The sequence below is a fragment of the Tachyglossus aculeatus genome, chromosome 14, assembly GCF_015852505.1.
Source record: "Tachyglossus aculeatus isolate mTacAcu1 chromosome 14, mTacAcu1.pri, whole genome shotgun sequence".
NCBI lineage: Eukaryota > Metazoa > Chordata > Mammalia > Monotremata > Tachyglossidae > Tachyglossus > Tachyglossus aculeatus.
The window spans coordinates 57,117,671-57,353,123 of record NC_052079.1 but is presented as its reverse complement, the minus strand read 5'-3'; the positions used below and the strand labels follow the sequence as shown (position 1 = coordinate 57,353,123).

The 235,453-nt window shown below is 48.1% G+C and overlaps 2 protein-coding genes across 4 annotated transcripts; one reads left to right on the top strand and one right to left on the bottom strand.

Annotated features, from left to right (window-relative positions):
• The first annotated feature begins 782 nt into the window (after nucleotides 1-782).
• Nucleotides 783-9,179, top strand: TRMU (tRNA mitochondrial 2-thiouridylase). Of its 3 annotated transcripts, XM_038756315.1 has the most exons (11): nucleotides 783-864; nucleotides 3,949-4,114; nucleotides 5,279-5,385; nucleotides 5,650-5,772; nucleotides 5,865-6,037; nucleotides 6,215-6,268; nucleotides 6,371-6,437; nucleotides 6,859-6,959; nucleotides 7,495-7,639; nucleotides 8,190-8,272; nucleotides 8,553-9,179. In XM_038756315.1, exons 1-11 carry the CDS (start codon nucleotides 792-794, stop codon nucleotides 8,688-8,690), a joined length of 1,230 nt encoding a protein of 409 aa, XP_038612243.1. In that variant the 5' UTR covers nucleotides 783-791; the 3' UTR covers nucleotides 8,691-9,179. The 3 variants fall into 3 exon arrangements, with proteins under 3 accessions (XP_038612243.1, XP_038612242.1, XP_038612241.1); XM_038756314.1 differs by having other exon boundaries at nucleotides 6,215-6,437; XM_038756313.1 differs by having other exon boundaries at nucleotides 5,865-6,268.
• Nucleotides 9,180-9,725: 546 nt separating this feature from the next.
• On the bottom strand, nucleotides 9,726-191,030 carry CELSR1 (cadherin EGF LAG seven-pass G-type receptor 1). The gene is made up of 35 exons (XM_038756093.1): nucleotides 188,039-191,030; nucleotides 126,348-126,986; nucleotides 102,190-102,412; nucleotides 98,100-98,215; nucleotides 92,257-92,345; nucleotides 74,244-74,401; nucleotides 73,436-73,599; nucleotides 72,478-72,603; nucleotides 71,639-71,805; nucleotides 67,253-67,438; nucleotides 65,160-65,273; nucleotides 64,301-64,475; nucleotides 63,451-63,592; nucleotides 61,082-61,202; nucleotides 59,176-59,359; nucleotides 58,776-58,877; nucleotides 55,273-55,367; nucleotides 54,215-54,424; nucleotides 51,403-51,586; nucleotides 49,122-49,265; nucleotides 47,602-47,803; nucleotides 46,324-46,491; nucleotides 42,198-42,324; nucleotides 35,852-36,052; nucleotides 34,387-34,561; nucleotides 30,902-31,014; nucleotides 28,524-28,603; nucleotides 27,549-27,675; nucleotides 26,769-26,894; nucleotides 21,860-21,954; nucleotides 20,750-20,862; nucleotides 18,753-18,920; nucleotides 15,816-16,067; nucleotides 12,548-12,782; nucleotides 9,726-10,879 (listed from the first exon to the last, which is right to left on the bottom strand). Exons 1-35 carry the CDS (start codon nucleotides 191,028-191,030, stop codon nucleotides 10,855-10,857), a joined length of 8,538 nt encoding a protein of 2,845 aa, XP_038612021.1. The 3' UTR covers nucleotides 9,726-10,854.
• Nucleotides 191,031-235,453: the final 44,423 nt, after the last annotated feature.

Sequence of the window (235,453 nt, the reverse complement as noted above, 5' to 3'; positions counted from 1 at the left end):
ATAATGGCATTTGTCAAGCGCTTACTATGTGCAAAGCACTGTTCCAAGCGCTGGGGGTGATACAAGGTGACCAGGTTGTCCCACGTGGGGCTCACAGTCTTCATCCCCATTCTAAAGATGAGGCCACTGGGGCACAGAGATGTAAATAATAATAATAATAATAATGGCATTTGTCAAGCGCTTACTATGTGCAAAGCACTGTTCCAAGCGCTGGGGGGGATACAAGGTGATCAGGTTGTCCCATGTGGGGCTCACAGTCTTCAGCCCCAGGAATAAGACACGTACTTTCCAAGCGCTTAGTGCAGTGCTCTGCGCACAGTGAGCGCTCAATAAATTTATCTTGTACATATCTATTCTATTTATTTTATTTTGTTAGTATGTTTGGTTCTGTTCTCTGTCTCCCCCTTCTAGACTGTGAGCCCACTGTTGGGTAGGGACTGTCTCTACATGTTGCCAGCTTGTGCTTCCCAAGCGCTTAGTATAGTGCTCTGCGCACAGTAAGCGCTCAATAAATACGATTGATTAATTGATTGCTTGATAAATACGACTGAATGAATCACCCAGCAGGCACTGGGTAGGGTTAGGATGCGGGCGTGGGTGAGGCCTAGACTTCCGGTGGGGGTGAGGCGGGGGGGGCGGGACTTCCGGTATGGGCGAGGCGGGGACTTCTGGTGTGGGCGGGGCGGGACTTCCGGTGGGGGTGCGTAGGGGGCGGGACTTCCGGTGTGGGTGAGGCGGGGGGCGGGACTTCCGGCGTGGGCGAGGCCTGCACTTCCGGCGGCGTCGGGCGGATGGTGCGGGTGGTTTGCGCCCTGTCGGGCGGCGTGGACAGCGCCGTGGCCGCGCTGCTGCTCCGTCGGAGAGGTCAGTCAGTGAGTCAATCAATCAATCAATCAATCAATCAATCGTATTTATTGAGCGCTCACTGTGTGCAGAGCACTGGACTGAGCGCTTGGGAAGTACAAGTTGGCAACACATAGAGACGGTCCCTACCCAACAGTGGGCTCACAGTCTAGGAGGGGGAGACAGACAACAAAACAAAACATGTGGACAGGTGTCAAGTCGTCAGAGCAAATAGAATTAAAGCTAAATGCACATCGTTAACAAAATAAATAGAATAGTAAATAGGTACAAGTAAAATAAATAGAGTAATAAGTCTGTATGAACGTATAGGCGGTTGCTGTGGGGAGGGGGAGGAGGAGAGGAAAAAGGGGGCTCAGAGATGGAGAGACATTCCCTGACCATAAGGAGCTTACAGTCTAGAAAGGGAGCCAGACAATAAAATAAATTACCCGATATATATATATATATATATATATATGTATATATGTATATACACATATATATAGATAGATAGATATACACATATATATGTGTATATATGTATATGTATATATATGTGTATATACATATATAATTGCCCGATATATATATATGCACATATATATAGATAGATATACACATATATGTGTGTATATCTATGTATATATGTGTATATATATACACACATATAGATAGGTAGATATACACATATATATGTGTATATATGTATATATATACACATATATATGTATATATATGTGTATATATATATATATATATATATGTGTGTGTCCTTTCACTTTTCTGTACCTCAGTTTCCTCTGTAAGATAGGGATTGAGAAGCAGCACGGCTCAGTGGAAAGAGCCCGGGAGTCAGAGATCATGGGTTCGAATCCCGGCTCCGCCACATCATCATCATCATCATCATCAATCGTATTTATTGAGCGCTTACTGTGTGCAGAGCACTGCACTGTACACTATATATGTGTATATCTATGTATATATGTGTATATATATACACACATATAGATAGGTAGATATACACATATATATGTGTATATATGTATATATATACACATATATATGTATATATGTGTGTATATATATATATATATATATATATGTGTGTGTCCTTTCACTTTTCTGTACCTCAGTTTCCTCTGTAAGATAGGGATTGAGAAGCAGCACGGCTCAGTGGAAAGAGCCCGGGAGTCAGAGATCATGGGTTCGAATCCCGGCTCCGCCACATCATCATCATCATCATCATCAATCGTATTTATTGAGCGCTTACTGTGTGCAGAGCACTGTACTAAGCGCTTGGGAAGTACAGACTGGCAACATCTAGAGACAGTCCCTACCCAACAGTGGGCTCACAGTCTAAAAGGGGGAGACAGAGAACAAAACCAAACATACTAACAAAATAAAATAAATAGGATAGATATGGACAAATAAATAAATAGAGTAATAAATATGTACAAACATGTATACATATGTACAGGTGCTGTGGGGAAGGGAAGGAGGTAAGATGGGGGGATGGAGAGGGGGACGAGGGGGAGAGGAAGGAAGGGGCTCAGTCTGGGAAGGCCTCCTGGAGGAGGTGAGCTCTCAGCAGGGCCTTGAAGGGAGGAAGAGAGCTAGCTTGGCGGATGGGCAGAGGGATTGGGGGCATTCCAGGCCCGGGGGAGGCCGGGGGTCGATGGCGGGACAGGCGAGAACGAGGTACGGTGAGGAGATCAGCGGTGGCAGAGGAGCGGAGGGTGAGGGCTGGGCTGGAGAAGGAGAGAAGGGAGGTGAGGTAGGAGGGGGCGAGGGGATGGACAGCCTTGAAGCCCAGGGTGAGGAGTTTTTGCTTGATTCATAGGTTGACAGGCAGCCACTGGAGATTTTTGAGGAGGGGAGTAATATGCCCAGAGCGTTTCTGGATAAAGATAATCCGGGCAGCAGCGTGAAGTATAGATTGAAGTGGGGAGAGACACGAGGATGGGAGCTCAGAGAGAAGGCTGATGCAGTAGTCCAGACGGGATAGGATGAGAGCTTGAATGAGCAGGGTAGCGGTATGGATGGAGAGGAAAGGGCGGATCTTGGCAATGTGGCGGAGCTGAGAACGGCAGGTTCTGGTGACGGATTGGATGTGAGGGGTGAATGAGAGAGCGGAGTCGAGGATGACACCAAGGTTGGGGGCTTGTGAGACGGGAAGGATGGTGGTGCCGTCAACAGAGATGGGAAATAAATACGATTGAATGAATGAATGCATGAATGAATGCATGACTTCCACATTAGTAGCCTCTTCTGCCACACGGGAGCCTGGGGTTCAGTTCCCCCGACAAGGAGGCCATCAATTTTCCCTCCAGGCAGAAACCTCCGTGTGGGCAGGGAGAGCGGCTACCAACTCCCTTGTAGCATACTCTCCCGAGCACTTAGCAAGTGCTCAGTAAATACCACTGATGGATTGTTTCATTCAACCCTGTTATATCGTACTCTCTCAAGCGCTTAGGACAAGTGCCGTGCACACAGTAAGCACTCAATCAGTAAAATTGACGGACTTATGTACATATCTGTAATTTATCTGTGTTGATGTCTGTCTCCCCGCCCAAGACGGTGAGCATGTTGTTGGCAGGGAATGTGTCTGTTTATTGATGTATTGTGCCTTCCCAAGCGCTTAGTACAGTGCTCTGTACTCAGTAAGCGCTCAATAAGTACGACTGAATGAATGAGTTGATCAATTCAGGCACGTGTCCCATTTGCGGGCACGGGGGGAGGGGGCCCCGTTTGGAGTGGCCCTCGTCCCCCTCTCCATCCCCTGCATCTTACCTCCTTCCCTTCCCCACAGCACCTGTATATATGTTTGTACATATTTATTACTCCATTTATTTTACTTGTACCTATCTATTCTATTTATTTTATTTTGTTAGTATGTTTGGTTTTGTTCTCTGTCTCCCCCTTCTAGACTGGGAGCCCACTGTTGGGTAGGGACTGTCTGTATATGTTGCCAGCTTGTACAGTGCTCTGCACACAGTAAGCGCTCAATAAATACGATTGATTGATTGATTGAGTGTCCGGCCAGCCTCGGACCGTAGAAACCCTTGGATGTAGACAGTCTCCCCCCGCCCTCCCAACCTGTCGTAGGTTACCAGGTGACGGGAGTGTTTATGAAGAACTGGGACTCTCTGGACGAACACGGAGTCTGCACCGCCGACAAGGACTGCGAAGACGCCTACAAGGTGTGCAAGGTGTTGGATATCCCCTTTCACCAAGTGTCCTATGTGAAGGAATACTGGAACCAGGTGTTCAGGTAACCGTGGCCGGGCTCACCTCCACTCCCTCCCGCTTAGACTGCGAGCCCCGCGTGGGACCCGCTGATCGGTCGTATTTATCGAGCGCTGAACAGAGCGCTCGGGAGAGTCCAGGGTAATTTAGGTGGTAGATAGGCTCCCCCCTGCCCACGACGAGCGTACAGTCTAGAGGGGGGCGATGGGCATTAAGATGATAGATAACTAATAGATATGGGTATCAGTGCTGTGGGCCTGCCCCGGGGGGGGAATAAAGGTTGCATATCCAAATGCAAGGGGGACATGGGGGAGTCGGGGAAGAGGACAGGGGTAATTCAGGGAAGGCCTCTTGGAGGAGATGGGCCTTCAGTAAGGCTTGGAAGGTAGGGAGAGCGAGTGATGATCTGCCAGATGTGAAGAGGGAAGGTGTTTTGGGGCAGAGGCTCATCTCCTTCTAACACCAAACGTGCACACTCTGCTCCTCTCACACCAACCTACACACTATACCTCGCCGTGGCCCACCCCACCACCCCCGGCCCCTCTGGCCTTTAATTCTCTCCCTCTTCGGATCTGACAGACCACCACTCTCCCCACCTTCAAATCCCTCCTCAAATCCCATTAACCAATCAGTCGTATTTATTGAGCACTTACCGTGTGCAGAGCGCTGTACTAAGCGCAAGAGGTCTTCCCTGAGTCAGCCCTTTCATTTTCCCATCTGCCCTCCCCTCTCCGTTGACTAGCCACTTGGCTCTGTATCCCTTAAGCACATCAATATTCCTGTTCTCTCCTATTTCCCCCATCCCTGTTTCCCCATCCGTCTCCCCCCGTAGACCATAAGCTTCTTAATAATAATAACATCTTCCCACTTTGTTGCATTGTACTCTCCCAAGCACTTTGTACAGTGCTGTGCTCATAATAAAACGCTCAGTAAATACCACTGATTGATTGCTTTGCACCCCGTAAGCGTGCAGTAATAACGATTGATTGAATGATTGATTTCCTTGTGCATAACAGAGCCACTGCCCTTTCAGACGAACAGCTGGTACAGCTGTTGTTCTTTTTTCCCCCTGCCCTCTCTCTCACCATTTCACGTTTTCCCCTGGGGTTTGCTCTCCGCCTAAAGGCAGGAGCCCCCGGCCGTGCGGCGTGGAGCGATAAGCCCGTCTTGTGTCCCTGTTGGGTTTCAGCGACTTCTTAAGCGAGTATGAGAAAGGAAGGACTCCCAACCCCGACATCTTGTGCAACAAGCACATCAAGTTCCATTCTTTTCTGCACTATGCCGTGGATAGCCTCGGTAAGCGGGGGCTGGGTCCCGGAGGGGGTTGGCGGGCGCTGGACGGGGCTGAATCAGGGAAGCGGGGCCTTGCTGCCTGATAAGGGATGACTACGTGGTGGGTAGCCTCGGTAAGCAGGGCCTGGGTGCCGGGCATTCAGCTTCCGAGGGAACCGGGCCGGACCCGGAGCCCAGGGGCCGGTGTGGGGAGGGGGCCGCTTTCCCTTTTCGGGGGCAGAGAGGTGTGAGGGCTGACCACCCCCCCCCCCCGCTCCAAACTAACAGGGGCCGACGCCATCGCCACTGGTCATTACGCCAGGACTTCTCAGGAGGACGACGAGGTCTTCCAGCAGAAATATCAGAAGAGACCCCAGGGGCTGTTCAGAGACCGGTTTGAGGTCCGGAATGGTAAGGGTCCCCCGCCCGCCGCGGACGGATCGCTTAACAAAAGAAGGGGCCGGGTCCAGACTTGGATCCTCTGTGTCCTTCGCTCCTCGCAGCCGTGAGACTTCTGCAAGGCGCCGACCGCGTCAAAGACCAGACTTTCTTCCTCAGCCAAGTGTCCCAGGACGCCTTGAGACGGACCATCTTCCCCCTGGGAGGCCTCACGAAAGGGTTCGTGAAGAAGCTGGCGGCCGAGAACGGGCTCCAGCACGTGCTTCAGAAGAAAGAGGTCCGCCAGCCCCGCTTCCCCCGTGTTCTTGCCGGAACTGAGCTGTGTCCATCAGCCTTGGGGGGGGGTCCCCGCTTGAGCCACCCCCCTCCACCAGTGGAGCGGGGAGATGGGGGAAAGACCCTTTTATCAGACTGCTCTTCCTCCCTGCCCCTCCTCCCGATTCCTTTTTTCCAGAGCATGGGAATCTGTTTCATCGGGAAAAGAAACTTTGAAAGTTTCATTCTGGAGGTGAGCCTCGGGGTCCCTGACCTGAAGCGGGTGGTGGGAGGACTCAGGGCGAGGGTGCATGTGGGTGACACACCACTCCTCCTCCCCTCCCAACCCCTGCAGTATCTGCAGCCACGTCCAGGGAAATTCATTTCCATCGAAGACGGCTCAGTCCTGGGCACACACAATGGTGAGGGGCCCTACCCGGGGTCGTCTGTGGGCTCCAGTTCTGGGCTGGGGCAGCACTCTGCCACCGTGGGAGCCCTGGCGCGAGGGGGAAGGGGCAGGTCTCGGGGCCAAGGCCGGAACTCAGAGGGATGGTCTGGGTGGTCATGCCAGGCCTGGGTGGGCAATAATACTCGGAGCCGGGATTTCCCAGTGCCAGCCTACGGGAAGCCCGGGTCCAGACTGGCGTGGTCATGTGGGCCGTGGCCAAGGAGAAATGGATGCCTCCTGAGAGAGGTGGGGAGAGTCAGGCCCCCGGGGCTTGGCTTCAGAGACCCGTCCACCCATCCAGGGCCAGTCAGGAGCTGGGAGGGAGGCGATGCCCTGGGGTGCTGGCGGGAGGCCGTGAGGGTGCCCCGCTGGACGGCAGCCCTGGCCTTTTGCAGGCTGGTTCCTGTTCACGCTGGGTCAGAGGGCGAAAATCGGCAGCCAGAACGTCGCGTGGTTTGTGGTGGAAAAGGACGCCCTGTCAGGAGACATTTTCGTGGTGAGCACCGACCCTCCCGCTTCTCCCCTGACTTGAGCCAAACCGTCCCGGTGTGAGAACTCCGGGGCCGTGGCGCCCGCCGCTTTCCCTGTGGAGCCGTTGGAGGCTGGGACAGTTTCTCGTCACCCGTTTTCCCTGGGCCGCGGCCGGTCCTCGACGGTTTCTGGGGAGGGCCCGGCGCCGGGTCGGAAAGGGCTTGAGCTCCCGGGAAAGGGGGTTTTCCGATGCATCTGCCTCACGGCCTTCGGAGCCGCCACCAGCCCCCAGAATCCCCGGGCTACGGGGTGGACGGTTGCCGCCGGCCGGAGCGGCGGAGTCTGGGTTCCCCGGGGACGCGCAGCCTGCGCTGGGGGCGGCAGCCGCTAAATGAGGGTGGGGGCCGAGGCTCTAATTTGTGGAGCGGAGGGCGTGTGTGTGCCATGATGCCGCCCTCCCCCCAGGCGGTGAGCTTGGCTGGCCTCCGACAGATTGGTCATTCTGCCCCGATGGAGGGTGGTCCAGCCGAGAGCCGACCGGGGCCACCTGCTCCCCGCAGGCCCCGGGCACGGACCACCCTGCCCTGTACCGGGACCTGCTGCGCACCAACCGCGTGCACTGGATGGCCGAGGAGCCCCCGGCCCCGCTCGTCAGGGACAAAATGATGGAGTGCACCTTCCGCGTCCGTCATCAGATGGCACTAGGTGAGCGGGGTGCCCCCACCCCCACCCCGGGCTGCGCTCCCTTCGGGGTGGGCACGGGAGCCGCCCCCTCGGGCCCCAGTCATCATCATCATCATCATCAGTCGTATTTATTGAGCGCTTACTATGTGCAGAGCACTGTACTAAGCGCTTGGGAAGTACAAATTGGCAACATATAGAGACAGTCCCTACCCAACAGTGGGCTCACAGTCCAGAGCCGTCGCCCTATCTGCCTCCCTGCCGGGGCCCGGGCGCCGGCCAGACCGGACGTGGAGAGACCTGATCCTGGCCCGGTTCTGCCCGCACCCGTCCTTCCTCTTTCCCTCCTTCCCCAGCCACCTCTGGCCACAGCCCCCTTCCCGCTCGCGATAGCCGGACACCGGAAGCCCGCGGGACCCGCGGAGCGTCCAGGGGCCCCCGCCTTTGCCTCCTCCACTGTGTAACAGTAGCCCACCCGGCCACCACCCCCTGGGGCGGGGTAGGGAGGGGCCTTTGTCCTCCCAGCGTCACCCCGTCCCCACCTCCTAACGGGCTGTCGCGCTTTCGCTCTCAGCCCCGTGCGTGCTGACCCTCAACCAGGATGGAACCGTCTGGGTGACGTCCGTCAAGCCGGTGCGGGGGCTGACGCCGGGCCAGGTGAGGGGGTCCGCCGCCGAGCCGGGGGGCACGTCGGGCCCGGGGGCTCTGGGCTGAAATGGTCCACACCTCACCTCCGCCTGGGACTCGGGGCCAGCCGAGAGATGGGCTCCCCTGGGGGAGACGGGGAGCCAGCATCCCCTCCGCCGGCCCCGAGACCCCGGGGGCTGTGGGTGGAGAGGGGAGAGCCGCTGCGGAAACGGGCTTCGGGTGTCTGCCGCTGAGCCTGAGGGCACGAGGCCCCGGCCCACCCGCCACCGGTCGTGGCCTCGTTTTCCAGTTTGCCGTGTTCTACAAGGGAGACGAGTGCTTGGGCAGCGGGAAGATCGTGCGCCTGGGTCCCTCCGCCTACACGCTGCAGCGGGGCCGGCGCGCGGCCCCCGCGGCCACCAGAGAGGCGGAGGACGCCGAAAGCTAAGCGGGGGGAGGGAGGGTGGGCTGCGCACCAGGGAATGGTCACATCTGGGCCGGGGCAGGGGTCACCATCGCTCGCTCTGGGGTTGAACCTCCATAAGTGCTCACCCGCAGGAAGGCAGGCTGAACGGGGCTGGGATTCCCCACCCCGGCCCGACGGCGTCAGTCGGGGCCTCCCGGAGTCCGGGGACCAGCCAGGCCTGGACAGAGGGAGAGGCGAGGGGAACCGACGGACGGAGGGGAGCCGGCCCCTTCTGTTTGCTGGAACGGTGGAGCCGCGGAAAGAGCGTTTCTGAAAGGCCCCCCCTTCCCAGCAAAGGAAGACGTGACCATCCTTGGCTCTGGATTCCGGGGCACGTGTTCTCACCGCCGCCTAAAAGAAAGGTCCCCGGAAAGCCCCCTCCGGGCCGGGCCCCGCCAGCAGCAGGACCGGCTCGGAATCTCCTCCAACCCTTCGGGAGCCGGGCTAGCTTCCCGACCCACGCAACCTCCACGGAGGCCGTCGGCCTGTGTGGCGAAAGAATCAGCTGGGAAGCGCGTGTCACTTCCCGCCGATGAACGCCCCTTTTCCGGAGCCCGACCCCGCCGTGACTGGAGAGAGGCAGGCCGTGTGGAAGTGGCAGGAAGGAAGGGTCACGGCGCGATTACAAAGTCAACCTGCTTCGTTTATTGCAGACGCCTCTCACCTGTGGTGCAATGCCAGTCTTCTGCACATGAATAAATAAAACATCTGTTTAAAAAAACTCCAGTGTCTACCGCTCATAAAATCTTTAAGGCATAAAAATAGGTTTCATTTTTCTGTCAACAGCAGAGGCCCGTTCCCGGCAACAAGGACCAACGCCGCGGGCCCACAACCCAGCGCCGACGCACGAAGAACTGGGAGAGACGCAATCTGTTCTCCCCCTCCCCGGGGCCTCGCGCGGGTTAAAGGTCCACGTGCGAGTCCCGTGGACTTGCGGGACTAGAATTCCTTGCTTCCATCTGTTAAAAACCGTGAAGTTTGCCCCCTCCCTTCGCACTCATCGAGGCTTCCATCGGTCGCTCTTGGACTTCCCGTGCGTTGTCCCGCTGGCCGGGCCGGACCCCGTCTCCGCTTCCAGCCGGCGGGAAACGCCAACGAAGCGTGGCTCCGGGCCGGAGGAGAACCCGGAAGACTGTGCTTGGGACCTCGGTGGGCAGGGCTCCATTTCCCACTTCTTTTTGTAAACACGGCAAGGCGACGGTGTCATTCCGTCACGATCGTTCTTTTTTTTTTGGTAGGATTTCCGGAGGAGCAGAGTCGCTTACGGACGTGCCGTCCACCGTGACGGCTGGGAAATTGCGATCGGCGTCCGGCGAAACGGTCCCGTCCCGCGGCTTCTCGGGCTCTGGGCGGCGGGCCCGGGGGCCTCCTCGACTTCCAAAGTCCCGGCATGTCGGAGCCCGGGGAGGGGCCGGGCAGTGCAGGGGCACACGGACCCGAGAGCGTCCGCCTCGTGGCTCTGCCCGCCGTGCTGGGGACAACTTCCCCGGCACCTAGCCGCTGGGCTGCGGGCCGATCCCGGTTGGAAGCGGCGGCTTCTGGAGAGATGACTGAGCGCGCTGGGACACCGCTTCCAGAAACGTGCCAGGCCCCAGGACAACTGTGCAATCTTTTTGTAGAAAAATAACGGGAGGATCTGGCCACCGGGCCCTGTTATCGGCTGGAGAAGATCAGCACAGGTGGAAAAATATACACGAGGGTTTTTCTTCCTTAGGGTCCCCATACAAAATATATAAAAGTACGTACAAATTTCTATAGAAACTACCTTCTTTTAAGACAAAACGTCCGTCCAGAGCCGGTCGGGCGGCGGGAGCGGGGATGCCCCTCGCCTCACGCGGAGGGCAGGAGTCCCCTGACGAGAGGACGGCTCCATCGACGCCCCCCGGCCGCCCACCCGCCCCCGTCTCTGTCCCCGTGTGACCTTGCCCTCCTCCGTCTTGTCACCGGTCACGCCGGCCGACGGGCACGCGGCGTCTCCGGCGTGGGGCCGCGGTCGGCCTAGGTGGGTCGGCCGCCCCGGGAGGGACGAGGCCGCGGCCCTCCCACTTCCCGGGGCCTCGCGGAGGCGAAGGCGGACGGGGTCCCGAGGCCCGGTGGCTGTGACGGGGCGCGGCCAGTGAGCGAAGCCTCACGGTTTCCTGATGATTCAAATGGAGGTTTCGTTACTGCCGCTGTGTGAGGGAAGAACAGCAATAATAATAATAAAAATAATGAGGGCATTCGGTAAGCGCTTACTATGTGCTGGGTGCTGCTCGAAGTGCTGGGGGAGATACGAGGTGATCAGGTTGCCCACGTGGGGCTCACCGTCTTAATCCCCATTTTACAGAGGAGGGAACTGAGGCACGGAGAAGTGACTTGCTCAAAGTCACACAGCTGACAAGTGGCGGAGCCGGGATTTGAACCCACGACCTCTGATTCCCAAGCCTGGGTTCTTTCCACTGAGCCACTCTGCTTAAGCCACCAAGGAAGCAGAGGGTGCGCCCACGGAGCGGTGACCCGGGCGAGCGGGCCGGGCCCTGTCCGGGGGAGTTGGAAACGGGCAGGACCACGAGACCACGAGCCCCTATGTGAGACTAGTATCATCAATCGTATTTATTGAGCGCTTACTATGTGCAGAGCACTGTACTAGTAGCCGCCCCACAGGGGCCCCGTCGGGAACGTGCGATTCCGACCCCTCTCCGGGTACTTGGGGGGGTCAAGCAGAAAGTCTCGAGATTCGAACCACAATCCCCCAAACCGGCCCCTCGGCTTGGGGGTAAACTGCGGCGCTGCCCACGTCAAGGCAGGCGTGGCCTCCGGTGCCCGGCCCGCTCAAGAGGAGCCGTCCGAGTGGCCAGAGCACAGGCTTGGGGAATCGGAAGGACCCGGGTTCTAATACCGGCTCCGCTGTGTGACCTTGGGCAAGTCGCTTTACTTCTCTGGGCCTCAATCACCTCATCTGTAAAACGGGGATGACAGTGTGCGCCCCGTGTGGGACAGGGACCCGATTACCTTGTATCTACCCCAGAGCTTATAACAGTGCTTGGCACACGGTAAGCGCGTAGCAAGTACCATAATTATCATTACTATTATTATTACCTCGGCGGGGTGAGGAGCAGTGAGGGGGGCCCTGGGGTGGGGGCGTCTCGTTAGTATGGTTTTGTTCTCTGTCTCCCCCTTTTAGACTGTGAGCCCACTGTTGGGCAGGGACTGTCTATATGTTGCCAATTTGTACTTCCCAAGCGCTTAGTCCAGTGCTCTGCACACAGTAAGCGCTCAATAAATACGATCGATGATGATGATGAGAAGCCAGTGAGGCCCCTGAGAGACTCCCTGACTTTCAGTGGGGTTTTGCGGGGCGGGGGTGGTGGGTCTTTGCACCGCAAGGAATCCAGGACACTTGTCCTCATTATGGGCAGGGACGGTAACTGCTAATTCTGTTGTACCTGACTCTATCAGGTGCTTAGTAGAGTGCGCTGCACGTAGTAAAGCGTTCAGTAAATACCACTGATTGATTGACGGGGGTGAGAGCAGTCCAATAGGTCTCCCGCTCCCGGGTATCCCGTGGCACGGACCGTGGCCCAGCCCAGTGTCCGGGGTTGGGGAAGAGGGGAGAGGGAGGCCAGGGAAGACAGGAAGGTGGCACGGCTAAACGAGGTTTTCCGGCGAAAAATGGGGCCGACTCAGGACCCCCCGGGGGAAATCGGGTTTCATCCCAACCGACGTGCCCACTGAGGCCTGGATCGGAGAACGAGGTCCCCCGTCTCCGGCCAGGCCCAGGCCCAGTGCCCGCACCCAGAGCCCACGGGCTCAAACGGGCGGGTTCTCCCGGGGCCGCGCGGGGCGAGGCGTCTACTCACTCGGAGTCGGAGTGGTCGGCGAGGGCGGTGCCCGTGCGCACGGCCATGGCCACGCCGTTCAGCTGGTCCCGGCCGCCGGCCTCTCTCCGCGGGCCCTTGGCGGCGGCGCCCCCCGGGTCGGCCGCCCGCGACGGGAGCGAGCCCGGGCCGTCGTCGGAGAGCCTGTCCCGCAGCCGGTTCGTCAGGCTCCTCTCGGCCAGGGGCGGCGGGTAGGTCACTCTGTTTTTCAGGATGCCTGGGGCCGGGAGAGAGCACGGCCGGGGACGGTCATCTCAGCGGCATGGGGACTCCTCTGGCCCCCACAAGACCATCTGGTAATGGGTTTGGACCCTCAACACCCTGCCTGTTCCCCAGTGAGCCGGCAAAGACCACTCAACACCCCTGACTGTCCCCTCTCCATTCATTCAGTCGCATTATTGAGCGCTTACTGTGTGCAGAGCACTGTACTAAGCGCTTGGGAAGTCCAAGTTGGCAACATAGAGAGACGGTCCCTGCTCCCAGTCTAGAAGTTCCCTCATCTGTAAAATGGGGATGAAGACTGTGAGCCCGCTGTGGGACAACCTGATCACCTTGTAACCTCCCCAGCGCTTCGAACAGTGCTTTGCACATAGTAAGCGCTTAATAAATGCCATTATTATTATTATTATTATTAGAAGGAGTCTAGTCTCCATCCCTGACTCTCTCCCAGTGGCCCAGCCCGGACCATCCAACACCCCCATCATCCCTGACTCTCCTCCAGTGGGGTCCATAACACCCCCCCGACTCCTCTCCGTTTCTTTTTTTCCCAATGATACTTGTTAAGCGCTTATCGTGTGCCAAGCGCTAGACTGAGCACCAAGCACCGTCTCCCCCGCCCCGACTCTCCTCCAGTGACCCGATACAGACTCTAGTCCTTGAACCCGTCATCATCATCATCAATCATATTTATTGAGCGCTTACTATGTGCAGAGCACATCCAACCCCATCTGGAACCCACTAGTCGGTGAACCCCCCGTGGGACAATCTGACCCCCGAGTAACCTCCCCAGCGCTTAGAACAGTGCCTTGCACATAGTAAGCGCTTAATAAATGCCATTATTATTATTATTATCAATAAAGTAATATAGTAAGAGATGTCTGTACACAGACCCTAGCCTTGCAGTGGACGGCCCTTCTGGAATCGAGACTTTTGCATGGGCCATTTTACTTCTATGCACACAGTAAGCGCTCAATAAATACGATTGATTGAAGTAGGCGCCTTGACGAATGTGTGATTCTGTCATAACCCTTAGCCCTACCGCAAACTCTAAAAGCAAACCTAAAGTTAAGCTGAGGGTCAGCCTGGGGTCACCGGAGGCTTCTCCGACGGACCGTTACTCTTTCCAGCGTTCAGCTGGGGTCTCCCCATCATCATCATCATCAATCGTATTTATTGAGCGCTTACTATGTGCAGAGCACTGTACTAAGCGCTTGGGAAGTACAAATTGGCAACATCAAGAGACAGTCCCTACCCAACAGCGGGCTCACAGTCTAAAAGGGGGAGACAGAGAACAAAACCAAACATACTAACAAAATAAAATAAATAGATATGTACAAGTAAAATAAATAAATAAATAAATAGAGTAATAAATATGTACACACCCCGGGTATCCCCCCCATCCCCCCGACTCAAGCAGTAGCATGGCCTAACGGATAGAGCCCGAGTTTGGGAGTCAGAAGGTCCTGGGTTCTATTCCCGGCTCCGCCCATTGTCAGCTGTGTGACTTTGGAAAAGTCACTTCACTTCTCTGGGCCTCAGCTGCCTCATCTGGAAAATGGGGATGGAGACTGTGAGCCCCAGGTGGGACAGGGCCGGTATCCATCCCAGCGCTATTAGAACAGTACCTGGCACATAACAATACTAATAATGATGGTATCTGTTAAGTGCTTACTATGTGCAAAGCACTGTTCTAAGCGCTGGGGAGGTTACAAGGTGATCAGGTTGTCCCGCGGGGGGCTCACAGCTTTAGTCCCCATTTTACAGACGAGGGAACTGAGGCCCAGAGAAGTGAAGGGACTTACCCAGTCACAAAGCTGACAGTTGGCGGAGCCAGGATTTGAACCCATGACCTCCGACTCCAAAGCCCATGCTCTTTCCACTGAGCCACGCTGCTGGCACATAGTAAGCGCTTAACGAATACCACAATTATCATTATCATTTGTTCCCCGCTGAAGGTGGAGAGGTGTTTCTTTTTGTTTGGTTTGAATCTGCCACCTTCCAACTCGGACAGCTGCCCACCAGTCCCCGGGTCCGTGGGGTTGGGGGAAATCCCCTTAGCGCTTAGTACAAGCGCTTAGTACAGTGCTCTGCACACAGTAAGCGCTCAATAAATACGATTGATGAGGATCCCCGCTACGGATCAGGAAACTCCCATCCTGCCCCAGCCCAGCCCGCGTCTTCCCGGAGTACAGCTGGGTGTTCCCCTCTGGCGTCTCTTCCAGCTGCCCTCTGCCATCCAATTTCATTCAATAGTATTTATTGAGCGCCTAAGGTGTGCAGAGCACTGTACTAAGCGCTTGGGAAGTACAAGTTGGCAACATATAGAGATGGACCCTACCCAATTTGCCCTGAGCGCTTACTGGCTGGGCCCTGGCAGAGGGGGAAGAGACCCTGGGCAGTGAAAGGGCAGAAGAGGACTTCAGGATCTCTGGGCTGTCAGGGCGATCAATCAATCAATCAATCAATCATATTTATTGAGCGCTTACTATGTGCAGAGCACTGTACTAAGCGCTTGGGAAGTACAAATTGGCAACACATAGAGACAGTCCCTACCCAACAGTGGGCCTCTCAGCCTGCCCTGCCCACCCGCCGACCCCAGCACCCCCGTTAGAGTGGAAGTTCCTTATGGGAAGCAGCGTGGCTCGGTGGGAAGGAGCCCGGGCATTGGAGTCAGAGGTCATGGGTTCAAATCCCACTTGTCAGCTGTGTGACTTTGGGCAAGTCACTTCACTTCTCTGGGCCTCAGTTCCCCCATCTGTAAAATGGGGATGAAGACTGCGAGCCCCCACGTGGGACAACCTCATGACCATGTATCCCCCCCAGCGCTTAGAACAGTGCTTTGTACATAGTAAGCGCTTAATACATGCCATCATTATTATTATTATTATTACGGGCAGGGAACAGGTCGGGCGATTCGGTCGGACTCCGCCGAGGACTCAGGCCGGTGCTCGGTCAATGCCGTCGCTGACCGTCCTCCTCCTCCTCCTCGCCTCCCACCCGGTCCCCGGCCCCCTTGTCCCCGGGCGCTCACCTTTCCTCTGTTCGGGCTGCTGGGGGTTGTTGGGCTGGGGGTCGGCTCGGGCGTCCGCGGTGGGGCCGGCGCCGTCGTCCTCCCCGAGGGGCGGCAGGTGAGGGCAGTGGTTCCCCTGGCCCTCCCGGTGGAGCTCCACGTCCACCTTGGTCTCCACCTTCAGCCTGGGCCTCGCCGCCGTCCCCTCGCCGTCGCTGCCGGTCGGGCTGTCTGGGGGCCAGCTGGACTTGACGTGGTCGGGCGGCGGGTCGGCTGCGGGGAGACCCCCGGGCCCAGTAAGCGGTGCCGCCCCGCTCCCCCAGACATGCTCTCCTTCTGAACTGCTGCCACGTTCATCCAAGCCTCGATTGCCGGATCGGCCTCCTCGCTGACCTCCCTGCCTCCCGTCTCTCCCCACTCCGGTCCAGGCTTCACTCTGCTGCCCGGATCATTTTTCTACGCAACGTTCAGGCGACGTCTCCCCACTCCTCAAGGAACTGTGGGGGTGGTCCATCCACTTCAACCTCCGACAAAAAACTCTTCACCATTGGGTTTGGTGAAGCCGTCCATCACCTTTGGCCCCTTCAACCTCTCCTCGCTGCTCTCCTGCTCCAACCCGGCCCGCACACTTCGCTCCTCCGAATCCGACCTTCTCACTGTCCCCCCTTCTTGTCTCGCTCACCGCTGACCTCTCACCCCCGAACGCCCTCCCTCCTCGTATCCAACCGACAATCGCTACTGAAGGCACGCCTCCTCCGAGAGGCCTTCCCTGATTAAGCCCTCCTTTTTCCTTCTCCCGCTCCCTTCTGCGTCGCCCTGACTTGCTCCCTTCATTCAAGCAGCGTGGCTCAGTGGAAAGAGCCCGGGCTTTGGAGTCAGGGGTGAAGGGTTCAAATCCCGGCTCTGCCAATTGTCAGCTGGGTGACTTTGGGCAAGTCACTTCACTTCTCTGGGCCTCAGTTACTTATCTGCGAAACGGGGATTAAGATTGTGAGCCCCCCGTGGGACAACCTTATCACCTTGCAACCTCCCCAGCGCTTAGAACAGTGCTCTGCACATAGTAAGCTCTTAATAAATGCCATCATCATTATTATTATTATTGTCCCCCATCCTGGCCCCAGACCACTTACTTCCAGATCGATAATTTATGTATTTCTATTAATGTCTGTCTCTCCCTCTAGGATGTAAGCTCATGTGGGCAGGGAGCACGTCTTTTCTATCGTTTTATACTGTCCTCTCGCAAGCGCTTAGTCCAGTGCTCTGCACATAGTAAGCGCTTAATAAATGCCATCATCATTATTATTACTATTATTATCCCCCATCCTGGCCCCACACCACTTATGTCCAGATCGATAATTTATGTACTTCTATTAATGTCTGTCTCTCCCCCTAGGCTGTAAGCTCACATGGGCAGGGAACACGTCTTTTCTATTGTCATACTGTCCTCTCGCAAGCGCTTAGTCCAGTGCTCTGCACATAGTAAGCGCTTAATAAATGCCATCATCATCATTATTATTATTATCCCCCATCCTGGCCCCACACCACTTACGTCCAGATCGATAATTTATGTATTTTATATTAATGTCTGTCTCTCCCTCTAGGCTGTAAGTTCATGTGGGCAGGGAGCACGTTTTTTCTATCGTCATACTGTCCTCTCGCAAGCGCTTAGTCCAGTGCTCTGCACATAGTAAGCGCTTAATAAATGCCATCATCATTATTATTATTATTATCCTCCGTCCTGGCCCCACACCACTTACGTCCAGATCGATAATTTATGTATTTCTATTAATGTCTGTCTCTCCCTCTAGGCTGTAAGCTCATGTGGGCAAGGAACACGTCTGTTCTATCGTCCTACTGTCCTCTCGCAAGCGCTCAGTCCAGTGCTCTGCACATAGTAAGCGCTTAATAAATGCCATCATCATTATTATTATTATTATCCTCCGTCCTGGCCCCACACCACTTATGGCCAGATTGATAATTTATGTATTTCTATTAATGCCTGACTCTCCCTCTAGGCTGTAAGCTCACGTGGGCAGGGAGCACGTCTTTTCTATCGCCATACTGTCCTCTTGCAAGCGCTTAGTCCAGTGTTCTGCACACAGTAAGCGCTTAATAAATGCCATTATCATCATTATTATTATTATCCCCCGTCCTGGCCCCACACCGCTTATGTCCAGATGGATAATTTATGTATTTCTATTAATGTCTGTCTCTCCCTCTAGGCTGTAAGCTCATGTGGGCAGGGAACACGTCTGTTCTATCGTCATATTGTCCTCTCGCAAGCGCTTAGTCCAGTGCTCTGCACATAGTAAGCACTTAATGCCATCAGTATTATTATTATTATTATTATTATCCCCCATCCTGGCCCCACACCACTTACGTCCAGATGGATAATTTATGTATTTCTATTAATGTCTGTCTCTCCCTCTACGCTGTAAGCTCACGTGGGCAGGGAGCACGTCTTTTCTATCGCCATACTGTCCTCTTGCAAGCGCTTAGTCCAGTGCTCTGCACATAGTAAGTGCTTAATAAATGCCATTATTATTATTATCCCACACCACTTACGTCCAGATTGATAATTTATGTATTTCTATTAGTGTCTGTCTCTCCCTCTAGGCTGTAAGCTCATGTGGGCAGGGAACACGTCTTTTCTGTCGTCGTACTGTCCTCTCGCAAGCGCTCAGTCCAGTGCTCTGCCCACAGTAGGTGGCTCAATGAAGATGACTGCCTCTGAGCACTAAGGGGTAGGGACTGTCTCTAGATGTTGCCAGCTTGTACTTCCCAAGCGCTTAGTACAGTGCTCTGCACACAGTAAGCGCTCAATAAATACGACTGATTGATTGATTGATCTCGGTCCGACACATCTGCGGGCGGAACCGGCTGCCCGGGAAGGGCCGGATCCCATGGGGTCCGTTCCCCGGTGTCGGGCTTCTGCCGGCGGGCCCTCCGGGAGCCCACCTTTGGGGGTGCTGTGGGCGGGACCCCGGTTGTTGCTTCGGGACGAGGCGGTACTCCAGTGCTTCTCGGCTTCCACGCCGTCTTCCTCGCTGTCCGAGGAGCGGGAGGAGGCGTAGGAGCTGCTGTGCTCGTCCAGGGACAGCTCGCTGTCCGAGTCGGAATCGTTCCCTGCGGGACGGGGCGGGGAAGGCGCTCGGTTGGGAGACCCCTCCCAAGCCAAACACCGGGCAGGGGAGACCCTCCACCCCGATTCCTTTTGTGCTACCGGTTAAGTGCCTGCTAGGTGCCAGGCACCGCACCAAGTGCTGGGGGAGGGACAAGCTAATCAGGTTGGACACAGTCCCTGGCTCACAGTCTTCATCCCCATTTTACAGATGAGGGAACTTCTCTGCTCACACCCTGCCGCTAACCTCCTCACCGTTAGGCCTCGTTCTCGCCTGTCCCGCCGTCGACCCCTGGCCCACGTCCTCCCCCTGGCCTGGAATGCCCTCCCTCCACACATCTCTCTTCCTCCTTCAAAGCCCTACTGAGAGCTCACCTCCTCCAGGAGGCCTTCCCAGACTGAGCCCCCTTTTTCCTCTCCTCCTGCCCCCTCCCCACAGCACCTGTATATATGTTTGTACAGATTTATACAGCTTTGTTCAGCGCTTAGAACAGTGCTCTGCACATAGTAAGCGCTTAACAAATGCCATTATTATTATTATTATTTATTACTCTATTTATTGTACATATTTACTATTCTATTTATTTGGTTAATGATGTGCACCTAGCTTTATGTCTATTTATTCTGATGACTTGACACCCGTCCACATGCTTTGCTTTGTTGTCTGTCTCCCCCTCCTAGACTGTGAGCCCGTTGTTGGGTAGGGACCGTCTCTATATGTTGCCAACTTGGACTTCCCAAGCGCTTAGTCCAGTGCTCTGCACACAGTAAGCGCTCAATAAATACGATTGAATTGGATTGAATTGAACTGAGGCCCAGAGAAGTGAAGTGACTTGCCCATTGATTCATTCAATCGTATTTATTGAGCGCTTACTGTGTGCAGAGCACTTGGGAAGTACGAGTTGGCAACATATAGAGACGGTCCCTACCCAACAGCGGGCTCACAGTCTAGAAGGGGGAGACAGACAACAAAACGAAACATATAAACCAAATCAAATAAATAGAATATGTACAAGTAAAATAAATAGAGTAATAAATCTGTACAAACATATATACACATAAACAGGTGCTGTGGGGAGGGGAAGGAGGTAAGGCAGGGGGGATGGGGAGGGGGAGGAGCGGGAGAGGAAGGAGGGGGCTCAGTCTGGGAAGGCCTCCTGGAGGAGGTGAGCTCTCAGTAGGGCTTTGAAGAAGCCCAAGGTCACCCGGCCGGGCATGAGAAGCAGTGTGGCTTAGTGGAAAGAGCACGGGCCCACGGGATTCAGAGTCAGAGGTCCTAAGTTCTAATCCCACCTCCGCCACTTGTCATTTGTGTGACTTTGGGCAAGTCACTTCACTTCCCTGTGCCTCAGTGACTTCATCTGTAAAATAGGGATTAAGACTGTGAGCCCCACGTGGGCCACCTGATTACCCCGTATCTACCCTAGAGCTTAAAACAGTGCTCGGCACATAGTAAGCGCTTAACAAATGCCATCATCATCATCATCATTATTATTTTTATTATCATTATTATGCAGAGCTGGTATTAGAACCCAGGCCCGGGCTCCAGCTGCTATGCTGCTTCACTAGGCCAGGCTGATTCCCCTCCAAATGAGCCTGGGCCGGATGGCCCGGTGCCGGGCGATGGAGGTGGGGTGAGTGTGTGTGTGTGTGTCTTTCTGTCTGGGTGAGGGGGCCCAGGTTCCCCCCCAACTCTGACCAAGTGAGTGGGGGAAGGAGGAAAGGAGCCGAGGGCCCAATCAGTGGGCTGGCGCGGGCACGGGCTTGGCCGTGGCCTTGTGCGTGGGCACGTTCTCCCCCGAGCGCCCACCCCGGCCCGGGGAGCGGGTCTTACCGGTGGCTTTCCGGGGGCTCCGGTGGAAAATGGACGAATCTCCTTCGGCGGCGTTGGCGGCGGGGCCGGGCCGGGCCTGGGCCGAGGTCACGCTCAGCTTCTGGGCCTCGTCCCTGCGGGGGGGAAGGAGGAGCCGGTCCGTCCCACAGCTCCTTCCCGGTTGGGCAGCGCAGCCCCCTCGGGCTGTTAACAGCTCCCGCCCCGACACCTCTCGCGCCGCCCAGGTGCCACGCGGACTACAGCGGGCAACGGGCGCTGGGCAGACACGGTGAAGACAACCCAGGGGCCCTGGGCAGGTGCACTGTTGGCACCAGAAGCTGGGCAGACAACCTGCAGACACGGGGCGGACCCTACACAGACACCACAGTGACGATGTGCAGATGCCACGTAGACGTCGGGCAGGCGCCATCCACACACTGCCCGGATGCTGGGCAGAGAGCACCCAGAGGCCGCGGCTCCGTGTCTGCCCGGCTCCGCTGGCGGGGAGGACTCCCGCATCCGAGCGTCAGTGGCCGGCGGCCCCGAGAACATCATCATCAATCATATTTATTGAGCGCTTACTGTGTGCAGAGCACTGTACTAAGCGCTTGGGAAGTACAAATTGGCAACATATAGAGACAGTCCCTACCCAACAGTGGGCTCACAGTCTAAAAGGCTGTGAGCTCATATTCTAAAAGAATATGAATTCAACTTAGTGCAGGGTCAGTAACCAATCAATCAGTCGTATTTATTGAGCGCTTACTGTGTTTACTAAGCGCTTGGGAAGTACAAGTTGGCATCAAAGGAGAACTGAATGTACCTGGGGCCCCTCTCATCTCCACTGCAGATGGAGTGACACCTCAAGTGCCCCCAACTCTCCAAGGTGGCACACTTACCCATCTTCCAAAGGACCCTGCTGTAATAATAATAATAATTACGGTATTTGTTAAGCGCCTACCATGTGCCAAGCACCGCTCCAGGCACTAGGGTAGATACAAGGTACTCAGGCTGTCCCACATGGAGCTCACAGACCTAATCCCCATTTTACAAATGAGGGAACTGAGGCCCAGAGAACATGGTTTGGGAGCCCCCCGGGGAGGCCCCGCGAGGCGGCGGGGGGCCTCGGCTGACCTGAGGGTGCTCTCCAGGGAGACGGTGGACTCCCCGAGGGTCGTGCGGTACACGTTCGCCTCCTCGATGTACGTGTTGTTGCAGTTCAGGGATCGCTGGGGAGACAGAGAGGGGATCCCCGCCCGGGTCACCGAGGCAGGAGACGCGCCTGGTCCGCCACAACCCGCACGACCGCAGGAATCCCCGGATCCCACCGCGTGGTCCACACTGGGGCGGACCTTCTCCCAAGACAGGGAGCACCTCAGCCATTCGGGAAGGCCCGGGACCGCGACCGCCCGTCCCGTGGCCCTCTTCCTCCATGGCCTCCCTCCTGCAGAAGGACTGGCCCCCTGGAGAAGGGCTGCCCTTCTGGAGAAGGATTGGCCCCCTGAACATCCATGAGGGTTTTCAATCAATCAATCAATCAATCAATCGTATTTATTGAGCGCTTACTTTGTGCAGAGCACTGTACTAGGCGATTGGGAAGTACAAGTTGGCAACATATAGAGACAGTCCCTACCCAACAGTGGGCTCACGGTCTAAAAGCCTCTCACTCAGGCCGGAGCCCCCCTCTGCCTGGGAAGAACTAGGAGGGGTTAGTACAGTGCTCTGCACATAGTAAGCGCTCAATAAATACGATTGATGATGGTCCTGTGGGCCCCGAGGCCCGGTGGGGACATTCCTCCGGAGTTAATTAATTACTTAATTAATGATGGCATTTGTTAAGCGCTTACTATGTGCAAAGCACTGTTCTAAGCGCTGGGGAGGTTACAAGGTGATCAGGTTGTCCCACGGGGGGCTCACAGTCTTCATCCCCATTTTCCAGATGAGGGAACTGAGGCCCGGAGAAGTGGAGTGACTTGCCCAAAGTCACACAGCTGACAATTGCGTGGCTCGGTGGAAAGAGCGCGGGCTTGGGAGTCAGAGGTTATGGGTTCGAATCCCGCCTCCCCCATATGTCTGCTGCGTGACCTTGGGCAAGTCACTTCACTTCTCTGTGCCTCAGTTCCCTCATCTGCAAAATGGGGATTAAGACTGTGAGCCCCACGTGGGACAACCTCCTCTCCTTATGTTCCCCCCAGCGCTCAGAACAGTGCTTTGCACATAGTAAGCGCTTAACAAATACCAACATTATTATTATTATTAATTGGTGGAGCCGGGATTCAAACCCGTGACCTCTGACTCCAAAGCCGGGGCTTTTTCCACTGAGCCACGCTGCGTTGAGCTGTGGAATTGAGAGCCCCTTCCTTCCTGTCACTAGAATGGGCGGGTTTTATCAGTTCTTTTACAGTATTTGTTAAGTGCTTATGTGCCAGGCACTGTTCTAAACGCTGGGGGTAGATCCAGTTGGACACAGTCCCTGTCCCACAGGGGGCTTGCAGGTTTAATTCCCATTTTACAGATGAGGTAACTGAGACCCAGAGAAGTGACTTGCCCAAGGTCACAAAGCAGACAAGCGGTGGATGCGGATGGACTGTGAGCCCACTGTTGGGTAGGGACCGTCTCCGTATGTTGCCAACTTGTACTTCCCAAGCGCTTAGTACAGTGCTCTGCACACAGTAAGCGCTCAATAAATACGATTGATTGATTGATTGATTGATGCGGAATTAGAACCCAGGTCCCTCTGATTCCCAGGCCCAGGTGCTAACTACTAGGCCAAGCTGCTTCTCTGGAGTCATTACATCGTTCACAGCCTCCAAACTCAACAACTCGGGCCCTGGCTAAAACATCATCATCAGTCATCATCAATCGTATTTATTGAGCGCTTACTGTGTGCAGAGCACTGTACTAAGCGCTTGGGAAGGACAAGTTGGCAACATATAGAGACAGTCCCTACCCAACAGTGGGTTCACAGTCTAAAACACCCGCTCAGAAAGGCGCTAAAACACTGCCTCTGTCGCGGACCCATCCGCATGCTGCGGGCGGGGACTTGGCACGGGGTTCGGGGAGTGCTCTGCACACAGTAAGCGCTCAATAAATACGATTGATTGATTGAGTGGGCGGTGGGGGCGGGACACCCTCACTACCCAGGCTGGGGTGGGGTGGGGGGGCAAGGGGAAGCTCCTTGAGGGCAGAGATCGTGTCTACTTTGCTATACTCCCCCAAGCGCTTAGTACAGTGCTCTGCACACAGTAAGTGCTCAATAAATATGATTGATTGATTGATTGATGCGGAATTAGAACCCAGGTCCCTCTGATTCCCAGGCCCGGGCTCTAACTATTAGGCCAAGCTGCTTCTCTGGAGTCATTACATCGTTCACAGCCTCCAAACTCAACAACTCGGGCCCCGGCTAAAACATCATCATCAATCCTCATCAATCGTATTTACTGAGCGCTTACTGTGTGCAGAGCACTGTACTAAGCGCTTGGGAAGGACAAGTTGGCAACATATAGAGACAGTCCCTACCCAATAGTGGGCTCACAGTCTAAAACACCCGCTCAGAAAGGCGCTAAAACACTGCCTCTGTCGCGGACCCATCCGCACGCTGCGGGCGGGGACTTGGCACGGGGTTCGGGGAGTGCTCTGCACACAGTAAGCGCTCAATAAATACGATTGATTGATTGATTGAGTGGGCGGTGGGGGCGGGACACCCACACTGCCCAGGCTGGGGGGGGGGTGGGGGTGGGGGGGCAAGGGGAAGCTCCTTGAGGGCAGAGATCGTGTCTACTTTGCTATCCTCCCCCAAGCGCTTAGTACAGTGCTCTGCACACAGTAAGTGCTCAATAAATATGATTGATTGATTGATTGATGCGGAATTAGAACCCAGGTCCCTCTGATTCCCAGGCCCGGGCTCTAACTACTAGGCCAAGCTGCTTCTCTGGAGTCATTACATCGTTCACAGCCTCCAAACTCAACAACTCGGGCCCCGGCTAAAACATCATCATCAATCCTCATCAATCGTATTTACTGAGCGCTTACTGTGTGCAGAGCACTGTACTAAGCGCTTGGGAAGGACAAGTTGGCAACATATAGAGACAGTCCCTACCCAATAGTGGGCTCACAGTCTAAAACACCCGCTCAGAAAGGCGCTAAAACACTGCCTCTGTCGCGGACCCATCCGCACGCTGCGGGCGGGGACTTGGCACGGGGTTCGGGGAGTGCTCTGCACACAGTAAGCGCTCAATAAATACGATTGATTGATTGATTGAGTGGGCGGTGGGGGCGGGACACCCTCACTACCCAGGCTGGGGTGGGATGGGGGGCAAGGGGAAGCTCCTTGAGGGCAGAGATCGTGTCTACTTTGCTATCCTCCCCCAGGCGCTCAGTACAGCACTCTGCACACCGCAGACTGTAAACTCCTTGAGAGCTGCGATTGTTTTTTTTTTTTTTCTTTTGGGATGGTATTTGTTAAGCACTTACTATGTGCAAAGCCCTGTTCTAAGCACTGGGGGGGATACAAGGTGATCAGGTTGTCCCACGTGGGGCTCACAGTCTTCATCCCCCTTTTGCAGATGAGGTAACTGAGGCCCAGACTGAGCCCCTTCCTTCCTCCCCCCTCGTCCCCCTCTCCGTCCCCCCCATCTTACCTCCTTCCCTTCCCCACAGCACCTGTATATATGGATAGATGTTTGTACATATTTATTACTCTATTTATTTATGTATTTATTTTACTTGTACATATCTATTCTATTGATTTTATTTTGTTAGTATGTTGGGTTTTGTTCTGTGTCTCCCCCTTTTAGACTGTGAGCCCACTGTTGGGTAGGGACTGTCTCTATATGTTGCCAATTTGTACTTCCCAAGCGCTTAGTACAGTGCTCTGCACACAGTAAGCGCTCAATAAATACGGTTGATGATGATGATGATGATGATGAAGTGACTTGCCCAAGGTCACACAGCTGACAAGTGGCGGAGCCGGGATTCGAACCCACGTCCTCTGACTCCCAAGGCCCGCGCTCTTTCCACCGAGCCACACTGATCGTTAGGGAAGCAGCGTGGCTCAGTGGAAAGAGCCCGGGCTCTGGAGGCAAGAGGTTGTGGGTTCAAATCCCGGCTCCGCCACTTGTCAGCTGGGTGACTTTGGGCAAGTCACTTCAATCAATCGTATTTCTTGAGCGCTTACTATGTGCAGAGCACTGTACTAAGCGCTTCACTTCTCTGGGCCTCAGTTCCCTCATCTGCAAAACGGGGATGAAGACTGTGAGCCCCACGTGGGACAACCTGGTTACCTTGTATCCACCCCAGCGCTTAGAACAGTGCTTTGCACATAGTAAGCACTTAACAAATACCAACATTATTATTATTGTTACTGGGCTCTGCAGACAGAAGGCCCCACGAGGGCAGGATTTGTGTCTACAATATTGGACTCTCATCATCATCATCAATCGTATTTATTGAGCGCCTACTATGTGCAGAGCACTGTACTAAGCGCTTGGGAAGGACAAATTGGCAACATCTAGAGACAGTCCCTACCCAACAGTGGGCTCACCGTCTAAAAGGGGGAGACGGAGAACAAAACCAAACATACTAACAAAATAAAATAAATAGAATAGATATGTACAAGTAAAATAAATAAATAGAGTAATAAATATGTACAAAAATATATATACATATATACAGGTGCTGTGGGGAAGGGAAGGAGGTAAGATGGGGGGATGGAGGGGGGACGAGGGGGAGAGGAAGGAAGGGGCTCAGTCTGGAGGAGGCCTCTCCTACAGTGCTCAGTACAATGTTCTGCACACGGTAGAGTGGGGGGCAGGGATTGTGCCTGCTACCTTTACTGGACTCTCCTAAGCACTTAGTACACTGCTCTGGGCCTTGTAGACCGTAAGGTCCCCGAGGGCAGGGATCTTGTCGACCGATTCCTTTGGGCTCTCCCAGTCCAGTCCAGTCCAGTGGTCTGTGAACTGAGTATACAGACCAGTCCAGTCCAGTGGTCCGTGAACTGAGTCAATAGGACGGATTGAGGGCCGGCGGTGTGGACACTCACGGTGAGCAGCGTGGCTCGGGTGGCGGTCGACTCGTCCGGACGGGGCTTCTTCCCGCTCAGCGCGCTCTTCAGGTGCCGGCGGACTTCTCCGTCGAACACGCAGTGGAAAAGGAAGACGAAGAGCCCCTGCCGCGCCGAGAGGCCAGAGGGGGAAGATGTCAGTCCCGGCGCAGCCCCCCCGCCCAGTCGGGGCAAGGGGGTCCGGCGGTGGGCTGCGCGGGACGTCTCGGCTGGACGGTTGTGGCTTCGGGCCCGAGATCTCTGGACCGTCGTGGGCGGGGAATGGGTCTGTTTATTCATCATCAATCGTATTTATCGAGCGCTTACTGTGTGCAGAGCACTGGACTAAGCGCTTGGGAAGTACAAATTGGCAACGTATAGAGACGGTCCCTACCCAACGGTGGGCTCGCAGTCTAAAAGGGGGAGACAGAGAACAAAACCAAACATACTAACAGAATAAAATAAATAGAATAGATATGTTTATTGCTGTACTGCACTCTCCCAAGTGCTCAGTACAGTGCTTGGCACCCAAGAAATACCACTGAATAAACGATCTGGAGAGAGCACTCCCGTGCGCACACATTCACGCGTGCGTGCACACACAGACACCACGCACCTGCCCCACCAACCCAAAGGTTGGACCGAGAGACCCCCCGGATGGAAAGATACGACCCCCAGCTCGGGCCGGGGAGGGGCCCGATTTGTACTTCCCAAGCGCTTAGTACAGTGCTCCGCACATAGTAAGCGCTCAACAAATACGATGGATGATGATGCTCCCACCTGTACGCAGGTGAAGGCGGCGAAGAGGTAGTGGAAAGCCAGGCCGTCGCCGTTGACCGCCATCAGCCCCAGCAGCCACGTGGCGCTGACCAGAAGCAGCAGGAGGAAGGCCGTCCTCAGGACGGAGCTGGGGAGGAAACGGAGGGGCTTGGCACCCGGGGGGGGAAGCCCCCCGCCGACCCGTTGGGAGCCCCTTCTAATAATAATAATTAATAATAATTGGCATTTGTTAAGCGCTTACTCTGTGCAAAGCACCGTTCTAAGCGCTGGGGAGGATACAGGCTGATCAGGTTGTCCCACGTGGGACTGTGAGCCCACTGTTGGGTAGGGACTGCCTCTATACGTTGGAGAAGCAGCGTGGCTCAGTGGAAAGAGCCTGGGCTTTGGAGTCAGAGGTCCTGGGTTCAAATCCCGGCTCCGCCAAATGTCTGCTGTGTGACCTTGGGCAAGTCACTCAGTTACCTCATCTGTAAAATGGGGATTGACTGGGAGCCCCACGTGGGACAACTTAATCACCTTGTGTCCTCCCCAGCGCTTAGAACAGTGCTTTGCACATAGTAAGCGCTTAACAAATGCCATTATCATTATTATTATTATATATGTTGCCAACTTGTACTTATGTTGCCAACTTGTACTTCCCAAGCGCTTAGTACAGTGCTCTGCAATAAATACAATTGATGATGATGATGATGTTGCCAACTTGTACTTCCCAAGCACTTAGTACAGTGCTCTGCAATAAATACAATTGATGATGATGATGATGTTGCCAACTTGTACTCCCCAAGCGCTTAGTACAGTGCTCTGCACACGGTAAGCGCTCAATAAATACGATTGATGATGATGTTGCCAACTTGTACTTCCCAAGCGCTTAGTACAGTGCTCTGCACGCAGTAAGCGCTCAATAAACACGACTGATTGACAAACGACCGAATACGTGAATCCCACGGGCATTTGGAGCCGGGGCCCCCGACTTACCCGATCCCCCCCCTCTCAAAGGTCCGCTGTCTCTTCCGGCAGGCCGCCTTCGCCGACAGGACGAAGATGCCAGTGTTGATCTGAAAGGCGGCGGAGGAACGCGAAAAGGCAAGGTGATTCCCGTCCCGCGCTCTGCACCCGGGACGCCCTCGGTAAACACCACCGACGAGTGATGGATTCCCTTGTCCCGAGCGTGTTGGAGCAGTCCAGGACACGGCTTCTCTGAATCAACCTCGCTCCTGCTCGGTCCCACACGTGTGGGAGGGCGGGCGATGCCTCGGGCCGGGGCGGGGGACTGTGGGACACTTGTTTGAGCGACTCCAGGCCCGGGGGACGGTGCCCGGGGCTGGCAAAGGACGAGGGAGGCGTGCGTCACTAACAAGGCCCGGGCCACGGGAGGGTGAATCTCCATGGAGATGGATCCATCTTGGCCTCTGCTCAGTCACTCAGTCAATCGTAAGCTCGTCTATTTATTATTTATTCTACTTGTACCTATCTATTCTACTTATTTTATTTTGTTAGTATGTTTGGTTTTGTTCTCTGTCTCCCCCTTCTAGCCCGCTGTTGGGTAGCGACCGTCTCTATATGTTGCCAACTTGTCCTTCCCAAGCGCTCAGTCCAGTGCTCTGCACACAGTAAGCGCTCAACAGATATGATTGATTGATTGATAGAAGCAGCGTGGCTCAGTGGAAAGAGCACGGGCTTTGGAGTAAGGGGTTATGGGTTCGAATCCCGACTCCACCACGTCTGCTGTGTGACCTCGGGCAAGTCGCTTCACTTCTCTGAGCCTCAGTTACCTCATCTGTAAAACGGGGATTAAGGCTGTGAGCCCCACGTGGGACAACTTGATCACCTTGTGTCCCCCCCGCCCAGCGCTTAGAACAGTGCTCTGCACATAGTAAGTGCTTAACAAATGCCATCATTATTATTATTATTATTGATTGATTGATCGTCATGGCATATTGCCTTGTCCTCTCCCAAGCGCTTAGTACAGTGCCCCTCACACTGTAAGCGCTCAGTAAATACCACTGATTGATGGATGAGGCGACGTGAAGAAATGGGGGCTGGGCGGCGGAGGAGGGAATCGAGCTGGGGGAGCCTTCCTGGCCGAAATTCATTCATTCAATCGTATTTATTGAGTGCTTACTGTGTGCAAAGCACTGAACTAAGCGCTTGGGAAGGACAAGTCGGCAACATATAGAGACGGTCCCTCCCCAACAATGGGCTCGCAGTCTAGAAAGGGGAGACAGGCAACAAAACAAAACAAGTGGACAGGTGACAAAACAAGAAGCAGCATGGCTCAGTGGAAAGAGCCCGGGCTTTGGAGTCAGAGGTCATGGGTTCAAACCCCGGCTCCGCCACTTGTCAGCTGTGTGACTTTGGGCAAGTCACTTCACTTCTCTGGGCCGCCTTGTACTTCCCAAGCGCTTAGTACAGTGCTCTGCACACAGTAAGCGCTCCATAAATACGATTGATTGATTGTGCCTCAGTTACCTCAGCTGTAAACTGGGGATTAAGACTGTGAGCCCCCCGTGGGACAACCTGATCACCTTGTAACCTTCCCAGCGCTTAGAACAGTGCTTTGCACATAGTAAGCGCTTAATAAATGCCATCATTATTATTATTATGTAAACAGGTTCAGAAATGACCGAACGATCTGCGGAGGCGGCCTCTCTGGCCTTCTAGACCGTGAGCCCACTGTTGGGTAGGGACTGTCTCTATGTGTTGCCAACTTGGACTTCCCAAGCGCTTAGTACAGTGCTCTGCACACAGTAAGCGCTCAATAAATATGATTGATTGATTGATTGATTGATTGTGAGCCCATTGTTGGGTAGGGACCGTCTCTATATGTTGCCAACTCGTACTTCCCAAGCGCTTAGTACAGTGCTCTGCACACAGTAAGCGCTCAATAAATACGATTGATTGATTGATTGATTGATTGACAGGGCTGGCTAGGCACCCCCGGGGGTCCATCTGTCTGTCTGTGGCAGTTCAGGCTCATCTTTCCCTCAGGCCCAAAGTGGGGAATAAGAGCCGTGGGAGTCTCCCATCGCCGAGGTGAGCTAAGAATTCCCCAAGTCAGTTGGTCAATCGTATTTATTGAGCACTTACTGTGCACGGAGCACTGTACCGAGCGCTCGGGGGAGGGCAAGAGAACAATAAACAGACACATTCCCTGGCCCCAGCGAGCTTACAGTCTGTCTAGAGCGGGAGACGGGCTCCGCGGAGGATTCCCGGCAGGCGATCAATCAATCAATCGTATTTATTGAGCGCTTACTGTGTGCAGAGCACTGGACTAGGCGCTTGGGAAGTACAAGTCGGCAACATCTACGAAGGCGATGAAAGCAAAGGGCCGGGCCTGTCTCCCGGTCGCTTACCATAACCACGATCCCGATGGGTCCGGCAAAACTCCAGATCAGGGTGTCGTGGACCGACAGCCAGCAGAAGTCGGGGTTCCCGTAGCCCTGGGGGTCCAAGCCCACCGCGAGCCCTGAGAGGCGAAGAAGACAGGCAGACCCTCAGTTACCCAGATCTGGCCGGTGCCCCGACCTCGGAGCCCCTTCCTTCCTCTCATCATCATCAATCGTATTTATTGAGCACTTACTGTGTGCAGAGCACTGTACTAAGCGCTTGGGAAGTACAAGTTGGCAACACACAGAGACAGTCCCTACCCAACAGTGGGCTCACAGTCTCCCCCTCGTCCCCCTCTCCATCCCCCCCATCTTACCTCCGTCCCTTCCCCACAGCACCTGTATATACGTTTGTACATATTTATTGCTCTATTTATTTATTTTACTTGTACATATCTATTTATTTTATTTTGTTAGTATGTTTGGTTTTGTTCTCTGTCTCCCCCTTTTAGACTGTGAGCCCACTGTTGGGTAGGGACTGTCTCTATATGTTGCCAACTTGTACTTCCCAAGCGCTTAGGACAGTGCTCTGCACACAGTAAGCGCTCAATAAATACGATTGATGATAATGCTAGGCACTATACTAAGTGCTGGGGTGGATACAGGCAAATTGGGTTGGACTCTAGGCCCTGCCTAGTTTAGTTCCGTGTTGCCGATACAGATTCCGGGTTACGTGTCGCGGCTTCCCTGATGTAGAGTGAGACGTAGCCTGGGTTTTCTTCATCATCATCAATCGTATTTATTGAGCGCTTACTATGTGCAGAGCACTGTACTAAGCACTTGGGAAATACAAATTGGCAACACATAGAGACAGTCCCTACCCAACAGTGGGCTCACAGTCTAAAAGGGGGAGCCAGAGAACAAAACCAAGCATACCAACAAAACAAAATAAATAGAATAGATATGTACAAGTAAAATAAATAAATAAATAGAGTAATAAATCTGTACAAACATATATACATCTATGCAGGTGCTGTGGGGAAGGGAAGGAGGTAAGATGGGGGGGATGGAGAGGGGGACGAGGGGGAGTCAGTTCTTCAGACTGACTACCGGTCCTTGGCCCCTGGCCGATCGATCGATCGATCCTTTCTAATTACTCCTTTACATCCCTCCCGCCCCTCTTCTATCACACTGCCAAAAACAGGGAGGGGATGGACAGAGTCACTTTCCGTGTGTCTCTCCAGTTGAGAGGGTTAGGAGTCGAAGACTTAGAATTCACTACGGGCAAGGAACACGTCTGCTAACTCTGTTGTACTGTCCTCTCCCAAGAGCTCAGTATAGTCCCGTTGTTGGGTAGGGACCGTCTCTATACGTTGCCGACTTGGACTTCCCAAGCGCTTAGTAACAGTGCTCTGCACACAGAAAGCGCTCAATAAATACGATTGAATGAATGAATGAATAGTGCTCTGCACATAGCGCTTAATTGGACCCTTTTAGACTGTGAGCCCACTGTTGGGTAGGGACTGTCTCTATATGTTGCCAATTTGTACTTCCCAAGCGCTTAGTACAGTGCTCTGCACATAGTAAGCGTTCAAATATGATTGATGATGATGATGATGACAAGGATGGAGTCAGACTGGGATCGAGTCTGATCTTCACTCAGGAAGCGGCACGGCGTAGTGGATAAATCCTGGGAGTCGGAAGGTCACGGGTTCCAGTCCTGGCTCCGCCACTTGTCTGCCGTGTGACCTTGGGCATGTCACTTCACTTCTCTGTGCCTCAGTGACCTCCTCTGTAAAATGGGGATCGAGACCAGGAGCCCCCTGTGGGATATTTACTCTTCTATTTATTTTGTTAATGATGTGCGTCTAGCTTTAATTCTATTTGTTCCACGTTTTGTTTTGTTGTCTCTCTCCCCCTTCTAGACTGTGAGCCCGTTGTTAGGGAGAGACCTTCTCTATATGTTGCCAACATGGACTTCTCAAGCGCTTAGTACAGTGCTCTGCACACAGTAAGCGCTCAATAAATATTATTGAAAGAATGAATGAATGACAGGGGACTGTGTCCAACCGGATTTGCCTGTAGCCACCCCACAGCTTGGTACAGTGCCTGGCACATAGTAAGCGCTTAACAAATGCTACTACTATTATTATTATTAATTGAGGTGCAGGATCTGGGATTAGACGGCTGGTGGGAGCGAGGTTAGGCCAGAGATGGGGACCGGATTCCCATTTAGTCCATCCACGCTGGATGGGTGGACCTACCGGGAGCCCCTCTTCCCGCCACTGAGAGTCTGTGAAAAGGGGCGCTGGCCCTGCCTAGTCCCGCGTCCAAACGGGATAAAGATCGCTTTGTCAATCGATCCTTTCCAGTGACTCTGGGGAAAGAAAGAGACACTGCTTCGGTCAGGGGGTGGAGGAGCCGAAATAGTAGCCCTGTCAGGGGGTTAGCAGTTGGGGTCTACAGCTGCTGGGGCGGGGGGCGGCCCTGACAGTTCCTGGATCGACAGTGCTTTCCTGGCTCCCTTGTTTCGACATTTTCCAAGTCCTGACGTGGTGGCGAGTCACTCTTAGCCGGTGGCCATTCAAGGAAACTGCCCGGTGGATGGCGAATCCCGGTCGAAGGGCAACGGGGCCCGACGGCTTCGACCTCTAGACCCCATGTCCATGCCCGCGCTCCAGACTGCGGCCCATCGGAGGCACCCGGCTTGTGGCCGGGCCCCTGCCCCCTCGGCTGTCTGGTGGGGGGTGGCTGGGGGTTGGGGGAAAGAGGAAGGGGCCGCAAGACGGGCCTCGATCCCGCCTGCCTTCCCTGGTGGCACCCGAGGACGCGGGGCTGAGGAGAGGGAGAAAGCGGAAACGGAACGGGTAATAACAACAGTGATAACTGTGGCATTTCTAGACTGTGAGCCCACTGTTGGGTAGGGACTGCCTCTATATGTTACCAACTTGTACTTCCCAAGCGCTTAGTACAGTGCTCTGCACACAGTAAGCACTCCAATAAATACGATTGATTGATTTGTTAAGTGCTTACTATGTGCCAAGCACTGTTCTAAGCGCTGGGGTAGATACAAGGTCATCAAGTTGGACACAGTCCCTGTCCCACGTGAGGCCCACAGTCTTCATCCCCACTGTACGGATGAGGGAACCGAGAGAAGTGAAGCGACTTGGCCAAGGTCACACAGCAGACGCGCGGCAGAGGCGGGATTAGAACCCGCATCCCCTGACTCCCGGGGCCAGGCTCTTTGTGCTAGGCCGCGCTGTGAGCCGTGGGCCCTGTCCTGAGTGGGAGCGGGGAGAGGCCGTCCTCTTCTGACGGGCCCGGGGCTCCGTTCCCTCCCGCTCCTGCTCCATAAGTGCAGCTCAGCCTGCCTGCACGCCTCTTTTCCCTCCCCATGGTAAAGATTTCCGGTCCAATTCGCCCACCCTTCGGGAGCCATGCCGGAAACAGGAGGGATGGGGAAAAGCGGGGGGGAAACAATACTCCAACGGACCCCCAGGGTAAGACCTTACCTGTTATGACGGCGGGAATCCCCCACCCGATGACGTAGTAGAATCTCATGGGCCCAAAATTGATGTTCCTGACTTCGGTCAGCATACGGTAGATGTGAAGCCCTTCCACAAACATCCAGGCGAAGGTGGCCATGTAGAAGTAGTGCAGAAGGATGGCGGTCACCGTGCACCCAAACTGGAGAGGGGGAGGAGGGGTGTGAGGCAACTCCAGGGCCCACAGCAGCCTTTGGTGGAGGAGGAGGAGGAGGAGAGATGGGCCCTTTTTCCAACTTTCCCTCGGTGGAGGAGGAGGAGCAGAACGAGGAAGGAAGAGGAGGAAGGAGGACAAGGAGGAAGCAGAAGGAGGACAAAGTGGGGGAAGGAGGAGAGGGAAGAGAAGGAGGAGGGCAAGGAAGGGGAGGAAGAGGAGATCAAGCCAAACATGACACAGAGTACAGGACGGAGTCACAGAGCTGGGGTCTGTGCGGGTTAATCTCGGCCTGGACGCCTCAGTTACCCGGGTGGCATCGAGAAGTCTCGTGACAGGATGTCGGTGAGAACTGGAGGCAGGAATGCGGAGAGCGGGGGGCTGCTGCCCACCTGGCCGCAGGCCATTCCCTGCCCCGGGAGACCAAGGGCTGTGGAGCGGGAGAAGCGGGTGGTGTCGGGGGTGCCCAGCCCAGGAAGAAGGGGATCCGTCTGGAACCTCCGGGTGGTCCCAGGCCCCAACAAGGCCCGGTCTGTTGGACCAGGGAGTGGCCTGGCTCCATCGGGTTGGGAGTGAGGATGCGAGGGTTTGGCCGGCCCCTGCGTGCCCGGACTCCTGCCCGTGACGTCCCGCCCTTCCCCACCAAGAACAAAGACAAAAATGCTCCTGTACCATAAATCATCACCGATCGCCAGTAATCCGGGGGCTGGAATTCTCCCCCAGAAACGTGATTGCCAGTTTACAGAAACTCATAAAAGCTCGGCCCGATGCCAAGCGCCTCCCGATTATTTGCGCAGCAACATTCCTCCTTCTCCTTTTCATGTTCATCGGGGCATGACTCTGTTACGAAAGCGCTCGTTCCGGGTAGGCCGGTGAATAATCGCTCACGGCATGTGAGGGGGCGGGGGGACTCAGACTCTCACCGCTCCAACTTCCAGCTCCTTCTCTCCTTTCCCGCCCTTTTCCCTCCTTCCCTCCAAGCGCCCGGGCCTACTGAGGAAGCGGGCCCGGAAACTAACAGCGGCCAAGGACTGCGCGGGGAGACTGGGCGGGGGGTGCCCGGGGTGGGGTGGTGCCCGGACGGAATCGGACAGGCCGGGGCAGTGGCGCTCGGCCGTGTCGGTGCGGAGAAGCAGAGAAGTTGGCAATATGTTGCCAACTTGTACTTCCCAAGCGCTTAGTACAGTGCTGTGCACACAGTAAGCACTCAATAAATACGAATGATTGATTGATTGAACCACGACGGCCCGGCAGCCCGGCCCGCCCTCGGCCTCTCACCGGATTTTCCGTCTGGTTGATGCCGACCACAAAGACCAGCTCGGAGAAGAAGAGCGCGGCTACCAGGTTTTTGTGGATGCTGTGCAGGTTGGAGCGCAGCGTGCGGATCAGGGCGAGGAGAAGGAAGGTGGTCAGCAGAGCTAGCAAGGACGCCGAAATGGTGGTGTACGTCACGATCTTCAGGGGCAGGACTTCTCCGTGCTGCGGGGGGGACCAAAGGAGGGATTAATAACAGCCATGATGGAATTTGTTAAGTGCTTACTACGTGCCGGGCACTGTACTGAGCCCTGAGGTGGATTCATTCGTATTCATTCATTCATTCATTCATTCAATCGTATTTACTGAGCGCTTACTGTGTGCAGAGCACTGGACTAAGCCCTTGGGAAGTCCAAGTTGGCAACATATAGACACGGTCCCTACCCGACAGCGGGCTCACAGTCTAGAAGGGGGAGACGGACGGGAAAACAAAACAAATTAACAAAATAAAATAAATAGAATGAATATGTACAAGTAAAGTAAATAGAGTAATAAATACGTACAAACATATATACATATCTACAGGTGCTGTGGGGAGGGGGAGGAGGGGGAGAGGAATTCATTCAACCGTATTTATTGAGCGCTTACTGTGTGCAGAGCACTGTACTAAGCGCGTGGGAAAGTACAATTTGGCAACAGAGACAATCCTGACTTTGGGCAAGTCACTTCTCTGGGCCTCAGTTCCCTCATCTGTAAAATGGGGATTAAGACTGTGAGCCCCCGTGGGACAATCTGATCACCTTGTAACCTCCCCAGTGCTTAGAACAGTGCTTTTCAGATAGTAAGCGCTTAATAAAAATGCCCCCCCCGAAAAAATCCCTACCCAACAACGGGCTCACAGTCTAGAATGAGGAGACAGACAACAAAACATGTAGACAGGTATCAAAATAGTCAGAATAATAATAATAATAATAATAATAATTATGTTGGCATTTGTTAAGCGCTTACTATGTGCAAAGCACTGTTCTAAGCGCTGGGGGGGATACAAAGTGATCCAGTTGTCCCATGTGGGGTTCACAGTCTTAATCCCAATTTACAGATGAGGTAACTGAGGCTCAGAGAAGTTAAGTGACTTGCCCAAGGTCACACAGCAGACATGTGGCAGAGCAGGGATTCGAACCCATGACCTCTGGCTCCAAAGCCCGTGCTCTTTCCACTGAGCCACGCTGCTATTTGCACATCATTAACAAAATAAATAGAATAGTAAATAGGTACACGTAAAATAAATCAGTTTGGTCACAGTCCCTGTCCCACGTGGGGCTCACGGTCTCAATCCCCATTTTACAGATGAGGTAACTGAGGCACAGAGAAGTGACGTGACTTGCCCCAGATCACCCAGCAGACAAGTGGAGGAGCCAGGATTAGAACCAATGACCTGCTAACTCCCAGGCCTGTGCTCTAGCCATGAAACGGGGCTCTGCACACAGGGAGCGCTCAGTAAATACCCACTTTTTGGAGGGAAATGGGAATGGCGCTTTCTTGCGGCTCACTGGGAAGGCGGACGCTCCGTGCTGCGCTGGCCTAGAATCGGCAGGGACGACGGGGAAAGAGGCAAGAAACCAGGCGGCCATCTGCCGTGAACGCTTTGAGGCCACGTGGCCTAGTGGATACACCGAGGGCCTGGGAGTAAAGCGCTTAGTACAGTGCTCTGCACACAGTAAGCACTCAATCAATCAATCAATCAATCAATCGTATTTATTGAGCGCTTACTGTGTGCAGAGCACTGTACTAAGCGCTTGTGAAGTACAAGTTGGCACCATATATCGGTAAGATGCGGGCTCCATCCCCCACATCTTACCTCCTTCCCTTCCCCACAGCACCTGTATATATGTATATATGTTTGTACATATTTATTACTCTATTTATTTATTTTACTTGTACCTATCTATTCTATTTATTTTATTTTGTTAGTGTGCTTGGTTTTGTTCTCTGTCTCCCCCTTCTAGACTGTGAGCCCACTGTTGGGTAGGGACTGTCTCTATATCATCCATCGTATTTATTGAGCGCTTACCATGTGCCGAGCACTGTACTAAGCACTTGGGAAGTGCAAGTTGGCAACATATAGAGACAGTCCCTACCCAACAGTGGGTTCACAGTCTAAATGTTGCCAGCTTGTATCATCATCATCATCAATCGTATTTATTGAGCGCTTACTATGTGCAGAGCACAGTACTAAGCGCTTGGGAAGTACAAATTGGCAACGTATAGAGACAGTCCCTGCCCAACAGTGGGCTCACAGTCTAAAAGGGGGAGACAGAGAACAAAACCAAACATACTAACAAAATAAAATAAATAGAATAGATATGTTCTATTTCTATGTTCTTGTACTTCCCAAGCGCTCAGTACAGTGCTCTGCACACAGTAAGCGCTCAATAAATACGATTGATTGATTGATATAGAGACAGTCCCTACCCAACAGTGGGCTCACAGTCTAAAATACAATTGAATGAAGGAGTCAGAGGACCTGGGTTCTATTCCCGGCTTCACCACATCCTTGCTGTGTGACCTTGGACAAGTCACTTCACTTTTCTGTTCCTCGGTCACCTCATCTGTAAGATCGGGATTAAGACTGTGAGCCCCAGGGTGGGACGTGGACTGTGTCCAACCTGATTTGCTTGAGTCTATCCCACCTCTTAATGTGGTGCCTGGCATATAATAATAATAATAATGTTGGTATTTGTTAAGCGCTTACTATGTGCAAAGCACTGTTCTATGCGCTGGGGTAGGTACAAGGTAATCAGGTTGTCCCACGAGGGGCTCACAGTCTTCATCCCCATTTTACAGATGAGGGAACTGAGGCCCAGAGAAGTGAAGTGACTTGCCCGACGTCACACAGCTGACAAGTGGCAGAGCTGGGATTTGAACTCACAACCTCTGACTCCAAAGCCCGTGCAAATACCAGAGAATAAAAACAAAACAAAACAAAACAGGCAAAAATCTTGCTGTTGAAAGGCAACCAGGAGAAGCCACGCAACCTCGTGGAAAGAGCTTGGGCCTGGGAGTTGGAGGACTTGGGTCCTAATCCTGCTATGTGCTCTATGCTACTGGGTGACTCTGGGCAAGTTACTTTAATAATAATAATAATATTAATAATAATAATAATGGCATTTGTTAAGTGCCTACAATGTGCAAAGCACTGTTCTAAGCGCTGGGGAGGATACAAGGTGATCAGGTTGTCCCACTTGGGGCTCACAGTCTTAATCCCCATTTTACAGATGAGGTAACTGAGGCCCAGAGAAGTGAAGTGACTTGCCCAAAGTCACACAGCTGACAATTGGCATAGCTGGAATTTGAACCTGTGACCTCTGACTCCAAAGCCCGGGCTCTTCCCACTGGGCCACGCTGCTTCTCTAGCCAGGCTAGACTTTAGACTGTGAGCCCACTGTTGGGTAGGGACTGTCTCTCTATGTTGCCGACTTGTACTTCCCAAGCGCTTAGTACAGTGCTCTGCACACAGTAAGCGCTCAATAACTACGATTGATTGATTTCTCTGTGCCTCAGTGACCTCATCTATAAAATGGAGATTAAGACTGTGAGCCCCACGTGGGACACGGACTGTGTCCAACCTGATTAGGTTGCATCTGCCCCAGCACTTAGTAATACTGATAATAATGATGGCATTTACTAAGCGCTTACTATGTACAAAGCACTGTTCTAAGCGCTGGGGAGGTTACAAGGTGATCAGGTTGTCCCACGGGGGGGGGCTTACAGTTTTAATCCCCATTTTACAGATGAGGTCACCAAGTCACACTGCTGACAATTAGCAGAGTCAGGATTCGAACCCATGACCTTTGACTCCAAAGCCCATGCTTTTTCCACTGAGCCACGCTGCTTCTCATGTACCATTCTCGACACATAGAAAGCGCTTAATATCATTTAAAAAAACCCAAAAAACAGACTCGGGGCCTCAGGGGATGCTCACAGACTAAGTGAGCCCCATGGGCGATAGGAACTGTGTCCAATCTGAGTAACTGGTATCTATCTCAGGGCTTAGAGCAGTCCTTGGCACACAGTAAGCGCTTACCAAGTATTAAAACAAGTACCATAATTTTGGGGTTGGTAACATTAGGAAAGTATCTAAGATTTTGGGGAAAAAAAAAGAAAAAAACCCAACCTCCTCAAGCCCCATGCTGCTTAAATGGAAAATAAAGAGATTGATCATTAACCCAGATTCTGCCTGGGTCTTTGCTAAACATTCCCAAGAGCAGTGGAATGTACCCAATCTCCCTGACCAACCCCGTGCTAACAGGATCCAGGTGTCTACTGGGGCTTTTTTAAAAAATTTCATTTGTTAAGCACTTAGTATATAATTATAATGGCATTTATTAAGCGCTTACTATGTGCAAAGCACTGTTCTAAGTGCTGAATGAAGCGCTAGTATGTGTCGGACACTGTACTAAGTGATGAGGAAGATCCCAGCTAATCAGGTTTCTCCCGTAGGGTTCACGGTTTTAATCCCTATTTTATGGATGAGGTAACTGTGGCCCAGGGAAGTCAAGTGCCTTGCCCAAGGTCACCCAGAAAACGAGTGACGGAGCCGGGATTAGAACCCAGGTCCTTCTAACTCCCAGGCCTGAGCTCTAGCCACTTGGTCGCGCTGCTTCTAATGCCAGGAAAAAAGTGCCCTGACCCTTGCAGAGAAGCACTGTGGCTCAGTGGGAAGAGCCCGGGCTTTGGAGTCAGAGGTCATGGGTTCAAATCCCAGCTCTGCCACTTGTCAGCTGTGTGACTTTGGGCAAGTCACTTAACTTCTCTGGGCCTCAGTTACCTCATTTGTAAAGTGGGGATTAAGACTGTGAGCCCCCCGTGGGGCAACCTGATCACCTTGTAACCTCCCCAGCGCTTAGCACACTGCTTTACACATAGTAAGCGCTTAATAAATGCCATCCTCATTATTATTATTATTATTGCAGAGCAAGGGATTCTGGGGCTCCAAACCTTCCCCTCCGCAGGCCTGCTCAAGACCAGACGATGACTCTTCCCCTCCTTCAAAGACTTATCCAAGACCCACCTCCTCCAAGAGGCCTTCCTTGACGAAGCCCTCCTTTCCTCTTCTCCCATTCCCTTCTGCATCACCCTGACTTGCTCCCTTTCTTCATTCCCCCCTCCTAGCCCCACACCACTTATGTCCATCTCTGTCACTTCTTCATTTCGATGCATGCCTGTCTCCCCCTCTAGACTGTAAGCTCTTTGTGGGCAGGGAATGTTTCTGCTTATTGTTCTATTGTACTCTCCCAAGGGCTTAGTACAATGCTTGGCACACGATAAGCCCTCAATAAATCCGAGCACACGATAAGCCCTCAATAAATCCGATCAATTGAATGAATGACTCCACGCAGCACGTAGGTCTTCGGGAGGGCAGCAAGCGTTCCTAGCCTGCTGATTAGGGCTTCCAGGGGTTAAGGATCAGTCCCTCATTGTTCCAGGATTCCCGGCTGGCTCCGCTGCCGCCTTTGTCTCCTCTGACACTGGCTAGTGAAGAGGCCACCTGCCTCGCTGGCTTCCCACAGCGAGGGCCACTTACAAGGGCCTGGCTGTCCATTTCCTTTTCAGGCAGAAAGGGACTGTTGCAGCAAGGAGAAAGATGGCATGCTTTAGGGGATGACCTCTCCCAAGGGCTTTCAATCCCCTCGCCCCCTCCTACCTCTCCTCGCTGCTCTCCTACTCCAAGCCAGCCCACACACTTCGCTCCTGTAATCCCAACCTACTCACTGTCCCTCGATCTCATCTCTCTCACCGCTGACCTCTCATCCAGGTTCTGCCTCTGGCCTGGAACTCGCTCCCTCCTCATATCCGACAGATGATGACTCTCCCCTGCCTTTAAAGCCTTATAGAAGGCTCATCTCCTCCAAGAGGTCTTCCCTAAGTCCTCCTTTCTTCTTCTCCCATTCCCTTCTGCATCATCCTGACTTGCTCCCTTTATTCATTCCCCCTCCCAGCCACACATTTCTTCTGTCCATTTCTGCGATGTCTGTAATAAATGTCTCCCCCTCCAGACTGCTAGTTATGCAAGCTAGTTATGGGCAGGGAATGCGTCTGTTATGTTGTCCCCTCCCAAGTGCTCAATAAATACTTCTGATTAACTGAGGAATCCGGGGAACTGGCAACCCATCCTCTGCAGGCATCTGCAGGCCAGGGGGACTTGGCCAGAGTCGCCCTAGGCGATGGAAGATCAGCCCACAGGGGCTCGGTCTCTTCTGGGACACAGTCGGGGAGCTGACAGGAAGCAGATTTTCCTCAAGAACGAGTCTGCCCATCGAGGCTCTGGGTGAGCCGCGGCCGGCTCCCCATCCGTCATCCGCCGACCCACCTCTCGTTTGGAAATGTCCATCAACACGGCGAAGCTGGTCATGTGATTGCACTGGCACGCGATGTGGCTTTGGTTTCGGGACAAGAGCTCACATCCCCTGGAGGACCAGCCTCCCGTCCCTCTGCTTCTGGGAAGAAAAGAGTCGGGGGTGGGTAGGGGGGAGAGGTCAACAGAGTGTGAGACACAGACTCGATTCCTTAAGTACGTTCCCGTGATCCTCTCTCCCCCCGCCCTCGGCTTGACCTCTGCTGTTGACATTCAGCTCGCAGATGGCGAGGGCAAGTGGCAAACGGACGCGGCACTGTTTTATTCATCTTCCAGCTCGCTCCCCTGCACTCCTCCCGCCTCCCTCCACCGACAGAGCCTCCCTCCATCTAGGTCCCGAGGGGGACTGGCCCGCAGCAGGAAGGAGAAGATGACCGTCCGTGGGGTCCACCCCCCGTGACCCCAGCTGGACGGCCAGAATCCCATCTGCTGGGAGGGGCCGTTCCGAGGCCATGGGGAAGAGCCGAAGAATGGGACGTGTTAGCTCCCTCTGGACTGTAAGCTTGTTGTGGGCAGGGGATGTGTCTGTTCTATTGTTCTCTCCTAAGTGCTTAGTCCAGGGCTCTGCACACGGAAAACGCTCAAAAAATATGACTGCCTGACTGACTTTAAGGATGGCTCCCAGGCACATATCAACAACTGCTACCCTGCTCGTTCAAGCTCTCATCCTATCCCGTCTGGACTACTGTATCAGCCTTCTCTCTGATCTCCCATCCTCGTGTCTCTCCCCACTTCAATCCATACTTCATGCTGCTGCCTGGATTGTCTTTGTCCGGAAACGCTCTGGGCATGTTACTCCCCTCCTCAAAAATCTCCAGTGGCTACCAATCAATCTGAGCATCAGGCAGAAACTCCTCACCCTCGGCTTCAAGACTGCCCATCCCCTCGCCCCCTCCTCCCTCACCTCCCTTCTCTCCTTCTCCAGCCCAGCCCGCACCCTCCGCTCCTCTGCTGCTAATCTCCTCACCATTAGGCCTCGTTCTCGCCTGTCCCACCATCGACCCCCGGCCCACGTCCTCCCACGGGCCTGGAATGCCCCCAATCCCTCCGCACATCCACCAAGCTAGCCCTCTTCCTCCCTTCAAGGCCCCACTGAGAGCTCACCTCCTCCAGGAGGCCTTCCCAGACTGAGCCCTTTCCTTCCTCTCCCCCTCGTCCCCCTCTCCATCCCCCATCTTACCTCCTTCCCTTCCCCACAGCACCTGTATATATGTATATATGTTTGTACATATTTATTACTCTATTTATTTATTTTACTTGTACATATCTATTCTATTTATTTTATTTTGTTACTATGTTTGGTTTTGTTCTCTGTCTCCCCCTTTTAGACTGTGAACCCACTGTTGGGTAGGGACTGTCTCTATATGTTGCCAACTTGTACTTCCCAAGCGCTTAGTACAGTGCTCTGCACACAGTAAGTGCTCAATAAATACGATTGATTGATTGATTGATTGACAACATATCAAGATAGAGCCGATGAATTCCTCCAGTAACCGGACTCTGGTCTGTGCTACTAGGACTACATACTCTCCGCCCACCCCCAACCCCTACTAGGGGTCCCGCCACCCAGCCTGGATCCACTGGGAAGTGACTAAGCCCTCATTTCCTCTTCTCCCACTCCCTTTGGCATCGCCCTGACTTGCTCTCTTTATTCATCCCCCTTAGGCGCCCCAGCCCCACAGCATTTATGTCTCTATTTATTTATGTTTTATGTTTTTCATGTTTTATGTTTTTAAACAGCATTTATGTTTCTGTAATTTACTGATTCTATTAATGTCTGTCTCCCCCTCTAGACTGTAGGCTCTTTGTGGGCAGGGACCGTGTCTCTTCTACTGTTCTATTATCCTCTCCCAAGCCTTAGTACAGTAAGCGCTCAATAAATCCGACTGACTGGGAGAGTAACCTGGACCACTAACACGGTGAGTTACTTCAACTGGAAGCTCGATTAGCTGACAAAGACTTCTTACTTTCCTCGATTTTTATGGCTGTGGGAACAATAATATCCGCTCTCACACCACTTGTGGGGCTTTTGAACGATCCTGTTTTTGAGGTGGCGGCTTTCTTTCTGCACCACACGCTGCAATTTCATTTCAATAAATGACTCAGTAACGTTCTCTTTCTTTTCCTAGGGAATACTGGCTCACCCTCGAGGGTTTAAAAGTCCCCCTTTGAAAGTCGGAATTGCCCAAGTGAAAATAATACTGGCCTCTTGACTTCAAGTCAGGCCTTTCATCTGGGGATCTCAAAGCAGTTTACCAGTGAAACCTGTAAGCAAACTCTCTATTTCTGTTCTAGCTCTACAGACACAAAACCTGAAATACAGAGAGCAGTTAAAGAGATTTGTCTAAAGTTCCAAAGATGGTTAACAAAGAGGCACTCCTTAACGCTGGGAAAATCGTTTAACCCCTCTTGATCCTCAGTTTACTAATCTGTAAATTGGGGTGGGACGCTTAATTTGCGTTTGGGAAGCAGTTTAAGATCCCTGGATAAAAAGAAAGACATAAAAGCAGTAAGCTAATTATTGCAGCGGGGGCTAATTGCAACAACTCTGAAGAAATCGTAAAACCAACCGCCAAAGGAGAACTCAATGTCAGAACATCCTAGCTGCAAAACAGATTTCCCTTAAACTTTCCCTGCTTAGTGAAAGGCTCAGAGCAACTTGAAATTTGACGTTCTTGGTAGGAAATTTTCTGTTTGCCTCCAAGGCCTCCAAAAATAAAAAAAAAACTCTCAGAAGCAGAATAATTTTCTCTCTTTTTTTAAAAAAAATGGTACCTGTTGGGCAATTCTTATGTGTCAGGCACTGTACTAAGCACTGGGTGGATACAAGATAAAATCTTTTTTTTTTTAGGGTTACGCACTTACAATGCCTAACAAGTACCATAAAAATAAATATCTTTTCCCCTTTACTCTTCCATCCAGTAGATCCTTTGAAGAACCCAAGACTCCCAATAGGATGTGATTTCTTGGGAGAATTCCCCTCATGCACCAGCCCGATCAGAGGTGTGAGCCCGCAATCAATCAATCAATCGTATTTATTGAGCGCTTACTGTGTGCACAGCACTGTACTAAGCGTTTGGGAAGTACAAGTCGGCAACACATAGAGACGGTCCCTACCCAACAAAGGGCTCACAGTCTAGAAGGGGGAGACGGAGAACAAAACCAAACATACTAACAAAATAAAATAAATAGGATAGGTACAAGCAAAATAAATAAATAAATAAATAGGAGTAATAAATATCTACAAACTGTGAGCCCACTGTCTTTTAGACTGTGAGCCCACTGTTGGGTAGGGACTGTCTCTATATGTTGCCAATTTGTACTTCCCAAGCGCTTAGTACAGTGCCCTGCACACAGTAAGCGCTCAATAAATACGATTGATGGATTGATACTAACAAAATAAAATAAATAGAATAGATATGTACAAGTAAGATAAGTGCTCACTCCCTCTCTGAGGTGAGGCTGTCCATACCTCAGTTGGCAGTCTGAGGTATGGACAGTCTCTATATGTTGCTAATTTGTACTTCCCAAGCGCTTAGTACAGTGTTCTGCACACAGTAAGCGCTCAATAAATACGATTGATGGATTGATACTAACAAAATAAAATAAATAGAATAGATATGTACAAGCAAGATAAGTGCTCACTCCCTCTCTGAGGTGAGGCTGTCCATACCTCAGTCGGCATCTGAGGCATCCATCTGGTTCTAATCCTGGGCTCCATCACTTGCCTCTGTGTGACCTTGGGCGAGTCACTTCCCTTCTCCGTGCCCCGTTTCCTCACCTTCAAAATGGGGATTCAATCCCTGCCCTTCCGCCTACTTAAACTGTAAGACCCATGCGGTCCCCAATGGTCTCGTATCTACCCCAGTGCTTCGAACAGTCCTCGGCACAGAGCTAGCTCGTACACTGCTTTACTGTCCTCTCCCCAGCGCTTAGTCCGGGGCTCTGCCCTGGACAGTACTGAGCACAGTAAGCGCTCAATAAATACGACTGAATGACTGACTTAATGAATGTCATCAAAAAAAAAAAGAGAGAGAGGGGGACGGCTGGCGGCGGTCCCGATGGCGACATTCGAACTTACGTCATGGAGTGGTTCCAGAAGACGCAGAGGGGCTTGGTCCTCTCCTCGGTCTCCAGGAGGCTGTACTCCAGGGTGATGGGCCTCTCCAGCTGGCTCGCCAATGGGGGGTCCTCGTGGTGGACCATGGTGCTCACTATCGGGGTGTTAATGACAGGCCGAGTGGGCAGCCTGTGGAGAGGAAGCGGTGGGACGAATGGTAGTAAGCGTAATCATTGTGGGATCTGTTTAGCGCTTACTATGTGCCAAGCACTGTACTGTTCAGTCAGTCGCACTGATTGAGCGCTTACTGTGTGCAGAGCACTGTACTAAGTGCTTGGGAAAGTACAATTCAGCGGCAAATAGAGACAATCCCGACCCAACGAGGGGCTCACAGTTCTGTGCCAAGTGCTTACAACAGTGCTGGGCACATAGTAATCAATCAATCAATCGAGCGCTTACTGTGTGCAGAGCACTGTACTAAGCGCTTGGGAAGTACAAGTTGGCAACATATAGAGACAGTCCCTACCCAACAGTGGGCTCACAGTCTAAAAAAGCACTTTAACAGGTACCACTGATGTTATTATTTCTTAGCGATTGAGTGGATACAAGCAAATTGAGTTGGATGCAATCCCTGTCCCACATGGGGCTCACAGTCTCAATCCCCATTTTACAGATGAGGGAACTGCGTCCCAGAGAAGTCAAGTGACCTGCCCTAGGTCCCACAGCAAACAAGTGGCGGAGGCGGGATTAGAACCCAGGTCTTTCTGACGTCCAGGTCTGGGCTCTAGCCTCTAGGCCACAATTCGGTAGGAAAAAGGGGTGGAGGACTCGGGGAATGGAGTCGCCTGGGAGTTGCGGCCGGGCTACGTCTCCCCCATTCACCCCGAAGGTCCACCAGCCCCACAGGCGGAGCAGGGGGTCAAGGGTCAGGGCCGCTTTTCTGTGGGGTCTCTGCCCAAAGGGACGGCTGCAGGGGGCTCCAATCCCAGCGGTGGGTGCGACAATAATAACAACTAATAATAATTCTGGCATTTTTTAAGTGCTTTACTATGTGCCAGGCACTGTAGTGAGCGCTGGTCTGGGTACAAGCAAATTGGGTTGGGCATGGTCCCTGTCCTGCAAGGGGCTGCCAGTCTCGATCCCCATTTTACAGATGAGGGAACTGAGGCACAGAGAAGTGGCAGAGCCGGGGTTAGAACCCGGGACCTTCTGATTCCCAGGTCTTGGCTCTAGCCACTACGCCACGCGGCGATGAGGCGGAGGGGAGCGGGCGGCTGGGGGGGCAGAACGAAGCCTCACCGTAAACTCCGGCGGTCGGGGTCGTAGTGCTCCGGGAGCAGCTGTCCGAGGGACCGGAAGACCATCACCATGGCGACCGCATACCGGCTGGAGTCCTCGGGGTGTCTGCGCCGCCTCTGGGAGGGCGCGTCGTCCTCGCCCGCCACCCCGACTTCTGCTTCCGGGGTGTCCTGGAAGCCCGAGGGTTTGGCCGTGGGAGCCCCTGCAATGAAAAAATCAACGGGATGGACCCAGATGAATCTCATCCGTCATCTCATCCGCTGCAAGAAGCAGCGTGGCTCAGTGGAAAGGGCCCGGGCTTTGGAGTCAGAGGTCATGGGTTCGAATCCCGGCTCCGCCACATGTCTGCTGCGTGATCTTGGGCAAGTCACTTCACTTCTCTGAGCCTCAGTGACCTCATCTGTAAAATGGGGATGAAGACTGTGAGCCCCCCATGGAACAACCTGATCACCCTGTATCCTCCCCAGCGCTTAGAACAGTGCTTTGCACACAGTTAGCGCTTAACAAATGCCAATTATTATTATTATCTTTGCGGTCTGCCATCCAGACCGGCGTTTAAAAGAATACGCGTTCTAATCCCGTCTCTGCCGCTCATCTGCTGTAAGACCTTGGGCCAGTCACTTCACTTCTCTGGGCCCCAGGGACCCCATCTGTAAAATGGGGATGAAGAGTGTGGGACAGGGACAGTATCGACTCTGATCATCTTATATCTACCCCGGCGCTTTTTTTTTTTTTAATGGTGTTTGTTAAGCACTTACTATGTGCCAGGCACTGTTCAAAGTGCCGGGGTAGATACGAGGTAATCAGGATGGACACAGTCCATGTCCCACCTGAGGCTCACGGCCTCACCCCATTTTACAGATGAGATAACTGAGGCCCAGAGAAGTTAAGTGACTTGCCCAAGGTCACCCAGCGGACGAGTGGAAGAGCCAGGATTAGAACTCAGGTCCTTCTGACTCTCAGGCCCGGGCTCCATCCACTGTCACCCTTCATCATCATCATCATCATCAATGGTATTTATTGAGCACTTACCATGTGCATAGACTTTTAGACTGTGAGCCCCTTTTAGACTGTGAGCCCACTGTTGGGTAGGGACTGTCTCTATATGTTGCCAATGTGTACTTCCCAAGCGCTTAGTACAGTGCTCTGCACATAGTAAGCGCTCAATAAATACGATTGATGATGATGCAAAGCACTATAGTAAGCACTTGGGAGAATATAATACAGAGTTGGTAGGCATGTTCCCTGCCTATAAGGAGTTTATACCTTTCCGCTATCAATCAACCAGTGATATTTACTGAGCACTTACTGTGTGCACAGCACTGTACTAAGTGCCTGGGGAAATACAATACAACAGAGTTGGTAGACATGTTTCCTAACCACAATGAGCTTACAGTCTAGTGGGGGAGACAGACATTAATTAAAACAAATAATTTATGATACATAATCGCTTCATATGCTCTCCTCCACGGGAGCTAGGAACAGCCCCCAACTGGCCTCCTCTTCAGAAGCTGATTTACCTCGTCTCATGGAGGTCTGGAATAAATCAGCGGGGAACAGGACTGAAGACTCCAAGTCTTTGTGGTAATATTCGTGAATCTCATCAAACCGCGGAACTTTCGCTCCTGTGAAGTTGGCCTTGTCAAAGACATCCACGGCCAGAACTGAAAGAAAAATGTCAAATGAAGGGCCAACTCATCAAAATGTAGATTTTTTTCAAATCATGCACACTGAACATCCAACTACTAAGCAAACCCTTGTTATGGTCGGGTGCCAGATATTTTTCGAAAACTTTCCTCTCAGAATCTAGATATCTTGCTTTTTTTTTCTCCTTAAAATGGTATTTGCTAAAGCACTTACTATGTACGAGGCACTGTATTAAGCACTGGGGCAGATTCAAGGTTGGATCAGTCTCTGGCCCGCATGGGCCTTACAGTCTCAATCCCCATTTTACAAGGGAGGTAACTGATGTGAAGTGAAGGGGACTAGCCCAAGGTCACACTGCAGAAAAATGGTGGGGCTAGGATTAGAACCCAGGTCCTCTGGTTCTCAGAATAATGCTCTTTCCACTAGGCTACGCTGCTTCCCGTGAATTTGTCTACTATTTGGATTTTCTAAATCCCTTTGACACTCTTTATCCCATCTTATCCTCGCAAATCTCTGTGAGCTAGGGAGAAGCAGGAATTTTTCACTCCATTTTACAGAAGAGAAAACTGAGTCCCAGAGCAGGAAAGTGAAGAAAAGTGAGTCCCAGAGCAGGAAAGTGACTCGCCCTTAGTCTCACAGCAGGGCAGGGGCAGACCTGGGACTAGAACTCAGTTCTCTAGACTCTAGGCTCCTTGCGGGCAGGGAATGTGACTGCCAACTCTGTTGTACTGCACATTCCTAAGAGCTTAGTCCAGTGTTCTGTACATAGTAAGTGCTCAATAAATACTACTGATTGACTGATTCTCCTGACTCTTGGCCCCTTGCTCTCTCCGTTAGGCTGCTCTGCCTCTCTAGGTGTGAATGATTAAAGGATCTTCAGGAATTGGGCACTGGACACGAATAAAGAGTTTGGAACACAAACAGCCCAATCTTTTAGACTGTGAGCCCACCTTTTAGACTGTGAGCCCACTGTTGGGTAGGGACTGTCTCTATATGTTGCCAACTTGTACTTCCCAAGCGCTTAGTACAGTGCTCTGCACACAGTAAGCGCTCAATAAATACGATTGATTGATTGATTGATTAAATCACTTCTGATGGGGAGGAAATTATTCATTCATTCATTCATTCAATCGTATTTATTGAGCGCTTACTGTGTGCAGAGCACTGTACTAAGCGCTTGGGAAGTACAAGTTGTCAACATGTTGAGACGGTCCCTACCCAACAACGGGCTCACGGTCTAGAGGGGGGAGACAGACAACAAAACAAAACACGTGGACAGGCATCAAGTCATCAGAATAAATAGAAGTAAAGCTAGATACACATCGTTAACAAAATAAATAGAATAGTAAATATGTACAAGACATAAACACGTATAACAGTGGTTATAATCATTCATCAATCAATCAATCAATCAATCGTATTTATTGAGCGCTTACTATGTGCAGAGCACTTTACTAAGTGCTTGGGAAGTACAAATTGGCAACACATAGAGACAGTCCCTACCCAACAGTGGGCTCACAGTCTAAAAGGGGGAGACAGAGAACAGAACCAAACATACCAACAAAATAAAATAAATAGGATAGAAATGTACAAGCAAAATAAATAAATAAATAAATAAATAGAGTAATAAATATGTACAACCGTATATACATATATACAGGTGCTGTGGGGAAGGGAAGGAGGTAAGATGGGGGGGATGGAGAGGGGAAGTACAAATTGGCAACACATAGAGACTGTCCCTACCCAACAGTGGGCTCACAGTCTAGAAGGGGGAGACAGACAACAAAACAAAACATATACACAGAATAAAATAAATTGTTGTCTGTCTCCTCCTTCTAAATTACCCAAGTGGCTTAAAAATGAAGCGTCCAAAATCGTCGATGCTAGTTTACTCATCAATCCATCGATCGATGGTATTTACCAAGCGTTTCCTGTGTGCAGAGAACTGAACTAAGCGCTTGGGAGAGTACCACAGAGTTGATCGACAGGGTCCCTGCCCACAACGAGCTCACAGTCTAGAGGGGGAGACAGACGTTAAAATAAATTACGGCTACAAACACAAGTGCTGAGGGGCTGAGGTGGGGTGAAGGCACACACAGATCCGAGTGGAACGGCGACGCAAGACAGAGAGAGGGTAGGGAAATGAGGGCTCACTCATGTTTTCGGTGATGATGACGAAAGGTTTCATGTAGGTCTTCCTCATGTTCTGTACCATGTTGTGGAAATAATCCTCGTAATGTTTGAGCAAGTGGGAGCTGCCTCCCTCGGACCGCTGGATCTGTTCCCAGTGGTCCCTGTTCTTCGAATCCAGGAGGGCACTGCCTGCTTGGATGATATTCTGAGAGAAAAACGGGATCGGTTAGGAGAATACAAACAGTTCTGGCCGGGAAGCCAACGGTCAAGGAGCAGGCGGTCGTGGGATGGGAAGGGAAACGGAAGAACCGGCGGGAGGGAAGTCAGTTTCAAAGGCCTGAAGGAGCAGATTTTTTTTCCTTTTTAATTAATTAATTCATTCATTCAATTGCATTTATTGAGCACTTACTGTGTGCAGAGCACTGTACTAAGTGCTTGGGAAATACAAGTCGGCAACACATAGAGACGGTCCCTACCCAACAGCGGGCTCACAGTTTAGAAGGGATATCAGAGTTGGTGATAGTTTTAATGGTATTCGTTTAGCGCTTACTACGTGCTAGTCCTTTAATTCATTTGAATGTCAGTCTCCGCTCAAGACTGCAAGCCGGTTGTGGGCAGAGAACATGTCCACCAATTCTCCCAAGCGTTTAGCACAGTGCACATGGTAAGCACTCAATAAATACCACTGATTAATTGATTCTGCTTCTTTGGTACATTCCCCAAATGCTGAGGACAGAGCCCTTCTGGCTTGTTGTTGCGAATACTGACGGAGAGAGCTGGGATTAGTTTGGCCGTCTGATGGCCAAATGTGAGACAATAATAATAATGATAATAACAATAATGGCATTTATTAAGTGCTTACTATGTGCAAAGCACTGTTCAAAGTGCTGGGGAGGTTACCAGGAGATCAGGTTGTCCCACAAGGGGCTCACAGTCTTAATCCTCATTTTACAGATGAGGTAACTGAGGCACAGAGAAGTTAAGTGACTTGCCCGAAGTCACACAGCTGACAAGTGGCAGAGGCAGGATTAGAACCCACGACCTCTGACTCCCAAGCCCAGGCTCTTTCCACTGAGCCACGCGTGCTGATGGTGGCCCTGCGGATGTTTCATTTTTGCCTAGCTGTTACCCTTCTGGGTCCAACACCCGAAAAACAAAATCAAATGCACTGCTCTGTGTCACGCCCAGGTTCAAGTGGAAAACTTTTTTTAATCATCAATCGCATTTATTGAGCGCTTACTGTATGCAGAGCACTGTACTAAGCGCTTGGGAAGTACAAGTTGGCAACATAATGGCATTTTAATGGTATTTGTCAGATACTGTTCTAAGGACTGGGGTAGATACAAGCTGATCAGGTTGGACACAGTCCCTGACTCACATGGGGCTCACAGTCTTGATCCCCATTTTACAGATGAGGGAACTGAGACACAGAGAAGTAAAGTGACTTGCCCACAGTCACAGAGCAGACACACAGAGGAGGCAGAATTAGAATCCACGTCCTTCTGGCTCCCAGGGCCGAGCTCTACCCTCCAGACCATACTATTCCTCAAATTTCACAGGATTCCTGTGTTACCGAGAGGGGACTTTGAAGGAGATGTTCCCAGGCCCCGGCTGGTTCCTCATCCTGAGCCCGATCACTACCGCAGGGTACATTATTATCCAGAACCTTTTGCGGCATTTCGCTAGCGATCCGGGCCTAGCCAAGGGATTCCACAAGTCGACTTGTTTCTACAGCAGGAAATGGCAGCGGAAAGGAAAAAAAAAATGGAGTGGTTCAAACCACGAAAGGTCGACAAGCAGAGAGGGTCCTTTCACCAAATTAGAAAACTCTCTCGGGATTTGATAAACACCTAACTATTGACAAAAAAAAAAGCCCTCAAAACATTTCGACCCAGAACCGCTCTCGGGCGGTGTTAACTTTAGAAGTACTTGGATGCTACGCAAGAGAGAGGGAATGGAAGGAAAGAACGAATCTCAGTTTACAACAGCGATAATTCAGGGTTGTGAGAGGAAAAGTAAAGAGATATCCCCTGTGCCTCACTACTTTCCTTCCCGGCTCCTTTCTTCCAAGCCCTCCTGAGCCAGCGCTCCCGGGCCGGGCTTATTTGGTTGCTAACTCTCCAGCAAAGAGGTCAAAGAAGGGTTTCATCATGAGTTTCAGGATCGTTTCAGCCGGGACAGAGAGATGTGAGGAGAAGCAGTGTGGCCTGGTAGATTGAGCCCAGGCCCGGGGGTCAGAGGGGGCTGGATTCTAATCACGGCTCCACTGCATGCCTGCTGTGTGACTTTGGGCAAATCCTTCACTTCTCTGTGCTTCAGTTCCCTCATCTGTAAAATGGGGATTAATCAATCAATCAATCAATCATATTTATTGAGCGCTTACTATGTGCAGAGCACTGTACTAAGCGCTTGGGAAGTACAAATTGGCAACATATAGAGACAGTCCCTACCCAACATTGGGCTCACAGTCTAAAAGGCGGAGACAGAGAAAAAAAAAAACCAAAAACCAAACATACTAACAAAATAAAATAAATAGAATAGATATGTACAGGTAAAATAAATAAATAAATAAATAGATTAATAAATATGTACAAACATATATCCATATATACAGGTGCTGTGGGGAAGGGAAGGAGGTAAGATGGGGGGGATGGAGAGGGGGACGAGGGGGAGAGGAAGGAAGGGGCTCAGTCTGGGAAGGCCTTCTGGAGGAGGTGAGCTCTCAGGCTGTGAGCCCCACGTGGGACAGGGACTGTGCCCAACCTGATCAGTTGGTATCTACCCCAACGCATAGTATGGTAAGCGCTTAACGGATAGCAACACCCCCTCCTACCTCATTGAATTCCACATCTCTCGTTGCCGCCAGGTTGAAACCCTGCTGCTGGCTCTCGTAGTGCAGGAGGCGGATCATCACCTGGTAGGCGATCCTCACGTCGTTGCCGAACAGGGAGCGCGTGGCCTGGGTGGCGTTCTTGAGCACCTTGGCCATCTGGATGGACTTGTCTCCGTCCATTATGGTCTCATTGTGCTGGAGCTTCTCATTCTGCAAGTGGGGGGGGAAAGGCTCCCGCAATTTCCAAGACGCCCCCTCCACCCGCTCAACCTGGAGAGGCTCTTGGCGTCGATTCTGCTTTCGTTTGCTCCTTTCTAGACTGTCAGCTCGTCGTGGGCAGGGAATGTGTCTGTTTATCGTTCTAATGTCCCCTCCCAAGCACTTAGTACAGTGCTCTGCACGCAGTAAGCGCTCTATGAATATGATTGACTGAATTAGTAAGAACAAATATGTTGCCAATTTGTACTTCCCAAGTGCTTAGTACAGTGCTCTGCACATAGTAAGCGCTCAATAAATACGATTGATGATGATGATGAACAAAAATAAAACCAGGAGAATTCTGAATCAACTTCCAGCCCCGTCCCTGTGGCCTCTGTCAGCTGGTAAAGCCCTCTATGCTCAAAGGCCCTTGGCTTCTTTGGGAATATGCTCTTGTACATGCGCACAAACAAATACACACACATACCAGGAAGGAAGGAAAGGAAGGGAAGGAAGGCAAGGAGGGAGGGAAGGAGGAAGTAAGTATGGAAGGAAGGAATTTTGTTCTGACAATTTTGATACCTGTCTACATGTTTTGTTTTGTTGTCTATCTCTCCCTTCTAGACTGTGAGTCCGTGGTAGGGGGAAGGAAGGAAAGGAAAGGAAAGGAAGGGAAGGGAAGAGAAGGGAAGGGAAGGGAAGGGAAGGGAAGGGAAGGGAAGGGAAGGGAAGGGAAGGGAAGGGAAGGGAAGGGAAGGGAAGGGAAGGGAAGGGAAGGGAAGGGAAGGGAAGGGAAGGGAAAGGAGGAAGGAAAGGAAAGGAAAGGAAAGAAGGAAGGAAGGAAGGAAGGGAGCACCTACCATGATTTTCAGATCCATGAAGGTGTGGGTGGTGCAGTTGAAAAGGTCGGGAGGAAGCCAGCCTTTCTCACTGCTGCAATGGCGAACAGCATTGCCTGGGAGACGGGGTGGAAGAAAAGAATCAGTGAAGCTAAAGGAAACACTGCAGAAAGGGCAGTAGACTTCAAACTGGAAGTTCGTTGTGGGCAGGGGAGTACAACTCTGCTGTACTGTCCTCTCCCAAGTGCTTAGTACAGTGCTCTGCCCAGAGGAAGCGCTCAAGAAATATGATCCATTAAAGGACAAACACAGACATACTTGAGAGGCAGCATGGCCTAATGGACAGAGCACTGGCCTGGAAATCAGTGGGGCCTGGATTCTAATTCTGACTCCACCGCTTGTCTGCTGTGGGCCCTTGGGCAAGTCACTTCACTTTTCTGTGCCTCAGTTACCTCATCTGTAAAATGGGTATTAAAACCGTGAGCCCTACGGGGACAGTGTCCAACTGGATTAGCTTGTTTTTAATACAGTGCTCAATACATAGTAAGCACTTAACAGATACCATTTTAAAAGAAACTTGATAACTCACCTTCAGCAGTTTGTTTTAAGACAATTATTGTTTTACAGTGGACATGACTGAGTCTCCGAGGATGGTAATGATGTTAGTTAAACATCAATCCCAGCCTGCGTCTGGAATTCCGGTTGCCGATCTGGCCCGTACCATTAATAAAGCACGGGACATGACGGTAGAGAAGGACCGTAGTAATATTAATAGAAGAAATGGAATTTGTGAGGGCAATGCCTTAGACTAAAGAGAAGCACAAGGCATGCTCCCTGCCCACCAGGATCTGACACTGCAATGGGTGACTCATGAAAGGAAATACTCTCACACAGGGAAATCAGAAGAAATAATAAATAAATATGATATGAAGTAAATTCACTCATTCAATCGTATTTATTGAGCGCTTACTGTGTGCAGAGCACTGTACTAGGCGCTTGGGAAGTCCAAGTTGGCAACATATAGAGACGGTCCCTGTCCAAGGTCACCCAGCTGGCGAGAGTGACAGAACCTGGATGCTAATAATAATAATAATAACAATAATAATAATAATGTTGGCATTTGTTAAGCGCTTACTATGTGCAAAGCACTGTTCTAAGCGCTGGGGAGGATACAAAGTGATCAGGTTGTCCCATGTGGGGTTCACAGTCTTAATCCCCATTTTACAGATGAGGTAACTGAGGCTCAGAGAAGTTAAGTGACTTGCCCAAGGTCACAAAGCAGACATGTGGCGGAGTCGGCATTCGAACCCATGACTTCTGACTCCAAAGCCCGTGCTCTTTCCACTGAGCCACGCTGCTTCTCACACATGCACACATACCATTATTGTGGTATGTGTTAAGCGCTTACTATGTGCCAGGCACTGTACTAAGTGCTGGGGTGGATACAGGCCAATCGAGTTGGACACAGTCCCTGTCCCACATGGGGCTGTCTTAATCCCCATTATACAGATGAGGGAACTGAGGTCCAGAGAACTGAAGTGACCTGCTCAAGGTCACACAGCAGACAGGTGGCAGAGGCAGGATTAGAATCCAGGTCCTTCTGATTGCCAGGCCCAGGCTCTACCCACTAGACCACGCTGCTTCTCTATGTCTCCTTCAATCAATCAATCAATCATATTTATTGAGCGCTTACTGTGTGTAGAGCACTGTACTAAGCGCTTGGGAAGTATTTGTTTCTCACCACCTGCAGAACTTTCTCCTCCCCCTCCCTAGGATCAGCTCCTGCCCCCAGCTCCCACCCCCTGACGTCTTTCCGGAAAGAGCAGACAAGAGACATGGAGCCTCATGGAGCCTCCCTAAGCTCCAGGGATGGGGCTTCACCAAAAACACCCTTATAGTCTTTCACCAGGTTTATTGTTTTTTTAAAAAAATTTTTATGGCATTTGGTAAATGCTTACTATGTGCCAGGCACTGTACTAAACACCGGGGTGGATCCAAGGTAATCAGGTTGGACACAGTCCTTGTCCCACTTGGGGCTCACAGTCTTCATCCCCATTTTACAGATGAGGGAACTGACCAGTTGCAGAATGAACGGTCTTTCACCATCCTCGAGAAGCAGCATGGCTCAGTGGAAAGAGCCTGGGCTTTGGAGTCAGAGGTTATGGGTTCAAATCCTGGCTCCACCAACTGTCAGCTGTGTGACTTTGGGCAAGTCACTTCACTTCTCTGGGCCTCAGTTCCCTCATCTGTAAAATGGGGATGAAGACTGTGAGCCCCCAGTGGGACAACCTGATCACCTTGTAACCTCCCCAGCGCTTAGAACACTGTTTTGCACATAGTAAGTGCTTAATAAATGTCATTATTATTATTATTATCATTATTATTTCACCTGTTGCAAAATGAGTTCCCAAATAGCTGATGTTCCCGTTCGGGTGAGGAGACCTGGATCCAGTCTGAGAACAACTCATATTCATAAGCGGAGAAGCAGCGTGGCTCAGTGGAAAGAGCACAGGCTTTGGAGTCAGAGGTCATGGGTTCAAATCCTGGCTCTGCCAATTGTCAGCTGTGTGACTTTGGGCAAGTCACTTCACTTCTCTGGGCCTCAGTTCCCTCAACTGTAAAATGGGGATTAAGACTGTGAGCCCCCTGTGGGACAACCTGATCACCTTGTAACCTCTCCAGCACTTAGAACAGTGCTTTGCACATAGTAAGCACTTAATAAATGCCATCATTATTATTATTCTAAGCAGCGTGGCTTAGCGGAAAGAGCACAGCCCTGGGAGACAGAAGGATATGGGTTCAAATCCCAGCTCCGCCACATGTCTTCTGGGTGACCTTGGGCAAGTCACTTCACTTCTCTGGGCCTCAGTTCCCTCATCTGTAAAATGGGGATTAAGAATGGGAGCCCCATGTGGGACGGGGACCATGTTCAACCTTTCATTCAGTGGTATTTATTGAGCACTTACTATGTTTTTATGTATTTATTGAGCCCCACGTGGGACAACCTGATCACCCTGTATCCTCCCCAGGGCTTAGAACAGTGCTTTGCACATAGTAAGCGCTTAACAAATGCCAATTATTATTATTATTATTATTATTATTATTATTATTATTATTATTACTGTGTGCACAGCACTGTACGAAGCACTTGGCAGAGGACAATACAACAAAAAACAGAAACATTCCCCGCCCACAATGAGCTTACGGTCCAGAGGAGGGGAGAGAGGCACCAATACAGATCTGGACAGAAGTGCTGTGGGGCTGGAAGGGGGGAAAATAACAAAGGGAGCAAGGCAGGGTTATGCGGAAGGGAGTGGGAGGAGAAGGAAAGGGGGGGCTTAGTCTGGGAAGGCTGAATGACTTCTATCTGCCCCAGCGCTTAGAACAGTGCTTGGTACACAGTGAGCACTTAAAGAGGACCATAATTCTTCTTATTATTATTATACAGTGCTCTGTCCATTCCTGATTTTCCCAAATGCCCCCTCTGTGGAGCGAGAGCGCCGGTTCTCCCAGTAACCACTTACCCAGTGACCCCTTGGGACACGGCACGGCGGCTGGCTGTCCAAACTTGGTCTGGGGCCACCAGATGCCCGCCTCAAACGCTTTGGGGCAGCCGCTGTAAATCACTAGGCACAGAGAGAAGACAGGGTTAACCGGCACCGCGGCCTCGCTCGAGATCCCGACGGTGCCCGGTGCCGGGAAGTAGCGCCAGGGTCACCATGGACTCCCTCGCCCCGATATGGGCGAGCTCAGCAGGGCTCCCCAGAAAGCAGGGGGCCCTTTGCTGTCTCCATTTTCCACCCGGGCGCCTCAAAAGAGAGAGGCAGATGGTTCTCGGACCCCACCGCCCGCCCGGGACCCCTTCACCAGAGTTGTTTCTTCAGGGGGGTCGGAGCTGGGTGCGGGGGGGGGGTCCTGGCAGACCTTCGCAGCCGCGGGCGGTGACCTCGGCGAAGGGGTTGTCGCAGCGGTTGCACTGGCGCCCGATGACGCCCGCCTTGCAGGTGCACTGTCCGGTGTCCATGTGGCAGGAGCGCGCCTGGGAGCCCGACGGAAAGCAGTCGCACGGGAAACACGTGTCGTTGTCGGGGGGCCTGTAGTGGTTCGCCTGGAGATCCATCGGGCAGTCAGTCCAAGGGGAAAAGGCATCGAAATCTAACTGTCTGTCTGTCTGTCTTCCCCACTGGGTTGACTGCCACTGCTACCCACCCACAACTGCAAGGGATGTCTCTGGTTATTGTTCATAATAATAATGATGGCATTTATTAAGTGCTTATTATGTACAAAGCACTGTTCTAAGTGCTGGGGAGGTTACAAGGTGATCAGGTTGTCCCAAGGGGGGGTCACAGTCTTAATCCCCATTTTACAGATGAGGTAACTAAGGCACAGAGAAATTAAGTGACATGCCCAAAGTCACACAGCTGACAATTGGCACAGCTAGGATGTGAACCCATGACCTCTGACTCCAAAGCCCGGGCTCTTTTCCACGAGCCACACTGCTTCTCATTCATTCATTCATTCATTCAATCATATTTATTAAGCACTTCCTGTGTGCAGAGCACTGTACTAAGCACTTGGGAAGTACAAGTCGGCAATGTATAGAGGCAGTCCCTACACAACAACAGGCTCACAGTCTAGAAGGGGGAGACAGACTGATGTGGGCGGGGAACATGTCTGCTAATTCTGTGGTACTGTGCTCTCCCAAGTGCTCTGCACATAGTCAGAGCTCAGTAAATAGGACTGATTGACTGACATCCATCAGTGGCCCCCTGGGGATGGGGTGGCGAGGTGCTGAGATGCTTTCCTAAGGCAGCTTGGAGAGCTGAGTGCGCAGAAGGGAAAACGTCGATGTCCCCCGGCCCACGTCCTCCCCCTGGCCTGGAATCCCCTTCCTCTTCCCATCCGCCAAGCTAACTCTCTTCCTCCCTTCAAGGCCCCAGAAGGCCTTCCCACACTGAGCCCCCTCCTTCCTCTCCCCCTCCTCCCCCGTCCATCCCCCCGCCTTACCTCCTTCCCTTCCCCACAGCACCTGTATATACATATATATGTTTGTACATATTTATTACTCTATTTATTTTACTTGTACATATCTGTTCTATTTAGTTTATTTTGTTCATATGTTTTGTTTTGTTGTCTGTCTCCCCCTTCTAGACTGTGAGCCCACTGTTGGGTAGGGACCGTCTCTATATGTTGCCAACTTGTACTTCCCAAGCGCTTAGTACAGTGCTCTGCACACAGTAAGCACTCAATAAATACGATTGATTGATTGATTGATTGATTGATGTACATTTACCCAAGTGTCCAAAAGGCTAGAGCCCAGGCCTGGGCATTAGAAGGACCTGGGCTCTAGTCCCAGCTCTCCTCCACTCGTCTGCTGTGTGAACTTGGGCAAGTCACTTCACTTCTCTGGCCCTCAGTTCCCTCCTCTGTAAAATGGGGATTATGACTGTGAGCCCCTTGTTGGATGGGGGACTGGTCCAACACAGTCACCTTCTAGCTATCATTGTACTCTCCCAAGCACTTAGTATAGTGCTTTGCATGCAGAAAGCGCTCAATAATACGATTGAATGAATGGCCGAATGAATCTATCGCAGAGCTCAGGACACATTAACAGATACCACAATTATTACTACTAATAATACCAATGATAATGGCATTTGTTAAGCGCTTACTATGTATCAAGCACGGTTCTAAGCGCTGGGTTACATACAGTTATTATTATTATTATCTTTAAGATGGGTCCTCCCGACACTGCACCTGCAAAGAACGCTTTTCTGAGGGGGGGTGGGGAGAGCCCAGGGTCCGCCCACCATGCCACCCCCTGACTTACCTTACACCGGCACTCGCCGCTCGTCTTGTTGCAGTCGGGGTCGAAGCCTTTGGCGACCTCACAGTGGCACGGACCGCAGACGGGGTGTCCCCACCAGCCCTTGGGGCACGGTAAGTCAATCCTATCGGCAAAATACGACACGGCTCGTGGATGCATTCCCTGCCCTCCGTGAGCGTCCGGTTGGAACCCGGTCGCTGCTCCATGAGAGCCCAGGCAGAGTGTCCTGGCCCAGTTCAGGAGCCAGACGGCACGGGGAGAGGGAATATTTTCCAATCATTACTCACATTCGGGCGCATGCTTCCGTTTGAACGTTGCTAAAACAGCGTCCGTGTCGGGAAGGGTCTCGTATCTCTCCCAGGGCTTAGCCCGTGGGAAATGCACCAGCCGAACCCTCGCTACCTAATTAAGAATCAACCCACGGTGAAACTGCCCAGGAAACTCCCCGTCTCGAGCAGAACCAGTGTTGCTGGGTGCTGGGGTCAGAGACCCCGGGAGTTGGTCGATCTGAAGGGCTTCACGGCTCTGGGGTCTCCGGTAGACGGAGGTGACGGCGAGGGCGTCCTCTCAATCAATGAATCAATAGTATTTACTGAGCACTTACTGGGTGCGGAGCACTGTACTAAGAGCTTGGGAGAGTCCAGTACAATAGAGTTGGTTGACTTCTAGGGTCTGAGGGGACAGCGGAGACCGTTGGGGAGGTTACTTCAGGAAGACACTCTCCCTGGCTTCCCATCAGGCAGCTCCTTCTAGACTGTAAGCTCACTGTGGGCAGGGAAAGTGTCTAACCACTCTGTTATATGGCGTTTACTACAGCTCCCTGCACAATCAATCAATCAATCGTATTTATTGAGCGCTTACTGTGGGCAGAGCACTGTACTAAACGCTTGGGAAGTACAAGTTGGCAACACATAGAGATGGTCCCTACCCAACAGTGGGCTCACAGTCTAGAAGGGAGCACAGTAAGTGCTCCAAAAATACAACTGATTGATTGGCTGATAGTCACGGGACATGGACGGGCTGGAACTGGACCCTAAGCTCTAGGCTGTAAGTTTGTGGTGGGCAGGGAACGTGTCTGTTTACTGCTGCACTGTACTCTCCCAAGCGCTTAGAACAGTACTATGTGACCCAGTAAGCACTCAATAAATACCACTGACTGATCGACCAACTAGCTCAGACTGAACGCCAGCCGGGAGAGTCCATCTGAGAAGTCTGAGGTGGCCGGTGGACTTGGGGGCGGGTGGTTTTGAGGGGCCGTGTGAGCCCCGTGGTCCAGGCCCAGCCTGGCAGGGGCTTCGGGAAGACCACGATGCCGAGAAGCAGACTTGGGGACACCGCCAGGTGCCCCCAACTAACGGGCCCGTCAGGCAGCGAAGGACGACCTTCCGGGGAATGGGACATAGGATGGATTGCGAGCGGCACAGAGGCCTCGCTTGGCCACCTCTCCAGCAGTGATGACCGGTACCTCAGCTTCATCTTCCGACCCCCCACCCCACTTCCGATCTACCCCAACCCCGCCTCCTCATCCCGCCAAACTCTCTGAGATTTGAGCACCATTCTCCTTATGGATTTTTTTTCTTTTCTCCTGCTATCTATCTCGCCTGTCCCGCCATCGACCCCCGGCCCACGTCATCCCCCGGGCCTGGAATGCCCTCCCTCTGCCCATCCGCCAAGCTAGCTCTCTTCCTCCCTTCAAGGCCCTGCTGAGAGCTCACCTCCTCCAGGAGGCCTTCCCAGACTGAGCCCCTTCTTTCCTCTCCCCCTCGACCCCCTCTCCATCCCCCCGTCTTACCTCCTTCCCTTCCCCACAGCACCTGTATATATGTATATATGGTTGTACATATTTATTACTCTATTTATTTATTTATTTATTTATTTTACTTGTACATTTCTATCCTACTTATTTTATTTTGTTGGTATGTTTGGTTCTGTTCTCTGTCTCCCCCTTTTAGACTGTGAGCCCACTGTTGGGTAGGGACTGTCTCTATGTGATGCCAATTTGTACTTCCCAAGCGCTTAGTACAGTGCTCTGCACATAGTAAGCGCTCAATAAATACGATTGATTGATTGATTGATATCTAAGGTCCTATGTGACCCTCCCACTCATAATTCCCAGCTGTAACTCCCATAAGGCCGGGAACCTGGAATCTTTCTTTCCTTCTCAAATCCCATTTCCCCACGGGACAGGCAAGAGGGAAAGGGGCGGGTGGGGCCTTTGGACTCAATTCCCCACTTTCTTTCCACAAGTAATTGGTTTTTGTTTTTTAAACGGGGCCCGTCCTCCCTTGTGCGGGATGGGAAATTTTCTGGTACACACCGAGAAGCCGAAGTGGCAATTACTAGGCAACCCAATGGAGTGGGCGTTCTCTTACTTGGTTTCGCAGTACTGCCCAAAGTAACTCTGCCCGCATTCGCATGTGTATCCGTGGGATGAACTGGGCTTGTGGATGCAGGCGGAGACATGTTCGCATGGGTTCAGGTTACACACGTCAACGCAGTTGCTTCCAAAGTACCCTGGGGAGACAAGGTTATAAACTTACTTCGGCCACCTTAATTTACGATTCCCATGTCTGAGAAAGACCGTCTATTTTGAGCTTTGACTCATAACCTATTTGAACACTTTTCTCAGCTAGGGCCTCTGTTGGTTTTCAGCTGATTGCCTCCACGGACTGGCGAGTCCTTCGTGTTCTAACTCACGGGGGCTTCGAGCTTCCTCCATTGAGGAGGTGGGGGCCGAAGCCAAGGGATCGGGAGTGAGACTGCAGAGCTCACGGTGAAAAGAGGTGTACAGATAGGTGCAATATCACTATGGAAATTATCTTGTTATTCTCTCTCTCTCTTTTTCTTAATGGCATTTGTTAAGCATCTACTACATGCCGGGCACTGCATTCATTCATTAATTCAATCAATCGTATCTATTGAGCGTTTACTGTGTGCACAGCACTGGACTAAGCATTTGGGAAGTACAAGTTGGCAACATATAGAGACGGTCCCTTACCCAACAACAGGCTCACAGTCTAGAAGGGGGAGACAGACAACAAAACAAAACATGTGGACAGGTGTCAAGTCGTCAGAACAAATAGAATTAAAGCTAGGTGCACATCTAGCGTGTCTCCCAACTCTGCTGGGCCCTCCCAAGCGCTTAGTCCAGTACTCTGCACATAGTGAGCGCCAAAGAAGCACCACTGACTGAAAAGCCAGGCCCCGAGTCGTGGCGGTTACCGGGGTCACAGACGCAGGAGAAACTGTCCCAGTCGTCGCTGCAGTAGCTGTTGAGGGGACACGGGCTGGAGTCGCACGGGTTCTCCACTTCGCAGCCGTCCTGCACTCTGACTCTGGTGGCGTCGTCCACGTTCAGGGCGGCTGTGTTGGTGGAGGTCTCTCCCATTCTCACCCCCTGAGGAGAACACCACCGTCAGCTCGGTTTACCTCAGGAGGCAGAGAGCTTAGCCCGCCAAACTCTCCTCTCCGTAAACTTGTTGATGGCAGGGATCACGTCTACTACTACTCTATTATCCTCTCCCAAGCGCTCCGTACACCAGGCTTTCCCTGGCTAAGCTCCCTTTTCCTTTTCTTCAACTCCCTTCTGCGTCACCCTGACTCCCTCCCTTTATTTATCTCCCTTCCCAGCCCCACGGCCTTAGGTACAGATCTGTAATTTTATTTATTTATATTCATGTCTGTCTCCCCCTCTAGACTGTAAGCTCATTATGGGCAGGGAATGCATCTGTTACGTTGCTATACTTTACTCTCCCAAGTGCTTAGTACAGTGCTCTGCACTCAATAAGCACTCAATAAACACAACCGACTGAATGAATCAGGAGTTTTGTAGGGCTCTTGTCCAATATGATTGGATTTACTTTCTGGATGAATTTTTTTAAAAAAAGAAAAGAAAAAGCTTCTGGTTTCAAAAAGGACTGAGTTTTTTCTGCAGACAGGGTGGGGACATGGTTTATATTTTGATGACCGACGAGTCCGGAGCGATTCTAGTGTTTTCAGGAAACCACCGTCTGAGCAAACCCGGGACCAAAAGGGATCTGAAAGTTTTCTGAAGAATCAGGTCTGTCGTCTCGGTCCCTACCTGCATGCAGCCGTGGAAACCTTGCTGCACGGAGACTTTGTCTTCAGAGATCCCGCCGACGATGACGCTCTTCATTTTTAATCCAGGAAGCTGATTTCCAATCTGCACCGTACTCTGTCGAAAATGAACACAGGAGATAGCAGACACAGGTATTGCACCGAATTGGACATTTTGAGACGAAAGTAGCGACTAAGGCTAAAAAGAAACCGACACATGAGCATCTTATTAAAATGAAGAGAGGGAGGTTATAGAATTTGACCATGCTTCTATTTGTAGTCAGGAGACTCAAATGTCCAAATATTAAGCCGCTGCTGGCGGCTATCTAGTGCTCTGGAAGTCTATTTTCATCATCATCATCATCATCATCAATCGTATTTATTGAGCGCTTACTGTGTGCAGAGCACTGTACTAAGCGCTTGGGAAGTCCAAATTGGCAACATATAGAGACGGTCCCTACCCAACAGTGGGCTCACAGTCTAAAAGGGGGAGACAGAGAACAAAACCAAACATACTAACAAAATAAAATAAATAGAATAGATATGTACAAGTTAAATAAATAAATAGAGCAATAAATATGTACAAACATATTTTAATGGCCAAGGATCTACTGGATAGAGCCCTGGCCTGGGAATCATGGATTCTAATCCCAGCTCCACCACTTGTCTGCGGTGTGTGACCTTGGGCAAGTCACTTCACTTCTCTGGGCCTCAGTTACCTCACATGTAAAATGGGGACTGAGACTATGAGCCCCTTGCGGGACAGGGACTGTGTCCAACATGATTTGCTTGTATTCACCCCAGCGCTCAGTACAGTGCCTGGTACATAGTAAGTGCAGAACAAACGCCATCATTATAATAATAATAATAATAATGGCATTTATTAAGCACTTACTATGTGCAAAGCACTGTTCTAAGCGCTGGGGAGGTTACAAGGTGATCAGGTTGTCCCACGTGGGGCTCACAGTCTTAATCCCCATTTTACAGATGAGGGAACAGGCACAGAGAAGGTAAAAGTGACTTGCCCAAAGTCACACAGCTGACAATGGGCGGAGCCGGGATTTGAACCCATGACCTCTGACTCCAAAGCCCGTGCTCTTTCCACTGAGCCACGCTGCTTCTCTAATATGACAATGATGATAATAATAATGATAATAATGGCATTTGTTCAGCGCTTACTATGTGCCAAGCACCCTACAAGATAATCAGGTAGGTAGATACAAGTTAAATAGGTAGCTACTGTCCCACACGAGGCTCACAGTCTAAGTTGGAGGCCTGAATTCAGGGGACAAACATTTCTCCATTCATTCATTCGTTCAGTCGTATCCATTGAGCGCTCCTTGTGTGCAAAGCACTGTACAGAGCGCTTGGGAGTGTACAATATAACGACGACATATCCAGTTCTGAATCGCCTGGTCAGACAGACCGGTCGAGTCTTGGTGGGGCTGGCAAACATCCAGGCGGGGCTGCCACCTCTGCCGTCCCAAAGACAGCCTCGTTTCCAAATCAATCAATCAATCAATCGTATTTATTGAGCGCTTACTGTGTGCAGAGCACTGTACTTAGCGCTTGGGAAGTACAAGTTGGCCCCTCGTCCCCCTCTCCATCCCCCCCATCTTACCTCCTTCCCTTCCCCACAGCACCTGTATATATGTTTATACATATTTATTACTCTATTTATTTATTTATTTATTTATTTTATTTGTACATATCTATTCTATTTATTTTATTTTGTTAGTATGTTTGATTTTGTTCTCTGTCTCCCCCTTTTAGACTGTGAGCCCACTGTTGGGTAGGGACTGTCTCTATATGTTGCCAATCTGTACTTCCCAAGCGCTTAGTACAGTGCTCTGCACATAGTAAGCGCTCAATAAATACGATTGATGATGATGATATAGAGACAGTCCCTACCCAACAGTGGGCTCACAGTCTAAAAGGGCTCACCCTCGGCGGGCCAACGTGAAAACTCCCTCGCTGGGGTTGAGGAACTCGGACGGAGCGGGGTGACGTCCGGATGGGCGGAATTGGAACCCGGGGTCTGGGCCCACCCCTGAGCGGTTCTCAGGAAAGATCCTGGTCGCGGGTGCCGTGACTGACCTGGTGCATCCCATAATCCAAGGACATGACCGCCAGGTACTTGATGTCTTTGCCGTCCTTGGCACTCTTGAGCTCGATTAACAGATGATGCCATTCGCCGTCGTTCACACGCGCCTGAGTGAGCTGCAAGGTGGCCACCAACTTGAGGCCTTGGAACACTTCCAACTGCACGTGGCTGTTTACAATCTGGGGGAAAGAGAGGCTGCGGCTGTTTATTTCTCTACAGTCACATCTGCTCCCACCCCCTGTCCCAGCTGTGAATTCATTTTGGTATTTCTTAAGTGCTTACTACGTGCCGGGCACCGTTCTAAGCACTGAGGGAGATACGAGGTAATCAGGTTGGACACCGTCTTTGTCTCACATGGGGCTCTTGGTCTTAATCCCCATTTTACAAGTGAGGGAACTGAGGCCCAGAGAAGTGAACTGACTTGCCCAAGGTCACAGAGCATACAAGTGGCAGGGCCAGGATTAGAACCCGGGTCCTTCTAACTCCCGGCCTGTGCACTACCCACTTGGGAATGCTGCTTCTAAGCTGTTTGTTGTAAGCAGAAAACATGTCTACCACCTCTGTTGGAGTCTCTCAAGAGCTTAGTACAGCGCTCTGCATGCACTCGATAAATATCAACTGATTACATGATTTTTGCCTATTAAGGATCACTTTTAGATTAAGAATCTCCCTTTAGAGTGTAAACTCCTTGTGGGCAGGGATTATGTCCTCCAATTCTATTGTTTTGTCCTCGATACAGTCCTCCGCACAAATTAAGTGCTCAATAAATACTACTGATTGATTGATTGAATTAGGAGGAAGCAGAAGCGGCATGGCCTGGTGGAGACAGCATGGGTTTAGGAGTCAGAAGGACCTAAATTCTAATCCTAATTCCGTCACTTGTCTTCTGTGTGACCTCCTCTGTAAAATGAGGATTAAGACTGTGAGCCCCCTGTGGGACAGGGACTCTGTTCAACCCGACTGACTTCTATCCACCCCAGGACTTAGTAGGAGAAGCAGCGTGGCTCGGTGGAAAGAGCCCGGGCTTTGGAGTCAGAGGTCATGAGTTCAAATCCCGGCTCTGCCACTTGTCAGCTATGTGACTCTGGGCAAGTCACTTCACTTCTCTGGGCCTCAGTTACCTCATCTGTAAAATGGGGATTAAGACTGTGAGCCCCCTGTGGGACAAGCTGATCACCTTGTAGCCTCCCCAGTGCTTAGAACAGTGCTTTGCACATAGTAAGCGCTTTATAAATGCCATCATCATTATTACCAGCACTTAGAACAGTGCTTTGCACATAGTAAGTGCTTAATAAATGCCATTATTATTATTATTATTATTATTACAGTGCCTGGCACATAGTCAGCGCTTAACAAATACCACAGTTATTATTATTATCATTGTTTGCCTAAGGACACACCGGGTAAGTGTCAGAGGCAGATTAGAATCCAGGCTCTCTGACTCAAGGTTCTTTCCCACAGGAAGAGCAGCACTGCTTAGTAGAAACAGCCCAGACTGGGAGCCAGAAGAACCTGGGTTCGAATCCCGGCTCCACCACATTTCTGCCGTGTAACCTCAGGCAAGTCACTTCACTCCTCTGTGCCTCAGTTACCTCATCTGTAAAAGAACGGGAATTAAGAGTGTGAGCCCCACAGGGGACAGGGACTGTGTCCAACCTGATTAACTCGTATCTACCCCAGCACTTAGAACAGTTCTTGGCACACAGAATATGAATTATTATTAATATTATATTAATCAACAGGTAATTCATACAAATATGAATACAAATTCTGGTACTTGTTAAGTGCTTACTATGTGCGAAGCACTGTTTTAAGTGTTGGGGTATATACAAGATTGTTATTATTATTATGCTGGTACTTGTTAATCACTTACTCTCGTTTTTATTATTTTTAGGTCAGATCTATGGTCCTTAGGGCAGAGCACGGTTTACCTCCCTCTCCTCCCTCTTCTTTCCTCCCTGCCTCTAAACTCTCAATCACCAGAGTTGGGGAGGAAGAGGCTAGAGAGACTCTAATGGAGCCCTGAGCATTGAGGCCTGCAGTGGAAATGCTCCCCATGAGGGCCTAGGAGTGCTCGCTCAGAGGCCTGTGGGGTGTGACTGGGGGGGTGCATCCCTCATAGCCCCCTAACAGGGAGTCCCCCCCTTTCACTTCATGCCACTGCGGCGGACTCCACTCTCACAATAATAATAATAACTGTGGTATGTGTTTGGTGCTTACTATGAGCCAGGCACTGTACTAAGCACTGGGGTGGATACCAGCAAATCGGGTTGGACAGGGTCCCTGTCCCACGTGGGGCCCACAGTCTCAATCCCCATTTTCCAGATGAGGTCACTGAAGCCCATAGAAGTGAACTGATTTGCCCAAGGCCACAAAGCAGAGAAGCGGCGGAGCCGGGACCAGAACAACCGTGGCGCGTCGGAGGTGAACCCCCCCCGCAACTGCCACCGGCCATGGAGCCAGAGGTGGGTTACGTGAGGAACAACTTTCTCTGCATCACCCGAGTTGCAGACAGCCGGGATAATTTGTTCCCATCATGTCCCGACCACAAACAGAAAACCGGCCCCAGGCTCTGACGCTGTTGGCTAGGTTTTGGCCCAGACAGGCTTCCGCCGCTGAAGGACCATCGGCCTTGGAAATGACAAGTTTGGGCCGGAGGAGAAGAGTGACAGCGCCGGTTTCTTGTCTGCGCAGCTGGGACTTGAGCAGAACCCGGATGGATTGTCTGGGAACGGGCCTTCCATGCAGCCTCCGGGGCGGGAATGAAGGGAATCTCACCGCCATGGGCTACACTGAGGTTAGGGGTAGGGTGGAGGAGTTGATGGGGTGGGTGGTACAGGAGGAAATGATGGCTCAAGCTGCCATGAGAAGGAGCGGAGCTACAACGGGGAAGATCACACTTGGGCATGGAATACTGAGGGAGGAGCTTCTGGGGGTGGAGACCAGAAGTGGAAAGGGGACTTGAAAAACAGGATGGGGGCAAGGAGTGCCATTTTCCAAATATCCTTTGGTTTGAGATTTGGAAATACTCTAGGTGCTTACACTAGGCTTACAACTGTGCAGTCTGTGACACATGCCATACAATAATCCTGATAAAAATAATAATGGCATTGGTTAAGCACTTACTATGTGCCAAGCACTGTACTAAGCCCTGACGGGGATGTAAGCAAGTCAGGTTGGACACAGTCCCTGTCCCAAGTGAGGCTCTCAGTCTCAATTCCCATTTGACAGATGAGGTAACTGAAGCACAGAGAAGCAAAATGACTTGCCCAAGGTCACCCAGCAGACACGTGGTGGAGCTAGGATTGGAACCCGTGACCTTCTGACTTCCTCCCCTGTGCTCTATCCATTATGCCATGCTGCTTTTCTGCTGTAGTTCTTGCATCCATGTCTACATGCTGGCACGGGGAAATTCTGGCACACTCTGGGGTGGGGTAGGGGGTTGGAGGGGTGGGAGGAAGAGAGTTGGAAGTCAGGAACTGCAGATTCAGAGAATCTGAACTGAGGCCCAGAGAAGCTAACCTACTTGTCCAAGGTCACACAGCAGGTGCGTGGCGGAGTCGGGTTTAGGACTCGCAGGCCTGGGCTCTATCCACAGGGCCACGCTGCTTCTCAATTCACCATGAAATATGTGCGCTCAGGGTTTTCTTCGGATGAGCTCACTGAGGGCAGGGAACACATCTGCCATCATTTGTATGGTATTCTCTCAAGTGCTTAGAACAGAGCTCCGCAAATAGTAAGCGCTCAGTAAATACCAGCAATCGACTGAGTGACTGATGAAAATGGATGATTAAGGCAGAGATGATAATAATAATAATAATGGTATTTCTTAAGCGCTTACTATGTGCCAAGTACTGTACTAAGCACTGGGGTGGATAACAGTAAATAGGGTTGGACACATTCCTTGTCCCATGTGGGGCTCACAGTTTCAATCCCCATTTTCCAGATGAGGTAACTGAGGCATAGAGAAGTGACTTGCCCAAGGGCACACAGCAGACAAGTGGCGGACCGGAGATTAGAACCCAGGACCTTCTGACTCCTCTGCCCGGGTTCTATCCACTACGCCATACACCCTCTAGACAGTAAGCTCTCTGTGGGCAGGGAATGTGTCTGTTATACTATCCTCTCCCAAGCGCTTAGTCCAGTGCTCTGCACATAGTAAGCGCTCAATAAACAGGATCGATCGACTGACTGATGAAAATGGATGTTTAAGGCATGAGATGGTATGCTCATCCCTCCTGACCGTAAGGTCGCTGTGGGCGGGGGATGTGTGCTCTGCCCACACGATTGATTGATCGATCGATCGATCGATCGATCCGTTGCCGGGCACCAGCCGGGCCCTTTTCCACATTCGGTCTGGACAGACCCGGGGGTCCCACCTGAACGTTGATCTTGGAGGCCGTCCCGGCACTGGCTTCCACGAGCACGCCGTTCCCTCTCCGCGTCCTGAACATGAGCCCCAGGTACCACGGCACGGAGATGGTGATGTCCGGCTCTCCCCAGAAGAGGATGCCGTCGCCGCTGAAACGCTGGGGAGAGGGCATGGCTGCAGGCCCGGAGACAAAGAGGCCAGAGTTAAGGGGGGAGATGGAAGACTTCAGGGACCGTGCTGGATACAGGGCCGGAGGAACTAGCTGGCTGGACCTTTTCCGGCTGGCCCTGGGATGAAACGTTTCCACAGTGGCTCTGAGGAGGAGGAATCCTGGGCCTATCTGGCGGGAAAGCACCAAAACTCACCCTCTTAGAACTTTGCTCCTCTAATGCCCACCTTCTCACTGGACGTCCAGTCTATCACACTGCCGACCCCTCACCCACATCCTACCTCGGGCTTGGAACGCCATCCCTCCTCAGATCCCACAGACGATTACCCTCCCTCCCTTCAAAGCCTTCTTGAAGACCCACCTCCTCCAAGAGTCCTTCCCTGCTTAAGCCCCCATTTCCTCTTCTCCCACTCCCTTCTGCGTCGCCCTTACTCCCTTTATTCATCCCCCCACTCCCAGCTCCTCAGCACTTACGTCCATGTCTGTCACTTAATGATTTACTTATAGTCACGTCTGTCTCTGTAGGCTCGTTGTGTGCAGGGAATGTGTCTGCTTATTGTTCCGGTGCACTCTCCCAAGTGCTCAGTACAGTGCTTTGCACCCAGTAAGCGCTTAGTAAATCGAATCGAAGGAACGGATGAATGAATGAAGGGAGCTGAAGATGAGCGCCCCGTTACCTTGCTCACAGTTCTTGCCCCCGAAGCGCAGAGGGCAGTCGCAGAGGTAGGTGCTCCACTTATTCACGCACGTGCCGCCATTCTGGCACCAGACGCTGTCGCAGTAGTTGTTCTGCGCGGAACAGCCTGAGAGGGCACAGAGAGGGCACCTTTCCCTCCACCCCACCCACTGGGAACGCCCATCCACCCGCCCGGAGAGTGCCCAGTGGGGTGGGATGACGGGGGGCCCACGCCGGTTGGCTTCGTTTTTCATAATTCTTCAAAATAACTGGGGCAGACAGGCCCGGGGCCTGGGAGAAATCCATCAGTGAGCCCGCTGTTGGGTAGGGACTGTCTCTATATGTTGCCAACTTGTACTTCCCAGGCACTTAGTACAGTGCTCTGCACACAGTAAGCGCTCAATAAATACAATTGAATGAATGAATGAATCAGTGGTGTTTATTGAGCGCTTGCTGTGTGCGGAGCCCTGGAATAAGCGCTTGGGAGAGAACAATGTAACAGTTGGTGGACATGTTCCCTGCCCACAGTGAGCTTCCGGTCTGGAAGCATTGGAAATTCTAAGGAAATTCTAGAGAAATTGGGCCAGGCCCATCATATTGCCCTCCCAAGCACGGAGTACAGTGCTCTGCACATAGTAAGTGCTCAATAAATACAACTGATCGGTTGAATGGGGGCCAAAGAAGATCTTGAGAAGCAGCATGGGATAGTGGAAACCGAATGGGCCTGGGACTCAGAAGGACCTGGGTTCTGAACCCGGCTCTGCCACTTGTCTGCTGTGTGACTTTGGGCCAGTCACTCCCCTTCTCTGGGCTTCAGCTCCCTCATCTGTAAAATGGGGATTAAGACCGTGAGCCCCATGTGGGACAGGGACTGTGTCCAACCTGATTCGCTTGCCCAGTGTTCAGAAAAGTGCCTGACCCTCAGTTAAGAGCTTAATGAATACCGTCATTATTATTACCTGCAAGGGTGCCATTGTTGGCTATGAAACTCGCCATGTCGACGGGCCTGCTGTCGACGGAGAGGTTCCTCATGCAGCCGACGAACTGCCTGTTGTGCACGGGGAAATCTTCGGGCAGGTTGGGGACTCCACCGAGCAGAAGAGGCCCCGTCAGGTCCAGGGATCTACAAGGAAACAAGCCAAGGAGCTGGATCCACTGGGCTCCGGCTGTCGGAGTACACGTGATCTGGGGTCCACACGACCCGTTCATGGGACGCTGGGCCTTTGTGAAGCCAAGGGTTTTCAAGATTTATGGCCCAGTGGATAAAGCCCGGGCCTGGGAGTTGGAAGGACATGGGTTCTAATCCGAGCTCCATCGCTCAACTGCTGTGTGACCTTGAGCAAGTCACTCCCCTTCTCCGGGCCTCAGTTCCCTCACTCGTAAAATGGAGATTAAGACTGAGAGCCCCTCGTGGGACACGGACCGTTTCCAACCAGATTTCCTTGTATTTACCCTAGTGCTTAGAACAGTGCTCGGCACGTAGTAAGCCCTTAACAAATACCACTATTATTATTATTGTTACTATCATAACCACAGGCCTTTTTCTTCACAAATTTATCTTTTCAATTCTATTGAGTTCTACTTCCAAGAAAGAGTTCGGTCAAGCGACGCTATGGGGCTGGAATTCTGTTCTGGACTTTCTCCAAGACGGGATTCCAACACCATACGAGTCGTACAACAGGTGCTTTAACCCCGGGGGTGTGGAACACTTGAGTCTGGGAGGAATTTGGAAACTCTCACGCGATGGGGGTTCGGGTCGGCACTTACTTTTTGGAGCCGGTTTGGGTGCCCTGGGCAGCGCACGTGTAGTTGCCGATGAGCTCCCCGAAACGCACGGCCACCGCCGTGTCGCAGTCGTCCACCGTCACCACGGCCACCTTCTCCCCGGAGGGACCGTGGGGGATCCCCAGACGGCCGATGTTGGGCTTTCGGAGAGAAACAAAAACAAACACAAACGAGGCGCAGAGTCAGTCAGTCCATGGACCGTCAGTGAGGACTGGCTAGACCAGGGCGGCGCCAGTTGGCACGAGTTGGCACACGGGCGTGTCTGGGAGCACATCCTCTCTCTCTGACGCCTTCTTTTCTGCTTCCCTAACAGGGGGGAAAACTCCCTCTCCTAGGCAAACTGGATTTTCCATGGAAAAAGAAAACTGGCCTCAAATAACCGCTTCCGGGTCCGGCCTGTTCCACGCAGAAGAACTACTGCTGCCAGAATGGTGGCACATGCGTGAATAAGTGGAGCACCTACCTCTGCGACTGCCCTCTGTGCTTTGGGGGCAACAACTGTGAGCAAGGTAACGGGGTGCTCATTTTCAGCTCCCTTCATTCATTCATCCGTTCCTTCGATTAGATTTACTAGGCATTTACTGTGTGCAAAGCACGGTACTGAGCACTTGAGAGAGTGCAGCAGAACAATAAACAGACACATTCCCTGCACACAACGAGCTTACAGTCTTGCGGGGGAGACAGACGTGACTATAAATCAATCAGTAAGTGACAGACGTAAGTGCTGAGGAGCTGGGAGTGGGGGGATGAATAAAGGGAGTAAGTCAGGGCGACGCAGAAGGGAGTGGGAGAAGATGAAATGGGGGCTTAAGCAGGGAAGGACTCTTGGAAGAGGTGGGCCTTCAAAAAGGCTTTGAAGGGAGGGAGGGTAATCGTCTGTGGGATCGGAGGAGGGAGGGCATTCCAGGCCAGAGGCAGGACATGGGCGAGGGGTTGGCAGTGAGATAGACTGGAGGTCCAGTGAGAAGGTGGGCATTAGAGAAGCATAGTTCTGAACACTGATTCTAAACCCTGAGCACTTTGAGAAGTTACAAATTTTCCAATATGTTTGTATATATGTATATATGTTTGTACATATTTATTACTCTATTTTACCTATAAATATCTATTCTATTTATTTTATTTTGTTAGTGTGCTTGGTTTTGTTCTCTGTCTCCCCCTTTTAGACTGTGAGCCCACTGTTGGGTAGGGACTGTCTCTATATGTTGCCAACTTGGACTTCCCAAGCGCTTAGTACAGCGCTCTGCACACAGTAAGCGCTCAATAAATACGATTGATTGATTGATTGATTGTACGTATCTCTCCCCCTTCTAGACTGTGAGCCCACTGTTGGGTAGGGACCGTCTCTATATGTTGCCAACTTGTACTTCCCAAGTGCTTGGTACAGTGCTCTGCACACAGTAAGTGCTCAATAAATATGATTGATTGATTGATTGATTGTACGTACCTCTCCCCCTTCTAGACTGTGAGCCCACTGTTGGGTAAGGACTGTCTCTATATGTTGCCAACTTGTACTTCCCAAACGCTTAGTCCAGTGTTCTGCACACAGTCACCGCTCAATAAATATGATTGAATGAATGAATGAATTTATTACTTTATTTATTTTATTTGTACATATTTATTCTATTTATTTTATTTTGTTAATATGTTTCGTTTTGTTGTCTGACTCCCCCTTCTAGGCTGTGAGCCCACTGTTGGGGTAGGGACCGTCTCTACATGTTGCCAACTTGGACTTCCCAAGCGCTTAGTACAGTGCTCTGCACACAGTAAGTGCTCAATAAATATGACTGAATGAATGAATGAAAAGCAATGCCTCTGCTGAAGTAGAAGCCGGGGGAAGGGCGTTGGGGGGGGCGGGGCAGTGAGAAATGAATCGGTGCGAGGGCACAGTCGAATGCCCAGATAATAATAATAATAATAATAATAATAATGGCATTTGTTAAGCACTTACTATGTGCAAAGCACTGTTCTAAGCGCTGGGGGGGATACAAGGTGATCAGGTTGCCCCACATGGGGCTCACAGTTTTAATCCCCATTTTGCAGATGAGGTAACTGAGGCCCGGAGAAGTGAAGTGACTTGCCCAAAGTCACACAGCTGAAAATTGGTGGAGCCGGGAGGTAGCTGAGGCAAAGAGAAGTGACTTGTCCAAGGTTATACAGCAGACAAGTGGTGGAGTGAGGATCAGAACCCAGGCTCTCTGACTCTCAGGCCTGTGCTCTTTTCCATTAGGTCACGCTGCATTAAGTGCTTACTATATATCAAGCACTGTACTAAGCCCTGGGGCAGATACAAGATAATCCAGTCCCACATGGGGCTCGTAGTCTTGGTAGGAAGAAAAAAAGGTTTTGAAACCCCATTCTGCAGCTGAGGGAACTGAGGCCCAGAGAAGTGAAGTGACTTGCCCAAGGTCATACAGCAGTACGAGGCGGAGCCGGGATTGGGACTCAGGTCCTCTGTCTCCCAGGGCCGGGCTCTTTCCACTAGGCCTCACTGCTACTCAACCAGAGGCCACGTGTAATAATAATAATAATAATAATAATACTAATGGCATTTATTAAGTGCTTACTATGTGCAAAGCACTGGTCTAAGCACTGGGGAGGATACAAAATGATCAGGTTGTCCCACGGGGGGCTCACAGTCTTAATCTTCATTTTACAGATGAGGTAACTGAGGTCCAGAGAAGTTAAGTAATAATAATAATAATAATAATGGCATTTGTTAAGCGCTTACTATGTGCAAAGCACTGTTCTAAGCGCTGGGGAGGTTACAAGGTGATCAGGTTGTCCCACAGGGGGCTCATGGGGGGCTTAAGTGACTTGCCCAAAGTCACACAGCTGACAATTGGCGGAGCTGGGATTTGAACCCATGACCTCTGACTCCAAAGCCCGGGCTCTCTCCACTGAGCCACGCTCCTTCTCCTTACACACTGTACAATGGGGACAGAGGGACATTTTGGCTCTCTGGGCCTCAGCTTTCCCCCGGGCAATGGGGAGAAGGTTAGAGATCTCTGCTCTTATTATACGCTCCTACCTCAATCCCAGGTCTGCGGTCTGCTTGTGTGAGAGACTTTTTTGTGGGTAGAGAACGTGTCCACCAACTCTGTTCTACTGTACTCTCCCAAGTGGTTAGTACAGTGCTCTGTACGCAATAAGTGCTCAAGAAGCAGTGTGGCCTCTGAGAAGGAGGCCTGTATATATGTATATATGTATGTATTTATTACTCTATTTATTTATTATTTTATTTGTACATATTTATTCTATTTATTTTATTTTGTTGATATGTTTTGTTTTGTTTTCTGTCTCCCCCTTCTAGACTGTGAGCCCACTGTTGGGTAGGGATCATCTCTATATGTTGCAAACTTGTACTTCCCAAGCGCTTAGTACAGTGCTCTGCACACAGTAAGCGCTCAATAAATGATTGAATGAATGAAGGAGCGTGGCCTAGTGGATAGAGCCCGGGCCTCGAAGTCACAAGGACCTGGGTTCTAATCCCGGCTCGCCACGTGTCTGCTGTGTGACCTTGGGCAATTCACTTTACTTCTCCGTGGCTCAACTCCCTCATCCATAAAATGGGGATTAATAATAATAATAATAACAACAATAATAACGGTATTTTTTAAGCGCTTACTATGTGCCAAGCACTGTTCTAAGTGCTGGGGGAGATACAAGGGAATCAGGTTGTCCCACATGGGGCTCACAGTCTTCATCCCCATTTTAAAGATGAGGGAACTGAGGCACAGAGAAAATAAGGGACTTGTCCAAAGTCCCACAGCTGATAAGTGGCAGAGCTGAGATTAGAACCTCCTTCCCTTCCCCAAGCACCTGTATATATGTATATATGTTTGTACATATTTATTACTCTATTTATTTATTTATTTATTCTACTTGTACATATCTATTCTATTTATTTTATTTTGTTAGTATGTTTGGTTTTGTTCTCTGTCTCCCCCTTTTAGACTGTGAGCCCACTGTTGGGTAGGGACTGTCTCTATATGTTGCCAATTTGTACTTCCCAAGCGCTTAGTAGAGTGCTCTGCACATAGTAAGCGCTCAATAAATACGATTGATGATGATGATGATGATTAGAACCCATGATCTCTGACTCCCAAGCCCAGGCTGTTGCCATTAAGCCATGCGGCTTCTCTGATTAAAACTGTGATTCCCATGAGGGACACGGACTGTGTCCAACTTGATTAGTTTGTATCTACCCCAGCGCTTAGAACAGTGCCTGGAACGTAGTAAGCGCTCCACAAATACCATAAAAAAAATACGATTCATTACTAAGTGTCAGGAAGAATTGTGAGTCTTTCGGAAGAAAGGGTCCAGAAAATTTCAAATTGTCATTCCTCCATCTCTGCCTAGAAGACGGGTGACACTTTTCCTTCACTGGCTCACCAGCTCAGATAATCACAAGACCGGGAAGCTAATTCTCTTAAAGGCCTTGTCCTCCATTAAAAATAGCAAGATTGTGATCATTCCTTCCTATCAGATTTTATTCTCCCTTGACAGCTTATTTCGTTTGTTTTCTTTCTATGCTTTAAAACAATCATTCTGCAACGCCTAAACGTTCGGTGCGTTCCAAATGAAAGGACACAATTCTTCAAGCCACCGTCAGTCCCACATTATCTTCCCAACTTGTAATTTTCATTTTAGGGGCTGGCTATGAAGACACTTGCACCGAGGGCGTAAATAGCATTTAAGTTCGGGAAGCTTTAATGAAACTAATCGGCTGTTTACCAAATGAAGGTCCTTGTCAACTGCTTCACACAACCAGCGTACAAGCAGAAACGGTGGGTAGGAAAGAAAATTGAGGTTTCGCATCTGGCAGGGTAATTCGAGCGCTTTGGCTGTCAAGGGGAAACTTCACCTAAGAAGCTAGGGAGATATGCTGTTGGGCACGGATTCATTCTACAAAGACTCCGAGGCCTCATTTTCCCATCGCCGGCTTTATAGAAAAACAGGAAATAAAGGTGAGGGGTCAGCGAAACTTCTGTCCAGTGGACAGTGACCGTGTTTCCGGGCTTTCCTAGCAGCGTCGTTGAATGTGCTAATAACAATAATTGTGGTACTTGTTAAGCGCTTACAATGGCACTGTACTAAGCGCTGGGGTAGTCCCTTCTAGACTGTGAGCCTGTTGTCGGGTACGAACCATCTCTATATGTTGCCGACTTGTACTTCCCAAGTGCTTAGTACAGAGCTCTGGACACAGTAAGCGCTCAAAAAATATGATTGAATGAATGGGGCAGATCCAAGATAATTGGGTTGGAAACGTTTTCTGTCTCACGTGGCGTTCGTGGTCTTAATCCCCATTTTACAGATGAGGGAACTGAGGCACAGAGAAGTGAAGCGACTTGCCCAAGGTCACACAGTAGACAAGTGGCAGAGCCGGAATTAGAACGCAGGTCCTAACGTCCAGAGGCTTGGCACGTGAATGCCGACAAAGTCAAAGGTATGCGCTTAGTACAACGTGCTGCACCCAGTGGGACCAATAAAAACCATTCCCATCAATCAATCAATCAATCAATCAGTGGTATTTATTGAGGGCTTACTGTGAGCAGAACACTGTACTAGGTGCTTGGGAAAGCACGATACCGCAGAGTTGGGAGACGCCATCCCTATCCACAACGAGTGGCGTGGCCTATTGGATAAACCACGGGCCTGGGGGGGCAGAAAGACGTAGGTTCTAATCCCGACTCCGCCGCTTGTCTGCTGAGCCGTGACCTTGAGCAAGTCACCTCACTTTTCTGGTCCTCAGTGACCTCATCAGTAAAATGGGACTTTATGCCTCATGTGGGGACACAGACCGTGGCCTATTGGCAAGACTTGTACTTCCCAAGCGCTTAGTACAGTGCTCTGCACACAGTAAGCACACAGTTAGAGAAGCAGCGTGGCTCAGTGGAAAGAGCCCGGGCTTTGGAGTTAGAGGACAGGGGTTCGAATCCCAGCTCCGCCACATGTCTGCTGTGTGACCTTGGGCAAGTCATTTAACTTCTCTGAGCCTCAGTTGCCTCATCTGTAAAATGGGGATTCAGACTGTGAGCCCCACGTGGGATAACCTGATCCCTTTGTACCCCCCCAGCGCTTAGAACAGTGCTTTGCACATAGTAAGCGCTTAACAAATGCCAACATTATTATTAGTAGTAGTAGTAAGCACTCAATAAATACGACTGAATGAAGAACATGGGTTGAGGAATCAGAGGAGTCAGGTGGTAATCCCAGCTCTGCCACTTGATTGCTGTGTGACCTTGGGTAAGTCACTTCACTTCCCTGGGCCTCAGTCCCCTCATCTGTAAAATGGGGATTGAGACTGTGAGCCCCATGTGGGACAGGGACTGTGCCCAACCTCATTACCGTCTATCAACCCCAGTGCTTAGAACAGTGCGTGGCACATTTTAAGCGCTTAACAAATACCATAATTTCTATTATTATTATTGTTATTTTGTATCTACCCCAGTGCTCAGTAGAGTGCCTGGCACATAGTGCTTAACAAAAACCGTAATTTAAAGAAGGAGGTGACTTGCAACATTCTGTTCAACCGAGAGAAGAAAAACATCAAAGGGCTGAATTCTAGGAGACGGAGATAATTACCCAAATCACAGGCAGTGACTCCGGCATGAAAGCACACACACACATTTGGAACAGAGGGAGACACAACAAACTTAGCTACTCTTAGGTATGAGGAAACATTCTTCTCTAGGACTGATAAGAGTTTGCCGACTGTAAATATACCTACGGCTTAACTGGTAAAGGAAAAATGAAAGGATAAAAATGTCACCTATAAGAGTTTCAAGCCCACTCTATTTTGTCTGCTGCACTCTCTAAAAATCAGAGTTTCAAGCCCACTCTATTTTGTCTGCTGCACTCTCTAAAAATCATCATCCACGGTATTTACTGAGCACTTACGGTGTGCAGAGCACCACGCTACTAAGCATTTGGGAGAGTACAATACAACAGAGAAGCAGCGTGGTTCGGTGAAAAGAGGCCGGGCTTTGGAGTCAGAGTTCATGGGTTCGAATCCCGGCTCCGCCAACCGTCAGCTGCGTGACTTTGGGCAAGTCACTTAACTTCTCTGTGCCTCAGTTACCTCATCTGTAAAATGGGGATTAAGACTGTGAGCCCCATGTGGGACAACCCAATCACCCTGTAATTTCCCCAGTGCTTAGAACAGTGCTTTGCACGTAGTAAGTGCTTAATAAATGCCATTAAAAAAAAAACACAAAAAAAACCCAGAGTTGAACCGTTCAAGGAAGACGGACTTTAAAAGTGCATGCCCATCTTTTCAAAACCCTCACACCAATGGACACAAGTCCATTATTGACAACCAGTGATTTTGTTTAGCAGTAGCTAACGACCTTAAGCAGGCTTTTTGAGGGAATCAAGCCTTTCGGTGCTTTAATGAATATTTATTGAGCACTTATGCCTTGTGGTGCATTGTACTAAGTGCTTGGGAGAATACAACAGAGGATACAACAGATCCATGATCCCTGCCCACACGTGAGTTCCATGTCTATCAACTCTATTGTGCTGTGCCCAGCCAAGCGCTTAGTGCAGTGCTCTGCACACAGTAAGCGCTCAATAAATACAACTGAATGAACTTCACTTCTCAGGGCCTCCATTCCCTCACCTGTAAAATGGGGATGAAGACCGTGAGCCCCGTGCGGGACAGGGACTGTGTCCAACCTGACAACCTTGTAGCTACGCCAGCGCTTAGTACAGCGTGTGACTCATAATACTCGTTTAACAAAGACCATTAAAAAAAACGGAACAGAAAACTAAGCTCCAACAGAAAACCTGTCGCCTAAGATGGAAAAGAAAATGACGGTAGCTCAAGAGTCACGTGATTGTAGCTCCTGCCCACAGTGAGCTAGGGTCCCATTTCACTCCACATTGTTGTTGGCGACGGGGATGCGGATCCAGTTACTTGTGTTCCTGCTGAGAAGCTTCTGGGAACCACCCTAAGCTCTTCTCCTTAGCACACCCCTCAACACAGACAATACCTTCTTGGTTTTTGCAAGAAGGGTGAATACTTCACCCATACTTCATGCTGCTGCCCGGATTATCTTTGTCCAGAAACGCTCTGGGCATATCACTCCCCTCCTCAAAAATCTCCAGTGGCTACCAATCAATCTGCGCATCAGGCAGAAACTCCTCACCCTGGGCTTCAAGGCTGTCCATCACCTCGCCCCCTCCTACCTCACCTCCCTTCTCTCCTTCTACAGCCCAGCCCGCACCCTCCGCTCCTCCACCGCTGATCTCCTCACCGTACCTCGCTCTCGCCTGTCCTGCCATCGACCCCCGGCCCACATCATCCCCCGGGCCTGGAATGCCCCCAATCCCTCTGCCCATCCGCCAAGCTAGCTCTCTTCCTCCCTTCAAGGCCCTGCTGAGAGCTCATCTCCTCCAGGAGGCCTTCCCAGCCTGAGTCCCTTCCTTCCTCTCCCCCTCGTCCCCCTCTCCATCCCCCCCATCTTACCTCCTTCCCTTCCCCACAGCACCTGTATATATGTATATATGTTTGTACATATTTATTACTCTATTTATTTATTTATTTATTTTATTTGTGCAGATCTATTCTATTTATTTTATTTTGTTAGTATGTTTGGTTTTGTTCTCTGTCTCCCCCTTTTAGACTGTGAGCCCACTGCTGGGTAGGGACTGTCTCTATATGTTGCCAATTTGTACTTCCCAAGCGCTTAGTACAGTGCTCTGCACATAGTAAGCGCTCAATAAATACGATTGATGATGATGATGAATTAAGCCGGCAGAAACCCCAAGCCTCTCTTCTCCGTACCCCAACAAGGCTCCAGTTAGGACTGATCACACCCAACGTGGTCAAGTGGATAAGGGATATTGGGGTCGGTTGCACAAATCTCACTGGGATTCTTTTTTCCCTTCAAAAACATTGAGGACATATTGCCCCACTCCTCAAGATCCCCCAGTGGTTTCCTATCCACCCCTGCATCAAACGGAAACTCCTCAACTATGGCTTTAAAGCTCTCAATCACCTTGCCTCCTCCTACCTCACCTTGCTACTCTCCTCTAACCCAGCCGGCACACTTCACTTCTCTAGTGATAACCTTGTCACTGTCCCTCCATCTCATCTGTCTTGTCACTCACCTCTCGTCCACGTCCTGCCTCTGCCCTGGAACCCCCTCCCTCCCACAGACAATGATCTCCCTCCCTTCAAAGTCTTACTGAAGGTCCATCTCCTCCAAGAGGCCTTCCCTGACTAAGCCTTCCTTTCCTCTTCTCCCACTTCCGTGTCACCCTGACTTGCTCCCTTTATTCACATCCCCCCAGCCCCACGGCGCTTACGTCCATATCTGTCATTGATTTATTTTATATTAGTGTCTGTTTCCTCCTCTGGACTGTAAGCTCATTGTGGGCAGGGCATGTGTCGGTTCATTGTTCTACTGCACTCTCCCAAGCGCTTTGTACAGTGCTCTGCACATAGTAAGCGCTCAATAAAAAAACTGTCTGACTGGGAGATGGCGCCGCCAGGCACGGCCTTCGGCAAATTTGCTCTGAGGGGGCCTTTTTCCAGAATTAAAAAGGAAGGGTTCCAACTTCTTCAAATTCTTCACGTGTTTCTGGGCTGCGTCAGCCTCCTCGTTGGAAAGCCCTGGCAACTCTTTAGAGTTCTTGGTGGCTTTGAAGCAGAAAAAATCCTTCAGTACAAACTGGCACGCCTCAGGTACTTCACAGGAAATTGGGGCTTTCCTCCGTTTTCCTCCTGCGGCTGCCTTGGATGTGAACCGACCATCCGGGCTCTATTTTCTACCTTGGGAAGCAGCGTGGCTTGGGGAAACGGCCCGGGCCCGGGGGGTTGGAGGGCCTGGATTCTAATCCCGGCTCTGCCACTTGGCCACTGTGTGAACTTGGGCGAGTCACCTGGTTCGCTTAGTGGCATGACCCAGCGCTTAGAACAGTGCTTGGCACATAGTAAGTGCTCAACAAATACCATCATCACCAGGGCCTAATGGATAGAGCCAGGCCGGGAGTCAGAAGGTCACGGGTTCTAATCTCAGCTCTGCCGCTTGTCTGCTGTGAGACCTTGGACAAGTCACTTAGCTTCTATGGGCCTGTTACCTCACCTGAAAAATGGGGATTAAGACGGTGAGTCCCTTGGGTGGGACAGGGACCACGTTCAACCCAATTATCCTGTATCTACCCCAGAGCTTGAAACAGTGCCTGGTCCTTAGTAAGCGCTTAATGCATTATTATTATTATTCTCTGGACCTCAGTTTCCTCATCTGTAAAATGGGGAATTAAATCCTACTCCCGGCTAGTTGGATTGTGAGCCCCGTAGAGGACGGGGACTGCACGCAGCCTGATTACTTTTATCTACCCCCAACTTTTAGTACAGTGCTTGGCACGTAGTAAGTGCTTAAGAAATGTTGTAATTAAGTAATTATGAGATTGAGAAACAAGGGGCAGAGAAGGCAATGCAGCGAATGAAATGGCAAATTTAGCTAGACTTCGACTTTCATAGCGGTTGGCGGAATTAGCTTCATTCGGACAGAAGAACACAGCACCACACCAAGTTCCCAGGCTTTTACGAGTCGAGTTCTTAATGCATGGAACTTTAACAGAATAGTCGCTATGGGAGAGGTTATATTTCCATGATGGGTTTTCCTAACAACACAGGAAGAGAATGGAAAACATCCATAACTGTAAAAACCTAAATGGTAATTATTTTCTAAAGCTAAATATAGGAGGCTTAGCATTTACTGCTGTTTAAATCCCCCAAAATCTGTGGGCAGGATCAAGAACTTCCTTTATACAATGACTAATCAATCAATCAATGGTATTTACTGAGTGCTTGCTATGTGCTGAACACCATACTAGGCGATTGCGAGAGCACAGTACAAGAGAAGCAGAATGGCTTGGTGGATAATAATAATAATAATAATGGCATTTATTAAGCGCTTACTATGCGCAAAGCACTGTTCTAAGTGCTGGGGAGGTTACAAGGTGATCAGGTTGTCCCCCGGGGGCCTCACAGTCTTAATCCCCATTTTACAGATGAGGTCACTGAGGCACAGAGAAGTTAAGTGACTTGCCCAAAGTCACACAGCTGACAGTTGGTGGAGCCGGGATTTGAACCCATGACCTCTAACTCCACAGCCCCTGCTCTTTCCATTTAGCCATGCTGCTTCTCTATAAAACATGATAGAACAAGACCCTGGAAATCAAAAGGACCTGCGTTCTATCCTGGCTCTGCCACATGTCTGCTGAGTGACCTTGGGCAAGTCACTTAACTTTTCTGTGCCTCAGTTCCCTCACCTGTAAAATGGGGATTAAGACTGTGAGCCCCATGTGGGAGATGGACTGTGTCCAACGTGATTATCCTGTATTTCCTCCAGCACTTAGAGTAGTGCCTAAATGCTTCATTAACTCTAATCCCAGCTCCGCCACTTGTCTGCCGTATGATCTTGGGCATGTCACGTCACTTCTCTGTGCCTCATTTACCTCATCTGTAAAATAGGGATTAAATCTTCCTCTCTCTGACTTAGACTGTGAGCCCTATGTGGGACAGGGATGCATCAAGCAAAAACTCCTCAGCCTGAGCTTCAAGGCTGTCCATCCCCTCGCCCCCTCCTACCTCACCTCCCTTCTCTCCTTCTCCAGCCCAGCCCGCACCCTCCGCTCCTCTGCCGCCGCTAACCTCCTCACTGGGCCTCGTTCTCACCTGTCCCGCCGTCGACCCTCGGCCCACGTCCTCCCCCTGGCCTGGTATGCCCTCCCTCCGCACATCCGCCAAGCTCGCTCTCTTCCTCCCTTCAAAGCCCTACTGAGAGCTCACCTCCTCCAGGAGGCCTTCCCAGACTGAGCCCCCTTTTTCCTCTCCTTCTCCCCACCCCCCTTCTTCCTTCCCCGCCCCACAGCACTTGTATATATGTTTGCACAGATTTATTACTCTATTTTACTTGTACATATTTACTATTCTATTTATTTTGTTAATTATGTGCATCTAGCTTTACTTCTATTTATTCTGATGACACCTGTCCACAAGTTTTGTTTTGTTCTCTGTCTCCCCCTTCTAGACTGTGAGCCCATTGTTGGTTAGGGACCGCCTCTATATGTTGCCGACTTGTACTTCCCAAGCGCTTAGTACAGTGCTCTGCACACAGTAAGCGCTCAATAAATACGATTGAATGAGTGAATGAATGAATGAATGGTGTTGAACCTGATTATCTTGTATCTACCCCAGTACTCAGATCAGGGCCTGACAGATACGTTAAAAAAAAATACCAGAACACAAAACAAAAAAAAGCATTCTCTGCCCACAGCGAGCTATCAGGCTAGATGGAGAAAGACAGACATAAATAGAAATAGATAAATTGTGGACGTAAGTCCTGATTTAAGCAGAACGTCAAACACACCAGGGAGGGTTTCCTAAAAGCCGTTATAGTGGGGTGGGGATGTCTTTCTAATCTGGGGACTAGTTCCAATTCCATAACCGTTGGCCGTCTATCACCTGCTGAGAGAGGTCCGTGTAGAGGTCCGTGTTTTCCGAAGGAAATGAGATCACCTATCTTTCAGCTCCTCTGACGGGGGGGTCACGTGCACAAAAGACCCCAGTGACACTTGGTCGAGTTTCCCTCCGCCCTGGCACATAGTAATCACTTAACAAATACCACAGTTATTTTGATGATGATAAAATAAACCCAGGCACCATTTTTTAAAGAACCCCGAGTCTTGGGTAATTCAATAAGCTCTGGAACCCCAAAATGTGAAATTTAATACCTGACCCTCTTTGGGTCAGCTAAAGTGAGACACCCCGTTTCAGAAATGCTCTTCCTGAGCTATTGCCTAACTTCTATCAAGTTCAGACATAAAATATTTACCTTGGAGCAACCCAAACCCTAATTTATTCATCTGAGTCAGCGAACCATTCGCTCAGCCTTCTAATCTTTGGGCATTAAGTATGAGGTCGCCCCTTGTTGGGACGTCACAGAGGAAACGCGGGTACAAGGCAATGTCGGGCGAGGGCTTGAGGAGCCATATTAAATGGACGGGTTCCTGACTCCAACCACCCAAAGAAGGCGAGGTCTCAGAGAACTTTCTTCTTCCCAATGAAACATACCAGGCCCGAACCAAGATCATCTGAGTCTTGCCGCTCCCTCTAAAACCAGATGCTTCAGATGAAACTCCCCTCGATTTCACGTCCAAAAGACCACTGCTCTCACCGTCTCCAGAGTCCTACTGAAATAATCTCCCCTTCAAGAGGCCTTCCCTGATCCCTCCCTTACCTAGTTGCCCTCCCGTCTGCACCGCCCAGGCGTTTACCCTTAAAGCACTTTGATTTTCACCTCGCTCTCACAGCACGCTCGTATTCATTCATTCATTCAATCGTATTTATTGAGCGCTTACTGTGTGCAGAGCGCTTACTATGTGTCAAGCACTGTTTTAAGTGCTGGGGTAGATCCAAGCTAATCAGCCTGGACACAGTCCCTGTCCCACGTGGGGCTCATGGCCCTAATCTTTATTATACAGATGCGGGCACTTGAGCACAGAGAAGTGAAGTGACTTGCCCATGGTCACTCAGCAGACGAGTGGCAGAACCAGGATTCGAACCCTGGCCCTTCTCACTCCCAGGCCCAGGTTCTCTCCACTAAGCACAGTTCTAGCTGTAAGAGAAATGGCAATCGTGCCAGAAATAAAGACGCGCTGGGATTTTCTAGCCAGGGCACCTGATTGTTTCAGCGTTTTAAGGACTGCTCTGGAGATGTCAAGGCATCTCATCTTCCCTGGCGGCAATTCTGAATTCTTCACGGGCTGCCCGCCGTTCAATCCAAATATTGTCAAATGCAGGCGTTGTTAAGTTCACTTCCCAAGCCCTGACAGCCCTAAGATCTTTCTGCATGCCTGCCAGCACAACGAGAAAGGTTCCGTTTTCATTTGCGTAACGAATATCCTCCGCCATTAAACCTATTGGGCAGAATCCCAAAATCGTGCCAAAACGGCATTTTTCACCAGCCGGGGAACTGACGCCCTAAGAGCAGATGCTCGTAATCTAAGTTAAACATTTCCCTATTGTACGATTCGAAGAGGAACACATAATAGAGGAATAAAGGTATACGGGTGAATGGGTTTGTTTCCTTTATCAAATAACCGTAGGCCAAGGCCATCTGAGCTCTCTGGAGATCTTGAGAAAGAACTAATCCTGCCATTCAGGGAATCTTCTAGATTGTGATGAAAGGACATTGTCCTGTCAAAGGAAGTTGTTGGTTCTAATAATCCTCCATCATCTGTTTATCATCTTACATTAGCCTCTTCTTTCCTTTCTAACACAGTTGGTGGTATCTCTCTAGTAGTGGTTTAATCCGTTATACTACTAATTTCTGCTCAAATGTACAATGTTTTGTCAACTTACTGATACACTAGGATAGCATTGAGGCCTAGTGGAAAGCGCCTGAGCCTGGGACTCGGAGGTCCTGGGTTCTAATCCCGGCTCCGCCAGTTGCCTGCTTTGGGACCCTGGGCAAGTCACATCACTTCTCTGTGCCTCAGTTACCTCATCTGTCAAATGGAAATTAAGACTGTGAGCCCCATGTGGGAGAGGGACCGTGCCTAACCTGATTTGACTGTGTCGATTCCAGCACTTTAGAAGGTGCTTAACAAATACCTCCATGACTATTATTAAATACCACCACTTCAGCTTCCTCAACTGTAAAATGGGAATTCAAAACCTGCCCTACTAAGACTGTGAGCCCCATGTGGGCCAGGGACTATATCTGAACCTGATTATCTTGTATCTAGCCCAGTGCTTAGTACAGTGCCTGGCACACAATAAGCTCTTAAATATTATTATTATTACTATTGTTAGTTCCCCTGGACTGTAAGCTCCCTCTAGACTGTAAGCTCATTATGGGCAGGAAATGTGTAGGCCAATTCAATCCTATTTATTGAGCTCTTACTGTGGGCAGAGCACTGTACTAAGGCTAATTCTGTTGCAGTGTCCTCTCCCAAGCGCTTAGTACAGTACTCTGCACACAGTAGCGCACAGTCTTCTAGACTGTGATCCCGCTGTTGGGTAGGGACCGTCTCTATATGCTGCCAACTTGTACTTCCCAGGCGCTTAGTACAGTGCTCTGCACACAGTAAGCGCTCAATAAATATGATTGAATGAATAGTAAGTGCTCAATAAATACCACATTGATTGACTGATTGATTGATTATTATTAGGGGCAAGTGACCCATGGTTAATGTAGTGTTCATTCACTCATTCTATAGCATTTATTAAGCACTGTGTGTAGAGCACTGCACTAAGTTCTTGGGAAAGTGCAATACAACAATAAACAGTGATACTCCCTGCCCACAATGAGCTCACAGTCTAGAGCGGGGGAGAAAGACATCAATACAAATAAATAAAATGACATAAGTGCTGTGGGCCTGGGGGAGGGGGGAGAGCAAAGGGAGCAAGTCAGGATGACGCAGAAGGGAATGGGAGATGAGGAAAGGTGGGGCTTAGGCTGGGAAGGCTTCCTGGAGGAGACGTGCCCTCAACAAGGCTCTGAGAAGGTGGGGAGTCTGTAGGATTTGAGGAGGCAGGCCGTTCCAGGCCAGAGGCGGGACGAGGGTCGGGGTCGGCAGCAAGATGGAGGCACAGTAAGAAAGTGAGCACAAGAGGAGCCCAATGTGCAGGCTGGGTTAGAGAAGGAAAGAAGCGAGGTAAGATAGGAGGGGAGGGAAGGTGATGGAGAGGTTTAAAGCCAATGGTGCCACTGCAAAACTCCACCATTTGTTTTGTTTTCTGTACTCTACTCCTGCCCTCCATCTCCCCCTCCACATGCCTCCTCTTTGGTGGTGGGAGACTAGGTGAGGAGAAGAAAAGGGGAGGAAAAAAGTGGAGAAACAGGGGGACCCCCTTCCTGACACTGAGGTGTGTGTGCCGTTCCAGCTGTGGGATGCCTGTACCCTAAAGATCGGGTCTGCGTTGACTCAGCCTGGTGTTAAAGGCAACTTGGGCCCCTGGATTCTCAGTTTTCTTCCTTCCGCCCCACCCCGGGGGCTGTCAGATCTCACAGCCACCACGGGTTCAGCCGGACTTTTTTCCACAGTCCAGAGCTACATGTGCGTAGCGGCGGGGCGCCGAAAGCATGGGGACAGGTGTTCCTGGGACACAAGAGAAGGTGACTCAACCCCTACACCCAGCTCAATCAATCAATCAATCAATCGTATTTATTGAGCGCTTACTGTGTGCAGAGCACTGTACTAAGCGCTTGGGAAGTACAAGTTGGCCACATATAGAGACAGTCCCTACCCAACAGTGGGCTCACAGTCTAAAAGGGGGAGACAGAGAACAAAACCAAACATACTAACAAAATAAAATAAATAGAATAGATATGTACAGGTAAAATAAATAAATAAATAAATAGAGTAATAAATAGCTCAGACCCTAGGACTCGTACTATGCATTATACTCGTTACCGATCTCCTCTGAAAACGGACGGTTTGAATCTGTGACTAAACTCTTCTGAACCAATGAGTCATCGCCTCTTAGGAAACTAATCTTCTAGTCAGTGCTGAAGACTTGAGAGTCTTTGGGGAAAAAAAGCTTTTCCCGCCACTGAACTGTCATATCCTGCTATTAAAACTCTAGGAGAAGCAGCATGGCCCTGGTGGAAACAGCTAGGGACTGGAAGTCAGAAGGACCTGGATTCTAATCCCGGCTCTGCCACTTATCTGTTGGGCAATTTAGGAGAGTCACTTCACTTCTCTATACCTCAGTTACCTTCTCTGCGAAACGGGGATTAAGACTGTGAGTTCCATGTGGGACAGGGACCGTGTCCAACCTGAGTAGCTTGTGTCAACTTCAGCGCTTAGTACAGTGCCTAGCACATAGGAAGCGCTGAACAAATACCATGAAAATAATATGCCTCATAATAATAATAATGGCATTTATTAAGCACTTACTATATGCAAAGCACTGTTCTAAATGCTGGGGAGTTTACAAGGTGATCAAGTTGTCCCACGTGGGGCTCACAGTTTTGATCTCCATTTTACAGATGAGGTAACTGAGGCACAGAGAAGTTAAGCGACTTGGCCAAGGTCACACAGCTGACAAGTGGTGGAGCCAGGATTTGTGACTGATGATCTCTGACTCCAAAGCCCGTGCTCTTTCCACTGCGCCACGCTGTACGTAGATTCAGAACTGGTCCGGGGCTCTCAGCATCGTGTCCCTTCCTGGTTAAATGGCTCCAGGTGCTATCCATCTTTATTTGTTTCTGGGATTCACTTAGCCACTAATAGCTTTAATCCCGGGACACACTGAGCCTCTCGGGAAAGCATCTGGGCCACGCCCTAGTGGGATTTGAAGGAAGGCGTTGAGTAGACGGAACATCCCCGGGGCAAAACGTGGGCCCCGTGGGCTCCCAAATTCGACCCAAAGGCTGGGCGAAAGTGGAGAACATAATTCAGAGGCAAAATAGCCGCACCCTGCCCAATCCCATGTCCTAAATACCTGGGATTGGGACAACACAAAGTAGTGCAGATTTAAGAGTAAAAACATCAAGTCCAAGGAACGCATCATCTACTGTTCTCTACACTGCCTTACTCGGATCCTGGGCCCTGTGGGAACCTTCATAGAAGAAGCCTTAACCCAATGCCTCTGTCACGCCTTTAACTGGATTGGAAGAGTTGCAATAGTACATTAATTGATAGATTGATTGATTGATTTCAACAATCCTTGGCATTTATTGAGTGCCTACTGTGTGTAGAGCACTGTACTAACTGTTTGGGAAAATACAGTAAGATAGAGTAGGTAGACACGTTCCCTGCCCACAGGTCTATTAAACACAACTGCCCGCAAAGGGCTAGCTGGGAGTTGGACATTTACAGGTAGGAGAAGTACAAATGATTGATTGATTGATGAGATATATGTCAATCTGCATTTCTGAAACCCCATAAAACACATCTGCTTTTGGCCACCATGCCCTTCGCGTCCCAACCTCGTGCCCACCTCAAAGGCTGGCATTGCCCATCTTACCTTGTTATAGTACTGCACTTGAACTGAATGCCACTGACCGTCGCTGACCCCTCCGGAGACCGCCGGGGTGACCGTTGTCGTGGTCTCACCTGCAAGGTGGGAATTCAGATTCCCCAAGGAGAAACAATTACCATGCAGTCCGACTAACCCGGTTCCACAATCGGAAGAAGGAAATCTACCCTCTGCACCGATGACTCCAACCCTGAGGGAACCTACGGGCATTTTGTGGTGCTGTACTATGGAACAAGTTAATTTCTCCTTCTTGACAGCAGAGCAGCTAGAACGTGAGAATTTTTTTTTGGAAAAAAAATTAGTTTCTATTTAAGTGTGATTGAGTGGTGGTCCACCCTCTGTGAATTCCTTGATGGTGTTGAGGATAAAAGTTGATCTGGATCACTGGAACTGTGAGCTCATTATGGGCAGAGAATGTCTCTGCTAATTCTGCCATATTGTCCTCCCAACTAAACCATCCAGTTTCTATTATGGCACCTCGTCCTGGCCCACAGCCTGATATAGTGCAACCCATCATAGAACGTTCCCGCCAACAGCCGTGGCCGTCCCCTGAACCTCGGTCTTTCCTACTCGTAATAATAATTGTGGTATTTGTTAAGCCCTTACTGTGTGCCAGGCATTGTACTAAGCCCTGGGGTAGATTCAAGGTAATCGGGTTGGATAGAGTCCCTGTCCCACCTGGGGCTCCCAGTTTTATATGAGAAGCAGCATGGCGTAATGGATAAAACACGGGCCTGGGAGTGAGAAGGACTTGGATTCTAATCCTGGCTCCACCACTTGACTGCTGGGTGACCTTGGGAAAGTCACTTCACTTCTCTGGACCTCAGTTCCCTCATCTGTAAAATAGCGAATGAGACTGTGAGCCCCACAAGGGACAGGGACTGTGTCCAGCCGATTTGCTTGTATCCACCTGGAGCCTAGTACAGTGTCTGGCACATAAGCGCTTAACACATACCATCATTATTATTAATCCCTATTTTACAGATGAGGAGGAGACCCAGACAAGTGAAGCCACTTGCCCAAGATCCCATGGCAGACAAGCGGCAGAGCCGGGATTAGAACCCAGGTCCTCTGTCCTCTCAGGCCCGAGCTCTATCCCCTAGGCTACGCTGCGTCCCCAAGGTTGTCTCTGGCCCTAGCCCGACTCCTCTAAATACGGTGATGCAGCCGAATGGGGCCAACGCTCGCCCAAGGAACTGAGCTCCGTCCGTGAGTGGTAACTCCAGCACTCTAACCTGCCGCACTTTGCCAGGTCTCTAATTACGTGGTCAAACTTTGAAGGCGTGAGGAGAGAGATCTCACATCGCACATGCCCCCAGACAGGCCAGCAACTGACTCAAATCGCAACTTGGGCCCGTAGTGAGGAACAACTTTAAAACTCGCTCCTTCATCGCCTACCTCCTCGGGGTGGGGGTGGGGGGTTACTTTCCGATTCAGGTTTCAACAGGCAGAGGGAGGCTGACAGAGAGCCACGCTGAAGTGGCTGAGCATGGGATCGCACCATTTCAGTTCCTAATTTACCCTTCCCTCCACCTTGTAAAAATGACTCTACTGTGAGTATTCAAAAAGAGAAATGAAACGCCCCAGTTGAAAAGCTTCAAAGGGCTGAGGAACGGCACTTCCGACATTTCGACAGGCCTGGCCCGTTTCAGCTTCATGACACTGGGTCTGGCCTCTTTTGGCGCTGATTTAATAACAACAACAACAACAATGATCATCATCACCATTATTATTATAACTGTCAAGCGCTTAGTACAGTGCTCTGCACACAGTAAGCGCTCAATAAATACAATTGATGAATTATGGTGCTTGTTAAGTGCTTATTATGTGCCGGATGCAGTTCTAAGCGCTGGGGTAGATACAACGTAATCGGATTGGACATGGTCCCTGTCCCACATGGGGCTCACAGTCTTACTTCCCATTTTACAGATGAGGTAACTGAGGCACAGAGAAGTGAAGAGATTTGCCCAAGCCATACAGCAGATAAGTGGTGGAGCTGGGATTAGAACCCAGGTCCTTCTCACTCCCAGGGCCATCCACAGACACATTCCCTTAGGCTGGAGGCAGGGTCAGGCTGACCTCCCCCGGCCCCAAGCAGCTCATGTCCCTGGCCTCCCGGGCTTCCAGGAGAAATGTACCATTTTCTGAGGGAGCGGGGCGGCTCTTTTTGGCTCTAAACTGAGGCCTGGAGACGTGAAGTGACTTGCCCACGGTCACACAGCAGGCAAGAGGAAGATACTAATAAAACCTTGTGATGCTTAAGACACCGAGCAGAGTCGATACTGGGGAGACTCACGGTCCTTTCAATCCAGGATTTGGCATCTGATGGAGGTAAAAGGATCCCGGGAGAAACCGTTTAATAGTTGCTCACCCGGATGGCTTCCTGGCTTTTCAATTTAGGGATGGCCCACCCGACAACCCATCAATCGCATTTATTGAACGCTTACTGTGTGAAGAGCACTGTACTGAGTGCTTGGGAGAATACAATATACCAATATAACAGACACACTTCCTGTCTACAATGAGCTGACAGTCTAGAGGGGGAGACTGACATTAGCATAAATAAAAAAATTACAGTTATGGCCATGAGTACTGTGAGGCTGGGAGAGGGGAATGAGTAAAGGGAGCAAGTTAGGGCAACGCAGAAAGGAAGAAGGGAGTGGGAGAAAAAGAAAAGAGGGCTTAGTCAAGGAATAAAGGGAGAAAATCAGGATGACGCAGAGGGAGCGGGAAACAAGGAAATGAGGGCTTAGTCAGGGAAGGCTCCTAACTCTACCCTCCCCATCCTTAACTTTCCTTCTAGTAATTCATTACCCAAACCCCTCTTGAACCTGCCTGATAATGTTTCTCCTGCCCAGCTTTCCCATGGGAACACATTCCCTATTCTTACCTCCCGCTGTGTGATGGTACACTTCCATTTAATTGGCTTGACCCTCCTACTTTCAGGCTGAGTGGTTTGCCCCCTCAATCTCGGGTTGTGGGATCCGATGCACCCCAATTTCAGGTTCCCCCTGCTCATCCCAGGCCTGGTTTTCTAAACTTCCCCTTGGTTCTAATTAGAGCCTGGGTTCTAATCCCAGATCTGCCACTTATCTGCTTTAGGACCTCGGGCACATCACTTCACTTCTCTGTGCCTCAGTTCCCTCATCTGTTCATTCATTCATTCAATCATATTTATTGAGCGCTTACTGTGTGCACAGCACTGTACTAAATGCTTGGTAAGTACAAGTCGGCAACATATAGAGATGGTCCCGACCCAACAACGGGCTCACAGTCTAGAAGGGGGAGACAGACAACAAAACAAAACATGTAGACAGGTGTCAAAATCGTCAGAACAAATAGAATTAAAGCTATAAGCACACCATTAACAAAATGAATGGAATAGTAATGGGGATTAAGACTGTGAGCCCCATGTGGGACAGGGACTGTGTCCAACTTGATTAGCCTGTGTCTTTCCCAGTGCTTTGAACAGAGCTTAACACAGAGTTAAGTGCTTAACAAATACCATCATTTTTTAAAAATTTCTCATTAGTACTGTCTCTATTTGTGCACCTGCAATTCAGTTGTGCCTGAAACTGCCTAATTTCTAAGGGGCCTTTCATGCTTCTGTAATCTGGCCCACAATTAAACACAAGCACAGAAAGAAAGGCCACAGCCCGACACCTTGGCCATCACGGGATAGGTCCAGTCCTCACCCAACATCCAGAAATTGAGCTAGAGAGGACGAGGCCAAAACCTGAAACTCTAATTTCTCCCCAGGACCAGGAGGACTGGGGTGTCTCATGGATTTCCCCCCAAAATCTGCGAGCCCCATGAGGAGCAGGGACTGTGTCCAACCTGATTAGCTTGTATCCACCTTAGAACAGTGCCTGGCACATAGTAAGTGCTTAACAAATACCATAAAAAGAATAACCAGGGCAGCAAATTGCACAGCCCTGAGTCTATCTCCTAGCCAAGGATATGGGGTTATGGCAACTTGGTTAGGATGTAAACTAAAGTTCCAGGAAAGCCATGACTTTCAAACAGAACTCAGACAACCTGGGGCATTTCACCCAAGGAACACTGTTATTACAGTATTTGTTAAGCATTTACTATGTACCAAGCACTGTTCTAAGCGCTGGGGTAGATACAAGGTAATCAGATGGTCCCACGTGGGTAATCCTCATTTTGCAGATGAGGTAACTGAGGCATAGAGAAGTTAAGTGACTTGCCCAAGGTCACAGAGCAGACAAGTGGCGGAGCCGGGATTGGAATCCACGTCCTCTGACTCCCAAGCCTGTGCTCTTTCCACTAAGACACGCTACTTCTCTCACCATGATTCTCCTGGCCCTGCAAAGCAAACGTTAAGTACAATCAACGCAAGCACAACAACTTGCCATATCTCAATCAGTCAATCCATTGAAGGTATCCGTTGACTATCTGTTCAGGGTGAAGTGCTCGACTTTAGAGTTTGGGAGAATATGACAAAAGCAAGAAACAGGTTCTTTGCCCCTAAGGACTGGGAGATAGAGGATTGAATAAAAATAATTTGTACACAATGGGAGCAGGAGGAAGAACAAGGATAATTACGGTAATATTAATTATGGTATTTGATAAGCGCTTACTATGTGTCAAACACTGTTCTAATCACTGAGTACGTACAAGTTAATCAGGCTGGACACAGTCCCTGTTCCACATAGGGCTCACGGTCTATGCAGAAGGGAGAACAGGTACTGAATCCCCATTTCGCAGTTGAGGAAACTGAGTCACAGAAAAGTGAAGTGACTTGCCCAAGGTCACCCACTGTGGGCAAGTGGCAGATCTGGGATTAGAACCCAGATTCCCTGATTCCCAGGCCTGTGCTCTTTCCACTAGGCCAGGCTGGCATTTTACTATTTACAAAATAATAAAATAATAATAATAATAATAATGGTATTTGTTAAGCGCTTACTATGTGCAAAGCACTGTTCTAAGCACTGGGGAGGTGACAAGGTGATCAGGTTGTCCCACGTGGGGCTCACACTTTTAATCCCCATTTTACAGATGAGGTAACCGAGGTACGGAGAAGTTAAGTGACTTGCCCAGAGTCACACAGCTGACAGTTGGCGGAGCTGGGATTTGAACTCATGACCTCTGACTCCAAAGCCCGTGCTCTTTCCACTGAGCCACGCTGCTTCTCAACACAAAATGTCTACACTATGATGGACTTTTGATGGCTAAAACGGGAAATTAATTTTTACTAATTATTCCGAAGAAATAGCTAGGATTGGGCCCATTCTAAAAACACAAAAACTCTGGGGCGGGAAGGGGGAGGAGGAGGGAGTTGTGACACGTTGATATCTTCAGTGTTAGAAGTGAACTGTTCCTTGGATCTATGGCAAGAACGTATGATCAGACTGTATTCAACCAATTAAATCTCTCCCTTCCTCCTCTCTTTCATCCCTTCAATCGTTTTTTATTCATTCCTCTCCATACCTCTCTCCTCCTCCGCAGATCTTCAGCACAACTAGTTCAAAAGGAAAGTAGAGTCCTTTGTCCTGGGCCTATCACTCTTTCTGACACATTTTAACCGCACTGTCCATTTTCAAGTAACAATTCAAATTGTGTCTTCATCGGGCACGATCTGCGCTCTTGTTTAATAGCGCTGGGGTGCGCAGGCTCCTTTTAATATAAGATCCACACTCTTATTTAACTTCCCCTTGACGTCTGGGCTCTTTCTATACAAGATTCCTCATCCCGCGTGGACAGGCCGCGGTGACGGGGGGAAAGATTTAAAGCCGTTTTAGGGAACAAGGCTGGTCCAGGAAGCTCTGGAGAGATGAGTGGGAAAGGTAGCCAAAGAAATGCCTTACCTGCAGAGAACGTAAGCTGGATTTGCTCTTCGATGATCTCCAGAGCAATAAAGTCATGCTTCTCATTGAAACGTCCATTGTACAGAAGAAGAGCGTTTCTCTCCCGGGTAGCAAACCTGGAATACAAAGGCAGGCCCACATTTCATGTTTAATGAGCTCCCAACTGACGGGTTTACAATCGGTTCTCTCGGAGAAAAGAGGCCGCCTACCAATGACAACTCTCACTGGACAGGGCCGAAGAATGAGCTATTGTGCTTCGGGAAATGAATGGCGGTTTAAGCTTTCAGCCCAGCCATTGGCTATTCTTCCCACTGAACCTTGACAGGCCATAAAAACGGATTGGTGATGTGCTTTCTGGAAGTAGCAAATCATAAAATCTACAAGGGAATTTGGCCAAGGCACTGTAAACAATTTGCAGGGGGTTTCGCCCCTGGGGCTTAGGATTCCCAAATCATTACTTGGTCAACTAAGAAACCGGGCTCTAACTGCTGAACCAGAATTTGTGTTTGTTTGTTTTTTCCTCTTGAGTGAGAATCTCCCACGAAGGACATCTTTGGGACGTTCGGCATTTCAGGAGGAAGCGGAGCTAAAGCTAAACAAAAGCCAATAAAGATGGTTACATCCGTAAAAGCTGATACAATGTTTTTGGCGGGGGGGGGCAAGAGGGAATTTCAAATTCCCTCCTGCCAAACCCCTCCCCCAAAAAATTTCAGCAAAAATGAATTCTGACACATCTGACAACCTTCCAGACTCCCTTAACAGTGACCTCCTATCTCTAAGTTCTATTGCTCAGCAAAGAGTGAGAGAGTACCAGTGGTCTCCTCTGTTTTCTTTATTGCTGGTCCGATTCCAAATCCTAGAGGACTAATAGTAATAATAAAAAATAATAAGAATTGTGGCATTTGTTAAGTGCTTACTATGTGCCAGGGACTGAACTAAGCCCTAGGGTGGACACAAGCAAACGAGATTGGATATGGAGCCTGTCTCACATGGGGCTCACAGTCTTATGCCCCATTTTACAGATGAGGGAATTGAAGCCCAGAGAAGTGAAGTGACTTGTCGAAGGTCATCCAGTCGACAAATGGTGGTGCCAGAATTAGAACCCAGGTCCTTCTGCCTCCCGGGCCTGTGCTCTATCTACTGGGCCTCCTGCTTCTCTAAAACAGCTCTGGAGTTCATCAATCCTGTAGTCCCCATGGGTCTGAAGTAGTGGGGTGTATAGAAGAGGTGGGGTGTGTGCCCAATTCCCCGAGGAAGGTGGGGCAGGGTCAGACCCGGGTTACGGGGAAATGGGCCTCGGCCAGAGGCTGGCACGGTCAGCCAAGATATCCTGGTGGTGGCACATGGGCTAATTCTGGCCCCCAGGTATTGTGGCAAAATCATATTCATAGTGCGAGAAATGAAGCCTGCGTGACTTTACATGGAAACATAATCCATGAATGACACCGGGCATTGGGAAATCCACCTCCTATTGTGGGAAAAGTGCCTATTGGAATGTTAAATACACTAATTTCAAATAGCTTATGGGAGAACTAATTACTTTCTGTTAGGACAAAAGCATCATCAATACACAGACCCCCAGCGAGATACAAGGAACTCAGTTCAGCTAAATATGACGCTTCCTGGGTAGAAATTTCCTTCATCATACTGACATAATTGCAACCAATTTCCCCTAGGACTTGAAACCAAAAGCCAAAGCACAAGGGAACTATCTTGAAAGTCGTGGTAAGGGGGTTCTGGGTCACTAGTCAGTCCTAGTGGGTTTTGTGTGCGTGTGTTTGTGCGTGTGTATGTGTGTGGGGGGGTGAGAGGGAGAGAGAGAGAGAGAGAGAGAGAGAGAGAGAGAGAGAAAGAGAGAGATGGTAAAGCACCTCCCTTATCCATGATAAAAGAGCAACTGTGAGGGTATAAGCAACAGCTTGCTGGGTCCATGTGGCAAATCAGGTTGGACACAGTCTCTGTCCCACATGGGGCTCACAGTCTCAATCCCCATTTTACAGATGAGGTAACTGAGGCACAGAGAAATAAAGTGACTTGCCCAAAGTCACACAGCAGATGCAAGGCAAAGTCGGGATGAGAAACCATGGCCTACTGACTCCGAGGCCCATGCTCAAATCCACTATGCCATGCTGCTTCTCCTCATCCATCCTCAAGAAATAAGAGGGAAGAGAGGGACAGAACAGGGTGGAGAGGAGGAAGGGAAAGAAGAGATTCATGGCAGAGGAGTGGGAAGAAATCATCATTATGCTATTTATTGAGCACTTACTGTGTGCAGAACACCGCACTAAACGCTTGGGAGAGTAAAATGCAGCAGAGTTGGTAGACACATTCCCTGCCCACCAGGAGCTTCCAGAGCACTTAGAACAACACTCTACACACAGTAGGAGCTCAATCGGCACTAGTAACTGTCTGATTGAAGAGCAAAATAGAGGACAGCAGATAAGAAGGGAGGGAAAGGGGAAGGAAATTACTGGAATGGCAGCTGCCCCATTCCTTTCTCAATAAATGATATTTACCAGACAGTCAGTTTAGATGTGTGTTGGGTGTGGCATCCTCCAGTGGTCTATTTTATTTCAAGTTATGGAAACTCGTCGGCTCCTAAAAGGTTGCACGTGGTTCTTAGCTGCTAAAGATACAGGGACTCTGCCAGCAGGAATATGTTAGAAAAGCAGCGTGGCCTAGTGGAAAGAGCCCGGGCCCAGAAGTCAGAGGACCCAGGTTCTAATCTTGGCTCTGCCACTTATCTGCTGTGTGACCTTGGGTCAGTCACTTCATTCCTCTGGGCCTCAGTTGCCTCATCTGAAAAATAGGGGGTCGATACCTGTTCTCCCTCCTACTTGGACTGTGAGCCCCATGTGGGACCTGATGATTTTGTATATACCCCAGGGCTCAGTACAGTTCTTGGCACATAGTAAGCCATTAACAAATACCCCAATTATTATTATTCTTAGAATGACAAAGCCACGACTGATGTTACTCAGATGAGGTAGTCGCTTCCCATCACAAGAATAATGATGGTATTTGTTAAGCGCTCTTCTGACTCTGAATAGCAGAACTCTGTACTGGGGCCGCGTTGTGAGCCTCAAAAACCACATGTGACACAGAATGGCCGGAGACCTGAAAGGGGTCAGGCCGAAAGTCAAGGGATGAGACGAATTCTCCACAGTCTGGGACCCCGCTCTGTGATTCTGCCTCGTGTTGGTTAGAGCAGACGCGGGGAGCGGGTTACGGGGGTAGGAATGTTAACCTCCCATCTGCATCTGACTACTGCACACAAATGGGAAGCAGCGAGACCTCGTAGAAAGAGCCCAAGCCGGGGAGCCAGAGGGCCTGGATTCTAATCCTGGCTCCAGCACTTGTCTGCTGTGTGATCTTGGGAAATTTGCTTCTCTGGGCATCAGCTAACTCATCTGGAAAAGGGGGATTAAGACTGTGCACCCCATGTGGGACCTGGACTGGCTCCAACCTGATTATCTTGTACCTACCCTAATGCTCAATACAGTGCCTGACTTTTAGTAAGCACTTAACATATACCATTGGAAAAAAAAAAGACAGCACTGAAATATGCTCCGAACACACCTAAAGCAATCCCAACCTCCACACTACCTACTGGAAAGCCATCAGTAAACATGTTGGACATTTTTTAAACACTTTTATCTTTCTTTTTCCAAGCTAATCAGGTCAGACACTATCCACGTCCCTCATGGGACTCACAGTCTTAATCCCCATTTTACAGATGAGGGTGCTGAGGCAGATCTCCCCAAACTCATTTTTCCCAAATGCTTTCTCTCTTTCTCTTCTTTCCTGTCTTCTGTCAACAAGCCTGCTCGTTTCCAGGCCTATTCTTTCCTGGTTGTCTTCAAGAAGACCCTGACACACCCTGCCAACTCTCCCTGCAGCTCTCCCTGATACAAAGGAGTCGGGGGGATGAGAGAGGGGCTCATGGTGGGGGGAAAATGGGGTGTTGGGGATGGTTCAGACATATAGACATATCTGAAATCCTGTCAGTATCTGAATTTCTGTCAGCCCTCGGCCCAAAGGGTGACTCTGTCGGAACTCCGCCTGGTCGCAGCCCGGATGAAAAACTTACATGAGAGAGAGGGTGAAGTGAAAGCGTTGTCGTAAGCCCTTGAAGGTGACGAAGGACTGTGGGGGGAAGCTCCTGGTGGTCATCTCGCAGTAGGGTCTCTCGAACTCTCCGGGGGGGCACTCGCACTTGAAGCCTCCGATGAGCAAATTGACGCAGGTGCCTCCGTTCTTACACAGGCCGGGGGCACAGCGGCCGGACCGTGCGTTCACGTCACAGGAGTCGCCTGGGAGGAGGGATGAACAAACGGCACACGGGCTCGTCAAATCGAGGCACAGGGCGCTGAGGAGACCAAGAACTGCACGTGTGATGCCCTTTTTCATTACATCCTGGATCGAAAGGGCGTCCCCTGAGGAGAGGGTGCAAGGTCTGTGTACGGAGGCTAAAAACCAGACTGAAATGGCTTCTGATTCCAGCTCCACCACATACCTGCTGTGTGACAAGTCATTTAGCTTCTCTGGGCCTCAGTTCCCTTACCTGGAAAATGGGGATTAAGACTATGAGATGTGAGCCCGTTGTTGGGTAGGGACTGTCTCTATAGGTTGCCAACTTGTACTCCCCAAGCGCTTGGTACAGTGCTCTGCACACAGTAAGTGCTCAATAAATACGATTGAATGAATGAATGAATGTGGGACATGGACCGTGTCCATCCTGTTTAGCTTGCATTTACCCCAGTGTTTAGTACAGCGACTGGCACATAGTAAGCCCTTAACAGAGACCATAAAAAAAAAATTTAAAAAGAAACTCAAGGCCTGCTAGATCTACTTTCCCTCAGTGTTCTCGGCGGCCTAAAATTTCAGTGGCTTAAATATTTCCAGGAACGCTTATGATGATCTACCCAGACCTGTACTGACTTAATTATAATAGTAATAATAATTGGGGTGTGTGTTTGGGTGTGTGTATTTTATCTTTCCTTTTTTGTCCTTTGGAAAGGAATGAAACAGATTTCAACATTCTCGAGGACAAATGTCAACATCTGAGATTTGTCATTCTCCTCCCTCTCTGATCCTCGGTTTTCCCGCAGTTCCCACTGTATTTATCTATCCCTTCCCCCAGAAACTGTAAGCTCCTTGTGGGCTGGGAACCTATGTTTTGCTTCTATTGTCCTTTCATAATTCATTCAATTGTATTTACTGAGCACTTACTGTGCAGAGCACTGAACTAGACACTTGGGAGAGTAAAATATAATAATAAACAGATGCATTCCCTTCCCTTCCAACTTCTAGGTCCATGCTCTTTCCACTACACCATGCTGCTTCCTGAAGTGGTCCCTCTCCTGGAAAGAATCGGGATGCTCTATGAAGCCACGCATTCCCCGATAAGACTCATCTTGAATAAGGATCGGGGACCCTCACAATCCTGGGAAGCAGAATGGCATATGGGAAGCAGCGTGGGGTAGTGGCTAAAACCCGGGTTGGGAGTCAAAAGGTCATGGGTTCTAATCCCGGCTCTACCACATGTCTGCTGTGTGACCTTGGGGAAGTCACTTCACTTCTCTGTGCCTCAGTTACCTCATCTGTTAAAAAATGGGGATTAAGATTGTGAGCCCCACGTGGGACAGGGACTGTGTCCAACTTGATTAATCTGTATTACGCCAGGGCTTAGAACAGTGCTTGGCACATAGTAAGCACATAGAAAGAGCTTAACAAATACTGCACTTATTATCTTCCCTTGGGAGGGGCACAGACTAAGGAAGCACACCGGTGCCAACACTCATTTCTTCCATTCTGGAGTTTTTCCCCTTTCCTCATAGAAATCCATGCCCTGGGCCTGGGGGATGGACTTACTGAATCCCTTGTAAACCACTAAGGGAAACAAAAAGTGACTCCCAGTGGAAAGAGAACTTTGTGAATGTAGAAGGTTGAAAAAAAAAGGTCACTCTGACCTTAAAAGAAAGGAGCTCCACAGTTCTGATAATAATTATAATTCATTCATTCACTCAATTTTGTATTTATTGAGCGCTTACTGTGTGCAGAGCACTATACCAAGCGCTTGGGAAGTACAAGTTGGCAACATATAGTACAAGTTGGCAACATAATGATACTTGTTCAACGGTTTCTCTGTGCCAAGCACTGTACTAAGCATTGGTGGTAGAGAATAAGAAAAATAATTCTGGTATTTGTTAAGCACTTACTCTGTGCCAGGCACTGTACTAAGCAGTGCTGTAGATACAAGCATATTGGGTTGGACACAGTCTCTGTCCCACATGGGGCTCACAGTTTCCATCCCCATTTTACAGATGAGGAAACTGAGTCCCAGAGAAGTGAAGTGACTTGCCCAAGGTCACACAGCAGGCAAGTGGCAGAGCTGGGATTAGAAACCACAACCTTCTGATTCCCAGGCCTGTGCTCTATCCACTGGTTAGACACATGTCTATGTCCCTCATGGGGCTCACAGTTGAATGGATTCTGGTGAAAAGAAGGAAGTGAAGCCGGTCATCTAAGTGAAAAGCAGTCTTCACCTGAATCTGTTTTAACTGTCAATGTTCACTTGGTAAATTCCCCCAGGCGCCCTTTTCCCCCTCCCCTGAGAACCTAAACCATCCTGAGGGGGGGCAGCCCCCTCTCCCCCATCCCCTCTCCATATAAAACAATTCCCAGGCACCCACTGTGATTTTCTTCAGTGTCTCACAACCCTGAGTCAGGAAATTCTTTCTAATGTCTAGGGAAAATCCCCACTCTACAGTTTAAGCCTGGACAACTAATTCCCTTGTTCCCTGTTCTCATCAGAAACCAAAAATACCTGCTCACCACCACCTGCTCAATATCCCTTATATACTTGGGGGATGGTTATTAAGGTGTCTTTCTTGTCTTCGCTTCTACAGACTTGACTTGGTGGTAGCCCATTATTACTGGCGTTTATAACTTTTCCTTTGTCTCATCTCCTGTCTGTCATGGGCCGTATGCGCACTCATAAAATCCATGAACATAAAATCCATGAAGAATGGTCTTTTCAATCCCTATTGTACTTTCCCCTCTAGACTGTCAGCTCGTTGTGGGCAAGGAATGCGTCTGGCAACTCTGTTATATTGGACTCTCCCAAGTGCTTAGTACAGGAGACGGTCTACACGGGACGGGCTCAATAAATTCAATTGACTGATTGATTGACAGAGTAGTCTCCTAAGTGCTTAGTAAAGGGCTCGGCAGACAGGAAGTATTTGAACAAAACTCCTACTAGCAATAATAATACTCGTCATAATTGTCAAGTACCTTCTATGTGCCAACTACTGCACTAAGCCCTGAGGTAGATATGGTACACAGTAATTGTTGAATTTGTTATGCGCTTACATATGTCAAGCATGTTCTTAGCTTTGGGGTACATACAAGTCAATCAGACTTGTAGAAACCAAACAGAGACCCTGTCTCACATGGGGTTCTTAATCAGTCTATCGTATTCATTGAATGCTTACTGTGTGCACAGCACTGAACTAAGCACTTGGGAAGTACAACAGAACAGTATTACAGACATATTCCCTGCCCACAACGAACTTACAGCCTGGAGGGGCAGACAGACATGAATATAAATTTAAAAATTACAGTTATGGACATAAGCACTCTAGGGCTGGGATGGTGGATGAATAAAGGTCAGGGTGGCGCAGAAGGGAGTGGGAGAGGAGGAAAGGAGGGCTTAGTCAAGGAAGGCTTCTTGGAGGAGATGGGCCTTCAATAAGGTTTTGAAGCGGGGGGAGAGTCATTGTCTGGTGAATATGAAGAGGGAGGACATTCCAGACCAGAGGCAGGGCATGGGTGAGCGGTCTGGAGCGAGATAACAAGTTCTTAGTGTAAGGAGGAGGGTATTAAGTTGTGGACAAGGGAGCAACCCTACCAGCTCTGTTGTACTGTACTTTCCCAAGTGCTTAGTACTGTGCTCTGCACCTGCTCAATATCAATCAATCAATCAATGGTATTTATATATCTACCTTGCCGCCGACTTCCTGCCCACATCCTGAAATATAAACCCAAGAAAGACACGGTTGCATAAACCGTACATTACTCACACACGCATAAACTTTGCTTTAAGCAACTGCTGAAACCCTGAAGTACAGCGGCAAATTAATCACCGGCAACTGGGCTCTAGCCTAAATACTGGCTGAGTCCTCTCTGAACTTGAAGTGGGTCTAGTTGACTTTTAGACTGTTTGGGGGGGGGGTCAGCTTTTTTTCTTTCTACAGACTCATCCACCCGAGTGGGTGGCCGGATCGTTTTTACCACGACCCCTCCGCTTAACGATCGAGCGTGCCACTTGACGATCGAGCGTGTGAGTCTCAATACTTAGCTTACTGTGACGTTCCCGGGTTCTTTCTGCTTCCTTTTGACAGAGTAAGTTGAACGTTTTCAAGTGTTTGCATTAAGTGCTCCAGCTTAACGTGTCAGTACCTCGGTCCGGCATATTCACGTTCAACAAAAGCGGCCGATAGCGGCATGAGATTCCACGGCAGGCACTGAGCCGTGACAGACTAAACAAAAAGGGGGCCTGCAGAAACAACAGAAATGACGTTCCCACAATCCTTCACACAGGCTGAATTTCGGGGCCCCGGTTGTCTTGGTCACACCCGAGGGGTGGGGTGGGCCTGGGGATCAACTGGTTAAATAAACCTTTCCCCTTGATTAAATAAAACCACCCACCCACCTTTTCATTCAATTTTGGGCCATTTCTTGCAAGTGTTGGTCTCACACTCAATTGTTGGAAAAACACTTACTATTACAAAAACTCCTCTACTCTCCGGTGATTCAAAAAACAGGAGAAGACGATAAGCTCTCTCTGGACAGGGAACATGACTGCCAACTCTGTTGTATTGTACTCAGCTCAGTGGAAAGAGCACGAGCTTGGGAGTGAGAGGTCGTGGGTTCCAATCCCGGATCTGCCACTTGTCAGCTGTGTGACTTTGGGCAAGTCACTTAGGTTCTCTGGGCCTCAGTTACCTCATCTGTAAAATGGGGATTAAGACTGTGAGCCCCATTTGGGACAACCTAATTTACTTGTATCCCCCCGTGCTTAGAACAGTGCTTGGCACATAGTAAGCTCTTAACAAATGCCATCATTATTATTATTACTCCCCTCAGGGTTTACCTGGTTTCTAATCCCGGCTTTGCCACTTGTCTGCTGTGTGACTTTGGGCAAGTCACTTAAGTTCTCTGGGCCTCAGTTACCTCATCTGTAAAATGGGGTAAGCCTGTGAGCCCCATGTAGGAGACAGGGACTGTGTCTATTCTGAGTAGCTTGTATTACCCCTGCATTTAGTACAGGGCCTGACACACAGTAAGCGCTTAACAAATACCACAAAAAATGTGATCGTTTGACTGACTGGCTAATCCAAAAACTGCAGAGGACTACTGAGCTGCTTGCTCTCTCCTCACTGGAATGATATGAGGGTTATTAAGGTAAAGAAAGTTTTAGTTTTATTGAGGCTTTTGAGGATTCCCATGTGGTCTATACCCAGCAATCAATGGAATTTATTGAGTGCTTATGGTGTGCAGGGCAATGTACCTAGCTTTTGGGAGCATATAAAACAATAAAGTTGGCTTTGATTTCTCAGAAAAGTGCCAAATGAGTACAAACACAAAGGGCCGTTGTCATTATTTTAAAAAGAAGTATCTTTTTTTAAATCCACTAGGCCATAACTCAGGGTGTTGTCTTGAAAATTTCTAGCCATGAAAACCCAATTACTGCTACTACTACTGTAACAGTCACCTCTCCAAGAGGTCTTCCCCAATTAAGCCCTCTTCCCTTTTCCCCTTTTAAAGATGTACATATATTTAAATTATGTACATTACTTCTTTATGCATATTAATGTCTGTCTCCCCCTCTAGATTGTAAACCCGTTAGGGGCAAAGAATGTGTCTGCTAAATCTGTTGTACTGTACCCTCTCAACCACTTAGTACACTGCATAGTAAATGTTCAATAAGTACCATCGACTGATTTCCCGGCTTGCTCTCCCTTCTGCGTCCTCTAGGCCTCTGAGACCTCTGGGCATTTGATATCATCATCAATCGCATTTATTGAGCACTACTGTGTGCAGAGCACTGTACTAAGCGCTTGGGAAGTACAAGTTGGCAACATATAGAGACAGTCCCTACCCAGCAGTGGGCTCACCCCACAGCACTTCTGTACATTTGAAGTGGCATGGCCTAGTGGCTAGAGCCCATGCCTGGGAATCAGAAGGTCGTGGGTTCTCATCCTGGCTCTGCCACTTGTATGCTGTGTGACCCTGGGCAAGTCACTTCACTTCTCTGTGCCTCAATTCCCTCATCTGTAAAATGGGGATTAAGAGTGTGAGCGCTATGTGGCACAGGGACTGTGTCCAACCTGATTATCTTGCATCTACCCCAGTGCTTAGAACAGTGCACATAGTAAGCACTTTAACAAATACCATAATAATTATTATTATTACATACATTTAAATTATATATTATAAATTACTTATTTAATCACATTACCACCTGTCTCCCCTGCTACTCTGTAAGCTCGTTATGGGGAGGGAATCAGCATCTGGCCCGATGACTCTGCATCTACCCCAGCGCTTAATACAGTGCCTGGCACCTAATAAGCGATTCACAAATACCAGTACGACAAAAATGAAACAACCGCAGATGGAGATACATGGGAACTGCCAGTCTCGCATAAAAAATGGCCGGGGCAGGTTCAAATCCCCATGTGGGAAATTCTGACTCGGAGGGAAAGTTGTCAAATCAACCCTTCCTGAGGCTTGCCAGAAGCCCCTAGCCCCATCTGGTTAGACAACATTTACCAAAAAAGAGGGTGTAAAGAGAGGGAGCTTCAAACACAGGAGGCACTTTGAAGAGGTAAATTGAAGCAGAATGGAGAAACCAGATCTGTTACTGTGATAACCGGATAAAAGGCCCCGGGAAAGTTTTGTGTACAATTCATAAACTTTTGAGTCAATAGGTTATCAATCCAATAGCCAAAGTCGGTTAGAGTCTGGTCAAACTGGCCAAATATCTGGGTGAAGAACAGAACTGAGGCTGGGGGTGACGGGGAGGGGGTACCGGGCCTGGGGCGGACATCAACCGGGGCCCTTTCTCCTTGCAGAACCACTGGAAGGTATGTGTCCGATGGATGGCTTCAGTCGGCCAAGGGCGGGTCATTCAGTTGGAGTGAGGGGGAGACGGGAGGGTTGGGGAAAGGGGACCTGGAGGAGAGAAGCAGCCAAATGGTGTGGCCTAGTAGAGCACAGAACTGGGAGTCAGAATAATAATAATAATAATAATAATAATAATAATAATAATAATAATGGCATTTATTAAGCGCTTACTATGTGCAAAGCACTGTTCTAAGCCCTGGGGAGGGTACAAGGTGATCAGGTTGTCCCACCTGGGGCTCGCAGTCTTAATCCCCATTTTACAGATGAGGGAACTGAGGCCCAGAGAAGTTAAGTGACTTGCCCAAAGTCACACAGCTGACAAGTAGCGGAGCCAGGATTTGAACCCATGACCTCTGACTCCAAAGCCCAGGTTCTTTCCACTGAGCCACGCTGCTTCTGGGTTCTAGTCCTAGCTCGGTGGCTGCTGTGTGACCTTAGGCAAATCATTTAACTTAACTTTTCTGTGCCTCATCTATAAAATGGGGATTAAGAGCAGGATCGTGTCCAAAGGGATAAACTAGTATCTACCCCAGGACTTAGAATGGTGCCTGGCAAGTAGTAAGCTCTTAACAAGCACCACAATTATTATTAATTGGTAGAATACGGGCCTCGGAGTCAGACGGACTTGGATCAGAGCATAGTTGGCACATAGTAAGCGCTTACAAATAGTATTACTATTATTATTATTCTAATCCCAGATCCGCCGCGTGTCTTCGGCAACTGACCTTGGACAAGTCACTTCCCTTGTATCTTCAAATTACATACTATAAGTTACTTATATGTTCATATTAACATCTGTCTCCTCATTCCAAGGTGATCCGGGACTCCCGCCGTCTCAAGGTCAAAATGCTCTCGTGATTGCCTGAACTAGCAAAGCGGAACTCGGAACCCAAACCGTTCGATAGATATTCCAGCCCAGGAATGTGGAAGAAGGTGTCCCTTGGCCCCGAGCCGACCAAATAAGGTTTGAAGGAGCAGCGGGGAGGACACAGAGATTAGACAAGTGGAAACCGGATGCCCAAACGGCTCAGAAGGGCAGGTGATAAATACCTGCCACCTCCGACGTTCTGGGCAGCAGATCAATAATAATAATAACAATAATAATAATAATAATAATAATGCTGGTATTTGTTAAGCGCTTACTACGTGCCAAGCACTGTTCTAAGCGCTGGGGTAGATACAAGGTAATCAAATTGTCCCACATGGGGCTTATAGTCGTCACCCCATTTTACAGATGAGGGAACTGAGGCCCAGAGAAGTGAAGTGACCTGCCCAAGGTCACACAGCAGACATGTGGTGGAGCCGGGATTCGAACCCTGGACCTCTGACTCCAAAGCCCGTGCTCTTTCCACTGAGCCACGCTGATGGTATTAGTTAAACTCTTCCTATGTGCCAAGAACGGTACTAAGCTCTGGGCTCAATACAAGAAAATCGGGTTGGACACCGTCCCTGTCCCACATGGGGCTCACAGTCGCAATCCCCATTTTACAGACGGCCCAGAGAAGTGACTTCCCCAAGGTCACATGGCAGATAAGCGGAAGAGCCGGGATTAGAACCCATGACCTTCTCTCTCCCAAGCCCGGGCTCTATCGGCTATGTCACGCTGGATCAAGACTGGTATTCCTCCCGAAAGGGAAGTTCAATCCTCCACAAAGAATAAATTTTGCAGAGCTCAGCCTGTCTCCGATCTCTTGAATCCACACAGTAAGCTCAACAAATAATAATAAAAATAACCTGTATATATGTATATATGTTTGTACATATTTATTACTCTATTTTATTTGTACATATTTATTCTATTTATTTTATTTTGTTAATATGTTTTGTTTTGTTCTCTGTCTCCCCCTTCTAGACTGTGAGCCCGCTGTTGGGTAGGGACCGTCTCTCTATGTTGCCAACTTGTACTTCCCAAGCACTTAGTACAGTGCTCTGCACACAGTAAGCGCTCAATAAATACGATTGAATGAATGAATGAATACTAAAAATAATGATGGTATTTGTTAAGCGCGTACTATGTGCCAAGCACCGTTCTATGTGCTAGGCACTGTTCTAAGCGCTGTGCACTTTTCTACTCATATGGACACTTTCTGCTTCCACATGAAGGCAACCAAACAGCTAGCCGTCGTGAGGTCTGGAGGAGTTCCAGACGGTAATCCTCGGTTTCCCCATGAGTCAAAGTGGGGCCGGTAGCCTCCTCCGAACTTCTGGGAGGGCCCAGAGAAAATGTCAACTCACTAGATAGACAAAACCCAGAGCTCCAAGTGCCGACAGGCTTCCCTTGTTACGTATTTCCTGTTGGACAGTCAATCAATCAATCAATCAATCATATTTATTGAGCGCTTACTGTGTGCAGAGCACTGTACTAAGCGCTTGGGAAGTACAAGTCGGCAACACATAGAGACAGTCCCTACCCAACAGCGGGCTCCTCTCCCCAGCGCTCAGAACAGAGCTCTGCACACAGTGAGCGCTCAATAAATACCACTGATGGATGACTATGGATAGGCGCTGGGCTTTCCCCACAAAGATCTGCCGGCTTTTCCGGGATTGGGCAAGATTTTTACTTGTACATATTTACTATTCTATTTATTTTATTTTGTTAATATGTTTTGTTTTGTTGTCTGTCTCCCCCTTCTAGACTGTGAGCCCGCTGTTGGGTACGGACCGTCTCTATATGTTGCCAACTTGGACTTCCCAAGCGCTTAGTACAGTGCTCTGCACACAGTAAGCGCTCAATAAATACGATTGAATGAATGATTTTGCCTTTGCTCTCTCCATAATCAGTATGCAAACTTGCAATAAGGTTTGGCAACCAGACGGCTGTTTCCTGGCAAATCCCATTCCCAATGGGCAGAGATTTAGTCAAACGCCTGGCAATCAATCAGTCAATCAATGGTATTTACTGAGTGTTCACTATGTGCAGAACACTATACTAAGAGCTTGGGAGAGTACAATAGTACAGAAGAGTTGGTAGACATGTTCCCTGCCCACCGTGAGCTTACAGTCCACCACTTGCCTGTTGTGTGACCTTGGACGAGTCACTTCGCTTCTCTGGGCCTCAGTTCTCCCATTTGCAAAACATGGGAATTCAATACCTGAGCCCCCTCCTACTTAGAGGGACCTGATTATCTTGCATCTACCCCAGCACTTAGTACAGTGTTTGGCATATAGGAAGTGCTTAACCAATAGCCAGAATAACAATTATCATTATTCCTAGGGGGAGACAAACATTAAAATAAATTATGGATATGGACATAAGTGCTCTGGGGCTGAGGGAGGGGTGCTTTACATGCAGTAAGCGCTCTCAGTACATACGTTTGAATGAATAAATGAGGGGTGAATAAAGGGACCAAATCAGGGTGGGAGAAGAGGAAATGAGGGAATGAGGGTGAGATCAAACATTTTACCTCCTTCCCTTCCCCACAGCACCTGTATATATGTATATATGTTTGTACATATTTATTACTCTATTTATTTATTTATTTATTTTACTTGTACATATCTATTCTATTTATTTTATTTTGTTAGTATATTTGGTTTTGTACTCTGTCTCCCCCTTTTAGACTGTGAGCCCACTGTTGGGTAGGGACTGTCTCTATATGTTGCCAATTTGTACTTCCCAAGCGCTTAGTACAGTGCTCTGCACATAGTAAGTGCTCAATAAATACAATTGATTGATTGATTGATTGATTGATTTGACAACAACCAGCTCCTCCTAGCCAGGAACCTTCCCATGGTCAAGGCCAGCAGAGATGGAGGGCCACAACCAGCACTGCCCTTTGCATATTTGGTTTTATGTTCCCGTTGTCTTTAGCAGTTACGGTCAACTACTTTGGACTCCGCTAACCCCGGCTCCGCCACATGTCTGTTGTGTGACCTCGTTGTGGACAGGGAACGTGACTGTTTTTTGGATTCTCCCAAGCACTTAGTACAGTGCTCTGCACACAGTAAGCGCTCAGTAAACCCCACTGACTGACTGACTGACTGACCTTGGGTAAACTACTTAACTTCTCTGGGCCTCAGATACTGTAAAATGGGGATTAAGAGTGGGAACCCCATGTGAGAAAGGGACTGTGTCCAACCCAGTTAACTTGTATCTACCCCAGCACTTAGAACAGTGCTTGGCTCATAGAAAGCGCCTAACAAGTACCGTAATTATTCATTGTTATTATTATTGCAGTATTTCCCATTGGTGCCATCTCACTAGTGAAGACTTTAAAAAGCAGATTGCCTAGGGTGCCATTATGGAATTTTTTTCACAGGCCAAAACCACTTTTTTTTTTAAATGGTATTTGTTAAGTGTTTACTACTGTACTTAGCGCAGGGGTAGATCCAAGCTAATCCAGTTGGACACAGTCCCTATCCCACATAGGGCGCACAATCTTAATCCCCATTTTAAAGATGAGGTCACTGAGGCCCAGAGAAGCCAAGTAACTCCTCTTTCCGTTCAGACTTATTACCACGGCCGTCGATGCGGTCGAGACTTAGCCGGCTGCCCCCTTCCCATCGATCAATGGCATTTATTGAGCGCTTACTGTGGGCAGAGCATGTCTCTCCTCCTCCCGATCTGATAAATCTTATTACCTTGCCATCTCCTGTCTGAATTGAGTCGGAGGCCAGTGATGAAAGGCAGGCTCCATTCACCGTGAGGCCCGCCAGGGACAGCTTTGTCTGTTCAAACTCGAGTGTGGTGACAGGGCTTTGGCGTCCCAAGACCGTGAGGAATGTGTAATCTCGAATACCCCTGCACTTTGCCGCAGCAGAAGCTCAACACCCTCCCTTACGGTTGAAGCGGTGTGGCCTCGTGGCTAACCGAGGACGACAGAAGTGAGGTGATCTGCCCAAGGGCACACACAGCAGATGAGTGGCAGAGCCGGGATTAGAACTCAGGTCCTCCAACTCCCAGGCCTGGGCTCTATCCTCATCCGTGAATTGGGGATTTAGACTGTGAGCTCCATGTGGGACAGGGACTGTGTCCAAAGAGCCCGGGCTTGGGAGTTAGAGATCGTGGGTTCGATTCCCGGCTCTGCCACTTGTCAGCTGCGGGACTTTGGGCAAGTCACTTAACCTCTCTGTGCCTCAGTTTCCTCATCTGTAAAATGGCGACTAAGACTGTGAGCCCCGCATGGGACAACCTGAGTACCCTGTATTTACCGCAGCACTTAGAACAGTACTCGGCACATAATAAGTGCTTAACAAATACCATTATTTTATCTGTCTCCGCCCCCCAAGACGGTGAGTATGTTGTTATTATGAGTATGAGTATTATGAGTATGTTGTTATTTATTTTACTTGTACATATCTATTCTATTTATTTTATTTTGTTAGTATGTTTGGTTTTGTTCTCTGTCTCCCCGTTTTAGACTGTGAGCCCGCTGTTGGGTAGGGACTGTCTCTACATGTTGCCGAGTTGTACTTCCCAAGCGCTTAGTACAGTGCTCTGCACACAGTAAGCGCTCAATAAATACGATTGATTGATTGATTGATTTATGTATTTTTTATTACCTTGAATCTACCCCAGTGTTAAGTACAATGCCTGGCCCAGAGTAAGCATTCAACAAATACCACTAAAACAAACATAAATGTCCAAATCCATATTCTCGGCTATTTCTTCTAGCTGTAATGTATTGTCTGACTCCCCCTGGAGACTGTAAACTTCCAGAGCTTAGAACAGTGCTTGGCACATAGTAAGCGCTTAACAAATACCGTCTTTTTTATTATTATTATTATTGTGGGCAGGGACCACATCTTCCAACTCCATCGGACTGTACTTTCCCAAACATTTAGTACAGAGCTCTGCACACAGTAAGCGCTCAATAAATACCACCATGGCTTAGTGGATCGAGCACGGGGCTGGGAGTCAGAAGGACTTAATCTCAGATCCATCACTTTTGTCTGTTGTGTGACCTTGGGCAAGTCACTTCACTCCTCTGTGCCTCAATTCCCTCATCTGGAAAATGGGGATTAAGACTGTGAGCGCTATGTCGGACAGGGACAGTGTCCAACCCAATTACCTTGTATCTACCCTAGCACCCAGTACAGTGCCTGGTGCATAGTAAGCGCTTAACAAATACCATAATTATTATTATTGTTACCACTGATTAACTGAGGACAGGGAACGTGTCTTAGCAACTCTGCTATACTCTACTCTCCCAAGCACTTAGTAAGCGCTCAATAAATATCATTAATTGATTGATCGATTGAGAAAACAGAAAGACGTTCCACCATTACTGAGAAAGAGCTTTCTACTGCCAACTTTGGATTCCTCAGGGGTCTTAACATCCAAGCCCCCCTGGCGTCTCCTTCGCCACCTTTCTGTAAAAAAAAATGGCCCTGGGTGTCAGAAGGACCTGAGCTCTAATCCCAGCTCTGCCCTATGTCTGTTATATGACCCTGGATAAGTCACTTCATTTCTCTGGACCTCAGTTATCTCATCTGTTCAATGGGGTTTAAGAGTATGAGAGCCATGTGGGGCAGGGACTGTGTCCAACCTGATTAACTTGTCTCTTGTCTCCAGCGCTTAGAGCAGTGCCATCATCATCATCAACCGTATTTATTGAGCACTTACTGTGTGCCAGGCACATAGTAATGCCTAACAAGTACCGTAATTATCATTATTATTATTATTATTACTTCAGTGCTTAACCGGACCGCCACCAATTGGGAGGAGAGTTGAGGGTGAAACTCAAGACGTTCAAGTCTGGTCTTTAAGACTGTGAGCCCACTGTTGGGTAGGGACTGTCTCTATATGTTGCCAACTTGTACTTCCCAAGCGCTTAGTACAGTGCTCTGCACACAGTAAGTGCTCAATAAATATGATTGATGATGATGGTCTTTCTCCTTGTGGCTCGGAAAAAAGGCTGGGCCCTGCCGGAGAGGACGGTGGCGGGGTTCGGGTTACCTCTGGACTTTCCCACTATCCTTCTGCCTCTATTCCTTTGGCTAGATGTACCACCAGGAAACGGTTCCGCCAATAATACATGAAAGAAAAGAAGCCTGAATGTGGCAACCGTTTGAATGTGGAGAGAAGAGAAGCCAAAACACCGGAAAACTTGCAGAGGTTTTCAATGTTGGGGGGCAGAGAAAAACCCCTTCAAGAAACCCCGGGGGGTCTGATGAGTAGTACATTTTCTTAAGACACCACAGTGTTTCTGCCTTAGTTAAGATTTTAATTATAGCATAAGAGTGTTTTTTCCTTCTTTAAGCTATCATTAACCCTACATTTGAAGCAAGTATTACATTCAATTTGACCACAAATACACTTAACTTTCTAAATTGCAGTGAACGTTGGTGTTTCTTCTAAGAAAAACTTCTCTCACCCTCTGGACTGGAAGCTCCTTGTGGACAGGGAACAGGTCTCCCAGCTTGGTTGTACTGGACCCTCCCAAGCACTTAGTACAGTGCTCTGCACACGGTAAGTGCTCAAAACATACCATCAACAGACTGATTGAGAGTGAAGTGCAATGCATATAGGCTCTCTCAATGAGGAGGTGAGGGAGAAAGAAGACTTCATAGCCTCAATTCAATGCTTAGAGCAGCACTGGTATTTTAACGTGATTTTGGAACACTAGAATTATTTTTAAGGCAGGAGTCTGATACCTACTCCATGACAGAAATTAGTTGGGGTATTTATAGATCCAAACTCAATTTTACCACAAATACACAACTTTCTAAATTGCAGTGAACATTGGTGTTTCTTCTAAGAAAAACTTTTCTCACCCTCTGGACTGGAAGCTCCTTGTGGACAGGGAACAGGTCTCCCGGCTTGGTTGTACTAGACTCTCCCAAGCACTTAGTACAGTGCTCTGCACACGGTAAGTGCTCAAAAAATACCATCAACAGACTGATTGAGAGTGAAGTGCAATGCATATAGGCTTTCTCAATGAGGAGGTGAGGGAGAAAGAAGCCTTCATAGTCTCAATTCAATGCTTAGAGCAGCACTGGTATTTTAACATGATTTTGGAACACTAGAATTATTTTTAAGGCAGGAGTCTGATACCTTCTCCATGACAGAAATTAGTTGGGGTATTTATAGATCCAAACTCAGACATACACAACTGCTGGTTTAATTATTTTTTATGGCATTTGTTAAACCCTTGCTTGATGCCAGGCCCTGTTCTAAGCAGTGGGGTAGAAACAAGGTAATCACTCCCACGTGGGGCTCACAGTCTTCATCCCCATTGTCCAGATAAGGGAACTGAGGCACAGAGAAGTGCAGTGACTCACCCCAGGTCACACAGCGTACAAGTGGCGGAGCTGGGATTAAAGGGTCTTCTCAGGTGCTTACTGGGTGCACAGCACCGGGCAAAACGCTTGGGAGAGGACAATACAACAGAGTCGGTGGACACGTTCCCTGCCCGGAGTAGGCAAGTCACTTCACTTCTCTGTGCCTCAGTTCCCTCATCTGTAAAATGGGGGTTAAGACTAGGAGCCCCTGTGGGGCAGGTATTGTATCCCACTCGATTAGCTGGTATCTACCCCAGTGCTTAGTACAGTGCCTGGCATAAAGTAATTACTTAACAAATACCTTCAAAAATGATCATACAGTCTAGAGAGGATGTCAGACGTTAATAAATAAGAAATAAACAAATGACAGATAATGGACATAAGTGCTGTGGGGTTGGGGTCTGATGAAAGGAGCAAGTCAGGGCGACACAGATGGGAATGGAAGAAGAGGAAATGAGGGCTTAAGTCAGGGAAGGCCTTTTGGAGGAGATGGGCCTTCAACAATGCATTGAAGGTGGAGAGCGTGATCATCTGTGGGCAGGGCACATATCAACTCTGCTGCATGGTACTCTTCCATGTGCTTAGTACAGTGCTGTGCACATAGTAAGCGCTCAATAAATACCATTGACTGCTTGATGGATTGAAGTGGGCGCTGAAAACTAAAGGCAACTTGGTTTGTTGGAAAGAAAGGAGCCAATACCTGCTAAGCTTCCTAACCACCCAGTCCTACCAAATGAAATGAAATCATCCACTAATAACGTCAGTGCGTGCTACCCAAGGCATTTAAAACCAATTAATTCATCCCCGCCCTCCACCCCGCAGCACTTTCGTCCATATTCGTTCAGCTGTATTTATTGAGCGCCTACTGTGTGCAAAGCACTGTACTAAGCGTTTATGTCCATACCCAATTCAGCCCTCTTTTCCCCAATTCGCTCTCCCTTCCGCTTCATCCGTGCCTTTGGACTTTTGGACATTTGCTATTCATTCCAACCCCAAATCCACAGCACTTACATACATATCTTGAACTTACAAATGATTTATTTATTTATATAAATGTCTGCCTCCCCATCTAGACTGTAAGCTCCAGCGTGGCTCAGTGGAAAGAGCCCGGGCTTTGAAGTCAGAGGTCATGGGTTCAAATCCCAGCTCTGCCAATTGTCAGCTGTGTGACTTTGGGCAAGTCATTTCACTTCTCTGTGCCTCAGTTACCTCATCTGTAAAACGGGGATTAAGACTGTGAGCCCCACGTGGGACAACTTGATTGCTTTGTATCCCCCCAGCATTTAGAGTAGTGCTTTGCACATAGTAAGCACCTAAAAATACCATCATTATTATTATTATTATTATTATTATTATTATTATTATTATTATTGGGAGTCATAAAGGACAGGAAAAGACCAGCTGCATAACATACGTTTGTACATATTTATTACCCTATTTATTTATTTTACTTGTACCTATCTATTCTATTTATTCTATTTTGTTAGTATGTTTGGTTTTGTTTCCCCCCTTTTAGACCGCGAGCCCACTGTCGGGTAGGGACTGCCTCTATATGTTGACGATTTGTACTTCCCAAGCGCTCAGTACAGTGCTGTGCACACAGTAAGCGCTCAGTAAATACGATTGATGATGATGATGACAACGCTGTCATGATGACAACAGGCAGAAACTCCTCACCCTGGGCTTCAAGGCTGTCCATCACCTCGCCCCCTCCTACCTCACCTCCCTTCTCTCCTTCTCCTGCCCAGCCCGCACCCTCCGCTCCTCCACCACTAATCTCCTCACCGTCCCTCGCTCTCGCCTGTCCCGCCATCGACCCCCGGCCTGGAATGCCCTCCCTCTGCCCCTCCGCCAAGCTAGCTCTCTTCCTCCCTTCAAGGCCCTGCTGAGAGCTCACCTCCTCCAGGAGGCCTTCCCAGACTGAGCCCCTTCTTTCCTCTCCCCCTCGTCCCCCTCTCCATCCCCCCGTCTTACCTCCTTCCCTTCCCCACAGCACCTGTATATATGTATATACGGTTGTACATATTTATTACTCTATTTATTTATTTATTTATTTATTTTACTTGTACATTTCTATCCTACTTATTTTATTCTGTTGGTATGTTTGGTTCTGTTCTCTGTCTCCCCCTTTTAGACTGTGAGCCCACTGTTGGGTAGGGACTGTCTCTATGTGATGCCAATTTGTACTTCCCAAGCGCTTAGTACAGTGCTCTGCACATAGTAAGCGCTCAATAAATACGATTGATTGATTGATTGATTGAGTCAGAGGACATGGGTTCTAATCCCGGCTCTGCCACTTGTCAGCTGTGTGGCTTTGGGCAAGTCACTTAACTTCTCTGGGCCTCAGTTACCTCATCTGTAAAATGGGGATTAAGACTGTGAGCCCCACGTGGGACAACCTGATCGCCTTGTATCCCCCCCACCCCCGAGTGCTCAGAACAGTGTTTTGCACATAGTAAGTGATTATCAAATGCCACTATTATTATTATTATTATTATTATTAGGAGCCAGGGATATGTCTGCCAATACTGTGGTATGGTCCTCTCCCATGTGCTTAGTACAGTGCTCTGCACATAAGTGCTCAATTAATACAATTGATGATTTTAAAAAAAGGAGGAGAAGGAGGAGGAGGAGAGGCACAGACAGACATGACCGGGATCTGCTTCCATCCCATCAAGATTAGGCACTGAATACGAAATCAGTGTGGTTTCATTTTTATGGCTTTAATAACCCTCTAATTAAAAAGCTGACTCTGGGTGACTCTTTGATGTAATCTTTCCTACGTTTTAATTCTTTCCCTGGCAGAAAAACAACACGACCCATGCACATTTCTTCATCAAGGAGATTTGGGATTTCAGCTTAGGCTCTAGAACTACTAGAGCTTCAACAACTTCAATAACTCGTTTCTGCTGCTGAATTTTGACTTGTGCTTAGAGTCCAATACGTCAAATCCTTCTCAGAAAACCAAACTCTAAAGTCAACATAACCCTTTCAACAAAAGCTGGAGTCAAGAATTTTCACCCCATGGACGCAAGACTAAACGATACAAAATCAGCCCAATTTGGGGGGAAACCTAAGGAATTAGCCGCTTGGGGTTTTATTTCTGAAATGTCGGGCTGTGTAACTCCAAGAACACCTCGGGTGAGTGGGCTCAGGATTTTCCCTTGATCTGTGTTGTTTCATAATGAATCCTTGGAGCCCCTTCCTTTCCCACCTGCACTGCAGCAATGGTGATACAAAAATTGTCCAGAGTCACTCGGCTAAGTTTGGGAATGGTGTGCCTGACGGCATACCAGAAGCCAGCCAGAGAGACTCGGCTACGTTTGGGAATGGCGTGTCTGAGGCACAAATGGGAGGCCCGAGTGAGCTGGCTGAATTCAGGAATGGCGTGTCCGAGGAGGCCGGAGTGACTCAGCTAAGCATGGAAATGGCATGTCTGAGCAGCAAATGGGCGTCCAGAGAGACTTGCTTAATTGGGGAATGGCCTGTCTGAGGAGCACTCGAGAGGCCAGGTTGACTCGGCTAAGTTTGGGAATGGCTTGTCTGAGGAGCACCAGGAAAGCCAGAGACTGGAAAACCTTCCAGCTTTAGCACTGGGAAAGGTTCTTACAATCACCTGTAGAAACTTCCTTTGATTGCACTGAGGCCAGTGAAGACATCTCCAGTGCATTACTGGAACCTCCTGCTCTCCCAGGTTTTTTTTCTTAATTTATGGTATTTGTTAAGCACTTACTATCTGTCAGGCACCGTACTAAGCGCTGGGGTAGATCCAAGCTAATCAGGTTGGACAGAGTCCATGTCCCACACAGGGCTCAGCCTGGTGTAGCGATAGAGCCCGGGCCTGGGAGCTGGAAGGTCATGGGTTCTAATCCCAAATCTGTCATTTGTCTGCTGGGTGACCTAGGGCAAATCACTTTACTTCTCTGGACCTCTGGCCTCAGTTACTTCATCTGCAAAATGGGGACTGAGGCTGTAAGCCCCACTTGGGACAAGGATTGTATCCAACCCAATTTGCTTGTATCCACCCTAGGGTTTAATAATAATAATGATGATGTCATTTGTTGAGTGCTTACTATGTGCAAAGCACTGTTCTAAGCACTGGGGAGGATACAAGGTAATCAGGTTGTCCCACAGGGGGCTCACAGTCTTAATCCCCATTTTACAGATGAGGGAACTGAGGCCCAGGGAAGTGAAGTGACTTACCCAAGGTCACACAGCTGACAATTCATGGGGCCGGGATTTGAACCCATGACCTCTGACTCCCAAGCCCGTGCTCTTTCCATTGAGCCACGCTGCTTCTCTAGCAGTGCTTGGCACATAGTAAGCGCTAAACAAATACCACAATTATTATTAATTCCCATTTTAGAGATGAGGTAATTGAGGCAGAGGGAAGTGAAGTGACTTGCCCGAGGTCACCCAGTAGGCAAGTGGTAGAGGTTGGATTAGAACCCGGGTCCTTTTGACTCCCAAGCCCGTGCTCTATCCACTAGGCCACACTGCTAGCATTCAATTTCTAGCATCCAATTCATTCGACCTTTTTTTTTTCTGAAAATTTTTTTCCCTGAAATTAAATTACATCCTTCCTTCATCTGAGTCATATCAGGTCTCCTTCTCCTTCCACTCTTCAGAACCCAGGAAGTAAAGCCATTCCAAAGGCCAATTAGGAAGCATTCTCAATTCAAAACTACAGGATCTGCCCTTAAGCTCGGTTTACCCGTAGGAGCAAGTAACCAAAAACTACTGATGAGAGTCACTTTCATCGCATACAAATGACCAACAATTACCCCAGGATGAGGTACGGCTTCAAAGCCAAAAATAAGGGGTGATGGGAAAAAGCGATTTTGGGGGGCATAATTTACTCTCAGGGAAATAAATGGATCATTTTGAGAAGTGACTAGTAAGAGGGCTTTGAGTAGGTGCTGTTTGTTCTGGTCTATTCTATTTTTTTATGTGGCATTTGTTAAGTGTTCACTAGGCATCAAATACCGTTGGGGTAGGTCCAATTTAATAGATCAGACACAGGCTGTGTCCCTTATGGGGCTCACAGTCTAAGTAGGAGGGAGAACAAGTATTTAATCCCCATTTTACAGTTGAGGGAACTGAGACCCAGAGAAGTGAGGTGACTTGCCCAAGATCACAAAGCAAGCAACTGGTAGAGCTGGGATTAGAACCCAGTTCCCCTGACTCCCCAGGCCCATGTTCTTTCCAATTCTAGGTTTCCTTCTATGAGCAAGTGAATGAGCAATTGAATGAATTCTATGAGCAATTGAATGAATTAATTCATTCAATCGTATTTATTGAGCGCTTACTGAGGGCAGAGCACTGTACTAAGCGCTTGGAAAGTACAAGTTGGCAACATGTAGAGATGGTCCCTACCCAACAGCGGGCTCACAGTATTCAGTGTGATAACCTGCTAGGAGCAAAAAGAAGAAAAGTGTGTGTTGACAAACTCCCTTTGGGCAGGGATGGTACCTACCGAATCTATTGTAGTATACTCTCCCAAGTGCTTAGTACAATGCTGTGCACCCATTAAGCGCTTAATAAATACCACTGATTTGACTGATTATGTGTTGCATTCCCCCAAGGGGTAGGACACCTGACCATCCACTTCAGCTACCGGCCTGAGGAGACAAATTACTCATTCTTCAAAAAGAAAAACCAAATTCCAAAAACTTGTTTTTTCTCTATTGTATTGTACTCTCCCAAGCATCTAGTACAGTGCACAGAAAGTGCTCAATACATACTGACTGAATGATCATGTGGCTTCTACTCTCCCAAATGCTTAGTACAGTGCTCTACACTCAGTAAGCGCTAAATAAATACCGCTTATTTGACTGATTGTGTGGCCTGTTCCCCCAAGGAGTATTAAACTAGACCACTCACTTCAGCTACTGACCTGGGAAGCCAAACTACTCATTCTTTAAAATAAATTGAATTTTAAAAACTTGTTTTCTCTGCTTCATACACACATGCGGCCAACACAACAAATTCACTGACTCTGAGTCCAGTCTAGGTGAAAAAAAAACCTAGAAAATGAGCAAGGATTCTGGGATAATTGCACTTCCCTTGATCACTTACCCTTCATTGTATTCCCAGTTCCTGATTTCTCTCTCTCCCTCTCTCTCCCTCTCTCTCTCTCTCTCTCTCTCTCTCTCTCTCTCTCTCTCTCTCTTCCTGCTTTAGAAATGATTGCTAATACTTTAAATTCCATCTCTGCTGGGCAGAATATCAGGGTCTCTCGCCATTATTTCAACTTCCACCTAATGTGTTGATGGCTAAACAAGGATGCAGACCCACTTAATCCACAGATCTGTTGTAAAAGAACAGATTGATAACCGCCACGGCAGTTCCAAAGCCTGATTCTGCAATAAACCGTGATTTCATTCACTAAGCAGGAGGAAATGTGCAGAAATATAAATGCACTCTTCTCTGCCCAGTAGGACAAAACTCTGCTACCCCTTGTGCCCACCCAAGCATTTCCGTATGTACAGATTTACATACTCCAAGCACTTAGTTATTCACACATCTTTTTTTTCCATTCTCTCTTTCCTTTTATCTGAAGTTACCTTGGGTCTGTCTCCCTGGCAGGATTGTAAATTCTTTGAGGGTGAGAATCAGGTCTTCTAACTCTGTAAAACTCTCCCAAGCGCTTAGTATAGTGCACCAGAAAAATAAAGGTGTTTGGTAAAGCACCTTCCCCTTTCTTTGGGATGGGTCTAAAAACCTTGCAGTTGTCAATTCTAGCTCCAGAGTCACTAAAGATGATGGATTATGCAAAGCCAAAGGGTGGGACATTGAAGATGAGATAACTGAGGCCCGAATAATAATAATAATGGTATTTGTTAAGCGCTTACTATGTGCGAAGCACTGTTCTAAGCGCTGAGAGGATACAAGGTGATCAGGTTGTCCCACGTGGGGCTCACAGTCTTCATCCCCATTTTAAACAGATGAGGTAACCGAGGCCCAGAGAAGTGAAGTGATTTGCCCAAGGTCACACAGCAGGCAAGTGGTGTGAGCCCATTGTTGGGTAGGGACCGTCTCTATATGTTGCCGATTATTTGTACTTTCCAAGTACTTAGTACAGTGCTCTGCACACAGTAAGCGCTCAATAAATACGACTGAATGAATGAAATGTGGTGGAGCTGGGATTAGAACATGGCCTTTTCAAGACAGAAAGGGTTTGATGTCTCACAGCTTGGATTGGTTTATGATATTTGCTAAGCGCCTACCATGGGTCAAACACTGTTCTAAGCCCTAGAGTAAGTACAGGTTAATTAGGTCAGATACAGCCCCTATCCTGAATGGGGGCTCACAGTCTTAAATTGGAGGGAAAATGGAATTGAATTCCTATTTTACAGTTGAGGAAACTGAGGCCCAGAGAAGCTAAGTGACTTGGCTGTGTGACTTTGGGCAAGTCACTTAACTTCTCTGTGCCTCAGTTACCTCATCTGTAAAATGGGGATTAAAACTGTGAGCCCCCCGTGGGACAACCTGATCACCTTGTAACCTCCCCAGTGCTTAGAACAGTGCTTTGTACATAGAAAGCACTTAACAAACATTATTATTATTATTATTACTTGCCCAAGCTCACAGAGTAAGCACTTGGCGGAGAAGGGATTAGAACCCAGGTCCTCTGACTCTCAGGCCCGTGCTCTTTCCACTAGGCCATGCTGCTTCCGGACAGAACTTCTGGAAAATAAATACTCAAAAAATTAAACTATGAATCCAGATCTTGTGTTCATGACGATACCTAAGAGAAATCTGCGTAATGTCATTTATTTCCATTGTTTGGAGTTGTAGCCCAAGAGCTAGAATGCTAAAACGCGTGACTTCTCTAGTAAGAATTGGGTTTCTACAGTTTGGATAAGTAGTTATCTATCTATTTATTTATTTATTTATTTTACTTGTACATATCTATTCTATTTATTTTATTTTGTTAGTATGTTTGGTTTTGTTCTCTGTCTCCCCCTTTTAGACTGTGATCCCACTGTTGGGTAGGGACTGTCTCTATATGTTGCCACCTTGTACTTCCCAAGCGCTTAGTACAGTGCTCTGCACACAGTAAGCGCTCAATAAATACGATTGATTGATTGATTGATTGATAGTTAATTGTTTCAACTAATTCCACAGTAAGTGCTGAATAAATATGATTGACAGATGGATCAATTAACGGCCAGAATATTTTGGCCCTGCTTCTGTTGTTCTGTCACGGGCGCCCAGTCCAGGGCAGGGCACCCTGTGGGCCCTCAATAATACTATCTATCAATCAGTGGCATTTATTGAGCGCTTACTGTGTGCAGAGCACTGGAATAAGCACTTGAGAGAGCGCGATACAATAGAACCGGTAGCCAGGATCCCTGCCCTCCAGGAGTTGGCAGTCTTCAGGCGGGAAGCCCTTGTTAAAATAAATTCCAGACAGAGAACGGGGGAAATAACTTCCACCACTGCTATTTTTATCATCTTGGGGGGGAAAGGGTTCAAAAAAGGGCCTGACCCAGAAGCGCTTCGACTAAAACCGAGGCACCCCAATCGTGGCTTGAGCCCCCCGAAGCAGCCTGGCATAGTGGACAGAGACCGGGACTGACAGTCAGGAGGTCATGGGTTCTCATCCCGGCTCGGCCACTTGTCTGCTGCGTGACCTTGGGCGAGTCCCGTCACTTCTCTGGGCCTCCTTTACCTCATCTGTACAATGGGGACTGAGACTGTGAGCCCCACGTGGGAGCGGGACTGCGTCCAACCCGATTTGCTCGTATCCAGCCTGGCGCTTAGTCCCGCGCCCGGCCCGTTGTAAGTGCCTACCGAAAACCGTAATTATCACCAGTCTGATCTGCTCACCCGTGAAGTCCTCGTGGCACTCGCACGTGTAGCCCCCTTCTCGGCTGCGGCAGAACCCGTTGCGGCCGCAGGGGCTGGAGTAGCACAGGTTGATCTCGGTCTCGCAGTAGTCGCCGGTGAAGCCCGGCGGACACCGGCACCTCAGCCCGTTGATGGGGTGGATGGGGCGGAAGAGAACCGTGTCGGAACTAATGAAGGGGGCCGAGCTGTCGAACTTGAGGACCGAGACGCACTTCATGTAGTTCTCGCAGGGCTCCCGCAGGCAGATGTTGTCATCGAACGGGAGGACCCGCTGGGCCGAGATGGTGGTCAACAGCGTCCGGTTCAGGTAGATCTGCTCCTGGAGATCCTCGGATGGGAAGAAGCGGTCGCGGGGCCCGCCGGGCAGCAGGGCCGAGAAGGTCACGTTCAGGACGTTGGCGCTGACGTCCGTGTCATTCTGGATGTTGAAGACGAAGATCCCGTCCTTGGGGGTGGACAGCACCGTGGCCACCCCTTCCACGAAGAGGGAGAGGAGCGGCGAGAGGAACCTTTCCTGAGACATGTTCTCCAGGCGCACTGTGATGCTGTTGGTCAGCATCTCGTCCGTGATGATGGTCACGCGGAGGGTGCAGAGCGCGGTGACGCTGTGAAGGCCATCTACGAAGGAAAACAGACAAAGGACCGGTGAAGTCCAGCTAGCTAAAATATAATAATAACATTAATTGCATTTGTTCAGCACTTACTATGTGCCAGACACTATAATAATAATAATAATGATAATGACATTTCTTAAGTGCTTACTATGTGCTGAGCACTGTTCTAAGCGCTGTGGGGACTACAAGGTAATCAGGTTGTCTCATGTGGGGCTCACAGTCTTCATCCCCATTTTACAAATGAGGGAACTGAGACCCAGAGAAGTTAAGTGACTTGCCCAAAGTCATTCAGCTAACAAGTGGCGGAGCCGGGATTAGAACCCATGACCTCTGACTCCCAAGCCTGGGCTCTTTTCAATGAGCCATGCTGCTCTTCTCTACTTCTCTACTGAACTACGTGCTGGGGTGGATACAGGTAAATCAGGTTTTCATTCATTCAATCGTATTTATTGAGTGCTTACTGTGTGCAGAGCACTGTACTAAGCGCTTGGGAAGTACAAATTGGCAACATATAGAGACGGTCCCTACCCAACAGTGGGCTCACAGTCTAGGTTGGACACAGCCCCTGTCCCACTTAGGGCTCATAGTCTCAAAACCCCATTTTACAGATGAGGGAACCGAGGCACAGAGAAGTCAAATGACTTGCCCAAGGTCACAAAGCAGACATGTGGCAGAGTTGGGATTAGATCCCATCCATTCGGAGGAGCAGAGGGCGGCCTATTCGGGACACTGGACTCCATCTGGGACTGAGTAGGGAATCCAGTCGGGATCCTGTGGCCCTTCCCAGACCCACAGCAGAAAGAGATGGAAGCGAGACCCACCAGGTCACCTGGTCTATCCCTCTGCCTCCAGGGCTGCATTTACATGAAGCTGCAAGGCCTAATGGATACAGCCTGGGCCTGGGCGTCAAAAGGACCTGGGTTCTAAACCCAGCTCTGCCACTTGTCTGCTGGGTGACCTTGGAGAAGTCACTTCACTTCTCTAGGCCTCGGTTCCCTCATCAACAAAATGGGAATTACGACTGAGAGCCCGCCCCACGTACAACCTGGCCGGTGCCCAACTTGGACCTATTTCAGCCCTTAGCACAGTGCCCAGCACGTAGTCGCTCAGTGGAAAGAGCCCGGGCTTTGGAGTCGGAGGTCGTGGGTTCAAATCCTGCTCTGCCAACTGTCAGCTGTGTGACTTTGGGCAAGTCATTTAACTTCTCTGTGCCTCAGTTACCTCATCTGTAAAATGGGGATTAAAACTGTGAGCCCCCCGTGGGACAACCTGATCACCTTGTAACCTCCCCAGTGCTTAGAACAGTGCTTTGCACACAGTAAGTGCTTAACAAATATTAATTATTATTAACAAATACCATGGGAAAAAACAAATCAATTTCTCACTCAACAGCCCCTCAGATGGCCATGTTACTGGGGAAAGTCCTTTTATCAATGAATCGATCAATTGTAGATATGTAAATCATATAGGAATGGCTCCGTCACGTGGTTTTTGTGTTTAGGAAGACTAGAACTGCTAAATGCAACAGCTCAATTCTACGGCCCTAAACAACAGGTTCCCGCCGCTTTCTTTAGCTCCCCGTTAATTATCCCATGAGACAGTCTGATCCCGCGACCTTACGTCAACATAATTCTAGAGAGTGAACAGCCGTACCCATCAATTATTCATCCCTGTTCCTACTGCAATTAACGTTTCGATGGGCTGCTTGGTCCTGACTTTGGGGCATTCTGTAACCCGAACTTAGAACACTCACTCTTCCGGTTCAGTGGAGCCCGGACAATGGGATTTTCTTTTTCCCTTAAACCCCCCTAGCCCACCCTTCATCTGTCATAGACCTCAAGCCCTCGTGGACACAAACCCTAGCATCCCACGCCTTATCATAGGTGATAGTCTCTCCTAACGAACGACAGCATCGTGGCAAACCTCTGGAAAAAGATGAGAAGCAGTGTGGCCTAGTGAACAGAGCCTGGGAGTTGGAAGGAACTGGGTTCCAATCCCCACTCTGCCACTTGTCTGCTGTGTGACCCTGGGCAAGTCACTTCACTTCTCTGCGCCTCAGTTACGTCATCTGTCAAACGGGGATGAAGACTGTGATCTCCAGGTGGGACAGGGACTGTGTCCAACCTGATTACCCTGTACCCATCCCAGCACTTAGAAAAGTGCTTTACACCTCGTAAGTGCTTAGTACTATAATTATTATTAACAATTATTAATAATATGATTATTATTATTAACTTTATAAATCACTCTGTGGAGTCCCACACCCAACACTAAGCTAGCTTTGGGTCCAGAGCAAACAGACCCAGAGTATGCCACGAAAAGATCTGAAGCAGCGTGGCTCAGTGGAAAAAGCCCGGACTTTGGAGTCAGAGGTCATGGGTTCAAATTCCGGCTCTGCCAATTGTCAGCTGTGTGACTTTGGGCAAGTCACTTCACTTCTCTGTGCCTCAGTTCCCCCATCTGTAAAATGGGGATTGACTGTGAGCCCCCCGTGGGACAACCTGATCACCTTGTAACCTCCACAGCGCTTAGAACAGTGCTTTGCACATAGTAAGCGCTTAATATATGCCATTATTATTATTATTATTATCTGAAGGCATTCTTGGAAAGAAAAAAGAAATCGAAAGAAAAAGACTCTCTAAGCAAGGCAAATGCGTCAAGTACAAAATGAATGTCCGTTAAAATATTTTACCAACTAAGGGTGATTGAAAGGTTTTGTGACTGTGTGTTTGCAGTCTGACTAAAGTATGCTCAAAGGTCTCGGGGACCAAGATTAAGTAGATTTAAAAAACACTAAGGGAAAATTGCATATTCCAACAGAGGCCAAGTTCCAAACAAATCTCCGGGAAGAGCTCCATTTCATTGGCCAAACTCACAAGGAAAGAGAAGAGTTTGAAACCATTTCCCTAGGACCAATCAATCAATCAATCAAACATACATACTGAGCGCTTTCTGCACTGCACTAAGCGCTTGGGAGAGTACAGTTCAACAGGGTTGGTGGACACATTCCCTGCTCACCCAAGCCTTCGGATTCCAGGTGGCGGGGTGGCTATGTGATGCCCAGGGCAGACTCTAACACTCTGGTGCCAGCCGGCCGTGCAGACCCATTATCTAAGCCACCTCCGCCCAGAGCTAGGGTGGCCAATGGTCCAGTTTTAGAGTGGACAGCCCTGTTTTCAGCTGTTTAAACCAACGGCCACCTTTATGTCCACGATGGTCATTTAAAGCACCCAGCCCCCCGCGTTGACTCGGCTCAGACCCGACGGCCAATCTCCCACGGACCTGGAAAGGGACCGTGACCATCTGGGTAAGTCTGAAGGGGGTGAGCCACGGCCCCCGAGAGAAACGCATGAAGCAGTGAGCCCCAGATGTCCAGGCCTGAGAGCCGGAGGACCGGACTTCCAATTCTGGCTTTGACACCCGACTGTTGTGTGACCTTGGGCGGGTCACTCCACTTCTCTGTGCCTCAGTTCTTTTTGTGAAAATGGGGATTAAGACTGTGAGCCCCATGAAGGACCATGTCCAACCCAACAATCTGTATCTACTCTTGTACTTAAAACAGTGCCCGCTACAGAGTAAACAATTAGAAATACCATTAAAAAAAAGAAAGAAAGCTCTGGGTTTGGGCAAATTCAGCCCAAAACAGATGGATAGCCACAAAAGGGTGTCCATGGCATCATCATGCTACTCTCGGTGTCGATCCTGTCCCTGATGCTAATGAAACTCTCTATTCATTCGTTTGTATTTATTGAGCACTTACTGTGTGCAGAGCACTGTACTAAGCGCTAAGCTTTCCATGGCCCATTTAGAAGACGGCCATAGTTAGCTTCCTTGAGCAGCTCTAAAGGGGGGAAGAAAACTTACAGCCCAGGGGAGAACTGATGTGGAGTGGATGGTAGGGAGTATCATCATCATCGTAGTAGCTTTTGAGCACTTACTGTGTGAAAAGCACTGAACTAAGCACTTGGAAGAGTACAATACAACAAAGTCGGTAGATAGATTCCCTGCCCACAATGAGCTTACAGTCTAGAGGGATGTGTGTAGGGGAAGTGAAGGGACAGGGATGGAAACTGAGGCAAAATTCACACCAATGTCACTCAAAACTCCCCAGCAAAAAGAGCCAGTCACATCGAGTATCAGGGTAGGGACCATCTCTATATGTTGCCAACTTGTACTTCCCAAGCGCTTAGTACAGTGCTTTGCACACAGTAAGTGCTCAATAAATACGATTGAATGAATGAATGAGTATCAGCAGGGAAGACTTGTGCAAGTTGAGTAATAGGATAACATGACTCCGGTCAACTCAAATAGATGTGAGGGAATGTGACACCTGGCTCCTTAGGGTGGAAGTTATAGATAATAATCGATCAATCAATGGTATTTATTGAATGCTTACTATGTGCAGAGCACTGTACTAAACACTTGGGAGAGCACAATACAACAGAGTTTGTAGATGCATTCCCTGCTCACAACGAGCTTACAGTCTAGAGGGAAGTGTACGGGAAATGAAGGGACAGGGATGGAAATCGAGGCAAAGCTCATGCCAATGCTACCCAGAACTGATCTACCTCTAAAATAATAATAATAATAACTGCGGTATTTGTTAAGTGCTTACTGTGCCACGCACTGCACTAAGTGCTGGGGTAGATACAAGGTAATTGGGTCCCTGTCCCACGTAGGGCTCACAGTCTTAACTCTCATTTTCCAGATGAGGTAAATGAGGCACAGAGAAGTCACTTGCCCAAGGTCACAGAGCAGACAGATGACAGAGCCAGGAGTCCTTCTGACGCCAGGCCCAGGCTCCATCCACTAAGCCACGATGGTTCCCTATCTTACCCCCAGGCCAAAAGAACCGGTCATTCTCATCTGACCACAGTTAGAGTATCAGCAGGGAAGATCTGGACAAGTGAAGAAATATGACCAGGATAACATGACTCTGGTCACCTGGAGTAGCTGCGAGGGAATGTGACACCTGGCTCTTTGGTGAGGAAGTTATTAATATTAATAATGGAAAAGGGAAAAAAATGTTACAAAACAGGTTACCGGCCGTTTCGACAAAAGCAGCTGAGCAAATAAGTCTGACTCAAAGGCCAGTTTCACAGAAACTAGAGCCACGGCAACTCAGACAGCATCCAAGGAGAACCTCTTTTATGGTGCACAAGTTGGACTACTTCAATCAATCTTTACTGAGTGACTACTACGTGCACAGCACTGCACTAACTGCTTCAAAACCAAGTTCCCTCGGAAAAATCCTAGCTTCCCATCCATGGTGTAATTATCCTGGAGTCTGTTTTAAAAGAAAAGTTGCCAGGATCTTGCTAGAGACCTCGGAGGCCTGCAGGGAGGGGGAAGAGAAGAGAAGAAAATAATAATAATAAAAATAATTGGCATTTGTTAAGCGCTTACTATGTGTAAAGCACTGTTCTAAGCGCTGGGGAGGATACAGGGTGATCAGGTTGTCCCATGTGGGGCTCACAGTCTTAATCCCCATTTTACAGATGAGGTAACTGAGGCCCAGAGAAGTTAAGTGACTTGCCCAAGATCACACAGCAAACATGTGGTGGAGTCGGAATTCAAACCCATGACCTCTGACTCCAAAGCCTGTGCTATTTCCACTGAGCCACGCTGCTTAAAGTAACTCTTATTCAAAATCCCACTGTAGAATTGTTATCAAAATTGCAAGAGGAGGTGGGAGCCCAGGAATGGGTAAGGGACTGAACTAAAAAAGATTTGGAATAAAGACTGTACCTCTGGTTTGGGTTTTGATAAACTAGAGGAAAATCCTTTTGTCAATTAATGGGCAATAAAAACCAGAAAATGTGAAAATCAATGCTGTGTTTGAAATAGTGCAAAAGCCTAGGTGTCCACTGCTGAAGATGATGCTTCAGGACATAAATCAGATACTCTCACGAGTGCTTAGTACAGTGCTCTGCATACAGTAAGCTCTCAGGAAATGCCACTGATTGACTGACGGGCAGTCACTTCCAAAGTGGGCAAAGTGCGGATAATAAATGTGCCGATTCCCTATATCGAACAGCTATAATCGATCTAGATTGAGAGAGAGTGTGGCCTACTGGAAAGAGCACAGGCCCGGGAGTCAGGGGATCTGGGTTCTAATCCCAGCTCCATCACTTGTCTGCTGTGTCACCTCAGTCAAGTCACTTAACCTCTCTTTGCCTCCATTTCCTCCTCTGCAAAATGGGGGTTCAATACCTGTTCTCCCTCCCACTTAGGCTGGGAGCCCCATGTGAGACAGGGACTGTGCCTGAACCATGTATAATTGTACCTCTCCCTGCTCTTTGAACAATGCACATTGTAGATATTTAACAAATAGCACAGTGATTATTACTATTAAACAGCTATATCTCCATATTAATGAGAGAGCACTGTGGTTAAAGATTCATGATTATTGCTGTCTTGGATGTTATTTTGTAGATGTAGACGACTCTGATTTCTATCTTTTGCTCTGCCATACATTACTGAATAATTTTACATAAGACTCTCACTTCTCCCTAGAAGGCAGGAGTCCCATTCTTGATGAGCCCTGCCTTATTCATTAAATCGTATTTATTGAGCGCTTAGTGTATGCAGAGCACTGTACTAAGCACTTGGGAAGTATAATTCAGCAAAAAATAGAGTATCATGACAGGGCTTAGCCGACTCCTTGAGGATTCTCTGCCAAGAGATGGGCTTTGTGGGAAGAATTTGCTAATTCCGTCACAGTGCTCAAGCCAAAATGCATGGTAAAAACACACATTATCGGACAGTTGGGTGTACTTATCCATCTAGACTGTAAACTCCTTGTGGGTAGGGAACGTGTCTACCAACTCTGTTAAACTGGACTCTCCCAAGCGCTCAGTACAGTGTTCTGAACACTGTAAGTGCTCAATAAATACCACTGATTGTAAGCTTCTTGATAGCAAGGATGGTATCTACCAACTCTATTCATCAATGGTATTTGAGGGCTTAATGTGTGCAGAATACTGTACTAAGCGCCAAACTAAACTTTGTACTAAACTCTACTGAATTGCACTCTCCCAAATGCTTAGTATCAATCACTCAAATTGTACTTATTGAGCGACTGCTGTGTGAAGTTCACCTGTGCCTGGGAGTCAGAAGGAACTGGGTTGTAATCCCGGCTCAGTCACCTGTCTGCCGTATGATCTTGGGCAAGTCCCTACACTTCTCTAGGCCTTACTTACCTCATCTGGAAAATGGGGATGAAGATGGTGAGCCCCATGTGGGACAGCGACTGTCTCCAACACGATTAACTTGTATCTAGCCCAGCGCTCAGAACAACGCTTGGCACATAGTAAGCACTTAATAAGTACCATAATTATTATTAAAGGCATGCAGAAATGGGGACCCTACCCCCTCCTGGTCCCCTACCCCACAGGTGAGTTGTGGGCTGCCCCCTCAAAGCAACCTTTGAGAAGGTTAGGAGAAGCAGCGTGGCTCAGTGGAAAGAGCGCGGGTTTTGGAGTCAGAGGTCATGGGTTCAAATCCCGGCTGCCAATTGTCAGCTGTGTGACTTTGGGCAAGTCACTTCACTTCTCTGTGCCTCAGTTACCTCATCTGTAAAATGGGGATTAAGACTGTGAGCCCCCCGTGGGACAACCTGATCACCTTGTAACCTCCCCAGCGCTTAGAACAGTGCTTTGCACATAGTAAGCGCTTAATAAATGCCATTATTATTATTATTATTAACCTGGGACTACCTGAGGTGGCTCTTAACTTTTCAGGGAGGCAGAGCACTCCTTGGACCTGTTGGGATGACCTATGCAGATAGCACAGTGCTCTGCACAGAGTAGGTACACAGGAAAAACTCCTGACTGATTGACAGCCACGGAAAGCTCATCTAGACCTTTGAGACCCTAAGCACACTTAATCGATCAATCAATGCCATTTAAGAACAAGGAACTGTTTACACAGTAGCCAAAAATAAAGCCCAGGAAGGAATCTTTTATATGTGCATTTTTTTTAATGGTATTCCAGAAGGGCTTTCTATGTGCAGGCACTCTACTAAGCACTGGGGTAGATACAAGCTAATCAAGTTGGTCAAGGTCCGTGTTTCACATGGGGCTCATAGCCTTAATCTCCATTTCACAGATGAGGGAACTGAGGCACTGGGAATGAAGTGACTTGCCCAAGGTCACACCCAGCCAACAAGTGGTGGAGCTGGGATTAGAACTCAGGTCCTTCTGACTCCCAAGCCCGGGCTCTATCCATTAGGCCATGCTGCTTCTCCATTCTACAAAATGCCTTGAATGAAGGGAATCAATTAGTCAATCGGCGGTCTTGAGTGAGCGTTTTCTGTGAGCAGAGCACTGTACTAAGCACTTGGGAGAGTCCAATACAGCAAAGTTAGTTGGTGGACTTGTTCCCTGACCACAACGATCTTACAATGTAGAGGGGGTATTCCCACAGTCTATCAAAATTCTCAGCAGATTTCCTCAGGCCTCCTCGGAGACTAGGAAGCGCAGTGGAATTCCGGCCTTGAATTACACATTCACTTGGCTCTTCCTTCTTCTTCTCATTTGTTGGGGTGATAGAGGAGCAGTGTGGGTCAGTGGAAAGAGCCCGGGCTTTGGAGTCAGAGGTCATGGGTTCAAATCCCAGCTCTGCCAACTGTCAGCTGTGTGACTTTGGGCAAGTCACTTAACTTCTCTGTGCTTCAGTTACCTCATCTGTAAAATGGGGATTAAAACTGTGAGCCCTCCGTGGGACAATCTGATCACCTTGTAACCTCCCCAGCACTTAGAACTGTGCTTTGCACATAGTAAGCGTTTAATAAATGCCATTATTATTATTACTATTATTATTATTATTATTATTATTATAACAAAGGTGTCATTAGCCACTGTCAATGAGATTGGTGAGGATTCCGTTTAGTAATCTGCTTGGGGGTGTGGGGGGTTATTGTTGGAACCAGGCCAACAGACAAGTTTGCTGCTTCCTAATCAAGGGTATCAACACACCTACATCCTGTCTCTTTGGCCTTCAACCCATGTTAGAATGGCCCGCCTTCCTCCTCCTCACCTTCCTCCTCCTCCTCCCAGATGCATTAGGAATCCCTCAAGGGAAAACTGAAGAAAATCAAAACCCTGAAAAAAATCCATTTCTTATCAAAATGCACCTTCCCTTGAGAGGGCTGATGGGACAACATGATGTATCTACCCCAGTACTCAATATGCTTAACAAATACCATAAAAAAAAAAGAAAATACATTCTACATCATCCCATCCTTAACGATCCCTACGAAGGGGTCATTTTGAGAAGCAGTGTGACCACTTGGCTAGAGTTCAGAAGACCTGGGTTCTAATCCTGGCTCTGCCACTTGTCTGCTGTGTATGACCTTGCGCCAGTCACTTTACTTGTTTGTGCCTCAGTTACCTCATCTGTAAAAATGGGGATTAAGACTGTGAGCCCCATGTGGGACATTAACCAGATTAACTTGAATCTACTCTAGTGCTTAGAATAGTGCCTGGCATATAGTAAGTGCTTAACAAATACCATTAAAAAGCCCATATTTGGTAGTGGGAGATCCGAATATATAAATTAGTAGTCTGGAAATTCCAAATTAGTTTTCAGTAGAAATTCAAACCCAAACTCCTAGGCACAGTTCAACACTGCATTTGAAAACTGCAACTTTCACATAGTACGACGAGAACTATGCTAGTAATTCTTCTACATATTGCAAATCAAACTTCAGAAACAAATTTAAAGTCATTTTCTACTGGACATTTTTGTAACCCAATATAACTGGCTAGAGAAAATTTTGAACTACCCATTTGCAATAAATAATTAGCAAATTATGTTTAGTCTCATCTTCCAAATAAATCTCAAAACGCCCCTTTTAATTGTCTAAGTTCCTTTCGAGTTCCTTTCCTTTCCTTTTTAGAGAAGCAGCGTGGCTCAGTGGACAGAGCATGAGCTTTGAAGTCAGAGGTCATGGGTTCAAATCCTGGCTCCACCAATTGTCAGCTGTGTGACTTTGGGGAAGTCACTTCACTTCTCTGTGCCTCAGTTACCTCATCTGTAAAATGGGGATTAAGACTGTGAGCCCCCCGTGGGACAACCTGATCACCTTGTAACCTCCCCAGTGCTTAGAACAGTGCTTTGCACATAGTAAGCGCTTAATAAATGCTATTATTTTTATTATTTTTTTTATTAGGCAAAAACTCCTCACTCTCAGCTTCAAGGCTCTCCATCATCTCGCCCCCTCCTACCTCCCCTCCCTTCTTTCCTTCTACAGCCCAGCCTGCACCCTCTGCTCCTCTGCCACTAACCTCCTCACTGTGCCTCATTCTCGCCTGTTCCTCCGTCGACCCCCGGCCCACGTCATCCCCCTGGCCTAGAATGCCCTCCCTCCCCACATCCGCCAAGCTAGCTCTCTTCCTCCCTTCAAAGCCCTACTCAGAGCTCACCTCTTCCAGGAGGCCTTCCCAGACTGAGCCCCCTCCTTCTTCTCCCCCTCCTCCCCCTCCCCATACCCCACCTTACCTCCTTCCCCTTCCCACAGCACCTGTATATATGTACATATGTTTGTACATATTTATTACTCTATTTTACTTGTACATATTTATTCTATTTATTTTATTCTGTTAATATGTTTTGTTTTGTTGTCTGTCTCCCCCTTCTAGACTGTGAGCCCGCTGTTGGGTAGGAACTGTCTCTATATGTACATATGTATTACTCTATTTATTTATTTATTTATTTTACTTTTACATATCTATTCTATTTATTTTATTTTGTTAGTATGTTTGGTTTTGTTCTCTGTCTCCCCCTTTTAGACTGTGAGCCCACTGTTGGGTAGGAACTGTCTCTATGTGTTGCAAACTTGTACTTCCCAAGTGCTTAGTACAGTGCTCTGCACACAGCAAGCGCTCAATAAATACGATTGATGATGATGATGTTGCCAACCTGTACTTCCCAAGTGCTTAGTACAGTGCTCTGCACACAGTAAGCGCTCAATAAATACGATTGATGATGATGATGTTGCCAACTTGTACTTCCCAAGCGCTTAGTACAGTGCTCTGCACACAGTAAGCGCTCAATAAATACGATTGAATGAATGAATAATGGGTCACCCAGGTTCAATCTGGTAATGAACTCTAAAAAATATATAAAAGAAACAGTTAAACATTTTTAATTAAACTGACAGCAAATTCTGAACTAATGCTCTTAACTTCATGTGTGACTCAGCCCAGCACAGGGCTACATGGGGTTAAAGTTAAAGCCAGGACAATGGACTGCTAATTTTCCATTCCCATTCCTCCAGGTGGCAATTCTAAGGGGCTAACCACACAGTGAGGGTTTTTACTGAAGGGCACTTCGGAAAACTCAGGAAATTGTCTCCAAAATGTGAAGTTTCTAGATTCCCCGAGGTTTAATGTGACAAGAACATTGGGGTCTCCCCAAACCAAAGAAGTTTCAAAAAAAATTTGCTGACCTAAAAACCCAAGGACAGCTTCAGTCAACTCCTGAGCATGGTTGTGTCCCGACAATTCTTTCTGGGAGAAAAGAGAACTGTGATCTCCTTACATTCCAGAGAGTTGCCACTCTTTCCTCCTGTGTTTTAAGAATGTTGATCGATATTTCACAGTAGGAGAATTTCCCGAGGAACTCTGCGATTGGCCGCCGAGGCCGTGGATCATCCTGGCAACGGCGAGTTTCAACGTGTCGAATCATCACTTCGACATTGTGGGTCTATTGCACTTCACCCTGTGTACTGATAAGGTTTATCAACGTGCCTGGAATGGCATATGGGTAATCGGAATTATTTTTCCCTACTTGGGACTACAAGTAGCTTGTAAATTCCAGAGCTGCTGCTTGCCTGGTGGAGTTTGCTCCCTATCACCACACAGACTTTGTCACTAACACTTCTACTGCTCTCTCTCCCGCTGACGGCAGGATGCCAGGGCAGAAAGGCTTTTCTCGCTGGTGTTTGAAGAGGAGGCCACCGAACACTGTGGGAGGCCTGACCACTCTGCCTCCCCCCACCCCCTGAAACCACTTCTTTGCCAGCAATGCCCCCGTGCCTCGGATGCCAGGGTGGACGGCAGATAGTCACGGGCCTCATTCAGATGAATTTGGAAGCCCACAGCCGGAAAACCTGGCTTATTCATTCAATCATATTTATTGAGTGCTTACTGTCTGCAGAGCACCGTCCTAAGGGCTTGGGAGAGTACAACAGAACAATAAACAGACGCACTCCCTGTCCACAACGAGCTTACAGTTTAGAAGGGGAGACAGACAGGAATATAAATAAATAAATGACAGATATGGACAAAAGTGCTGTGGGGCTGGGAGGGGGGATGAATAAAGGGAGCAAGTCAGGGCGATGCAGAAGGGAGTAGGAGAAGAGGAAAGGAGGCCTCTTGGAGGAGATTTACTTTTAATAAGGCTTGAAAGGGTGGGGAGAGTCATTGTTTGTCAGATTTGGGGAGGGAGGGCATTCCAGGCCAGAGGCACCATGTGGGCTCCCGGTCTAGGGCAGATAAAACTCTGAGGTAAAACTCTCCTTCAGGAGGCCTTTCATCATCATCATCATCAATCGTATTTATTGAGCGCTTACTGTGTGCAGAGCACTGTACTAAGCGCTTGGGAAGTACAAGTTGGCAACATATAGAGACAGTCCCTACCCAACAGTGGGCTCACAGTCTAAAAGGGGGAGCCCCTCTTTTTCCTCTGCTCCTCCTCCCTTCCCCACTGCCCCATCTCCCTCCCTCTGCTCTACCCCTTTCCCTGGCCCACAGCACTTGCGTATATTGGTACATATTTATTATTCTATTTATTTTATTAATGATGTGCATATATCTATAATTCTATTTAGCTATTTTGATGCTATTGATGCCTGTCTACTTGCTTTGTTTTGTTGTCTGTCTCCCCCTTCTAGACTGTGAGCCTGTTGTTGGGTAAGGATTGTCTCTATCTGTTGCCAAATTGTACTTTCCAAGCGCTTAGTATAGTGCTCTGCACACAGTAAGCGCTCAATAAATACGATTGAATGAATGAAAGCTAACGCAAAGGGGAGAGTGTTCAACTTGTGAAAAGTTCAATAGGACAACTGCAGCTGTGGAGAAGAGGCACCAGCTGGGTGGAGTTCATTATGGAGAAAAATTCTATACAACTGCAGCTCACAACTGCCTTGTTCACATCAAAAAAAACGAAACAAAACACAAGAGGGATGTTTTTTCAACCAGGCTAAATGTCATTAGTAGAACAGAGGTCTAGAAGACCTTAGGAAGCACTGTAAAGGAGGCGTGACAAATCTTTGCTTTCACGGCTTCCCAGCATTGCAGGACGGGACCACCCGAGTTCTGGGCCAAACTGACGGATGATGAAAACCATTCTCGTCAACTAGGCTGATCCTCTTTTTCACTATCGCCAGGAGGGAGACTCCAAAAAACTTCTTCGGGGGCCTAAAGGGTCTGCCTGTCAACCAATGGAATGTACTGAGTGCTAACTGTGTGCAGAACACTGTACTACTTGGCAAAGTACAGTCCAACAGAGTTGGCTGGCACATTCCCTGCCCACAAGGAGCTTATAGTCATAGCTTACAATCTATGAGAAGCGGCATTGGCTAGTGGATACAGCCTGGGCCTGCGAGTCAGAGGGACCTGGGTTCTAATCCTGTCTCTGCCACCTGTCTGCTGTGGGACCTTGGATGAGTCACTTAACTTCTCTGGGCCTCATTCATTCATTCATTCAATGGTATTTATGGAGCGCTTACTCTGTGCAGAGCACTGTACGCTCTGAAAGTACAATTCAGCAACTTATAGAGACAATCCCTACCCTCCAACAGGCTCACAGTCTAGAAGAGGGAGACAGGCAATGAAACAAAGCCAGTAGACAGGCATCAATAGCATCAGAATAGATAAATAAAATTACAGATATATGCACAAGTTACCTCATCTTCACAATGAGGATTTAGACTGTGAGCCCCACGGGGATGTGGACTGTGTCCAATCTAGCTTGTATCTACTTCAGCGCTTAGTATAGTGCCTGGCACATAGTACGTGTTTTACAAATATTATAAAAAAATAGAGAGGGGGAGACAGACAAATGAATACAATCAACCAATCCACAGTATTTATTGAGCCTCCACAGAACTTCATCCTGAACTAAGAGCTGCACATGGTAAGCACTCAATGAATACCACTAACAGACTGCAGTGCTTGGGAGAGCACAATACATATAAGAGATGCAATCCCTGCCCACAAAGGGCTTACAGTCTAATAGAGGAGGCAAACCCATAACAATTTTCAGCTACGAAGGTGCTTAAACATCAGAATATGTCAACTAATGTGCACAAAAGTGCAAAAGGTGTGTGTGTGTGTGTGTGTGTGTGCATGTGTGAGAGAGAGAGAGAGAGAGAGAGAAAGAGGGAGAGAGAAAGAGAGAGAGAGAGAGTGCTGAGGTGGTACAAAGCTGCTGAGAAGCTATTTGGGAGAAGTTAACCTAGAGAGGAGAGAAATTCATCAGGGAAAGCTTCCTGGAGGAAGTGGGGTTTCAGAATGGAGGCAGAGGGGCCTAAATGAAACAGCAGGGGACAGAAAGTCAGGAGATCTGGGTTAATCCTCTCCTGGGGGTCTGTCTTCCCAGCTCCCAGACGGTGAAGACCTTGGAGACCACCCACCAAGTCGGATCGATGCACCGTACTTTCTCCTCAGGACTTAGCCCAGTCCTGGGTACTCTATAAGCCTTTCATCAATGTCGTTTCCCTGAATCCCTGTGTGCCACCAACCCAAATTGACAATCTAACAATTCCCTCTTTCTCGTTCCAGAACTAGGACTCATCTGGTCTGCTTCCTACAAACGGATGATTCAGGCCCAGGCTCCATAGGGCTCCATACTGTCCTTCTTATTATCATTATTTTTATGATATCATCAATAGTATTTCTTGAGCACTTACTGTGTGCAGTGAACTATACGAAGCACTTGGGAGAGTACAATACAGCAGAGTTGGCAGATATATTCCCTGCCCACAACAAGCCTATAGTCTAGAGGGGGAGGCAGAGTGTTTGTTAAGTGTGTCAAGCATTCTTCTAAGTGCTAGGGCAGATACAAGTTAATCAGGTTGGACACCATCCTTAACCCACATGGGGCTCATAACATAAGTAGGGGGTAGAACAGACAGTGAATCCCCACTTTATCTTGAAGAAACTGAGTTACGGAGAAATGAAGTGACTTGTCCAAGGTCATGAGGCACCCAAGTGGCAGAGCTGGAATTACAATCCAGGTCCTCTAACTCCTAGGCCTGGCCTCTTTCCACGATGCCTTGCTTCTGCTTTATAGGGACCAAGGCTTCCACCAGGAATATTTCAAGCAACAGCTACCATAGGAGCACGAAGACCATAAACTCCTCCTTTCTCTCTCTCTGCCCTCTCTCTCTTCTCCTGTAATCTTCCTCCGCATCCACTCTTCCTCTTCTTACTCTTCCTTTAACATGGCTGCTCCCAATCACACTGTAAGCACTCAATAAATCAATCAATTGTTCCACTGATTGATTGACTGATAGATTCAGGGGGCATTCTGAATTGAAAACTTGCAGGGGAGAAAATCCGACCAAAGATAACACTAAAGAAGCAGCATCTTCTGAAACTTTTGACAACTGAAGAAGTAGTATGGCCTAGAGGATAGAGCACAGGCCCAGGAGTCAGAAGGACCTAGGTTATAATCCCGGCTCCCCCACTAGTCTGCTGGGTGACCCTGGGAATGTTGCTTCACTTCTCTGTGCCTCAGTTCCCTCTTCTGTAAAATGGGGATGAAGACTGTAAGCCCCATGTGGGACAGGGACTGTGTCCAACCTGATTAGCTTGCATCTAGCCCAGAGCTTAGCACAGTGCCTGGCATATAGTAAGCACTCAACAAATATCATAAACAAAACAAAGAGAGGAGAAGACAGAATGGGTGAAACAGGCAACCTAGACCTATATATATCTGCTCTCAAAAAAAAATTTAAATAAAATCACTTCCTAACCATAAGTTTGTATTAAAGCGCTGAAGAAATTCAGCCAAATCTACAAACAGCAAGAGAGATTCGAGTGGCTCTCTCTGAGTGCTCTATTTTGTTTCAGGGACTCGTACATTTATAGAAACATTCATTAACAAGTCAAGTTTTATACTGGATATCATGGAAATGTTCACACCCCAACCAGAATGCCACCGCTTTAGTTTGTTGGCTTTATAGACTAATTAAAACATTTCTCCCAGTTATTTAATTTCTCCAAAGTGAGTAATTATTTTCCCTTTGCAACCAGCCTAAGGGACACAGTTAACCACTTTATTTTCACTCTGGATTGTTAACTAACAAATCAGCCATTATCCTCAATTCTTCTATTCATCCCAACCAAAAGTGCCCTCCAGTAATTATCCTGGGGCTTACTGCTTAATGACCGATGTGCATTCATTGTTCTTTCAGATGGAAAGGTGTTTTTAACCATTAACCAAATGACCAGTTTTCCCACCAAAGCTCTCTAAAATAACTCTGAAAGCAGGGTCCTAGAGAATTCACCTTCAACCATTTTCTCAGCTCCACAAGGAGCTGGGGATTCGACTTGCCATGGGGACTAAGCTACACAGTTATCTCAAGCTCTGTCCCTGCTAAATAGGTGTTAAGTCAGTTCTTTGTATTTATTGAGCGCTTACTGTGCAGAGCACTGTACTAAGCGCAAGAGTACAATATCACAATGAACAGACACATTCCCTGCCCATAATGAGAAAGTTTACAATCAAATCAGATGCATCAAAACTGGTTCACAGAACTAGTGTGTGCTGTAGAAAATGGATTTGCTACGTGAAAGTCAGGCAAGTCACTTCACTTCTCTGGGCCTCAGTTGCCTCATCTGTAAAATGAGGATGAAGACTGTGTGCCCCACGTGAGACAGGGACTGTGTCCAACCTGGTTAGCTTGCATCTATCCTAGTGCTTAAAACAGTGCTTGGCACATAGTAAGCGCTTAGCAAATACTATTATTATTATTATTATTAAAGCCTCCTACTTAGACTGGGAACCCCATGTAGGACAGGGATGTGTCCAACCTGATTACCTCGTCTCTCCCCTAGCACTCAGTAAGTACAGTGCTGAACACTTAGAAAGTGCTTAACAAATACCACAACAAACCTCCTAAATACCATGTTAAAATTGAGGAAGCATAGTGGCCTAATGGAAAGAGCGCAGACCTGAAAGTCAGAGGGCCTGGGTTCTAATCCCAGATCCACTAACTAAGCAAATTGTTTCACTTCCCTGGGCCTCAGTTACCTCAACAGTAAAATGGGAATTAAGACATTCATTCATTCATTCAATCGGATTTATTCAGCGCTTACTGCGAGCACAGCACTGTACTAAGCACTTGGGAGAGTACAAGAGAACAATAAACAGATACATTCCCTGCCCACAACAAGCTTACAGTCTAGAGGGGGAGACTGTGAGCCCCACGTGGGACATGGGCTGTGTCCAACCCGATTAGTTTATATTTTCCCCAGCACTTAGTACAGGGTCTGGCACATAGTACGTGTTTGTACCTGTATATATGTATATATGTTTGTACATATTTATTACTCTATTTATTTATTTATTTATTTTACTTGTACATATCTATCCTATTTATTTTATTTTGTTAGTATGTTTGGTTTTGTTCTCTGTCTCCCCCTTTTAGACTGGGAGCCCACTGTTGGGTAGGGACTGTCTCTATATGTTGCCAATTTGTACTTCCCAAGCGCTTAGTACAGTGCTCTGCACATAGTAAGCGCTCAATAAATACGATTGATGATGATGATGATGATGTTTAAAGAATGCCAATTTTTTTTAAAAAAAGAAGTCTTGAAATATCTATATCAGACTTTTCAATCACCCCTGCATTTGAACCAGAGAAGCTGAAATTCTCAGTGAAGTTGTCCGCCTCTGGTATTACTTGGGCCATAAAGCACTCCTATGAAGAAAGTGAAATGTTCCCATTCCTTAAGGAGTCAGTGCTGACCTGGTGTGACAACTTCCTCCAATTATCACGACTTTTGCGGCTATCTTCCCAGATCAGCGATCTGACTTAAGCTTTAAAGGAAGGTGGGTGGGAAATCCCACTAATGCAGCAGTTGCCCTTAATTAACCTGAATCACCCCAGCTTTGTTGCTGAGCTTTCCCTTTCCTTTAAGTCATCTGAGTGAAATCCTTTTCTTTTTGTGTTTTTTGAAAATGGTATTCGTTAAGTGTTTACTATTGCACCACACGTACTGCCCTAAACTCTGGGGCAGGTACGTTCAGATTGGATACAGTCCATGTCCCACATGGGGCTCACAGACTTAATCCCTATTTTACAGATGAGGGAACTGAGGGCCAGAGAAGTTCATTCATTCATTCGATCATATTTATTGAGTGCTTACTGTGTGCAAAGCACTGTACTACGTGCTAGGGACAGTACAGCGTGGCTCAGTGGAAAGAGCATGGACTTTGGAGTCAGTGGTCATGGGTTCAAATCCCAACTCTGCCAACTGTCAGCTGTGTAACTTTGGGCAAGTCACTTACCTTCTCTGTGCCTCAGTTACCTCACCTGTAAAATGGGGATGAAGACTGTGAGCCCACCGTGGGACAGCCTGATCACCCTGTAACCTCCCCAGCACTTAGAACAGTACTTTGCACATAGTAAGTGCTTAAAAGATACCATTATTATCATTATTATTATTACAATATAACAATAAACAGACACATTCCCTGCCCACAAGGAGATAACAGTCTAGAGGGGGAGACAGACATTAATAGAAATAAATAAATAACAGATGGGGACATAAGTGCTACGGGCAAGTTATGTGGCTTGCCCATGGTCACACAGCAGACAAGTGGCAGAAGATCAGGATTAGAACCCAAGTCCTCTGACTCTCAGGCCCGGGCTCTTTCCACAAGGCCGTGCTGCTCCTGACCTCTAACCTTTTCCTTTCTCAAATGAAAAACACTTTCAACACGGAGCTGAAGTTTGCTCTGTAACTTCCTTAGCCTCCACTTAAAAAAGGTCAGGGTCTACCAGGAGGTATCAGATATTCCAAAGCCCCCCCTCCGTGCTGGAGCATCTTCACCTGGCACCCCTCAACTCTGGGAATGCTCCAGTGCCTTTGCGTTCTCTGAAAGGCTGATGCCAACTCCTGAACTGTTGTTGGTTGTCTGGAATTGCGTGGTTGGTGAATTCTGTGGGGCAAATTCCCTCTCTGAAAGTAGTTGATCCTCCCTTCCCACTGCCTCCACTAAACTGGGGGTCACTGACAGCCAGGGACACTCGCTGCCTAATTCAATGTCCTTGTATTTCCCGCCCAGTGCTTGGCAGGAGCTGGTACTTACTGGGCATTTGCTTAATGCAGTGCACTATATTAAGCCTTGAAGAAGTTCAGCAGAAGCCGAAGATGCTCATTCCCTGACCACAAGGAGCTATCACTCTAACATGTTATACTGCCGATCTGTACTTCCCAAGCGCTTAGTACAGTGCTCTGCACACAGTAAGCACTGAATAAACACGATTGAATGAATGAATGAATTAATAACATGGGAGATGACAAATATAGATATAGATATAGATAGGCACATATAGTACACGAGAAGCAGCGTGACTCAGGGGAAAGAGCCCAGGCTTGGGAGCCAGAGATCATGGGTTCGAATCCTGACTCCGCCACTTGTCAGCTGTGTGACTCTGGGCAAGCCACTTAACTTCCCTGGGCCTCAGTTCCCTCTTCTGTGAAATGGGGATGAAGACTGTGAGCCCCATGAGGGACAACCTGATCATCTTGTATCCCCCCAGCGCTAGAACAGTGCTTTGCACATAGTAAGCACTTTAACAAATGCCATCATCATCATATAGATAGATTGAATATACAAATGTGCAGAAGTATCAGGTATGTTCATCGTAGATTCTTAATAAGGGTCATCAATCTTCCTCCTAGCAGGGACGGTGTTTCAAAGCCATCTACTTATCCTCGCTCCGTTCCTTTGGGAAGAAGAGATGCTGCTTGCGGGAAGGGAAAGGGGTGGGAACATAACACTCCACAGGGTCATGGAAGGGACGGGCTGAGGGTTGTTGGGCCAGTATAAATAGGAAATCATTTAGCCTGCCTCGAGTCATCTATTTATTTTATTTTGTTAGTATGTTTGGTTTTGTTCTCTGTCTTCCCCTTTTAGACTGTGAGCCCACTGTTGGGTAGGGACTGTTTCTATATGTTGCCAACTTGTACTTCCCAAGCGCTTAGTACAGTGCTCTGCACACAGTAAGCGCTCAATAAATGCGATTGATTGATTGATTGATTGATTGACGGTGGGATGTCCACAGCTTGTGGGGCAGGGAAAGGACTTGAACCTGTTGAGCCTACTCCTGGGGCTCCCCAAGAATCGGGGTGGGGGGCAGATCCTCCTAAACCAAGAGGCGTCCACTGGAAAGGGCTCGGCAGTCTGGCTGATTGGAGCCATTCTTTACTGTTAGGGAAACTCTGCTGGATCTGGGCCCAGATTTTCATACAATGCACGAACTGGCTCAAAATGACATCCATTCAACTAATTTCTACGGGATGAAATGTGAAGTGCTTTGAGATTTGCCCTAAGTAATGGCATTATTTGATTTTCAAAATGTCAGCGATTTTTCATGTTAACTGTCAACTTTGTTTGTCTTTCCTATGAAGGGTGAAAACCGAGGCGTTCCACAGTTTAACGCTTTCCAGTGGGTTGCTTTGAACTAGAGAGGCCATGTTGAAATATAGAGTTAATGCTATCAAATGATATTTATTGAGTGCATACTGTGTGCAGAGCACTTTACTTGACACTCGGGAGAGTACAAAGCAACAGAAGTAGCGGCCACATTCCTGTCCATAACGAGTTTACAGTTTAGAGGGGAAGTTAGACATTAACCTAAATAAATAATTTATAATATATAATGTGGATCTCAGTTTACCATGCTGCCTGGTTCTGTAAATGATAGGAACTCAGATTTGTGTGACACAAAAGCCAAAGAATGAGGATAGAACGAAGCAGCATGGCCTAGGACATAGAACATGGGCCTGAGAGTCTGAAGGACCTGGGTTCTAATCCTGGTTCCGCCACATGTCTGCTGTAGGACTTTGGGCAAGTCACTTCACTTCTCAGGGTCTCTGTTACCTCATCTGTAAAATGGGGATAGGAGTGTGCGTCCTGTGTAGGTCAGGGACTGTGTCTAACCTTATCCTGCATCTACTTCAGCACTTAGAACAGTGCCTGGCCCTTCGTAAGCCCTTAAAAAATATTATAATTATTATTATTGTTGGTTGCTTTTGTTCCAGAAAAAACGGAGCAGTCCCAACCAAACTAATAACGGAACACAAGCTTATCAGCTGGTTTCTCCAAAACACAAGTAAAAGTTACACCCTCGGAATGACTAAATTCCCTAACCCTAATACACTCCACCCAACTAGCCTTAGCAAATGATATTTGAACAGCTTTTGTTTATGCCTACTTTGGTTCATTTTTATCCAGAGCAGATACGACAACAGGATGGGGAGGGTGAGACAAATATGGAAAAAAAGCAAATAAAGCTCTCTGCTGGGAGTGGAGGTGGAGAGTGCAGAGGGGAAAGGGCCATGGAGGGAGATCATTAACAGGATAAAAATAACTGATCCACGGAGGAGGTTCACTGCCCAACTCGTCCAGGGCAAATGTTCCATCTACTACCTTTCCTTTCATAGCCTGTCTGCTTTGGAGTCTGTAACTGAGCATGTGTGAGACTCTATGTGGTGTTAATTAGCCAGTCTTTTTGGAGAGATGAAATGACACCCACAAAAAGGGCAGAGCACGACTGAAACCTATATAAATCTATTGGGTTAAATTTAGGCTTTGGTTGATGGGCGGACAAAAACTAAAATAATGCTTCTATTTCATTTGTACTGTTAATATATTTTTTTCTCTGAACTCTTTTTGGGAAGCCCATCAGCCTCTTTCCAATGCATGTTTTTTAATGGCATTTGTTAAGGGCTTACTATGTTGCCAGGCAGTGTTCTAAGCGCTGGAGCAGATACAAGCTAATCATGTCCCACATGGAGCTCAGGGTCTTAATCCCCATTTTACACTTGAAGTAATGATAATAATAACAATAATAATAATGGCATTTGTTAAGCGTTTACTATGTGTAAAGTACTGTTCTAAGCGCTGGGGAGGTTACAAGGTGATCAGGTTGTCCCAGGGGGGCTCACAATCTTAATCCCCATTTTACAGATGTGGGAACTGGGGCCCAGAGAAGTGAAGTGACTTGCCCAAAGTCACACAACTGACAATTGGCGGAGCTGGGATTTGAACCCATGACCTCTGACTCCAAAGCCCATGCTCTTTCCACTGAGCCACGCAGCTTCTGTAATAGAGGCACAGAGAAGTCAAGTGGCTTATCCATGGTCACACAGCAGACAAGGGGCGAAGCAAGGATTTGAATCCAAGTCCTCTGACTCCTAGGCCCAACTCTGCTCCTCTGTCATTAGGCAAGTATCAACAGCGTGACTCCCTCTATCAAACAATCAATTGTATTTATTGAGCGCTTACTGTGTGCAGAGCACTGTACTAAGCGCTTGGGAAGTACAAGCTGGCAACATATAGAGACAGTCCCTACCCAACTGTGGATTCACAGTCCATTCCTCTAGAATGGAAGCTCAATGTAGGCAGGGAACGTGTCTACCACCTCAGTTATACTGTACTCTCCCAAGCAGTTAGTACAGTGCTCTGCACTCATTAAGTGCCCAATAAATGATTGACTGTTTATGTGGGAAATCGTGGCTAAATGTGATTGCCGGAGTTGTGAATTTGCTTCACGTTCTCTTCACCATTAACTCTCTGCCCCTCTAGACTGTAAGCTCAACCCTCTAGACTGTAAATTTGTTGTGGGCAGGGAATGTGTACGTTTATTGTTGCAGTGTATTCTCCTAAATGCTTAGTACATGCTATGTACACAGTAAGTGATCAATAAAATACGACTGACTGACTTTCTCTCCCCGGGCCCCAATGACTGCGCAGAGCCAATGTTACTAGGCTGGTTTGGCAACTTCACGCCAACACCTGCCTGAACCCACCACTTCTCATTCTATCAATAGGAAAGCGTAAATAGATAGTTGACCGCAGAGTGGAAATTCTGTCTCTCCTTCAAGGACACAGGGTTCATTTCCCCCAAGCTGGATGGAATCCAAAGGTTTTGCAGATCTCTGATTAGGTCTGCATCCAAAGGTGCTCCCTCCACAAGACTATAACTTTCCATGTCTCCAAGAAGGATGATGCATGTTCCATCTTAATGCCATACTGACCCTCCTAGTGCCCTACCACTGACAGGGACATGGGGGATACTAAAAAGGAGAAGCAGCATGGCCTAAGGGTTAAGAGCACAGGCCTGGGAATCAGAGGACTTCCCTGAAGGAAGAAAAACTGAGGTTGAAAAAATTCCAATCTCCACAATGTAAAATCACGACAAAACTACCATGACTAAACATATTGCCATTACAGGGGGGATTGGTTTTCAAATTCTGATCACGGAATTGGTACACTGAATGGAGAAGGCGGATGTTTCAGCTTGGATTTCTGCTCCCTGAACAGCTATGGGCAATTTCCAACTTGAAGCTTAGAGTGGGCCTTGGGCTAAAACAAAATTTTAGATTTGCAGTTCGTTTTTTTTTTTATTTATCCTATTTTTAGTCAAAGAGAAAGAAATAAAAAGCATTTCAAATATTTTTCTCCCCTTCCCATGTACCTTCATTTTAAAAAAACACAGGCACACTCACACAAGGACTGGTAGGCTGTTACAACATGCTCAGACTAATTAACTTTTCATTGAAGGCCAGTCAATCTGCTGATAAAGGGACACTTTTCACTATGTAAACATTAACTTTCAACAAAGCACTGTACCCTCATAAACTTTGTAAGACCCCCAGGAGGCCTGTTTATGAAATACAAGAATCCACCTCACACTGACTAGGCACTGGCTTAATTAGGGGCAGAGAGGGTAACCACAGGTCACAGTAAATGGTTTTAGCCCCAAAGCCCCAACCGGGAAGAAAAGACACACAGGCACATATTTTTTTTTTTTCTGAGAAAAATGACCTTGCTGATCAGCCGGCAACACCAAGCAGACTTTGGCCTCATTTCTACTTAGGGTTTTTAAGGGGAATCCCAAGTTAGTTCATCTCTACCTTTACTTTCATAGGAATGAATGAAAAATCAGACAAGAGGAGTTTATTGCCCTTTCCTTCCCAGAATTCCTTACATTCTTTTCACCTTCTCTATCAGCCGGATTCAGATCTTAGACAATAAACCCCTTCTCCTATCTCCAAATCTTCAACTACTGAATTGAAGGAGTAAGGCTATGGATTTCTTTCACATAGAGCCGATTTCTAAATTCTCTGGGTTCAGGCAAGCGAGAGCTAATCAGCAGAGACTCCCAAAGCTCATCTATAGGGAGGAAATTTGTTTGCTCTAACTGGAGAAATCCAATGGGGCAGTAACGTCCTCGTTCTTTTCCTAGCATTCAGACACCCCAAGTCAACATTCAAGGAAACCACTTCTACAAAGCTCTTGAAGTCATATGATCGCTTAGGATCTAGTTACAAATGCTACCTCTTGTTCTTGGATGCAGAACTAAAATGCACCTCACTGGACTGAATTCAAGGAACCTTATTATTTCTAAAGAAAAGAAATTTGCATTTTCTGAAGCTAAGATTTCCCCTACCATTTTATACAGCAAGTCTTTCCTCCCCACCACCAATCTTCACGAAAGACTAAATCTTTACATGAATCACTAGCCAATTGAGGTTAATTAATGAGAAGAATTCCCTATAAACCTGTCACTTTTCACTCCGAAAGGTTTGTAACATCGGCAAATGAAATCCACGTATGCGCTAGAAAGTATTGTGTTTCTGAATCGAAGTAGTCATGACGGACCGGTTTGGGGGCGGCAGGGGGGCGGAATTATTCAGAAATGGACTCCAAGGCCGACGTTCCTCAAAGACCCAAGTGTCAACACGGCTTACCTATCCAGGCCTCTAAATTAAGCTAGGATGGATCTGGGATAGACTTATCCATAGGTAGGCCACCACCTTTTCCATTCCCCATCAGTAGAATGAATCAACAGTATTTACTGAGCATTTATTATATGCAGAGCACTGTTCTAAGTGTTTGGGAAAGTACAAGAGAGTTGGTAGACACATTCTCTGCCCACAGTGAGCTTACAGTATAGAAAACCCACTAGCTTGAATAAACCCGCCACGTGCCAAGTGGAGTCTTTTTTCTTTCCTCTTCTCCTTCTCCAGTCAATAATGATAATAATGGTACTTGTTAAGCGATAACTACGTGCCAAGCACTGTTCTAAACCCTGGGATGATAATAATAATGATGGCATTTGTTAAGTGTTTACAATGTGCGAAGCACTGTTCTAAGTGCTGGGGGGGGATACAAGGTGATCAGGTTGTCCCACGTCGGGCTCACTTGATCCCCATTTTACAGATGAAGTAACTGAGTCTCAGAGAAGTTAAGTGACTTGCCCAGAGGCTTAGAGAAGTTAAGTTACATCACACAGCTGACAAGTGGCGGAGCCAGGATTAGAACCCACGACCTCTGACTCCCAAGCCCGTGCTCTTTCCACTGAGCCATGCTGCTTCTCTATGTAACAGATATATATATAATATAACATATAATATATATATATATAATTATATAATATAATTAGAGAAGCAGCATGGCTCAGTGGAAAGAGCCCGGGCTTTGGAGTCAGAGGTCGTGGGTTCAAATCCCGGCTCCGCCAATTGTCAGCTGGGTGACTTTGGGCAAGTCACTTCACTTCTCTGGGCTTCAGTTCCCTCATCTGGAAAATGGGGATTAAGACTGTGAGCCCCCCCGTGGGACAATCTGATCACCTTGTAACCTCCCCAGGGCTTAGAACAGTGCTTTGCACATAGTAAGCGCTTTAATAAATGCTATCATTATTATTATTATATAAGTGATTTATCTATATTAATGTCTAGTTCCCCTTTTAGACTGTAAGCTCATTGTGGGCAGGGACCATGTCCACTAATTCTGTCGTATTGTACTCTCCCAAGGACTTAGTACAGTGCTCTGTGCATGGTAAGCACTCAATAAATACCATCGATTGATTGAAAGCACTTAAATACCATTAAAACAAAATCATATGAATGTTAAAAGCCTTCCATTATTGTAAAGATCAATTATTATAATGATTAAAAACAAAGAAGTTCAAAGTCCTGGGGAAATTCTTAGGCAGGGACTCGGGACTTTCTACGTTTGACTAAGAAATTCCCATCCTTCTAAGCTTTGTTTGGTTTTTGTTTGCTGGCTAAGAATGGGGTATTGTGTGAAGTTTGTTGCCAACACCCCCCCACCCCGCCCCCACCAAGTTCCCTTCTGGTATGTAACTTTCTTTTTCAGGGAATTCGGTGTGTGAATCACATCTGCAAGAGACAAGTCATTGAGAAAGTCAATATACTCACCGGGGATAGCTATGGACAATGCAAATCGCTTGCCTTCTTATCTTTTTTTGCTAGCCAGCACTGAAAAAGCTATAGTCCTAGTTTAAGAACATTATTGGAGGAGGGAGAGAAAAAAAAAAGGCTTCCATCACAGCTATGAAAGAATGTCAGGAAAGCAGGCTTTTACCTCTCTGCAAAATTGGATGCTCACTTTTCAACCAAACAAGGCTCCGTTTCAGCCGCCTTGTATCAGATATCCCATCCGTCCAGCTATTAAACCTTTGTCTCCTCCTCAACTTGTGAAAATACCTCCACACCCTTTAGGCTGGCCACAGATCACATCAGAAATGTGGCCAGGCACTTTGGTAACCAGGGTGATGGGCAAACCCTCTCAAAGACTCGGACCTTTTCTGCCCTGCTATTCTGCCACTGTTTATGAGTAACTAAGGGGACAATGATATGCGCTGGACGCTTGTTCCAATTACCCAATGCCAGACTAGGTAGGAAAAGGGAGGAAGAAAGGGCTGAGAATAAAACAAATCCATTTGCTTGCAAGCTGCAGGCTGGAAGAACAGAGGGTGGTTGGGGGAGGGAAAAGTTGGGGGAGTTTAAAAGGTCTCCGAGAGAAAATATTGTAGCTTTGGCCCTGATCTGAAATCCCCACTCTTTGCAAAAGTTTGATACTGAGAATTTAGCCATCTAATTCACACAAAGCTTGTTGAGGGCAGGGAATGTCACTGTTTATTGCTATATTGTACTTTCCCAAGCGCTTAGTACAGTTCTCTGCACACAGTAAGCACTAAATAAGATTGAATGAATGAACTTTCAATATTTCCACTTTTGAGTCAACGCTGGTGATTTTCTCAGAGACAACAAAGGGATAAACAGACTGCTGCATCATTCAGTTAATCACTTGGATTTAATGAGCACTTACTGTGTGCAGAGCACTGTACTGAGCACTTGGGAGAGTGCAATACAACAATAAACAGGCACATTCCCTGCCCACAACGAGCTTAAGGTTGGCATGTGAATGCTAAGTGATTTGACAAAAAGTGAAATTAAAATTTAGACCATTCATTCATTCAATCATATTTCCTGAGTACTTACTGTTTGCAGAGCACTGAATTAAGTGCTCGGGAGAGTACAGTATTCATTCATTCATTCAATCGTATTTATTGAGCGTTTACTGTGTGCAGAGCACTGTACTAAGTGCTTGGGAAATACAAGTCGGCAATATATAGGGACGATTACCTACCGAACAATGGGCTCACAGTCTAGAAGGGGGAGACAACAATAAACAAAAATATTCTCTGCCCACAGTGAGTTTACAGTCTAGGGACGAGCTTATGGTCTAGAAGAGAGAGCTCAGTTATAATTCAGGCGCAGCCCCAAAGACTGTGAAGTGTCAAAATACCTTCCAATTTGCCTGTTTAGACGACAATTGTATTTTCTTTATCCCTTTGATATCTGCGAGTATCAAATGATGAGAAATGCAGGAGCTATTTAACAGTGGACAGGACAGAACACATCTCTGGGGAACGTCGGAGAGTAAATCTCCAGAAAAAGGAATTTCGTAAAGTTGACAGATTCCACTCCAAATCGTTTGTGGACTTTCCCAACCCAGAGAAAACACAGGGAAAGACTGACTTGGTCCTGTCAAGGAAAGCCCCAAATTGGGTCTACAGTACTGTCTTACAGTCCCTCTAGACCATAAGCTCGAGGAGGGCAGGGCATGTGTCTGTTTACTGTTGTATTGACCTCTCCCAAGCGCTTAGTACAATGCTCTGCACACGGAATACTGAACAAATGTGACTGAATTGAAACAGGACAGAAGAAGCAGACTCATCCCCAGCCATTAGGGAAGACGCTCCCTGGGACAAGAAGGTGCCAGATTCACTCCAGTGCCTAAGTTCTTCCCTTGGGGAGGGAGGGGGACATTAACCCTTTGAAGTTATTAAGAGACCATTTGCATTGCTGAGGCGGGGCACTAACGATGCTCCAATGACCACTCTCACTAGCAGGATGACTGCTTGGTATACAGTAAGCGATTAACAAGTATTATTATTATTATTTTATTATTATAACAGGCAGCTGTAATAATAATAAGAAGAATAATGGTATTTGTTAAGGGCTAACTATGTGCCAGGCACTGTACTAAGCGCTGGGGTGAATACAAGCAAATTGGATCGGACACAGTCCCTGTCCCACGTGGGGCTCACAGTCTCAATCCCCATTTTACAGATGAGGGAACGGACACACAGAGAAGAGGAAGTGATTTACCCAATCTCCCAACCTCTGGGGGGGCAGAGAGGGGTGGTTCAGAGCCATTCATTCAATAGTATTTATTGAGCACTTACTGTGTGTAGAGCACTGTACTAAGCGCTTGGGAAAGTACAAGACAACATTAAACAGTGACATTCCCTGCCCAAGACAAACCACAAGGACTTGGGAGGTGGGGAAAGCAGGCAGGAGAGAGAAGACATTTGATATTCACCTCACCCCCAACTCCACAGTCAGTCAGTCGGTCAGTCGTATTTATGGAGCGCTTACTGTGTGCAGTAAGTGCTTAGTACTGTGTACTAAGTGCTTGGGAAAGGACAAAATAACAATAAACAGACACATTCCCTGCCCACAGGAAGCTTACAGTCTAGAGGGGGAGACAGACATAAATAGAAATAAATAAATTACAGATATGGAAATATGTGCTGTGGGAGCAAGTCAGGGTAAAGTGAATGGGATAAGAGGAAAGGAGGGCTTAGTCAGGGAAGGTCTCTTGGGGATGATGTGTCTTCAATTAGGCTTTGAAGAGGGGGAGAGTTATTATCTCAGCACTTACATACATATCTTTAAATTAGATATTTTATATTACTCATTTATTCATATTAATGCTTGTCTCCCCCTCGAGACTGTAAGCTCATTATGGGCAGGGAACATGTCTGCTAATTCTGTTGTTCTGTCCTCTCCCAAATGCTTAGTACAGTGCTCTGCTCATAGTAAGCCCCCAGTAAATGTCATTGCTTGATCTGTTGGATTGTACTCTCCCAAGAGCCTAGCACATTGCTCTGCACATAGTAAGCACTCAAAAATTACAACTGATTGATTAAGATGAAAGGAGAGTGGGCGTAGGCTGTGTTAAATGGTTGCTTTTGTACTTGGGAAATGACAAAAGCTGACAGTAACGCTGCGCTGTCACTTCATCAGTGACAAGGAAGAACCGGCCAACCTCCACCAGGAAGATGACCCAAGTAGCCATCCGATGTGGGCTATTTGCCAACCACCCTTGGCGAGAAGGCCATCGGTAGGTCCGCATGGGAGATTTTTTTTTTCCCCTAGCCTTGCCAAACCAGGAAAGTTGAAACTTAATTCCCATTCAGAGGCTTCCTGTTGAAAGTGATTAAAAGAAGCATTGATATCCAAACAGCACTCCAGAACCCTATTGTTTGAGGAGGGATAGAAATCAGCATTTGGACAATGACATCCAGCTCTTCAATTTAAAGGGTCCCTTACTTTTCAAAAGACACTACAAAGGTGCATCTAGCAGCCCACTTTTCCAGAGGAATGTCTGGGAGAAGATTTCGATCACCATGACAACCGCTTTCTAGTGCCAACAATTTTCCAGCCCAGACAACTCCTGTCTTGAGAGAGGGGCATGTTTCGAGATGTTGCCAAAACTGTGGTTGAAAGCGTTCTTGACAAGAAGATAATCTATGAGGTTACTGTTTTGGCAAACTTAGGCCTTTAAGAAGAACTGGGGAAATTTGCTTTCATCTTGCCAAAAGGATTGCTGCTCAAAGGGGGAAAAGACCAGATGAAAAGGAGAAGTCTGTGCTAAGTGCAATGCAAAATATGCTAATCTTCCCAGAATATCTGTCCAGGAATTTTCTGGACGCCTAACAATTTGTAAATCAACAGAAACTTCCCTAATACAAAGACATAAAGAAATGGTGGCTCTGAATATTCAGATTCTTCATGTCTATTCACTCCTCTGGTGCCAACCTACTCTCCATACCTCGATCTTGACTATCTCGTGACCGTCCACATCCTGCCTCTGGCCTGGAATGCCCTCCCTCTTAATATCCGACATCCGATCCCTCTCCCCACCTTCAAAGCCTTATCCAAGCCACATCTCCTCCAAGAGGCCTTCCTTGACTAAGCCTTCATTTCCTCTTCCCCCACTTCTTTCTGTGTCACCCTGATTTGCTCTCTTTAATCACCCCCACACCCCTGCTTAGCCCCAAAGCAATTACTTCTGTATCCATAATCTGTTCATTTATATTCACATCTATCTCCCTCTCTAGACTGTAAGCTTGTTGTGGGCAGGGAACCTGTCCACAACTCTCTTATACTGGACTCTCCCAACTGTTTAGTATAATAATAATAATGTTGGTATTTGTCAAGCGCTATGTGCAAAGCACTGTTCTAAGCGCTGAGCACTAGTATAGTGCTTTGCACACCATAAATGTTCACTATTGATGATTGATTTATTGATTGATGATCCCACGGGCCTTTCACAGACTCATCAGGACTTCTGCTGACCAAGCAAAGAATTCATGTTTTTCTAGGACACACAACGTTTTAATGCAAGGGACAGGTTCCCTTTATTCATTCATTCACTCAATCGTATTTATTGAGCACTTACTAGGTGCAGAGTACTGTACTAAGCGCTTGGGAAGTACAAGTCAGCAACGTATAGAAATGGTCTCTACCCAACAACGGGCTCACAGTCTAGAAGGGGGAGACAGACAACAAAACTAAACATGTAGACAGGTGTCAAAACCGTCGGAATAAATAGAATTATAGCTATATGAACATCATTAATAAAATAGAGTAGCAAATATGTACAAGCAAAATAAATAGAGTGGTAAATATGTACAAATATATACAAGTGCTGTGGGGAGGAGAAGGAGGTAGGGCAGAGCGGGGGAGATGGGGAGGGGAGGAGGAGAGAAAAACGGGGGCTCAGTTTGGGAAGGCCTCCTGGAGGAGGTGAGCTCACAGTAGGGCTTTGAAGAGAGGAAGAGAGCTAGCTTGGCGGATGTGTGGAGGGAGGGCATTCCAGGCCAGGGGAAGGATGTGGGCCGGGGGTCGACGGTGGGACAGGTGAGAACGAGGCACAGTGAGGAGGTTAGTGGCACAGGAGCAGAGGGTGCGGGCTGGGCTGGAGAAGGAGAGAAGGGAGGGGAGGTAGGAGGGGGCGAGGTGAAGCTGAGAGTGAGGAGTTTTTGTTTGAATCGTAGGTTGACAGGCAACCACTGGAGATTTTTGAGGATTTTTGTCCTTTATACTTTTGAACATTCCCAGTCTAATAATAATAACAATTGTGGTATTTGTTAAGCATGTATTATGTGCCAGGCACTGTACTAAGCGCTGGGGTAGATAAAAGATCATTGGGTCCCACATAGGGCTCACAGTCTAAGTAGGAGGGGGGATCAAGCACTGAATCTCCATTTTGCAGATGAGGGAACTGAGGCTCAGAGGAGTGAAATGACTTGCCCAAGGTCACAAAGCAGACAAGCGGTGGAGCCAGAATTAGAACACAAGTCCTTCTGACCCCCAGGCTCATGCTCTATCCACTAGGCACAAACATTTTCATTAGTGACACAGAACACAATCCTGTCACCAAATACCACTAACCAGGCAACACACACTCCAACAACACACAGGTATCCAAAGAAATACAAGACCAATCATTCAACCAATCAACTGTATTTATTGGGCATTTATTGTGTGCCAAGCACTGTACTAAGCCTGGCGAGAGTACAACACAGAAGGTAGACATGTTCCCTGCCCAGGACAAGGACAGAATCAAAAAGGCTGGTAGGATTTGGGGAGCCTCCCAAGTTGATTTGGGTAGCAATGGCAAATCAAGTTTTAATCCAAATTGTTGGTCACTACTTCCCACATGGCTGTGAAACGTGGACCTGTTTCGCCAGGATCGCCTATACTTAAGTCACCCTCGACAAAGTTCTGAACCACAGTCAGCTCAGCAGTAACGAGCCCACACCCTCATCAAAATAGCCATGAGCAGCAGCATCAATGGTACATACCAATTTGTTTATGGTATTTGTGCAGCGCTTACTACGTGCCAGGCACTGTTCTAAGCACTGGGGTACTTGGAAGGCAATCAGATTGGACACAGTCCCGGTCCCACATGGGGCTCACAGTCTTTATCCCCATTTTACAGATGAGGGAACTGAGGCTCAGAGGAGTGAAGTGACTTGTCCAAGGTCTCCCAGCAGAAAAGGGGCAGAGCCGGGATTAGAACGCAGGTCCTTTCTGCTTCCAGGGCCCGTGCTCTATCCGTTAGACCATACTGCTTCTCTAAAACAGCTCTCAAGTTCATGGGTCTGAGGAAGGAGGGCATGGCAAGGAGGCGGGCATGTGCCCAATTCCCAGAGGGAGGAGGCTCAGGGAATTAAAACCCAGGTCCTTTTGACTTCCAGGGCCATGATCTATCCATTAGGACGCTGCTTCTCTATTTACTGTCAATCGATCAGTGGTAAAATGTATTGAGCTCTTACTTGTATGAAGCACTGTACTAAGCGCTTGGAAGCGTACAACACCACGGCATCAGTAGACATGCTCCCTGCCCAAAGTGAACTTACAGTCTAGAGCTTTGCTGGGCAGGACGTGTGAAAACAATAGCAGATCGGAGGATGTCCAAGCAGCTACGGTCTAGACTGTTAAGCTCGCTGTGGGCATGAATCTAGACTGTGAGCCCACTGTTGGGTAGGGACCGTCTCTATATGTTGCCAACTTGTACTTCCCAAGCGCTTAGTACAGTGCTCTGCACACGGTAAGCGCTCAATAAATACGATTGAATGAATGAATGAATGTGTCTGTTGTGTTGTTCTGTTATACTCTCCCAAGCGCTTAGTACAGTGCTCTGCACACAGTAAGCACTCAATAAATACAACTGACTGACTGACTGATGGCTCATGTCCCATAAGGGGCTCACGGTCTTCTTTCCCATTTTTAAAAAAAGCTCCAGATTGCCCTTTTTCAAATCTCAGGGACTTCGCCAACCCTCATTCATTTGCAAAACAACGCAGAGTGAAGTTGCAAAATTCCGCCTGGTCCTTAAGCGTAGGAGGGTGACCTCCTCAGACCTGCTGATTTACACAGAGTCAACTTTTTCAGATGCCTTAGAACCATTTCTTGCCCCAAGCAATTTGGCTCTCCACACCCCCTCTGCAAACTAGATTTCCTCTGGTCAACTCTTCCCATTCCATCGGAGGCAAATAAAAAAAGGCACTAAAACCCCTTCCTTTTCACAGTCATCTGTTATCAGTCTTCCCTTCCTAGTTAGTGATCAGGGAGATGACCTTTTCTCTGACCTCTCCTTTGTCCTAATAAAACGGGGAAGGTGATTACCTTTTATGTCTCAGAGAAGGGGCATCTTCTTTCCAGTTGCAGATTTTGTTCTAATCTTATCCCTGTAACAGCATGTAATTTTTTAGGCCTTGATCTAGACTATACCGGGTTAAATGGTCTTTCCCTTGTTTAAGTGTTACCCTATACAAGCCGTTTATTCATTCCATCCACTGAGGCTGCAGTTTTTTAGTGTGTCTCCATCTAACTACATCTGATTAACTTATATCTGCCCCAGCGCTTAGAACAGTGCTCGGCTTCTAGTAAGTGCATAACAAATACTATTATTATTATTTTTATTATCTGCAACATCCAAAGGGCAAGTGTCCAAAAACCTGTAAATCTACATTGGGTGTCTGCTGACAATGGGAGAGCTGATTACATTCAATATAAACTCTAAGGAGCCTAGTCCAGAACCATTTCAGGGCAGAGACCACTTAATACATACTGAAGACTTGCGATTTGAAGAAAATTCTCCAAAATTACACTTTCCTTCAATAGCGTTGCAATCTTTCATGATCTGCAGACTACACATAAAACAAAAGACTTAAAAAAAATTAACCTTCAATGTAGAGACATTAAGACCACTTTGGAACTTGTTCTCATGGAGTTTCTTTCATCACTAAGGACTTTACACTGTCGAAGACTTCTCTAGCTGTATTATAACAGTCGATCAATATTCTTTGAGCACTCACTGTGTGCAGGGCACTGTACTGTGCACTTGGGAGAGTTCAAAATATCAGAATTGGGAGACACATTCTCTGCCCACAACGAGCTTACAGTCTAGGGGGGAGAAAATGCCACAAATTCACTCATTCATTCACTCATTCAATCATATTTATTGAGCTCTTACTGACTGTTGAGCACTGCACTAAGTGCTTGGGAGAGTATAAATGTAAAGTGTTCTGGCTCCCAGGAATGACGTGGAAGGTTTTCTAAAAGGCTTTCCAATGTGTGTCTTACACTTTAGGATCCAGTTTGAAGGATCAAGTGAAAGCTATCAGCTCTTGCAGAGAACAATGCTCCACAAAGGCACTTAGAAGGGTTTTCTTTGCTGTGACACCAAATCCCCCGGCTGGAACCCCGGAATAATGAGCTACTTTCAGCCTAAATGAGCTCGTAGTCTTTCATCTCCTACAAATCGTAACTGATGCTACAGGTCTCTTCCCATACCTCCAAGAGGCAGAGAAAAATCTCTGAGGGGGAAAGAAAACCAATCCAAAAAACCCACAAAACCACAAACACAAAATGATGTCTAAGACCACGGAATTCCATGTGGAGCTGTAGGAAGGGGGCCAACGTTCAGTTCCGGGAACATTTCCGAAGGAATTGCGGTCTTAAAAAAAAAAAAATATATATATATATATATATATAAACTGGATCTTCCCATTTCACTTGAGTCATCTGAACTGGCATTTGTGAAAAGCAAGTTGCTGCAGGACAAACGCTCTACCTCCTCATTGTTTTTCTCAACAGGAATGTTGCCTCAGTGATATTTCTCTGTCCTCCCTGTCTTTCTAGCTGCAAAGTGCTTTCTCGCTGCTTTGAAGCACCTGCAGTTGGTAGTCTTACTTTCAAAGTCCAGGCGAACCCCAAAGCTCTAAGCTTCTAAAACCAGTGTCCATAGCAAACTCTAAGATTTCCACTATTAACTGCGAAACTTGATCATGTCTGTACCACTGATAAACGGAAAGAAACACATAGGTCCCATTCTTCGAGCTTGTTTTAGGTGGGGAAAGTGCCCGTTAAACTACTCTCCTAAGCGCTTAGTACAGTGCTCTGCACACAGTAAGTGCTCAATAAACACAATTGATTGATTGATTGATTCCAAAAGAGCTTCCAGTCAGAGACAGAAGCTACCAGAGTGCCACAAGTGACATGAAACAGTGTGCCACATCACCTGGAATTTAACCTCGATGGCAGGGATCACGTCTAAAAATGGTACTGCACTGTACTCCCACAAGCTCTTAGCACAGTGCTTTGCACAGAGCAACTGCTCAGTAAACACCCTGATTAAGTGGAGAAAATAGCAAAAAGCTAGTCTACGGAAGAGCAGCGTGTCATAGTGGATGGAGCACGGGCCCGGGATCAGGAGGACCTGGGTTCCAATTCTGGCTCCACCACTTGTCTGCTGTCTGAGGTCGGGCAAGTTACTTCTCTGTGCCTCAGTTCCCTCATCTGTTAAATGGGGGTGAAGACTCTGAGCCCCATGTGGGACATGGACTGCGTTTACCCTGATCAATTTGCATCAACCTCAGTGCTTAGTAATAATAATAATAATAATGGCATTTGTTAAGCGCTTACTATGTGCAAGGCACTGTTCTAAGCACTGGGGAGGATACAAGGTGATCAGGTTGTCCCACGTGGAGCTCAGTCTTCATCCCCATTTTACAGATGAGGTAACTGAGGCACAGAGAATTGAAGTGACTTGCCCAAAGTCACACAGCTGACAAGTGGTGGAGCCAGGATTGGAATCCATGCCTCTGATTCCCAAGCCCGGGCTCTTTCCACTGAGCTACGCTGTTTCTCTAATACAGGGCCTGGCACATAATAAGCACTTAATGGGTACCATGAAAAGGCGGCGGGGATGGTAAGAAGTCCTTGCACAAAAGACTTGACCATTGCACAAACGAAGCAATCTTTGGGAGGGCTGGAAAAAGGTGGGGGAGTATGCCCACGACTGCTCATTCAAGTGGAAGTACAGTGCTCTGCCACAATAAGCACTTGATAGATATGATTGGTAGATCGCCTGATTGGGAGGGGTGCCCCCAAGCCCCAAACTTTCAGGGCACTGCAAGAAGAGGCCCAGTCTCTCCCTTTGCTCCTTTTGAAGGTGGAATTAAAGACAAGGAAAAAACAGAACAAATGGACAGAGGTTGGGAGCTTAAAAGATGGGCAGATGGGGGACGAAGTCAATCAGACATCCTACAGCCTAAGGTAAAAGTGCATTACCTGCTCTACCTCTCGTCAAAGTGTAAATTTATTATTTCCCCTGGCCTTTAATGTTTGAAAACCAGACACCCTTCTCTTCAGTTTTGCCTTTTCTCACCCACCAAATACTGGTCTTTCATCCCCATCCAGATTTGTGGTTCCATTTGTAAGGGTGCATTCTGAAAGACTGAACAGAGTAAATAAGGAGCTTTTCTGAGAGGCAGAGGAATGTAACAGTTCCCGGCTACTTTCCAGGACCTTTGTAAAGTCCGGCTTTATCAGTTCCCTGCTGTACTTATCAGTTACTGTACTATCAGAGTAACAGAGCAGGTTTTAAATAGTGCAAACAAGCAAGCTTAAGTAATACTGCCCATTAAAGCTGGTTACAGAAGGTTTCTTCAAGTTTTTTTTTAAGGGAGTCAGAAGGATCTAAATACTAATCCTGACTCTCCCTTCTCCTAAGCCTGTAACTTTGGCATTATTCTAGACTCCTCTCTCTCATTCAACACACATATTCAATCCATCACTAAATCCTGTGGGTTCGACCTTCACAACATCGCCAAAATCCACCCTTTCCTCTCCATCCAAACTGCTTCCATGTTAATACAGTCACTTATTCTATCCCGCCTTGATTACCATATCAGCCTCCTTGCTGGTCTCCCAGCCTCCTGCCTCTCCCCATTCCAGTCTATATGTCACTCTGCTGCCCGGATCATTTTTCTACAAAATCGTTCAGGCCATATTTCCCCAATCCTCAAGAAACTCTAGCGGTTACCTATTCTCCTCCGCATCCAACAGAAACTACTCACCATTGGTTTTAAAGCCCTCAATCATCTTGCCTCCTCTTATCTCACTTCTCTACTCTGTTACTCCAACCCAACCCGCACACTTCCTTCCTCTAACACCAACCTTCTCACAGTACTTCGATCTTACCTATCTCACCACTGACCTCTCGCCCACGTCCTGCCTCTGGCCTGGAACACCCTCCCTCCTCAAATCTGACAGACAATGACTCTCTCCCCTCTTCAAAGCCTTACTGAAGGCACATCTCCTCCAAGAGGCCTTCCCTGACTAAGTCCTCCTTTCCTCTTCTCCCACTCCCAGACAGACAGTAATACAAATAGATAAATTATGGATATGTACATAAGTGCTGTGGAGCTGAGAGGGGTGAATAAAGTGTGCGAATACAAATGTAACAACACTCACAATATCTACCTGAAGATTCTGGAGGTCATAGACCCATCAGGCCCCCACAAACCACACATACGATAAGGATATTCCTTAGCAAAGCATAGTTTGCTTTTGGGAACTGGTTCCCGGGGCCTAGTTTCCGATCTGGCCCCAGAGTGTTCAAACGAAGCCATCACTTCACGAGGGGCATCATTCCATTTCCAACCAAAGACAGAAGACATCATTTTTGGGGGGATGAGGGGGTGTCATTTCATTCTCAACCAAAGACAGAAACCCATCATTTTGTGTGTATGTGTGTGTGAGAGGGTCATTTCATTCCTGACCAAAAGATGAAAGCCATCTTTTTGGGGGGTGGGGACGGTGTCTTTCCATTTCCAAACAAAGACAGAAGCCATCATTTTTGGGTTGAGGGGAGGGAGGGCGTCATTCCATTCCCAGCCAAAGAGATGGTGCTTGGGCCCTCGGGCCCCGGGTTCTGGGTTCAGTTCCCGCAGCACTTTGGTGCCTCCCTGCAGCAAGGAGGGTGGGGCAGATGGCTGCAAGTGAACACAGTGTGATTGAGGATTATCCACTGATCCGATTATTATCTGCACTAATGCATCCCTCCATTAGCGGGCCTATAATCTCAAGGTACACCTGACTAAAAAGGTAGAACTTTTTTTTCCTATTGGCTCACCTTGGATAGAAACAAAACCCTCCAGCTGCAAAAGGTTAATCAAACACATGATAAATCCGCAAGCTATTTCCTTACAGAGACTTTTCCCCCGTTCTAAATACACTGATCTCTTCAAAAGCGAATATTATGGGCTGTGACAAGAAGGGTTTTAAGATGGTATGGCATTAAGTATTATTACTATATATTAAGTAATAAGCTATTAGATTTCAAAATGAAAATGGCTTTCGTGACTTATTCGCTGCATTGAAAAAATGTTGCTTTAGACCTCAAGTCACATCAATGGAGGAAAGTTAAAGGTTGTATTCAGGGTTCATATAAACTGACACTGACAATGTAAATGTATTGTGAGTGCTCTAAAAATGTTTCTGGTTTCTAGAAATGTTATCTAAAAGGGATTGTACTTCCCAAGAGCTTAGTACAGTGCTCTGCACACAGTAAGCGCACAATAAATACGATTGAATGAATATTAATTGGTTTAGCATTTTTTATGGTATTTGTTAAATGCTTACTATGTAAGAGCTTGGGTCAAAACAAGTTAATCAGGCTGGACACAATCTGTCCCACATGAGGCTCACAGTCAACCTCCATTTTCCAGATGAGGTAATTGAGGTACAGAGAAGTTAAGTGACTTGCCCAAGGACACACAGCAGACAAGTGATGGAGATGGGATTAGAACCCAGGTTCATTCATTCATTCAACTGTATTTATTGAGCGCTTACTGTGTGCAGAGCACTGTACTAAGCGCTTGGGAAGTACAAGTCGGCAACATATAGAGACGGTCCCTACCCAACAACGGGCTCACAGTCTAGAAGGGGGAGACAGACAACAAAACAAAACATGTAGACAGGTGTCAAAATCGTCAGAACAAAGAGAATTAAAGCTAGATGCACATCACTAACAAAATCATCATCAATCGTATTTATTGAGCGCTTACTGTGTGCAGAGCACTGTACTAAGCGCTTGGGAAGTACAAGTTGGCAACATATAGAGACAGTCCCTACCCAACAGTGGGCTCACAGTCTAAAAGGGGGAGAGAAACAAAATAAATAGAATAGTAAATATGTACAAGTAAAATAGAGTAATAAATCTTTACAAATATATATACAGGTGTGGGGAGAGGAAGGAGGTAGGGTGGGGGGGATGGGGAGGAGAGGAAAAAGGGGGTTCAGTATGGGAAGGCCTCCTGGAGGAGGTGAGCTCTCAGTAGGGCTTTGAAGGGAAGAAGAGAGCTAGCTTGGCAGATGTGGGGAGGGAGGGCATTCCAGGCCAGGGGTGGGCCGGGGGTCGACAGCGGGACAGGCGAGAACGAGGTACAGTAAGGAGGTGAGCGGCAGAGGAGCGGAGGGTGCGGGCTGGGCTGGAGAAGGAGAGATGGGAGGTGAGGTAGGAGGGGGCGAGGGGATGGAGAGTCTTGACCCAGGCTCTATCCACTAGGCATGCTGCTTCTAATTTGTTAATCAATCAACCAGTGGTATTAAATGAGCATTTACTCTGCGCAGAGCACTGTACTAAGAATTTGGGAGAGAATAGTACAAGCACACAGTAAGTACTCAATAAATACAATCAATATGATTGATTGATACAATGTTCCACCCTCAATTCCACAGCACTTATGTACATAACTTTAAATTATACGTTATAAATTATTTATTTATATTAATGTCTGTCACCCCCTCTAGGTTGTAACCTAAAAGTGGGCAGGGAACAGGTCTGCCAACTCTGTGCATTGTACTCTCCCAAGTGCTTAGGACAGTGCTCTGCACATACTAAATGCTCAATAAATGCTATTTATTGATCGATTGATTGACACAATACAACAGAGTTGGTAGACACACTCCCTGTCCAAAAAGAACTTGCAGTCTAGTGGGAGAGATCAACGTTAATCTAAATAAAACACGGGTATGTTAAATCCATGAAGGTCAATCAAACAGGGGGGTAGGAAGTGACTTTGATTATCCATCCAATCTAGCAGGCAGAGGAAAACATTTCATCATTTAAAAAAAAATCAAAACTGTTACAATCTAAGGGGTTTTTCTCATGTCTTCATGTTGCATGCATAACCAATTTACCAGTACAGTCAGTTGCAAGCAGACACCTCACAATACTTTCCTCAGTTCAGATATCAACAAGAACAATGTGAGGAAAAACTCACACCTTAAGAAACAGGCAAAAACATGCAGTCTGTTACTGGGAAGTTTGTCATTCCGACAACACTTCTGTGGTAATAAGGATTAACAGTAAATGAAAACAAGTTCAATTCTAATTATTTAACAGTTTCTTACTCTGATCCCCCAAATCCTCCTTTAACAGACCCTTAAACTTATTGTAATTATCCATCCATGGGTTTTTTTTCAAGTCTTCAGGTAATGGAAAAGAAAACAAAACAAAAACAGGGCCCGGGCTTTGGAATCAGAGGTCATGGGTTCAAATCCCAGCTCTGCCAATTGTCAGCTGTGTGACTTTGGGCAAGTCACTTAACTTCTCTGTGCCTCGGTTACCTCATCTGTAAAATCAGGATGAAGACTGTGAGCCCCCTTTGGGACAACCTGATCACCTTGTAACCTCCCCAGTGCTTAGAACAGTGCTTTGCACATAGTAAGCGCTTAATAAATGCCATCCAGAAAAAAACAACAACTTTCCACGAGAATTACAAATAAAATATCTTTCTCCTGCCCTTCTAGACAGTAAACTCATTATGGGCAGAGAAACTATCTATTAACTATGTTATACTGTTCTCTCCCAGACAGTGCAGTGCTCTGCACAGAGTAAGAGCTCAATAAATACGACTGATTAATTAATTCTGTCTGCGAACCCATTCTGTGGGCCTGGGAGGCCAATTTTCAATGCAAGAATTTTGAGGGAGAATTATTTCCTGGATCACCACAGTAGATAGGAATTTTATGCCATGAGGCAGTGGCTTGCTGGAGTTGGGACCATGAGGGGCGAGTGTGTGCAGGGTATCGAGGCCACAGATTCCTCCATTTTGACCTCATTAAGTGGACTCAGTCAATCATATTTATTGAGCGTTTAGGGTGTGCAGAGCACTCTATACTAAGCCCTGAGCGGAGTAAACTATAATAATAATTCAGACACATTCCCTGCTTGCAACGAGCCTACAGTCTCGGGGGTGGGGGGCTGCATGTTAAGGGGAGCAGTGTGGTCTAATGGAAAGAGCACAGGCCTGGGAGTTTTGAGGACCTGGGTTTTAATCCCTTCTAGACTGTAAACCCAGTGTGGGCAGGGACTGTCTCTCTTTATTGCTGAACTGTACTATCCAAGCGCTTAGTACAGTGCTCTGCACACAGTAAGTGCTCAATAATTTTGATTGAATGAATGAAGAATGAATCCAACTCTACCACTAGCCCTCTGTGTGACCTTGGGCAAAACTCTTACTTGCCTCAGTTTTCCCACCTGTACACACAGTGGTGATTCAATACCTGTTCAGCCTCCTACTTAGCTATAATTCTATTTATTCAGACATTTTTGACACCTGTCTATGTTTTGTTTTGTTGTCTATCTCCCCCTTCTAGACTGTGAGCCCGCTGTTGGGTAGGGACCGTGTCTATATGTTGCCGACTTGTACTTCCCAAGCGCTTAGTACGATGCTCTGCCACAGTAAGCGCTCAATAAATACGATTGAATGAATGAATGTGAGACCCATATAGGACTTGGTAATCTTGCATCTACCCCAGCGCTTAGAACAGTGCTTGATGCACTGTTGTGTGACCTTGGGCAAGTCACTTAACTTCTCTGTGCCTCAGTTACCTCATCTGTAAAATGGGGATTACGACTGTGAGTCCCCCGTGGGACAACCTGATCACCTTGTATCACCCCAGAGCTTAGAACAGTGCTTTGCACATAGTAAGCGCTTAACAAGTGCCATTATTATTATTATTATTATTATCATCATTATGCGTAGTATTCTATTTATTTTACTTGTACATATTTACTATTCTATTTATTTTGACCACTGTTGGGTAGGACTGTCTCTATATGTTGCCAACTTGTACTTCCCAAGCGCTTAGTACAGTGCTGTGCACACAGTAAGCGCTCAATAAATATGATTGATTGATTGATTGAAGCGAGAAGCAGCGTGGCCTAGTGGAAAGACCACAGGCCTGGGAGTCAGGAGGAGCTGGGTTCTAATCCCGGCTCAATCATTTGTCTGCTGTGGGACCTTGGGCAAGTTACGTCACTTCTCTGTGCCTCAGTTCCCTCATCTGTAAAATGGGGATTAAGACTGTGAGCCCTCTGTGGGACAGAGATTATGTCCAACCTGATTTGCTTGTATCCACACAGTGAGCGCTTAACAAATATCATGATTATTAATATCCACCTCAGTGCTTAGTACAGTGCCTGATGCATAGTAAGCGCTTAACAAATGCCACAGTTGTTGTTATTATTGTTATTAAGTACCATAAGGAAAAAAAGCGCTTATCAAGTACCACATTTGTCACGCTCTGCGCCTAGGAAGTTGGCCCCTGGCATCCCGACTCCTCTCCCCGCGCTCCGACTCACGGCAGCCGCCTGCCCTTCCTGCCAAGCCCTTTTTCGGGCTGGCAGGGACAAGTAGGCAAGTTTTGCCAGAGGGAGGGCACATTTGTCTTACCAATTGACTGCTTGCTGGGAAAAGCAGCTGTTGTTTGGTTTTAAGTGAGCCTACTCCAGTCCCTTAATCCAACCATGGTAACCCATTGTGTGACCCAAATGGCGCTGTTGATCTACTTGCAGTTCCAGCCCTACTCCTGGATCACCACTGATAAAGAAAGTGTTTATTTTGCGGAAATTTTAGAAAAAATCCACCTACTAATTGTTCTTTTCTGCTTGGGAAGAATTTTCTGCTTCTACCTCTGTGATAAGGATCTGCTTCAGATGAGCTTTAAACTAACAGGTAAAGCAGGTACTTTCAAATGTGTCTGTTAACTCTGTTATTATTATAATATTTGCTGAGCACTTACTATGTGTCAAGCACTGTTCTAAACTCTTGGGAAGTTTCTAGTCCCACATGGGGCTTACAGTCTAAGTAAGAGGGTGAACAGTTCCTCTACATAAGCTCACTGTACACTGACCTCTCCGAAGCGCTTAGCCCAGTGCTCTGCACAGGGCTGTCATATTGTACTGGTACAATATGTCTGGTAGAGTGCTCTGCCCAAAGTAAGTGTTCAATAAATACCACTGCTTGATTGATTTTATAATGCCAATGTCCAGGATTTTTGCTTAAACACGGAGATGCTCACTCACATGGACTCAAATTCATTTTCATGAAATGTGAAGGAATTTCCTTCACTGATCCTCCCCCTCCCCGCCAAAGCACTTACTTCATGTCTGTTTCTCCCCTGACCCCTGACCTAAAAATGCAATGTGCCGGATGGATAGGAAATCGCTTTGTACAATAACCTGAAATATTTTCCACTGCTCTCCCCTTTGATGGTTTTTGAGAACACTTTCAATTACACATTTTACTTTTCCATTCCCGGAAAAGAGGGTTGATCCAGAAAGGCAAATCACACGGTTGGGTCACTTAGTACTGAAATACCAAGTAGAAAAGGTGCCTGTTATCAGTCTGATTCCAAGGGATATCCAAAGTTTACTACTGCATATCCAGATGATGTGTTTTTCCCTCTCCTCGATTTCATCTGTAGGCTCAGAAATATCGAACCACCCAAAACTCCATACTTTGAAATTTAGTTGAGGATTAAAATGAGAAGGGCAAGCAAAACTAAGCAAATTGCCTGGGATAGCCAAAGTTTATTATTACATATCCAGATGCTGTGTCTTTCCCCCTCAATTTCATTTGCAGGCCCAGAAATATCCAACCGCCCAAAACTCCACTACTTTGAAAATTAGTTGAGGATTAAAATAATAATAATGATGATGCTGATGATGGTATTTATTAAGTGCTTACTATGTGTCGGGCACCATACTAAGCGCTGGGGTGGAGTCAAGCAAATCGAATTGGACACAGTCCCTGTCCCACGTGGAGCTCACAGTCTCAATCCCCATTTTACAGATGAGGCAACTGAGGCACAGAGAAGTGAAGTGACTGCCCAATGTTGTGGCGGAATTGGGATTAGAACCCATGACCTTCTGACTCCCAGGACCATGCTCTATCAGCAAATCTAATACCATCTTTTTCCCATGTGCTACTCAACCCATTTTTTTTTAAAAGGAGTTGAAAATTAGAGCCAAGTAAGAGCATTCCAACTGATGAACCTGCATGGCCATGTGCAAAACATTCTCTTTACACAGATACCGACTTGAGCAAACTGCCTTCTATTTTGTTTCGGAAAAGAACACTGTTAAACAGCGAAGATAGTAACGTGCCGGAGTATGAACTTTGGAGAATTGCCAAGAGCTATTTGACATCGTTCCTTTATTTCCCAGGCCAGCTCAAAGTCACTTATTCAAAAGAATTCTCCCCACTCACTAACATTCAAGTTTGTTTATCTCATACTAGATATGCATGTACATATATATGAACCATACGATGTGAATACACTAATAAATATGAAACATTAATACTTTATATAAAGAGAAGCAGTGTGGCCTATTGGAGAGAGCACAGGCCTGGGACTCAGAAGGCTCTGGGTTCTAATCCTGGTTCTGCCAACTGCTTGACGAGCGATCTTAGGCTAGTCACTTCACTTTTCCTTGCCTCAGTTTCCTTAACTGTAAAATGGGGATACCCATTCTTCCTACTACTTAGACTGTGAGCCCTGAACGGGAAAGGGACTGTGTCCAACTAATAATAATAATAATTATGGTGTTAATTAACTTGTACCTACCCCAGCACTTAAAAGAGTGTTTGACACATAATAAGTGCTTAACAAATACCATACAAAAATTTATAACATATTACTACATAGACTAAGTTCTTTATACAGTGCTCTGCACACAATAAGCCCTCAATAAGTACTGCTGCTTGAAAAAATACCATTGATTGCTACACAGAGGGGAAACTGCAGATATCTATGTTAACTTTCTATTCATTTGTTCCACCTCCCCCATTTAATTAGAAGTTCTTTAAGGGCAAGGCCTATGTTGAAAGTCAGATAGTTGGTCAATACTATTTACTGAGCGCTTACTGTTGCAGTGCACTGTACTAAGAGCTTGGGAGAGTATACTAGACCAAAAGAACAGACACATTCCCTGCCCACAATGAGCTCACAGTCTAGAGGGGGAGACAGCCCTCCTTACCACTTGAGTCCAGTGCTCTGCACACAGTAAGCGCTCAATACATATGATTGCATGAATAGAGTACCACAGACCTAACGGGCACTCGATAAATACTTACTACCATGAACAAATGGCTTATTGTTCCTTTGGGCAGGACTGAAAATGATACGCACTAGGGCTCAAATCCATCATCATTCCTATTCTGAGGGCTCAGAATTATCTTTTTTTTCTGTTCTGCTTCTTTCTACCATTTCTTGTAACTCAGACTTGTGGCATTTCCGGCATGTTTCTTTTCACCCAGGGGCATGACAACTCCGAGTTGTCTTTCCCAAGCCCCTTTGATCCATACTGTAGTGTGTGTTTCCCTCAGGAAGGGCACAGATAATCTACTTGCTTTCAATAACTGATGGGTCTCCAACAGAAAGTAAACTTAAAGTTTACGACCCTTTGCTTAAAAGGCCTTGGGGTGCAAATATCAGTCAATCAGTGGTATTTGTTGACTGCTTTCTATGTGCACAGAGCTGTACTAAGCACTTGGGAGAGAACATTCATTCATTCAATCGCATTTATTGAGCACTTACTGTGTGCATTCATTCATTCAATCGTATTTATTGAGCGCTTACTGTGTGCTGAGCACTGTACTAAGCGCTTGGGAAGTACAAGTTGGCAACATATAGAGACGGTCCCTACCCAACAGCGGGCTCACAGTATAGAAGGGGGAGACAGACAACAAAACAAAACATGTAGACAGGTGTCAAAATCGTCAGAACAAATAGAATTATAGCTATAATACAATACAAATGCTATAGGATATGTCATTAAAATGTTTCAACAACAATAACAACACATTGGTTTGGGAATATCTTGCCCCAACGCCTCACTGCGACATGCCAAAACCCACCTTTGAGGTTGATCGAAAGGAAAACAGTTGTTCAGTTCCACCTTGAGGAAGAATTTCTGCTACGGAGATTAAGAAGGGAGATATCACAGGGAGAGACTACCTCCCCCCCAACATACTGTGAGGACCTGGAATGGGGCTTTGGGGAACCCCGAGATGTATTAACAATGATAATAATAATACTAATCGTGGGCTCAGTTAACCACTTATGTGGCAAGCACTGTATTAAGCGCTGGAGTAGATACATGATAACCAGATCCCACGAGGGGTTCACAGTCTAACAAGGATGTGCCGATGAGAGAACTGAGGCACAGAAAAGTGAAATGGCTTGCCCAAGATCACACAGTGGACAAGTGGCGGAGCCGGAACTGGAACCCAGGACCTCTGACTCCCAGGCACGGTCTCTATCCACTAGGATACGCTGCTTCTTGTTAGAGAACTGCAGGAAACCCCTCCTCTCCAAAGAGTCAGTGATTCTAGAGTGACTCCTCCACTGATATGCGGTAAAGAGGGAGAATTTGGTCCCTGTATAGACATGCTCTTCCAAGGATCTATCCTCTATAACCAAGGCCCATCTCCTCCAAGAAGCCTTCCTTGATTAAGCCTTCCTCTCCTCTTCTCCCACTCCCTTCTGCGCCATTCTTACTTGTTCTCTCATTAATCCTCTCCCCAATCCCCACAGTACATAGGTGTATATCTGTATAGATCTGTAATTTATTTAGCTATCTATTTATTTATTTCTATTAATGTCTGTCTCCCCCTCTAGACTGTGAGCTCATTGTATGCAGGAATGTGTCTGTTGTTATACTGTACTCTCCCAAGCGCTTAGTACAATGCTATGCACACAATAAATACAATTCAATTAATGAATGAATTGAGGTGACATGAGCCCGTGCCCTCCTCCTGAATCAGGACACTGATGAAGGGAAACCCTGGAAAAATGAGGAGTTGGGGAAACAGCTCGGCAAATGGGAATACATTGTGTAGCTGTGGATTCAAAGGCAATTTTGAAATTATCCGAAGCAAAGTTCCTTTTTTTGGCTGCTCCCATAAATATTATACAATACTTATTTATTCATGTTAACCTGTCTCCCCCTCTAGACTGTAAACTCGTTATGGGCAGGGAACGTATCTGCTAATTCTGTTGTACTGTTTTCTCCAAGTGCTTGTTATGGGGTGGTTCACATATTAAGTGCCCAATAAATATCACCGATTGATTGATTAGTAAAGATCACTGTATTTCACAGATGGGAGTTCAACTAGTTTACAGAGGACACTGCTAAATATTAAAAAAAAATAGAAGCCCGAAAGGTAGAAAAGGAGTCTTGCTAAATGCCTTAATGTCTCCATAATAAACCTATTTTTCTAGGATTACTTTGTAAAAACCACGAAGGCATGCTAAACGCAGCTCTTACCCAAAAAAGAAAAAAATAATACAATGAATCTTCAATCATAAAGGTATGGTTTAGGATTATCAAAGATTAACCATTGCTGGAATTATACAACCCCTGTAATCCAATGATTGGCAGGGAGAGGTAACTTATTGAGACACCATACTGAAGGAATTTACAGCAGTTCTCCATGGAAAGAACACCGCCAAAGCCAGAGTCCTATGGCTCCACTTTTCCCTGCACAGACTTAGAACCAACGTTCTTCAAAGTAATCAACAACTTGACAACCAGAAGAAGTGACTCTCAACCAAAGTGTCAACTCTAAAACAGTAAACTAATTCTGGAACTTTAGATCATCTAACGCCAACCTACTCACGGTACTTCGATCCCACCTATCTCGCCCACATCCTGCCTCTGGCCTGAAACCCCCATCGGCTTCACCATGGATGGACGATCACTTTCCCCACCTTCGAAGGATCGTTAAAATCCCATCTCCTCCAAGAGTTCTTCCCTGACTAAACCCTCATTTCCCCACCTCCCTCTCCCTTCTACGTCACATGTGTACTTTGATCTGAACCCTTTAAGCACTTTGGACTTATGTCCAAAACCATAATTTGTATTAGTGTTTGCCTTCCCCTCTAGACCATAAGCTCCTCATGGAAGGGGGACGTGCCTATTCACTCTGTTTCAATCAATCAATCACATTTATTGAGCATTTACTGGGTGCAGAGCACTGTATGAAGCACGTATGGGAGAGTATAATATAACAGAGTTGGCTATGATCCCTGCCCACAACAAGCTGTACTGTATTCAGAACACAGCTCTGTTCACAGTAAGCATTAGGTAAATACTGTTGATTGACTGATTGATTGACAGCCTTTACTATCGACAGCAAATTTTCTCCTGAGAGATGACAATTATAATAATGATAATAATTATGGTACTTGTTAAGCACTTACTATGTGCCAAGCACTGTTTTAAGCAGTGGGGTAGATACACGTTAATCAGCTTGGACAAGGTCCCTGTTCCGCATGGGGCTCATAGTCTTAATCCCCATTTTACAGATGAGGTAACTGAGGCCCAGAGAAGTGAAGTGATGGACCTGAGGTCACAAAGCAGTCATGCAGCAGGGCAGGCAGGGTCCAGGCCTGTGCTCTATCCACTAAGCCACACTGTCTCCCTGTGCCCCCGATACTCCTCGCCCTAATCATGTGTTGACAAGAGTTCAGTGGTTGAAGATGCCTTTTTTATCAAAACTGGTTATTCCCAAATCAACATCGTTCCAGGGAACGATGTTTCTGTGGAATGAAATAAAAGCTTGTGGGTATGAAATGGAAGAAACAAGAATTATCTAGCTCAAGAAGACCTACACTACAAAATAGAGGACCAGCAAGAGAGGAAGCAGTATAGCCTACTGGAAAGAGTCCGGGTCTGGGGGTCAGAGGACCTGGGTTCGAATCCCAGCTCCGTCATTTGTCTGCTCTGTGACCTTAGGCAAGTCACTTCACTTCTCTGTGCCTCTGTTCCATCATGGGGAAAATGGAGATTAAGACTGTGAGCCCCACGTGGGACACGGACTGTGTTATATTGATGCTATTGATGCCTGGCTTTAGTTGACTTGTTTTGATGTCTGTCTCCCCCCGTCTAGACTGTAAACCTGTTGTGGGCAGGGATTGTCTCTCTTTATTGCTGAATCATACTTTCCAAATGCTTAGTACAATGCTCAGCACACAGTAAGCACTCAATAAATGAACTGAATGAATGAATGAACCTGATTAATTTGTACCTACCCCAGTGCTTAGTATTCATTCATTTCATTTGATCATATTTATTGAGAGCTTACTGTGTGCAGCGCACTGTATTAAGCGCTTGGAAAGTACAATTCGGCAACAGAGACAATAGTGCCTGGCATATGGTAAGTGCTTAACAAATACCATTTAAAAAAAAATCAACCGTATGACTTCAATAAAAAGAGGAGACTGGAAAATTGGGGGTTTTCTTAGTAATACATGAATGCATGACAGGGAACTAAATCATTAGTATGTTAAACTAAAACACTCAAAGAGTCGCTTTGTGTTCTGATTTCCAAAGTCAAGTTACTGCCAATGACAAAGACCCAGAAGAATTTTGTCCATTTCCTTAGCAGAAGTGTTTTTTTTTTAAATCCATTAGAATTAATGTGTGAAGAATGCATGTGTGTGAGGAGCATTAAATAAACCTGGAAACCTAGGGACAAATAGAGTAGGAAGAGCTGAGCATTACTTTTCAAGCAAAAGCCAAGTCTTAGGAATCCACCAATGAGATCTTCAAATTTATCCTTATACCTCTCCTCCACCCTCAACCTGGGGTGTTGGGGGGAACCACCCTAATTAATCACCTGGGGGCAATGGGTATTGAGCAGTGAGGCACTTAAACAAGTGATAAAACTCATCAGTATCAGAAAAAGCACAGGGAAAAAATTGGAACACTTTTTGGGACAACAGAACAATCCTACAGTAAGGGCTCAGTCAATACGATTGATTGATTCATTGCATCAATCAAATTTACTGAGCACTTGCCGTGGCCAGAACACTGCACTAAGCTCTTGGGAGAGCACACTATATCAGAGATGGGAGACACGTTCCCTGCCCACACTGAGCTTATAGTCTAGAGGGGGAGATGGACATTAATGCTGATAAATAAATTGCGAATATGGACGTGAGTGCTGTGGGGCTGAGGGAGGGGTGAATAAAGGGGGCAAATCCAAGGGCAAGGGGGATGCAGAAGTGAGTTGGAGAAGTGGAAATTAGGGCTTCATCAGGGAAGGCCTCTTGGAAGAGATGTGCCTTTAATACGGCTTTGAAGGCCAGAAGAGTGGGACAAGATTCTGACAAAGAACTGGAAGTCCTTTTGTCTGCTCAGAGGGCCAGACATTGTTATCTAATCACCACTGTACTGATGACTTTAGAAATTTTTTTTTTTCCTGAGGAAAGCTACTATCCCAACTGCCCCTGAATTGAAGGGTTCCAGCCAGTGTGAACAACACCAAGAACAAACAACTCAGTAGGAGAATGAAACAAAAAAAATCCTTTCGCCATTAGCCTGAGTCAGAACCATTAAAGTTTACCGTGCTTCTGGAAAGGGCTTATCTCAAATGCTAGCGCAGTAAAACAATCTTATTTAAATTTGTTGATGATAAAGGAACTTCATCCAATCCTATTTGGATTGGTAATCAAATAATTCAAGAACACAAAAAGAAATATTGCTAGATCAGAAAGGTGACTGGCTAGTGAAAGCTTGGTCAAAGGCAAAACATTCCATCGTTATCTGCATCGTCATAAAACTGTTACCTCTTGCTACACATTTTAACACCTGCTTAATCTGATTATAAAAACCGGCAGTGTTTAATTGCCAATTTACTCCTGCTGATTCAGTTTAGTCATAAGCAAACAAGTATAAACTGAACAAGAAATCTACCTGAGTCTTCTGTTAAAACTTGACTACATTTCCCTGGGGGAGGTAAGTGTGGACAGGGGCAGATCAACGCTAACTGACAGAAGTACTTGTTCATGAAGAAACTCACAAATTTTTTTTAAAAAATCTTTCTGTCCTAGCTTGGTCCCAGCATAGAACACTGGGGGAACCCAGCATGTAATAACAATAATAATAATAATAATAATAATAATGGCATTTATTAAGCGCTTACTATGTGCAAAGCACTGTTCTAAGCGCTGGGGAGGTTACAAGGTGATCAGGTTGTCCCAAGGGGGGCTCACAGTCTTAAACCCCATTTTACAGATAAGGTAACTGAGGCCCAGAGAAGTTAAGTGACTTGCCCAAAGTCACACAGCTGACAACTGGCAGAGCTGGGATTTGAACCCATGACCTCTGAACTTCAACGCCCGTGCTCTTTCCACTGATCCACACTGCATGTAAGCCACAAAACAACCAATCTGTCCATCAATGGTATATATCGAGCGCTAACTACGTGCAGAGCACTGTACTAAGCGCTTGGGAGAGTCATTCTACTTGCAGTCATTTGCCCTGCTGCATTCTTTAGAGAGTGGAATGATTTTCAGAGCTCTTGTGAGTTTTGGGGGGTTTTTTTGCCTGTTTTTTATGGTATTTGTTAAGTGCTTATATGTGCCAAGCCCCATTTTAAGCGCTGGGGTAGAAGTAAGGTAGCCAGATTGGACACAGTCCACGTCCCACATGGGGTTCACAATCTTAATGGCCTAGTTTTGCATGCTTCCTCATGGTCATTCCCCCTCTAACCAGAGAAAGCTGATTTCTTCCCAGACTCCGTCGGCGATTGATGTGATACATCCTCTCCTGATTCTACCTTTAGAGCTGATTCTTTCCTTCTGTTAGCTGCCAGTTCATATGAAATTTCCCGCCAGACTGTAAGCTCCTCTGCAGCAGGGAACGGGTCTACCGACCGTTATATTGGACTCTCCCAAGTGCTCTGCACAAAGTAAGCGTGCAATAAAACCCATTGATTGATTGACTGAAGTTGCCGGACATTTTCTTGAAAGGAGGAAATCTCAACAGATGCAGATAATTGCCTCTAACCTTTGCATCTACCTGAAATTGACTTGGTAACAATAATAATGATAATGATGATGATGACATCTGTAAAGCGCTTACTAGCAAGTACTGGGGTAGATACGAGCTAATCAGGTTGGACAGAGACCCTTGTCCCACATGGGGCTTACAGTCTTAATCCCCATTTTGCAGATGAGGGAATTGAGGCCCAAAGAAGCATAGTGACTTGCCTGAGGTCACACAGCAGATGAGGGGAGGAGCCGGGATTAGAACCCAGGCCCTCCTGACTCCCATCCTCTATCCTCTAGGCCATACTGCTCCTCCAGCAAGTCTACACCCTTGCCCCCCAGAGGCAAAGGGGGAAGAAGGATTCGCTTCTCCCCCGCTTCCCGAGGGATCCAGATTCCGATGGTGCGGCTGAGGCCCGGATTAGAAAGTAAACTCTTCTAAAGACTGTAAACTCGTTGCGGGCAGGGAATATGTCTGTTTATTGTTCGAGTGTCCTCTCCCAAGTGCTTGGTAGAGTGCTCTGCACACAGTAAGCGCTCAATAAATATGACTGAATGAATGAATGAATGAATTAGGACCCCTTGGAATGCAGCAGGAGCCGTGGTCTCCCCATCCCCACCCCATCCCTGGGAGGTGTCCAGGAGGTAGAGCGAGCAGCACGTACTGAGCATGCCCGGTCCTGTGAACCATAGCGACTGTTACTGCTTCAGGTGTACACTTTTGGTTTCTGAGGACATTCAGATCGGGTACTAAACAGTCGAAGTTATAACTGATAAGCAGAAGAAAAAAAAAAAACAGCTATTCCTGCTAAAACAGCATGCCAGGAGGCCCAGATTTGTTCTAACCCAAAGCGCTGTTCATTTTTTCCACCCTTTTCTGCACCTGGGGATAACATCTCCTCCTGCTGGGATCTGAACTGCTCGGAGGGATGGTTGCCTCTCTCTACCCGGGTTCATGGAACCATGCCATGGGACACACCTCATCCAGGCCGCCGGCCAAGACCACCCCCTCAGCCCCCGACAGCGGACACGGGCTGAGCCAGGATTAGAAAAATAATAATAATAATAATGATAATGACGGCATTTGGTAAGCGCTTACTCTGTGCCGAGCACTGTTCTAAGCACTGGGGTAGATAGAAGGTGATCGGATTGCCCCACTTGAGGCTCAGTCTTCATCTCCATTTTCCAGATGAGGTAACTAAAGCACAGGGAAGTGAAGTGGCTTGCCCAAGGTCACACACCAGACAAGTGGCAGAGCCGGGATTAGAACCCACATCCTCTGACTTCCCAAGCCCGGGCTCTGGCCACTAAGCCACACTGCTTCCCATGAACCCATGACACTTGTTTCATTCTCGACTCAAAGCGTGAAACGGGTTGGACAAGACCAGTAATCACTCCATCGATCAATAGATAGATGGTATTTATTGGGTGTTGACTGCGTGCATAGCACTGTATTAAGCATTTGGCAAAGAGCAATATAATACAATAGATGTGAGGCAGTTCCTCACCAGACATCTGGGAGCTGGGTGCCAAAATTTCCCCCTGGGGTTCCTAATCAATTGATCGATGGCATTTACTGAGCGCTTACTATGTGCAGAGCACGGGCTTGGGAGTCAGAGGTCGTGAGTTCTAATCCTGGCTCCGCCACTTGTCTGCTGCATGATTTTGGGCAAGTCACTTAACTTCTCTGTGCCTCAGTTACCTCATCCGTAAAATGGAGATTAAGACTCTGAGCCCCCCGTGGGACAACCTGATTAACTTGTATCAACCCCAGCACTTAGAACAGTGCTTTGCACATGGTAAGCGCTTAACAAATACCATGATTATTATTATTATTATTATGGCTCAGGAAGGTGGGGAGAGCAGGGATCTCATGGGACAGGGAACAGGTTAGAATTCACTTATTCTGTGCTCTCCCCAACATTTAGGACGGGGCTTGGCTCAGAGCAGATAACTCCAAAAAATTCCAATACTAACACAACTCCCAGGCAAAGGCCTCCAGCCCCTCTAGACCGTAAGCTCGTTTTGGGCAGGGAATGTGTCTCTCGACTCTGTTATGCTGTTCTATTGTCCATCCCCAAGTGCTCAGTACAGGGCTCGGCACCCAATAAGCACACAATAAATACGATTGATTGAATGAATGAAGCACTGGGGTGGATACAAGCAAATCGCGTTGGATAAAGCCCTTGCCTGAACAGCATCAAGGTGGCCATTGCCTGTGGGCACAAACCTACCCTAAGATGGCATCAAGAGACGTTGTGCATTGGTGCCTCAATTTCCCCAACCCCCTGACCATGACAGGGTGTGCGGTTGCTAGGAGCAAGTTTAACACTTTAGTAAACAGTACGGCAGTGACGACAGGCCTCGGGGAATTGGAGCCCGTTCAAGTAGCTGCCTCACTGGCTTCCAGGCTGCAGGTGAAGTTCCTCCAAACTGAGTGGATCCCCCCCATCCCCGTCCCCGAAGAGGGGCCGACCTCAAAGCCCACCCTATAGCAGGCATCCCGGACCCGTGTTCTCAGATGCAATGCGCTAGAATGATGGAGCATGGCCCTAGTGGGAATCAATCAATCAATCAATCGTATTTATTGAGCGCATAATAGGCCTCGGAGTCAGAAGGACTGATCCCGGGTCTGCCACTTGTCTGCTGTGGGACCCTGGGCAAGTCGCTTCACCTCTCGGGGCCATGGTTCCCTCATCTGGAAAATGGGGATTAAGACTATTTTGTTAGTATGTTTGGTTTTGTCTCCCCCTTTTAGACTGTGAGCCCACTGTTGGGTAGGGACTGTCTCTATATGTTGCCAATTTGTACTTCCCAAGCGCTTAGTACAGTGCTCTGCACACAGTAAGCGCTCAATAAATACGATTGATGATGATGATGATGATGACGACTGTGAGCCCCATGGGGGGGACAGGGACAGTGTCCAGCCCAATTTGAGTATATCCACCCCAGCACTTAGTACAAGTGTTTAGAGAAGCGTGGCTATTTGGAAAGAGCCCGGGCTTGGGAGTCAGAGGTCATGGGTTCTAATCCCGGCTCCGCCACTTATCAGCTGTGTGACTTTGGGCAAGTCACTTCACTTCTCTGTGCGTCAGTTACCTCATCTGGAAAATGGGGATTAAGACTGTGAGCCCCATGTGGGACAACCTGATGACCTTGTATCTCCCCCCAGTGCTTAGAACAGTGCTTGGCACATAGTAAGCACTTAACAAATTCCAAAATTATTATTATTACAATGTCTGGCACATAGTAAGCATTTAACAAATACAATTATTTGTATTGTATTTGTATTGTTTGCCCACAACAAGCTTACAGTCTATTGGGAAGAGGTTGGTCCTGGGAGTCAGAGGACCTAGGTTCTAAATCCTAGCTCTGCCCCTTGCCTTCTGGGCAACCTTGGGCAAGTCACTTGGCTTTTCTGGGCCTCGGTTTCCTCATTTGTAAAATAGGGGTTAAAAACCTGCCTCTGCCTCCTCCTTGGACTGTGAGTCCAAGGGGGACAGGGACTGTGTCCAACCTGATTAGCTTTTCTCTATCCCAGCGCTTAGTGCCGGCACAAAGTAACCAAAGCCCCAAGTGTTCTTCTTATTAAGTCCCGTCAAATGGGTCCAGCTGGGACCCGTGGATAGGCAAGTCCCCTGACCCTCTGCTCCCGGGTCCAAGCAGAGTTCCCCCCGCACCCCTTAAACTGGACCCACCCAGGGCTGAGGGAAGGGGAAACTCCAGGGACATGACAGGGAACATCAGAAAGTCAGAAAAGCGAAGCACACGGAATGAGGTCCTCTCCCTCTGGACTGTAAGCTTGTTGCGGGCAGGTAATGTGTCAACAAGTCCGTACTGTTGTTATAGCACACTCTCCGAAGCCCTTAATGCAGTGCTCTACACACAGTAAGGACAGTTATAACAATAATAATAACTGTATTTGTTACGAGCCCACTGTTGGGTAGGGACTGTCTCTATATGTTGCCGACTTGTACTTCCCAAGCGCTTAGTACAGTGCTCTGCACACAGTAAGCGCTCAATAAATACGATTGATTGATTAAGCGCTTGTTCTATTGCACTCTCCCAAGTGCTTACTGCAGTGCTCTGCACACGGAAAGCGCTCAATAAATACAACTGAATGAGTGACTGGAAGGTCCAGCCTACTTCATGTCCCGATTTTTGTTTTTTTTTTCTTTTTTAATAGTATATGCTAAGTGCTCATTACGTATGGGAAGCAGCGTGGCTCGGTGGAAAGAGCACAGGCTTTGGAGTCAGAGGTCATTGGTTCAAATCCCGGTTCCGCCACTTGTCAGCTGTGTGACTTTGGGCAAGTCCCTATGCCTCAAGTTACCTCATCTGTAAAATGGGGATTAAGAGTCTGAGCCCCACGTGGGATAACCTGATCACCTTGTAAACTCCCCAGGGCTTAGAACAGTGCTTTGCACATAGTAAGCGCTTAATAAATGCCATTATTATTATTATTATTATTATTATTATTAAGAGTCTGAGCCCCACGTGGGATAACCTGATCACCTTGTAAACTCCCCAGGGCTTAGAACAGTGCTTTGCACATAGTAGGTGCTTAATAAATGCCATCAATATTATTATTATTACCAGGCACTGTTCTAAGCCCCGGAGTAGAGACGAGCCAATCAGGTTGGATGCAGTCCATGTCCCACATGAGGCTCACACTCTTAATCCCCATTGGACAGATGAGGTAACCGAGGCCCAGAGAAGTGAAGGGACTTGCCCAAGATCCCACATCAGACAAGCGACGGGGCGAGGGTGAGAACCCAGGTCCTTCTGATTCCCAGGCCCGGGCTCTAGCCACTAAGCCACGCTGCCTCTCCGGATTTATTTCGACTCTCCCGGGAGGACAGGGGTTGGTTGGAGCCAGTGGATTTCATCCGGGCAGAGGACAGGTCTGTGCGCAGTCACTGTTCGATACGTTCTGGGCTTTCGACGCACAAGTTGGGGATAATCCATTCATTCAATCATATTTATTGAGCGCTTAATCTGGCCACTCCCCACTGAAGGCCGGCACCAGAACAGTTTCAGCGAAGGCACGGCACCCTCCAGTTACGTATTCGATTGTCTAGTTATTGCTTAGTTGTTCACAGGACCCTCTTTCTGTCCCAAGTTCTCTAAAAGAACAATAGGCCGATGCAGTTACAGATAAAGGAAAGAGGCTTACGAAGACAATGTGACCCAAAAGTCACACTGCTTAGAGAAGAATTTACCCAGCCTCTGGTCTGTAATCATCAGAGAGTGGTGGGGGGTAAAACCCAAGGCACCAGTAAGCAGAGTGGCTCATCATCATCATCATCATCAATCGTATTTATTGAGCGCTTACTGTGTGCAGAGCACTGGACTAAGCGCTTGGGAAGTACAAGTTGGCAACATATAGAGACAGTCCCTACCAAATAGTGGGCTCACAGTCTAAAAGGGGGAGACAGAGAACAAAAACAAACATACTAACAAAATAAAATAAATAGAATAGATATGTACAAGTAAAATAAATAAATAGGGTAATAAATATGTACAAACTCAGCGGAAAGAGCCTGGGCTTTGGAGTCAGAGGTCAGGGGTTCAAATCCCGGCTCTGCCAATTGTCAGCTGTGTGACTCTGGGCAAGTCCCTTATCTTCTCTGTGCTTCAGTTACCTCATCTAATAATGGCATTTATTAAGCGCTTACCATGTGCAAAGCCCTGTTCTAAGCGCTGGGGAGGATACAAGGTAATCAGGTTGTCCCACGGGGGGCTCACAGTCTTAACCCCCATTTTGCAGATGAGGTAACTGAGGCACAGAGAAGTGAAGTAATTTGCCCAAAGTCACACAGCTGACAACAGGCGGAGCCGGGATTTGAACCCATGACCTCTGACTCCAAAGCCTGGACTCTTTCCACTGAGCCACGCTGCTTTTCTATAAACGCCTCAACTGTAAAATGGGGATTAAGACTGTGAGGCCACTGTGGGACAACCTGATCACCTTGTAACCTCCCCAGCGCTTAGAACAGTGCTTTGCAAATAGTAAGCGCTTAATAAATTCCATCATCATTATTATTATTATTTAAAGTTTTATTCTTTAACAGTGAAAATGGATAGTCCCCACGTTGCTGGGGTTTTTTTTTTTAACCTATCCCAACAAAAATGGTAGGCTCCAATCCAAAGGCTACCTGGTTTTAAAATACCCAAGAGAGGAAAGATTAATTCTAGGGGAGAACTAAACAAGACTAGACAGGAAAAATCAGAGTACGTCTTAGAAAGTAGGATATTTCTGATTATAGATTTCAAATCTTGTAGCTTCAAATTCCCAGAGCCAGGTCGTTAACACTCACACTCAGAAACAGGGTGGATTGAACACTCCAAACACTGAGCAAAATAGAGCCCGAGTGCTAATAATGGTCCGGGCTGCACGGGGCGGGGGCTGGAGGGGAATTCCATCTCTCGTTCTCAAAACATCCCAGTGAAGCCGAGCAGATTTGGATGCTAGCATCCACTTCATCCATCGATCGATCGGAGGTATTTATTGAGCGCTAACTGTGTGCAGAGCACTGCACTGCACGCTCGGGAGAGTCCAACACGACAGAGATGGCAGACGCGCTTAAGCCAAGCGGGAGCACCGTGGCACAAAGGCCTAGTTTGTCTCTAAGTGACCAACCTGGGAAACACCATCCACCGCATACGGAAGGGAACGCGACGAACGCTCTAATCTGTACGTTTGCCGCTGGAAGGAAATTCTTTGAAAATGCCTCCGCTCAGACAAAACACTTCCCAAATCCATAACCGTGGGATTAACAGGATCTCTCGGTCACCCTGGCTCCTTCTAGCAAAGGTACAATAATAATAATAATGTTGGTATTTGTTAGGCGCTTACTACGTGCCAAGCACTGTTCTAAGCACTACGGTAGATACAAGGAAATCAGAGTCCCTGGAGGGAGATGCCCACCCGGCCTGAGACTGAGACGCAGAGACGCAGCATGGCCTGAGCCCGGGCCTGAGCGTCAGAAGGACCTGGGTTCTGATCCCGGCTCTGCCATCTGTCTGCCGTGTGACCTGAGCCAGGTCACTTCACTCCTCTGAGCCTCGGTTCACTCACTTGCAAAACGGAGACGGAGACCGTGAGCCCCACGTGGGCCAGGGCCGGGTCCAACCCGGTTAAGCCTGCGTCTACCCCAGCGCTCAGAGCGGCGCTTGGCACCCAGGAAACGCTAAAGGCCTACCGTAAAAAATGCCCCCAGAACTGAAACGGGAGGCCTAGGGCGGTGGGGGAACGAACGGTGCCATTTCCCCCATCCGACCCCCGACAGCGACGCGGCAGAAACACGGGGCTCGCTTCTTTCCCAGTCGACCGGGCCCCGGGCCCCGGCCGCGTCCGTCGCTGAAAAGGCCGGCGTGGCCGAGGGAGCCCCTCCGGGCGACGACTGAATCCCCCGCCCCGTCCCAGGATCCGAAGATGACCGCTTCCCCCCACCGGCCCCGGATGCGAAGGCGTCCGCCTTGAAACTCCCGGCGGGCGCCTATAATAACGAGGATGGCATCTGCTAAACCCGATCACGCAGAAACTCCTCACCCTGGGCTTCAAGGCTGTCCATCCCCTCGCCCCCTCCTACCTCACCTCCCTTCTCTCCTTCTACAGCCCAGTCCGCACCCTCCGCTCCTCCACCACTGATCTCCTCACCGTACCTCGCTCTCGCCTGTCCCGCCATCGACCCCCGGCCCACGTCCTCCCCCGGGCCTGGAATGCCCTCCCTCTGCCCATCCGCCAAGCTAGCTCTCTTCCTCCCTTCAAGGCCCTTCTGAGAGCTCACCTCCTCCAGGAGGCCTTCCCAGACTGAGCCCCTTCCTTCCTCTCCCCCTCGTCCCCCTCTCCATCCCCCCCATCTTACCTCCTTCCCTTCCCCACAGCACCTGTATATATGTATATATGTTTGTACATATTTTTTACTCTATTTATTTATTTATTTTATTTGTACATATCTATTCTATTTATTTTATTTTGTTAGTATGTTTGGTTTTGTTCTCTGTCTCCCCCTTTTAGACTGTGAGCCCACTGTTGGGTAGGGACTGTCTCTATATGTTGCCAACTTGTACTTCCCAAGCGCTTAGTACAGTGTTCTACACACAGTAAGCGCTCAATAAATACGATTGATGATGATGATGCTAAGCGCTTACTGTGTGCCAAGCACTGTTCTAAGCGCCGGGGAGGATACAAGGTGATCAGGTTGCCCCAGTCTTCATCCCCATTTTACAGATGAGGTCGCTGAGGCCCAGAGAAGTGAAGTGACTTGCCCAGAGTCCCACAGCCGGCAAGCGGCGGAGCCGGGATTAGAACCCACGGCCTCCGGCTCCCAAGCCCGGGCTCTTTCCACCGGACCACGCCGCACGGCGAGGAGGCCGAAAGGATCGGCGTCGGGCCCGCCCGGCCCGCCCTCGCCCTCCCCGCCCCCCGTACCTGAGACGGACACCTCCATGAGGGCCTCCAGGGGCCGGTTGTTGTCCAGGTCGCGGCTGAGGCGCAGGTCGCCCGTGGCGGGATCGAGGAGGAGCAGGCGCAGCTCGTTGCCGCGCAGGAAGTCGTAGCGGAGGCGGTCGGAGAGGTCGGGGTCGTGGGCCGGCACGCGGCCGATGACGCCCGAGGGGAAGCTGTTGGACTTGTTGGTGACGTAGTTGTTGAAGAGGATCTGGAAGTCGGGCAGGACGGGCGGGTTGTCGTTGCGGTCCAGGAGGCGGACGCGCACCGTGGCCCGGCTGACCAGCGGGGCGGAGGTGGCCTGGACCACCAACACGTACTCGCGGCGCCGCTCGAAGTCCAGCTCGGCCAGGGCCCGCAGGTCGCCGCTGAGCAGGTCCAGCTGGAAGACCTCGGGCACGTTGCCCTCGACGATCTGGTACATGATCTGGGCGTTGGGGCCCTCGTCCGGGTCGGCCGCCCGGACGCGGGCCACCACGGAGCCCACGGGGCTGTTCTCCTCGACGAAGAGCTCCAGCTCGTCGCGCTCGAAGACGGGCGGGTTGTCGTTGATGTCCAGCACGGTCACCCGGATGTCCACGGCGGCGCTGAGCGGGGCCGGGCTGCCGCGGTCCACGGCCAGGGCCCGCAGGCGGTACACGGCCACGTTCTCCCGGTCCAGGCGGCGCTGGGTGCGGACCACGCCCGAGGTGGGCTCGATGTAGAAGTCCCCGTCGCCGTCGCGGCCGCCCTGGAAGGTGTAGACCAGGCGGCCGTTGGGGCCCGAGTCGCGGTCGGCGGCGGCCACCTGCAGCACGCTGGTGGAGGGCGGGGCGTCCTCGAAGACGGCGCCCTGGTAGCGGTCCCGCAGGAAGCGGGGGGCGTTGTCGTTGGCGTCCAGGACGAGGATCTCCACCGAGGTGGCGTCCGACTTCTGCGGGATGCCGTTGTCCCGGGCCGTGACGGCCAGGGTGTAGGCCGCCCGGGCCTCGTAGTCCAGCTCGGTGAGGGTGACGATGGTGCCCGTGTCCGGGTCGATGCCGAACTCGGGCCCGGGGTCCTGCAGGGCGTAGGTGATGCGGGCGTTCTCCCCCGTGTCCTCGTCCGTGGCGCCCACCGTGGCCACGGAGGTGCCCACGGGCCGGTCCTCGCAGACGCTGACCGTGTAGTGGGAGCTCTGGAAGACGGGGCGGTGGGTGTTGGCGTCGGTCACGTTGATGAAGACCTGGGCCGTGTGGCTGCGGGTCCCGTCCGAGGCGGTCACCGCCAGCACGTACTGCCGCTCCTGCTTGTAGTCCAGGGGCAGGGCCAGGGTGACCAGGCCGCCGTCGCTGCGGCTGCTCAGGGCGAAGCGGTTGCGGGTGTTGCCGCCCGTCAGCCGGTAGGTGAGGACGCTGTGGGCGTCGCGGTCCTGGGCCCGCAGGGTCAGCACGCTGCTGCCCACCGCCGCGTCCTCGTTGAGCCGCAGCTCGTAGACGGGCTGGGTGAAGGCCGGGTCGTTGTCGTTCACGTCCAGCACGGTGACGGACACGCTGGCCGAGGCGCTCAGGGCCGGGGCGCCGTGGTCCACCGCCTCCACCCCGAAGCTGTACAGCTCCTGGGCCTCCCGGTCCAGCTCGGCGCGGACCGTGATCCAGCCCGTGTCCTCGTGGATCTGGAAGGGGAAGGGGGAGTCCGGGGTGGGGCCGGGGTCGCCGCCCCCCGCCGCCGCCGCCGCCGCCGCCGCCGGCCCCGTGTCCACCAGGCGGTAGCGGAGGCGGGCGTTCTCCCCCGAGTCGGCGTCCACCGCCTGGACGTGGAGGACCGAGTGGCCCGGGGGGGCGTTCTCCAGCACGGCCGCCTGGAAGGGGCTGCTGACGAAGATGGGCGCGTTGTCGTTGACGTCCAGCACGCGCACCGACACCAGGCCCGACGAGTTGATGAGGGGCGGGCGGCCGCCGTCCTGGGCCTTGACCCGCAGCGTGTACTCGCGGGCGGTCTCGAAGTCCAGCGGGTGGATGACGTCCAGGGCCCCGCTGAGGGCGTGCAGGTAGAAGCGGCCGCCCGGGTTGCCGCTGACGATGCTGTAGAGCAGGGCGGCGTTGCGGCCCTGGTCGCGGTCGGTGGCGCGCACCCGCAGCACGGCCGTGTTGACCGCCACGTCCTCGGGCACGCGGACCACGTAGCGCTCCTCGCTGAACTGCGGGTAGTTGTCGTTCTCGTCCTCCACCAGGATGCGCACGGCGGCCGTGGCGGAGCGCGGGCCCGGGTCCCGGCCCCGGTCGTCGGCCTCCACCAGCAGCCGGTGCTCGGCGGCCTCCTCGCGGTCCACGGGGGCCCGGGTGCGCACCACGCCCGAGCGCGGGTCGATCTCGAAGGCCCCGCCGGCCCCCTCCAGCAGCCGGTAGCGCAGGTCGGCGTTGGCCGGGGCGTCGCCGTCCGTGGCGCGGATGGTCAGCACCTCGTAGCCCAGCTCCAGGTTCTCCCGCACCGTCTCGCGGTACTCGGCCTGCTCGAACACGGGCCCGTGGTCGTTGGTGTCGCTCACCGTGACGGTCAGGTAGGTGGCCCCGGCCCGGGGCGGCTCCCCGTGGTCGACGGCCGTCACCTTCAGCACGTGGGTGTCCTGGGCCTCGCGGTCCAGCGGCCGCGCCGTCGTCACCACCCCCGTGGCCGGCGCCACGTGGAAGTAGGCCAGGGAGCGCGCGTCGAACAGAGCCTCCAGCTGGTAGCTCAGGCGCCCGGCCTCGCCCGCGTCCGGGTCGTGGGCGCGCAGCTCGATCACCGCTGTGCCCGCCGGCTCGTTCTCGGGCACGGACACCTGGTAGCTAGGCGACGGGAACTGCGGGCTCGTGGCCCCCAGAACCGCGCCCGCGCCCCGGCGGCGGCGGGCGCAAGCGGGGGGCCACGGCGCCCGCGCGGGAGGCGCCGTCGGGGGGGCCCGGGGGGCGGCGTTGACGGCGGCGGCGGCGGCGCCCAGTGCGGCCAGCAAGGCGAGGAGCAGCGGCCGCGCCATCGGCCCCGGCCCATCCGCCCGCCCGCGCCGGTCATCCGCCGCCGTCGGGGAGGGACCGTCGCCGAGGCGCCCCAGACGCCCGCCGTTGGGTAGGGACCGTCTCTAGATGCGGCCGACTTGTACGCCCCAAGCGCCTAGTACACAGTAAGCACTCGAGATACGACCGAATGGATGACTGAGTGAATGAACGAACCCGCGCGGACCCCCGACGGCGTGGACCCCCGAGGACCGCTGTGCCCGCTGCGATGCCACGGCGGAGCGTGCTCTGCACACAGTGAGCGTTCAATAGATACGATTGAATGAATGAGTGAATGAACGAGTGACTGAGTGAGTGAATGAATGAACCTGCGCGGACCGCCCGACGGCGAGGACCCCCGAGGACCAATGCGCCCGCTGCGATGCCACGGCACACAGTGCTCTGCACACAGTAAGCGCTCAATAAATACGATTGAATGAATGACCGAGGGAGTGAATGAATGAAACCGCGCGGACCCCCAACGGCGCGGACCCCCAAGGACCGATGTGCCTGCAGCGATGCCACGGCATACACTGCTCTGCACACAGTAAGCACTCAAGAGGTACGACTGAATGAATGAATGAATGAAAGATAGAATACTAAATATGTATAAGTAAAATAAATAGAGAAATAAACCTCAACAAACATATATTCTGTGAGCCTGTTGTTGGGGAGGGACAGTCTCTAGATGTTGCCGACTTGTACGCCCCAAGCGCCTAGTACAGTGCTCTGCACACGGTAAGCGCTCAATAGATACGATTGAGTGAATGACTAAGTGAGTGAATGAATGAGCCCACGTAGACCCCCGACGGCGCGGATCCCCGAGGACCGATGTGCCCGCTGCGATGCCACGGCCTACAGTGCTCTGCACACAGTAAGCGCTCAATGGATACGATTAAGTGAATGACTGAGTGAATGAATGAATGGACCCACGCGGACCCCCGACGGCGCGGACCCCCGAGGACCGATGTGCCTGCTGCGATGCCACGGCCTACAGTGCTCTGCACACAGTAAACGCTCAAGAGATATGAATGAATGAATGAAAGATAGAATAGTAAATATGTACAAGTAAAATAAATAGAGTAATAAACCCGTACAAACGTATATTCTGTGAGCCCGTTGTTGGGGAGGGACCGTCTCTAGATGTTGCCGACTTGTACGCCCCAAGCGCCTAGTACAGTGCTCTGCGCACAGTAAGCGCTCAATAGATACGATTGAATGAATGGCTGAGGGAGTGAATGAATGAAACTGCGCGGACCCTCAACGGTGCGGACCCCTGAGGACCGATGTGCCTGCTGCGATGCCACGGCCTACAGTGCTCTGCACACAGTAAGCGCTCAATAGATACGACTGAATGAATGACTGAGTGAGTGAGTGAATGAACCCACGCAGACCCCCGACGGCGCGGACCCCGAAGGACCGATGCGCCCGCTGTGATGCAACGGCGTACAGTGCTCTGCACACAGTAAGCGCTCAATAGATACGATTGAATGAATGACTGTGGGAGTGAGTAGATGAACCCACGTGGACCCCCGACGGCACGGACCCCCAAGGACCGATGCGCCTGCTGTGATGCCACGGCCTACAGTGCTCTGCACACGGTAAGCACTCAATAGATACGATTGAATGAATGACTGAGGGAGTGAGTAAATGAACCCACGCGGACCCCCGACGGCATGTACCCCCAAGGACCGATGCGCCCACTGTGATGCCACGGCCTACAGTGCTCAGCACACAGTAAGCACTCAATAGATACGATTGAATGAATGACTGAGGGAGTGAGTAAATGAACCCACGCGGACCCCCGACAGCGCGGACCCCCGAGGACCAATGTGCCTGCAGAGATGCCACGGTGTACACTACTCTGCACACAGTAAGCGCTCAATAGATACGATTGAATGAATGACTGAGGAAGTGAGTAGATGAACCCACGCGGACCCCCGATGGCGCGGACCCCCGAGGACCAATGTGCCTGCAGTGATGCCGGCGTACAATGCTCTGCACACAGTAAGCGCTCAATAGATACGCTTGAATGAATGACTGAGTGAGTGAACCCACGTGGACCCCCGACGGCACGGACCCCCGAGGCCCAGTGTGCCTGCAGAGATGCCACGGTGTACACTACTCTGCACACAGTAAGCGCTCAATAGATACGATTGATTGAATGAATGAACCCACGTGAACCCCCGACGGCGCGGACCCCCGAGGACCGATGCGCCCGCAGCGATGCCACGGCCTACAGTGCTCTGCACACAGTAAGCGCTCAATAGATAAGACTGACTGAATGAATGACTGAGTGAACCCACGTGGACCCCCGACGGCGCAGCCCCCCGAGGCCCAATGTGCCTGCTGCGATGCCCCGGCGTACAATGCTCTGCACACAGTAAGCGCTCAATAGATACGATTGAATGAATCACGGAATGAATGAACCCACGCGGCCCCCCGACGGCGCGGACCCCCGAGGACCGATGCGCCCGCAGCGATGCCACGGCCTACAGTGCTCTGCACACAGTAAGCGCTCAATAGATACGCTTGAATGAATGAATGACTGAGTGAGTGAGTGAACCCACGCGGACCCCCGACGGCGCGGACCCCCGAGGCCCAGTGTGCCTGCAGAGATGCCCCGGTGTACAATGCTCCGCACACAGTAAGCGCTCAATAGATACGATTGAATGAATCACGGAATGAATGAACCCACGCGGACCCCCGACGGCGCGGACCCCTGAAGCCTATGTGCCTGCAGCGATGCCACGGCGTACACTACACTGCACACAGGAAGCGCTCAATAGATACGATTGAATGACTGAGTGAGTGAATGAACCCACGCGGCCCCCCGACGGCGCGGACCCCCGAAGCCTATGTGCCTGCAGCGATGCCACGGCGTACACTACACTGCACACAGGAAGCGCTCAATAGATACGATTGAATGACTGAGTGAGTGAATGAACCCACGCGGCCCCCCGACGGCGCGGACCCCCGAAGCCGATGCTCCTGCAGCGATGCCACGGCGTACACTACACTGCACCCAGGAAGCGCTCAATAGATACGCTTGAATGAATGACTGAGTGAGTGAATGAATGAACCCGCGTGGCCCCACGGCGCACAGTGCTCCGCACACAGTGAGCGCTCACTAGATACGACTGAATGACTGAGGGAGGGAGGGATGTGCCCACTTTTAGCCTGTGAGCCCACTGTTGGGTAGGGACCGTCTCTATGTGTTGCCAATTTGTACTTCCCAAGCGCTTAGCACAGTGCTCTGCACAGGGTAAGCGCTCAATAAATACGATTGATTGATTGATTGATTGCCCGCCGCGATGTCCCGGAGCACTTCCCTCCGAACCAACTTTTCCTGCTGGGCCACCGGCTGCGGGATGGATCCGGGGCGTCTCCTCCCCGCGCGGACCCTGCGAGAAACGCTCCGCCCGGCCGGGGGGGGTTGTTGGTTGGGGGGCCGCCCTTTCTGCCTCCTCCTCCTTGTCCTCCGCCGCCTCCTCCAGGTGGGCCTCCCGGTCCGGGACGGCCGTTTGGACGCTCCCCGGGGTCCCGACTCGGCGCTGCCGCCGCCGCCGACCTGCGGCCCGCCCGACGGCCCCGCCCCAAACCGGGGCTCCACCTCCCCCGACCCGCCCCCTCCTCCATTCATTCAATCAGTCAGCCAGTCATTCAATCATCATCATCATCATCAATCGTATTTATTGAGCGCTTACTGCGTGCAGAGCACTGGACTAAGCGCTTGGGAAGTACAGTTGCCGAGCGCTCGGGACAGGACAAGTTGGCAACATCTAGAGACAGTCCCTCCCCAACAGCAGGCTCACAGGCTAGAAGTGTAGTCCATTCAATCATATCTAGTGCATTCATTCCTTCAATCGTATTTATTGAGCGCTTACTGCGTGCAGAGCACTGGACTAAGCACTTGGGAAGTACAGTTGCCGAGCGCTCGGGACAGGACAAGTTGGCAACATATGGAGACGGTCCCTCCCCAACAGCGGGCTCACAGGCTAGAAGTGTAGGCCATTCAATCATATCTATTGCATTCATTCATTCATTCAATCATATTTATTGAGCGCTTACTGCGTGCAGAGCACTGGACTAAGCGCTGGGGAAGTACAATTGCAGAGCGCTCGGGACAGGACAAGTTGGCAACATATGGAGACAGTCCCTCCCCAACAGCAGGCTCACAGGCTAGAAGTGTAGTCCATTCAATCATATCTAGTGCATTCATTCATTCCTTCAATCGTATTTATTGAGCGCTTCCTGCGTGCAGAGCACTGGACTAAGTGCTGGGGAAGTACAATTGCAGAGCGCTCGGGACAGGACAAGTTGGCAACATCTATAGACGGTCCCTCCCCAACAGCGGGCTCACAGGCTAGAAGTGTAGTCCATTCAATCATATCTATTGCATTCGTTCATTCAATCGTATTTATTGAGTGCTTACTGTGTGCAGAGCACTGGACTAAGCGCTGGGGAAGTACAATTGCAGAGCGCTTGGAACAGGACAAGTTGGCAACATCTAGAGACGGTCCCTCCCCAACAGCGGGCTCCAAGGCTAGAAGTCTAGTCCATTCATTCAGTCATTCAGTCATTCAATCATATCTATTGCATTCATTCATTCATTCCTTCAATCATATTTATTGAGCGCTCACTGCACGCAGAGCACTGGACTAAGCGCTTGGGAAGTACAATTGCCGAGCGCTCGGGACAGGACAAGTTGGCAACATATGGAGACGGTCCCTCCCCAACAGCAGGCTCACAGGCTAGAAGTGTAGTCCATTCAATCATATCTAGTGCATTCATTCATTCCTTCAATCGTATTTATTGAGCGTTTACTGTGTGCAGAGCACTGGACTAAGCGCTTGGGAAGTACAGTTGCAGAGCGCTCGGGACAGGACAAGTTGGCAACATAGAGAGACGGTCCCTGCCCAACAGCGGGCTCACAGGCTAGAAGTGTAGTCCATTCAATCATATCTAGTGCATTCATTCATTCCTTCAATCGTATTTATTGAGCGTTTACTGTGTGCAGAGCACTGGACTAAGTGCTTGGGAAGTACAGTTGCAGAGCGCTCGGGACAGGACAAGTTGGCAACATAGAGAGATGGTCCCTCCCCAACAGCGGGCTCACAGGCTAGAAGTGTAGTCCATTCAATCATATCTATTGCATTCATTCATTCAATCGTATTTATTGAGCGCTTACTGCGTGCAGAGCACTGGACTAAGCGCTTGGGAAGTACAGTTGCAGAGCGCTCGGGACAGGACAAGTAGGCAACATAGAGAGACGGTCCCTCCCCAACAGCGGGCTCACAGGCTAGAAGTGTAGTCCATTCAATCATATCTATTGCATTCATTCATTCAATCGTATTTATTGAGCACTTACTGCGCGCAGAGCACTGGACTAAGTACTTGGGAAGTACAGTTGCAGAGCGCTTGGGACAGGACAAGTTGGCAACATATAGAGACGGTCCCTACCCAACAGCGGGCTCACAGGCTAGAAGTGTAGTCCATTCAATCATATCTAGTGCATTCATTCATTCCTTCAATCGTATTTATTGAGCGTTTACTGTGCGCCGAGCACTGGACTAAGCGCTGGGGAAGTACAATTGCCGAGCACTCGGGACAGGACAAGTAGGCAACATATAGAGATGGTCCCTACCCAACAGCGGGCTCACAGGCTAGAAGTGTAGTCCATTCAATCATATCTAGTGCATTCATTCATTCAATCGTATTTATTGAGCACTTACTGCGTGCAGAGCACTGGACTAAGCACTTGGGAAGTACAGTTGCAGAGCGCTCAGGACAGGACAAGTTGGCAACATCTAGAGACGGTCCCTCTCCAACAGCGGGCTCACAGGCTAAAAGTGTAGTCCATTCAATCATATCTATTGCATTCATTCATTCAATCGTATTTATTGAGCGCTTACTGCGTGCAGAGCACTGGACTAAGCGCTGGGGAAGTACAATTGCAGAGCGCTCGGGACAGGACTAGTTGGCAACATAGAGAGACGGTCCCTGCCCAACAGCGGGCTCACAGGCTAGAAGTCTAGTCCATTCATTCATATCTATTGCATTCATTCATTCATTCCTTCAATCGTATTTATTGAGCGCTTACTGCGTGCAGAGCACTGGACTAAGCACTTGGGAAGTACAGTTGCAGAGCGCTCGGGACAGGACAAGTTGGCAACATCTAGAGACGGGCCCTCCCCAACAGCAGGCTCCCAGGCTAGAAGTGTAGTCCATTCAATCATATCTAGTGCATTCATTCATTCATTCCTTCAATCGTATTTATTGAGCGTTTACTGCGCGCAGAGCACTGGACTAAGCGCTGGGGAAGTACAATTGCAGAGCGCTTGGGACAGGACTAGTTGGCAACATCTAGAGACGGTCCCTCCCCAACAGCGGGCTCACAGGCTAGAAGTGTAGTCCATTCAATCATATCTATTGCATTCATTCATTCATTCCTTCAATCGTATTTATTGAGCGCTTACTGCGTGCACAGCACTGTACTAAGCGGTTGGGAAGTACAATTGCAGAGCGCTCGGGACAGGACTAGTTGGCAACATCTAGAGACGGTCCCTCCCCAACAGCGGGCTCACAGGCTAGAAGTGTAGGCCATTCATTCAGCCATTCAATCATATCTATTGCATTCATTCATTCATTCATTCAATCAATCAATCATTCGTATTTATTGAGCGCTTACTGTGTGCAGAGCACTGTACTAAGCGCTTGGGAAGTACAAATTGGCAACATATAGAGACAGTCCCTACCCAACAGTGGGCTCACAGTCTAAAAGGGGGAGACAAAACCAAACATACTAACAAAATAAAATAAATAGAATAGATATGTACAAGTAAAATGAATAAATAAATAAATAAATAAATAGAGTAATAAATATGTACAACCATATATACATATGTACAGGTGCTGTGGGGAAGGGAAGGAGGTAATATGGGGGGATGGAGAGGGGGATGAGGGGGAGAAGAAGGAAGGGGCTCAGTGTGAGAAGGCCTCCTGGAGAAGGTGAGCTCTCAGTAGGGCCTTGAAGGGAGGAAGAGAGCTAGCTTGGCAGATGGGCAGAATCGTATTTATTGAGCGCTTACTGTGTTCAGAGCACCGTACTAAGCGCTTGGGAAGTAAAAGTTGGGAACATATATAGACGGTCCCTCCCCAACAGCGGGCTCACAGGCTAGAAGTCTAGTCCAGTCATTCAGCCATTCAATCGTATATATTGCATTCATTCATTCATTCATTCATTCAATCGTATTTATTGAGCGCTTACTGCGTGCAGAGCACTGGACTAAGCGGTTGGGAAGTACAATTGCAGTGCGCTTGGGACAGGACAAGTTGGCAACATATAGAGACGGTCCCTCCCCAACAGCGGGCTCACAGGCTAGAAGTCTAGTCCATTCATTCAGTCATTCAATCTTATCTATTGCATTCATTCATTCATTCAATCATATTTATTGAGCGCTTACTGTACTAAGCGGTTGGGAAGTACAATTGCAGAGCACTCGGGACAGGACATGTTGGCGACATATAGAGACGGTCCCTCCCCAACAGCGGGCTCACAGGCTAGAAGTCTAGTCCATCATTCAGCCATTCAATCGTATCTATTGCATTCATTCATTCATTCAATCGTATCTATTGCATTCATTCATTCATTCAATCGTATTTATTGAGCGCTTACTGTACTAAGCGCTTGGGAAGTACAATTGCAGAGCGCTTGGGACAGGACAAGTTGGCAACATATAGAGACGGTCCCTCCCCAACAGCTGGCTCACAGGCTACAAGTCTAGTCCATTCATTCAGTTATTCAATCATATCTATTGCATTCATTCATTCAATCATATTTATTGAGCGCTTACTGTACTAAGCGCTTGGGAAGTACAATTGCAGAGCGTTCGGGACAGACAAGTCGGCGACATCTAGAGACGGTCCCTCCCCAACAGCGGGCTTCAAGGCTAAAAGTGTAGTCCATTCATTCAGTCATTCAATCATATCTATTGCATTCATTCATTCATTCCTTCAATTGTATTTATTGAGCGCTTATTGTGTGCAGAGCACTGCACTAAGCACTTGGGACAGGACAAGTCGGCAACATATAGAGACGGTCCCTCCCCAACAGCGGGCTCACAGGCTAGAAGTCTAGTCCATTCATTCAATCATTCAATCATATCTATTGCATTCATTCATTCATTCCTTCAATCGTATTTATTGAGCGCTTACTGTGTGCAGAGCACTGGACTAAGTGCTTGGGAAGTACAATTGCAGAGCGCTCGGGACAGGACAAGTCGGCGACATATAGAGACGGTCCCTCCCCAACAACAGGCTCACAGCATATATGTTTGTACAGATTTATTACTCTATTTATTTTACTTGTACATATTTACCATTCTATCTACTGTGTTAATGATGTGCATCTAGCTTTATTTCTATTTATTCTGATGACTTGACACCTGTCCACATTCATTCATTCATTCAATCGTATTTATTGAGCGCTTACTGTGTGCAGAGCACTGGACTAAGCGCTTGGGAAGTACAAGTTGGCAACCTATAGAGACGGTCCCTACCCAACAGCAGGCTCACAGTCTAGAAGGGGGAGACACACAATAAAACAAAACATAGTAACAAAATAAAATAAATAGAATAAATATGTACAACTAAAAGAAATAAATAATCATCATCATCATCAATCGTATTTATTGAGCGCTTACTGTGTGCAGAGCACTGTGCTAAGCGCTTGGGAAGTACAAGTTGGCAACATATAGAGACAGTCCCTACCCAACAGTGGGCTCACAGTCTAAAAGGGGGAATAATAATAATTATTATTATTATTATAAAAATTAAATATAATAATAATAATGGCATGTATTAAGCACCTACTAGGTGCAAAGCACTGTTCTAAGCGCTGGGGGGTTACAAGGTGATCAGGTTGTCCCACGTGGGGCTCACAGTCTTCATCCCCATTTTACAGATGAGGGAACTGAGGCATGGAGAAGTTAAGTGACTTGCCCAAAGTCACACAGCTGGCAATTGGTGGAGCCGGGATTTGAACCCATGACCTCTGACTCCAAAGCCCGTGCTCTTTCCACTGAACCACGCTGCTTCTTGTACCCACCCCAGCGCTTAGTACAGTGCCTGGCACATAGTTAAGCGCTTAATACCATTATTATTATCATTTATTATTATAGCTTGGCCTCATGGCCAGCCTGCCTCCCTCCTCCCTCCCTCACTGGCACTCACTCATTCATTCCATCGTATTTACTGAGCGCTTACAGGGTGCTGAGCACCGCACTAAGCGCTTGAGAGACGACAATACAACAACTAAGCAGTGACAGTCCCTGCCCACAGCCAGCTTCCCGTATAGAGGAAAACCCTATATTTCTCTTATTTGTTGCCTAACTGTACTTTCCGAGCGCTTAGGCCAGTGCTCTGCACACAGTAAGCGCTCAATAAATAAGATTGAATGAATGAAAGGAGTTACCAAAGCGCCTTACGTTGATGGGACGGGGGAGACGCAGAGATTGATGTTCCATGACGCCCACCCCCCTTTAGACTGTCATTTATTAATTAATTGTGGGGCTTGGTAAGCGCTTACTATGTGCCAAACGCTGTTCTAAGCACTGGGGGGGATGCAAGCTAACCAGGTTGGACAGAATCCCTGTCATCAATCATATTTATTGTATTTATTGAGCGCTTACTATGTGCAGATCACTGTACTAAGCGCTTAGCACTGTACTAAGCACTTAGCTGTACCCCCCCATGGGGCTCGCAGTCCTACTCCTCATTTCGCAGATGAGGGAAACTGAGGCCCAGGGGAAGTGAAGTGATTTGCCCAAGGTCACCCAGCAGACTGAGCTCGCTGTGGGCAGGGAATGTGGCTGTTTATTGTCACAGCGTACTTTCCCAAGCGCTTCGTACAGTGCTCTGCATACAGTAAGCGCTCAGTACAGTGCTCTGCACGAAATAAGTGCTCAGCAATAATATAATAATGATGGTATTTGTGAAGCGCTTACTATGTACCAAGCAGCGTGACTCAGTGGAAAGAGCGCGGGCTTGGGAGTCCGAGGTCATGGGTTCTAATCCAGGCTCCACCATTTAGCTGTGTGACTTTGGGCAAGATTCTTTACTTCTCTGTGCCTCAGTTTCCTCATCTATAAAATAGGGATTAAGACGGTTGAGCCCCATATGGGGAACCTGATCACCTTGTATCTCCCCCAGCGCTTAGAACAGTGCTTGGCACATAGTAAGCGCTTAACAAATACCAAAATTATTATTATTATTACAAGGTAGTCAGGTTGTCCCCCGTGGGGCTCACAATCTTAATCCCCATTTTCCAGAGGAGGGAACTGAGGCCCAGAGAAGTGAAGTGACTTGCCCAAGGTCACACAGCAGACGAGGGGAGGAGCCGGGATTAGCCCACGATAGGTAGGACGCGTTCCCAGGACCCCAAGGACCTCCGACCTACTGCGTCACCCTCTCCAACTCACTACAGTGCTCAGCCCACAGTAATAATAATAATAATAAAAATAATGTTGGTATTTGTTAAGCACTTATTATGTGCCAAGCACTGTTCTAAGCGCTGGGGGGGATACAAGGTAATCAAGGTTGTCCCGTGTGGGGGCTCAAAATCTTAATCCCCATTTTACAGATGAGGGAACTGAGGCCCAGAGAAGCTAAGTGAAGCAGCGAGAAACAGCGTGGCTTAATGGAAAGAGCCCGGGCTTTGGAGTCAGAGGTCATGGGTTCAAATCCCTGCTCTGTCAATTGCCAGCTGTGTGACTTTGGGCAAATCACTTAATAATAATAATAATTTTGGTATTTGTTAAGCGCTTACTGTGTGCAAAGCACTGTTCTAAGCGCTGGGGAGGGTACAAGGTGATCAGGTTGTCCCACGTGGGGCTCACAGTCTTAGTCCCCATTTTACAGATGAGGTAACTGAGGCTCGGAGAAGTGAAGTGACTTGCCCGAAGTCACACAGCAGACAAGTGGCAGAGCCGGGATTAGAACCCATGACCTCTGACTCCCAAGCCCAGGCTCTTTCCACTGAGCCACGCTGCTTCTCAACTTCTCTGGGCCTCAGTTCCCTCATCTGTAAAATGGGGATGAAGATTGTGAGCCCCCCATGGGACAATCTGATCACCTTGTATCTCCCCCAGCGCTTAGAACAGTGTTTTGCACATAGTAAGCACTTAATAAATGCCATTATTATTAAGTGACTTGCCCAAAGTCACACAGCTGAGAAGTGGCGGAGGCGGGATTAGAACCCATGACCTCTGACTCCCAAGCCCAGGCTCTTTCCACTGAGCCACGCTGCTTCCCTGTATGGCGCTCTATACCCAATAAGCGCTCAATTAATATGATGGATTCATTCCTCCCCTCCCACCCCGCCTTACCTCCTTCCCCTCCCCACAGCACCTGTATATATGTATTTATGTTTGTACGTAATTATTACTCTATTTATTTGTTTATTTTATTTATACATATTTACTCTATTTTATTTTGTTAATATGTTTTGTTTAGTTCTCTGTCTCCCCCTTCTAGACTGTGAGCGCACTGTTGGGTAGGGACCGTCTCTATATGTTGCCAACTTGGACTTCCCAAGCGCTTAGTACAGCGCTCTGCACACAGTAGGTGCTCAATAAATACGATTGACAATGAATGAACGAATTTATTGAGCGCCGCCGGCCGGAGAAGAGAAAGGAAAAAAAAAAGAGAAGAAAAGAAGAAAAAAATACAATGAAGAGCCCAGTTTCCTTAGCTTCGTGGCCGGCTTAGTTCCTGGTGGATGGGAACCAGGGAGACGCAGGATTGATGTTCCACTCCATTAAGCGCCTCCATTCAAATGGAACAGCTGGATAAACCACTTTTTACAAAATAAAGAGCCCCCCCCCAATCTCCCCTACATACTGAGACGAATGCGCCGGGGAAATGGTCTTTGCCACCGCTTTTCAAATAGTCAAACTTTCAAACAGTCAAATTTTCAAATATTGGAAAATTGGATTTTTTAGGGGGTGGAGGGGCGGGAGAGCAGAAGAATGGATTCCGGTTTAGTCGTTGTAATTATATGAGATATTGTAACAAGTGAGAAGCAGCGTGGTTCAGTGGCTGGGGAGTTAGAGGTCGTGGGTTCTAATCCCGCCTCCGCCACTTGTCAGCTGGGTGACTTTGGGCCAGTCACTTCACTTTTCTGGGCCTCAGTTCCCTCAACTGTAAAATGGGTATGAAGACTGTGAGCCCCCCCGTGGGACAACCTGATCACCTTAGAACGGTGCCAGCGCTTAGAACAGTGCTTTGTACATAGTAAGCGCTTAACAAATACCAATATTATTATTATTATTATTATTATTGTAACGTCCCCAGCGCTTAAACAGTGCTTTGCACATCGTAAGCGCTTAACAAATACCATCATTATTATTATTATTGTAACATCCCCAGCGCTTAAACAGTGCTCTGCACATAGTAAGCGCTTAACAAATACCATCATTATTATTGTAACGTCCCCAGCGCTTAAACAGTGCTTTGCACATCGTAAGCACTTAACAAATACCATTATTATTATTATTATTATTGTAACGTCCCCGGTGCTTAAACAGTGCTTTGCACATTGTAAGCGCTTAACAAATACCATTATTATTATTATTATTGTAACATCCCCAGCGCTTAAACAGTGCTTTGCACATCGTAAGCGCTTAACAAATACCATCATTATTATTATTATTGTAACATCCCCAGCGCTTAAACAGAGCTTTGCACATAGTAAGCGCTTAACAAATACCATCATTATTATTGTAACGTCCCCAGCGCTTAGAACAGTGCTTTGCACATAGTAAGTGCTTAACAAATACCATTATTATTATTATTATTATTATTGTAACGTCCCCAGCGCTTAAACAGTGCTTTGCACATCGTAAGCGCTTAACAAATACCATCATTATTATTATTATTGTAACATCCCCAGCGCTTAAACAGTGTTTTGCACAACGTAAGCGCCTAACAAGTACCATTATTATTATTATTGTAATGTCCCCAGAGCTTAGAACAGTGCTTTGCACATAGTAAGCGCTTAATAAAGGCCCTTATTATTGTATCTCCCTCAGCGCTTAGAACAGGGTTTGGCACATAGTAAACGCTTAAATAAATATTATTAATAATATAATTATTATATGAAATAGTTATAATTATATATACTATGCTATTAATAATTATTATTCGGCGGTTGGGGCAGGCAGAGCACTGGACTAAGCGCTGGGAGAGAATGCCTATGTGGGAGATAAATTCGTTAAACACTTGGGAGGTTTGGCGGGTGGAAACATGGAAATGTTGGTTGTTTTTGGAAGTGCGGTGAATCGAAACTCCCCTCCCCCGGGGAGTATTCTTAGAAACTATTAGAAGTTTTCCGGAGTTAAAGTTGTCCATAATCGAGGGCTTAACAGAGTTTTTCTTCATTTCTTTTTCCTTCTCTGCGGTTTGCTGGTAAGAATTTTCATTAGGGAGCAATTCTAAACAAAAATATGCTTTGGGGTTATTTCTCTCACTTTCAAATTTGGGTTAAAAAAATTAATCCTTAATTAGTTGGTTTGGGTTCTGTTTTGTTTCATTTGGGGAACATTTCAGGGGGATGAATCTCTTATAACGCACCCTGGATTTTACTTTCAAGCAAGGTGGAAATCTTTTCTGCTTTTAAAAACTTTTGAAAGGTGCTCTTTGGTATACCGGAAAGAAAAACCTGACCATTTTCGTTGAAAGTTGGGTTGACTTTTTCTCTCCGGGGACTCCGCTAAGCTTTAAAGCAATTGAAACGATAGATTTCATCGTAGTGAATGTATATATATATATATATATATATATATATATATATATATATATATATATATGTAATACACACAACACATATATGTGTTTTATATATATATATACATACACATATATATGTTTTAGACTGTGAGCCCACTGTTGGGTAGGGACTGTCTCTATATGTTGCCAATTTGTACTTCCCAAGCGCTTAGTACAGTGCTCTGCACATAGTAAGCGCTCAATAAATACGATTGATGATATATGGGGGTAGTCCATACACTGATGAGACTCGCCAGAGAATTGCTCAATTTGCTACTTTATTTTTCCCTTGGTAGGCATGTCCTGTAAGCACTTTAAAATGGACAGCGTTTTAATTAACGCAAAGCAAATGCACAACTTTTCTCCTTTGCATAACTAAAGAAAAAAAATGCAATCCGTTTAGTTGACAGTTACTTAAAAACACACCGAGGGACAGAGACCAGATGGGGAAACCTTCTTTAGCATCAAACCGTGATTTGAGGACGTTATTAATGACCTAAAAGGGAAAGTTTGCTTGGGAGCCTTCTAAATCCAATAAAACATTTATGTGCCGGGCTGCAAATGTTTGTATATTAAATACGTGTACACGTGAGGGGTGGGGGGGATAAAGGGGGTGGAAAGGGAGATTATTTTAGTAAATGTTTACTCTACACCCTCTTTGTCTCTGGTTGTAAAGGGACGGATCAATCAATCAATCAATCAATCGCATTTATTGAGCGCTTACTATGTGCAGAGCACTGTACTAAGCGCTTGGGAAGTACAAATTGGCAACACATAGAGACAGTCCCTACCCAACAGTGGGCTCACAGTCTAAAAGGGGGAGACAGAGAACAGAACCAAACATACCAACAAAATAAAATAAATAGGATAGAAATGTACAAGTAAAATAAATAAATAAATAAATAAATAGAGTAATAAATATGTACAACCATATATACATACATACAGGTGCTGTGGGGAAGGGAAGGAGGCAAGATGGGGGGATGGAGAGGGGGACGAGGGGGAGAGGAAGGAAGGGGCTCAGTCTGGGAAGGCCTCCTGGAGGAGGTGAGCTCTCAGCAGGGCCCTGAAGGGAGGAAGAAAAGACGGATCAAAGCCCAGGAGTCCGGGTCAAAATGTCACTGGAGGATTTTCCACTTTGGCTCCGGAGCTTTTCTTTGCATCGCGTTAATTATTATTATTTATTGTTATGAATCGTCTTCACTGAGCGCTTACCATGTGCAAAGCACCGTGCTAAACGCTTTGGGAGAGGCCAAAAGTTCGGTTCAGCCGGCTAATGGCTGCGGCCTGTCGGCAAAGGTGGGGCCGGGGGAGACACCAATTATTGCATTTTGTAATAAGCTTTTTAACGGGGATGGGTTGGGTTTGAGTCAATAAAAGATCATATTGTATTTGTCCCTGCTTGGTTTTGAAAATTCAAACGCAGCCAATCCCGCGAGGGGGGTGGAAATGCTTTCACCTGAATAGGTTACCTGATCCCTGGCCTGCAGGGTAATCCGAGAAACCGGGGCCTTTGACTCCTTTTCTTTGGGTGTTTCCTGCTTTCGGCCCTTTCCGTCTATCCGTCCCTGGTACGTATTGAGCGTCTACTGCGCGCAGAGCACTGTACTAAGCGCTCGGGAGAGAACCCTGCAACAGAGTTAGAGGCCACCTTCCCTGCTGGGTGGGGGGGGTCTTTATTCATTCAGTCAGCATCATCATCATCAATCGTATTTATTGAGCGCTTACTATGTGCAGAGCACTGTACTGAGCGCTTGGGAAGTACAAGTTGGCAACATATAGGGACAGTCCCTACCCAACAGTGGGCTCACAGTCTAAAAGGGGGAGACAGAGACCAAACATACTAACAAAATAAAATAAATAGAATAGATATGTACAAATGAATTAAATAAATAAATAAATAGAGTAAAAAAATATGTACAAACATATAAGCGCTTATGCTCTGCACATAGTAAGCGCTCAATAAATACGATTGATTGATTGGTTGATATATACATATATACAGGTGCTGTGGGGAAGGGAGGGACCTTGCCACCTTCCCTGCTGGGTGGGGGTCTTTATTCATTCAGTCGTTCAATCGTATTTATGGAGCGCTTACTGTGTGCGGGGCACTGTACTGAGCGCTTGGGAAGTCCAAGTTGGCAACATATAGAGACGGGCCCTACCCAACAGTGGGCTCACAGTCTAGAAGGGGGAGACAGAGAACAGAAGGGGGCTAGGGACCCCCCTCAGAGGACCATCCCGGGACCATCACATTGGGAATATATGTGTGCTCTCCCAGGCGCTTAGTACAGTGCTCTGCACAGAGTAAGCGCTCAATGTCCAACCCCAATTATCAATCGTATTTATTAAGCGCTTACTGTGTGCAGAGCACTGTACTAAGCGCTTGGGAAGTCCAAGTGGGCAACACATAGAGACAGTCCCTACCCAACAGTGGGCTCACAGTCTAAAAGGGGGAGACAGAGAACAAAATCAAACATACTAACAAAATAAAATAAATAGAATAGATATATACAAGTAAAATAAATACATAAATAAGTAAATAGAGTAATAAATATGTACAAACATATATACATATATACAGGTGCTGTGGGGAAGGGATGGAGGTAAGATGGGGGATGGAGAGGGGGACGAGGGGGAGAGGAAGGAAGGGGCTCAGTCTGGGAAGGCCTCCTTGTATCTACCCCAAGGCACGTGGTAAGCGCTTAATAAATAACCATCATCATTAGCATCATCATTATTAATAATAAATGTCACTGATGACCGATGACTAGCTCTCTTCCTCCCTTCAAAGCCCTGCTGAAAGCTCACCTCCTCCAGGAGGCCTTCCCAGACTGAGCCCCCTTTTTCCTCTCCTCCTCCCCATCCCCCCCGCCCTACCTCCTTCCCTTCCCCACAGCACTTGTATATATTTGTACAGATTTCTTACTCTATTTTACTTGTACATATTTACTATTCTATTTATTTTGTTAATGATGTGCATGGAGCTTTAATTCTATTTGTTCCGACGATTTTGACCCCGTCTACATGTTTTGTTTTGTTGTCTGTCTCCCCCCTTCTAGACTGTGAGCCCGCCTAGACTGTCTCTATATGTTGCCGACTTGTACTTCCCAAGCGCTTAGTACAGTGCTCTGCACACAGTAAGCGCTCAATAAATACGATTGAATGAATGAATACAGCCACTGGAGTCCGCTGTCACGCTTGGTGGGTACCGTAATCACTGTAGGTTGATTGTACTTGGATACATGAAAATTGTTCTATTTATTAATGATGTGTATATATCTATAATTCTATTTATCTATTCTGATGCTATGGATGCCTGTCTACTCGTTTTGTTGTCTGTCTCCCCCTTCTAGACTGTGAGCCCGTTGTTGGGTAGGGACCGTCTCTACCTGTTGCCGAATTGTACTTTCCAAGCGCTTAGTACAGTGCTCTGAACACACTAAGCGCTCAATAAATGCATTTGAATGAGTGGATGTAGTGTAGGAAAAGGCACTTTGGAGGTCTTTTCTCCATGTCAAGCAATCGTATTTATTAAATTCATTCAATCCTATTTACTGAGTGCGCACTGTGTGCAGAGCACTGTACTAAGTGCTTGGAAAATGCAGTGCAGCAAATCAAGAGAGACAATCCCTGTCCACAACGTGGCTCAGTGGAAAGAGCCCGGGCTTGGGAGTCAGAGGTTATGGGTTCTAATCCCGGCTCCGCCGCTTGTCAGCTGTGTGACTTTGGGCAAGTCACTTAACTTCTCTGTGCCTCAGCTACCTCATCTGTAAAATGGGGATTGAGACTGTGAGCCCCATGTGGGACAACCTGATCATCATCTGTAGAATGAGGATTGAGACTTTGAGCCCCATGTGGGACAACCTGATCACCTTGTATGCCCCCAGCGCTTAGAACAGTGCTTTGCACATAGTAAGCGCTTAACAAATACCATCATCATCATCATCATCATCCACGGGCTGCCAGTCTAGAGGGAATAATAATGCCTGTGTTTCTAGGTGATGCTCTTATTACCAAAGCGCCTTATATTATTTAGTTATTCTTACTGTGCCAAGCACTGTACTAAGCGCTCGGGAGAGTAACACCTATTTTTGCCGGGGGGAGAAGGTATTTGTTAATCACTTATGTGCCAGGCACTGTACTAAGCGCTGGGGCATATCCAAGCTAATCAGGTTAGACAGTCCACGTCTCCCATGGAGTTCACAGTCTTCACCCCCATTTTACAGATGAGGGAGCTGATTCAGCCAGACAGTCGTATTTATTGGGCGCTTACTGCATGCGGAGTACTGTACTAAGCGCTTGGGAGAGGACAATATCACTGGCTTAGTGGCAAGAGCCCCCTTCTAGACTGTGAGCCCGTTGTTGGGTAGGGACCGTCTCTATATGTTGCCAACTTGTACTTCCCAAGCGCTTAGTACAGTGCTTTGCACACAGTAAGTGCTCAATAAATACGATTGAATGAATGAATGAATGAAAGAGCCCGGGCTTGGGAGTCAGAGGTTGTGGGTTCTAATCCCGGCTCCACCACTTGTCAGCTGTGTGACTTTGGGCAAGTCACTTAATTTCTCTGGGCCTCAGTGACCTCATCTGTCAAATGGGGATGAAGACCGTGAGCCCCACATGGGACAACCTGATTGCCTTATATCTACCCCAGCGCTTAGAACAGTGCTTGGCACATAGTAAGCGCTTAACAAATGCCAACATTATTATTATTATTACTACAAACAGACACTTCCCCGGCTCACAAGGAGCTGATGCAGAGAAGTGCGTGACTCGCCCGAGGTCACACAGCAGACAAGTGGCGGAGGCCACTTTTAAACTGTGAGCCTACTGTTGGGTAGGGACTGTCTCTATATGTTGCCAACTTGGACTTCCCAAGCGCTTAGTACAGTGCTGTGCACACAGTCAGTGCTCAATAAATAAGATTGATTGATTGAGGCGGGATTAGAACCCAGGCCCGTGGGACTCCCAGCCCAGATCCGTAGCTACCATCCTCTGTGCAAGCGAGTGAAATGCATCACCTCCATGTGCACCACATTGGCATGAGCGTTCAGTTTGCTAACCCTAACCCCAATAGCCAAATTTCAAAAGTGGCCGATAACAAGAGTTGCCTGGAGGCTGGCATTTTTTCAATAGCATTTTATGTTCTTGTAATGTTCAGCCGCGGCAGTCCTATGAATTCTAATTAATGTTTATGCTCTATTTTTCACTTGTACCCTTAGGTGGTTCACGTGAAGGGTGTGATTCGAAAAATGAAAAAAAAAAAAAACCCTAAAAGACAGTCGGCTTTTTCTGATTTTTTGAGGGAGTGGGGTGGGTGGGAAAGGGAGGTTATCACCGTGTTTTAGGGACTTTTCAAAAATATTTTTGCCGGAGGCCCAAATCGTACTTTTCTTGCAGGGCGTGGGTTCTGAATTATGTTTCTCAGCAATCTCTTGGCCAGATTTTTAAACGATTTACCCGAAAGTGATTAGTGCAGAGAAAGAAAAATGAAAAAAAACTACATCATTTAATAATGGAAAAACCTCCAACATCAAAGTCATTGGGAAATACTCTCATATCAAAAAAAAAAACCACTTGGAGATGAATTGTACTTAGCACATAGTAAATGCTCAACAAATACCATAAAGAAATAATAAATCGTTGTAAAATCTCGCCCTTTGAGGGCTCGGGTACTTAAGGTTTAAATTGGGGCATTTAAAAAGTTCATGACTGAATTCGGACCTAATTCAAATTCAAAATCGGTGAAAAGGAAAAAGAAAAACTCAGAAATTAATAAAAAGAGGGGGGTGGTGGTGTTTGATTTTGGCCCGAGTTGGTACAGAGAGTAAAGGCAAATTGTTTTTCAGAAAGGAGAGATGTCATTGTAACATGGGAAAATTCTCAATTTGTTTTTCAGTAATCTGACCAATCTACTGCAAATATTGATTTAAACCACCGCCTTGATGGTTATTGGGTGTTTTCATGACTGGCCCTCCATGCGGACTTGCATTTCATTAGCCTGAAGCAAACTGAGAGAATTTTTATTTCCCCGAAGTCTTTTTGGAAGTGATAACTTGGTTTAAATGGCTTTGTCTCCACCTGTTTTCCTTTTCCCACTCAGCACAATTTAGTTACTCTACACAATGAGAACGAACAAGTGGCATACATTTTGCAAATAGGGTGTCTTTATGTTCATGATGATTTGGGAGTAGAAGTCAAATTTCTAGAAACCAGATCTCAGATGCAACAGAAATGCAGCATTATTTGGTGCCAAAATGAAATATAAAAGAGACTCAGAGTATTTAAGACATTTTTCCTTTTTTTGATGGCATTTATTAAGCGCTTACTATGTGCAAAGCACTGTTCTAAGCGCTGAGGAGGTTACAAGGTGATCAGGTTGCCCCATGGGGGGCTCACAGTCTTAACCCTTTTAGACTGTGAGCCCACTGTTGGGTAGGGACTGTCTCTATATGTTGCCAACTTGTACTTCCCAAGCACTTAGTACAGTGCCCTGTATATATGTATATATGTTTGTACATATTTATTACTCTATTTGTTTATTTATTTATTTTACTTGTACATATCTATTCTATTTATTTTATTTTGTTAGTATGTTTGGTTTTGTTCTCTGTCTCCCCGTTTTAGACTGTGAGCCCACTGTTGGGTAGGGACTGTCTCTATATGTTGCCAATTTGTACTTCCCAAGTGCTTAGTACAGTGCTCTGCACATAGTAAGCGCTCAATAAATACGATTGATGATGATAATGCTCTGCACGCAGTAAGCGCTCAATAAATACGATTGATTAACCCCCATTTTACAGATGAGGGAACTGAGGCACAGAGAAGTTAAGTGACTTGCCCAAAGTCACACAGCTGACAAGTGGCAAAGCCGGGATATGAACCCACGTTCTTTGACTCCCAAGCCCGGGCTCTTGTCTTGTCTTCTAGACTGTGAGCCCACTGTTGGGTAGGGACTGTCTCTGTATGTTGCCAACTTGGACTTCCCAAGCGCTTAGTACAGTGCTCTGCACACAGTAAGCGCTCAATAAATACGATTGATTGATTAGGCCATGCTGCTCCTTGCTGACCTCCCAGCCTCCTGCTTCTCCCCATTCCAGTCCATACTTCACTCTGCTGCCCGGATCATTTTTCTACAAAAATGTTGAGCACAGATCACCCCTCTCCTCCAAAAACTCCAGTGGTTGCCCATCCACCTCCATATAAACCAAAAATTCCTCAGTGTTGCCATTAATCAATCAATCGTATTTATTGAGCGCTTACTGTGTGCAGCAGAGCACTGTACTAAACGCTTGGGAAGTACAAGTTGGCAACATATAGAGATGGTCCCTACCCAACAGTCGGCTCGTTGTTAAGTGCTTACTATGTGCAAAGCACTGTTAAGCGCTGGGGAGGTTACAAGGTGATTAGGTTGTCCCACAGGGGGCTCACAGTCTTAATCCCCATTTTAATAATAATGGTATTTCATTCAATCGTATTTATTGAGCGCTTACCGTGTGCACAGCACTGTACTAAGCGCTTGGGAAGTACAAGTTGGCAACATATAGAGACGGTCCCTACCCAACAGTGGGCTCATTGTTAAGCGCTTACTATGTGCAAAGCACTGTTAAGCGCTGGGGAGGTTACAAGGTGATCAGGTTGTCCCACGGGGGGCTCACAGTCTTAATCCCCATTTTAATAATAATGGTATTTCATTCAATCGTATTTATTGAGCGCTTACCGTGTGCACAGCACTGTACTAAGCGCTTGGGAAGTACAAGTTGGCAACATATAGAGACGGTCCCTACCCAACAGTGGGCTCATTGTTAAGCGCTTACTATGTGCAAAGCACTGTTAAGCGCTGGGGAGGTTACAAGGTGATCAGGTTGTCCCACGGGGGGCTCACAGTCTTAATCCCCATTTTAATAATAATGGTATTTCATTCAATCGTATTTATTGAGCGCTTACTGTGTGCAGAGCACTGTACTAAGTGCTTGGGAAGTACAAGTTGACAACGTATAGAGATGGTCCCTACCCAACAGTGGGCTCATTGTTAAGCGCTTACTATGTGCAAAGCAGTGTTAAGAGCTGGGGAGGTTACAAGGTGATCAGGTTGTCCCACAGGGGGCTCACAGTCTTAATCCCCATTTTACAGATGAGGTCACTGAGGCCCAGAGAAGTGAAGTGAAGTGAACCTGGCATTTTTTGCGGAAAACCGGGACCCCTGAATATAACCCCAAGTTTAAGTCCCATCCTGCTTCCTAGTGGGTGGCCTTGGCCTGGTGGCGCGACCCGCTCTGTCCCTCCATCTGTAGAGGCAGAAAATGCCAAGACTCGGAACCTCCTGCCGCCGCCCTACCTCCTTCCCCTCCCCACAGCACCTGTATATATGTTTGTACAGATTTACTACTCTGTTTATTTTACTTGTACATATTTACTGTTCTATTTATTTCGTCAATGATATGCATCTAGCTTTACTTCTATTTATTCTGATGACTTGACACCTGTCCACATGTTGTCTTGTCTCCCCCTTCTAGACTGTGAGCCCACTATTGGGTAGGGACCGTCTCTATATGTTGCCAACTTGTACTTCCCAAGCGCTTAGTACAGTGCTCTGCACACAGTAAGTGCTCAAAAAATACGAATGAATGAATGAATGGAGTTGCCCAAAGTCATACAACTGACAATTGGCGGAGCTGGGATTTGAACTGAGCTGGGATTTCCCCCTCTCCATCCCCCCAGTCTTACCTCCTTCCCTTCCCCACAGCACCTGTATATATGTATATATGTTTGTACAAATTTTTTACTCTATTTATTTATTTATTTATTTTACTTGTACATATCTATTCTGTTTATTTTATTTTGTTAGTATGTTTGGTTTTGTTCTCTGTCTCCCCCTTTTAGACTGTGAGCCCACTGTTGGGTAGGGACTGTCTCTATATGTTGCCAACTTGTACTTCCCAAGCGCTTAGTACGGTGCTCTGCACCCAGTAAGCGCTCAATAAATACGATTGATTGATTGATTGTGAGCCCATTGTTGGGTAGGGACCGTCTCTATATGTTGCCAACTCGTACTTCCCAAGCGCTTAGTACAGTGCTCTGCACACAGTAAGCGCTCAATAAATACGATTGAATGAATGAATGAATGAAGTGACTTGCCCAAAGTGACAATTGACGGAGTGGGATTTGAACCCATGACCTCTGACTCCAAAGCCCGGGCTCTTTCCTTTGAGCCACGCTGCTTCTCTGCACTGGGCTGTACTTCCCAAGAATTTAGTCCAGTGCTGTGCACACAGTAAGCGCTCAATAAATACGATTGAATGAATGAATGAATGAATGAATGAATGAATGAACTGTACTCTCCCAGGTGCTTAGAACAGGTGGCGCTCAATAAATACCGTGGATTGACTGATCGTTTTGCTGCGAGCGCTTTTCCCCAACTCATCTCCTCGGTTACAGCGGCCTCTTGCGGCCAATGCGGGCACTGATTATTCCTGGCTCATTCATTCATTCATTCATTCATTCATTCATTCATTCATTCATTCGTATTTATTGAGCGCTTATTGTGTTCATTCATTCATTCATTCAGTCGTAGTTATTGAGCGCTTACTGTGTGCAGAGCACTGTACTAAGCGCTTGGGAAGCACAAGTTGGCAACATATAGAGACGGTCCCTACCCAACAGTGGGCTCACAGTCTAGAAGGGGGAAATAATAATAATAATAATCATGGCATTTATTAAGCGCTTACTATGTGCAAAGCACTGTTCTAAGCGCTGGGGAGGTTACAAGGTGATCAGGTTGTCCCACGTGGGGCTCACAGTCTTCACCCCCATTTTACAGATGAGGTAACAGAGGCCCAGAGAAGTTAAGTGACTTGCCCAAGGTCACACAATTGGCAGAGCTGGGATTTGAACCCATGACCTCTGACTCCAAAGCCCGGGCTCTTTTCCACTGAGCCACGCTGCTTCTAAGAAGTGCTTTGTGGGCAAAGCACTGTACGAAGGAGGTAACTGAGGCCAGGGAACCTAAGTGACTTGCCCAAGGTCACCCAGTAGACAAGTGGAGGAGCCGGTCCGGGATTAAAACCCAGGTCCTTCTGATTCCCAGGCCTGGGCTGTAGCCACTAGGCCTCACTGCTTCTCTACAGGTCTGTGCCATCATCACCATCATCAATCGTATTTATTGAGCGCTTACTGTGTGCAGAGCACTGTACTAAGCGCTTGGGAAGTACAAGTTGGAAACATATAGAGACAGTCCCTACCCAACAGTGGGCTCACAGTCTAAAAGGGGGAACGTGGGCAATGGTGAAGCTAGATTTCCCTCGCCCACCGCCCCCACAAGTTCTGACAATCAGTAGAGGTGGGGGTAGGATAGGGAAGGGCAGAGTGGGCAAGAAGGAATCCATTTGTCTCTGCTCATGGCAGTAGCTGCCAGTGGCACACATTTCTGCCCTGCATTTGATTGATTGGAAGAGCATTCACTGCCCCAGGGTTTGCTAAATATAAATATGACGTCAATCCATTACCTTCAGTCCTCCGCCCTCAACATTTTGCTGAGCAGGACATTCTAAACAGCTCCTCTCAGCTCAGAGCTGCTGCAACCTCCTGGGCTGTGGGGTGGGGGGTGGTCACCTCAATCAATCAATCAATCAATCAATCAATTGTATTTATTGAGCGCTTACTGTGTGCAGAGCACTGTACTAAGCGCTTGGGAAGTACAAGTTGGCAACATATAAAGTCCCTACCCAACAGTGGGCTCACAGTCTAGAAGGGGGGAGACAGAGAACAAAACCAAACATATTAACAAAATAAAATAAATACAATAGATAAGTACAAGTAAAATAAATAAATAAATAGAGTAATAAATATGTACAAACGTATATACATATATACAGGTGCTGTGGGGAAGGGAAGGTGGTAAGACGGGGGGGATGGAGAGGGGGACAAGGGGGAGAGGAAGGAGGGAACAAGGAGACAAGCCAGGGTTTCCCCCCCATGACTCTTTGGCCTGGTCTTCCAGGCCTCCCTTCTTCCAAGGCCTGGAAGTAGCGATAATAATAACTGTGGTATTTGTTAAGCACTTACTGTATAGTAATAATTCATTCAATCATATTTATTGAGCGCTTACTTGTGCAGAGCACTGTACTAAGCTCTGGGGAGGTTACAAGGTGATCAGGTTGTCCCACAGGGGGCTCGCAGTCTTAATCCCCATTTTACAGATGAGGGAACTGAGGCACAGAGAAGTTAAGTGCCCAAAGTCACACAGCTGACAATTGGTGGAGCTGGGATTTGAACCCACGACCTCTGACCTCTGACTCCAAAGCCCATGCTCTTTCCATTGATCCACGCTGTTTCTCTATATGCCTGACACTGGTCTAAGCGCTGGGGTAGAAACAGGATAATCGGGATGGATGCAGTCCTTGTCCCACATGGGGCTCACAGTCTTCATCCCCATTTTACTGATGAGGGAACTGAGGTGCGGAGAAGTGAAGTGACTTGCCCAAGGTCACCCAGCTGACAAGTGGCAGAGCTGAGACTAGAACCTGGGTCCCTAGGCCCAGGATCCCGCCGCTCAGCCGGGCTGCTTCACATAGAGTACGGCCTGGGAGTCAGAAGGACCTGGGTTCTGATCCCGGCGCCGCCACTTGTCTTCTGGGTGACCTTGATGAAGTCACTTCAGTTTTTGGTGCCTCAGTTACCTCATCCGTAAAATGCTGATGATGGCATTTGTTAAGCGCTTGCTACATGCAAAGTACTGTTCTAAGCGCTGGGGGGATTAAGACTGTGAGCACTGTTTGAGACATGGATTGGGTCCAACCTGATTAGCTTGTGCTTAATGTAGTATCTGGCACGTAAGTGCTTAACAAATACCACAAAAACTAAAATAAAAAAACAAAACAACAACCGAATCCTGAAAACAGCAGGCTCACATGGGCTTTCATGGCCCCAGAGGCAGTGGACTTCTGGGAAGCATCATCATCATCATCAATCGTATTTATTGAGCGCTTACTATGTGCAGAGCACTGTACTAAGCGCTTGGGAAGTACAAATTGGCAACATATAGAGACAGTCCCTACCCAACAGTGGGCTCACAGTCTAAAAGGGGGAGACAGAGAACAAAACCAAACATACTAACAAAATAAAATAAATAGAATAGATATGTACAAGTAAAATAAATAAATAAATAAATAGAGTAATAAATATGTACAAGCATATATCAAGATTTAGTGGAAAGAGCATGAGTCAGAAGGACCTGGGTTCTAATCCCGGCTCTGCCATTTGTCTGCTGTGTGACCTTGGACAAGTCACTTCACTTCCTCTGTGCCTCAGTTCCCCATCTGTAAAATGGGGATTAAGACTGTGAGCCCCAGGTGGGACAGGGACTGTGCCAACCTGATTACCTTGTTTCTTCCCCGGCCCTTCGAACAATGCTTGGCACATAATAAGCACTTAACAAATCCCTCAGTTTTGATTATTATGTCGCTTGGGCCCAGTGTCAAGCATCGTGGTGAGTTCACCTCAGTCATCAACGGGCCCCGCATTTATAAAGCCCCTGCAAAAGGCTTGCGTTGGGTGGCATCCCCGGTCACCTCTTCAATCAATCAATGGTATTTATCGAGCGCTTACTGTGTGTGGAACACTGGACTAAGCGCTTGGGCGAGTACAAATCAGCAGGCGACGGACATATTCCCCGCCCACGACGAGCTGACGGTCTAGAGGAGATGCAGAGCCGACCACATTTCTATAATGTGGATTCCCGCCCTGCCCATCCTGGACGATTTGGAGAATCAACCCCCTTTGTATCAATCAAAAATGCCTCGAAGGAAATCCCATCCTACTGGCCGGTTCATCAGGAATCCGCGTCACTGACCAGCCGAGCCCCTTGATGAATTAAGTTCCCAGCGCCGGGCCGGGTTACCGAGATTGAATTCATCCCGAACAGAAGGATTGGCCGGTTTCCATCTCCTCTGGCAGAAGAGGAAAGTTTTTTATGGCCACTCGGTCTTCGCTTCGGGACAAAAGCAGGCGCGCTCTACCTCCCTGCCTCCAGCTGGAATGGGGAAACCACGCTGAGGTTCTTTCAGCTCTTCAGATGACAACGAGAACGTTGACAAAACCGAAGAGGAAGGTGAATGGGAAGACTATGAATACAGAGGGGAGAAGCGGGAAGCCACCTCTTTGTTCAACCGAGATTGGAGGTTGGGGGAGGAGGAGAGCCTTCTTACAAAATGATCTTGGCATCTCCGTCTCAGGAATGTTGACGGTTGACGATGTCGTATTTGCAGAGGATTTGTTGGTCCTCATCTGAAAGGTACTCTGCTGATTAAACTGAATTCCTCTGTTTATTTTTAATGGTATTTATTAAGGGCTCCTTATGCGGCAGGCCATCTGCTCGGCAGTGGGGGAGATATAAGGACAGGGAACGGATCTATTAACTCCATAGCAGTCGGCCTAGTGGATCGAATTAGGGCCTGGGAGTCAGGAGGTCCTGGGTTCTAATCCCGGCTCCACCCCTTGTCTGCTGCGTGACCTTGGGCAAGTTACTTCACTTCTCCGTGCCTCAGTTCCCTCGTCTGTAAAATAGGGAGTGAGACTGAGCCCCACATGGGACAGGGACTGTGTCCAATCCGATTTGCTTGTATCCACCTCAGCGCTTAGTACAGTGCCTGGACAGAGTAAGCACTTAACAAGCACCATAATTAATATTATAGTACTCTCCCAAGTGCCTATTACAGTGTTCTGCACACAATTAGTGCTCAATAAATACTACGGATTGATTGACCGATGGGAGATCAGCAACGTTGCCAGGTGGTTAGAGCACCAACCTACGAATCAAAAGGACCCGGGTTCTAAACCTGACTCCTCCATTTTTCAGCTGGGTGACTTTGGACAAGTCACTTAACTTCTCTGGGCTTCAATCAATCATATTTATTGAGCGCTTACTGTGTGCAGAGCACTGTACTAAGCGCTTGGGAAGTACAAGTTGGCAACATATAGAGATGGTCCTTACCCAACAGTGGGCTCACAGTCTAGAAGGGGGAGACAGAGAACAAAACAAAACATATTAACAAAATAAGTTCTCTGACCTGTAAAACAGAAATTGAGACTGTGAACCTCATGAGGGATAGGGACTAATTAGTTTGTATCGACCCCAGCACTTAGTACAGTTCCTGGCACATAGTAAGAACTTAACAAATACCATTGAAAAAAAGAAGAAAATGGATTGGTTCAGCAATGGGCCTCTCAACAGGCTAATTTGCACAACGTTTAGGGCCCTTGGCTGCGTGCACCGTGATTGAATCTGCCTTGTGACCTTAAGGCAGATCACTTCTCTGGGCCTCAGTTACCTCATCTGTAGAATGGGGATGAAGACTGGGACCCCCATGTGGGACAGGAACGGTGTCCAATCTGACAACCTTTGTATCTACCCCAGTGCTTAGTACAGTGCCTGGCACATTGTAAGCACTTCACAAATATCATTTTAAAAGAAGATTCAATGCCGTGCTGCGGTTTAGACCTCAGATGCGTTGAGGTCTTTCATTCAGTAGCTGGGGCGCTGTGTCAGTAACCAAGACTGTTGTTTGGCACCCACTCTCTCTCTGCCCTGCGAGAGAACAGGCCATCATTATTTAGCCTTCCAGCCTCGCTTGTTCCAGAGTTTTCCGTATTTTGACGTCATTATCCTCCCATGCATCAAAATCCTTTCATTACCTCCCACCTCGCAGAGCTAAATGACGATGGTAAGGCAGGCATTTTCCGCTAAACCAGTCTTACGGAGGATCCAGTGGAAATCAGTCTGTTGTATTTACTGAGCGCTTCCTGTGTGCACAGTGCTGTATTAAGTGCTTGGGAGAGTACAACACAACAATGGAGAAGCAGTGTGGCTCAGTGGAAAAGAGCACGGGCTTTGGAGTCAGCGGTCATGGGTTCAAATATCCGCTCCGCCACTTGTCAGCTGTGTGACTTTGGGCAAGTCACTTAACTTCTCTGGGCCTCAGTTACCTCATCTGTAAAATGGGGATTAAGACTGTGAGCCCTCTGTGGGACAACCTGATCACTTTGTAACCTCCCCAGCTCTTTCATTCATTCATTCACTCAATCATATTTATTGAGCGCTTACTGTGTGCAGAGCACTGTACTAAGGGCTTGGGAAGTACAAGTTGGCAACATATAGAGACGGTCCCTACCCAACAGTGGGCTCACAGTCTAGAAGTGGGAGATAGACAACAAAACAAAACATATTAACAAAATAAAATAAATAGAATAAATATGTACAAATAAAATAAATAAATAAATAGAGTAATAAATCCATACAAACATATATACATATATACAGGTGCTGTGGGGAGGGGAAGGAGGTAAGGCGGGGGGGATGGGGAGGGGGAGGAGAGAGAGCCTCTGAGCCATGCTGCTTCGCTAATATAATACAACCGAGTTGGTAGATACTTTCCCTGCCCACAAAGAGCTTCTATAATTCATTCATTCAGTTGTATTTATCGAGCGCTTACTGTGTGCCGAGCACTATACTAAGCTTTTGGGAGATTACACTATAAGAGTAAACAGATAAATTCCCTACCCATGACAAGCTTACAGTCTAGATCATGCCTTAGAAGAAGCAGATGCTTCCTTAAAGTTTCCTTTCAGTGGGAGCAGAAAATTTATTTGAAGTAAGTGGAAGAAGGTGGTCTCCTTACATTGCAAACCCAACAAAGAAAAAAATCCTAATATGGGTTTTGGAGGAAAAAGCAACTTTTGTTTTCCCCCTCACACCCCTCGTCTTTCTTTCTCTCATGTTTTTATCTCATTTTGGCTCCGTTCTTTTGCCTTCAGTAGAATCCTAGCCTAGAATGAACTGGTGCCTCTCCCTAAATTTCATTTTAAGAAGTTAAATTCTCCTTTGGGATCCACTCTATGGAGCTGAGCTGGGAGCAGAGGGGAGAAACATGTGAGAACATAATCATACCTTATTGGGTTTTCCTGAATTAGCCTCAGAAATCCATCCTCAGCACTTAAGCCAGGAGGCCTAGCCCGGCCTTGCAAGTTCTGACAAAACGTGCCGTGGGTGGTTGGCTGGAGTAGATGTGTTTTTCTGGTGAGTAATTAGCATTCTGAGGAGATTCAACAGCAGGCATGTGTCAGGGCATAACCCAATGAAGTACATCATTCATTATCTCCGACGGGAACGAGAGACCTGGGGAAGGGGAGAGTTCTCTCGCTCGATTTTTGCCCTTGACTGAAGTCGGTGTTCGACTTGAACAGGTGGTTCTCGGTGGATCCGGTTTCCGTGAGCTCGCTGGCGGCCCATCCTGCGGAGTGAGAGGGAAGGAGAAATGTATGCATGTTAATCAAGTTGGACACAGTCCCTGTCCCACACTTCACTTCTCTGGGCCTCAGTTACCTCGTCTGTAAAATGGGGATGAAGACTGTGAGCCCTGTTTGGGACAGGGACTGTGTCCAACCCAAGTACCTTATATCTACCCCAGCACTTAGTGCAGTGCCTGGCACATAGTAAGCACTTAAAAAATACAACAATTATTATTATCCCAGCACTCAGCTCGGTGTTCAGTATAGAATAAGCTCTTGATGAACGCAGTAACGACTGAACCGCATTTCCAACTCCGGCGTTGGACATTTCTACAGACAGCCGTGGATTTTCCCGGCCATGTCGTCACTCTCTGGGTAAGCCAGGGTGAGTGATTTGTTGTTCTAACCTGCTTACTGAGTTGCACCTCCCCAGCATGAAACTTTGCCTCAGGAAACGCTCTCCAGCCTTCGCTAGTCAGCCCTTCGGTCTCCCCATTCTCCGAAGAAGGCCAAGCTCTCGCCCTCGTGTTCAGGAGACGAAAGCTAATTCAAGCTCTCATCCTATCCCGTCTGTACTACTGCACTAGCCTTCTCTCTGATCTCCCATCCTCGTGTCTCTCTCCACTTCAATCCATACTTCATGCTGCTGCCCGGATTATCTTTGTCCAGAAACGCTCTGGACATATTACTCCCCTCCTCAAAAACCTCCAATGGCTACCGATCAATCTGCGCATCAGGCAGAAACTCCTCACCCTGGGCTTCAAGGCTCTCCATCACCTCGCCCCCTCCTACCTCACCTCCCTTCTCTTGTTCTACTGCCCAGCCCTCACCCTCCGCTCCTCCACCACTAATCTCCTCACTGTACCTCGCTCTCGCCTGTCCCGCCATCGACCCCCGGCCCACGTCATCCCCCGGGCCTGGAATGCCCTCCCTCTGCCCATCCGCCAAGCTAGCTCTCTTCCTCCCTTCAAGGCCCTGCTGAGAGCTCACCTCCTCCAGGAGGCCTTCCCAGACTGAGCCCCTTCTTTCCTCTCCCCCTCGTCCCCCTCTCCATCCCCCCGTCTTACCTCCTTCCCTTCCCCACAGCACCTGTATATATGTATATATGGTTGTACATATTTATTACTCTATTTATTTATTTATTTATTTATTTATTTTACTTGTACATTTCTATCCTACTTATTTTATTTTGTTGGTATGTTTGGTTCTGTTCTCTGTCTCCCCCTTTTAGACTGTGAGCCCACTGTTGGGTAGGGACTGTCTCTATGTGATGCCAATTTGTACTTCCCAAGCGCTTAGTACAGTGCTCTGCACATAGTAAGCGCTCAATAAATACGATTGATTGATTGATTGATTGAAAGGGGAGGCAGGGAGAAACATAGCAGTCAGTCAGTCATTCAGTCTTTCATATTTCATATTTACTGAGTGCTTACTTGCTTCAGAGCACTGTACTAAGTGCTTGGGAGACTACAATACAACAATAAACAGACACATTCCCTGCCCACAACGACCTTAGAGTCTAGAAGGGGAGACAGACATAAAAGTGCTTTGCACATAGTAAGTGCTTAATAAATGCCATCATTATTATTATTATATAAATAACTAAATGACGGATATGGACAGAAGGTGCTGTGGGGATGAATAAAGGGAGTTTATTCCCTTTATGAATAAAAGGAGTGGGGATGAATAAAGGGAGCAAGTCAGGGCGATGTAAAGGGAGTGGGAAAAGAGGAAAGGAGAGCTTAGGGAAAGCCTCTTGGAGGAGATGGGCCTTCAGTAAGGCTTTGACAGTGGGGAGAGTCATTGTCTGTGGGAACATCATCATCATCAATCGTATTTATTGAGCGCTTACTATGTGCAGAGCACTGTACTAAGCGCTTGGGAAGTACAAATTGGCAACATATAGAGACAGTCCCTACCCAACAGTGGGCTCACAGTCTAAATATGAGGAGGGAGGGGGTTCCAGGCTAGAGGCAGGGCGTGGGCGGGGAGGTTGGAAAGAAAAGAAGAAAGGGGGTCCAACTGATGATGATGATGATGGTGATGCTATTTGTTAAACAGTTACTATGTGCCAAGCACTGTTCTAAGCACTGGGGTAGATACAAGGTAATCAGGTTGTCCCACATGGGCCTCAGTCTTAATCCCCATTTTACAAATGATCTAGACAATGGATTTTTACAGTAGGGCTAGGACTGACCCACCCTGTAGGCTCATTTTTTACATGAGATTTTCACTCCCATTACATTGCAGTAATAACAATATTAATAATGATAATGATGGGATTTGTTAAATGCTTACTATGTGCCAAACACTGTTCTATGTGCTGGGGTAGATACAGGCCAATCAGGTTGGACACAGTCCTTGTCCCACGAGGAGCTCACAGTCATCATCTCCATTTGTAGATGAGGTAACTGGGGCACAAGAGAAGTGAAGCGACTTGCCCAAGGTCGCACAGCAGACAAGCAGCGGAGCCGTAATTAGAACCCAGGTTCTTCTTAGTCTCAGGTCCATGCTCTATCCACAGGGCCACGCTGCTTCCCCTTTGGACTGTGATTCCCCTAAGGGACAGGAACTGCGTCCAAATTAGTGATCTTATATAATAATAATAATAATGATGGTCTTTCTTAAGTGCTTTCTATGTGCCAAGCACTTATATCTATCTCGGGGGTTAGAACCGTGCTTGGCACATAGTAAGCGCTTAAGAAATCTCATCTTTATAGTAGGAGTAGTAGTAAGTGTTCAATAAAGATGAGTGATTAATTCACTGATTGCAGGTAGCACTAATAATAATGTGGCATTTATTAAGCACTTACTATGTGCAAAGGACTGTTCTATGTGCTGTGGAGGTTACAAGGTGATCAGGTTGTCCCATGGGGGGGCTCACAGTCAATCCCCATTTTCCAGATGAGGTAACTGAGGCACAAAGACTTGTCCAAAGTCACCCAGCTGACAAGTGGCAGAGCTGGGATTCGAATCCATGACCTCTGACTCCAAAGCCCGGGCTCTTTCCATGAGCCACTAAGTCATTGTAGTTATACAATCTCAGTACCGAGTTCATATGTGTTGTCCGCTGAATCAATCAGTCATATTTATTGAGTGCTTACTGTGTGCAGAGCACTGTACTAAGCACTGTACTAAGTCCTCTACACTGTAAGCTCACTGTGGGCAGGGAATGTGCCTGTTATAGTGTTATGCTGTGCTCTCCCAAGTGCTCAGTATAGTGTTCTGCACACAGTAAGTGCTCAATAAATACAATACAATGCTTGGTAGCGTACAATACAATACATAACAGACACATTCCCTGCCCACAAGGAGCTTACAGTCTAGAGGAATAATGGTGGTATTTCTTAATAATAATGATGATAATGGCATTTATTAAGCGCTTACTATGTGCAAAGCACTGTTCTAAGCGCTGGAGAGGATACAAAGTGATTAGGTTGTCCCACATGGGGCTCACAGACTTAATCCCCATTTTACAGATGAGGGAACTGAGGCACAGAGAAGTCAAGTAACTTGCCCAAAGTCACACAGCTGACAAGTGGCGGAGCCGGGATTTGAACCCATGACCTCTGACTCCAAAGCCCGTGCTCTTTCCACTGAGCCACACTGCTTCTCTAAGCACTTAGTGCTTCTCTAAGCACTGCTTCTTAAGCGCTTAGTGTGAGCTGAGCACTGTACTAAGCCTTGGGGTAGATACAAGATAATCCGACACAATAGCTCTCCACATGGGGTTCACAGTCTAACTAGAAAGGATGACATTTTGCAGATGAGGAGACTGAAGCCCAGAGGAGTGAAGTGACTTGCCTAAGGTTACACAGCAGGCGAGTGGCGGAGCCGGGATTCGATCTCAGGTCCTCTGACTCTTGGGTCTGTGTTGTTTCCACTTGAATTATACTGTCCCCTGAGAGGGCCCTCTCCGATGAACCCTGGCTGCTTTCCTCCCCAACTTTCCAGCCGAGATTCCGGGGGAAGCTGTTTGGATTTTTATTGCCACGAGATCGGTCTGATTGTCACAATCCTGTGGAAATTAGCCTTCATGAGGCCATGAGAGAAAAAGAAAAAATGGTTTCACAGAATCCCTATGGAGGCTGGTTGGGGAGAGTCTCTCCCTGGCATTGTCTCTGTCTCTCTCTCTGTAGGGACTCTGTCTCTCCCTCTCTCTCAGACACTCAGAGTAAGCGGTTTGAGAGCCAGTTAATGGCTTCAGATCTCCAACTGAGGAAGAAAATCAATCAATCAATCAATCAATCGTATTTATTGAGCGCTTACTATGTGCAGAGCACTGTACTAAGCGCTTGGGAAATACAAATTGGCATCACATAGAGACAGTCCCTACCCAACAGTGGGCTCACAGTCTAAAAGGGGGAGACAGAGAACAGAACCAAACATACCAACAAAATAAAATAAGTAGAAAAGTCTTTATTTTCACTTCTGCTCTACAGAATTTTGCTCTACGTAAAAATAGCATGCCAATTTTCCTTCATCTGTCGAAGAACACGGAGAAGCAGAGAAGTAGCGTGGCTTAGTGTAGAGCCCGGGCCTCAGAGTCAGAAGGACCAGGGTTCTAATCTCAGTTCCTCCACTTGTCCGCAGCGTGACCGTGGGTAAGTCACTTCACTTCCCTGTACCTCAGTTACCTCATCTGTAAAATGGGGACTAAGATTGTGAGCCCTGAGCGGAACATGGATGGCGTCCAACCTGATCAGCATGTTCCTACCCCAACGCTTAGTGCAGTGTCCGCGGTAAACTCTCAATAAATACAATTGACTGGCTGACCAGCACACAGTAAACAATAGAGAAGCAGCGTGGCTCAGTGGAAAGAGCCTGGGCTTGGGAGTCAGAGGCTGTGGGTTCTAATCCAGGCTCCGCCATTTGTCTGCTGTGTGACTTTGGGCAAGTCACTTCACTTCTCTGTGCCTCAGCTCCCTCATCTGTAAAATGGGGATTAAGACTGTGAGCCTCACGTGGGTCAACCTGATTACCTTGTAGTGCTTAGAACAGTGTTTGGCACATAGTAAGCGCTTAACAAATGCCATTACTATTATTATTACTATTAATAAATACTCCATTTTGCTCTCTATCCCTAAAATACTCAAGACTATAAGATCCTTTTTTTAATGGTATATGTTAAGCACTAACTATGTGTCAAACACTGTTCTAAGCACTGGGGTAGGACCAAATTAATTATCCCCGCTGTTGGGTAGGGACCGTCTGTATATGTTGCCAACTTGAACTTCCCAAGCGCTTAATACAGTGCTCTGCACACAGTAAGCGCTCAATAAATACAATTGAATGAATGAATGAATTATGTTGCATAAGGTCCCCATCCCGCATGGGGCTTGCAGTCCTTGTGGGCAGGGAATGTGTCTACCAACTCCATTGTATTGTACTCTCCCAAGTGCTTAGAACAGTGCTCTGCACATAAGCGTTCAATAAATAGCACTGATTGATTGCTCTCCCCAACAGACGTGGATCCCACCCTCCTGGGTTTCCACCAAGGTCTGGAAATCTTGGAAGGAATGGAGAGCCCCTGAGGGGCTATTTTGACTTTGGAACCCATACTCAAAGGCATCATTCCGTTCAATAATTGTGTTATCCGTTAAGTGCTTATTCTATGCAAGGCACTGTACTAGGCGCTGGGGTAGGTATAAGATAAGCAGGTTGGACACAGTCCCGGTCCCACGTGGGGCTCACAGTCTTTATCCCCATTTTCAGATGAGGTAACCGAGGCCCACAGTAATGAAGTGACTTGCCCCAAGTCCCTCAGCAGACAGGTGGCATAGCCGGGTTTAGAACCCAGGCCAATCAATCAATCAATCAATCAATCGTATTTATTGAGCGCTTACTATGTGCAGAGCACTGTACTAAGCGCTTGGGAAGTACAAATTGGCATCACATAGAGACAGTCCCTACCCAACAGTGGGCTCACAGTCTAAAAGGGGGAGAGTGAGCGGTTGAAGATGGAAGTTAAGGAGGGGAGAAGGGATGGAGCGAGAGATTTCATAAAATGAGAGGGAATGGGGTCAGAAGCACAGGTGGCCGGAGTAGCACTGGAGAGGAGGGAGGAGAGTTCCTCTGAGGATACCGCTGGGAAGGATGGGAGAGTAGCAGAGAGTGTTGAGAGCCGGGGGGTTGGAGAAAGGGGTTGGAGAAAGGAGAAAGGTCCTCCTTCTCCCAGGCCGGGGCTCTTTCCACTAGGCCACACTACCTCTCCTTTTGTCATTTGCTAGTAAATGACAAAGTAAGCCCTTCTCCTTACCCTTTCCGTCTTCCTCTACTTGGCTCAGTGGAAAGAGCCCGGGCTTTGGAGTCCGAGGTCATGGGTTCAAATCCCGGCTCCGCCAATTGTCAGCTGTGTGACTTTGGGCAAGTCACTTCACTTCTCTGGGCCTCAGTTCCCTCATCTGTAAAATGGGGATTAACACTGGGAGCCCCACGTGGGACAACGCGATCACCTTGTATCCTCCCCAGCGCTTACAACAGTGCTTTGCACATAGTAAGCACTTAACAAATGCCATTATTATTATTATTATTTTCCTCAGCACTTTTGACAAGTCACCTTTGCAGGTTAAACATTTAGGCCGGGTCCACAGCAGGGGCCCAAGCAGATGGTCGCAGTGAAGAAGACCCTTCCCTCCCTCCCTCCAGCCGAGCCTTAATCTTTCCCAGAGGAGTCACAGGAAAGTCAAGCACCTCCCCGTTCTCGGGCACATTTGATTTCCTACTCTGTCTGAGGCGTTCACTGCACATTTGATTTCCTACTCTATTTGCAGTGTTCATTGCATCCACTTCTACAGAATGTCTCTCTTGTAAATCCTGGAGTCCCGGGCACAGTAATAAATAACACATACCCGGTTTCTCATCCCAGAATTCTGCTCTACATAAAAATAAAGTGCCAATTTTCCATCATTCATTCATTCAATTATATTTATTGAGCATAATTAATAATTATTAATAATTGAGCATAAATAATTTATTTATTATATTTATATAATATATAAATATATTATATATATTTACTGTGTGCAGAGCACTGTCCTAAGCGCTTGGGAAGTACAAATCGGCAACATATAGAGAAGCAGCGTGGCTCAGTGGAAAAGAGCCCGGGCTTTGGAGTCAGAGGTCATGGGTTCAAATCCCACCTCCGCCACTTGTCAGCTGTGGGACTTTGGGCAAGTCACTTCACTTCTCTGTGCCTCAGTTCCCTCATCTGTAAAATGGGGATGAAGACTGTGAGCCCCACGTGGGACAACCTCATGACCTTGTATCCCCCAGCGCTTAGAACAGTGCTTTGCACATAGTAAGCGCTTAATAAACGCCATTATTATTATTATTATTATATAGAGACGGTCCCTACCCAACAACGGGCTCACAGTCTTATTACAGTAGTGTTTGGCATCGTAAATGCTTAAATAAACACCATCACTGTTATTACTGGGTGGGTTCGTCATTTGTCGCAGACCGCAGACAAGCAGCGTGGCCTCGTGGATAGAGCAAAGGCCTGGGGTCAGAGGACCTGAGTTCTAATCCAGCTCTGCCACTTGCCTGCTGGATGACCTTGGGTAAGTCACTTAACTTCTCTGTGCCTCAGTTACCTCATCTGTGAAATGGGGATTAAGACTGTGAGCCCCCCGTGGGACAACCTGATCATCTTGTAACCTCCCCAGTGCTTAGAACAGTGCTTTGCACATAGTAAGTGCTTAATAAATGCCATTATTATTATTATTATTATTAAGTCACTTCACTTCTCTGGGCCTCAATTTCCTCCCTCTTAGACTGTGAGCCCAAACCACTAATCTTGTATTTGTCCCAGCACTGAGCACAGTGCTGGTCACGAAAAAAAATGCTTAATATCATCATCAATCGTATTTATTGAGCACTTGCTATGTGCAGAGCACTGTACTAAGCGCTTGGGAAGTACAAATTGGCAACATATAGAGACAGTCCTAAGTACCAAAACTTATTACTAAACTCTTGGGAGGGAGAACAGAAGCAAAAACCACAGCCCTTGCCCTTGAGGGATCTCAAGCAGTCTATCAGAGAAGGAGCGTGGCTCAGTGGAAAGAGCCCGGGCTTTGGAGTCAGAGGTCATGGGTTTGAATCCCGGCTCCACCACAAGTCTGCTGTGTGGCTTTGGGTAAGTCACTTAACTTCTCTGAGCCTCAGTTACCTCATTTGTAAAAATGGGGATTAAGACTGTGAGCCCCACGTGGGACAACTTGATCACATTGTATCCCCCCCAGCGCTTAGAACAGTGCTTTGCACATAGTAAGCGCTTAACAAATACCATTATTATTTTATCAGTGGTATTTATTGAGTGCTTACTGGGGATCGAATAGGGGAGACTGATAGTCATGAATTATTTACAAATAGACTGAGCAGGAAGAAGGAGAAGACTCAAAGAGGAAGAGCAGGCAGTCACTCCCTGTCTCTCTCACGGCCAGTTTTTCTTTTCTTTTAATGATATCAGGACCCGATATCACACAAGGGCATCGGAATGGGATGGTAAAATAAATAATTGACTATTCAATTAAATATACATGTGTACGAACGGCCGAGGACAGATATAAATACATAAGCCCCAGGGCAGTGTTAGATTCATGCGACCTGAATCAGGGAAGGCTTCCTGGAGGAGGAGGGATCTCAGGAAGGCCACAGAGACGGGAAATGGTATGGTCTGGCGGATCCAAAGTGAGAAGCGGCGTGGCCTGGCGGAAAGAGCCCGGGCCTGGGAGTTGGAAGACCTGGGTTCCGATCCCAGCTTCGCCTCTTGTCTGCTGTGTGACCTCGGGCAAGTCACTTCATTTCTCTGTGCCTAAATTACCTTATATATAAAATGTGGATTAAGACGGCGAGCCCCGTGTGGGACAGGGACTGTGTCCCACCGGATTAGTTTGCATCTACCGTGGCATTTAGTACAGTGCCTGGCACATAGTAATAATAATAATGATAATAATGATAATAATAATAATAATAATAATTGATAGAATTTGCTCCAGAAGAGTGGCAGACAGTTAAGATATTATGGCAGAAAAGGAATCCAGGAGAATGAGATGAATAAAGACTGTAGGACTTCTGGATTGAATCAAACAGTAGTGTTTTTTGAGCTCCTCTAATCTGCAAATTCATGGGCAGGGAACGTGTCTACTAAGCCCGGGCTTGGGAGTCAGAGGTCATGGGTTCTAATCCTGGCTGCGCCACTTGTCAGCTGTGTGACCCTGGGCAAGCGACTTCACTTCTCTGGACCCCAGTTACCTCATCTGTAAAATGGGGATTAAGACTGTGAGTCCCACGTGGGACAAACTGATTACCTTGAATCTATCCCAGTGCTTAGAACAGTGCTTGGCACATAGTAAGCGCTTAACAAATACCAATATTATTATTATTATTATTATTAATGACATTTATTAAGTGCTTACTATGTGCAAATAATAATAATAATAATAATGGCATTTATTAAGCGCTTACTATGTGCCAAGCATCATCATCAATCATATTTATTGAGCGCTTACTATGTGCAGAGCACTGTACTAAGCTCTTGGGAAGTACAAATTGGCAACATATAGAGACGGTCCCTACCCAACAGTGGGCTCACAGTCTAAACAGTCCAAGCACTGTTCTAAGCGCTGGGGAGGTTACAAGGCGATCAGGTTGTCCCACGGGGGGCTCACAGTCTTCATCCCCATTTTACAGATGAGGGAACTGAGGCCCAGAGAAGTGAAGTGACTTGCCCACACAGCTGACAATCGGCGGAGCCGGGATTTGAACCCATGACCTCCAACTCCAAGGCCCGGGCTCTTTCCACTGAGCCACGCTGCCCATCTTACCTCCTTCCCTTCCCCACAGCACCTGTATATATGTATATATGTTTGTACATATTTTTTTACTCTATTTATTTATATATTTTATTTGTACATATCTATTCTATTTATTTTATTTTGTTAGTATGTTTGGTTTTGTTCTCTGTCTCCCCCTTTTAGACTGTGAGCCCACTGTTGGGTAGGGACTGTCTCTATATGTTGCCAATTTGTACTTCCCAAGCGCTTAGTCCAGTGCTCTGCACATAGTAAGCGCTCAATAAATACGATTGATGATGATGACGATGATAGTAAACGGTTAAGAAATATCACGAAAAGAAAAGAAAAACTGCCGTGAGAGAGACAGGGAGTGACTGTCTGCCCCGGGGCCTGGTGGGGCTGGGCCAACTTGCCCGGCTTCTTCTGGTGCCAAGGGCGGAGGTGAGACAGCCATTTTCAAGAGCAGAGTTGCCCTCTCCTGTCCTGAGCCCGGAACAGCTCTCATAGTCCATAAATAAGAAAATAATTAATTATTATTAATTATAATGATAAGAATTGTGGTATTTGTTAAGCACTTACTATGTGCCAAGCACTATACTAAGTGCTGGGGTGACTGCAAGAGGCCTTCCCAGACTGAGCCCCTTCTTTCCTCTCCCCCTCGTCCCCCTCTCCATCCCCCTGTCTTACCTCCTTCCCTTCCCCACAGCACCTGTATATATGTATATATGGTTGTACATATTTATTACTCTATTTACTTATTTATTTATTTATTTTACTTGTACATTTCTATCCTACTTATTTTATTTTGTTGGTATGTTTGGTTCTGTTCTCTGTCCCCCCCTTTTAGACTGTGAGCCCACTGTTGGGTAGGGACTGTCTCTATGTGATGCCAATTTGTACTTCCCAAGCGCTTAGTACAGTGCTCTGCACATAGTAAGCGCTCAATAAATGCGATTGATTGATTGATTGATTGCAAGCAAATCAGGTTGGACACAGTCCCGGTCCCAACTGGGGCTCAATCCCCATTTTACAGATGAGGTAACTGAGGCACAGAAAAGTGAAGTGAGTCGTCCAAGGTCACACAGAAGACAAGTGGCTGAGCTGGGATTACTACCCAAGAGAGAGAAGCAGCGTGGCTCAGTGGAAAGAGCCCGGGCTTGGGAGTCAGAGGCCATGGGTTCGAATCCCGGCTCTGCCACGTGTCTGTTGTGTGATCTTGGGCAAGTCACTTTGCTTCTCTAAGCCTCAGTTACCTCATCTGTAAAATGGGGATTAAGATTGTGAGCCCACTGTTGGGTAGGGACTGTCTCTATATGTTGCCAACTTGTACTTCCCAAGCGCTTAGTACAGTGCTCTGCACACAGTAAGCGCTCAATAAATACGATTGATGATGATGATGACAACCTGATCACCTTGTATCCCCCCCAGCGCTTAGAACAGTGCTTTGTACATAGTAAGTGCTTAACAAATGCCATTATTATTATTATTATTATTATTATTATTATTATTAAGACCTTCCAACTCCCAGGTCTGTGCTCTATCTGCTACACCATACTGCTTCTCACTATGCCATGCTGTTTCTCACAGAATAATAATAATAATAATGATAATAATAATAATAATGATGGCATTTGTTAAGCACTTACTATGTGCCAAGCACTGTTCTAAGCGCTGGGATAGATACAAGGCAATCAGGCTGTCCCACATGGGGCTCACAGTCTTAATCCCCAGTTTACAGATGAGGTAACTGAGGCCCAGAGAAGTTAAGTGGCTTGCCCAAAGTCACACAGCTGACAAGTGGTGAAGTGGGGATTAGAACCCATGACCTCTGACTCCCAAGCCTGTGCTCTTTCCACTGAGCCACGCTGCTGCTTATTAAATGCCCAAGCACTGTTTTAAGCGCTGGGATAGGTACAAGGCAATGGGGTTGTCCCACAGGGGGCTCACAGTCTTAATCCCCATTTTACAGATGAGGGAACTGAGGCACAGAGAAGTTAAGTGGCATGCCCCAGGTCACACAGCAGACAAGTGATAGATCCAGGATTAGAACCCATGTCCTTTGGCTCCCAAGCCTGAGTTTTTTCCACTAAGCCATGCTGCTTCTTACAGAAGCTGATTACAGAAGCAGTTTGGCCTAGTGGAAAGAGCAGGGCCCCGGGAGACGGAAAAATCTGGCAATCCCTTCTTCTGGAAAACGGGAATGAAGACTGTTGCCCCTTATGGGACAGGGACTGCATCCAACCTGATTAGCTTGGACCTACTCCAGTTCTTAGGACAATGTCTGGGCACATAATAAGCACTTAACAAATACCATAAAAGAAATCAAGTGCTAACAAATACCATAAAAAAAAATCAAGTGCTAATTCAGCACTTAAGTACGGATGTGTATTCCATTGTATAGCCAATTCTCAGGGCTGTGGGATGGTCCAGGTTGGGTCACTGAGGATGAGTCAGGGATGGAGAGGGGAGAGTCGGGGGTGTTGCCGACTTGTACTTCCCAAGCGCTTAGTACAGTGCCCTGCACACAGTAGGCACTCAATAAATACGATTGATTGATTGATTGATTGTTGGATTGTCCATGGTGGGTCACGTCCGGGGGTGTGAAATGGTCCCTGCTGGGTCACTGGAGGACAGTCAGGGATGGAGAGGGGAGAGTCAGGGCTGTGGGGTGGTTCCCACTGGGTCATTCATTCATTCATCCATTCAATCGTATTTATTGAGCGCTCACTGTGTGCAGAGCACTGGACTAAGCGCTTGGGAAGTACAAGTCGGCAACATATAGAGACGGTCCCCACCCAACAACGGGCCCACAGTCTAGAAGGGGGAGACAGACAACGAAACAAAACATGTGGACAGGCGACAAGTTGTCAGAACAAATAGAATAAAAGCTAGATGCACGTCATTAAGAAAATAGAATAGTAAATATGTACAAGTAAAATAAATAGAGTAATTAATCTGTACAAACATATATACAGGTGTTGTGGGGAGGGGAAGGAGGTAGGGCGGGGGAGATGGGGAGGAGGAGAGGAAAAAGGTCACTGGGTCACTGGGAAACAGGGATGGAGAGGCATGTTGCAGTGAGGCGTTGGGGCAAGATCAATCAATCAATCAATCGCATTTATTGAGCACTTACTGTGTGCAGAGCACTGTACTAAGCGCTTGGGAAGTACAAGTTGGCAAAATGTTCCCAAACCAATGTGTTGTTATTGTTTTTGAAACATTTTAATGACGTATCCTATAGTATTTGTCTTGTATTATAGCTATAATTCTATTTGTTCTGACGATTTTGACACCTGTCTACATGTTTTGTTTTGTTGTCTGTCTCCCCCTTCTTAACTGTGAGCCCGTTGTTGGGTAGGTACTGTCTCTATATGTTGCCGACTTGTCCTCTCCCAAGCGCTTAGTACAGTGCTCTGCACATATTTACTATTCTATTTATTTTATTTTGTTACTATGTTTTGTTTTGTTGTCTGTCTCCCCCTTCTAGACTGTGAGCCCACTGTTGGGTAGGGACTGTCTCTATATGTTGCCAATTTGTACTTCCCAAGAGCTTAGTACAGTGCTCTGCACATAGTAAGCGCTCAATAAATACGATTGATGATGATGATGATGATGATCACTAGGAGAGTGTCAGGGATGGAGAGGGAGATTCCGGGGTATTGGATAATCCATCCTGAGCACTGGGAGAGAATCAGGGGTGGATGGTCTGTGCTGAGTCACTGGGGGACAGTCAGGGATCATCATCATCAATCGTATTTATTGAGCGCTTACTGTGTGCAGAGCACTGTACTAAGCGCTTGGGAAGTACAAGTTGGCAACATATAGAGACAGTTCCTACCCAACAGTGGGCTCACAGACTAGAAGGGGGAGACAGACAACAAAACAAAACATATAAGGGAGAGTCAGAGGGGTTGGATGGTCCACCCCTGACCTTGAGGATGGGTGTCCACAAGGACAAACAGTGTCCGGTTCCTCCGAACATCCTGGTGCCTTGTTGGAAATAGGATTTATAAATAATAGGAGCGGGAGGAAGAACAAGGGCAGGGCAGGAAGTGGCATGTTTACGGACTGCATCCCTGACTTCCTCCTGCTGGTGGGCTGTGTGTCTTCCCAGTACCCTCATCATCATCATCAATCATATTTATTGAGCGCCTACTATGTGCAGAGCACTGTACTAAGCGCTTGGGAAGTACAAATTGGCAACATACAGAGACAGTCCCTACCCAACAGTGGGCTCACAGTCTAAAAAATAATAATGATGGTATTTGTGAAGCACTTACTATGTGCAAAGCACTGTTCTAAGCACTGGGGGGATACAAGGTGACCAGGTTGTCTCATGTGGGGCTCACAGTCTTAATCCCCATTTTACAGATGAGGTAACTGAGGCGCAGAGAAGTTAAGTAACTTGTCCAAAGTCACAAAGATACAAGATAATCAAGTTGTCCCAGTGGGACTTACAGTCCTAAACCCATTTTACAGATGAGATAACTGAGGCA

Excerpts from the sequence above, each read along its gene's own strand:
- TRMU (XM_038756313.1), top strand. The coding sequence starts at position 792 with ATGGTGCGGGTGGTTTGCGCCCTGTCGGGCGGCGTGGACAGCGCCGTG. Across the intron at positions 6,438-6,858 it reads AGTCCTGGGCACACACAATG|GCTGGTTCCTGTTCACGCTG; the intron begins GTGAGGGGCCCT and ends GGCCTTTTGCAG. Across the intron at positions 7,640-8,189 it reads CCGTCATCAGATGGCACTAG|CCCCGTGCGTGCTGACCCTC; the intron begins GTGAGCGGGGTG and ends TTTCGCTCTCAG.
- CELSR1 (XM_038756093.1), bottom strand. The coding sequence starts at position 191,030 with ATGGCGCGGCCGCTGCTCCTCGCCTTGCTGGCCGCACTGGGCGCCGCC. Across the intron at positions 49,266-51,402 it reads CATCATCACCGAAAACATGA|TTCTGGCCGTGGATGTCTTT; the intron begins GTGAGCCCTCAT and ends TTTTTCTTTCAG. Across the intron at positions 31,015-34,386 it reads GATTCCCGCCGTCATAACAG|GGCTCGCGGTGGGCTTGGAC; the intron begins GTAAGGTCTTAC and ends TTCGCCTCTCAG.